Source organism: Aythya fuligula, chromosome 2 (assembly GCF_009819795.1).
Source record: "Aythya fuligula isolate bAytFul2 chromosome 2, bAytFul2.pri, whole genome shotgun sequence".
Lineage (NCBI taxonomy): Eukaryota > Metazoa > Chordata > Aves > Anseriformes > Anatidae > Aythya > Aythya fuligula.
Genome location: NC_045560.1, coordinates 86,119,074 through 86,407,431, shown reverse-complemented (window position 1 = coordinate 86,407,431; position 288,358 = coordinate 86,119,074). Strand labels below are relative to the sequence as shown.

General features: G+C 37.0%; 1 protein-coding gene across 1 annotated transcript; it reads right to left on the bottom strand.

Annotated features, from left to right (window-relative positions):
• Nucleotides 1–85,712: 85,712 nt before the first annotated feature.
• Nucleotides 85,713–282,547, bottom strand: ABCA13 (ATP binding cassette subfamily A member 13). The gene is given in 58 exon segments (XM_032181104.1): nt 85,713–85,802; nt 87,326–87,463; nt 88,640–88,745; nt 101,299–101,391; nt 104,112–104,215; nt 106,773–106,907; nt 117,780–117,930; nt 127,476–127,585; nt 129,284–129,476; nt 130,036–130,289; nt 131,244–131,400; nt 132,805–132,920; nt 136,385–136,562; nt 137,187–137,241; nt 148,323–148,431; nt 154,036–154,123; nt 154,507–154,625; nt 156,251–156,323; nt 157,142–157,231; nt 162,545–162,791; nt 186,103–186,193; nt 191,974–192,204; nt 192,607–192,764; nt 193,532–193,728; nt 196,034–196,252; nt 197,085–197,271; nt 200,059–200,196; nt 201,189–201,323; nt 203,019–203,088; nt 207,026–207,355; nt 208,105–208,219; nt 209,026–209,326; nt 210,791–210,967; nt 215,824–215,914; nt 217,593–217,706; nt 222,704–222,843; nt 224,592–224,769; nt 230,882–231,040; nt 233,139–233,333; nt 235,801–235,922; nt 236,430–236,506; nt 238,129–238,301; nt 239,601–239,784; nt 243,766–248,457; nt 252,687–252,892; nt 253,132–253,308; nt 253,554–253,648; nt 254,389–254,516; nt 256,956–257,155; nt 258,422–258,586; nt 260,576–260,709; nt 262,446–262,561; nt 264,951–265,114; nt 266,955–267,031; nt 267,607–267,758; nt 278,261–278,384; nt 280,062–280,155; nt 282,479–282,547. Coding segments are annotated over 58 exon segments (12,981 nt in total).
• Nucleotides 282,548–288,358: the final 5,811 nt, after the last annotated feature.

Here is a 288,358-nt window from a genome sequence, read left to right as displayed (position 1 = left end):
CTCCCCTTCAGCTAGACAGAGATGGGTCAGGAAATAAAACTGCTTTTGGACAGCTGTAGAAAAAGAATTAACAATTCTCAGTCCTATTGCGTAGTACTGCCAACTGCAGCACAGCTCTACCACATTAGTGTTAGCAGACCCTAAGGAAGGACTAGGCAGCCAGTCCTCCAGCACTGAACCCTTACCTGTGGTAGTAGCACCAGTGACCCCAGCAGAGGCTGATTAAAGTCTAATATGCCAGTTGGACAGACTCCAGCACGGCCCATCCAAGAAAGAAATACATAGTGTAGAAGGAAGGCACACTTACCCCCAGTAGAGAAAAGCACCGTCTCTGTAACAGCACAGCTATGCTGATACAAATGTAGTTTGTGAAAGTCATCACCATTTACTGCAGTTATCCAGCTCATAAGAAAAAAAGCGGACAAGGAGTCTTAAAGGAAGATAGAGGATTAGGAAGAACTCCTTCAAACTAGAATATGTTTATTGACAGCTTGCAAACAATAAAGAACAACCATGTCCCAAGTTTTGTAGAGGTGCAGTGTTCTACCTATGAAGTAGGGAAAAATAAAGCTACAGAGTGAATGAGCCTAATGTTAAAACACAGTGGATTTTGTTTAGCAACAAAACCAGGAAACAAAACAGGAGTCCCTGCACTTCAGTGTTTTCCAGGAAAAGAATTTATCCAGTGAATTTCATTGCCTTAAAATCAACACTACTTCAAACAGAAGACATCTGAAAGAACTGAAATTCAGTTTGTTCTGCCACCAACCTGCTGGATGAATATCAGTAAGTCACACTTTTAATGTTCTTCCTTGTCTTCATGGTTGCAGTATTGGCAAAATGATGCCTGCCCTTTGGTTTGAGCAGATTCCCATATGTAAAGGACTTTTTGTTATTAGCTCTATCTTTATCAATCTCATTTTATTTTTTTTTTTAATGTATATATTTCTCTCTCTTTATTGCTTGTGTGATCCTGATTTATAAACTTTGCAGGTCAATTTGAAGCAAACATTCTGGTTTCCTTAAATCTCTTTGAAAATGAAATGGCTGTTTTCTGGAGCAAAAGACAAGAGAAAAAAGTGGAGCACATATGCCCTTGTCATAGGAAAATGATGATGAGAGTTATAAGTAGATACGACCTTTATTCTTTCTGCTTGTGACAATTTCTGGAAACCAGAAATCTTTGCTGTAATTACAGCTGAAAACCCAAAGGCACCTCTAGAATGTATAATAATTTTCAATAGTGAGATGTTCTAAATCTAGACCAGTCTTTATTAAACTGAAAAATTAGAATTAAAAATTAAATAAAATGCACCTGCATTCTGAAGAATATCTTTAAAAGCATAATTAGTATTAACAATTAATAAAGTTGAGGCAGCTTAGGCAAGTTCTATCCTTATTGGCAGGTATAGATGGCATGATCAATCAACTATTCTGATCGTGAGATGTCTCATAATAAATAATGATTGTGGTATTACGTTCCATTAGAAAAGAATGCACACAATGATCATTTTAATAACCTGCTGGGCCAGTAGGATATCATCTGAGTCTCTCTGACTTCAAATGTTTCACAGTTCCTCCAGCAATTTCCTCTAAAATTTTTTATTAACTTTATTTTCATCTTCAGTTAGGTCATTCTAATGAAAACAAAACAAAACAAACAGCAACAAAAAAAAAAAAAAAAAAAAAAAAAACTTAAAACACTCATTCTACGCAGCTTCTAACATATTTTAAATATTTTGAAGAAGGGAAGACATTAAAACCAGAATACATACAGTGATCTTCCATCAGCCTTTGTTTTCGGTGTCATTGCAAAAATGAACATTACCTCAGACAACTTGGAAATTATCTTTAATAGAACTTATTTTAAAGGACCATATTATTTGCTATGAATCATTGACCTATTAATTCTAGATCTCCTTCTTTAATGTTGAACTGTTACATATTCTGGGGCATAAGATTTTTAAAAGGTAAAGATAATGCTTAAATTCTTTTATTTTGTGGCTATATTGCTCGGGGGTAGAGGGGCTCTGCAGGAGGATCTGGATAGGCTGCACCGATGGGCTGAGGTCAACTGCATGAAGTTCAATAAGGCCAAGTGCTGGGTCCTGCACCTGGGGCGCAATAGCCCTGGGCAGAGCTACAGGCTGGGAGATGAGTGGTTGGAATGCTGCCAGGCAGAGAAGGACCTGGGAGTGATGGTTGATAGTTGGCTGGGTGTGAGCCAGCGGTGTGCTCAGGTGGCCAGGAGGGCCAACAGCATCCTGGCTTGCATGAGAAACAGTGTGGCCAGCGGGTCTAGGGAGGTGGTCGTCCCCCTGTGCTCAGCTCTGGTGGGGCTGCACCTTGAGTACTGTGTTCAGTTTTGGGCCCCTCGCTACAAGAAGGACATTGAGGTGCTTGATCAAGTTCAGAGAAGGGCGACGAGGCTGGTGAGGGGCCTGGAGGGCAGGTCCTGTGGGGGGTGGCTGAGGGAGCTGGGCTTGTTCAGCCTGGAGAAAAGGAGGCTCAGGGGCAACCTTGTTGCTCTCTGCAGGTACCTTAAAGGAGGCTGTAGCGAGGTGGGGGTTGGTCTGTTCTTCCACGTGCTTGGTGACAGGACAAGGGGGAATGGGCTTAAGTTGCGCCAGGGGAGTTTTGGCTTGGATCTTAGGAAGAACTTCTTTACCGAAAGGGTTTAGGGATATGGTTTAGTGGGGACTGTTAGTGTTAGGTCAGAGGTTGGACTCGATGATCTTGAGGTCTCTTCCAACCTAGAAATTCTGTGATTCTGTGATATATTGCTTCCGTATTAATTCAGATACTCAGAGATTTTGTGTTTGAATTTCCTAAGCAGAGAAGAAAAGTTGTGGGTAGATAATGAAGTTCTTCATCAGCACTTATCCATTCCACAGGATACTATAACTAGTAAGGCAAAAGGGAGAGAAAAAGCCTTCATGCTCTCTCCTCTAAAACACCATAAATGTAGTAAATAAAACAGATTTTTGTGACCTGCATTGCTGTGGTTCAATTACTATCTTCTGAGAGAAGAAACTGAAAATCAGCCAGAATTAATCTTACTACATTTAGACAGAATTACATAACTTAGATATTGAACGACCAATAAATATTTTAATAATGAAATATTGAAAAACTACCTCAGCCTTAATCAGTCAGTTACCTTTGTGAACCAAATGCCTTTATCTGATACCAGAAATCACTCCAAAAGGCCAGGTGTTATTGCGTTCTTTCATTATATTACACCAGTTGATGATAAACTCTCATCAGAAGCTCAAAAACTTTTGATGGCTAAACTTCATACAAGCTAGTTCTACACAAAATCAGCATTGTCTATTGGCACCAAGTAATTTCACACTATATCTGATATCTCCCATTTTCTTCCAATGATTGAAACAAAAATAAAATTATACAGGCAGCATGCTACATTTAACCAAAAAATAAAAGTAAAATGGAGCATGTGCTATGTCTAGTTAGAGCAAATTAGCACTACTGAATGGTCTAGTCTAGTACAGGTTTAGTATTAATAATCCTGGAGTCACAGCATCAGGAAAAAATACTGGTAAGTACTAAAAGAATAAACAAACTGGACTTTATCTGTAATAGTGCTTATGGAGCTGTGATATTCCTAGTACCATCTGGGTGAGTTACCTGTTGAATGTAAAGCTTACTTTGCTGTTTACACAAAGTAGTAAGGTTTGGAGGAACTCAGGTGGAAACACACAACCTGTGTTGCAAAAAAAAAAAATAGAAAATTATGCAACAAGAGGTTAAACAACCAAAACCAAAAAAGAAGGTAAGCTTCCTAAATTGCATAAGCTGCAGCAATAAAACACTGCAGACAGAACCATGGAAAGATGTCTTTTACAGTGCAACACAAGCAAAACGCAGCAAAGTGTCACCAATGACTAAAAAAAAAAAAAAAAAAAGGCAGCAAATATTTAATAGCTAGTCACTGAAGACCTAGATAAAACAAAGTTCCAACAGCTCTACTCTGAATATAAATGATTCCAGTTTTATATAAACAGACAGAAAAAAGACAGAATGCTAGCTGTTGCCTACAAATGTAGCATCCTTTCATCAAATTAGAATTCTTACCATTGATTTGCTGGCTTTCTCCTCATATTGTTTCACCTTTGAAAATACAAATCGGTGGGTTTTGGTAAATTTCTAAAAAATGTCCTGGGTTAGCATTCATCACACAATTCTCTGTAGATATGAGAAATGTAAGAATTTAAGTAGAGGTGTTTCTCACTATGTTGTCAAGTTTATTATTCTGAATATAAAGAATAGATTGAATATTCTGAATATATGTTTTGAATACACATATTCTGAATATGCTTTGATTCAATCTTAACGAAAAACATGCTGTGATGGATTTATTTGTTTAGAAAGTTTACATAGCTATTTAAAGAAGCATGTAGTACAAAAATACCAAAAGGTTCCCTTTTTCTTGCCTGTATCTCACGACCAGTGCAGACAATTATAATTTCTTATCATAACAGCATTTCTTTAGAAGGTCACTCTGTCAAACAAAGAAAGAAAATTTAGATAGAGATAGTTCATCACAGGAACAAAATTTAGCAGAAAATATAATTCACTCAGTTGCTTCATATGCTTATCTATTTGTTTGCAGTCTTCTCATGATTTGACAAGGAGTGAGGTTGAAATCATTTCTCACTGAACTCTGTAAAAACATAATTAAACATCAAATTTCAATGGGAAGTAGCAATATTTCACAGAGGATAACAAAAACTCACTTTTTTTTTGTTTGTTTGTTTGTTTTTTTTATCAATATTAAGTGAAGTACCCCTCTAAGGCAATTAAAGTCGGAATACAATAGTCTATTTAAAATATAATAAGCTGCAAATCAGACTTTTCTTGTAGTCACAGAACAGGCAAAGCAATATAGTTTCTGAATTGCTATTATTCTAAACATATCCAGGCACTAGACTGGGGGATTTAGAATTACCAGGGTCAAACCCCATCTTTTCTATTATATTTGACAAATCACTTACCTCCTTGATTAAGCATCCACACCTCTAAAATGAACCTAGTAATTACATACTTCACCTATTCATTGTCCTGTTATTACCTTAGTAATACAAAGGAGCTAGCCGCAGTGGGATTTAAGGGAGAATTATAAATCATGTTTTATGTCTTCTCCAAAGAAAATATTTACTTAAGATTATAATCCTGTAGCAAAAATCATCCTCTTATTAGGTGTTTATGAAATGCTTAAGACAATGTTGCCCTCTTTCTAGAAAGCATCATCAGGTACAGCCACAGTATACATGTTCAAAAAACAGAATTTCTTTTTATCTCAAGCAAATAGGCATCTACCTTGCTTTCACTTTCCACATAAGGGTCAGAATACCCTTATAAAAACATCCATGGAACTCTTATTCACGTGTTTCTTAATTGCTAGAAGTATCTGGTACTGTAGATGAAAATTAGGTAATCTGAGTAATTGTTCAAGTCAATAGTTTTCTATCGAGGTTTCTTCAGATGACTTGTGGATGAGGTAGATTAAAGGTAATTAATGACATCAACATATGCTGCCATTTCTTATGCATGTGTACTCTGTACTATTCCTGAAATTAGCCAGGGAATGGCAATTCAAAAGAGTAAGATTTGTTGGTAATCACTGCCTGTAGGTTGAAAACATATTTTTGCCAAACCAAATAAGATATTCCCTGAGAATCTATGCACCCAATTTTTAAGAGATATTCTTTTTCTTTTTCCTTTCTTCCCAGAAAATTATGTTTCTAAACATAACTCTGATGATAGTGATTTCAGTACTTAATAACATCTCTAATGGAAATCTTATGGTTTTCGCCCTAGCAAATGGTGTTACCTTCTTGTTACCAATAACTGCATTCTCATAGAGTCTAGACTAGAATTCAGATTTCCTAAGGACTAGCTAACATGTTCACTTCTGTTCTTCTGTTTTCTGACGTGTTTTTAAGTTATTAATGAAAAATTAGCAATTACTAATCAAATTGCCTGTGTTATTTAAACTTTTGTGGTGTGTTAAAAAAAAGGAAAGAGGATAAATGTTGAGAGCTAATCAATGACAGAGCAGTGGTATTTACATTTTTCTCCAACTCCATAGATCATTATTCTGAACATATTTTCCCTTTGAAGTTGACAGGATTCTGTGAGGAAGCATAAGTAACACCTGTGCAAATTAAATGCATTTAATTTTCTTGTTAAATGTAGAATGAATAATCAAACACAAATTCTATGTGTTTTACAGTAAAAATTTAGCAAACAATCTGTAGAAAGCTTTAAGGAAACAGAAAATACACAGAGATAAACAATGTTTTATCTTATATCTGTAGATATTAATGTGATCTTGTCAGCATCTGAGCTCCACCTGTATTTCACATCAGTTCTATATTTCTGTAAGAAAGATTCTCACATTTTATTAATAAACAGTGCAGTAAAATAGAAGAGGGAAAAAGTGAATATCCTTACCACTGGTTCCACTGTACAGAGAAAAAAAAAATGCAGAATACAATGTTGTTTACATCCTACCATGCTCCATTCAGATTTCACTAAATAAATAATGTGCTTCTCTCAATGAGCTGGGGGAGTGGGGAAGCATATGACACTACACATACTTGGAAGCAACACCCTTAAAAAAACAAACAAACAAAAAAAAAACCACACTGGCAGATGATCAAGGAAACTGTCTATAAAATAAGAAAAAGCAACAAAAGGGAAGCTTCTCCCTACAAATAGGTCCAGCATTCATGGTGTCTGTAGCAATCTGGCCCTTTGGGCACTGGAAAGCTGATGAGCTAGCCTACTTCCCTTTAGGAAGAGAGAATCATTCTTGTTCCATATTGCAGATCAAAACACACACAAACATATGTGGGCCATACTGAAGATGAAAAACATACAGTGTTGAAAGGAAACAGAAGTAATTAGTCTATTAAAAATAATTATGCATATTAATTATACTGCTGTAACTGGCATTCATCTTTTAAGTTTGAGGAAGGCTTCTGCATTCCCAGTGGAATCTATCTTTTTTTCTTTCCCAAACCTCTGGGTAATAGCCTAGGCATTTGTGGGGGCTTGTTCTCTCTTGAGTAAAATTCACCCTTTTCATTCATTCAGTTTAAAGAGAACAGAATTATTTTTTTCTTCATGGCACAGAATTGTGCAACAAAAAAATGTGCAACAACAAAAACTAGGCTAAAATTTTGTATATTGAATATTTTTCAATTCATAATGATAACTTGGGAGACATTTTAGGATGCTAAATGTGGATATGAGGACAAGCAGGACTATAGAAAATCAGTTTGAAAAGGAGAAAATGCAACTAGAGGAGGAGTCCTCATTAACTACTTCTTTTTCTCCAAATCTGCAAAGAAAAGTTTCTTCTTCAGTATAAGCCGTCTCCATCTTTATCAACACCTCAACTGCTAAACAACCAAAATTGAAAGCAGCTGAGCTTCAGTTCTATTTTATTCTCATGCAGCTTCTACCGAGCTCAATTTGATACAAACAAAATTGACTTTCCCTTTTTATGAGGGTGAAACTGAGTCTCTGTACCTTCAACTACCCCTTTACCTGTAGCACAGCCTCACAAGACATCAAAAATACAACAAAATGCTATTTCCTCTGAACAGCAGCCTATGAAGAAAAAAGAAAAGGATTGGATTAGGGGAGACAAAGAAATGAGGTGTCAGTTTCCATTTTGAATTGAGCTATCAAGAGACACCACTTGCAGAGAGATTGAATGAGCATGTTTCAGTTCTAACAGGTTTACTCTCTGTGATGCCACTAAACAATATTTATATCATATTGCAAGTGATCCAGGGAGGGCCTGTATAAATAGGAAAAGAATATTTTAAGAGGGAAAGAAGCTAACACTTCAGTGACTGTAATTTGTGTTCGTAGAGGGCTATAAAGAAATATATTATTTTCCCATTACCATCATAACTGATTTGTTACGTGGATTAGACAACTGAAAATTAAACCCTGCGTTCAAACAGGATTAGACCATGCCATACCATATTTACTTTATAAATTCCTCTCCTTTGCTTTGCCTCAGTGATGACCACATAAACATATATATATACACACACATATATATACACATTGGCTGTCTTTTGCCACTTTGCTGTGCAGTTCTTATAGTGACACATGTGCCACTTGCAAGCTGCAAACATTGCTCAGCACTTCTACCACAGAGACCCATTTCAAAGGGCTTGTGACCTATCCTGGAATTCAAACCAGTCTGTATAAGGGCATCAGTCTCAAATGAAGAAGGAAGGGTAAACAAATCTTAACAAACCACAACAGCAAAATAAGACAAAATACTAACCTTTTCTTCAAGCTTTCATATCTACATGGTATAGAATTGAGTGAAAGGTAGTTTTCTCTGTCCTGTGAAATCATGAAAAATTTAAAAATGTTTTGTTTCCTCAGCTGTCATGAAATCAAAACCCTCTGAGCAAGAGAAAAACTGCCCCTCCAGTGATTTTCTCTTGAACACATGGGCTGAAGTCCTGTGTTCATTATAGAATACACATCCACAGGTATAAAGATATGTCCTTTGTCTCCAGCTAGTAACCCAACATCTGGGTTAAACAGTCAGTTTTCTTCCCCTTTTCTCCTTCCTGCTCAGAACAGTAGTTCTTTCATCTGTAAATTATGGGAGAGTACAATGACCAATTTTGGTAATGATTGGAATTGTCATTTATTAAATATGCACAAATTATTCTGTGAAAAACAGTTGAAAATTTCCAGTGTACCATTGCAAGATAGGACACCCCAGGAGATTTTCTGTGCTCATTCATGTGTCCTATTTTGTTTCGTATGTCTCATTTTGTGCTTTTAAACAGTCACATGCATTTCAAAAGATCAGTCATTTTACTCTGGTACGTTGTAATTTCCCTGTCATGCACAGGCAAAGCATTCCAAGTGGAGGGATTACTCACACACTTCAAGTGCTTTACTTGATCAAACAACTAGTAAGCTTCCACTCCTTCACTTCCACTCCTTCAGCAATTTATGTTCTAGATAAAATCTTACTATCCTAGAATCATAGAATCATTCAGGTTGGAAAAGACCTCTAAGATTATCTAGTCCAACCTTTAACCTAATACTAAAAGTCCACCACTAAACCTTGCTATTATTTTCCAAATCCAAGGGATGGTGACACAACCGCTTTCCTGGGCAGCCTATTCCAATGCACTGCAACCCTTTCAGTAAAGAATTTTCTCCTCATATCCAACCTAAACCTCCCCTAGCGCAACTTGAGGCCATTTCCCCTCATCTTGTTACTTGGTGCTTCAGAGAAGAGCCCAATCCCCACCTTGCTACAACCTCCTTTAAGGTAATTGTAGAACACAATAAGATCTTCTCTGAGCTTCCCTTTTGCTAGGCTAAATAGCCTTTGTTCCTTCAGATGCTCTTCATAAGACTTGTTCTCTAAGTGGCTCACCAGCTTCATTGCCCTTCTCTGGACACACCCCAGCACCTGAATGTCCTTCTTGTAGTGACATACTTTATGGATACATCATACTGCATACTCAAGTTTGGAAGCCAAAAATGACATTAGGATTTCCTGGAAAATTCAAGTAATAAAATAGTACTAAGAAAATAATGAAAATAATGGTGTTAATGAGGGAAGAGAAAGAGAAATGCTGAGCAACTTGGTCTGGTCTCGCAGATGACCCTGCTTCGAGTACATGTAAGTCGGACTGGATACCTTCTGAAGTCCCTTCCAACCTGAGTTATTTTATGGTTCTCTGAAGAAAGGTGCCATCAACTTAAAATGACAACCACCGTTTCACTTATAGAAGTCAGAAGGTAGGACATCAAAAAGAGAAACTGAATATCCATGAATAATGAGATTCTACTGGAATCCAGGAGAATTACTTGTTCTGGCTTCAGAAAATTAAAAATCACACCTTCACACTGACACACACTTCTGCCAGCTAAAAATCACTAGGGAACAAAATTCTGTGGCAACACACCTGAGGCACCAAAATCTTGGCCCAAGCACTATCAGAAAGAGTTGGAAGAATAATCTTCGTGAAGCTAAAGGGGAAATCTAAGATGACTTGCACTGGAAAAAAAAAAAAACAATGGTTTACAGCCTTCAGCAAGAGGAAGGGAGACATGTCAGAGAAATAGAGATATATTTACAAACTAACAAACTAATGTGTTTTTTTTTTGTTGTTGTTTGGTTAGTTGGTTGGTAGTGGGTGTTTTGTTTTCTTTTTTTTTTTTTTTTTCCAGTGATATTCATTTTCAGATGGTTCACACAACTTATTTAAAAGCAAATACATACAAGACTTCCCTACAGAAATGACAAATTACTTTTACAGGATTTAAAAGATATTTTGTCTTCTTTTTCTTTATATGTTCTTTCTGTGAGACTTCAAGAATTTTTCACACTTTTATTTGCAAGAATGAGAGCCCTGATATCACAATATTCACTTACACATGCTGGTAACAATAACAGATCATTGTATGAGAAGCATAAATAGTCACCACGCAATCACATGCTCTTAGTTAGATCAACAATTTCTTGGTCTAACCAGAAAGCATGTGTCCCTCCACACAAACTTCCACTCAAAACAAGACAAAAATTCTGAGATGGCAGTACATCTGTGTACTTTTCTACACTCAGCTCCAGACAGGACTTTTCAGAGGACCACAAGTTAATGAAACTGCTGCAGATATAACCATTTAGAGCTACAATTAATTTTATTTTTCTTCTTGATGTATCTAGCTTATTATGCTGACCTGATGATTTATTTTCTGCAAACCTTTATCAATTTACAGTTAGATCCTACAAGTTAGGTCCTACATTGAACTTTTATACAACTAAAATTATGACATAGACAATGTTATTTGAACATTACAACAGGATCAGTGATTTTATTATTTGAAACATGGCCATTAATGTTTTGGAAGCACTTTCTAGAAATCACATGTAATTGAAAAATGATAACAGATTAAAGAACATCATAGTGTCTGAGGCTTGCTTGCTTTCTGTAGACTCCAGACTGGAAGGAAATCTTAGTAACAATATACTCTTTTATACAACACTTACAACTAACTCTCAGCATGAAGTTTTCCACTTTTCCCTCGTGTTTCTTTTTGCTTAAGTACTTCAAGAGTCTCATCAAATGCACTACATAATTTTATTTTGAGAACGGGAACAAAAGTGATGTAACTATAAACAATTCTTGCATATATTTCCACTTTATAGGATGGAACTTTCCATCATAAAGATATCCCTGTTTAGCATTTGTGAGATCACTTCTCTCTCTTTTTTATGCAGTTGTTTGTTCATATTTATTCATTTTAATATGGAAAACAAATTGGTTAAAGAGAGTAGTGCCAATGTTCAGAGAACATTCAGAGAACAATTTTCTATTCTGTTTAAAACACAGGACAATTGCCTCCAACACTGCTCTATGCTAGTCTTACATCAGTTATGGGAAAGTTATTGCCAAACCAGCAGTTGTGTAATGAAGCAGTAGCTAAGAACTCAGGGATGTTTCTGATCTAGACTTCTGTGCACCTGAGGAGGGAGAAAGAGTGGGAATTTGCTATTTACCACCAGTAAATTTGATAGCTTTCCTCTCTGCCCCTTGTCTCTATGACAACACTCTATTATAGTTTGAGCTGCCCAGATCTGCTGACACCATGGTTTATTTAGAACAACTTCTACTGAAGAATTATGCTGTATTTCTGCAAGGAAAACAATACTAAATCTACACTCTTGCATGTTCCTAAACTTCTCTTTATGTGGATATACCAAGATCAGGATGCAAATCAAAAGAGGCAGACTAATTTCCTGGCAATTAGGAGAAATTTACACTTTTTCTCATCTGTGATTCTGGGGCAATTAGCTTAAATATGTAATTATTTGGTTGAATAAAAGTCACACATTTACCTCACATAAATGCGTAACACAATAATCTTCTTCTAAACAGTCCCTGCATCTTACTAGTTGTGGATGAGCTTGGGAAGAAAAAAAAAATGAATGGACCTAGCAAAGTTTTACCTTTGTTGAACAAGTTCTTTAAAATTTCAGATATCAGATTTAAGAGGTAGAAAGTGGGAATTGTCTGACTATCATGGGTAAGAGCAAAAACTTTTTTTGTACAAATACTGTAGTACCAAGAAAGCCTGGAAAAGAATTAATTCCATGCTCACTGGATAAGAAAAGCCATTGTCAGTTGGCCCAAGAAGGCCATGATATTTAATGTCCTTCTTTGTCTTTATAATAAAGGTTAAAATGTTAACTTGTATTTAGCACAGTTTATAAGTCCAGAAATAGGGATAAATTCTCAACTTAAAATTGGTGAACAAGAGGGTTAGAGAGGATATGATGGAGAGGAGATTTAAATTGGATGTGACATGAGGAAGAAATTCTTCAGAGCACAAAGCACATATGGGAGTTAGGGCTGGAGATGCACCTTGCTTCTGTTATTTTCCATGAAGAATAGAATTAAAATACCTAAAAAACATTGTTAAAAATAAACCCAGGGCACAGGATGGGAGGTGCAGAACAGTCCTTGTGATCAAGGGGCAGCCTTTCTTTCTGGTAAGCCAAATGGCCTGAATAGCCAGCCCCACAAAAGGGGCCCTCAGCCCCCCCAACCTTACTCCTTCCGTGTGAGAGCATCTTCCAGGCCACTCCCAACACAGCCACCTTTGGCCATGCATGGGCCACTCCACCACAGAGGCTCACTGAAGTCCCAGTGGCTACCACTGCCCCCGCCTTTGCTATGGGCCCTATAAAACAGGGTCCCTGCAACTAGCCCACCATTCGCTGAGCATCTAGGCCCTCTGACTGCCAGCTTGTGCAGCAGGAAGAAGACTAGAAGAGCAAGGCAAGCAGCAGGTCTCCTTGGTGTGCAAGGAGAGCAATGCAGTCCAGTGAAGCACCTGACCAGAAGGAGAGGTGTCATGGATGGAGGGATAGCACCAGTAGCACAAGAGACACCAGTGCCCAAGGGACCTCTGGCACCCAGCCCACAGACAGGTACAAGCAGTACCACTGGCATCGCAATGATGCAGGGAACAGGCCAGCCTCTCAAGAACCCAGTGACAGAGAGCCTGGGCCTAACCATTAGCACAGTGGTGGCATGGGGCAAAAGCAGGAGCATCAGGCAGACAGCTGCAGGAAGCAGAGGCATGCCCATAGTCCGAAACATAGTGTGGGACCCAGGCGTGGTCGTAAAACAGACAACAGCATTGAACCCATGCATGAAAATCAACCCGACAGTAGCATGGGACTTAGGGGTAGAACTGGATGACCCACTGGTTTGGTACCCTGGCCTGAAAACATTCCGGATGGAAGGCATCCTGTTTGGGCAGTCCTGAGCAAAGACTGGCTTGTCCGTCTGCCAAGCACCATGGAGCCCATGGAGCTGAATCCACAAGAGGATGCGGAGGAAGCAATGGAAGTGGATCCAACTCCACCAGAACAGACCAGGGACTACTGCGGCATGTCATTGCTCTCTGCCATCCGAGAGTACCTGCACCATCGTAGGAGTGCCCAGCCAGCTCCCTACTCATTCATTGCTCAGGCTTCATCCCCAGCATTAGCTTGGAACTGCCAAACACCACGGACATCCCGCAGGCTCACCTGCAAGATGTCCTGTCAATAAAGACGTCTGTTGCCAATTCTCAGGAGGTGTGTGAGTGCTTTTTTTCCCAATCCCCCAGCCCCTGCACAAGAGGTGGCATCCCTTCTACACAGAGCCTTGAGGAAGAGCACAAGAGAGGACCCAGTTTCCTTTGGGCTGCTGCGCTGGGGTGACAGAAGGAGTCCAAGGGCCACCGTGCACCTTTAACATTTGTGCAAATAGACCAAGGTGTGAAAATAGTAGTGTGTAAGTAATTATAGGTGGCTAATTTCTTATATTAGGAGTGAGTTTCTGTATCTGAGTAATTGGTAACAACAGACATGGAAAAGGCAAAGTTGTTGAGTACCACAGCCTCTATCTGCACTGGTAGACAGGGTTCCCAAGTCTTTTAATTCCGTGAACCCATAGATGGAGGCTAGGGGATCAAAATCCCACCCACTAAGTGAAGAGCAGATTCAACACCACCTGACGAATCTAAACAGGTACAAGTCTATGGGACCTGATGACATGAATCCCAGGGTCCTGAGGGAACTGGCTGATGTAGTTGCCAAGCCTCTCTCCATCACAATTGAAAAGTCCTGGTATTCGGATGATAACCCTGGTGAGTGGAAAAATGGAAATGTCATGCCCCTACTCTTCAAAAATTAAAGCAAATAATTGAACAAAGAGCACTACTCTTAAACAAAACAATTAGGAGACATTTCTTCTCAGAAGGAGCAGTCAGGCATTGGAACGGGTTGCCCAGAGAGGTGGTGGAGTCACCATCCCTGAGGGTGTTCAAGGAAAGGTTGGATCTAGTGCATAGGGACATAGTTTGGTGGGTGACATTGGTGGTAGGGAGATGGTTGGACCAGATGATCTTTGAGGTCTTTTCCAACCTTAATTTTTCTATGATTCTATGATATGAATTAATATATATATGCTTAAATATCATCTGGGTTTCATGATAGGGTAATTAAACCATCTATTAGAAGCAACCTCAGGATTGCTAACAGGCCTCTTTACATGATGAAAAAGTGCAAGAAAGAGAAGAAAAAAGTAAAAGGGAAGTCATTGAGATTGCATCAAGTTGGCTGCAAGGATTCAGGAACAAACGATTTGTGTCCAGTAGGAAAACACAAAAAAATGTGTGATAACTAACACAAAAGTACTCACGTCAAGCCAATCTGTCTACTTCTATTACAGAGTATCATGTGCTGCAGATAGGGCAGAAGCCATAAATCTTAACTAAAGCTTTTACAACCATTTCAAAGTGGCTTTCTAAAAAATGATTTGGTTGGTGAAACTTCTAGGATGTGAGAACAAAACTTTAAAAAGAAGCCAAAGACCAGTTACAAATGGTTTACCATCAGCTGTAGCAAGTGGGTTTCTGCATGAGTCTGCACTGCTACTTTGATGGGTAACCTGAATTATGGAATGTAGCCTACACAAAACACACTTACATGGCATTGCACATAACAGAAAATTGAGAGGGATCACAATTACACTGGAATTTATAGAGAGCACGTTTCCGCAGGCAACTAGTGTCACTACATAGGGATAACCACCTGTATATATAGAACAGGGCACACCTGGTTGAGACAGCAGGTCTTTAGAGAGGGATTTGAAGACTGCAAGCTGAACACAAGTCAACAGTGTAAGGCAAGTCAGGCAAACGGACTGAGGCAGAAGACATTTTGGGCAGATAAAAGTAAGTACTCCTTTATACAACAGGCAGTGACCTTCCAGAGCTTACTGCAACGGGAGATTAAAGAGGAAGACGTTAACTGCATGTTCAATAAAGGATGAAAAAATACATGGGCATAAGGTCCATAAGCAGATAGCAAAAGGACAGAGCCCTTTAAGGGACTACAGAATTCAGCATGTAAACTCTAACTGGTCTGGAAGTACAAGGGCAGATAGCAGCTAGTGATGTGCTGCTCTTCCTAAACAGAGTTTCTCTAATGCAGTGAGTCATTTCTTATATTCTCAAGGTATGTGGGACAAGAGGAACTTACATTAAAATAGTCCCTCCTTCCACTTACATACTGTTACAGTAAAATCTGTAAAGCAATAAAACACTACTTGGATAGGTAGATAAATTATAGTTGTAAAATGACACGGGTGTATTTTATTCTGCTCTAGGCCAGTTACATGGACTGTTTGACCTCTCTAGGTGCATTCCAAATCTGTGATTCAGGACTATTAGTACCTTAGATTGCATTGCATCCAGAAGGCCTCCAAGGTGACAACTTACACTGTTTACAAGTTAGTTTAGCAATCAGCTTACCATTTCAGGATCTTTAACTTCATAAAAGATCAGTTAGTATTTTTGATCTTCCATTATTTTGCTGGTCAGAATTTTTGCTGATATAAAATTTACATCGGCTTAAATCACAGCCTAGCAGTTACTATAAATAAGAGTGCATTTATATTCTAAAACATATTTAAGATTTGAAAGGAAAATATAACTACAGAGTACCCCAGAGATATAGATCATGAATTTGAGCACTCTATGTTCACACTATGAATTCACTGAAGACTGCAAAAGGTAGGCAAAGATTACTCTAATATCTTGAAGGAAAACTAGGGACACTAGACAAACATGATGCTAGTCAAGAGACTCTGTAGCATTTCCAGCCAAAGCATAATAGGTACTGGCAACTATGAACATTTTAAAGGCAGAACAATTTGTCAGTGCTAGAGCCTATTCTTACATAGCAAAATGAGGAAGAACTGGTACATCCAGGATTCTTAGTTATAAGAAAAATGTATTTAATTGTTTCACTTGTGAAACTAAAGGATGGATCTCTCTCGCTTTGATGTATACATGCAAGAATATGAGTGGTGAAATTAAAGGATGAGTCCTTCTCTTTTTGATGTGCACATGCAAATATGTTAATGAAAATCTGTAAGCTTCACGAGGAGTATCTCAAGTACTGTGATTCTGACTGGTCTTGCTAATAAAGGGAAGCAGCAATTGCTGTATTGCCTTCCCTTTTCAGTCCAGAATTTTCAATGTATTTAGAGAAACAGGCTTGATGATACAATGAACAGTACGTTTTCTACTTTATCTGGCAATGAATATGTAACTCACTGAATTATCAGGGTCCCTAAAGTACTTTCCATATATTTTATTAAGTTTCTCTTATGACAAAGAAAATGACAACATCATTACCTATTCTACTCTTGATCATGACTCCTCACTCACTCTACATTTCCTGGAAGATATTTTCACCAGTGAGCATTCATTTTTTACATTCTGAATACTGTACGTGTCTGCCCATCCTAAGCCTAGACTAGACAGAGGTGACTTACTCCTTGCATTTTTACATACCTTAAGAAGAAAACATTGTGCAGATTACCTGCTTAGCACAGGTTATTCAAACAGTTATCATGGGACTGTATCTTTATTACTGAACAATCTCTCCTTTATTCTGTTTAACACTGTTACAGACACGTTTGAATTTACTGGCACCTCTCCACTTCTGTTGCAGGAAGCTCTGTATGGAGTAATTTTTAAAAATAGGCTTCTTTTTAATATTTAAAAAATGAATTAAAAAAAAAAAAAATCAAGTTTGTAATTACCATAGAAACACTGAAAATTGCTTAGGCTGTGTGTAATCAAAAACAGAAAGAACGTCATTTATATTAAGTACCTAGACTAGTTTATGGAAAATGCAATTTTACTGCAGATAAATGTGTACCTATTTCAGAATAGATACAGTATCTTAATAAATCTATCTGTACAGATTCAAGAGATAGAATATAAATTACACTAAATGAAAGAATGATACAGCATAATAACTCGAAAAAGTGCCTCCAGCATCTCAATCAAGTATGTAATCTGCAAGTTTCATTTTTCCTGCCTGCAATTCCCCATGCAGTTTACAGTGCCTGTGATATTTATCTTCACTTCTCCTAAACACTTTCAACCAATATTTGAGCTACAGGCAACTCATTTTTCCAAGAACTGAACAACTCATCGTTGAACAAATATTCCACCAGAAAAGATTTAATTATTAATCAACTACATACTTCTCTGCAATTTGGAAAACAATTCAAAATGTTAACACTGGTGGGTGAAATTACATGCTGTAGGGAAAATATTATCCTTATTAATGAATTCTGTGCAAAACCTGAGAAATCAGTAGCATTTAGAGTCAGATAAGCTTCATAGAGCATAGCACTTGGCAGAACACAGTAGAGCCACAAATACTTAAGAATTTACCACTTATTCACTGGCCAAAACTATCGGAGAGAACACATCCATCTCAGCCACATGGTAAAATGCTCAGGTATACAAGTTAGAACTAACATTGAACCTGTGCCCTTTGGGCACTGAAATGTGGAAAATGACTACGTATGCTCTAAAATGCGAAGTCAAGCAAATTAACTTAAAGAGGGGTAGAAAAAAAAAAAAAATCAGTGAATTCTCAGTGAAAGCTAAGTAGTAGCTTCTGAAAGTGTCCTAAGCTTAGATCTCAAAGTAAGAGATCAGAGTTAATGGATTTTATATCATAGATATGATGGGTTTAAAAAAAAAAAAAAAAAAAAAAAAATTATACTAGATTTTCTGTCCAAACAGTTAGGATAGGGTAAAATTTTCAATTTATTATTTTTGACAGGTATCACGTGGCAGTGTTGCAGGAAGCACAGCCGAAAGCACGACAGACACCAGCAGAGTCAGATCATGCTCCATTTTATTGCCCGAATAGCCTAACTTTTATAGAGAACTTAACAGGAGTGGACAGTGTTTCACACAAGATTATTGGTCAAAAGCACTCAGACAAACAGCTACAAGAAAACAACCCCACCTGCAAGAAAACAACCCCCTTGTGATTAGCAGTCACATAGACCTTGTCCTTGAGGCCAGCTACTGGTAACAATATTTTCCTGAATTCCTCAATTGGGCGATGTGGGAACACTGTCATGGGAACTTCTCATAGTTGCCCTGGTAGCTTGGTTTGCTCAGCTACAGCAAGCCATGGGATTTTTGCTGTTTCAAGAAATCCCTCAACATGGCAGTATCAGCTACACTCAAATCTTTCCATGAGACTTTTCTTTTAATTTAATGAGAAATGAAAGATGCAAATAATTGCTGAGTGGCTGAGTGGCATTTCCATCATCCATCATTGGTGCTTCCTTCATAAATGTGACAGGAGTTCTTAAGCCCAGATACAAGATGAAGAATTGTTTACTGAGATAAAGACTGTGCTGGAAAACAGAAGTACACTGAAATATACCTTTAATGAACATTCATTAGGCTTTTGAGAATAGATGACATTACTAGAGCAATAAAGTGCCAAATGTTTAATGTAAAAAATATTGTGGAAAAAAAAGTGCTTTTTCTCCCCGTCCTTTCACACAAATGCAGAAAATAAATACTTTTCAGGTGTGCAAAGTAGCATTCTATGTCTAGGATCTCTTGCACATTATTATTAGTTACTGCTATCAGGATAAAAACTAATGCTTGGAGGTAGAATTGCAAATCGATAGTTAGTCTGACATGATTGCCATGGACACAAAATAATTAGAAGAGAAGAAATTCAGGGGAGAGTTGACCTGTTTGCTACTCAGGAAAGCTGCCTATGTTTACCACTTCAGCCCATTTGCATTCCAAGTAGCCATCAGTGGTAATAATGACAGATACCTTAGTGACTTAAAGGAAGTAATAATTCCACCAGGTCTTGTGTTTTGCCCTATCTCCTTCCTTCCACTTACATTTTCATCCTAAGTTTGCTGCCTAATAAGTTTGGTTATTACTCTAATAAGCATTACTATATAAAAAATAGTTCAGCTTTGACTTCCCTCTGTCATTTGCCCTTCAGAAAACATTATATGTCCAGCATATGAGGATCCTCAGCTTGGCAAAACAAAGAATGTCATTTTCCTTTTGTAAATACTTGCTCAGTTACCAAAACTTTTTGTTTTATTTCCCAGAAGACTGGGTTTCTCTTATTTTACTACTTTCATTTTGTAGCAGACCCAAACTGAAGTTTCAACTGTGCGTTCATTATAAGGAACAATGAGTAGTTTCTCTGGGGATATACTTGGGGCAAGCACCAGAAAACAGAGCATATGGAATATTTTTGTTGTTCAATATCATCTTCACTATATCTATTATCAATCCTTACTGGTCTAGTAGTGTAAGCACCTTTTTTGCATATACACACAGATTTCAACTATCTCTTCACTCTCTAATATTACAAAGCCATATCCATGTCATATCCATATGCCTTTCCAATAAAAAGGCTAGGTGATATTTTTCTTCAGCAGATTCAAAAGTAGATCAAGTGAGGAAACAGCAGGTTGTCTCTGGTTCTGTACCAAACTTCTCAAGAGACCACAAAGAAATCGTGAGATGGGTGAAGATCCTGTCTCCAATGCAGACCATCCTCTTATTTTCATGCAAGGGATTCCTTGGGCCAACTACTGTAGAACGCAGGTATGGCTCACTCACCTTTGAAATTTACAGATGAGCAGTGTAGTATAAATGTTAAAAAAATACTCCTTTAAGTCTCAGATACTTGCAACACTTTTTTTTTTTTTGACAAGAGCTTTACTAATGCTATATCTTCATGGTTGTCTATCAAGTTTGCTCAAAAATGATCAACAAAATCCCAAGAATATATTTGCTCTTCTTTGCTCTGTGAGATATAGATTTTAGAGAACTACAACACAAAATTCACTCATGTCAATAAAAAGTCTATTCTAAATTATGGGTGAAGAGGGTTGTGGGGGGGCTTTTTGCATTATTATTTGCAATTATTGTGGTTTAAACCAGCTGGCAGCTAGGGAATAGGCACTAAGTGGTCATCAGTGTTACTCTTAGACTGCTGGCCATACAGCCACATCCCTGCAACACTCCACCCTCAATAATGTACTTCAGCTCTAAATAGATCTATGATCTGCTAAATCTTTTAACCAATTGAGTCTATATTAATAGGGATCTCCTGTTTATGGGACCTGAGATGTGCTGCTTTGTGTGGACTTCACAGGCCTGGTAGGCAGTACCTCAAGCAATTCCAAGCCAAACTGACAGGGTCTTCTACCAGTTTCCCATTCATGGAGATTGCAGTTAATCTTTATGCCCAGGGTAGAAAGAGAAGACAATCTGCCTAACAAGTCTTTGTGGATTTCTGAATATTACATCTTTTCTAGACATTTCTTCCAAAAAATGCTGTTTCCTCATATTTCATATATTCATTTATGTTGGGCATAAGCCACTCAGAATTATCACCTGTGTAAATTCACATGTATCATAAAACAAATAAACACATAGGGGCTCTACTGATAAATACTTCATGCACCGTTTTCAATGTGAGCTTCCTAGAAAAGATTTATTGCTCAGCCTTTTGTTTCAAATACTTTTAAAAACACCTTTATACCTGAGAGTAGAGTGCTGTATGCAAATCAATAGCAGTTCTTAACAGAGACTAATTACAATGACAAATTAAGAGGTTTAAGGCTACAGAATGGCTAGGACAAGTGACATGGAGATCTGTCTGGTTGGGATCTGAACATTGTGATATGTGGCAATTTTAGTTCTGGCACAGTTTTTGATACACTGAGTCAAAGTTTAAGGTAATAAATTTTGCTTTATGCATACTAAAGCTAAGGGTACATGTCACTCAGGTGACATAATTCAATTGTGTGTTGAGCAGCAGAGAGTCAAGAAAAGACATGTAGTTGAACTTGATGCTACACTTACCCAATATATTCTAACAAAGGAGGAAATTCATTTTAATATGAACATTCAATCTTTATTATATTCAGAAAAGGTGTTCTGGCACTAAAAGTGTGGATGAATCTAATTCAATGTTTTACATTATTTTTGCCATGAACCAATAGCACCTGATTAATTTTATTTTAGCTTGTTCCCAGTGTCAAATTACTATAGTTGAAAGCCAAGATTTCTTTAACGAAAAAAATTATGTTTCCACACCAAAACTGCAAGACAATTAATATCAACCACATATACATTGCTCTAAAAAAATGAAATTAGTTTAGATCTCATGGGCCTGGAGTAATCAAAATAATTTTGTATACAGTTGATAGAACAGAATACTTTAACAGAAAACACATTATTATTTTTACAGTTTCATCAAGGAGTGGAGCTCCCTGTAAGAGATGTTATCTTAAGATCCTCTTAATTTACCTTGTTGTAATTTAACAAAAAATTCACAAAGAAACAATGACAAGTGGAATTTGATACTAAAAAGACTATTATAGATGAACTATCTCATGTTGTGGGATATAATTGCTGTATATCAAAGCCAAGGGAAAAAAATCAGAAGGGAAATGAGTGATAAATTTTGAATTTAAGTGTCTATTTTCTTAAGGAAAAAGAAACAATATCTAATCAAAACTACATTAAGTTTTAACTGTGACTTCTAATACTCTTCAATGAAGAGTACTACATTGAATACTCATTGAAGAGTATTAGAAGTTTTCACATGAGTAGTCATAACAGCAATGTACAAGGTCTTCAACACTATACATATAATGTACTACATGTAGACATAGAAAGGAATTTACTTAAACCACAACAATTTTGAGGATTCCCATTTATAAGTTGTCTACCTCTATAACAAAATGTGAGATGCATCTTGATTCTGTCAAACTCCTGACATCAAAGGATAAATTAGAATTAGAAAGAAAAAAAATTATGTCACTTAAGGTAACATGTTAAATTCTCAGATACATGATTTACTTTGTTTCGTAGCACTGAAAATCTGGGTTGTGCTGTACACTTCCAAATACTCAGATATCACTTTTCAGGGAAAAAAGAAATCAAGTAAGGTCCCTGCATAACTTGACAAGAGCTGGATAAGAATTTACAGTCTCAATTAACAATCAAATGGGATAGAAATTCCATACATTTGACTATGTATTTTCAGTTTAGATCCTATATTTGTTTAGAATTTACATGTAGTGTATAGTGTACCTTACTTTTTTAGCATCATGTTGTCATGTTTGTTTCTCCTGTGTGACAAAAGTTCTTATACACGCAATAATTTTCACTCACATTCACATGATTTTATATTACTTAAAAGCAGAGAGCATTAATTTAGCCAGCAACAATCCTGTGGATGCCTGAATAGCCAAGTTCAATAAAGCACACTCAGGGTAACCATTAGAGAGAAATTAGAATGCATTATTATATAAAGATAATAAGAAACCTGTCCTAATAGAAGATGATTTGAAGTAAAGATTATTTATTTCATTTGTAATTCAATAATAAAATTAAAAGTTATTTATTTTTAATTGCATCTTTCCTTTGAAAAGCAAAGAGAAGGCCTTGTTATTTGTTTCCTTATTATCTCTGTGATTGATTTCCATACCAAATGCTCATTTCATATACAAAAGCATCTTTTCCTAAATACAATTCCCACATCCAGTCATTTTTACTGTTCTAAATATTATCATTAGTACAAGGTACATTATTAGTACAGGTACAAGGACAACTGACAACACATGAGAAAAATTTCATTAAACTCATTCAGAAAAATTAATGTGGGTTTACAGTTACTGACTTTATACTTCCAACTTCAGCAACCATATCAGTCCATCTGTAGACAAGAGAAGTAACCTTCAGCAGCAAATCAGACAATGTTAAACTCCTAATCTAAACCATAACCAGGAAGAGAGATTCTCTCCATCAGCTATAGCCTCAAAAAACTAGTTTCCTGGCACTAACTTGTTTACTTGGATTATTTTCATGTCTAAACAACCTTGTTGATGTGAAGAAAGTCTAAACCCAGTCTACTCCCAGCTTCACTGTTTTTTCAAAATCAAAACCATTTATTTCTGACATATGAAGAGCCAATACAGCTATGTTAGTTCATTAATCAAGAAAATTTTATTACAACCAAAAGGGCAAGCAAAATATTTAGACTACATTTTCTTTACACTCTAGCTCACTGTCAAACTGGATGACTGGTCTCTAAGGTGGCCTTCCGCTAATTAACACATAAGATGAGCTTCTCTCATATAAAAAACCTGATTGTTCAGAAAGGAAATGTTATAACATATGTTTAAAAAAACAAACACTATGATTTTCTATTCAATTGTTTTAATTACTTTTATTCTTATTTCAATAATCAGAAAGCATACTTATTTAAAGGGTAGGCTTTTCATCTAATATATTGTTTGGATGTTTCATAAAAGCAAGACTGTCATGTGCATCATGAAAATGGCATTAAATTTTTTCCCACATACATATTCTTACATATTTCTGGAGAGAACATAAGTTTCAATTACAGTTAGTCTTCATCTGATAGAAAATTCGTCACAAATATTTTCTGGACTAGTTAGTGTGGTGGTTTTACCATGCTGGACAGCTAAACCCCACAACCGCTCTCTCACTCCCCCTCTTTTTAGATGATGAGGGGGAGAAGCAAAGCAAAGAACAACTCATGGGTTGAGATAAGGATAATTTAATTAAAGGGAAATAATAATAATTAAATAAAGATTATTATGAACTAAACAAATTAAAGGGAAATAGAAAGGGAAAGGGAAAATAAAAAGAAGGGAGGAAAACAAACAAAATAAATGAAGGCTATGTGGAAGTGCAGAGGAAAGAAATTACTCTCTACTTCCCACAAATGAGCGATGCTTGACCACGTCCTTGAAGCAGGGCCTCAACACTGGCTACTTGTGTTCGGGAGGAGGACCGACATTTTGACAAGAGCCCACCCCTCCCCTCTTCTTCCTGTTTCCACCTTTTATTGCTGAGTGTGACATCACATGGTATGGAATATCCCTTTGGTTGGTTTAGGTCAGCTGCCCTGGTGATGTTTCTCTTCTCACTTTTTGCCCACCCCCCAGGAGGGTTAGAGAGAGGCCCGATGCTGTGCCAGCGCTGCTGAGCAGTAGACACAACACTGGTGTGGTAACACTGCTGTTCCAGCTACAAGTGCAGAGTACAGCACTGTATGGGCTGCTGCAGGGAAAGTTAACATTCCAGCCAGACCAAGGATAGGTTAATTCTCTACTTTAATTTTGAGATATCAAAAAGATCTCAAAATAAGAAAAAAATAAAATGATGTATTGAATTTCTATTTCCTGCTGCAATTCAAAACCTCTTATCCTGCTTCCTGTTTACACATTTTCAGAGAATGGGTTTTGAAAACATTTCAGACCAGAGTTTAATTCCCCATAAATTATTATGATGGAATGGAGAGAATTTCTAGAGTAAAAGGAGGCCAGTGAGGAAGAGCGGATTTCATTTGAACCATAAATTAACCAGACAACTTGTCTTTATAGACAAAGTGTTGTAAGTAAACTGAAGAATGGGGAAAAGCCAAGACTTGCAGAACACTACACCGTTCACACAGACGGACACAGAAATGCCCTAACTCAACAAGGATCAGAATTAGTCATATAGAAAATGCCAGACTGTCATACAAGGAGAACCAAAACATGTGCTTAAACATCAACAATAAAAATCTAACAAGTGAGATAGCAGAAAATGTTTAGCCCAAAATGAGTAAGCACACTAGAAGCTCAGTAGAAGAAAGTCACACTGAAATATAAGGGCACCAGAAAAACAATGCCAGGACGAATTCTCCTACTCTAACCCAGCCACACGTAGCCATCCTGCCTCTCGACGCACCTCTGAATTACACTCTGAAGGATTTGTTTAAACCTTAGAGAAAACCTGAAGTGCATTCGGGAGACATACCGAGAAGAACCTGCTTCTCTGAACATCTCAAGGAAAGTTGAAGCTTTGGAAACCTGCCGTAACTCACCTGGAGAAAAGAAAGGGAGCATGAACAAGTGGAAACACATCTTCCCCTGACCCTACCTCAGAAGCCATTAACAACGACTCCTTTCACACTTCTTCTTCAGGGAGCTGGTCTATGGAGGGGTCAGGGAGAGATGATCAACAATACAATAATTTCATTCTTTCTAGTTATCTCCTTGAATCTGTAACTTCTAATAGTTGAAAGGCTTTTGATTTGTGTATTGTGAAAACAGCATTTCTTTTACGAACAGCACATTCTCACAACTGACACTTCGCAGAAGTAATGATAACACCACCAGTATCTACCTAAGTCTGTTTCTTCTTACCACGAAGCAAGGTAAGAACTCACAGTAAGGCACCTTTTTCATACAGCTTGTTGAATCTAAACAAATACTTAAAAATATTCTTCAAAATCAGCCTTACCTGCATGCACTTGAGCTTCTGAGGTTGTATTATTATTATTTAGGGCTGGGAAGGAAGCTTAGAATCCATGGAAGTAACTTCACTGAAAACAGACAGGGTGAAGGAAGTACTCAAACTCCCCAAGGTGAAACAACTGTAGAACCCAGGAACACTTACCTGCCAGCTTCTGAACTTGAGTCACTGCCAAACTACTTCCCAGTGAAGTAGTACCACCAGGGTTTTACTGTACTGAGAAAGCACCACCAACGTAACTAGCTCATAGAGTCTCTAAAACTATTTTACAGAAACAGTAGAAAACACGAAGAAAAAGCAGCCTGCTGGGGAACACCAAGTTCGTTTCACCATGACAGTAGAAAAGCACCCTAGATAACCTGAGCCTCAAACTCCCCTAGAGATACAATTCCTCCCATAACTTTTCATGCTTCCTATATAGCAAAGGTCAAATGATCCCTCACCTGGCAGATTTCACTTAACAAAGGTGGAGCCAAGAGACCTTGTGGAATAGGCTCATCTACCTCGCTTCAGTGTTTTAAGGTCAATTGCTCCTTATCGCTAAGAGAAATAACCTGACAAGGGGCTTAGTAGTTAAAGTTGACCTAATGAATTAACTACAAAAAGTGCGTAAGGGTCATATTTCTGTTAGTCATTCTGTGAGGAAAATTAGTACAGAGCCTGTTAAAATAAGATAAATAAACATAAAAAAAAAAAAAAAGACATGAAAAAAGAAAGACATGAAAAAAGAAAATGACCTTAAATGCAAATTTGCTGTCATAGATTTTCATCTGTCTAGTCATGACAGATAAAGAATATAGCAATCAGAATGACTTTTCTTGACATTAATGTTATTTAAATTTGCTTTTCTGAGATCTCTTCTTTATGCGGGACTTTTCAAAATCTAGCGCCATGACCTCTGACTGCAGTATTTACTTTGGCTGCATATAAACTATCACGTATAAGTGCCAGGATCCGGATTCTCACTCCCTACTCAGGTCAAGGACCGGGCTGAAAGTTTTGGCTTTAATTTGGTTACATGACTACATTGCTGTTGTGGTTTCCCCCAGCTGGCAGCTAAGCACCACACAGCTGTTCACTCCCCCTCCCTCTCTGGGATGGGGGAGAGAAATAGGAAAATGAAGCCTGTGGGTCGAGACAGAGACAGTTTATTAAGACAGGAAAAAAAATAATAATAATAGCCATAATAGTACTGCTACTACTAATGTGTATGGAATAAGTGATGCACAATGCAATTGCTCACCACCTGCTGACTGATGCCCAGCCTATCCCTGAGCAGACACCCCACCCCCCCCATCCCAGCTAGCCACCCCTATCTATTGTTTAGCATGACATCGGAGGGTATGGAATAACCCTTTGGCCGGTTTGGGTCAGCTGTCTTGGGTCTGTTCCCTCCCAGCTCCTGCTGTACCCCTAGCCTGCCCACTAGCAGGACAGAGAGAGAAGCTGAAAAAGTCCTTGGCTTGGTGTAAGCACTGCTCTGCAACAATTAAAACATCAGCATGGTATCAACACTCTTTTCATCCTAATCCACAACATAGCACCCTACCAGCTCCTAGGAGGAAAATTAACTCTATCCTAGCTGAAACCAGGACAGCTGCTTTCTGGCAGGTCTTGGGAAGAAGACTGGCTGGCTTGGAGGAGCTTCTGTACACATGACTTTTAGGCTGCAGCCAAAGTGTTCCTCTAGATCTGGAAGTCTGAAGATGGTTGAGTGGTTAGAATGCTGCCTGGCAGAGAAGGACCTGGAAGTATTGGTCGATAGTGTGCTGAATATGAGCCAGCAGCGTGCTCAGGTGGCCAAGAAGGCCAACAGACTCCTGGCTTGCATAAGAAGCAGTGTGGCCAGCAGGTCTAGGGAAGTGATTGTCTCCCTGTACTCGGCTCTGGTGAGGCCGCACCTCGAGTAGCATGTTCAGTTTTGGGCCCCTCGCTACAAGGACATTGAGGTGCTCAAGCGAGTCCAGAGAAGGGCAATGAAGCTGGTGAGGGGTCTGGAGAACAAGTCTTACGAGGAGCGACTGAGGGAGCTGGGTTTGTTCAGCCTGGAAAAGAGAAGGCTCAGGGGCGACCTTATCGCACTCTACAGGTACCTTAAAGGAGGCTGTAGCGAGGTAGGGGTTGGTCTACTCTCCCACGTGCTTGGTGACAGGACGAGGGGAAACGGGCTGAAGTTGTGCCAGGGGAGTGTAATAAATGACTGAGTCCCAAATAGGATTGCAATTAAAGTTTACAGTTTATTAAAAGAATAGAGGTAAGCAAACATCGCTGGGTGTGCCAGGAGTCTCTGCTCCACCAAGACACATGCAAGTAACATCAGACGGCTGGTTTTTATGCTCCTAGGCTAATACATATTCATTACCACTTCTAGAAAAGGCAGGGTTATTATAATAAATTCCTGGAATCCGAACCCTCCCACTGGCACACGCGTATCAGTCTCTGGTGGTCTCTCTGGGGGTCTCTTGTGCTGAAGGCTCGTAGTCTTCCTCCCAGGCTTTTTCCTTGTCCTTCTCCTTCGTCCATCTTGGCTGGATGTCAGAGACTTGTGCAGCGTCCCAGGCAAGCTTTGTCTTTTAGTCATCTTTCAGCTTTTCCCTTCTCCTTAATCTCTTGGCTACATATCAGAGACTTGAATAGTGTCCCATGCAATAGTCATAATAGTTAGCAGTTATTCTGAAACCCCTTTGTTCTCTTATCCCCTATTGACACGAATTGCTGGACCTTTGCAAGATACAAGAACTATATACATTAACCACTCTGTTTTTCTTAGACTTGTATAACTACAAGGGTATGTAAGACAGAAGGTCACATTTCATCATACCATGCAGCCCTAGCATTGTTCCATATGGACACGAATCAGATGAACACATTTCACAGGAAGTTTAGGTTCGATATTAGGAAGAACTTCTTTACTGAAAGGGATGTTAGGCATTGGAATAGGCTGCCCCGGGAAGCGGTTCAGTCACCATCCCTGGATGTCTTTAAAAGACATTTAGATGTAGAGCTCAGTGATATGGTTTAGTGGAGGACTTGTTAGTGTCAGGTCAGAGGTTGGACTCGGTGATCTTGGAGGTCTCTTCTAACCTAGATGATTCTATGATTCTGTTGCAGTCTCCCAGGTCAGAGCCAACCACCTATTAGTCTGGCGCAATGGGTTTTTGTGTTCCTTGCACTAGCTGTTCCTTCACCTCCTCTTCAGATACAAGAACACACGTCTCTTTCACGCTCCTTTGCGAGTAAACAAGCCAGGATAGATGAAAGCCTCTTTCTTCAGGTCAATAAGCATACCTGCCTGTGGTTTTGTTGTGGTTCCGCTCGAGTTGGCAGCCGAGCTCCACCACAGCTGCTCTCTCACTCCCCCTCCTCAAAGAGGAATGGGGAGAAAATATGATAAAAAGGGCTCAAAGGTTGAGGTAAGGACAAGGAGATCACGCAGTAGTTATTGTAATGGGCAAACCAGACTCGGCATAGGGAGATAGTAAGATTTATTACTTATTACTAACAAGCTAGAGAAGTGAGAAACAAAGGAAAGAAACCAAAAACACCTTCCCCCCCCCCTCCACCTTCTTCCACCTTCTCCCCCCGAATGGCGCAGGGGAACGGGGGAATGGGGGTTATGGTCAGTCTACAGCGCTTCTTCTCTGCCGCTCTTTCTCGGTCACTCTCGTCCCCTGTGCTGTGGGGTCCCACCCACGGGATGCAGTCCTTGATGAACTGATCCGGCGTGGGCTTCCCACTGGCAGCTCTTCCAGAACTGCTCCAGATATGCGTCTGTACCACGGGGTCCATCCCTCAGGAGAAAACTGCTCCAACCTGGCTCCCCTACGGGCAGCAGCTCCTGCCAGATCACCTGCTCCTGCATGGTCTCCTCTCCACGGGCTACAGGTCCAGCCCGGGATCTGCTCGGGCAGGGGTCTTCCACAGGCAGCAGCCTCTGTCAGTGCAGGTCCACCTGCTCCACCGTGGTCTCCTCCATGGGCTGCAGCGTGGAACCCTGCTCCACCGTGGTACTCCATGGGCTGCAGGGGGACATCCTGCTTCACCATGGTCCTCACCACAGGCCCCAGGGCATTACTGCTCTGGCACCTGAAGCACCTCTCCCCCTCCTTCTTCACTGACCTTGGCACCTACAAGGCTCTTCCTCACTCCTCTCACTCACCCAGCTGCTGTGTGGTGCAGCGTTTTTTTCCCTCTCTTAAATATGCTCTCACAGAGGCACAAAACAACATCGCTTATTGGCTCAGCTCTGGTCAGCAGTGGGACCCTTACCAAACATGGGGCAGTTTCTAGATCCTTCTCACAGAAGCCACCCCTATGGCCCCCTGCTACCAAAACCTTGCCATGTAAACCCAGTACAGCTATCTATTCATGTCTGAGGCTAAAATGGACAGATTCAGAAAAGGGCTTCTGGAAGAGGAAGTAGTAAATTGGGACTCTTTAGATCAGGCAAGTAACAGCAGAGGGTGAGACAACAATTTTTTGGCATCAGAAGTGGCAGGGACCATGCAGCTAGGGTGGGCCAGCTCTCCAAGGGCACGAACCAAGAGGATGCCAGAAGCCAGGTCCAAATACAACACAAGGAAGAAATTTCTCATTCAACAGGGTGGTAAAAATTTACCCATGCTCCAAAGCAGCCTGTGACACTATTAAGAGCTACTGAATAGTTGAAGATAACATCTAATTCAGCAGAGAAGAGGGGTATTAAGAGAAGTTTGCCTTCCTAATCATACTTTTCCTCTAGGAGATGCACATGATCACTGTTGTAAATAGGATACCAGTTGAAACAATCTTTTGGTACAACTCAGTAGAGCTGTTTTCCAATAGCAATTTCAGGAGTGTTTTATTCACAATTAGGTACTCATTATCTGTCATTGATCACTATTCTCACAGGGTATTATCTCTCTTTCTTGGGTGGATGAATCTCAAACCTACAAGAATAAAAAAATAATCCCTATCAAGTCTGCTTCCAAGCTGAAGTTTAAATCTGAATGCAAATACATGCAGATGTTATTGTGAACAAAAAACGGCTCCCACTGGAAATATGTCCATACAGTGGGAAGGAAAGATGTTCATGTGTCACTGGCATATGCAATTATTATTTTTTTGTTTGTTTAACAAAGGCTTTATCTATCAAAATTTTGATGTTTCTGTTTGTTTGAACCTTATTCTTCAAGAGCAAAGTGGACATAAAATACAATTGGTCAGAAATAAGTGTCACTTCCATTTGTACCAATATAAATTTACTATAGTTAGATAGAATATACCTATCTAGAATACAGAATAACTGTTTGTCTTCACTCTTCCTGGGACTATCTATCCTACATCTGATCTAGCAAATCAGTATTTCATTGCACTGTTCGTCATTCCACACTACAACTCAGCTTTTTGGAGGATGTGGAGCAAATTCTGCCCCCTGAAGGTTTTCTGACTCACAAGAAAATTACCATAATTTATTATTAACAATAATTTTTTAATCGCAATTGTAGCATCTTAGATCTATGCTGCAGCATTTGTCTCTTAACATTAAATACAGACAACAGTGATACAAAAAACTGACAGAGATTTTTTTCTTTTAATTTTATTGACTAATATAAGCAACTGTAATAAAAGGCACCAAAACAGACAAAGTATTCTTTCTGAGCTCTAGATCCCATATATTCAAGCAAACAGCAGTAGTTAATTTGCTTGCAATAGCAACAAATGGTAACGCCTAATGTTATTGTGGTTACCAGCTAGAATAGGAGGATCAAAATGATCTGAGTAGAAGATTGGCAGCTGCAGTTAAACAGTTCTCTACTTTATCTGCTTTGTATTACGAAATATTTTTTGATGTAAGCCTTTCCCCACTGCATATATTTCTGGTATCGTTCTGCTTTTTGCATTTGCAGTAGCAGCAAAGAATATTCATTATTCTGTCTGAGACACTTGAGAATTTGTCTCCTGAATAGCTGTCTTTGTTTTTTCAGTTACTCATCCATAAATAAAGAAAAATAAGGAAATTCAAAAGAAACCTTCTCAAATCCAACCTCGCAGATAGGCTGCTGAGCTAACAAATAATCAATTGCATCACAATCATCACAACTACAAATATTTCTTGTCAAGTACTTCATCCACCTGAAACACCAAAACACAGACCCATGGCACAAGAACTACTGAAGTATTGCACACCATGTAGTGGCTAAACACCCTTCTACTTTGACTCCATCAATCCTTCTTTATTTGCTCATTACATTTCCAAGATAGAACATTACTTCTATAATCAGGGAAAGATGATGTCATACAACAAAACCAGAGAAGCCAGGAAAAGCAAGGTGATTTGGTGATCACAAACCTCTCTCTACTCTTATCAAATACCCCATTTCTTGTTCTTTGTTATTTTCTTGCTCTATTGCTTCTGCTGCCAAGAAGAACTTTCCCACTTATTTGTCACAGATTTTTCCTGAGATTTTCCTCACTGGTTTCCTCAAAACTGCCTTTCATCATGGGAGATACTTAGCTGAGATTTACCTTTACTGAGACTGATCCAATTGCAGAACCCTTCTGAATTTTCCAAATGAATATTTCTAGCACAAGTGGCATCCCATCACAGAGTTATCTATCCGTATGCCCTCATGTTTATATGTGTTGATCATCACAAAACACTGGTAGCAGTGGTTTGACATCTGTTCCCATGGAAAACTACTGTCTTTCCTGAAGTCCAGGAGAAACTGATATAACACTATAAATGGGAGGATTAAGACAGTGCCCTGAAATGTAAACTGTGTTAATAATTCCATAAATCAAAATAATGCAAAGCTGGCATCTGGCACTGAGATATTAAAAGGAGTAAATTCCTTCTATGTCAGTATAATAGGTCAAAAGCATCAACATAATCTTGCTGCTACTGTACTATCAGCCACAGATATAACTGCAAAGAATTTACTTCAGCCCTGCAAACTCCTTAGTACTGTACAAGCCCTGTGTTTTCACTCTTTGCAGACTCTAGTTCTCCTGACTGCTGTTCTACAGATGACTTATTCTCTCTTTAACACAATCTTTTATTTATATGCAAAAGGCTCTATTACAACAACTTGGAACAAAGCCTGATTTTGTCAAGTAGTTGATTTAAAGGATTTGCATTTCTAAACATTCTGTATGCATTTTAATGCACTTAAATAAGAAAAACATCTGTGCATTTCTTTCTTTATTGGGAACTATGCTTGGCAAACAATCATTACAATTATAAGTAGCATACCATTAAGCATATGGTTAAATGACAACATATTTGCTTATTTCAAGATCAATCCACTTGAAACACTTTTTTATATATTAATATTCATAAATCAAAGTTTTATAATTAAAACTACCTATACAATAATTCTTTGCCTCATGAGAAAATGCATGACCATTGCATTTACAGTTGTGCACAAAGTTAGTTTCTTGGCACAGTTCAACATTCCACTTGGCCGCTTGCTCAAGGAAATTTTTGTTAAATTCTGACAATCTCAGATATTGTGCCTGGAAAATAATTACCTCTTCTGTATGAATTTGATGAGATCCCATCTTACCTGTAGTATGTACTACTGCAATTCTTGCTAGCCGATAATGAAATGTCACAATCCTCAAATGAAAGATCACAGAATCACAGAATTGTGGTTGGAAGGGACCTCCAGAGATCATCGGGTCCAACCCTGCCCCGCCAAAGCACATTCCCTAAAGCAGGTTGCCCAGGTAGGCATCCAGACAGGCCTTGAATATCTTTGGAGAAAGATATTGTATCAATATATGCAATATCTTGCCTTCCTACAGTTTTCTTTTACTTACAGGATACAAGACAAACAACAGGAAGGAAAGCAGGCTTTATCATATGAAAAAAGGAACTGGGATACAAAATTTAGAGGCTTAGGTCTTCTTTTATTCCTTCATTTATTCCTTCTTAGTTTTGTTACAAAGGAATATAAATTCTGTTTTTACTGTGAAAAATGCCTGCATAAAAATCACAGTTCTTTACCTCTTATGTGCATTACCTTTCAAGTCCTTAAAAAAATCTGTGGCATTCAGAACTAAAAATATGATTCAATGAAGCTGCTTGATCTGCAAATTCAGCCAGGGGTCTGATATTTAAAGTACTTTCTTTCTTGCTCCACTATAATTCCCAGGCTAACATGTCTGTTAAGAATTTGGTGGGTGATGCAGTCCATCATAGTGTCTCAATGCCACATTTACCCATCAGAATTAATAAGAAATTATATGGAAGTAAATGGGGAAAATGGATTTATGAAGAAATCAAATTTATAACTTCCTAGTCTCAACTACTTGAATAAGATAATGCTGTGTTTTTTAATTGTGCTCTTCACATGTAATAATTAAAATACATTAACAGAAGTATATTCAGAAACATTTAATTTGGACATTGCTGAACAAACTCTTTTGGTAAGCAGCACTGTGTGCTCTATGTCAGTGAGAGTACATAGCAATGAACCACAAGGTACCAGCTTCAAACTGGCAAGAATACACACACATAAAAATAAAAACATTAGGTGGTCACAAAGGTGAGAGAAAGTGATATATCTGAGTTTTGGTTCTGAAATTACAGTTAGCACACACCTGCCATGATCTTGAAAGCTGCAGGTATGAAGTAAGGGCTAGCTGGAGACTTCAAATAGTATGGGCAACATGTACTTGTTTACTAGTTATAAGGGCCAACCTACTGTAAACAAACAAATAATCAAACAAAAAACACCAGAACCTGCTTTCCTTCTGTATCATCAGTCAGAGTAGATAACTGCACAGGTGATGTAAAAAAGAGGTAGTGTTTTGCATACTTTGAATTCAAAATGTAGGGTGGTGAAGAGCAGTTGCAATTTCCCATTAGCCCAAGAAACAGCAACAGCCTGGGGCACAAGTGGACATTCCCTCGTGAGTCTTTTTGTATAGAGAGAGAGTAAGAGAAAACAATTTTTTCCACCAATGCATGAGAACTTGAGCTAGTCATGAACTAAACACGTTTTATTTTTTTTTCAGAATCACAAAGTTAATGCATTTCTTTTTCCTTTTCCTTATGTTCCATGAGTTTCATTAGAAGGACAAGCCTTCTTGTCCTTTTCACTCTTGCTCTGATCAGTCTGTATCTTGCTTTTATCAGGCTGTATAGGAAATGTATTTTTTATTTCTGCCAGCATGAAGAGAAAGTATTGCCTAAACCAATGTCTCCTCCTTTACTGTCCTCTGAAAAAAATGTTCTTATTTATATCAATGGACTAATCTCTGTAGAAGAATCTGAGAAGCCAGCTTCAGCCTTCCAGATTCATCCACCAGGTTAGAATTCTCCATTGGGACGCAAATGGTGGATTCAAATCCTGACCAAATCCATTGGACATTCTAACTCAAACAAAACACTTCTGCAGTATTCAGTTAGAAATCTACTTTGCTATGATGTGTACAAGGACAAGAAATTAACTTCATGATATGTGGTCTATTTTTACTGTTATCTTGTTTACTTAACCCACTGTAGCCTGACGAGAGTTCTGTTCTGCTTTTCATTGTCCTGCATATTTCTTCCATAGCCTCCTTAATAAAATCTCAGAGCAAATTCCTCTAAGTCCTAGAGACTTGATAGCTTTCATTTGTGCTAAATTACTAAATGCTTCTGGCTGACCGGTCACAAAATCATTCAGAATACTGCATACACAAATAGTGTCAGATGGCATATTTTTCCTGATCTCTCAAGTAAATACACTGGAGAAGCATCCATGCAATTGTCTGTCCCTCCATCCTTTTTCCTAATCTCCATGTATGATTTTTTAATTTCTTCCTAAACTGGATTCTCAGTTTTGTTAACTTAAAATGTATTGTATATATTTTTCTATAGGTCTAATTTTAGTTCTCCTGGCATTGAGTCATTGAGTTCTTTTTTTTTTTTTTTTTTTTTTTTTTTTTTGCATTCAGTATTTTGTTTGAATGTTTGAATTCTTTTCATTATTTATGTCCTTTTCTGTTGTTGCTTACACTTTTCACATAGCTGACTTCTATTCTTTTCTAAATTGGTCCAGTGACTAAATTGGTCTGATATACTATTTTTAGTCAGGATCAGTTCTTATGTTTGATAGATATTTATGTAAACTAGGATGTTGATTGCTGAGTCCTCATATTTCACTCAACTTTATTTCCATCCACTGGGAAGTTTCAGGTGCTTTTGTTTACTGCTACAAATAAATATCTTTATATAATGTTCTGAATACAAGATGTGATCTAGCAGCTGCATCTCCTCTACCCCAATTCTGTTCTCTTGGTAGATATTTATCATTTCACTTTCTACTAATTACTAATATAAACTTTGATTTAAAACTTTCATTGTTTCTTTATCTCCAGGAGTGACAAATAGCAATATTTCATCCTTTGGATGAACCATGTGGCAAAAACAGCCATTGGGACTACCCTATGATGTGAACCCAATTTCCTAGCCCAGGATGCAGAAAGCAGGAGATACAAGAAATACAGCAGTGTTCCAGCATTTTCTGTTCTGACTTCTGTGCCACGAGCATCATTATGGGGAATTCAGAGCCAACAAATAACATTCCATGTCCAGAATTAAGGACTTCTGTGCACAGCTAGAATAAAAAGATTCTAAATGAATGATGGATCAGGCCTTCAAGAGAGATTTTACATACACTGTAAATTACAACAGTTTAGACTCCTTCAGACTAATCTCTGATTTTGGCCATTAGTCTTTTTCTGCTGTAATGCAAGCCATAATAGATTCATTCACTTTACTCTTTTAATTATACACATCTAATGAATATTACTGGGCTTTGTCTCCCTCTTGTATTCTGTCTTTCTGAAATATTGTATGACCTGAGCTTACAACCTCAATGATGGATCTTTAATGATTTGTAGGCAATGAGCCTTATAACTTCCTCTTGCCAACCAAGCTTTCATTTCAGACAATTTTATTACTTCTTAACATTATAAACACAAGTATGTCTCTATTTTGTTTAGAAGAATTTCCATTTCTAGTGCTTTATCCATTCTTCATCTATTGAATTTATGCATTTAAAATAGCTTTTTCAGTCTAAAGAATACCCCACTCTTAAATGGGAGGAACAAGCAAACAGGTCACCAGGCTGACTGATGCAAGGAGTTCAAAAGCAGATGGTACGTGGATGATGCCTTACAATGTTTAAAAATATTTTGCATTGAAATGAACACAATCAGTGTCTCTTCTTAGTTGGTGTAAGGGGATATCAGCTCAAAGAGAAGCACAAGGACCTCCATCTAGCTCTGAACTGAGAGCTTCTAAGTGACTTCCCTTTGCATGTCTCAGCCTGGGAAAAGCTAGCCCCCTACACAGGTATCCTCATTACAGTTGGTGTCTTTCCTTTACCATTCAGTGTATGTCGGGGCCACATGTCTTGGGTAGTTTGCTTCACCATGTCACCTCCCATCATTTGGGGGAAAAAAAAAAAAAATGTGATCAGGAAAGACAAAGTTAAGAAAGCAGGCAGAAGTCTCTTGCTGATCCCAAGGCTAAGCTGAGTAGAGTGGATGGAATGCCATTAAGTATTTCTGTCATAGCTGCTAGCTGTGTTGAATATTCAGCAATAAATCAATGTCCTAGCCCATCATGACTTCTAGGTGTGGATATAATGATGTTACACATGCAACGGGACTTATTCAGGCTGTTAATGATGCCAGATATTGGATCCAGGTGCTAAGGTAGAAAATCTATCCTCCTTACTGCCCTTAACTAGTGACCTTCCTCACATTTACTTGTATCCTGCAAGGGTGGGTAGGAAGTGAGGAAATACCACTGACTATCCAAACCTGTAAGGTGGTGAGTGGAGAACACAAAAATATAGGAAAAAATGCCCTCTGTGAGTTCTCACAGGAAATTTTACTTCCTGGAGTGGAGGTTTTTCTCATTTCAACATAAACTAATGACACACATGTATAATTGAGTCTAATCTGCAGTATTCCATCTCATCTGCCACAGGATGTTGACCCATGCAGTTAACTTCTCCCATAGACAGCTGTACTACTGTCAAAATGTATTACCAATACTCACAGAACTTAGCTTGGAAGTTTTCTTGACAGGTGTTCAGTATGCTCCTATGCTGTCATGCAAAAGAATTACAGGGTGTCCTAATAGCTTCCCAGATACCATTAAAAGATGAAGAGGCTGATAATCAGATAATCCTCAAAGTTCTATAAACAGATCTTCAAAAAGAGCAATAAAATTCCACTCCAAATCAATTAGAAAAACAGATTTCACTGAATGTATCCACACAGAGAATCCTAAGAATATACCTCAGAAAATTTTTATAGAAAGAAGCAGTCTTTTAAATAGAAAAGAGAGGTACCAAATGTCCTCAGCATCAACACTTACATGTAAAGAAAATAGGAGCAATACAAATGTAGAAATACTGCTGACTTGGTATTGCCAGATGTCAGATATCTCCTGCTAGCTAGGGAATTAGGAAAGCAAGCAGAAATATCTCGATAGTTCAATACACAGTTTCTGTCAACAAACTCTCAGAGACTCCGTGGTAGTGAAGGAAATGCCATGCAGAGATAGTTGGTGAGATGTCCATTTGGTTGGGAACAACATTTTGGTGCTGCAGGTATGTATCATTAACCAACATAGGAACTGCAGGAATATGATAACCTACCGTTTGCTTTGATGCCATCTGCAGCCCTGAAACAAGAACACTGTGGTCTCACCAACACAACCTTTTTTGATCTGTGCTGCTACAGGAAAGGCATAGTAATATGGCAAAATGTACAATGAAAAGCACTAATAATCCTGATTCCAGTACCCATGAATAGAGCTGCTGCCTTCCATGGGATGATGAATATATATTAGGCTAAGGGCTTATATATGCCATGTGACAACTTCATGCAAAGGGAAACACTGAGAATAAATAGTACTAAATCATGATAAAATTAAATCGAAGCAGATGAAAGCCACCCTTGCTTTGAGACAGAGTAGTGTATCTAGCAACAAAATCATTCTGAGAGATTAGTCGCAAATAAGAACAGGATGTTTTCTTATTCACAGATGAATGAATCACAGTTCATCTATCCTGTTTACATATACATACCAGAGTAATAAATAACGCACGTGCATGCAGGACCTTTCATTAAAGAACTCTTCAACATAAATACAAAACTTGTATATTTAAATTGAGATCTACCGGTAAATCTGGAAAGGCTAACTTCAAGGGATGGGGAGGAGGAGACAAGCTACCGTCTTTTGGCTTCTTTCATAAAATATATACATACATATAAATAAATAAATAAATAATGTAGAAAAATAGAACTGTCCATGCAATCCAAACAGCAGGACAGTAGGGTGCCCTTACCTTCCCTTACTAACCTACTTCACAGGAGTTCAAATTTACTATGCTATTTTTTCCTGAATGCTGTTCTTTACAGCCTACTGCTGAATAATACTGGTTAATAAACAAGCATTGTAAACAAGAAACTCATTCTTATACACAAGGTAATGAAAACACTCCTGGAGATAGCTTCATCAATCCAGTCAGTCAGCTTCAAAGTTCACACATTGTTTTAACAGATTGAATGGGAATGGTATTCTGTTCTCTCTGACATCAGCATTATCACTCCATTCTACATGACTTCAGGAACGTATGCTGGTGGCTCAAGTAATAGATTTGTTTCATCATCTGAATCCGGAGACACCTCATCTAGTAGACTCCTGGAATTCATACTGGTAGGAATCAGAAGTCAGCTGTCTTAATCTCAGCCTATTCAAAAACTTCATAAAAACAAAACCCCAAGATATTTACTTTTTGCTGGATCCTCTATTCAAAGTAAACATAAAACCGAATATCACCGTTGTACTGAAAATTCTTAGTTCTATTTTTATTGTTGATTTCAAATGTATTTTAATATATTATATCAAATATAATCAGATATTTATAGAAGACTTAATAGATAGCTCAAGATTAAAAATATACGACCAATTACCCAGGGTTTCCCTGTTTAGATAGAAACATTCAAGAGTATGACCACACATATCTCATCATCAATTAATAGTGCCACATGGTTCCACATGGTCAATAGGCACTAATAATTGTCCATAAAATACAAATAAAGTTTAAACCAGTACTATTGGCTTTGACCAGCTTCTAACCCAAAGCAAGTTCAACTCCAAATTCAGATCAAAACTTAATTCACTGTCATGCAAGGAATAATGACATTCAGGATGCTTCAAGAATTTCCCCACATCCTTTGGTATAGACAGCAGATCCCCAAACAGTAGACTATCCAGAGGCTGATAAACAGCAAGACTACTGTGGTGTAGTAGTGGTTTCAGAAATATGGAGTTACCTTGCAGTAATGCTTCACAACAAGACAAATTTGACCCCATAATCACAGTTATCAAATGTTCAACAGCCTTTAAGGAAATTTCAGCAGACAAAATTTTAAGGATGGTATCAGTCACTGAAGCATCAAAGTAACTGAGCATCAAAGCAACTGGTGTGGGACCTGTGTGGGGTGATAGGACTCCTTTCTTCAGCCTTCCTTCAGCCACACACCTCAGAATCCACCAGCTTTCTCAGCTGCCTCAGCCCTCTGGCACTGGGCCCCATTTGTCTCAGGAGCTGTGTGGCCCCTGGCTCTTCTACCCACCAAAAAAATGACTTCCAAAGGAGAAGAAATTACATAAAATTGTAATTTGAGGAAAAGAAAGTGATTTTCCAAGATGTTAAATCTGGAGTTAAGGCAGCCTGATCAGTCTAATGAGAAAGTACCTGTTTTGTCCCATGTTTTCCTTAACAACTGTGGCCTATTGTGCTCTACAAGTGTCATCTGCCCAAAGTCACAAATATTAGCATCTTCAGTGATGAAGCATGATGACTTTCCTTACAGCTACGGGAGAAAAGCTATACCTGAGACTAGATTTTGAATACATAGCTGCAGTCTCCATCTCCATCTGTTCTCATTCCGTACTTTATGTTGAACTGGAATAATGCATGACAACAGCAGTCCTGATGCACTGAATTTCTTACAACAAATCAGTGTGTATTTTCTATATTCAAACATATAGCTGGGTAGCAGATTTCTTTTATTCAGTAATTACAAATCTGATTTCAAAGCAGTTAAATTTTGTAGTTGTACAGCTGTTTTCACTCATACCACTTAAAGGAGTATTAGTACAAAAATATATCTCACCTCTTATATCCACTTCTCTCCCTGCAATCCCTTTTCTTTACTCACTAATCTTACTGGCACTTTCTCATTCACCACAGGTTTCTTGTCAAGCATCATTGTCAGATCTCAGGAAAAATAATATTTGCAATCTGTGGTACTAGGGTTACCATGGAATAGTATAATCTTATATATTTTTAGTGAGCCAGAAAATGCTATCAATTTTTTATAGTTGAGGTTAGGAAAACAATTTTTCTTATAAAAGTTTTTTTTTTTTTTTTTTTTTTTTTTTAAGTCTAGAAGCATGATCAATAGAGGTGTCTTCTAGAACATAAATTTAGAATAAATTCAATTTTTATTTGAACTTTCCAGTTCACTTTTATGACAGGTTTGCAAAACAACAGCACTGGAAATCTAACTATGCATACTGGAAATCTAACTATGCACTACTAAGGTCTGAGTAATCACTGATGTCAAATGAAACAGTACACCCCCCAGCAGATAACATTGTTCTGTATGGCAAAAGAGAATTCTCTTGATTGAACTGCACCCTATGTCAATCCTATAAATGAATACCACAACAATTATTGATCTTGTGTGAATAAAAAGCACTGATATGATCTAGAAGAACATCTTTCAACTATTAGATATATCATTTGTTGAAGGTAACAAAAATAAAATCCTTGGCCTGGAAATTCTTTTTTTAGCCTTCCATTCATGTGGAAAACCTTGTGTGACATTACACAGATTTCTATGTAATATTTTTTCAGAACTTGTGTTACAGCAGCCAGAAGACACAGTGACCATTTTAAGATTTCTACTTAATTCCTAATTACACATTTAAGAACCATTCACCCTTAGTTGCTGCTAACAAGTAAATTCAATGTTCATTATTCTTTTCTAAGCCACTGGTACCTGCAGTGAGGTACTGCAAGATAGTGTGGCCACTCATGCGGACAAGAGTCAAGTTGTGCAAGGACTTGGTAGGAAATTAGCTTGAGATGAAACAGTGGTACTTTCAACCACAGGTAGCATTGTAGAACTAGTACTTCCCCATAACCTCTGTGTGTTCTGTGTGGCAGCCCTCAGAATCTGTCTTAAACCGATCAGCAACCTATAAAGTTGTCCAAGAAGAACAGTTGTGCAGCCCTTACAATATGCTTATCTCCATGAGGAATAAAAGAAGGGTCAAAACAGCTCCTCAAGTTCTCTCTGCAAGCTTTACTCAGCTACAGTCAGAGCATTACATGCTCTGGGGACAAGGCATGTAATCAAAAAGATAACAAATGCCATGCAAATTTAGAAATCTGCAGAAATATAAAACTACTGTTTCACCAGAAGATACGGAAGAGAATCCTAAAGGTATACATCTGCTCTGTTGTAGAGTTGCACACTGTCACTGAAGACAAAATAATGGTGGCAAAGAAGGAGATGAACATTTGGTGAATTTTTTCTCAAAGCACTGAAGTCATATCTACCTTGATGGAGATGTTAGGCCATCAAAGTGAAAGCAGCAGGGACAGGCAGAACACAGGATCCATAGTCAGCTGTTAGTTTTCAAGTTTCTAGTGATAATACTAGATTTTTTTTATATGTGCTCATGAACTTAAAGATAAACTTGCTGATAGTTGTTGCAGCTCATGTTCTTTCCTATAGAACTCACTTATAGAGAAAAATGATGTGAAACTCTTCTGAAAAATTCCTACTGTTTCTCTAAGTATTTTTTAGACTTAAAGGATAATCTTTTTTATTCATCAGACTGAGGATATCTGAAATCCAAACTGCACCTCACAATTTTTGAAAACCAACAATAGTATTTGCTTGTGATCAGAATAAGCTGATGTCTCTGCTGTCTCTGACAGCAAGAGATAAGCAATCTGTCCCACTTACCTCAAATTCCATGGTGTTAAAAATGATTGTTATTGCCAACAAGAAAAACACAGGCACTGTGCACTACCAGCTTTCACACTAGAAATTCCTATTTTAAGGGAGATTAAAGTGATGTTCAGATTATTCTTTTGCATGGAAACAATTTTCCCTCCCCTTTTATTTAGGGTTTTGATTCTCCTTTGTCTCCTCAATTTCAAACCCAAAATCAAATTTAAAGAAACATAAGAAAACAGTCCTGTGAAAGGGATCTTATCAATGTTTACAAATATCTTAAGTGTGGGAGACAGAGAGATTTGGCCAACTTCTTTTCAGTGGTCTGTGGGAACAGGAAAAGGGGCAATGGCCACAAAATGGAGCACAGGAAGTTCCGCACCAACATGTGAAAAAACTTCTTCATGGTGAGGGTGACAGAGCACTGGAACAGGCTGCCCAGGGAGGTTGTGGAATCTCCTTATCCGGAGATATTCAAGGCTCATCTGGATGCCTACCTGGGCAACCTGCTCTAGGGAACCTGCTTTGGCATGGGGGTTGGACCCAATGATCTCTGGAAGTCCCTTCCAACCCCTACAATTCTGTGATTCTGTGACTCTGTGACTCTTCAAGGCCATCAGCAACATGGTAGGCATTTTTACAAAAGAAATTAAAGCTAGAGCATCCTGCAATGAAGTGGTGCATGTATGACTGACTGCAGTTTGCTTTACCTGAATGTGATCAACCACCTTGACTACTACCATTTAACTACTTCAGGACTTTGTTGCAAGAAAGATAAGTTGCATAGTTGTATACAAATGCAAATTATCACTTTCTTTTAGTTGCTTCATGCACTGGCATAGTTACATAACTAAAACATCAATTTACAAACTAGATTTTCAAAGATTCATTCAACAAACAATATAAATTCACCTAAAGCAAGGTTCAGGAACCTAAACCTAAGATTATTAAGTTGTTTTGAACAGTCATACCCATGTTAAGTCTGCATTCGAGGCAATTTTGTTTTCCGTGTATACTGCTGTGAGATTGAAGCAGTCAGTGTCTTCAGACAGGAATAAAAATACACAAAAAGAGTTCAAATCTACACATTGCAAATGGTATTTGTAACTTCACTCATATAACAACCCCTGTGGCATGGTCCTAGGAGGTATGCAGGCCTGAGACTATTTCAGAGGTGATAATAGCATAAGCCACCATCCTGAGAGAGGATTAAAGAGAACGTCTGATCTATTTTCTACATATCGCTCATTGTTCCTGATTCTATCACCCACAGAGACAGCCAGCCTTCTCTCTCACTGAATGGTCCTGGGATTTTCAATCTCTGTCCATGCAGGGCATATTCTCACTTTTTCTGTTTCTTTCATCATTCCTGATTTTTGTTTGTCTTACTTTCCTTTTTTTTTTTTTTTTTTTTTTTTTTTTTTTTTTTTAAGAAGGACTGTTACAGAAGGTAGCAGCCACAGGAGGGCATACTATTGATCTGTCTAATAGCAACCTATTGGTTTGAGCCTGTCCTGTTGCTTCATGTTGCAGTCCACAGTGCTAGTCTGATTTCTACAGTTTAGTCTGATTGATCTAACACAGGGCATGTGCCCAGTCTGCAGCCACAGGTCAGACTGCAGTTTGTTTGTACACATCTGGGCCACCTTTCACTGAGCCAGCCTGGGTACGGGAAGCATAGTAGTCCAGCACAGGCTACAAAGTGCTCCTGAGAAGCTGACTAAATATGCAGGCAATTAGGCAAGGCTAAACTCAGTGTGGCTGTAACTATCTATGCTGCCAGGAGCACCTGAACCAGCTGTTTGTGATGGTGTTTGGGCAATGTGGATTAGCTGTGGCTCCTCAGCCCCATTGGGTAGCCCTCTCCCTTGGTTCAAGCCAGAATGGCAGAGAAAGGACAGGAACAACCTCAGTTCTGCATCCTTTGTAATCTGCTCTGTAGCAGGCAGGTTGAAAATAAGAGGCTTTCATTCACCAAGTAGGTTTAATGATGCTTGAGCTCTCTGGAAAGCAGAAACCCACACACTGCAGAGTTCAGTGCATGTGCTCTGCACAGCAGACAACATGAGGTGTACATACGTAGCATGGTACAGAAGTGCTATTCTCTATGTATAGGTGCCTGAGACTACGTTTTTTTAAATTTATTTTAAATAAAGTATAGATATATACTTTTATATATTTTTAGATATATTAAAAAGGACTTAAGAACTTTGTTTTGCCATTCATTGGTTCTCTTTGATATTTTTATATCAAACTTTCTATACTGTAGTCTACATGACAGATGTTAAATTCCCTAATTCTGACACCTACTTTCAGTGAGAATTATTTGCTTGTGTTTCTTCTGAGATACACAAGGCCCGAGATAAACTCTAAAAATATAAAGAATAATAAGTTTAATTATGGATCTTTGTGCAAAGTTTAGTATTCAAGATATCCTTCAGTATGTAAGACAAATTACCTCTTGATAATCCTAGTGCTCAGATAATTTATTACCTGCATATCTTCACTGTAGAAAATAAAAAATGCATTCTATGCAATTGTAGCAATCTATGGCTTAGTGATAGCTTCTGCTTCTGTGATTTAGGTGTCTACCAGTGCAGAAACCTTTGGAGAAAATTCTTTTTGGAGGGCAGAAGGATGAATTCTGAATAAATAAGTAAATAAATAAATAAAAATAATTCTAAAGCAGCCCATTTAGATCCATACACTGTGAAAAATAAAATAAAATTAAATTAAATTAAAATAAAAAAAAGAAATCAGGTTTTATTTTTGAAGTGTGTAAGACAGCTTCATATTTTAACAGGAGGGCTACCTGGATTTATAGTCTGATTCAAGCAATTGTAGGACATAAATAGTAATGTTCTTTGTTTTAAAGCATTTTGAAAATGCTTGCAGATGATTGTCACAGAGATCTGGTTCATAGTTGAAAGATAAGAGATTATGATTATATTTGTGCCTTCCAATCTGCAAAGTTGGGATATTTGATGTAGATTCATATAGAGGATGGATGGAAAACAGCCATTTTGGGACTAAACAGACATCTTTAATACATAACACTGAAATACCCATTCAGTAAACAAACAAGCAAAAAAATGCATACATTTTTGCCAGACCTTATTATGTACTTTGCTTCTACAAATAGAATAATATGAGTTCAAACATTAGGTTGGTTTCACACCTATTCATATCATTCTGAATATGACAGTAGTATCTAGAGACTCCAACTAAGAGGGGACACAGTTATACTCAGACTGCACAAACACGCTCTAAGACAGACCTCTTCCTACAAAGTTCAACTATGTACAGGAGAAAGAAAAGCTGTGAAGAAGGAAACACTACTACCTCCATTTTCTGAACGGGGAATGTGGCACCCCAAAAAATAAACAAATTGTCATGTCCACTGATTGATGTCAGAGGAACTAAGGTATCAAATAATTTTGAAACCACAGAATGAAATGATGTGCCCTTGTCTGCAGTTAATTAAGGAACCAATTTTTAATCTACTGAATTTCAGTTGACACTTTTAACTAAAAATAAACAATAAAACAAAATAAACATCCTCCGACCATACACCACCACCACCCCTGAAAAAAAAAGAAAAAAAAAAATATATATATACATATATACACACACTATATATATATATATTTATTCGGGTTTATATTATGTATATACATATCAGAAGAAGCTCACTTATTAATATTAGTATTTCACAGAATCACAGAATAGTGGAGATTGGAAGGGACCTGGTCACAAGTCACAAGTCATCTCACTTGTATTTCAAAAGATGTTACTAATGACAAGTCAATTGACATAATGCATTTTTGCTTGTATGAATTCAGTAGAGACAGGTAGTAAATGTTTGATTTTGTTTTGATTTTGTTCCTTTTGTATTCAAAGAGGAAGAGCTATCATCGTCAAGAAGATGCAGAATGGGGACACAATTTATATTTAAAAAAAAAAAAAAAAAGATTAAAAAAAAAAAAAAAGATTAAAAATACAGCTATTTTCAGTCATTGCTTTGAACTGGTGGTTCAGGAAGTCTGCCCTGATGATGCAAATATAAACGAAGCCTTGGAGCTTAAAAGCTACTTTCATCTTTTGTTGAGCAGAACACAAACTGAATTTTAAAACCAAAGAGATGGGGCTATACAATTGTATTGGCAGCAAATCTTATTTTCAAACTGCCCTCAGGCACCAAAACCAGGAGAATATTTCAACAACTGCGTAGAAGATTATTGTTTGATCCCTGTTTCAATCTCAAAATTTGCACTATGCTTCACTCTCTATTGATAAACATCTCTGCTCTCATAGGCAAGGCGAGGTACTTTGTGACTCCAAATACCTTCCTTGAGATTAGGCAAGCTCTCAGAGAGCAGGGTGTTGTTCAGAGAATATCAAAACATAGGAAGCTCACAAAGAACAGCTGGATTGCTATCTTTTTTTTTCTTTTTTTTTTTTTTGCTATGATTTCTCATTGTTTTGTTATTAATATTGTTTCAACCAGAAGCACCATGAAGACAAATACAAACTGTGTGAAAAATGCAAGTCAAGTTCAGGCAGTGAGTTTTCTCTAGCATGGCTAAATTTGAAAATAGTGAAAATGAAATGAGTCTGAGAAAAGGTAAGATATACAAGGAGGAGAATAATTTTACCCAACTCCACAAGTTTAGGAAATACATGCTTTGTAAACTTTCTGCTGGTGATGCATCTTCACTGCCACGTTGATGCCTTTCATCTCTTTTTTGTATTTAACTGGGAACTGCAATGTTTCTTGCTCTCAAAACTGGTGTAAAGGGAGGGGGGAAGAGATGTGGAGCAAGTAATGTTTGCTCCCTATAACAGTGCTTTTTTGTGAAGTAATTCTTTAGTACTTCAAATTTGGACATTATGTCAGGGAATGAGAATTGTTTCTGTAGTTTATTATAGCTATTACTTATACTGCAATTTGAACTCAGAAATCTATGAATATTAAATCTGTTTAAGGACTTAGCATTTAAGAATGGTGAGAAGAAAAATCCAATGACTATTCTGTACTTTCCGTATTACTGTTTATACATTTCATTCATGAATTGGTTAGAAATGACCAGTCACTGAAAAATTAATCTGATTTTTAATGGTAGGTTACATTTCATCATTGTCATATTGAGTCAAAAACATTCTACGTATTTATTTTGTCTAGCAATATATCAGCAGTTTTAATTTGCATACATAAGTATGCACATATGCATGTACATCCACTGAAAGCATTATTACTGACTCGAAGGGGGAGGAAGACTTTAAAGACTACTTTCAACTTATCTTTAAACAGACAATTTCTCTCAGCAGCTGTTACTGTACATTGAAAAAGTATGTGTATAAAGATGTAAAAATGTGCTGTTCTGCACTAGACATTCAAGCGTTGTAAAAACTCAGAATTGGTTTGTGACAAAGAGAAAGATTACAGTGAGGAGAAATAGTGAGGAGACAGTTTGTATTCAAAGGCTATGATTATTAATATTATTTAATAAGAGTCATACTTTTTTTCTCCCTAAATGTACTAGATATAAGAAAGTTCTACTTACAAATAAGAAAGGCTTCATATTTTGTTAGTGAATGTATGCATGGGATTCCCATAACAACACAACTTAATGACAGAGGAAAAAAAATGGACAGAAAAATTGCCTATATAAAGGACATTCAAAGTTAATGTAGACTCCTTGTAGTAGACACAGACTTGATTGGCAACCTAAAGTGACAGACACTGTAATTGAAGAGACTTAGGTTAGGATCAATGACTGAACTTTAATGTGCTAATCAGAGTTATACCATTGATCGATTTTGAACATTTTAAGCCTACTTATCAAATGATTTGGACTGACAATTAGTAAAGCATTAAAATAATGTGTTCAGGAAGAAACAAAGGGTATTGACCAGAACTGGGAGGGGGAGAAGAAAAATAGAAAACTTGAAATTCAGAAGGAAAATATCTCTCAGGTGGTGGAAAGGCAAATTCACCGCTGCCTGAATGTGGACATTAAACATAATTCAAAAAAAAAAATACTATTAAGTGTAGGTGACTTTGCTGCAACAGAAGAGTGGTGATGGGAATTATTCACAGTGAATAGTGTATTCAGAATTAATAAATGTTTCTAGCTGAACATAAATTATCCAAACAGTGCACATATTTACAGAGTTTATCTAGACATTTTTAGAAGCACATCAGCCTTTGCAGCACTGCTATTTTCTGTGAGGTTTTCTGACGGCACTATCCACCTCAAATTCATTGCTCCTATTGGGTAAATGCTGTGCTTACAAAATATTTCCCTGGGCAAAGGGAGTCCTTGGGGATCCAAGAGCAGTCCCAGAAAGTGTCATGGTGATTTTTTGTTATTGAAATAGCACAAAGCAACCACAAATATACAGAGAGAGAACTGTCTTACTGTCCATAATGAAAAAGCACATGCATGTTAAACAAATGTCAATCAGCAACAAGACAACATAAGTAACAGTATTTGAATAATCATGGAGAGAGAAACTTAGTTTAGGACTACTGCAACAGGACAAGTGCTGAATGGGAGAAGTAGGACTGTTTCAGTCAAAATGACATGTCCACCCCACTCAACACGATTCCCTGACTAACACTGTCCTTTGAAACAAGAAGATGCTGTGAATACAAACATCCCTTTAAGTAGCAGCAGATCTGTATTCCTGCACAGATTCTGAGTACCTACAAACTAGAGAGTGAAGTTTAAAAATGCACCCTTAAACCCAAATTAACACCTATGAGTCATTCCCATCTGTCCTAGCTAAAAACAGAAGCCAACAACAGTTTTGAGGAAAAGACTTTTGAAATACCCAGAAGCGTTATTACACCACACTAATGACACCATCCTAAAAAGACTCATTTTACACAGCGCCAGGTCAGCTATTTGGGAACAAACACCAATTCAGCTACACTTCATCATGTATATTGCTATATATGCTACATATATTCAGCTACTCCATCATATATATTGGAAAGTGTTTGATTTAAATGAGGGGTAGAAATAGATTGCAAACAGTTATACTTTCTTGACTTGTTGCAGTTTCAAACCCTTGACTGCAGACACACATTGCCCTTCTTTATCTCACTGAAATGCAAACTACGTCCAAACCACTTAATGCTATTTGCACTTTCAACATTTTTTTTTTTTTTTGGTCTGGCTTCATAGGATAAAGCTGTTCATGGAAATGACAGAGCCTCTACTACATGCATCAGTTACTCTCTGGCTGCATCGGTAGAATCAGCCCTGACCTACATTCCCTTACTTTCTCCATCTGTAATTTTATGTTCCTATTTACAGGGCTGCCACTTGATGCCTTTTATTTTTTTGCTTCAAAATGAATCATATATTGGAACTATGCTACTGAATTTTATAGATTCCATTATTTTGAATCTTCCTTACATATCATTACAAATAATCATGCTTTTAGGTTAGCGACTAATGGTGAATGCAGAATGGGACAGCCAGTCCCGTTCTCTCAACTAACAGAGGAAATTACACAACTGCAAGTCTGAAGATTTAGATATCAGTGAACAATAGAAATCATTCTCCTTGCTATCCTATTTCAAAAGAAGAAAAAATAGAAAAGCCTTCAATAGATATAGATTACCCAGTGGAACTAGTGGTACAGGTTGAATCTTGCTTTTCATAAGCCTGATGGTAAAGATACACTTTCAGAACACGTTATGGTGTTTTTTTTCATTGTTGATTTGTGGCTGTTGTTGGTTTTGTTTGTTTGTTTATTTTGTATATGACAGTGAAGTATAAAACAACTGAGTTCTTTCCAATGAATTCAGAAATATCAATACGTGTTCAAAGAAAAATCATTTGACGTAGTAAGTAAAGGAGGTAGTCACCATAGGCTGATTTATATTTTTTTATTAACCTAAATGTTCCTATCCAGTCTAAATTAATCATTTACATTTTCTTTAGAAACAAAAAAAATATTCTAGACCTTTCCAGATGACTAATCCCACTGATTCCTGTGACAGGAAGCAAGCACCTAGAGAAACAAAGGAATGCAGCACAACAAAAGAATGTTACTCCTAATCTGAATATTCTGAATATAAGGCAAATGAGAGAGATATCTATAGATTATGCTGCCTAAAACCTAAAAACAAATTAAAACATGCAACAGTAGAACTGGGAAAAATACATAACATTAAGAGCATTCTTGGGGTATGGTACAGCTAATAGCAGTGCTCCAATTTTTATTTACATATTTATTTAATATGTTGTAAAGCAGCTTTATTCCATTGAACTCAATAAGAATTCATTGATTTACACTGGTAGAGTGATTGATCAATAAAATTTACAATCAAAGGAGAAATCAGATTAGATGGCAGGCACTAAGATTAAGAGACTGAATTTAGTCAAATAGAGAATTTAAAGAAACAAGGCCTTTATTTTTTGAAAAATAAAGGACCTATTTTGGAAAATACTGAAAGGGCAGGAAAAGATGCTTCAACATTATTTGAACCTGTCACATGAGCAAACCTAAGGCACAGACACAAACTTAAGGAAGCTTTGGGACTTGGGAAGAAAAAAACTATACTTTCCCATTCAAAATATCAGTACACACTTGGGCAAATCTGTTCAGAGTTTTCATCTTCTGGTTTCCATAACCCTTAAGCTTTCTTTGTAAATGTTCTTTGTAAATACTGTCATGACTGCTGTACTGAACTTTCACAGGACACCCTGGAATTTTATGTCCCAAAGACTCTGTTGTTGCTGTTCCAATAACAGGTGTATTCACCCAGCTGGACACAGCAGTATGACTCATTTTGTAGCTGGAGGAAGGAAAATTCTACATTGCCAAGTAAGATTTACAAGCAAATTAACATGATTTGAGATTTATTTATTTTTTTTATTGGTTGGATCTCAACCTCAGTTGAGATAATGTGTACATATTGGTACATTATGAACTTTTTTTTTTTAATTCAAAATATATGAGAGACCATGAATTTCAGTAATAAAAAGTATAAATAATTTCAAGTGCAATTAGAACTCAGCATTCTTTAAGTTCTCATAGGTATATTTGCAAGAATAAACCATTGACATATATATCTACAACTGGATGTAATGTCATGTGCACAGAACTCCTTGCAAAGACTTTCTTAGATAGGAGTATGAAAACTTAAACTACTGAGTGTTTTGCCTCCCGGGTACCTAGTCAGCTCCCCTTCCACCTTAGCTTTAATTCAAAGAGTTAGCATCTCAGATATTTCTCAAAATATCCATGCTACTATGCATATCTAACAAACACAAAGTTTGTTTGTCATCAGCATATTTTGTCACACTTTTCTAGGGATAACAAATACTGAGGAGTTCTAGTGGTATATATGCTTACATGTTTGGGGCACAAATGCAGGGATAATTACTCGGGGAGTTTTATGGTCTAGCTTTGGAAAATTCAATAGACATACTTGAAATAAATCTTAGCTTTGTAATTCGTTATTAACAAGAATCATTTATGAAATGCTTCTACATTTAAACAGACGCAGATTTTGCTTTATTTCTCATTCTTTGAATTTATATTATTATGGACATTTTTAGCATATCCTCCTACAATATTGAAGATAAGGATTTATACTTATATCTCTGCATTTTATATATTATCTATCTATAATTATTTACACATGTAGTTATGAGAGCATATATTAAAAACTTTATATAAACCACACATACAAACTTTCTCCCCCTCTCCCTAAAGAAACGCCATCATCCTACAGCCTTGCGTATATTTAGAGCCTTGAACTTCATGATAAGTATTCCATCCAGAGAAAGGAGATAGTGGCCTACCCAGCTCATAAAATGCATCAGATAGCAGGAAATAGGACTGTCATTGTCAGACCTTCTTGGATTTGGATTCCTAAACATGCTTGTAGTCCATCTTTCCTTTAAGCTGCCCTAAATTAATGATAAATCAAGCAAAACTTGCTGCCTTAGATATCAAACCACTGTGCACTCACAAGATTTCCTTGGGTTGCCTCCTCCCTCACATCAGTTCTGTAGTCTCAAGTCTTTGCTTCTTCTCAGTTTCTTTGGCAAGCAAGACAAGATGATACACTGTTTGTCTCTGCATACAAGATGAAAGGTTTCTACTTTTCCTTCTGCCTGATGCTGATGTTGCAGCACAAAATACACTTCCAAGATAAAAAGCCCGTAAGAAGTCAGCACGCACTGCAGAATTTCTGTTCTGCTGCTGACTACAACAATTCCTGAATAAGAAAAATAGCGAGCACCTGACTACATACAGAAAAGCTGCAGTTATAGTGGCAGTTTCTCTTGGATCATATATCACAACAATAATACTTTATAGATCTGATTAAACATAGCCAATTATTTGGATTCACAGTATCCTGAACATGCCAACATTTCCATACAGTGTTCTTAAATATCCGGAATTATTTTCCAATGGTTCTTGCATATTCAAAGAGGTAAACCTATTGAACACAATTGTTAACAACTTTAAGTAAGGCATTTTACACTGACATACAGAAAATCTGGAGAGGAAAATGCCTCCGTGCCTAGAAATTTTTCATGTGGATTGCTGTAAAACTAATGCAGGTAAACTAGTTAAGTATATGATAGTTTGCAATAGGATAATGTAGTAAATAAATGGTTTAATAGAAGAGGAAGGCTCTTATTATTTAGGAAAGAAGTTGACATTAGACTGAAAGACAGAGGTCTCCTCTTCTTACTATTTCATATATACTATATTCTCAAGGTTCCTTGAGAATCTATGATAATACCTAAACTCTTAAATCTAGCTGAAGGTTTACCAGTTTGCACATTCATCAGAAGAGCAGGCAGGAGAGATATATTCTCTCCTATATTCTACGTTATATCTTTTGGGCCCAACCTGCTGTCACTGATGCTCAGAATGATGCTCAGAACCCTTCTTCTCCTTCTCATGAAGGACTTTCATATGGCGTTTTCTGAACAAGATGTTTAGGCAAAGATGAATCAGCCATTTCCATTAGTTGGTGCACTCCTTCAAGTTGGAGGTATCAAAGGAGTAGAAATTCTTCCATAAATCAGTACTAAAGTATAGAAAGCAAGTATAAAATGATCTTATATGTAAAACTTTATCTCTGAAGATTCTTTTCCTTGCCATAAAACTTTAAAAGCTTTTAAATACACTGACAATATTATGATAAGGCCTTGAAAGTATTAGCTTAAAAAATAATAATTTATTGAATGCCAGAATGCAACAAAAGAAATCAAGTTGTTTTCTCCCATTGAATCTCTTCAACAGGAAAAAATTATGCAGTCTATTAGAGCAACTGATAGAACCAAGCAACGCACAGGCAACCTTCAATGCCAGAGGCACAGTTGCTGCTGCCAGCAGAGTTTTAATGAAAACAGTTCCTGAGAGTTTTCACTGCTTAACATTGAGAATTTCTCTAAAGAGTTTCTCTTTATTCCTTTAAAGGAATAAATGGGAAGAACAGGACTGTGTGCTAGAATCTCTTCCTTTCCTAAGTACAGCTGAAGAGAACAAATAAAGAGCAATGTTAGAAAATTAGCCCAGAAGGAGAATGATTAGCTGAGTGAAAAACATACCACAACAAAAGATAAACTGAATTACTTCAGTTAAAGCTAACTGACAATATCATGTTATGGGTACACAACCTGAGACAACAGATGCACTTAATGTCACAGAATCACAGAATTGTCTAGGTTGGAAGGGACCTCAGGATCACCCAGTCCAACCTCTGACCTAACACTAGCAAGTCCTCCACTTAAACCATATCGCTAAATTCAACATCTAAACATCTTTTAAAGACCTCCAGGGATGGTGACTCAACCATTTCCCTGGGCAGCCCATTCCAATGCCTCAAAACCCTCTCAGTAAAGAAGTTCTTCCTAATATCCAACCTAAAACAACCCTGGCACAACTTTAGCCCATTCCCCCTCATCCTGTCACCAGGCACATGAGAGAATAGACCAACCCCCATCTCACTACAACCTCCTTTAAGGTACCTGTAGAGAGCGATAAGGTCACCCCTGAGCCTCCTTCTCTCCAGGCTGAACAAGCCCAGCTCCCTCAGCCGCTCCTTGTAGGACTTGTTCTCCAGACCCTTCACCAGCTTCATTGCCCTTCTCTGGACTCGCTTGAGCACCTCCCTGTCCTTCTTGTAGCGAGGGGCCCAAAACTGAACACGCTACTCGAGGTGCGGCCTCACCAGAGCCGAGTACAGGGAAACAATCACTTCCCTAGACCTGCTGGCCACACTGTTTCTTATTGAAGCCAGGAGTCTGTTGGCCTTCTTGGCCACCTGAGCACACTGCTGGCTCATATTCAGCCAACTATCCACCAATACTCCCAGGTCCTTCCCCTCCAGGCAGCTTTCCACCCTCTCATCTCCCAGCCTGTAGCGCTGCTTGAGGTTGTTGTACCCCAGGTGCAGGACCCGGCACTTGGCCATGGTTGAACTTCATAGAGTTGACCTCAGCCCATCGGTGCAGCCTATGCAGATCCTCCTGCAGAGCCTTCCTACCCTCGAGCAGATAGACACACACACCTAACTTGGTGTCATCTGCAAACTTACTGAGGGTGCACTCAATCTCCTCATCCAGATCATCGAAAAAGATATTAAAGAGGACTGGTCCCAGTACCAAGCCCTGGGGAATGGGGATGTGAAATATTATGTTTTAAGTTAGTGCCACAGAATTTGCTAAAATGTAGTTTCTTATGTTTCCTTTAGGTTTGGATACTAAAGACTAATAATGTTCAGTGATAACTATTAGTATGCTACAATTGCAAATATTTTGTGGCTATCTGGGATGAAGAATAATTACTAAGATCACAGAGAAAGTGACCCTGAAGGAGAGTTCAGGTAATTAGATGTCCTAAAGAATTTCCTTTGTTCAAACACCTTGGGTATTCCACACCTCTGGTGACTGCTTCTAAATCTCCAAATAGCACAAGTTTTTTTTTCCACAGAAAGGGTGTGAATACAAGTGCCTGTTTGCAGGGGAGGAGATAACACTACCAGGGAGACACAAAACACAGAAATCTCCAGAGGAGTCAACCACAACACAGAATACAGTATTCCTAAATGAATCATACCTCCTATTGTCACTGCAACCATTTTCAAATTTTGCAGGTACCCTCCTACTATCATATTTCTAAAACTCCTCTGCTAATAATTTCCCCATGGTGCTCTTTTCTGACTTTGAGCTATTACTCAAGGTCAGTCGCTTTCTACAGGTAACTGCTGTATATTTTATTCCACCACAAGCTAATATGGAAGGCTTTTTTTTTTTTTTTTTTTTTTTTTTTTTTAAGCAAAAACACTCTGCAGAAGTGTTATCCTGTATGCACTAAGGGATAGCTGTTAAGGCATCTCTTCTGTACTTCCAATAGGGAATAAATGTTCTATTAAGAGGATGTTATTGCTGAAAGGGCTAGGCATCTATAAGTATATTGGCAGTCTTGCAAATTCTGTTAATTCCTGGGATTTAGGCAATGGGGAACACAGGGCTTAGCAAAGGCTCAACGCTTTTTAGTTTGTTTGGGCCAGCTAATCCAGATGTGCTACAGCAAATAAAGAGATTAGAAATATAATGTTTATTTGTGTTCTATCAAAGCATTGGCCAGCGCCAGGTCTTGTATTTTACTATAAAGGCAACATGAATGTTAATTTACATGGCAACAAAAGTTACAGTATACACTAATATAACAGTTTACATTATAGCTTCAACTTAAACTAGCAAGAGAAGAAACAAGGCAATTTTCTAGATTTTTTTAAACCAGTTCCACAAAAGTATGCTATACTATGTTTCGTATACAAAAGTTAGTTTTTTTATTATTATTTATTTATTATTATTATTTTTAATTTCATCAATTTCCTTTAATTTCCTCTTGATTGTGGAAGCTCAGCTAATCAAGTCACTAGAAGAGTTAGACAGGGAAAAGCAACGTAAATCAGAGAAAATACAACTTACAAGCAAAAGTGAGAAAAACTCACTGTTAGGAAGCTGAGTGAAGAGATGCAGCATCTTAGAGTGAGGGCTCATCGCTGATCTCACAAATTTTCCCCATACTTTTCTGCAGATTCACCAGGGGATTTAAAAAATAAATTAAAAAAAAAAAAAATCTAATACCTTTAAGCTTTAACGTACCTATTAGTACCCTGAAAACAACAGTGCTTCTGTACCTCACAGAGACATTAGAACTGAATGCTGGGTGATGATGAGCTGAAACCTGGATATTCTTTTACATCAGACCTTCTGATTCAATTATTTCTACATCTGAATAGTCATGCCCTGGACTGGAATTACCTGATATACACCATAACACTCACAAGCTGCAGCTGACCTCAGCTTTATGCTTGTCCAATGCACTGCCTCTACAACTAAAAAAAATGAGAGGACCTGCTACAGACTGGTTTGCCAGCCCAAAAGAGATTTGCACCTACCCTAAAGCCTTCTCATATATAATTCTATTTTTTAAACCAAATGCACTGGGCAAAACTTCCACATATAAATCCTATATTTTTCTTTTGTCCAGAGCATGCTATAAGATCTCAGAGATCCTTCTTCTTGCACAGTCTCTCTCTTGAAGGTTTCCCCTCCAGCTTTGCTCAGCAGTCTATTATAAGAAACACGTGACTCCTTTCCAGCTGTAACTGGTTCCCCCATTACTGTGGCCATATACCTAAAAAATGGTATACGTCTAAAGAAGGCCTATCTCAGAATAAGGCTGGTATTCTGCAGACCAAAACAAACCTTGAAGTCTGTTGTTGCACTTATCCTGCACTGACCCTTCAACTGGGTTCTGAAGCCCAAACTAAAACATCAGGAAGCTGTGGGGACACACTGAGTCTAAGGCAGTGAGGCGGTACTGTGAGGGCTACTGACATTCCCTTCTGGCCATTCACAGCTGTGCAATAATTCATTGTTTTGCACATTTTTAAGCTAAGTGCCAGAGGAGTGTATTAGATGTGAAACTGTCAATCACCAGACATACAGTCTTTAAAAATAAGAGCAGAAAATTAAAATCTGTTCAATTAACTTTTTGTTCATTGAAATATTTCTTTTTATAATTTTTATTCTTGCAAGAACATCCACATCCTAAGCAAGAAAAAAATACCTTAAATCTTTCCAGGGACTAAAATTCATTGAAACTGTACAGACATAAAATGTATTTCCCTATTCCCTGTTTGCAATGAAGTTTGCCTAAGTGAATAAAATCATGGAGAAGAGTTTATTTCAGTGAGGTCCCTCCCTCTCTATCTAGCAGTGTAGCTATCTATGGCTGCCTATTTTAGCAGCAGAGACATAAAGAGAGATGGGTTGAATCACTCCTGGGATGTACTGATCTCTTTCTTCTGCTGCAAGACAGTCTAAGGTGACCATGCTTCTAACTCAATTTTTTCAGCTAAGTGTGTCAAATTAGATTATGTGAGTCTGGGCTAGAGTAAGGAAAAAATGTCAGGTAGTTTAATATGACCACATTAATACATAGGAAAGAGGTAGGTAGAAAACCATATCAGAGGTCTCTCCTACCATGTGTCCCATGCATAGGATACAGGTGTTATTTTCTGAGCACTAAAGATTGCACAAAACTCTTGGCTTATACTGTGAAGAAAGCTCTCCATTTTAGGAATTGTTTTGGTGTAGAGTCTAAATCTAATTTGATATATATATCATGTAAGAATCAAAAATAGGCAGCTGGGAAAATGGAAAATACACAACAAAATGGAAAGATTATCTTATTAGTCAATAAGACAAAGCAGTTATTCACCTTGCTGGTGTATCATACTGCCTTTTTCTCTTACATTAGCATAAACATTCTCAAATGAATTGTTTAAGAATTGCAAATGCAAAAAAAAAAAAAAAAAAAAAAAAAAGACAGAAGACCTAAAACTATACAATATTTTCTCTTTTAATACCATTGCTGAAGCAACCTTGAAGGGCATGCCAGGTTTGACCCTGGAGCCATTTGCTAGCTAACTACTGAGTTCTACTGAGTTAAAACCCCCCTCAGACTAAGAGTTTCAAGACAGAGCTATAACTTTAACTATTGTGTGCTTAAGGCGGGCACAGCTATGATAAAAGAAATATCCCTAGTGTTTTTTATAGTTAGTTCCTAATGCATCCTTCTTTATAAGAGCTTCAATTCAAGGAGCAGCTAGGTGAAGCAGCTCCCAGGGCAAGACATCATTCTTTAGTATTGTTTGACCTATAGGTTCTGTTTAAAAAAATAAATATAAAATTCTGGTCATCAATCTTAAAATATAATTAATTCAAAAAGGCTTTTTATTAACAAATAAAAAAAAATGCATTTCTAGTTTATGGGTCTGATTTGTTTCCACTGAAATAACTGTTAAAATTCCCACAGATTTAAAACATGATATCTTACCTTTCATAGGAACACAATTGCATTTCATCCAGTTTCACTGATTCTAGATGTAAAACACCAGCCTCAGTTTCAAAAGGACTTATTTCACTTTTCTTATTAGAGGAACATATGTATGCACCCACAAATAAGAAGGTAACTGAGAAGATTCAGCATTGCTGAAGGTAAGTCGTGTCTTACCAGCAGGATGACCATCTATGATAAAATGGATGGAGTTGTAGATAAGGAGTTTACCCCAATAGCAGCAAGACTAAACACACACAGTATTGTCCCACAATATCATTTCATCCAAGTTTGTATGTTATAGTATGAATAGGTAGACAAACAGATAGTAAAATATTACAGAATCACAGAATTTCTAGGTTGGAAGAGACCTCAAGATCATCGAGTCCAACCTCTGACCTAACGCTAGCAGTCCCCACTAAACCATATCCCTAAGCTCTACGTCTTTTGAAGACTTCCAGGGATGGTGACTCCACCACTTCCCTGGGCAGCCTGTTCCAATGCCTCACAACCCTTTCAGTGAAGAAGTTCTTTCTAACATCTAACCTAAAACTCCCCTGGCTCGACTTAAGCCCATTTCCCCTCGTCCTGTCACCAGGCACGTGGGAGAACAAACCAACCCCCACCTCGCTACAGCCTCCCTTGAGGTACCTATAGAGAGCGATAAGGTCGCCCCTGAGCCTCCTCTTCTCCAGGCTGAACAAGCCCAGCTCCCTCAGCCGCTCCTCGTAGGACTTGTTCTCCAGGCCCCTCACCAGCTTCGTCGCCCTTCTCTGCACCCGCTTGAGCGCCTCCATGTCCTTCTTGTAGCGAGGGGCCCAAAACTGAACACAGTACTCGAGGTGCGGCCTCACCAGAGCCGAGTACAGGGGGACGATCACCTCCCTAGCCCTGCTGGTCACACTGTTCCCGATAGAAGCCAGGATGCTGTTGGCCTTCTTGGCCACCTGAGCACACTGCTGGCTCATATTCAGCCAACTATCCACCATCACTCCCAGGTCCTTCTCTGCCTGGCAGCTCTCCAACCATTCCTCTCCCAGCCTGTAGCTCTGCTTGGGGTTATTGTGCCCCAGGTGCAGGACCCGGCACTTGGCCTTGTTAAACTTCATGCAGTTGACCTCAGCCCATCGGTGCAGCCTATCCAGATCCTCCTGCAGAGCTTTCCTACCCTCAAGCAGATCGACACATGCGCATAGCTTGGTGTCATCTGCAAACTTACTGAGGGTGCACTCAATGCCCTCGTCCAGATCATCGATGAAGATATTAAAGAGGACCGGCCCCAGCACCGAGCCCTGGGGGACACCACTAGTGACTGGCCTCCAACTGGACTTGGCTCCATTCACCACGACTCTTTGGGCCCGGCTATCCAGCCAGTTTCTAACTCAACGAAGCGTGCGCCAGTCCAAGCCTAGGGCATCCAGTTTCTTGAGGAGAATGCTGTGGGAGACGGTGTCAAAAGCCTTGCTGAAGTCAAGGTAGACCACATCCACAGCCTTTCCCTCATCCACCCAGTGCGTCACTTTGTCATAGAAGGAGATCAGGTTCGTCAAGCAGGACCTGCCTTTCATAAACCCATGCTGACTGGGCCTGATCGCCTGCTTGCGATGTTGTTTGGATGATCAGTCCAAACAATCATATTGTTTGGATGATCAGTCTTAGAGGGACATATTTAACTAATCATACATTGCTTTGGAGACCAGTAGCAAGTAGAGTATCACAAAGATTTGTCCTGGAACCTGTCCAGTTTTACATTATTCTTAGTGACCTGGAGGAGGCAACAGAGTGCTGTGATCGGGCTCCCAGAAGACACTAAATTGGGGGGACCAGCTAATATCCTTGAGGATGGAGTTGCCATTCAGAGGGACCCAGAGAGGCTGGGGGAAGGGGCCAACAGGGACCTTATGCAATTCAGCAGGTACAAATGCTGAGTCCCACAGTGAGGAAAGAAGAGCCCTTGCAATGATGCAGTCTGGGGATGAGTTTGCTGGGGAGCAGCATGAAAAGACCCTGTGTTGTGGCAGACAGCAAGCAGCACATGAGCCAGCTGCCTGCCCTGGCAGCAAAGATAGCCAAGAGCATCCTAGGCTGTATGAACAGCAGCACATTGTAATGGCCCTTGTTAGACCACATCTAGATGCTGCTTCTAGTTTTGCTGCTCCTAGTACAAGGCATTGATAAAGTGGAGTGAGCACAGGGGAGAGCTCCCAGGATGGTTGGAGACCAGAAGCCTTGCCCTTTGTGGAGAGGCTGAGGGACCAGGCCTCATTCAGAATGGGGAGGAGAGTTTTAGTGAGGGCTGTTGGGGAAATACCTGATAGCAGTCCCGCAGTAGCTACAGGGAGGTCATTCAGGAAACAAAGCTAGGCTCTTGACAGAAATGCATAGTGCAAGGAAGAGACACATTAGGCATAAACTGAAACAAGAGAGGTTCAGATTGCACATAAAGAACTTTTTTTTACCATGGGGCTACTCAGACATTAAGACAAGTTGCTGACACAGACTGTTCAGCTGCCATCCCTGGAGGTTTTCAAGACTTAAAGTCCTAAACTCCCTGACTCTGCTTTGAGCAGGAAATTGCACAAGAGATGTCCTGAGGTCCTTTCCAACCCAAATTAGATCCTGAAATTTAAATGCAAAACAACCAACCAACCAAACAAACAAAACAATAATAGATAATGGGAGTGAGTTATATTTGCATGTCAAAATAAATAAAGTTAACCTAGATCAAACAGAATGTAACTAAGAAGTCATTTTACAGCCATTCTTTACAGGTCAGGCATGCAGGTTGCATCTTTATAGGCCAGGTTTCAAAGCTTTCTCTCTTGCACACATGAAAGGCTTCTCCCTCCCAAACCTTCCTTCTCTGCTCCCACAAGGGATGCACCTTTAACAATCAGAGCATTATAAAGAAGTTAACAGTTATGATTCTTGCTGGTGCATTGAGTCCTCTTACTGACAGGAACAAATCAGTAACTTTGCCACGAGCCAAGTCTCTCAGAGGAACCTTGATAGGCTTGAGAGTTGGGCCTGTGCAAACCTTATGAGGTTCAAAAAGACCAAGTGCAAAGTCCTACATATGGGGCAGGGCAATCCCAAACACATGTACAAACTGGCAGAGAAGCTCTGAGGAGAAGGACCTGGGGGTGTTCATTGATGAGAAGCTCAATGTGAGCCAGCAATGTGTGCTTGCAACCCAGAAAGCCAACCATATCCTGGGCTAAATCAAAAGCAGTGTAGTCAGCAGGGAAAGGGAGGTGATTCTGTCCTTCTACTCTGTTCTCATGAGACCCAACCCAGAGCACTTCATCCAGCTCTAGGGCCCCCAGCACAAGAAGGACATAGAAGTATTAGAATGAGTCTAGAAGAGGGCCACAAAGAAGATCAAGGGGCTGGAGCAGCAGGTTGAGGGATTTGGGGTTGTTCAGCCTGGAGAAGAGAAGGCTCTGAGGAGACCATACAGCAGCCTTCCAGTACCTTTAGGTGGCCTACAGGAAAGCTGGGGAGGGACATTGTGTCAAGGAGTGTAGTGACAGGACAAAGGGGAATGGTTTTGAACTAAAGGAGGGTAGATTTGGATTAGATATAAGGAAGAAATTCTTCACTCAGAGGGTGGTTAGACACAGGCACAGGTTGCCCATTGAAGCTGTGGATCCCTGGAAGTGTTCAAGGCCAGTTTGGATGTGGATTTGGGCAACCTGGTCTAGTGAGAGGTGTCCCTGCCCATGGCAGCGGGGGGTAGAATTAGATGACCTTTAAGGTTTCTTCCAATCCAAACCTTTCTATAAGTATGTTATTATATGATTACAGTAGATACTGGCTTTCCAAATATTTCATGACATAAACTCTTAGCAATTCTATGAGATCCCTGCCTAGGATATGTGGCTATTCAATTAAACATAAATTTCCTGTAGGACAAAAGAGCTTTAAGGCATTGACCTGAACAGTGCTCCCAAAATTTACCTAACTGAAGTTTGAACACTGTTAGCCTGATTCACACATGAAATAGCTAAATTGCTGTCATAAACAAATCCTCTAATTCCTCACTGTTTGGCTTTGTCACCATCTGTACTGGGTCTGGCTGGAATGTTAACTTTCCCTGCAGCAGCCTATACAGTGCTGTACTCTGCACTTGTACCTGGAACAGCAGTGTTACCACACCAGTGTTGTGTCTACTGCTCAGCAGTGCTGGCACATCATTGGGACTCTCTCTAACCCTCCTGGGGGGTGGGCAAAAAGTGAGAAGAGAAACATCACCAGGGCAGCTGACCTAAACCAACCAAAGGGATATTCCATACCATGTGATGTCACACTCAGCAATAAAAGGTGGAAACAGGAAGAAGAGGGGAGGGGTGGGCTCTTGTTGTCAAAATGTCGGTCCTCCTCCTGAACACACGTAGCCGGTGTTGAGGCCCTGCTTCAAGGACGTGGTCAAGCATCGCTCATTTGTGGGAAGTAGAGAGTAATTTCTTTCCTTTGCACTTCTACATAGACTTTATTTGTTTTGTTTGTTTGTTTTCCTTCTTTTTTTTTTTTTTCCATTTCCTCCTCCCTTTTCCCCTTTCCTTTTTTTTTCCCCTTTAGTTAAATTGTTTAGTTCAATTTTTCTTTAGTTTTCTTTTTTTAGTTCAATCTTTCTTTAATTATTATTATTATTTCCCTTTAAATGAATTATCCTTATCTCAACCCATGAGTTGTTCTTTGCTTTGCTTCTTCCCCTCCTCATCTAAGGAGGGGGAGTGAGAGAGCAGTTGTGGTGTTTAGCTGCCTAGCATGGTAAAACCACCACACCATCATACTATTGTAAGCTTAGGAGATGCATGCAGAGCTGGACTGCTAATGAGGGTCCTAGACAAGGGGAAGACCCTGAGTGTCTTCCCTGATCATGTCTGCCTTGCACACTGGAAGACAGCCAATGCTATCAAACATAATCTGGGATGGACATCAGGCATCATAGAACTACCATAGTTGCTGAATCTTTCAGAGAGAACATTTTTCATTTCATAGTGAAAATGTACCCTCATGGAGGCAAGATACATGAAAAATAATTGGACAGGCCATTGGACCTGGGTCTTTGTTGGTATTATCTTGGGTTTTCCTTTTGATGTGCTGAGATGGTTTCAATTTTAGTATTTCAAAAGCTTATTTTTCCTTCTAAAACCACTTCAATATACAAACCTCCATAAGGAAACACAATATTCTGTTTACTATACAAAAAGATAACTTTTTAAATTGAAATCATACTTCCATGTAATAGCTTGCCCCCAAAATGTCTTTTAAGCTCCTGCTATGTCTTTCTTCAATTGCTTCCTCAGTATTTCAATTACTCTGTCTTGAAATTACAAACAATAAAAGCCTCTTTATAAAAAGTAGAATTATACTTCTAAGGTATCTTCTTATGATAACAGCAAGAAAAATACTATTTTTAAAGTTGAGTTGTTCATTTAATCATCTCTGAGATTAGGTCAGTTTGGTTTTTTTCTGCGTTGTGTTCTAATATTGTTCACTTAGATGTTCCTTAACTATTGACATTATCATAGATAGCGAAAAAAAACTCTAACATATATGCAACATCAATGCTAAACAGTTAACAAAATCTCACATAGGCCAAGAAGGTATTGCAAAATTAAAAATAATTGGTGCTATCCGCACTATGCACTTTAAGCAGGTAACTTGGTTGCAGTTCAAAGTCCAAGATCTGTATGTTTGCAGAAAATTTTAGCATGAGGCCAAAGAAAGCCATCTGGATACCCACAAAATGTCATAGAGATGTTTAAGAATGCTGTTAATCCCATGAAGGCTTTTTCTTCCATGCCATGTCTATGTGTGAGGATGACCATTCTACGAAATTAAAGTAATGAAAGTAAAAGAACTGTTTATGTCCTTTGTCAAACTAATCCACATATGGAGCTATAACATTGAATCTCATCCATAATTATTGCAAAATGACTTCATTGAGGTGTCAAAATATCTTTACAAACTAAATAAGAAGCTCTTTAAAAGGTAATATGTATATATTCTTCAAAAATCTTCAAAACTCTAAGCACAGGTAAGCAAAATTAAATAGAGCAAATTCATTTTCGTCTGACTTATGTAGACCTAAATCCTTTATGCCACCCACCTGTTGGTGCCTAAATGCAACAAAAACATTAGCCATGCAAATCTGTAACAGCAATAGTAGTAAGCCAGGAAAAGCTTACAGAAGGAGGGATAGTCAGCAGATCTTCTAACCTGGACATCCCCCAGCACTGCTTCCTTTTTAAAGGTTCATGGAAATCCTGAAATACTTTTAATGAGGGACAACATCAGGGAGAGATTATCTAGTCCAGCACTCTAGCCTGTCTGAAAGGTCTTGTCTGGGCATGAGCTGTAGTCAGTCAGTTCATGTCCATATACCTCATTGTCAAAATTTCGAGGTGTTCAGTTTAGCTTTAATCCCTCACATTTCGTTTTAGCAGATGCATATACATTGCAACTAGTAAAACAGGGAAGATGAAAACATCCTCCCTGATGTTCTTCCCTGATGGTCTGATATTTATTTCTCCTTTAGTTAGTCACACATATTCAATGCAATTACTCCTACTCTTGCAAGAATAGCTGAAGATAGGAGAGAGGAGGTTACCAGGCATTCTTATCTTAACTGCTAAACTACTGAAATAAAACTGAATATACAGTTTCGCCTCCTAATGGCGGTTTGTCCACTAAAAAACATGATGAAAATAGGAATGAAATCACACACTTTATTGTGATTTTAACTATCTGTAAGTATCAATACCACACCAGCTCCTCGTTGAAAATTTATAAAAGATATTTTTCAGTCATAACCACACTGGTAATCTGTTAAATTCTGTTGTTTTTTGTTTGGTTGGTTGGTTGTTTTTGTTTTGTTTTGTTTTGTTTTTCTGTTCTGTTAAAGACAAACTTTTACCTTCAAAGAATTAATTTGCAGTGCTAGTCATCTCTTCTTTATTGAGAAGAATAAATTATTTTTTAAGTCATGCATGAAAGAAAACAAAACCAAGTCCTACCACTCTGGGTTGTCATATTCATTAGACATCATTTAAGAAAACTCAAATGTTGAAGCTTTCCACTGTTTGTTAAATGTTATATTGTACTAAGTTGAGGGAATTAAGGCTGGATATCAGGAAGAGGTTCTTCATCAAGAGGATTGTCACACGCTGGAATAGGCTCCCCAGGGAAGTAGTCATGGCACCAAGCCTGTCAGAGTTCAAGAAGTGTTTGGACTTAGTCATATGGCCTGAATTTTTGGGTCGACCTGTGTGGACCAGGAGTTGGACTCAATGATCCTTATAGGTCCCTTCCAACTTGGGTTATTCTATGATTCTAGAAATCTGTGATGACCATTAACAGGGCAAAGCTATTGGCAACCACCTTTAGCAGAACTGGAGGAGAGGAGAGGAAGGGAGAGGAGAGGAGAGTGAGAGGAGACGAGACGAGACAAGACGAGACGAGACGAGATGAGAAGAAGAAAAAAGATGATTCTGCTATAACTGGAACTTTTTTATCAAGTAAAAACACTTCAAACTGTGCCTTCTTTTATGCCAAAAAAAATCCAGAAAAATTGCTAGTTACCTTCTATTGTCAAGATAATTGATACATACTGTTAACAGAATATTTATTGATGCTCCCATTGTATAGTGTACCATCATGAGAAAGAGCAAATACAAAATATGATATACATTGCTAGCAATCTTTGTGTGTTTTGCTGGTACTAGGTAAATAATAGGCTGCTACACAACAGGAAGGAAAGAAAAAAAAAAAAAAAAAAAAAAAGTAATGTATCAAAATCTCTGCCTATGCTCAGAAGACTTTACAGCTTTAGGAGAAAAAATGCCCAGACCAAACTCACCCAGAGGTCCATCTATGGTGGCAAAGCTACTTTTTGATTTCCTAAAACACCTCACTCCCATTTTGCAGAAGCGGCATCAATAGCTGATGTTTTTTGGTGTGGCCAGTGCATCTGTACTAGGGGCCTTGAACATCTCAGATGGTGCTTTGCATCTTCATTCAACTTGGGCATGCTGTCAGAGCTGTGTTAGAGACATAATCTAAGTCTCCCTAAGTATGAGGCAAATAAAGCTAAAGTTTCTATGACGAATAGTGCAAATCTACAGTGACAGATGGTACAGCATCTGAAAGCAAAAGTAGTCCCATGCTTTAAATTTTGGGTATTGCACAGGGAAAAGGCATTGCCAATGCTCTGTAAACAGCTTAAACACTGCAACCTACATTATCCTGGGACTGACACACTTGAGCAACATTTTTTACTTCCATGAGCTGAGTCAACCCTAAACAGCTCCACATTCAAAATAAGAAGCAGTGCTCTCTCTCCAGGGTGCTGTGTGCTGAACATGTTAGTCTCACACTCACTTCCATTCACTCCCTTCATATATCAAAGCAGGGCAAAAAAGTAATATGAGGGGAAAAAAAAAAATGTTTCAAATATTAAAGAAAGCACACACGATATTTATCTTGTTAAAGACAGGGTCTTCCTAAAGCAAAAAGCCATAAATTTTCCATCCTGTTATAGTCAACTCATAAAGCAGTTCATGCTTCCTAGAGGAAGCATGATGTCAAATATTCAAGCACAAGTAAGGTAATCCAATCTATATATCTACATATATACATATAAAATAAATCCTATTCCTCTCCTTTGCAATAACTCAGAAGAAGAGACTCTTGGATAGCTCTTTGAAGTATGTGGCAAAATTTTATTCTATACTGTATGGAGATAAAAAGACTGAGCATGTACTTTTTTGATCATAGATGAGTTGCCTAATTTTAATAAGTGCTAAACACCTGCAGATTTTACACAAACAGAGACAGTGAAGGTTGAAGTTTTCCAGGGGGAAAAACAAACTAACAAACAAAACAGGTCAAATTCCTTTCTCTGAAAGCCTCTGATAATAGGTGTGTGATTATCAGAACAGCAGCCTATATCAAAATGATGAACTAAAATATTACCGATGTTTAAAAAGTCATGTTCACTTAATCATTGCTCTGCAAGTGTAAATATATAAAAGAATTACCCAAATCTAAAGTAATTTACCCAATAGATCTACCTTGCATTGCTTCTATAGCTCCTTATTGTGTGTATGGAATGGAATGGAATGGAATGGAATGGAATAGTTCAGTTGGAAGGGAACTTCAGAGATCTTCAAGTCCAACTGCCTGACCTCTTCAAGGCGAACCAAAAGTTAAAGCATATTACTGAGGACATTATTCAAACATCTCTTGAAACTGACAGGCATGGGACATCAGGAAGCCTGTTCCAGTGTTTGATCACCCTCATAGAAAAGAAATTTTTCCTCATGTCCAGTCTGAACATACCCTGGCAGAGCTTGGTGCCTTTCTAATGTACATTTAATCTTCCAGCCTTATTCCACCTTTGTATTAGTGTGTTAGTGTTGTCCAATCTCATCAGCACAATAACAGAAATAATTGCTGGATATCTCACAGTTTCAACTTTTGTAAAACACTATTTTCTAACATAGCTAACAGAACTGGAGATAAATACAAGGGCTGAACCTACTTTTAGAAAAATTGTTGACAGTGACACTCCCCACTCCCCCTCTGCCCAATAAATAAATAAATATATGTGCTGTTCTTATTCATAAACTGAAAAAACAAACAAACAAAAAACTGCATTTTCAATGTATTTCCTTGGGATTCTCCCCCTCATGTGACTTTAGATATAGGGGCCGAAACACAACATCCTACTAGATTGTGACACTGTCATTTGTTTCTTAGATGTGTGTAGTATAGTTGAATTTTTTGCCTCCTCCTTTGTATGTTTATTCCATGAGGAAGTGAAGGACCTTCTGATAGTTTTTGTTGGTGTATGGCGTAGGGAAGCAACAGACTGAGGGTATGTGACCAAGCCAACTTTCCCAATTTCCATGACTTTAAATAAAAAAAAATACCTCACTCTCTCAACTGTTATTTTCAGACCTTTACAACTTGCAACTCAACAGAGTTGAGTTGCAAGAATTACTCCAGAATTAGCAACAGCTTTAAGTTCATACCAGGACATTGTTTTTCTTTTTTCTTCAGAACATCTGAAAGTAAAATATGATTCTTTTTTCCTTTATGAGAGATGGATAATTTTTTTAAAAAATGCACTTATGAAAAAACATTTAATTAAAATTATAATGAAAATGCATAATGCAAATGTATTCTTTGTCTTTGAAATAAGAATTAGAGACTGTAACTATATTCAAATAGGGTGTCCTTCATTACTACCCTGGATAATTTACAAATAGAAAGCTATTTCATCTAAGGCTTCTTGTCCAATGATTTCAATCACTTCATTTGGAGAGCTGCAGGGAAGGTAAGATCTGTTTTAGAGAAAAAAAAAAAAAAAAGAAAAAATGAAAAAATAAAAAAATAAACAGAAGATATACAGCCAAGTATTTCTAAAGGCTACCCTACTGGAATAGTTGAAGTCACAGAAACATTTAAGAAACAGAAAGGAAACAAAAGATCTTGAAAATGAAAAATCTTAACATTGTACCTGTATAAAGAATCTGAAAAAAATGGAAGACAGCAGATAGAGGCAAGGTATTTCAAAGGAATTAAAAAATAAATAAAATAAAACAGCAGAAAAGTTAGATACATTCAGAATTAATGTTCAGCTTATACTTTGAACACAGAAGGTAATTCGTAGTTGAGAGATCTTACCCAACAGCATGGCTGAGACAGTGGAGACTCCTAAACTCTGGACACTCAGGTGGCTTCTTTTTCCTATGATTAGCTCTGACTCAACACATAGCTATGGGCTTGGGGGCAAAAGTTGAAGTCAGTTGAGTTCTGGCCTGCAAGATGGCAAATCAGATGATGATAACTGTCCTAATACAGTCCATAGCCTGTGAACCTGTGACAACAGCTGCCTGCATGATTGAAGGAAGTTTGTGTACAGAAAGAGATATAAGATTGGTGCAAATGTCACCAAAGACTTTGGATCCAGCTAGGACAACTCATCCAAATATGAATTTTAAATCCTTCTCATTTGGGAAAGCATAATAAGCACACTGAATTTCAAGCATGCATTGAACTTTCTTGTTCTCAATGAGATTCAAGTACTATGATTAAATAGCTATTTTAATGTCTTCAAGAGCGATATTTTCCTAAATGGAATCTGGACGGACTAAGTCAATCTTTAGGAGAAATATTGTGTTGTCCTGCTGGAGTGTATGGATACTCCATGCAAAATATCCAATATGCTTCCATACAAAATTTTCACAAAGGCTTCTGGCCTTACCTTCAAGAATAATTCAAGAATGTCCAGCTGATGTGCTTACAGAGGCCAAGAAAGTCCTGCAGAGGTAATTGCCACCTTAAGGGAAGAAATGTGCTTGTAGGATAGACCCCATTGCCGTGGCAACTCTCACACAGCAGCAGGAGTCACTGTGCACATGCGTGGACATTGTGCAGAATGTCACCGCTTCACTGCATCATGCGATGGGCTACAGCAAACCCAGAGGACTGTCTTGTTAGCAGTCTCCTTGCTATCATTCTAGAAAATAGGACTCAGCACTCTTGTTGCTATTGTCCTAGGAAATATGATGCAAGTGAATGTGTGAGAATCTTCTTTCCTGCAATCATGTCGTCATATAACCTGTTCACAGGAATAGCAGAAAAATGTTCGATGAGATAGTATTGGAGAAATGCTAGCTAATTGAGAGGCAATAGTTACCAGGGGAAGGTAGTTTATAAACACAGGGGACTTTGTGAACAGGAGTGGAAGATCAAACTTACATGCACTTCAGATACAATCTAGGGACCTGTCTTTGTACTCACATCAGTGGAAATTCCTTGGTTTCAGTGGATTTATTAAAGTCAGCAAACCTCCTTAACAGCTAATGAGAAATTAGAGAAGTAACTGATAATAGGCAGCCAAGGCAAATCATCAGCTATTGTAAATTGGCTTTATTTGTCCACAAAGAGTGCACAAATACTAAAGTCACAGATATTGTCTGCATGCAAAAGGGAGCTATTAAAGAGGGTTCCACTTCTTGCTACACACTGTTCTTCGTGCTACCATTAGTCCTATGATGTGAGGACTGGTATCCTGGTATCCCTGACTGTCATAGCATTCCCCTGTTTTGTCGCTGCAAGACCAGGGCATATAGTCACCGTGGAAGTCTTGAAGTATCAGTTCCCGTGTAAATGAAGCAGATAAAAAATAATAATAATAAAAATAATAATTAAAAAAAAAAAAAAAAAAGTGCAGTATTCCTTCCTAATTCACACCTAGAAGAAACAACTGTATATGGCAGTTTGTCCTATCTCCTTCTGCTGGCAGTGCTGTAAAGTGAAAATAAAGCAATAAAGCATCTTGTGGTAAGCTGGGAGAGACAGATGTCCAACAGTCTGTACTGGGTGCTACACATACCTTCTGTGTGCATTATTCCAGAAAGGACTGCAGGCAGCTGCCTGTTCCCCTACAGATCTTAGGAGTAGATGTAACCTTACAGTCTCATCAGACTCTACATTAGTAGGTAGACTTCCTTCACCAAGCATCAGCTGTATCTCCAAACTTGTCCTGTTCTTCACTCATCACAAACAGTGCTTTAAGACTTCTAAAAGTGTACAGGAAAAAAAGGAAAGAGAGCAGTTAAATATATTTACTGTCATGATGCTTGTGGTGCCATATGAAATATAATATATATATATATATTTCAGTACTCAAAGAGTTGCATTTATGATTCACTGGCAATCGTGTTCACAAATCCCAGCAGGAGTTAGCCAGTAATATCCAACACATTGAGATGAGAATGTTTCCCCAAATGTCTTTGACTTTCCAAGGCTACCAGCAGATTGTTATTTAGAAGAACATGCAAGTGGGCTAATCCACTTAGGTAAAACATCTGTTTATAGGCACAGGATCAGTTCTGTGAATAATCACAATGCAATTCTATAGAATCATAGAATCATAGAATATCCTGAGTTGGAAGGGACCCTTAAGGATCATCAAGTCCAACTCTTGACACCGCACAGGTCTACCCAAAAGTTCAGACCATGTGCCTAAGTGCACAGTCTTCTTAAATTCAGACAGGCTCGGTGCAGTGACCACTTCCCTGGGGAGCCTGTTCCAGTGTGCAACCACCCTCTCTGTGAAGAACCCCCTCCTGACGTCCAGCCTAAATTTCCCCTGCCTCAGCTTAACCCCGTTCCCGCGGGTCCTGTCACTAGTGTTAATGGAGAAAAGGTCTCCTGCCTCTCGACACCCCCTTACGAGGAAGTTGTAGACTGTGATGAGGTCTCCCCTCAGCCTCCTCTTCTCCAGGCTGAACAGGCCCAGTGACCTCAGCCGTTCCTCGTACGTCTTCCCCTCCAGGCCTTTCACCATCTTCGTAGCCCTCCTCTGGACACTCTCCAACAGTTTCATGTCCTTTTTATACTGTGGTGCCCAGAACTGCACACAGTACTCGAGGTGAGGCCGCACCAGCGCAGAGTAGAGCGGGACAATCACCTCCCTTGACCTACTAGCGATGCCGTTCTTGATGCACCCCAGGACACGATTGGCCCTCCTGGCTGCCAGGGCACATTGCTGGCTCATATTCAACTTGCTGTCTACCACTACCCCCAGATCCCTCTCTTCTAGGCTGCTCTCCAGAGTTCTATGCTCACCAGAAGTTATTACCATATTCTAGCAATAGTTAATATTAATATGAGTGGGCAAGGGAAGCACTAGAGGAAATATTCTCTCATCTGTAATAGCCTGTTAGTGCATACTGTTTCTTATTTTTTCTCCTAGCACAGAAAGATTTAGGTCAGGAAATAATTGTTCATGGGTAATAATTTTCAAATCCTCCTTGGAGTGCACATGCTCTTGGCAGGTTAACATTTGCCTAAAGGGGCCTCTGATGAAGAGAAACAAGGACTTTGGTTTCCATCACAGTCAGTCCATTAGCATTAGCCTAGATGAACACACACTCAGCATTCAGAGACATAAAAACAAAAAGACCCTATGTCTTCAAAACAATAAACAAACAAACCATCACTGAGATCACTGTTGTTTGTTTGTTTGTTTGTTTGTTGTTTTTGTTTGTTTGTTTGTTTGTTTGTTTTGGGGGGGTTGGTTAATGATTATTATTTTTTTGATGCTGTAATAGCCTCTGCTTTAACTACCTGCATGGTATGGCAAACTTACTCTCAGAGGATTCACCTCCAAGAAAGCAGCTGCTCTTTCAAGAACTTTACCTTCTTGCTCCCTCTAGTGTTCTGAGAAATCAAGCACAGTTTTACCTACCCCTAATCAGAACACTCTTCCTCTCATTTCCTTTCCCATCACGTCCAACCAAATTGACTTGATAGGAAAGGACAGACACTGACTTTATTATAAGCAATAATTTGAAATGTAAACCTTCACCTAGCATGCTACTAAGAAATCCAAACTGTTGTAAGGTCCTTTACGTTGCTCAAATTAGTATTTCTTATCATTTGCAGACAAAGCAATGTTTGGGCTTGGAAGAGACAAAGTAGACATGTATGCACTATTATGGCTGCTTCTAAGGACACCCGTTTTAACTAGACATTGTTGTCATAGACCCAAGTAGTGATCATCAGTTAACTTTTTCTATAACTAAAAGAAGAATGTGTCTGCATGTTGTACATAGTTACTTGTCTGATCATGATACAAACACATAAAACAACTGGCTAACTGCTTCAAGAAAACAAGTTTCTAATCTTAAAGGAAAATGGAACCTCAATCAGCTGTTGTTATTAACACTTATAGCTTGCTATAGATGGTGGTCATCCTGAATAATGAGCTTCTGAACTACTTGGTTATATATTAGAAACACTATTGCTATGCTTGCACCAAGCATACAATATGCATCAACCAGACAATTTGTATTATTCCCCAACTGCTGTTGAAGGCTCATCTTTACTTAAAAAAAATAAAATATATATATATATTTGTTTTCAAAGCTAAGATCCAAAACATGAACACAGCACTGTCTGCCTGTAACTCCAATCTACCTAAAACAATGCTGCTCCCAGGCATCTCAGTGGAACAAGTTAAACTCTGAAATGTCAAGCTTACAAGACAAGACTGCGTTAATTAACTTCCTGATGAACAGGAGTACTTACAGCACGAATGTTTGAAGAATCTACTATAAAAAACAGATTATTTTGGTATCAAAACCTGGGGAGAATCTAGAAAACTAGCAATTGTACTTTTTCTGGTTTGACTTCTGCCAGTGACAGGCTGGAAACATCCCCAGGAAATAAAATGTGAAGGGAGCAAAAATCCACTTCTGCTGCATCAGCACAATCCTCCTGCCACCATATAAATTAGAGATGTGGAAGAGCAGTCTTTCTTTCTGGTAGTTTTCAGAGACATTTTTAAAGCTATTTTTGCTACACAAAGAAACATCTTGGATCAGAAAGATATGGAATAAAACTTTTTTTTTTTTTTTTTTCCTACATCTACAAACTACTCTATCAGCCTTGCTATGGACAATGGTGGTCTTAATATATAGATACTATTTTAAGCTCCCATTCCTAATTACATTCAATCAGTTGAATTATATTCTGTAATGGTATATCAGAGGACAAAATTCTTGCACATGTATTTTGATTTAAATTTTATTTGCTTCACCACAATCTGCACCTAAGTCTTAGAAGGCAGATTTTATCCCACTGCTATGTAGAAGAAATAACTATAAGCCAACAATTAATACCATGAAAAGTTTTAACTTCATGTCTAACTGTGAATCACTAACAGAGTGATAGAGCTTTTTGATACACAGATGTACATTTTGAGAAATCAATATAAAACTTTTTAAAGGGTCTACATAATGCTGTCTTAACAAACAGGGTCATATTCTTTTCTTTACAAAATCAATTCAGTGTGAATCAAGAAAATGAGTCATCTTCATTTCCCCCCCCTTCCACTAATGTTTCTCATTGCTCATAGTTTGGTTTCAGATCAAAGCAAGATAAAAGTGAATTAAAGATTCTTCTATTCTGTTATTCATATCTGACTAGAAATATATTTCCTTGTACATGCAGCATATTATTTAATATATTTTGTTTAACTGTGTTTGGTAAGAAATCGGAATAAAATGTATTTGTGGAAAGTGAAGCTTTATTTAAACTTAGTGAATACTTTTATCTGCATTTCACTGACAAGGTAAAAACAATAAAATCTCTACACAGATACGTAAATTAGTTGAATCAGTAATGTATCTATTACCAAAATGAGTGTTAGTGTTTATTTGGTCAAATTTGTAAGGTAATAAGGCATAGCATTTTCAAAGACACCTAAGGGATTCATTTTCAGAGTCATTTTCATTTGGTAGAGAGAAAAAAAGGTAGATGCTTCATTTTTATTTTTATTTTTTTTTAAAAAAAGGGTCATTTTGATTGAAAAATTATTAACAGCCAAAATATTTCTTTCATCTTCTGTCCCTCCCAATCTTCTACATTTACACTTACAGAAAAAAAAAAAAAAAAAAAAAAAAAAAAAAAAAAAAAAAGAGAGAGAGAAATAACAAACCAAAAATCAGATTAATGAGGACAATGGCTTTTATTTTACTTTTTTTTTTTTTTTTTAACCAAAGAAACTACAAGAAACAACAAGCCCTTGGTTTGAAATAAACGTTGTTTCTTCATCCTTGCCAATACACCCTGCCATTGTTTTCAGACATTTCTCCATTTCACGCTTAGTTTAGTGGTTCTTCTAGGAAGATATTGTACTTTTGAGATGGCTTCTGCCACCAGACCTTACCATCATAATATAATTAAGAGTTGGACTTTTATACCCACTCGAAGCTTCATTAAAGCCAAAGGGCTACATGCAAGCATCGTATTTGTTTTTATGTCACTGTGACCTAAATCAGTGTCATAACTATTTTATAGGCTGTTTGGCAACAGAAGCAGACAACATGGCAACTGGGGTCACCAGCATCATGTACATCTCTACGCTTCCCATTCAGTTTGGAAAGAAAGGACTAACACCCATCAAATTGGCAATTGCAGTCACAACTATTCTGGCCTCAGAAATGCAAACCTGGAAGAAGAAAATCTTTCTATAGTAGAAGAAAATCATTCTATAGTAGATTTCCCAACTCTGCACAAACCCACTGAAAAAAAAAAAAAAAAAACTAAAACCTCTCCATACTTTCTGAGAGGCTTTCAATATTTGAGCTCTCTTAATTTTGCCTATAGGGACATTGTGTGAGACACGCATGCTTTTTAATCTTCCAAATTCACCTAAAGAGAGACTAGTAGTCAAACTGACATTTTCCCCTGGGTTGTGAATGAACTAACACTCTAGTTTGTAGAGCAATCACTGAAAATTATCCACCAAATGCCTTGAATGACTTTCTACAGTTAGTGAAGAAACATGGCCCAATTGTTCAGTGATCAAACCCTAGAATTTAGATCTGATCAGGCACACAGTCATGTAAGTAAGAGTGATGGAGCAATAGCAATTCTAACTAACTCTCACCCTTGGATTTTGAATCTTGGCTCAAATTAACTGCATGCTCATAAGGTGCTTTCTGTGAATATTATCTGATGTTTATAAATGGGAGCTGTTCTTGTGAAAACAGCTACTCTGAACCATTGTGTAGCAAACAGACCTCCACGCACACTTTTGGAACTCACACAGAAGTGCCAGTGCTTTCTTTCATCTCTTCCTGAGCAAGGGATTGTGCATCCGCCACCTACTAATGCACCCTCTGCTGGAAGAAGCTAAGAGCAAGTGGGAGATCTTGTACAGAGCAGAACAGATCAAAGACATTGTCAGTGCCTCTAAAGTCTACAAGAGTAGCACATTTATTTAGAGAAAAGCCTCTAATGATTTAGGAGAAGTGAAGCAGAACTACGATCCACAGAAAAAGTCTCAGTTTTTCAGTATTCCCTACACAATTTAGAGGAAGTTTTTCACATCAATGATCTGGCAACCAATATAGGGAGGAAAAGTCAAAGCAGCTATCAAGGGAAAAAGACTTCCCTCAGATGCTGAGGTTGTTTCAGCTGGGGTCCTATTTAAGGACCTATGTAACACATAGTACCATAATAATAATAATAATAATAATAATAATAATAATAAATAGTGAGCTACAACATCTACAACATGACAGCAGTGGAGTGAAAACCAAAGACTAAGGACATGGATTGCTAAAAGCATATTAAAAGAATAATCATCTTGAGGAGAGTTCTAGCAAATACAACCCTCACTCAAAAGTGACAAAATCTCATTCTTCCTGAAAATCTTGTGACATTCTCTGTGTTACACCTACATATGTGCAATGGAGGTGTTTAGAAGTTGGCAAGCCCCACAGCAAGAAGCTTTCAAATTCTTCCTATGGCTGGTGCCTTGAAGTGGTTAAAAAGATGTCTCTTGCCACTTTCTAGATATATGCACCCTTCAGGCACAGACTAACATTGGATGTCTGCTGCCAGACTCCATTCCCAAGTTCAGACATGTAACAGATGCTTGGTGCTCCTGCTGTTCTCACCTGAAGGTGTGAGGCACAGAAGTCAAAGCAAGGAGAAAGTGCACAGAAGATGGAGAAAAGGAAGGGAAAAAAAAAAAAAAAAAAAAAAAAGCCACAAGCTGAAATAATTTACTGAGCAAGTTCAAAGCCATGATACTGTCACTCTTTTCACTTTCTAACCTTTCTTTTCTACCACGCTTGTTGAGAATCTGCCCCAGAGAACCCATGTTTTACTGTTTTCAAGTAGCTAATTCAGTGAACTGTAATTGCAATTGAATAATTGAGGGTTTGGAGAAGTTGAATGTTGCTGGTCTTTTGCCCTTTCTTCCTTTCCTTTACACTTTCTTGTGTAATAAAACCGTAGCCTCTAGACAGCTTTTCATAATAGCTGCTCATTCAGTTCTTTTCCAAGCACTGGATCACATTTTCTTCATCCTCTTAAGGCCAAAAGTCACCTCCCTGCCTTTCTATGTGCAGCCAAATTTCTTTAGAAGATGAATTTAAGATTATGAGATAAAATACTGTGTCACATATATATTTTTTTACATATTGAATTTAACCTAATTGTAAACAGACTGTGTGTGTGAATAAATCCAATTCATGATTATATGAGCGGAACCAAGGAACAGGATGTGAGGGAAGGATGCAAGCAGGTAGAAGAGGACATAATTTTACATGAACAATAAAATGTTTTTTGTGTGTTTTGTTTTGTTTTGATTATGCCCCCTTGAAGGTTTGAACAGACTCCCAGTTTTGTAGAACAAGACAAGGTAAGCCATTTAAAGTCTTGCCAGGTCCTGACTGAATTGCTGGACTTTTATGTGAATATGGTGAATTAAGCTGTAGAGAAAACAGAATTTGATTCTCATTCGTCAGAGTGATGGAATGAGGAACCCTGTGAACACAACTGGCAATGAAAAGCAACACAAGAAATCACTTTTGAGTCAGAGTAAAGAGGGTTCAGCTCCATGAGATGCTGAACTAGGCCAGTTCCCACTAAAGGCCAGGACCTGCTTCTCTATTCTTTCATGCATTCATTGGAATATAAAATTCTGCTATTCTGACATGTCAGTGTTTCATCTTATACTTACTGTTGACAATGGGATGTCAAAAAATGACCAAAGGCCCCAGAAATGAGCAGAATTGTGGGTGATCAACACAATACCAGCCAAGTTCATATATAATGAGCAACCCTCCTGTTGGGAAATAATTTGGCCTGGTCATGTTGATGGCTATTACCAGGATTACTGTGTTATGTCAGGTTTTTTTTTCATTAGCATTAAAGATATTCTTTGTTCTTTTATGAGAGTTCTGTCCTTCCCTCCAAAATAATATGCATGGCCTCTCTACTATTCCTGTGGCTCAGAGAAACACAATAACACTGGCAGCCTACCTCCAAGGTTCTTTCACTTCAATCTTACAGCAATATAAATTGCCTCAAAAATAAATATATAAATAAATAATAAATAACAAACTTTTTCCTTTCACTCTATTCCCTTTTTCTTTTACTTTATTCCCCTTCCCCTCCTACTCTCTGTCTCTTTTGGTCTGGCTGCACACCTGGGATGGTTTTGAAAAACTGACCTACAAATAAAACAGCTTCTCATTTCAAATCTCTTGAGCTAGTCTTTCTCTATTTAGTTTTAAATATTGGGAGACCTGTCTTAGAAGACAGACCAATGGACTGAAAAAAATGCAGATGCTCTGGTTGTCTCTAGACTTAATGACAAGACCACATATTTGATTTACTAATCTCAGAAAAAGGGTTCTTTTCATAATTTTGCCACTATCTTCCCTCACAGCCTGAAACAAGTAATTTATTCATTTTGTTTATACCTTCTTGTTTGGGGAAAATATTTTGACTATTTATACTTAACATTTTTGAAATCTTCTACTGTCATATCTTCAGAGCACATTAGACAACTGCATCTGTTTTCATTGTCTAATCATATGTATCACAGTTTGCTGAAAATAAGAATACATCCTGTATAAAATGCCTCCCAACACCATTGCCTTTTGATCCAAAAAATACTTACTTCTTTGGCACAGTGAAAGAGTAGACCTGAAGGAATTAAAAACAGATTGTGCAGCTGATACACCAGAAGGAAAGGATGCCATTCAAAGGGACCTGGACAAGCTGAGAAGTGGGCCAATGTGAACTGCATGAGGTTCAACAAGTCCAAGTGCAAGGTGCTACACGTGGGTCAGGTCAATCCCAGACATGAGGATAGACCAGTAGAAGAACTCATTAAGAGCAGCCCTGCAGAGAAGGACTCAGGTGTTCTGGTGGACAAAAAGCTCAACATGAGCCAGCAGTGTGTGCTTTGTAGCCCAGAAGGCCACTGTGTCCTGGGCTGCATCAACAGGAGTGGCCAGCAGGTCAAGAGACGTGATTGTCCCCCTCTGTCCTGCCCTTGTGAGGCCCCGCTTGGAGTGCTGCATCCAGGTCTGGGGCCCCCAGCACAAGAAGGATGTGGGGCTGTTAGAATGGGTCCGTGAAGATAATCAGAGGTCTGGAGCACCTCTCCTATGAAGAAAGGCTGAGAGAGCCAGGAATGTTCAGCCTGGAGAACAGAGAGCTCCAAGGAGACCTCATTGTGCCCTTTCAGTACTTAAAGGGAACTTATAAAAAAGATGGAGAACAACCTTTTACACAGACAGATGGCAATAGAACAAGGAGAAATGGTTTTAAACTAAAAGAGGCAAGATTTATGTCAGATGTGAGGAGGAAATTCTTCACTCAAGAGGGTGGTGAGGCACTGGAACAGTTTGCCTCAATTACTAGAAAATCTATTTCTTAATTGCAGTTTGCAAAAAGAAGAAAAAAATCTTCAAAATATATTTTGTGCAATAACTTTTACTGCTGGTTAAACCAAACCATGCATTCACTGAAAATAAATAAATACATAAATACTAGTAAAATATGGTTGTCTCAATAACATCACGTGAAGAGCCTCAGCTCTAGGCCATCAATAAGTATTTTAAGTGACTAGTTGGCCATCGGCAAGCATCCCTTCTAATCATTTAGTTACCTTTGGGGAAAAGAAACAAAAAAAAATAAAAACTTCAAAATGTGTATGACCTTAATGCTTACTTTTCATATACTGAGAATGCTCTCAGATCTAGGTTCAACCTGTTCTGTATTCACATATTACTAATAGAATTGATACATCTTAACAGACTTCTGTTAAGAAAATAATTTGATATTCTTTTTATTAGATGCTTATTGTCAGCTACAAAGTCCTGGATGACTACAATTCCTTAGCTAGATCATTATGTGAATTTTCCATTTTACTCAGAACAAATGCCACACATTCCTTCACTCAAGTTTTCCTTACCCATAATTTTTAAAGTCTGAAGAACCAGCTCTGAACCAGCTCTACCAGCTCGTTTGAAACCAACTTTGAAAAAAAAAAAAAACACTTTCACTTTTTGTAGAAGTTGAATCAAGTTCCAAATGATTTAAGTCTGAAGATTGTTAAGATTTTGCAGGGGTCTAGTTACTGAATATAATAATATGTATAATGTGCATAGAAGAGAAATTGAATTATATGCAATACACTTAATTATAAACCAGCATTTACTACCTCAGTATGAGGGTGGAAGAACTCCTGATTGATCTTACCTTAAATTCCAGCACATTAGATGTTCCTATTCTTTTCCTGCTGGGTGCCTCATAGTCAGCTGAATCCTAAGGCACTTCTTTAAATTGTCCATGGCACCAGCAGCTTAACAGGCAGCAAAATTATACACATATTTTATCCTGTAGCTGGAATAAAATAGTTGCACATGGAAAACTGACCTGTTGACATTTACTTTTTTTAGCTTATATTTTCTGTTTCTCCACTTGTATTTTGTGGGAAAGCTGGTATGAACATTGCCAGTTTGATCTGCCTAAGCTAAGGATGTGCATACACTTTTACAGTGCAAAAGTCTGATTACAGCTTTTTTGTGGCCATTGCTCAAGGAGCCAGAATGAGCCCCAACATCTATTTCCATGAAGCAATAGGCATGAGGGCACTGCTGAAACAATATTCACTGTATTGCTAAAATTTAATAAAGAAGAAAAATGTTTTGGTTTCTTCAGTGATCCATATCATCATTCAGCATGGAGAATTCATCTGTTAAAACATTCAGCAGAACCTTACCTGGTGAAAGCAGCAGACTATTGCTTTCTCTGTAATAGCAAGATAGCTGTGATTTCTGCTTCACACATGCTGCCCATTCCATTGCACTTACAGCATTAGTTTTATTTGCAAGTACCTAACATGCAACTCAGGAAGCATCTTCACTTTAGTTACTGTAGATCTCAGGAAAATTGTCTGATCTAGCTGGCTTTCAATCACTTAAAGCAAGATATTCACACTGCTAGCTTTGATCTCCCTATTCTTTAGAAAGAAAAATTGAAAGTGCTGACATAAAAAGATTAAATCACATTAAACTGAATCAAAGACACTGTCAGCTTTTCTACTTACTAGGAAAAAAACAGGAAAGTAATATTCTTAGCTAAATTAGGTTTAGACTGATATATGAGTTGAACAGCTCCAACAAGAGCCAGATTCAACTCACTAATTTAGGAGATTTCAGACCCCAATTGTTCAAATTTCATAAGGACAAACAAACTCATAAGGCTCCCATCATCATCCCAGTCAGGGTACACATTTCCACTACCCTGAGAGAAATTTAACATCTTCGGTCATGACTGAATCAAACCAGGAAATATGGTGGGTTTTTTTGTTGTTGTTGTTTTTCAGGGCAGAAATGTATTCAGAAATTTAATATGAATTAGGATGCAAAATGTCAGTTCATGAGTTTTACCATCCTGTCCACTACTCCCATGACCCCACCACCTTTATTGAATTTGTGGTCCTTTGATCTAAGGTTCAGCCCTACAGTTTATTTTTGACCACTTTATTCTATAATTTTATGAAAGTTAAGCTAGGGCCTGAAATAATCTGCACTACAGTTGGCAGAAGCTCTTCTGTTGATTTAGACAATGGAATAGTCGCTTAAAGTATGAAAATCATCTCCCCAGCTTTGATTTTGAGCATTTGAGAATTTCAGTTGATTTCCTAATTCCAAGCTTAATCCCAGTTTAAGACCCGGGGTCAAGGGAATATATTCATATTAAAAAAAAAAATACCAGTTGAAATATCTTCCCTATCAAAAGTCTTCACAAGAAAAGTTACTGTTTTGAATCCTCAGCCGTCTTTGATTCAAAATTCAGGAGTGTCAGAAGAAGAGGTATTTCTGCATGCTCTGTGAATTCAAGGACTATTTCATCATTAACATATAAATGGCCTTTTCTGTCCAGACTCCTAGTTTAGGACTTTTTTTATTATTATCATTTTTTAATTAAAAAAAATCTTCAAAAACTGGTCTTGAAACTTACATATTTCAGGAATGCAGCAATTCAAGGAGATGGAAAATGTCCTCTGAGACAGAACCCAGTACACTGGAACTCAATTAGATTTTGACCTTCTTCAACCATAAAGGATTGGGAGACAAACATTGTTTGCTACTTGCCTGAATTAAATTGGGTCTCCTGAGATGCATATGAAGCAATTTAAAAAAAGAAAAACACTGTTAACTGAATTTACTCAACCATCAGTCTGAAGTAAACCTTATTTACTGTATTCATCTATTACACTAATATAATCTTTCACATTTTAATAAGAAAAAATGACATTTAATTAGTGTTACACAGCCAAACCCTGAAAAAGATCCCCTATCTACACATTCAGCTAGGCCACCATTTTTCAGCTTCACCACACAAGTCCTGTATACTTTAATGCTTCCCTTGGTCTAAGAAAGCAGTAGGACTGTTTTATTAATTCAACTCCCTGTCACACTTCCTAGGCAGAAGTTGACATTCTTGTCACAATTCTATACAAATGGGACCTTTAAGCTTTATAAGCTTTATAAGCCTTATGCCCCGACAACTGACACTCTCTCCTTTCCCAAAACCATCCTTCTAAATTTCTTCATGTATGGTTCATTTTTTAAAGACTTGTGATGTTTGAAAGACAGAGATATTAGTGATTATTAAACAATACAAATATTTTAAAAAAAAAAAAAAAAGAGAAAGAAATAAAAAAAAAAAGAAAGAAAGACCTATGCACATCTTCTTTCCATGCTTTTCTTTCTATTTTTCCATCCTAGCAACAGCTCCAGAAGCTTTCTTCTGTTGAGTGGATTCAGATTATGACTCAAAGATACTTGGTTGTGCCTTGTACATTCAGTGTCTTCCACCCTAAGTAGGCCACTCTTAGCATACCCCTGTTTCTGCCAAAATTTCCAGCATCTGCCTTCTTTTCTTTTGCCCCCTACCTCTTTCACACATTGTTAAGACTGAAGACTGACCATTCTTCTTTTGTTTGTAAACCTGAGAAACCTCATTCAGAAAAAAGTTAATTGTTTTCACTTCAAACACAGCCATCCCATTGTACCAGGGTAATAAAGTAATTTCATAAACTCACTTGCTTTGATCTATAGATACATACAAGTCTGTATGTCAAGTCTTTAAATCTTCACTTTTTTTTTTTTTTTTTTTTTCCTTTAGGACTTCATTTCACCTTTATAAAAATAGGCAACCTGAATTCTAATTTTAGAAAAGGAAACTGGGACAAAACCACAACAACAAACCAAGTGTTAGTAAAAGCATTAATAAGGAGTCTCTGAGTCAGCTTGAAAATCCTAAAACACATTTTTTGTTGTTGTTGTTTAATATTTCATCACTGTACAGCAGGGAATTAGATCATTAGCACTAAAAAAAAATAAATGTTTTAAAATCAGATTTTTCAATCTCAAGGTATAGCTCCCACCTACCTTGCCCACCCCAGAACCCAGCAATACACTTCCAAGTCAAGAGTTCTATAGTTTCAACTATTGAGCAATATAGTCCAACAGTGATATCAGCTACTTTTAGAGAATTGCAAAAGGGCTTGACTTGGAAAAGCCAGCAGATTACTTCACAAAAATTTTCATTATTTTTTTTCCACAAAACAAAAGGAGTTTTAATTCATTTATTTTATTTTCATATTCATTTATTTTATTTATTCACTTCTTTTACATGTGCATAGGCTGAAGGCTTTGACATTGCCTCATATGAAGTATCTAGCACCAATATACACAATTATTGAAAAGTTTATCGACCAATGTCTGAATGCTTAGCTTATTTTTTTAATATGTCCCTTAAACAGAATTTTGACATTTTCTTAAGAAAAATAAAAAAAAAAAAAAAAAGCTGAGGAAAAGGAAATAGGTCATTAAAAAGATACTTGAGAATTCCTCCAGCAGCAACCTGTAGGCGTAAGGGAAAACTCATTGTCAAGTATGATTTATGAAGCCTCATTAAATTTACTTAACATAACTGGGAAGCAGACTAGTACACTAATACCCTCTTTAACATAAACCTTCATGGAATATAGTGCATCCTTTACACAATAAAAAGGCTAATATAGCTTGTCACAACACAGATCTGAACTAATGCAGAAGTCAAAAGGCTCTCAATTTGTGCTATTAAATACAAATATTGGGTGATAGCCTAGCTATTTCAACCATTCAATGATTTTTTTCTTGTCTTTTTCATGTAAAAATCAGTTATTAAGTGCGCATGCAAGAGAAAATTACTGTAGTCAAATGAATATAGATCCACCACAAAAAATAAAATAAAAAATACACCATACAAAGTGACATTTCAGATCAGCTTTTTTTCTTTTTCTTACACAAAGCTGCATTAATTAAGCTACGTGTATTATAAAATTCCAGTTCATTTCAAAGCATTACTTTCTGGCAGATTTTTGGTCTGCATGTAACTAATCTTGTTTTACTGAGAACTTGTATCATTCCTTCTGGACTACAAATGCCAACTCACCTCTGCTCCTACTATATTCTTCTCACTCACAAACTGTTAAAAGCTGAAAGTTTTATTACATAAAAAAAATGTGTGTATATATACACAAACAAACACATACACAAATGCTGCTGAAGCTCTATCCTGTTCTGAGCCTAGACTGGCAAGTGGTCTTGACGAACGATGGGAGGTTCCTGTGAAGAAGGCGAGGTACCTTGCTGTTGTGTGGCAAAATTAATAAATACCTGTAAGGCAAGAAAAAAGTAGGACTTTCAAAATAACAGTATTTGAACAAAAACTTTGGAGATGTAGATGGTGATTTTTTTTCAGTTGCTTTTCTAAGCTTTTCTGACACAAAAATTAATAGTTTATGCTGCAAGAACCCCCTTAGAGATATGTTTTGTAAACTCTATAAATAATCCCTCTTCACCTCTCCAGCTAACACAGTGGTTGATGAACTATAAAAACAATGGTAAAATGAGTTACCAACTTATATATGAAAATCATATTTTACTGCTACACAAGTTACTGAGAAATAATTGTTTTACTTTGCATTTAAACGGCACGCCAGAGGAACTTGAGCCTGCTGTTTCTATCAACCACCATCACACAGATGAAGGTCCAGATATTTCAAGGCAAAGGTATATTTCTGAACACTACACAGTAATGATTCAACAGCTCATGTGCCTTCCTGATATATATATATTTTTATTTTTTTTTCTGAACAGATCTTACAACAGAAAGACTTGTTCACTTTTAAATCACATAACTATTTGACAGCAAGGAATGGAGAGGGAAAGATGGTTATTCTTGATTCAAATGATCATATTATTCATATGCAAACAAACAGGGTGTATAATAAGGATGTTTGTTATTCAAGAGAACTATTTTCCTGTTTAAGACTGACACTCAGTCAGGGAGAAGAAGCAAGAGTAGGTGACTGAGGTGATGAATCACCATGAATAATGCAGAGGAAGTAAGCTTGAGTGAACAACTCCTGAACAATCATGAGGCTGAAATAATCTTACATTCAGCTATTCAGTGAATAGATAATTTACAAGCAGTTAAAAGATTAGTACAAATCAGAATATTTCACTAATGATTTGCACAAGGGTAAAGGAGCACATTCACACCATTTATCATACAAATTAATGCTTTGACTAGATGTGACTCCCTTGGTTTGCAGAATACATAACAAGAAGTTGCATACAAGAATGCTCTAATACATCACAGCCACTCAGAAATCCCACCCTTGCTATTGTTCTCTTATTCCTTCTGCCCAAACAGGATTTATTAGTTGTTAATAGTGGGGTCTCTTCTGTCTGTTTCTTCTGTTTGTGCATTTCCACTATTCTCTATTGTGCAGCATAATACTCACTGAAAAAAAAAAAATCAAAGGAAAATGTCCTGTAAGCCTATGGTTTACTGTGATTTACAGACTTCTTCAGTCTTTTGAAGGGTATTGGTAAGATCCCAACTTTTGCACTGTGGAGGGTTGTTCACAGTCCTGCCTTCTCATCCTACACAGAATGAGTAATCTAATGAGTAATTATGCTTGCACATATAATACAAACATGTGACTTCATGCGCTGCTTTGACTGTGCTCACCTGCAGTGTAAAAGCAGTAGGGTTCACATGTTACTGTGTAGATCTGAGATAGTCTGGAACTGCTGGTTTATCACATACATCCAGCAAATGATTTTAATGCACCAATAATTACAGTAACACAGAATGTTTACGGTTAAAAAATAAAAAAATAAAAAAATACCTGTTCCAGCGTGGTTTGGTTCATGGAGTAGTGTTTGATTTGGAGAAAATCTTTGTGGTTCTCTAGGACTCTGAAGAGCTCAGCTAAGCATCCCTCACTTCGAGGGATGTGGTATTCAAGCAGGTTAAGATGCTGTCCCTATAAAGAAGTAAAAATAATAAAAACAGATAAAAGTGAATGCACACGATGATGAAGCTGTATTTGCTTTAACCAATCTGGTTTCAGTAGACCTTCACTGCAAATTAGCAATATAAGCTTTTAAATAAGAATATATTTTGCCTGCATTGGTAGCTAAATAAAATGCTCTTACTCAGGACATATGTATTTAGTGCATGTTCTGAGATGACATTTTGTTAATCTCATAAAGGATATATAAATTTAGGACACTTTTATGTTATAGGATTGAAATTTAATTGATGGTAGCCCTGATACAATGGATTTTGGGAAGACACGAGGCAGTAAACCAAAATTTACTTACCGGTAGGCTTACACATACCCATTTTAACTATAAACAAAACAAAAAAATATTGGATTCCCTCATCATTACGTAATCAAGTGGCTGGTATCTAAGAAAGGGAAATTTTCTGTTAATCTGTGTGCTTGTTTTGAGCTTCCATACATCATAAGATTGACTTTGATTCTTACACTGAACTAACACAGATATAAATGAAAACAAAGGAAAATTTATAATTTAATGGATAGGATATTAAAGATCCTTATTAACAATTTCTGCAGTAGGGTGCTTTTCAATTTTATTTATGTATTTATTAAACTTCATTTCAGACAGAGAAAAGTCTTTCTCTCTTAATTCTGTGCTTTATTGGTAAGCTTCCTGGGAAAAATATATATATTTAAAAAAAAACAAACAACAAAAAAAAACATATGTATAGAGAGAATCTAATTGCTATAGGTCTTTTGTAAGGTTTCATATCAAATAAAAGAATCACAGTAAAGACACGGTTGCCAGCTGTGGACCTTAACTACACTCTCAGCAAACTCACTTAATTCCTAATACAGGTGAACAAAAAGGCAAGTTTATCTTGGTCAACAATAAAATCACAAGAAAAGTATTACTCAGCGAAAGGACCTATTTGTTTATGTTGCCTAAATGACCATTTGGAATTGATTTAATCAATATTCCAAGTCAGATTTTAAAAAATTGCTTAATAGGGAAATGAAAATATGCACATGCATACTTCTCCAAAAAAAAAATAAATAAAAATCAATATATATAAACATGTATACATTGTTCTTATCAGCCCACACTTGATTTTGTTTTAGAATAATTACTATGATGAGGAATTTCAGCTGTACCTTAAATTGTGCTCCAGGAAAATGCAACTGTAGACACTCCAGAATCATTCTTTGAGAGCTTATTTCTTTGCTCAGCCAAATTTTGACAGAATAGCCATCTCCAAACCTGAGAATGATATGCAGAAACATAGATCCAGTCATCTACACTATGAAGTCAGGAAGAATATATTTTTTTTCATTTAATTTTCCTGTAATGATTATGGTAAACAACATCATGTATACCCATTGCATTATCACTGGGATATTAGCATTATACTATAAAAAGCAGACACTGATTTCAATTAGAAAGTTGTTAAAATAATGGCAACGAATAGAAACAAACAGGCAAAAAAAATCCATATTATCCATAGATTTTAGTTACAATACTATATTTTATTATACGGTGTACCTTAGACTAACTAAAACATACTTTAATTACAACACTGCTTTGAAGAGTTAGCAAAAGGAAAAAAAAAAGAAAAAAAAAAGAAAAAAGAAAAAAAAAAGCTATGAAGTTTACTAGTTACAAACAGAAAAATAAATCATTTATTTTAACTTTTTTAATGATGTAACAGTATTTCAAACCTTTTAACAAAGCAGGCCACTTTTTATTTCAGCAAATATGTGTACAAAATGTTTTTACATATACAAAAAGTAAAGTACACAGGTATTTACAGAGATGGCAGAGTTCATGAATTTTCTTTAGCTCTTTGGCCACACAATCTGTCTCAAAAAATAATTTAGCAAATGAACTTCTCTCTTAATATAGATGTGATAAAAGTTAAGTACAGGCAATCTAACCAACACATTATTTTGTATTAAATTTTCCTGTTGTTGAAGTTCCAATACATCTACCAACACTAAAATGGCAACCGGAGCCTCACACGTGTTGCTTAAGTGACAGAAGTTATGCAGCACTGGGGGTAAGGGCAGAGCTCAGCAGAGATGGGGTGACTCGGGGCTGCTGCATGCCTCCATGCAGCTACACACCCTCCTGTTGTCTTCACTGGCTTGGTTGTTCACTAGGGAAAAAAGCCCAGCCAGAGCCAAGTCGGAAGAGATTTCCTCTCACCCATGGCAATGCTCTCAGCATGGGTTTGTGCTGGGACTTTACTACCGGCACCAAGCCACTGCTGCTCTCTGTTGTCCAGGAGTAACGGAAGGGCAGATCTGGGAGGGAAACAGGGAGCTCTGGCTGCGTGTCCACATCCTCCCAGAAACCTGGTGGTTTCTCTGCCTTCCCATTCCACCATTCCCATATCCTTCACTCCAATGCTATTTCTTTTCAGGCTCCAGCCCCAGAATCACTCATCCCCAAATCCTTCACTTCAGTTCTTCTGTTTCTATTTCCTATCCTCCATATTGATCCCTCATGCCAATGTGCCTTCCTGGGTACACCTCTGTGATTCAGGGTAGTGACCGAATTAATTGGATCCTACAGTTATGAAGCATGTTTTCACATGATCAAAGCAGAAGTAAATATTGTAGCATACTTTATGATGCTGCCCTTTTCAAATATAGAAAATATGGTCTACAGAATCTCAATCAAAGTGTAACAAAAATAATGACTATTTGGAGACATGTCCAGTTTAACCACTGTCTCAGTAACTGCCAGCTAAATACTTCACATGAAGCACCTTATGTCCCTCATCTATAGTACATAGGGCAACAAAAGGGCTTTAACTTTTATTTTATGCTGTACCTCCATTGTTATAAAGCCTTTGGTTGTTTTGCTTTTGGAGGGGGGGAGGGACTTGATTTTGTTTTTAGCCAAATACAGCCACTGAACCAACTGAATTATAGTAAAAAGAAACATTCTTGATTCAGTATCCTGTTTGCTTGTTCTTAAAGGACATTATATGAATAAATCCCCTCCAGTCCAAGCAGTACCAGCTATTCACTGAGCAGCGCGACCTGACAGATGAACAGTGCTGTTACACTAAAGGGATCCAGAACTGTTACACTAAAGGGAATCCAAAGCAGTGGCTGGGTGGTTTGCTTCACAATGATTTACTAACACATAATAGATCTCTAATTAAATCTTTTAAATGCATAGCATCCTCCCTGCAAAAATACATGTGACAATAAAAAAGACGTTACAAAGATGGATATAGTTAACCAGGGTTTCAAATTTAGATGGACAGCCAATCTGAGGCAACTTTTTACAAGAGACCACTGATTCTGATCAGTTTTCTGGCATTTCTAGTCATACACTGTTGAATCATAGTTTGAAAAATGCTGGCTTATGGAGATGTTCAACGGTCTCGTAAAATGAAATTGTTGCATGAAATGAAGTTTCCAAAGAAAATGTATCAAAATTCTGATTAGCAAAGACCAAGAAGCCTGTGCAACTTCAGTTTAATTCTAAATTGTGAACAGCATGAACACTAGCACAGTACATATAAAAAGCTTTAAAAGATTTTTTTCTCTTCTGGCTAGTCAAATTATGGTGCTTCTATACCTTGATTTTATAATTCACTTCAGTAAAGCAGCTCAGAGTAAGCTGATCAGCAATAAACATTTCCCCTTGCTATAATCAGCAAGCTGTTTTCCGTAGCAAACTGAGTCAGTGGAAATTGAGTTGACCATTCTTTTTCACTCTGTTTTCCTCTCTGAATCAGACTATATAATTAATTCAGAAACCCAAAGTGGAATTACAGGGAACAGCACAATCTGGTTTGATTAGTGCTGTTAGAATCAAACCTTTAACAACTTATAGTTCAAGACCTAAGGAGGGAAACATTATCATTAAAATGGCATAAGTTGAGCCAGCACACCTGTTCAGCAGCCATCTGTTGCAAAAGAATCACCATCTCTTCAAAGCTATTCAACAAAGATATTTTCCATTGCTAATTTCTATCACTCACTTTAACAACACCTGCATTTTTATTTGTGTATACACACACACATAAACACATATTCTAACAAAAATTATTTTTGCTCTTTATCTTTTCTCTCTTTTTTGTCTCAGTCAAGCTAGTTGTTTAAGCTTGACTTTCACCTCATCAGCAGTTCTAGGAGAATTATTTGAGTGCTTTACCTACTTAAATGCAACCACAAGACTGAAACTAACACAAACATTCCCAGACTGATTTTAAAGTAGTTGGGTATTAACAACAGCATCAACTGAAGAAGTATGAACTTAGCAAAGACTACAAAATGCATCCAACTGCTCCACACCTGTAATTGCATGGGTCTTCAAGCTTACTGAGAAGCTCAAATGACAAGGGAAAAATGGAACTTAAAATGGCAACAAGGAATGAAACAATTTCACAATTGTAAAACGGAACAATCAGGAATTACAAAATAGGCTATAACTTTTTAGCATAGAAAAAAAGATGTGTAGGTGGTAGAAAGCTACCCCAAATCATGACTGACCTAGACAATGCAATTAATGATTGCTTCTTCACTCTGCTATGACCCTGTTTTTCATGCAAGACCAGGGAGCATCAAATTGAATCAGAGGGAAGGGAATTCAAATTCAGTAAGAGGAACTAATTTTCCATATAGCACATAGGAAAACTGTAGAACTCATTGACACAGGATATGCTGGATGCCAGAATTTGACATGAGCTGAGTAAGAAATTAGGGAAATTCACAGGGGGAAAAAATCCACTAAGGGCTCTTCTGGCTTAGGAAATCTCTAAGCAGCAAATTGCTGAAGGCTTGTTGAGTAATATGGAAAAGTATCTTAATGTGCTTATCTCGACCTTGTACTTTTCCTTCCTTGCCAGTATCAGACAGGGAGGATACAGTGTTAGATGGGTCTTTGGTTTGACCTTATAGCTGGTAGTAAAAATAAAACAAAGCAGAGGTCAGCCTGGGCTAATTTCCCAAATGGTTCCCCTATTTTTGGAAGTGGTTTGCTGCCCTTGATGTAGCCATGATGGCAGCCATGCTGCCAATTGTATAACAATAGATAGTATTAAGCTAGTTCACATGTGTGTCCACCCAAACTGCAATCACACACTGGAGTAAGGTGTAGCTAAACTTATAATGATGAGCAAGTCCCCTACCTGCTTTCTTGGGGCTCCTCCTAGCCTTGCAGTGGGAATGGAAGTACATTCAGTTACCCAAAGGCTAAAAATTCTCATAAATACCAAGTAGAGGGGCTACCACTTAAAGCAAATCAAGTAATACTAACTTCTCAATGTTCTTTTCTGCCCATTTTTAGAGGTCCTGGGTCAGAGATTTGAGTGAGAACAAGAAAAGCTCTTAAAACATGCCTTGTACTCAGATAAGCCTACACTTGGATGGTCACAAGGGGTCCCTAGAGGTACTAACCCAGTATTTTACAGACATAGCCCGTGACATCCTGTTATCTGTAAAAGGTAAAAAATAAAGTGCAGTATCAGCAGACTTCTTTCTATTTGCTTTACAATAATCTTTATTATATCTCTATTATAAATTATTTCCTTTAAAGTTGTTAAGAATTTGCTTGCTTGAAAACAAACAAAACCTAATCTAGAAACATCCGTTTTAATTTACAAGAGAGTCAAGTATGACCAGCTCCTTCAATCACACTCTTTCCAAACCCATAACTCTTCTTTCCCCACACCAAAATTGCTGAATGCAACCTCAGGAGATCAAGAACATGGCCATATTTCCTAAGCCTTGATGAAAAAATAAAAATAAAAAAAAATCTTATAATCCATTTGTTTTTTGTTGTTGTTTTAAAATAAATTCAACAAAGATTAAATTTCCTGAAGAATATTATGCTATTAAGTTTTGGCATCTGTGTGTATATATGTGTGTGTGTGTGTGTGTTTGTGTGTGTATGTATGTATGTAAGTATATATTTATACACACATAAAAATTACAACTCACAGAAAGTTTACTTGTGGAAATATAATGTGCATATTTTATATATGCACTAGTCTGAGTGATTAAAAGAATACTCCAAAATGACATTATTGAATAACAAAATAAAAAATAAAAAGAACATTGGCACTTAACGTTTGAAAGGAAATGCATCTTTTAGAATTTATGCCATAAATCAAAGAAGAAGAAGAATTTGTTACTGAGCTGTTTGCCACGATGCTTCAGTTTGCATTCATTTACAAACAGATAAGGTTCTGCTTTCCATAAAGTCTCATCTAGACAAGCCAACAATTATTCCAATATGATTACTCAGGCACAGGATATAGATTCAGGTCATTCAATATTAAGTGGTAGAGAAAGACAGTATCTAAGATAAAAGAAAGGTTTCTAAATTTGAGGTATGTGAAATACTTGCTTTATTTAAAAAAAGAAAAAAAAATGTTAATATCAAATGCAAAAATAGTATGACTTGTAAAATGCAAATTCATTCTGCAATTATTCAGAACAACCTCAGTGCTGCTGAACAAACAATAAAAACTTAATTAGATGCAATAACAACTAGCTTATAAAATCTATCTTCCATATACTATTCATAGATTGTTTCATCTTTTTTTAATTGATTTTTTTAATTGATTATGATTTTTCCAGGATAACAATAGAAACAGCTATTAAAACAACAAGTAATATTTGTTCAAGTACATTGTACATGCATTTATGTGCACATATACTCCAGGCTTTCATACCAAGTCACCTAAAGTAAATTTCTAAATTTAATAATATCATTGCAATAACGGTGATCATCTCAGATTATGAACAATGCAGGGTACAACATTACCTTGCTCTCTGAATTTCAGGCTTTTAAATGCTTAGGTATAGTATCCAAATATGTGGTAAAATTTTCAAAAAATCTTATTAATTGTATGTACAACTGTATGCACACAAAATCTGTCCCAATACAAACATATGTATATGTGCTTGTGTTTGCACATACAGGCAAGTATCAGAGATCTGATACTCTTTTTTTTTTTACTTACATATGGCATTTCCTGAGAAACAGAAAGAATAGCACTGTAATTCTATGAAAAGCTGATGGCAGAGCCTACAAAGAACTAGAACAACAGTTCCTTAAAGTGCCTTCTGGGGCTCAACAGTCAAAAAAGCAGAAGGAAATAATGTTATCTGTGTGTTTCTGTCACTGTTTTCAGTTTGTTTTTTATAGTTATTTATTTTTTTATCCAAATATTATACACTAAGATGTCCATTGAAAGGATCTTATCAACAATTTAAGTTCAAATTCTCAAGTTCAAAAAATGTTAGAATGAAGGCCAGCTCTGAAATCCACATTTAAACAACTGGAATATCTACATTATTATATAAGCTTTAATTGCATCACTGCATAGTATCTCTTATAGAAATCCCTACCATGAAGAGTTTACAAGACAAACTGGAGGTAAATGCTCATAGAATTGATTTTGTTTATTGAAACATCTGGAAAATATTGTAAGTAAGATAGCAGATTGCTGAGTAAGTGCTTCACCGTTCTGGTGGATGAGAATGGCTCCGTGGAAGCAAATCCTACCCTTCCACTCCAGTACACCTGTGTGACCTGTGGTAATTCAAACCACATTTTTCACTACTGCTTCCTACCCTGCTAAGTGCTCACCTTGAGACCTAGGACTCCAATCTGCAGAAGGAATTCATAGTACTTTCATAACACTCACTGCTACAGCTGAAAATTGCAATGGCTTTGTAGTTTTGAGAATACCAAGCACTACGTAGCGTTAAAATATTTAGTCATAAACTGCTCAGAATGGTTACCCAAAATCTTTTAACTTTAACATATTTGTCATGCTCCAGTTACATCTCTATAAAATTGAGATAATTATTTCAAATCCTGTTTCCTGGGAGTATCATTGAAAACATAGATGTTAATATTTACAAAGCACAGCTCTAATGAATGCTGATAATAGTATATTTAGAGACAGGTTTGAAAAATGCCTAGTAACGATGGTACACAGATCACATGGTAGGGGAAGAGAATACAAGTAGGCAGCTATATTGCAGTGTCCCACAGGAAACACCATATAAAATTGCACCCCCCAAAACTGCATTCTGATGTACATACAGAGTAGGGATGAACTAATGTTGCACAGCTAGCTCTGACTTCTGAACTAACAATCCATATGCTTTTAAAGTTGTAGAACTCTTTTCTTAAAGATTTCCTCTGGGAAGATTTAAAAATAGATATATTGCATGAATACACATTTACTGCCTTAATAAGTTTTTTATGTACAAAAGGAATTTATGTTGTCTATCAACAGGAATAAAAATTATATTTTTGAATATCATCGCTTCTACATTTTATGGCATGTAAGAAAGTCACTGCAAATATTCCTGTTAGCATGATAACACACTGTCCAATGACAACTGAAATATTCATGAGATCTTTAAACCTAATCCTTTTTTTTTTTTTCCATTTAAGAAATCCACATGCAAGTTATCTTGAGAAAAGCAATAAAATATTCTTAATCAACCTTCTAAAAAAATGTAAAGTGTAAATAGCTTGGCAACACATCTTCCATTCTAACTGCTATAACAAACGGATTAATTGCTGGGTAATTTAATCAGATGGCTTGCTGATACAATTTGAGCAATGACTTGATGTGTGTCCAGCACTTGAAAAATTGGTATGGCTTTTTCAGCTAAAAGAAGTCTGTCCAGATGGCCCTAAAATGAAGAATGGTACTCAAAATGTTGTTCCCATAGGATTGGCCAGCTGTACCTAACATGGAAATGCTTCTGTGATTTTTTAAAAAAACGTTAAGTATAATGGAAAATACTGGAGAGAACGTTTAGATGTAATCCATTCACAATTTAGAGTAATTGACTCAGTTGGCAGGAGTCAGCTGAAATTATGTTTTAATAGGCACAACTGCTAACACATCTATCTCATACAAACTATATCTAGAACTAAGATGCTAACTTTTTGGAAATTACTCTTCAATTCATTCTTCCTGGCTAACACCTGTTTTGGCCTTATTCAGAAATTTGCCACCTGAAAAAAATAAACATAATAAATAGAGCTCTTCTAAAGAAGTCTAATACTCATACTAGTGAGAAACATTTGAGGGTACTTTAAATGTTTAAACAGATAAAATTAGTCAGGGCTCAACAGTTGGGAATAAAATCTAAAATACCTTCAACTGTGGAGAGGAGACATTTTTGGGTGAGCATTTGGTAACAGGCTTGCACAAGAGCTGGAAAAATTTAACAAGTCTCACACATTAGAAGCAGCATGTGTCACTTTTTATAACCCTATGAAGCTTTTATGCACATTAAAAAGCACATTAGCATCTTCCTGGAGCTCACTCATAGCCTTCATAGCAGAATTTTGTACTGCCATCTGACAAACCTGTATTCAGTCCAAGACTATGGTCTTTTCCATCTGCCAAGGGCTGAAAGTGTACTGAGAAAGAAAGCTGAATCCTTGAAACTTCCCACCACAGTAAAGAAGGAAATTTAACATGGCTCCAAGGAAGACCCATTAAGACTTCATCAAACATTCATCAAAAAGACAATCATAACTAGACTTTATGGGCTGGAGTGCTACTAGAAGAAAAGCAAATAAAACAATTCTGATGGTTTCCATCAAGACAGATAGAATCCCCACACAGAGAAGAAAAATGTTATTTTAGTGAATGTAGCTACACACAAAAGAGGAAAAAAAAATCCTAAGACTTTAATACTATCACACGTAATATTAAAATGTACTTCCATGGTAATTTCTTAATATCTAGGAGTCATTCTATCATAAATAAAACCCCTATGAAAGTTCTCTGGTTTAAATGTTCATACAGTGTTTACATTTCTTTTATCCAGTCAAAGCTAGATTAGATTACCTGTAATTGATTTTTAAGTATTTGTTCAATCTAATTTGTAGAAACAAATTGAAGATAGACCAAAGATATCAATAGCTGCTTATAAATAAGAGAAAAATAAAAAATCACGAGTTGTAAAATCTAACACAACACAAAACCATAATAATCTACAACAATGATGGCCGCCATGAATTTCTTTTGGTACAATTCCTGCTTGTTAATATTAAGTAAGTATATTGCCAGTATGATTAATCCACATACATAACACACAAAAGCATCATCAAGAAACAAATTTCTATAGTATGAGTAATTTAGATCGAATCAGATGCAGGAAGATTAGTTTTTCTTATGCTTTTTTCACTTACATTGCTTCACGAAAGAGTTTTGTTAAATAAAATGTAAAGCAATAGTTTTTTTTTTACTCAGAGAAGGTGGCAGGGACAAATACGCTAAAAGGTGTTAATGCAGGCAAACACTAAAAAAAAAGAATTAACCAGCAATCATACCAGTGGATACGGCTGTTAAGGAAAGTGTTCTTCAGCTGGCAGATATTTTTTCCAAAGAAAAGATTTAGAAATTTTTATGGTTTATCACTTTAAAAGGAAAAAAGTTTTGCTCCATATGAGAGTATATGACAGGACTATCATATACATATACATCATATATAATATATCATATACATATCACAGGGAGGGAAGGAAAATGGGAAGGAAGGATAAACTCTTTCAGGTCCTGGAAGTTTTTCAGGATGATAAGGATGATCACAGGTGGAGTGGAAAGTGAGAAAATTACAATTACAATAATTAAAACTTAATTATTTCAATGGTTTGGAGTAGTAAGTAAAGGAATCCTGCTTCTCTTGTGCAGATGGAGAAGTCCCCTGCAAGATAGGCACATGGTAACATATCTGGAAATTGTCCTAAAATAGGTTTGGAAGGTGAATTATACAGAGGTAATAGACTTCTTAAACCCTCAACGATTACCATATATATTAGTTGTGTGATAACCTGAGGTCTATAATGGAGCACTGTATGGACAAGTGAAGAAAACCACAGTCAGTTGGTCTGTCTGGAGGGAAGACCGGAAACTAGAGTAAGTAACATAATAATAGGAATTCAATGACATTTTTTGGCTTTTTGCCAGCACTTATCAAAAGTTTTCCAAAGAAAGCAGCTTTAACAGCTGCTTGTATATGAGGTTTTAAGACTACACTCTCTACACTTGTTTTTGCTCTCAGAAGCCAAGAAAATGAATTAGGCAGTCAGTGAGAATTCAGACAACTGTATAATTTTAATTAAATCCTTTGGTAAAGCTAGTGATTATTTTATCCTAATAAAAGGTTTTAAAGTTTTAGAAAAAATTAATAGGTTCCTGAACAATAGGTGTGGAAAATTTTGAGACTAAATCAATCCACAAGCTAGGAGTTAAAGGGATTTTAGTCCTACCTTAAATGAAAATCTTAGTGCAGCTTCACCTACACAGTTTCAATTGAAAGCTTTAGTGATACAGGTGTCCAGTGCACATATTAACCCACATGAATGCTACTGATTTGCTTTAAAGTCATGGCAATACAAGGAAAAAAAACCTACTGGTAGTATGTAATCCTAGTACATAGTGGTTTTGTTTTATAGATAGAGAGATAGATTTAGAAAACGATAACTATGAATATGACTACCAAACATTCTTATCTTTAACTTGGTTTGGAGAGCTTAAAAGAGAAGCTGGTAGAGCTTTGACTTGTGAATGACTGATCTGTAAATATCTTGATGTTCTTAGAATTAATTTGAGTATTCTTCCAGTATGTCACATAGTTTATTCTTCTGCACTAAATTTCTTACTGTGATCCAAAGAGGTATATTACAGAATCATAGAATGGTTTGGGTTGAAAGGGACCTTAAAAGCTATCTGATTCCAACCCTCTGACATGGGCAGGGACACCTCCCACCAGACTAGGTTGCTCAAAGCCCCATCCAGCCTGGCCTTGATCACCTCCAGGGAGGGAGCATCCACAGCTTCTCTGGGCAAACTGCTCCAGTGCCTCACCACCCTCATAGTAAAGAATTTATTCCTAATATCTAATCTAAAGTTTAAAACCATTTTTAATCTTTAGTTTAAAACCATTACTCCTCATCCTATCACCACACTCCCTGACAAAGAATCCCTCCCCAGCTTTCCTGCAGACCCCCCTTAGGTACTGGAAAGCTGCAATGAGGTCTCCCTGGAGCCTTCTCTTCTCCAGGCTGAATGACCCCAGCAGCTCTCTCCACCTGAAAAAGTATCTAGAGAAAGAGGATAGAAAAATCAAGAAATTTCCTATTTATATGAATATGGTGCATAATTATGAGTATGTTTAGGATTTCTTACTTCAAAAAAAAAGCTGGATGAAAAGATGCTGCTAAAGGAAACATCAGGAGGGGCAAAAGAATGACGGAGTCACTGAGAGGATATTGGTGAACCTAAACTTTGTGGAATGTTCCCCCCTCATGGTCAAGCTGAGGAGACAGACACACACACAGCCTCCAGAGGATCTGAAATATTAAAAAAAAATAAAATAAAAAGGAGAGAGAGGGAGAGAGAGACAGAGGGAGAGAGAATGCCCACATTTATCATAGCTATTTTACACACTCAGCTGAAGTGCCTAAGAACCTAATAATACTGTTTTCCCTTTTCTGGGGACATGCACATCTTAAAAAAGCATTTTTACCTGCCCAAGGTCTACGTTGTCTTCTACAGACATCTGTCTCTTACTGCAAAAGGAATAAGGGTGCCTGGAGTCGTACTAAACTACTTCAGCTAGTGGGACAATAGACCTTTCTATGCTTTGAAATTTGGTCAAAATGGACTAGATAGCAAACAAAAAGAGCTAGGAACAAAAGAAGTGGAAACTCCTGAAGAGCTTCTCCTGCCTCCAGAAAAACAAGCACAAATATGGAAGCAGATCTCAGTTCTTTTCACCGCCCTGTTCATAGGTCTGAAGGTCTATTTCGCTGTTGAAAAAAACAAAAACAAACAAACAAACAAACAACAACAAAAAAAAACTTGGAAGGAAAGAGTACATTAAGGTAAACATGATTCAGGCCTATCATGCTAATGCAGCTGAGAAGTAAGGGCCTACAGTTCTATCCAAAGGACAGAAAGCCAGAAGTGCCCTCAAGGGACAAAAAGTTGTATGAGACTACAGAGCGCTTTATACCCATAATGTAGCACAGTTTCTGTAGAGGTTTACATTGTCAAGTGTATCTGTACTCAAGAGTGCTAAATGCTGAGCTGGTACAAACCATTGTGGCTTTTCAGCTTGTAAATGAGCAATGCCATTACACAGCTGGCTGTCTGGATGCCATAAAAATTCTACTTATCACTGAATGTAAATGTTCTATCTCGAAGTTGCAGCAGGTCTGCCTTCCACTTCTGGTCCTGTTTTCTTCATGGTGAATTCAGCCCATCCTCTAAATAAACGTCCCCATAAACAGATGTTAAATTAACTTATGATCAGAGTTGAAGTAGAAGAGATGCTCATCCACACCAGGAAAAGAAAGCAGAAAACTATAGCATAAATATCTAAAATTACCAGTGAATTTGTTAGGAGACAGTAATGGTTCAAAATGTGTTGTCTTACTGTCTGCTGACTTGTTAAGTGCTTCTTCCTCTTATGAAAAATTATCACAAGGAACTAAAGGGTATCCCATAATATCACAAAATGTTGAAATCTCACAATGCATTTCTCAGGTTGATTGCAGAATTGCTTCATTTAGATACAGATCTGTCTTATTCAATTACCAGTGAAGACTACAAAGCATTTTAGTAATGCCATATGTCAACTTAGCTTGCTGAGATATTGTAATTGGCTCCTTTTTAACTTCAGTGATGTCAGGAAAAGATGTGCTTAGCAGTCATAAGTATATATGCCTTGGCACTACTAAATATCTAGCCAGTTCTGAGACTGCACGTATCTGCAGAAGATTCAATGTTGATATATAATACCTGTTTTTGATGTGCTGGGGAGAACCAAGACACTTGAAGCTTCCATTCACCATAATAGCAAGCCGTGTGCAAAGGGCTTCACATTCCTCCATACTACAAAACATGGTGGGGAAAGAAAAAGGGATTAAAAGAAGACAAGTGAAAACAGAGAACACTATTTATACCTACCTTTAATTAAAATGGAAGTAATCTGGACAGCTGCAAAAATAGGTACAACAAAATCTTTGGCTTTAAAGGCAACGGTTGAAATTGTAGCCCTCGTTGGTTCATACCAAACATAATTACCACATGACACCTAGAAAAGAGCCTCAAAACTGAGTTTATGGTTTTAGTCCATATCTAATTTGACCAATCTAGTTATGATACAAAGGTTTTATTACTACAGCCACACAGCTGGCAGGCAGTCACAGAAACGCCACTGAATGTGAGACAATTATTCCCTGTAATATGTTTGCGGTCATTTTAAGCAAAGGGATGGAGGGAGAAAAATGAAGTTTGCTCAGCTCGCCTCTTGCAAAATATATCTCCTTAAAAAGGAAAGTTACCCTTAGCCTGACTGCAGGACAGAAGAAGATGCAATACACTATAGTCCAAACAGAATTTAGGACATGGAAAAGCAACTGAATAGAAAAGCATGTCATATATGACTTAAAAAAAAAAAAAAAAAAAGCATGTTATAAAAAAGCACGTTACAAAAAAATTTGTAACATTTGTTAAAAAAATTGTTACAAAAAAAGCATGCTATGTATGACTGCTTCAGATGATAAAGAATAACTTTGACTTGTAAAGTTTAGGGCAGATATGCTGCCTTTCTACATATTACACAGAATTATGTGAACATTTCTTCCAAAGCATTGCTTCAGACAGGACATCAGTCAGGACACATTCATCAAAGAGCTGACTTCTCAAAGAGAAGTTGAAGTTGTTTGATGTTCTTGCAATTCACTGTGCTTACTTCCCCATCGCCTCTGAGAAAGTTAAAAAGTCTTCTCGAATGCCTCAGCCATATAGCAGTCCAAATTATAGTATTTACTGAGTGAGCAGGGAGATTAAGTACCCTCCTAGGAATAATTTTCTTAAAATGGGACAGGAATAGGGTGAGAACTGCCAAACCACAAGCCACTATGTTTGAGAGAGATGGTGAGACAGCTAATGCATTTTCCCACAAAGCAGGAAGTTAGCTGAGTCATTTTGGCATGTAGTATGTCATAATGCTCCTCTTGGCATAACAATTCCCAGTTAGGACAAAATAACACAAATTTAGGCCTGTATGGACTGTCAATACAACCACATTCCTCTCCTGCCTCAAAACAAAAGTTGCACATTTTCTCTGAAAATGAAGTAAATAGGTCTCAAATGCCAATCTTTACACAGGAAACCATCTCTATACCTCGGTGCATTTACTTGCTGATATGCATAAAGATTCATTTCATAAGAAGGAATATTTTACTTATGAAGTAGCCTTCAAGAGAATAATCTCAAATAAATCTCCAATGGCCTTCAGCAAATAGTATAAAATAATTTCTCTTTCATCCAACCTGCCGTAACAATGTCTGATTAATTAGAAACGAGATATGTACACTATCGCTGTACTTATAACTGTTTCAGACAGAAGTCAGTAATTTGTGGAGCTAAATGAGCAATTAGTTACAATTTATTTGATGGATTTATTTATTTATTTATTCTGTTCACAGCATATTAATAATGAGACCACACATCTCTTCTGTTTAGCTGGTGTTTGACAACAGAGGGTTCTTACTATGGACTGGAAAGTTAAAGCAAACTTTACTGAAGATGACTTAATTTACACTGTGTAACTTCTGTTCCCTAATAAGTGAGCTGGTAAACACTTGGGGATCAAATACAGGTATGTGCTTTTGAAGATTCAGTTTCAATAAACAATATTCTTGAAACTTCTGACTGCATTTTTTTCAGCAATAATGTCACACGCACATGTACAGGGACAACAAATAGACATTTTTAGAACATATGAAAAATTTAGCATCTAGCAAACCTATAAGGAAGTTTTGCTACATTCTGTTATTGATTTATTTACTTTTCAAATTTCATTTGGCCAAAACATTGTGTTGCTGTTTTGATTAATCATTTTTTGTCCTTTCTGGGCATGTGTTCATGACCTTCAATCGAAGACATTTTATATATAATTATACTGACTATACTATAATCCCTAGGGGAACAAGTAATTTATTCCATTCTACTACAGACATTACAAAACAGTTCTGATGTTTTCCCCAATAAAATGATGCACCAATAACCATATCAAAGAATTGACAAGATAGATGCTTCTAAGAAGACAGGGTTAATCCTTCCATTTCCAGCAGTGGATACAGAAAATAGCTGATGTATCTGTCTTTAGCATACTGCAGCATTCTCCTTCAATATGCTCATGCAAAACAAATTCATTAATAAAATCAGAAAAGTGTTTTCCACTCCTGTGTTTCTAAGGATTTGTAAAGTGGGCAACTGCAAAAGGATAAGTTGTGTTCCGAACAAGAGATGCTGCAACATTGAATGGAAAGAGCTTAGAAAAGGGAAGATTCACTGCATCATGTTTCTGCCTGCAGCCTCCTTAAGCCACAATCTAATCCTTGAAAAATGAATATGGAAAATATTTATGATTTATGTACGTTCAACTTTCATGAGCAGGAAGGAGTTGCTAAAGGATACCTAAAAGAGTGAATATGAGTGAAAAAAGAGTGAATATGCCTTTAGAATATTCTCCTCTGCCCTCAGTTAACAGCAAGTGAGGAAGGACAATAGGAATACGCTTGCTGCTGTAATAAGGGTCACACCTGTGGGATGTTAGCACAGCTGCACAGCCATCCTGAACTTCCTTCAGAATGGTTTTCCAAAGGTAGCGTTTAGAGCAAGGATCCATCCCAGAACTGGGCTCATCCTATGGGAAAAATGAAAATAATGATACAGCATCACAGGAAAAAGACAGCAGACTTCCAGCCCAGTATGGACAGAATTCACAGTAACAGTACATATTTGTCTCATTTTAAAAACTATGGTTTGGGGAGGTAACTGAAAAGACACCCTGATAATTTTTTTTGTGTTAGCACATTTAACTTCATTCCTATATTTATAAAACACATCTTTTTATTCCAAAAAAAAATATGTGTGTGTATGTATATATGTATATATATACATGTATATATTCTATAGGAGAGACTTGCAGGTTTTTTCTCACACTCTGCAAGGTTTGCGTTTGTGTCTGTCCCCCTACATGCATAGCTGCCATGAGCGCAAACAAGTGCTAAAGGACTTGTGCTAACTCACAGCTGCTTGCTACTGCTCACCCCATACCAGGCATAGACAGTATGTTTGGACCATACATCTTCCAGCTGTTACTCCTGGAGTCCCTTTAGAAAAACTCCCACCCGTGATGGAAAGAATCCACAGAATTAAATAACAACCCAATCAGTGTTGCCCAATGCAAACTACCTGGCTTTTCCTGTTTCCAACTCAGATGGCTTCCATGGAGAAAGAAGCAAAGCTACAAAGACTACATTTCCCCTTCCTATCTAATCCTGCTTTCCCCGTAGATCAAATTTTGACCTCTTCTAATCATAGAAACATAAAGAATGATATCTGATTGCCAAAAACAATAATTTTAATTTTAATACTGTACAATTTCATGAAGGCTATCAGCACCTTCATGACATATCAAATTAGGATGGCATGGGCTTGGCCCATGTAGCAAGGACTCCTAGCTGAAAATTGTAAGCAGAGTTATCAAGAAACAAAGCAAACAAAGCATCCTGTCTGATGCTGATTGTGGTGCTTAGCTACCAACAACAGAGGTGAAAAGGAATTCGGTTCAGCCTCTTAACTGTAGAGGGGTAACAAAACAAAAATAAAAAGCAGTAAAACTGAAAATATAATAATAATAATAATAATAATAATAATAATAATAATAATAATAATAATAATAATAATAACAATAATAATAATAATAATAATAATAATAATAATAATAAATAAGGCTATCACCTAAATTAATAGCTACAATCCTGGATACAAGCTGGAAATAGATACAGTAGTTTACATAGGTGCTTTTGCTTCTCAGACAAAAAAAAAAAAAAAAAAAAAAAGAGAGAATTTTTTAAAATACTGAGCAGCTCCCTTAAAATCAGATACCTTTTTTTAAAACCAATCAAATCTTTTAAAGTTTTTGACATGTTTATACATTTCTTTCCTTTTTTCATTACATATGCAATAGCATCTGCCCTGAAGGTATGGCTACTTGCAGTAGCAAGCTGTCATAAAAACATTAAAAAACAGTTGGAGCATTTTCTAAGATCAGGAAAAAAGCACTGAAATAAGATTATCTCCTTTTACTAACTGAACCAGCATCAGTTTAAGCATAAAATGTAAATAAAATAATTCAACTCAGAAGTGAGTCAACATTATGAAGCTAGAAGAAACAAAATATGTCTCATTTTCAGAACATACAGAGCTTTGGAAATGTAAAGCCTATAAAGCCAACACCAATTTTATATTTTTCTACTTAGTCTATGATCTATGACTGGAAGTACTATTTGCCCTCTCAACTCTGGAGGACAAACCACATCCTCCTGACAATTCTGAAAGGCTGATTCAACCATTAAACTGGTTGAGATCTTCCCACCCAAGGTTGAAGGAAGAGTGGTCTCATCTTCTCTAGTGAAAAAAAAAAAAATATGTGGTGATGAGAAAAAGAATATAGTACAAAATTCCCATAGCTTTGTAATTCCATGATCTTCAATACAAAAGACATTGCTTATGCTGAAAAGGCCAGTTTCAGGCCTAAATGAATGGTAAAATGCGGGCACCAAGACAACACATAATTCAATTTAACACCATTCAGGATTATTAGTTTGATTAGTGAATCCAATAAAAACATAAAAACTGGACAATTTATGAAGCATGATGAAGCAAGGAATATGAAAATCCTCAAAAAGACAGGTAATTAGTAATGCCAGCACCAAATTACTCACTAAAATCAAAATCTTCCTTCTTGAGATGGCCAGTAGAATTGTTCATACATATTTTTCTCATGTTATATACAAAGTAAAGAATACATACATCATTAACGTATTTTACAGCATTTTTTTTTCTCTTCTACATAAAGAAATCTTAAAATAAGTTATTAATCTATTTGGGTCATGGGATGCTATAACTGCATTTGTACTTGTTTAGGGTCCTTTTTCCTTGCCCATCCCATTGACTCAAGGAAAAGAAGAAAAAAGAAAAAAGGAAAAACAACATCAGATTATGATTTGGAAGCACTGGTGAATAAAATTAAATGTTCATACAGCAAAGCAAACAGGACAGTTGTTCATTTGTGTATCAATTACTTCTTGACTAACCAGAAAACTACCTGATTGTTATTAAAGCAACACACAAGACAAGGAAATTCAATGCATTTATCATGTTTCCAAAGTAGCCGTGGTACTGCCTCTACTCACCAGTAAAAGTATTTGGGGTTTACCAACTAAAGCCACAGCAGTAGAGAGTTTTCTCTTTGTGCCAGCACTGTATGTTCTCACCAGTTTGTCAACATGGGCATTGAGATGTAACCGGTTGACAAGGTCCTCTGCTACCTGCAGTTTAGAAATTTGAAAGTCAACAAAGACAAGCCAAATAAGGTAGACATTTAAATACACTGTTCATGAAGATTAAAAGTAAGCATACAAGTTATTTCCTCATTTACCCCCATTTGCTGCATATTATTACTTCTGAATCATAGAGGTGCACAAAAAGCTATTTTGGGACCCTTTTCCTCCACACAAAGAATAAGGATATTCTTATATAGAAAATTTGGCTCTGTCATTCCTTGTAATTCCTTGTGCCATTTACATTCACTTTGGTTTGGTAGCTCAATGATCTAAAATGTTCCTCATTTTACTTAGTTCTCCAGTATTCACCTGATCAAACACCTCAGTGACAGAAATTCAGGAAATAAAATTCTACATCAACCACAAAAATGGAAATGGCAGAAAAGAAAGTCATGGATCAAACATTTAGAGTTTCTTACAGATCATTTAGGATTACATTAGCAGACCTTTGAAATAAAGGGGAAGGGCAAATTAGACGCAGCTCTTGGGTGTAATATTGTGCTTAAATAAGTATTTGTGATCCACAGTGGTCATGCATAAGAGTGCAGCAGGAGACAATGCTTATATCCTCTATGGCCTTTCTTCTCTACCAATCAGAGACAATCCTAATGTACTAGCCTAAAGGCTACCTCAAATACTGCTGCTAAAGAACTTTAAATGTACCAAGAGCCTTTTTCCACCTATAGCAACTAGACCATCCAAAGAGACCTCATGCAAAAACATGTAGGACTCTTCTACTCAGCACTAACAGACACCCTACAAAACACTATGTCTTTAGCGGCATGCTGCTTGGTGGCTCTATCATCAACAGGTGATAAAATTTGCACTACAGCCAATCTACCTTTATGCTAGATGTAGCACAACCAGGGGATTCTTGTAACAAGTAGTTGCATGATGCTCTAACTCATGTCTCAGATCCAACACCAGAGCATCCACTACAGTATTATGCGTTATTTTTGCTTCTGTTGTGCTACCTTCAGCAAAAAGCAAACATTGGAAGGATTTGTCAGATCAGATTGACTGTGTTGAGTTAATTTAGAAAATCCAACAGAAAACAATATATCAGTCAACAATACTATGAATATTCACTATCCATTTCAAATAAACTGCCATAAACAATCATTTTCATGAGAACTTTATGCAATTTCCTTAGGAGACAATACTCCAGATATTCATGACTCTTCTAGCAAACTTTTCAGTAATACGCATAAAAATAAAAGACATCTCCAAGTTCTTTGTAGGCAGGAATAATGCTGCAGCAGTACGAATCTGGAATGCTCTAGCATAGACACTGGCACTGGTATTCCAAAGTCACTTGTGTTCTGTGTACCTTATTGTATAACCTGAGAACAGTAGATGTTCTCAGACTAAACCTACATTCAAAAACGTTGTTCTAGCTACATTAAATGAAGAAAGTTTAAGAAAAAGAAAAAACAAAAAACATTAATCAACAACTATCAAACCATCCACAAACAATTTTATATTGAAAAGTTCACATCTTCTTCTGTTTCAGAGGTAATTCATAGTGTTTTGCTTTCCTTTAGACACTATTGCTGTATACCAGTACAAGTGCTGCAAACTCAAATATTCTGTGGTTTTAGAAACAGTTGAAAGCCTAAGCTTAATTATAAGATATAATAGCAGAGAGTCTTTTGTTTTTGTTGTTGTGTTTGTTTGGTCTGGTTTGTGTTTTTGTTGTTGTTTTATCTTTCAAACATAGGTCTTCTTATACACTAAAGCAACCTGTAAAATAAATACCTCTAAAGCACATGGTAAACTGCTTATCCACTCTACTAAACTGATTTAATGTTGCTACGACTGGAAATGCATGCATGTTAGTGATGAGAGGATTATCCTCCTACAAATCACAGAATCATAGAATATTCTGAATTGGAAGGGAGTCACAAGGATCGTTGAGTCCAACTCCTGGGTCCTGTGACCACTGCCCTGGGGAGCCTGTCCCAGTGCCTGACCACCTTCTGGGTGCAGAACCTTTTCCTTTCATGCAGCCTGAATCACTCCTGTTGCAGCTTCAAGATGTTTCCTCGGGTCCTATTGCGCGTCACCAGAGAAAAGAGATCAGCGCCTGCCCCTCCATTCCCCCTTGTGAGGAAGCTGTAAGACTGCGATAAGGTCTCCTCTCAGTCTCCTCTGCTCTGGGCTGAACAAACCAAGTGACATCAGCCACTCCTCATATATCTTGCCTTCCAGAGCCTTCACCATTCTATGGATTCTATGATTCTAAAGTGACCTCAATGATAATGAAAATGTCATCTGAATGAAAGTAGATATATTATACATTAGATATAGTGTGGAAGAGCCTGCACATCTTCATTATAACTTCATTTATCTGTATAACCAGTGGTGTCTTCTGGTTTACATCATAGTGTACCATAAAGTAAAAATGAAAATCCCTCTTAAACGACTTTAAGTGAAATCCAGAATTGGACATGTGACAAATCTTCAGATACACACAATTATGCAAGGCATTTACAATTCTAATGGTTTCCTTCCTTTAGTGAATATGAGATATATCCACAATCACCTTCTCTCCCTCCCTGTCCTATTCATCATGATGTTCTATTTCTGGTTTCAATTACTTTCAGCAGTGAAGAGTGAGGAGATACATGAGGAGATACATCAATTTATATAGCAAGTTGGTAATATCGAGGCCAAATGAAAAGACGCAGTTATATGCAAAAATATATTTTGTGAGTGCATTTGAACCATAAAGATGTTTTACATCTACTCATGCCTGTAGTCATGAATTTAATCTTTCCTCCCTTTCTCTTCCCCCCATCCAGATAACAGAATTTATATCTTTAAGCTAAAAATTTCCCTATTTTCCAACATTCCTTAAACTGATTTATTTTCCCTATCCAAGTCTAATATCTAAAGAAAAAGTTCTTTTTTTTTTTTTTTCCAAATTAATTTAATAGTTCCCTCAACTTTGGAATACTCATTGGAATAAGTCCTTGAATCTGTAAAATCATGTACAGACCCATGTGGGAGCAGTTCTTGAAGAGTTGCTGCCTGGGGGCAGCCCTCGCAGGATCAGCTGGGGAATGGCATCCCGTAGGAGGGACCCCACATGGAGCAGGGGCAGGGAGTGTGACTGTGAAGGAGAAGGGGAGACGAAGATGACAGCAGGGGACTGACCACAGTCCCCATTCCCCACTCCCCTGCACCACCTGGGGAGAGGAGGTGGAAGAGGGTGGATAGGGGGAGGGTGGTTTTAGTTTGCTTTTAGTTTCTCACTTCTCTAGTCTTTTAGTGACAAGCAACAAATGACATTAATCTCCCTATGCTGTCTGTTTTGCCTGTGGCGGTAATTGGTGAACCATCTCCTTATCTCAACCCTTGAGCCTTTTCTATTGTATTTTCTCCACCTCTTCCTCTGAGAAAGTAGTTGTGGTGGAGTTCTGCTGTCCAGCTGGGTAAAACCACCACAGCAAGGTTACTTGAACTTTTGCACACATCTTAATTTTTCTAAGAGTAAAGATTAAAGTAGGCATTGTGCTATCTATCGACCAGGAAACCAAGAGGTACATTTACTTCTCTCAAAAGCAGTAAATGATATTAATATGATATTAAAATGATATTAATTATGTAACCCACAATGCTAATTATTTTCCGCTGTCCTCCAAAGTTACCACTAATAGTAAAACATTAAGTAGTACTGAGAGTGATCAGCTAGTATGTCTTCCAGAAAAAAATGGATTGAGTCAGAGAGGCCTCAGTCTATTAGAAGTCTAGAAATGTAGTGTAGCTATCCTGAGTTGAAAGGCTGTAAGCATCAGCTTTTTAATTTTTCATAATTCTGACAAAATAAACATAACGTGCAACTCTTTGTTATTTTATTGAGAACAAAACCATTGAAAACCAAACCCGACTGAAAATACTGAAAGTGTGTCAGACATAACAGAAATAATAAGCATAAGATGAATTCTAGAGTCACTTGAAAAAGTTATACAGTCCCCAAAGAAAAGTTGTTCTATCTGTCAGGTTCTGAGTAAATTTGAATGCCATATAGATTAAGTATCCTAAGAAACAATCAAGCATCAAATCCATGCAAAACAGTATTTATTCTGCTTCAGAATAAACCTTAAATTTTTATATTTCTTCCATTAGGAAAGTGTATCTCATGGTCAAAGTTCTCAGGGAAAATAGTTCTTTATCCCAGATAATAAAACTGTACACTCTAATTCTGCTTGGAGTCTTAAAAAACAAGCATGAAAGATTTGTGGATGCAGAGAGTAACTGCTTTTACAAGTTCCTGTTTCCAGCAGCGCTAGAATAGAGCACATAAGCAAGTCAATGAGGCTCCAGAGTCAGTGCAAAAATATTCCTGGAGAGTGAACTTAAAAAGAAATCACATTGGCACAGTAAAAAGTTGCCTCTGAAAGCGTGGTGAAGCTTGTTTTGAGATCTGCAATGCATAAGTTTTAATGCAAATGGAATGTGTCAATTAATGTTGTATTAGTATTTGACTTTTTTTTTTTTTTTTTTTTTTTTTTTTTTTTAACAAATTGTATGCAGTCTTCTGGAACAAACTGAGATGCCGAAACTTGATATATTAAAGAAATAAAAATAACTATTAAAATACTGTGTTAAACCAGCATATGTCTAAATAGTCCACAAGCTCTACTTCCAACTTACCAGTTTTTATAAAAATAACAAAGTTTCAGAGCAGCTTTAGGAAGTAAAGTAAAACTTCATGTTCCATGAAACTTAACATTGATAGCAAATGACCCGTTTTCCTCCTCCTTTCCCATTCAGTTAATTACTGTTTTGGAACATTAAGTGCACTCAACTTTATGTCAGGCACTTAACTCCTGCTGTTGATAAATCTGTCTAGCAAAAGGATTTGATCTTTGAAGTTAGTGCTTCAGTAGATTTCTTCAGTAGCAAGACATCCAGTAACTCACCTGCCCACTTGCTAATTTGTTTTAAAACTAAACGAACGTATGTTGCTTTCTGCATAGTAATCAAAACCATGTACTCCCTAGAATATACACGTGTGTGTGTGTGCACGCACTAATATCAACACTCACATGTAAGCATTCAGAGGCAAGCTTGGAACACCATATCATAGGTAGGAGGGAATGAGAAAATAACAGCTTACATTTCCATACAGTTGCTGTTCCAAAGCATTCTCAGCCTTATTTTCTTTATAAGCAACTAAAATGCACACTTTCTCCAGGCACCAGCCATTTCTGGGTTGAAGCACAGCAGCTGTTCAGCACTTCACAGCAATGCCACACTGCTGGGAGGGCCCACTGACAAAAACATTTGTTTTCCTCTGAGATAGCTGCACTTCAGTTGTTGATGAAGGTAAACTGGAGTAGCTAAGTAATATTTGCAGGAGGCCTTTGATGCCTTGATTGCAAGCATATGGCAACAAAGTCTGCTCTGTCATCTATGTAGACCAAAAACAATGACAGCTGAAAGGAAGAATGGTCTCTATATCACAGATGTGATACTAAGGCACAAGAAGCAGCACCTAGATCATCTAAGGTTCAGGATAGTCAGAAGATTGACAGTTATCTTCCCTCAGTGCACCACAGTACCATAACTCATCTCTAAACAACAAATAATTTATTTTAATCCACTTGAAGCAGGAACAGTATGTGAGTTACTACTCCTCTTGAGGAACTGTTCCCCATATGGTTTTGAGAGCGTCCATTGGAGTATCTGTGTACTAATTACCCAGAGAATAGATGGAGTTGAATACAAAGTGGAAGCTCTTAGGTACAGAAATTATTCATCAATACTTCTGCATTTGCAAGGGGTTTTATGAATGCCAGATATTTCAAAGAGCGAGCAAAATTCTCATTTTAGAGGAGGTATAGGAAGTCAGGTTATCCTTGTGGCTCCTCACCAAATGCAGACAGGCAACAGCAATCACAGTGGTGTTCATTTACATATGCACATGCAGAGAGACCCCCTGCAGGCACAGCATAGAAAGCTGTTGGTATCATCCTGCTCACTGCAATCTGGAAAATTTCCCAGACACCTGAGATGAGTTCAGTACCACATGGGACAGGTTATTTATGAAATTCAGATCCTTGTGGCAAACCACAAATCTATCTCCATTCTCAAGGCTCCACACCAGCTCCTGATCCTGCTCCTTAGGCTGTCTGGAGACAGCCTAGCTGCCTCCAGAGCAGCTGCTGCTGGAAACCTACATCATAGGCTCATTGCTACTCTATTCCTTTCTGATGGTCACCATCTGCCTCACTTTATGTGCTATTCAGTCTATTCACAAAGGGAGATTGTTTCCTCTATGCTCCAGGGTGCACTTTCTGAGAGCAACATGTATGTATAAGACCTCGAGTCTGTGAGTTTAGAATCATAGAATCATAGAATATGATTCTAGTTGGAAGGGACCCTTAAGGATCATCAAGTCCAACTCTTGACACCGCACAGGTCTACCCAAAAGTTCAGACCATGTGCCTAAGTGCACAGTCCAATCTCTTCTTAAATTCAGACAGGCTTGGTGCAGTGACCACTTCCCTGGGGAGCCTGTTCCAGTGTGCAACCACCCTCTCTGTGAAGATCCCCCTCCTGACGTCCAGCCTAAATTTCCCCTGCCTCAACTTAACCCCGTTCCCGCGGGTCCTGTCACCAGTGTTAATGGAGAAAAGGTCTCCTGCCTCTCGACACCCCCTTACGAGGAAGTTGTAGACTGTGATGAGGTCTCCCCTCAGCCTCCTCTTCTCCAGGCTGAACAGGCCCAGTGACCTCAGCCGTTCTTCGTACGTCTTCCCCTCCAGGCCTTTCACCATCTTCGTAGCCCTCCTCTGGACACTTTCCAACAGTTTCATGTCCTTTTTATACTGTGGTGCCCAGAACTGCACACAGTACTCGAGGTGAGGCCGCACCAGCGCAGAGTAGAGCGGGACAATCACCTCCCTTGACCTACTAGCGATGCCGTGCTTGATGCACCCCAGGACACGATTGGCCCTCCTGGCTGCCAGGGCACACTGCTGGCTCATATTCAACTTGCTGTCTACCACGACCCCCAGATCCCTCTCTTCTAGGCTGCTCTCCAGCGTCTCATCGCCCAGTCTGTACATGCAGCCAGGGTTTTCCCGTCCCAGGTGCAGGACCCGGCACTTGCTCTTATTGAACTTCATGCGGTTGGTGATCGCCCAGCTCTCCAACCTGTCCAGATCCCTCTGTAAGGCCTTTACGCCTTCATTTGAGTCCACAACTCCTCCAAGTTTGGTGTCATCAGCAAACTTGCTCAAAATACCCTCTATTCCTACATCCAGATCGTTTATAAAAATATTGAAAAGTACCGGCCCTAAAATGGAGCCTTGAGGGACCCCACTGGTGACCGCCTGCCAGCCTGACACAGTCCCATTTACCATAACCCTTTGGGCCCTGCCCGTTAGCCAATTGCTCACCCATCGTATGATGTTTTTATTTAGCTGTATGGTGGACATTTTGTCCAGTAGGATCCTATGGGAAACCGTGTCAAAAGCCTTGCTGAAGTCCAAAAAAATCACATCAGCTGGTTTCCCTTGGTCCACCATACGGGTGATCTTATCATAAAAGGAAATCAGGTTAGTTAGGCAGGACCTACCCTTCACAAACCCATGCTGGCTGGGACCAATGACTGCTTTGTCCCCCAGGTGCGCCTCAATAAGTTCGAGAACCAACTTCTCCATGATTTTACCAGGCACTGACGTGAGACTGACAGGCCTGTAATTGCTAGGGTCTTCTTTCTGACCCTTCTTGAAAATCGGCACAGCATTTGCCAGCTTCCAGTCTACCGGGACCTCTCCAAATTCCCAGGATCGTTGAAAAATAATTGAAAGAGGTTCCGCGATGACGTCCGCCAGCTCTTTCAGCACCCGGGGATGAATCCCATCCGGACCCATGGACTTGTAGGGATCCAGGTGGAGTAGCAAGTCCCGCACATGTTCAGGGTCAGTTGGGAGTTTGTCATCTCCACCGTCCCGGTCCTCCAGCTCAGGGCACCCTGGGTCCCGAAGCCCATCATCGGCATTGAAGACAGAGGTAAAGAAGGTGTTAAGCGTCTCTGCTTTGCCTACGTCATCGTCTGTGAGGAGACCTTCCCTATCAAGGAGCGGCCCTATGTATTCTTTAGTTCTCCTTTTTCCATTTACATATCTAAAAAAACCCTTTTTATTTTCTCTCACAGACACAGCCAGCTTCAACTCTAGCTGTGCTTTGGCCACACGAACTTTCTCCCTACAAACACGAACAGCATCCCTGTATTCTTTCCATGACGCCTGGCCCTCCTTCCAGTAGCGAAACACTCTCTGTTTCCGCCTAATCTCCATTAGAACGTTCCTGGTCAGCCACGCCGGCCTCCTGCCCCGCCTGCCTGACTTGCGATATTTAGGAATTGCCTGATCTTGTGCTTCTAGGAGGCATCGCTTAAAGAGTGACCAGCACTGGTGGACATCGAGGCCTTCAAGAGCAGTTTCCCAGGGGACCTTGCTGACTAGTTCCCTGAGCAGCCTGAAGTCCGCTTTCCCCATATCTAGGGATGAGGTTTTGGTGGCACTTTTCCTTCTGTCACCATAAATTTTGAACTCAACCACTTCATGGTCGCTATGACCGAGGTGGCCACCAATCACCACATCTCCCACCAGACTCTCTCTGTTTTCTAGCAACAGGTCTAGGAGGGCACCTTTCCTAGTTGGCTCCGTTAGCACCCGCACCAAGAAGTTATCATCTAGGTGCTTCATGAACCTCCTGGACTTAGTGAGTTTAGTGAGTCCCCTGAAATTTATTTAAGACTAAGTACTTCTATCATTCAAATGCTTTTCTGAACCTCACACTCTTCCTAAGATGTCTTAAAAACTGCTTCATTTATAGCGCATGGTGTACCATTTGGACATATGGGTTATAATATATTGTACTTTCTTCTGAAAATTATTAAAAAAAAAAAAAAAAAGCTTAACAGCCATGTTTACAGCACTTTAAAGAACACTGCTGTGTAATTAAAAAATCAAACTTTGATTCCATTTTAAATTGCACTGAGGACCAATAGTATTCAATAGCTTCTGTAAGAGGTAAGAATATTTACTAGCATCATTTTGAATGACTACACCGCTCTAGGAGAGAGGCCAGAATCTGTTGCCACCTATGTTTCTTTTAAAGCACCATGATAACAAATGCTCGTTATGATAGGCTTTTAGCCCAATTGTTAGATCTGCCACTTAGTGGAAAAAAAACACATAATTATAGTTGAGAAGGCTAGTACATTAACAATTAGCCCTTAATATGTTTCCTTTAGATCAAAGTAAACATATTCATGTTTGTAGTATTCTGCCAGTACTCTGAAGCAAAAACTACCGATGATGAGTTAAGATCAGCAAACAACTAAGTAAAAGACTGCAGCGTGATTTCTAAGAACCCTGCAAGAAGTATACTGTTAAAACAATAAGCTAATGTCCAGCCAGGGTCTATTAAGGAGATAGCCCAGGAGAAGGTGCAAAGACTTGCAAGAAGCTTTCATATCCCCTAACCTCTGATCCAGCAACACCCAAATGATTAGCTTAAGGAAACATTCAAACTATTACCTGCCCTGATGCTATTATTGGGGTAAGATAGCAGTTATTTTAGAATATTCAGTGTCCCATTGCTGGAGACAGACCTTTTTCTCAAATAGTACCTAGCTGCTGGGGGAAAAGCTGCAAAGAAACAAGAAGGCAGACTCAATACATAGACAAGGAACTGACAATAAACCACTTGGTGAACCCTGAGGCAATAACCAAGAAGGCGGTAGGTAGGTAGGTAGCTAAGTAGGGAGGTAGAAAAGATTTCAGTTACATACAGTTTTGTTTCTAGGAAATGGGAAAGGAAGACGGACAGTCTTGTGGAAGTTACAAGGACAATGTGGGATACCATACAGACCTAACAGTTATGTGGTACCAATCTATACAGCACAAATGAACTTGATTTCATATCACACTTCAGTTTTCACTTGTAAATAGAGATGCACAAGAGACTGAACTGCTTAAGAATAAGCCATATCAGAAAATTCCATCAGTAAATTATAAATAAAAATAAATAAATAAATAAATTTTATACTATTACCATTTAGTATGTGATTTCTAGTATGAGTTCACTGACGAAGCTCTTTAAAGATTCAAAGAAGAAAAAAAAAAAGGGAGAGAGAGGGAGAGAGCTATTTGTTGCTCAGAACAGCCACATCTGTATCAGTAAACCCAAAAACTCCCAAGTGACATTCCCAGATATTGTAATAGCCTTTGCTAGTAAGTTTAGTATGTTGTTAAACTATTTCCTGACACAGGTTTGGCCTCTTCTCCTCAGACAAATCCAGGAATATTTTAGGGACTGCTCCCAGCAGGCAATTTGAATGCAGCCACTGCCTTGTGAAGGTTAAGGCTTTTACCAGCTGAGTGCTGACAGCTGCCACTTGGCCTCGGCACCCAGATGCTTATTTTCTTTAAATAGAAATTCAACAGATTTCAATTTCTTCCAAGTTTAATTCCATCTCTGAAGAAAAGGTGCATGACCTGGCACATTTGGTGTTCCTTCCCAGTCCTCTACATGTGGCAATGAAGGTATTGAATCATTCATAAATTTCATTTCCTTTAGAATCTGTGTATCAGAGATTGTATTTGCATATTTCACTATCCTCAGTGAAGTTACTGTGTTTGAACTAGCACTGGACAGAAAAAAAAAAAAATACTTTTTAGATAAATTAACATGACAAAAAACCTTATTACAAACACTGTTAAGATGAAATATTGGATATTATCACGTTAAAAAAAGCACCCTTCTTTCATAAACTCCACTGCCCAACCTGGCTGCAGCTCCACCTGCAGATCTGTTCATATCTGTTCATACCTTACAGATATGTTGTTTTGGAATTCCACGCAGTATGCAGTAATAATAAAGATGCTCCCAACCCGTTAAAAGTTCATCCAGGGCATCATGCTGTGGACAATAGCCGATAAGAATGCCTTCAGAGTTAGCAGACAGTATATCCATTTCAGATCTGCTTAAAAGAAAAAAAAAAAAATGTAAAAAACACAGCCCTGGTTTTCACCCTTGTGATATAGAGTCTTCAAGACAAGTACACATCTCTTACTCTGTTGGTAAATGGGTTTGACTCTCTTCACTGTCATCACTTAACATGGTACCACCCATACTCAATGCAAGCTTTTTGTCCCTATCTCTGAGATATGCGCTGCCACCCATGCTTTATTGCTCCAAATGTACATGGATGAACAAACACAGGAGGACAGATCTATGAGAACTAATTCTTACCAGGTTTACCTCCCCTATACATTTAGTAGACCCTGTTCTGGGGGGATATACTTCAAAACCATGCAGTGTTCATGACATTCAATATTAGAGGGGCATTAGTCTCGAAAGAGAGAGCAAAACATTGCTGTGTATTCTTTACGTTCTGTATACATGCATACATGCATTGTCTAAACAACAAAAGCCAGAAAACCAAAGCCTATTAAAGACTAGAAAGTTTAAAGACAATACAGGTAAAAATATAAAGTGATTCTGATTTCAGAGACTTTGGCCATCTCTTCATAGCTGTATGGCATTACTTGAAATTGCATTCATTGCTAAGAAGCAAGCTTGATTGCAAGGGTATCTCATTACCCATAATGGCATTAAATCTATCCTATTTATTCCAACATCTAATCCAACATTCAATGATGCTGATTTACATTTACAGAAAAGACCTGTCAAAACTAAGCTACTTAATTAAAAAGAGAAAAATTGAGTTTTGAAAAAAGTTTTTAAAAGGTTCTGCATTACAGAATGGCTTACCCCTTAGTGGTTGTCTATGTTTCTGGTTAAGAGAACTAAATATATGATTATTAATTTAGACACAATGTAAATGCATTAAATGGAGGATCTACTAATACCAGCACCAGTGAAAATAGAAATATGTATCTCCTGTTTCTTAACAACATTCAGGAGTCTGAAGAAAAAGAAAACACAAATTACATTTTACTTGATGAATCACAAAATCAAAATATTTTAATCCTTTCAAAAGATAAGTTATCATGATTATGATGAACCTTGCTGGAGACTAATTAGAATGGGCTTTTGCTCTTAATGGCAAAGATATAAAATTTTAGTACCTTTGTAGGTTTGGATAGTGCCAAGGCAGTTAACTGCCTGTAGATATCTCCCTAGGTAAAGACTTAGAAAAAAAGAAAAAAAAAAAGGGGGGGGGGGGGGGGGGGGGGAGGAGCGAAGAGGATGCTAGAAGTGCACTCTGTCATTAAATCTATATCTACTTAAAGATTATCTTAAATAACATATATACAGATTTTTTCCCAAGCCAGTTTCTAGACATACCTAAATCAAATTAAATGAGTTTTAAGGTCATATTTACCATAAGCTATGGACTGAATAATGTTGATCTTACTACATGACCTGACAGAAGCTGTGTATTCTTTATTTAACAAAATCTAACATTGTGAAACTATCTACAGTGAAATGCTGTCAAGATGCTGCTGAATAGAGAGTGATGTGCATAAGGTTTGCTATACTAGGAAGATTCAGGCAAGCTAACAAGGCTTCTTTTTCTTACAGGTACACTCCTTGGAGTCTGGGTTTTTAGTTACATGCCAAGTTCAATCACAAGAGAACAAATCACACTCAGGGGTAAATTCAGGGACATTTACTCAGCATGAACTCTCTATCTGGATAGATACATATAGCTTGGAATGGATTTATACCACGAAGAACAAAAAATAAGTATGCATGGCTGCGAAATATAACAGACACCTGATGTCCTTAAGCTAGAACTTGATTAGACCATAGTTACTCAGCTTGCATTGGGTAATAAAAACACTTCTGTGTCCACAGTGCTAATTGCACAGATACAATTTTAGTGTTGTGCTTCCTATGAAGCATACACAGCCTTAGATGAACAAGATCCCACCCAGCAACCTTTAGCTTTCATAAAGAAAGAATGGAGTGAGAATACATCATTTAATATTCTTACTCAGCTTGGTCCTTATCTTGCATCTACATCCATTAGTGCTGACCTTGAACACATAAAGCGTTCCCATTAGTAAAGAAATTCTAATGTATCCACTAATGAACTCACGGACCTATCCGTCATAAAGCAGAAAGAAATCTGAATAGAATTTAACAACAACAACAAAAAAAGCCATATGTGGATTCTAGCTTTTTATTGAAATATTTTTGATATATATATTAGAATGCCTACTCTTTCCACAGCAATAATACTGAGTAGATGTCCAAAACAAAAAGGTTGGAGATCAAAATTGAGTTTTGTTTAGCCAGCATAACGTTTCTCTGAATACTAGAATAAGAGATGAAAGAAAGCCACAGCATAAGCTTTAATTACAGAACATATTTTAGGATAGACACCTGCCTTTATCTCAGGAAATTAATTTTCCTTGGAATTCAGTTAATTTCTCAAATCTCATTTTCATGTGCTTAATGAACTTTTCAAGAAGTTACAGCATGATACCCCAAACCCTTTTCACTAAGTGATATAGTGTAAATGCTTAAAAAAAAACAAAACAAAACAAAACAAAACTCTGATGATATTCAGTACATTAATTATATCTTTCTTTAACAAACATCATGCATGATATTATCAGAATACAATAAGAAACATACATTTTTATATTTTCTGAAATATAGATTAGCATGCAGCAAACTAACAAACTTTTTCTCAGCCTAGAGAAAAGCAAGCCTTTGTTTTCTGCCCTATTATTATCAACATGCTAGCATTTCTCATTAGACCACTGATGTAAACAACATGAGAGACGGTGGGGGAAAGCTGATTTTAAAACTGAAGAGAGAAAGAACATATAACTACAGATTCCAACCTTTCTCTGCCTTTCTGTCCATAGTACAATAGACACTATGAATACCGGTGTAATTTCTAAAAACTATAGGATAGAAAACAGACTTTTACACAAATAAAAGGATTTCTGTATCATTATCAAAATATTTAGGAATGATTATCTTCAGACTCTTAGTTATTTTGGTCTGACCTATTTCAGGCATGGAACATAAGTTCTCATCTTCCTAGTGAAGATTCATTTTTAGATTGTATTGTTATGCTCAGTCAATACTTTCACTTACTATTTAATTTTTTGTGTAAAGTGGAACAGCTGCAACAAATGAAACCAGCAGAATGTATCCAGAATATTTTATATGTTAAATAAAAATTTAAAGGTGAAAACTAAATTGCTAGTACACTTCTTGAAAAGGTCAGCAGACTCTATGGCATCCTTGAGAAAAATAGTACAGAGTAGCACTTGAAACCTTGAAAATATTGTATTCTGTCCCTTTCTATATGCTTTTGTCTCCATTTATGTGGTAAGAATTATGATAACTTTCACTTAAATCATCCTGAAAAAAAAAATAATCCAAGACTTCAGGAGGCTTCCATAAATTTGGAATGCTCACCTTACAAAGTTTTGTACTAATGATGAAGGAAACTTGCCAGCCTTGCAAGGCAATGGGGATTTTAGCAAACTAAACTCAGAGTGGATGAAACCTTCACTTAAATGTATTCCTCCACTGATCGTTTTAAGGTATTTAACCGATCCATTTCTTTTGTGTGTTGCAGTACCCCTGAAAACTGATTCCAGTCTGGAAAGCTACCCTGGAGTGGCATGGGTCCAGTCAGAAAGGTTTTGCTGCCACTGAAGAGAGAACAAAACATTTGAATATATGCGAAGAATCTCAAACAAAACCTGTTGCTTTCTGTCACATGAACTGGACTTACATCTTCCAGAAGGCTGGGTTGGTTGTTGCTGAGACTGAATTTCCTTCTCATTTATTACAGTGGTTACCAACAATATTGCTTAGGCAACTGTAGGTTGACATTCAAAGGTATGACCTCAATTTCAGCACAACTTAGTGCCCCCAATATCAGCCGTTTGGCTGTTTATGAAAAAATGTTTCACTGTTGACTCTGCTGTGCACTTTGGTTCATTTTTGTGTGCTTTTTCTGTGGTGTTTGAATGTAGTTAAAATAAAGGCAATGATATATGTGGTACTTACAATGGCTTCTGCAGAGAGATAAATTCCAATAATTAGTCAAAATGAAATATAAATTTACAAATTGCAAAAGTAGTTAGACATTCCATTGTACTCATAACTGCACATTCAATTCAGTGCATACTAATGCTCAATTAACATTATAAAAAATCAAGGTTAAAATATAATTAATGTAACTAAAGCTTAGTTATAATTAAACTAATTATACTGATATACAGTGTAACAACAGCTTTCTCAGCCATTATATTGATGCAAATTTATTCTGCCTTTCAAGTAAAGCTATTCGAATTACATTTTAAATTATTTATCAAGCTGAATATCATAACTATCAAGAGTCCAAGTTGTAGCTCTATAGAAATATTTTATTTTCCCCTCTTTGGAAAGCAGTTCTTTGGTCCTATGACTTTGTAATCCAACAGCTGAGATGACTGACTTTCAAATCAAATAGTATGGGGGGTTGCTGCCATGGAGGATCTCTATGCAGAAGAGAGAAATTCATGGTATATAAATTAATTATATAAGGAACACTGCCAAATGCTTTAGGACACTTATGAACAAGATTAGGTTCACGGCAACTACTTCTTCTTCTATGCACCCCCATTACAACATCGAGTATGAACTTAAAATTGAATATGTTCAGCAAACTACAGTGGAGAAAACTGCAAAATAGCTTGAGTCAAAAAAGGCAAACAAAACACTAAACACTAGTCGCGTTATTTTACACTGATCTTGACATGACACTTAAAAGGATTTTGACACATTCTCTTCCCAGCTGTCTTTAGCCCTTTTCAGTTGAGGGAGGCTTTACAACAGTTATTGCAGGAGGCTTGGGTACAAACTTGCAAAGGGGAAGAAAACTAACAGTGGCCAATATACACTTAAAGAGTGGAACAGATATGCAGTATCTGCTGATGTATTAGTCCAGAAGTGATTCAAAGACTAGGAGGGCTCACTTTGATGGGGTTCACTGTGTTCTCCTTTCTTTTACTACTTTGGTAAGTGTCAGCTTTTCAGAGTACATATATAATACAGATACTATTTCTTCAAGCTATTTGACAAAAACAGTAGCTATGAAAATGCTTATGGATATCCACAATAGCTTTCAAATAGCCAGCTCCTGGTGACAATCTGGTCATAGCAGTAAAGCTAAGGATATATTACTCTGACTCCATTTGCACCCTTAAAGAGGAGCACATACACTACAGAGAACACAAAAGAAGTGCCATGCAGTCAATCAACTGTCATATTTGTTTAAGCTTGACAACTCCTTTGCCTAGACATTGCTCAAAAGTCAGTCTCCTGATGTCTTATAGTACCATTCTTGATAAATAAAGGCAAGTAAATTTTATTAAAAGATTTTCTTTTTCCCTTTTTTGCTTTTAATATTTCTGACCTTCACTAGAGGGACTGCTGATACTTCAGTGTCAATATTTCACTTCCACATTTTCCTTTGCCACTTTTTAAACCACTTTGAGGGGTTGCAAATATCCCTAACATAGAGACATTTTCTCTATATGATATTATTTTTATGTTTCATCTGGACAGATATGTCACTGATAATGGCAATGTTAATAAGGTACATAAAATAATAAAAAAGGCAAAATCCCCTATGAATAGCATTTTGCTTCTATCTTCACAAGACTGTCTGTGGTTAGTGATAAATTCCTATTATTTCTTTTACTAAGAGTATCTTTATGAGGTCACAGTTACAACCAGAATGGGATTGCAAAGGTTAGATGTTGCCTGAAAGACTTTTCTCCACAAGAATATTAATTTTTTTAAAAAAGTAGTTCCTTGGTAGACTGCTTAGCTTGTATACTATAAATGTGCATTCCCCACGTAAATGCTAAGATACATCAAAGTTAGGAACATACTCTGCTTAAAATATCTACTTGATTTGTAATGTATCAAAAAGAAAAAGTTTAAAGACATCAGAAGCCTTCCCTTCCCCAAAAGAATGTCCCCATCAAAGAGAATGCCAAGAAACTTTCATGTGCAGAAGAGATGAAGCTGGAAAGCTAGATCTAGTATTTAATACAAATTTCTTCTTAATAACACCCAGTCTTACAAATCTGAGAGATAGCTTTAACACATTTTATTAAGCTTTTGTTACAATACCAAAAAAAAAAAAAAAGTTTTCTCAGGAATAAGCTCATTTTTTGTGGCTCTAAACTTTCAACAAACAATTCAGAGGCCAACAAATCTTTTGGAAGTACTTGAAGGTATTGTGAATCTAATTTTCTGCCTTTTTAAAAAGGCAGCTCTAGACCCGAAGTACATTTTACAATTTTCTTTGAGAGTCTAGCTGGATTTCCCTGAACACGACTTGATCATCATTGTATGAGGAGCACACCTCTCTCTACACAACCCCAGACACTTCCAAGATATTTTAGGCTGAAGGTCCAAAAATTCTGCTTTGCAATTCAACATGCACTTTTGGAAAGCTGATCTGCCATTTCTGGTCCCCTGTCCAAAGGTGCAAGCAAATGCTGTCCTGTTAAATTCAGGTCTGATTTCAGTGCGTCTGTCTCAATGAGACACTTCTGACTTTTTCATATATTCTGTGAAACTATTACAATAATAATCAGGATTATTTTTTTTTTAATATTTTATATTTTTATATCCAGGAACTTTCAAGAACAGTTTATTCAATGAAATAGATCCTGTTATGAATTAAGGATTTTTAACCCACCTAAAACCCCTTGGGCACCTGATACACAAACCAGACAGGGCTATGTTCTCCAACTATTTACATTTTTGTGTTTATTGACATACATAATTATATATCAGTAGCAAATCAATCCTTAGAGAGGAAAGATGAAAGTTGCAGTTGTCTTCCTGATGTGAAATGCACATATTCGTTACAGAACATATTGCATAGCATAGCAAGTTAAAAGAATAGAAATATTTCCATCATAGTGACGTTTCTTGGTTTTGCCTCAAATACTGATTTAAGTGTTGCAGCCAACGATAGGGGACTCAAGCACACTCATTTCACTTTTAATAATTGTTCCCAGAAGTTGCAACTAACGAAGATGTAATTAACAGTTTAAAGACACCTGAAACTAGAAAATACTCAGGACACTCGCACATATATCAACTGTTACACAAAATATTTTACATTTCTTTCTTTTTTTCCTCCTGTTTGAGAATTTGGTATTTGTACTTATAAGCAGGATAAACATGACTGCTGCTCAGGAAATAAAATAGTTATACCTGAAACTGAAGTAAGGAACATCAAATCTTATCACAAGCATCTTTGTGTCTTCTCACTAGACTACAGAAAATGGCAATTTAACTGATTCAGAGATCATAATCTTTTTTGTTGTTGTTAAGATTATAAATCAATTCTATTCAGAAAAAAAATATATATTCTGCTTTGCATAAGAATTTTTAGCAGTAGTTCAAGTGTTGTGGAAGGGTTCTTCAGACCTGCTGTGGTTAGAATCCTATCTATGCAAGAGTCAACAGTTTTGTCCACTACTAATTTACAGTAGCACAACAACACAGTGCATCTTGATTTGCTTTGTATCAGTTGACAAAATATGAAGCAAGCAACAAAATCAGGAATGACACAAATCTCTACTCCCAGCCTCAAACTTGTTTGTTTCCCCGGGGCTAGCTATTGTGTAACTGCAGCTCCTGCTTGAGGTTGCCACCTTTATAATATTAGAATAAGTGAGTGATAAGTTTTGAAAACACAGAAATGCTTTACTTTCACTTATAGACTTCTGTCTTCAACCATGCAAGAAACATCAGAATGCCTAAGGTGACGTCCAGGTCAGGGTAATGATTGTCAATGACAGTTTGAAACCTTAAATATGACCATCTCCTGTAGGTTCTTCTCTAGTCTTCTAAATGTGTCAAATTTCATTACCTATATATAGTAAATAACATTACATTTTAAATGAATGGAGTAAATGAAAGTATCATACAAGGTGGGTAGCAGGCATAATCAAATATTATGTAATTATGTAGCATGAATTATCAGGTATTACTGCCTATTTGAAACTATTATTAAATGCCAGAAGCATAAAGATGACCTCAAAAGAATTATCTCTTTCACAAAAATAAATTGCAACATTCTAGTAAAAGGAATACATTGATATATTGTTTTATGATTTTTTGAAGAATTACCTTTAGGGGTTCTGATAAAATAATGTATTTAATAAACATAGTGTAACTGCCAAGATACCTGACAATGAATTATATTCTTATAACTTTATATTTGCTTTCAAGTAGGTATTAAAATATAGAAATTGCCACACCAAATCAAATCATTTGCCCTTATACAGATCTGATGTCACATTGTATAGAGAAATCCATATGAAATTCATGAAGGCATAGGAAGGACCAAAGGCAAGTCCCAGGAAAAGCTATACATGTCATTCCTTCCTCCTGATTAATAATTATTTGACGGTGATTTGGGGAGTTCTTTGTTATTAAGCCCTTTTTACCTGAATCTACTGAAAAAAAAAATGTTGTTATGAAAGACATTTTAAAAACAAAACAATAACAACAACAAAATCAATTACATAGAACCATGTTTAGTAGTGGTGATGGTGTCCACTTTTTCTCTTCTTTTAAGGGTAAACTTTTAAGAAAACATAATTTTGCTATAACTGAAACTACTTGCATTATGAAATTATATCTATTTATCATTATTTTCATTAAGTGAGCAAATACTGACATATGAAAGCATTTAAATTATAAAACAAAGATATGTATCTTCACATTTTGGAAATTTCAAAATGTTTCATTTTAAAGTCTTCTGAATTAAACCCTTCACCCCTCATTCTCCAATTTTGAAATGGACATAATTTTAAAAACAAACAAATAAACAAACAAGGTTTAAAATTGTTAACCAGCCCACAATACATTCATACACATACACACATTTTACTTTGCTTTTACTCAAAAATAATTTTACTTTCCCTCCAATGTTGCTGGTAAAACCTGTACATATTGGTTACACCTAAACCAAAAAGGCCATTATTCACTTATCACTCCATCAAAGTTATCCTCAATACCACAAACACTATATCTCTTTTCTTCATTACACAACATGTTGATCAAGTAATTAATTAATGACTCTGAAGGACCCAAGTGTCAACATTTTAAAATTATCCACTTTAAGCACCAGTCATCATCCTCAGCCTGGAAACCTTTTGGTGCAGCACTAGCATGGGAGATTTATGTCCCACTAGCATGCGAGATTTACATCCATGCATCTGTACATACGGTATATTAAGATTTTTGTTACAACTGAGGCTTCCTGTAGCCTACTCTTTTGCTACCAGACAACTTCTTCAAATTCTCGATTAACAGAGCTCTCAGACTTCAAAATGTTGTCATAATCCCTGATGTTCCTGACAAGGGCTTAACAGCAATGATGCAATATGGATTTAAAAGGGATCAAACCAGGTCCCTACACTACAATATAAAGGACTGAAGACTGCTAGTTTTTGATCATTGGCATTATCAATTAGCACTATTCTGATCAAACCCTGTGTTATTTACCCTGCAGGAGTCCGGATAACAGCACGCCCTGCAGATGGGATGATGTCTCCAGTCAGCATCTTAAATGTTGTGCTTTTCCCAGCTCCATTTGTTCCCAGGAGTCCAAAACACTAAGATAAAAAAAAGAAACAACCAAACCAAAAGAAATAAAGCAAACAAACAAAAAGAAAAAATAAGGAGCAAAGGTGAAAAATTGTTATCAATCTGCTATGCTGAAGGAAATATGTAATATTAATTCTTCAACAGTTTCTCCCATTTTCATATTTCTTATCATGTCTGTAAGATACTGTATACGGCTATTCAGTATGTGCAATTCCCTTTCCAACAGAAAATAAGTTTTCAATAAAATAAAATAATTTGATTACCTCCTACATTCTTAAAAATGACTTATTTAGCCTTCCACTTAAAACCCTGTCCTATAATTTAATGCATGTTATTTGATCAATTAGTTATTACTATCAAATAGTATTAAATAATAATTATTATCATTATTAATTTTAATATACTTGTATATATAATTATATGTATTAAATATATATAACTATATTTGATATAGTTATGTATAGTTATAATAAATAATTTAAAACATTAACAATTGATTATATAATGATTATTGTTATTAATTATTCTAATTATTATTGGTTGTTATTATTATCAATTATTAATAGTTGATCATTATTATAATGATCAATTAGTTATTAGTTATTAAGTGCTAAATTTGAGCTTGGAGGTTTCACATCCAAATTGAGCCAGAAAGAAATATAGTCAATATTTTTTAATTAATATTTCTTAGTTTCTCCTAAGCTGCTTCATCTTGTGCAAGTAAACTAACAGTGAACATCCAAGACACTGACTCAGTTAATTCAGAGTCCAACTGTGATGAATACTTGCTCAAGCTAGGACAGTATTTGTATTAAGTTTACAAATAGCACTTCATAACTTTCAAAATACTTGTTTCATGAACTTTCTTATTGATAAATAGGTTTTAACCAGCAACATCCTCCAGGTTACTCCAGTTACCCAACAACTGACCTGTAACTGTCTGTATCTTACTGGACCTGTGCTGCCAAGTACATTTCTCATATTTGTTTTTACTAATGCATATTTGTAGTTTGCTAACGTCAACCAAGAAAAAAAAAAAAAAGTCTTATCCTAACCAGTATTTTAAATGAAAATTTGCACTTCCCAAAAGGATCTAAATCTTGAAAAACTAAATGCTGTTCTGAAATCTTTAGGATTACCATCATTCAGTGTGAGTTTTCAGTTTATTAAAATAGCATATTGGTATATTATATACTATATTAAAATACACTGGAATGATTTCAGTATGAGAAATACAATGTTGCCTTGGAGACAAATTCAGAATCCTATTCACATTTTGCAATTGTGCTACATATTCTTTGCTTTCTCTTTGGCATTGAATTGCTCTGCTACCTCCTGGCACTTCATGTTAGCCAATGAAACAGTAATTCGCTGAAGATAAACAAGATGAAAAAATTAAGACTCCGATACAGTGTTAAACCAAAGAAATAAGTGAACTGTTGCTTCTTAAAGACCACCACATCTTCTACTTCTATCCAGTTACCGATTTTCAGAAATTACTACAACTGAAATTGTTCTCCTATCTACAAATCTTTGATTGCAGGTCTGAACAACTGCAGGAATCAAGTGGGGTTTGGGGGGAGGAGGGGGATTTTTTTTTTTTTTTTTTTTTTTTTTGGGTGGGGGAGGGAGGGGAAATATTTGGTTGGTTGGTTTGATTTTGTTTTGTTTCGATTTTCCTGAAGGAAGAAAAAAGTCCTCTTTACCTCTCCCCGTGGTATTCCCAAACTTATGTTTTCCACAGCTATGTTCTTCTTACTGAAACCTCCATAACACTTCCTGAGGTTGTACAGAAGAAGGATGTCATTACCAGTTCTTTCACCAAAAAGTCGCTGTCGCTCCATCTCTACATCAATATCTTCTGAAGGGCTGACTATGCTATTAACTGAACACTGACCCCTAAAATAGAAGATAACGAATCCCACATAACAAATTGAACATTGATGTACTCTGGATTACTCGTTTTATTTACCTGGAATCCCTTAAAGCTTGGTGATCACCCTTCAGCAGAATCCAAGGGAAAAAGAAAGCATTTGTGCTTTTTTTCTGCAGTTTACAATAATATAGTAATATTGGTGGTAGGGGGGTGGTTGGACTAGATAATCTTGTCCAAAAGACAACCTTTTGGACCTTTTCCAACCTTTATGATTCTGTGATTCTGTGATTTATTTCTCCTTCCTAAAAATGCAATTGCACTCTACTGCTCATATGAAACAGCAACAGAGACATTTCAACTGAGAATGAGCTCTACATTGAAACATTATTTAAGTAAGAAACAAGAATGATGAAATGGGGAAATCCTTCATTCAAAATTGAAGCATGGAACCACAAAATCATCCAGTTCAAATAACTCTGAAGCAAACAAAACAAAACACCTAAGTGGGCAGGATTCCATTTTCTTTCTTTAAAAATTAGTTAACTGTTTACTATGGCAGAATACAAATGGTAATGCACACACCTTGGTTTCTGGAGGAGATCCCAATGGAAAAAAAGACGTAAAAGAAGAAGAACTGTTCCCTGCAGGGCCATTTCCAAAAAAATCCAGCCCAGGAAATTCATCTCAAATGGGCTCACATATGAATCTATTCCAAAGTTGTTGGTCAGGTCAAACTTGATCTGGTTGTATGAAAGTTCTATTAAACCTTGGCCTAAGCAGAATTGTGGGAAAATTATAAATGTCCATTTGAGGATATTGTAGATGTACTGAAAACTCTTAAAATCCATGAAGAAAGAAAAAAAAGAAAGGAAGAAAGAAATAAAGAAAGAAAATTAGTTTTCTCCAACAAAACATTAAGCATACTTACTAAGCTGGACACACCTTTCAAATCTCACTCAAGGAAAACTGATTTTGGCAGAGCACATCATGAACTATTTTGGGACAGGGATCATCTCTTATCGTGTTTTAGAGTGCCTACACCCACAGAGTCCTAGTTTTCTGAGGTTCACAGACAGTGACAGAACAGACACATGGCTGTGGTCACTGCACTTTCTTAAAATTTTAATATTTGAATGCTATTAATTCTAAATCACCAACTTAACCCTAGTCGAATTTTGGAGGCATCAAATCTGCCTCCAAATTTGTGTGATGTGTAATCCACATTTGTTTTCAAACATCAAGTTTTTGACCTGCTACATGCATATGTAGCGAAATACACATATTCTGGTTTTCTTTCCATCAGGTTGCTTAATTACCATTAAGAATAATGAAAATTACATACATGGACTGAGAATGCATATTACTATTCATACAGCGCATTACTGATCCTAGAAATAAGCGGATTATCTCTTATGTCAATATTATTCAAACACATTTTACAATGCATATAGTCTATTCAATGGACCAGAACAGCTCCCATTATGTGCAAATTACAACTTAATGGTCTGGAAAATGTCAAGATTTCAATTAACACTATTTTTCCATTATTTCAGTGCAAGTTTTTTTTTTTTCTTCTTGTTCTTCTTATAAACAAGTTAAAATTCAAGACAGTAACAAGCAATATGGTATATAGTGGGACAGAAATATCAGGAAGGTTTAAAATACCATTTTTTTTTTTCTGCTAGAAATTATCTCGTCTGTGCATAGGTATGCATATGCAATATGCATACACACATACATATGTGTGTATACATCTCATGAGTAATATGAAACTAAGGTTTCATACTGACCTGTACTTTGGAAATTATAGCTAACAAACGAGGTAAGAGAGTCACCAGCATGGTACAAAGGCCAAACACAAAGTTTAAGGAGATGTAAGAAATAAAAGCAACATCTGAACTTGAGAAGAATCGGGATACAAGATACATCCACGGTAAAGTTGCATATCTGAAAGTTAAAAAAAAAAAAAAAAAAAAAAAAAAAAAAACCAAAACAAACAAGTTAAGCAACTCTTCTGACCAACTGAAAAAGAGGTCAAATTTGGGATAAATTTTCTTCATCTAATTACTTTATGATTCTGTAGAAGTACCCATTTCTACTGTCATGTAATAGGCAGATATGAACCATTTTTGCATGTATTAACTGCATGGTATTACTTTCACTGTTCCAGAGTTCACAAGCTCCATGGCAAAATCACGCATCTTTTAACAAATGTTTTATATGGGGATAGAATTAAAAACAGACTTTCATAGAAGGAAAAGAGAACACAAATAGAAAGAAAAGAAAGACAGGAGAGAGAGGGGGAAGATGTAAAATAAAATGAAAGGGGAGAAAAAGGGGTAGAAAATAGTAATATAACATTACAGTATGATGATGTTATGGCTTGGCTTATTTGATCTAGCAAAAGTTGGTCTTGTTTTTTTTCTCCTATGATGGGATGTCCTGGTCTTACAGAAAGTCCTTTCTTTTCCTGTATTCTCTCATAAGCAGGCACATTTTGCTATTTAAACATGTCTCATAAAGTATGCAATCTCCTTCACACAGATAGCAACTGTTATTTGGTTAAGGAAGAAAATTCTTCAGAATGCTTATCCTGTAACTATCCATTTTCAGCATTTCTCACATCACCTGGGACTGCACATAAGGCAAAGCAACAGCACAGATGAACCATTAGTTTGATTAAGCCCAGGGTTCAATATATATTTATATAGAGAAATCAATGCTCAGTTTAATTAGTTATTTTATCTTTCTGTAACTTTTATTTATTTATTTTATGTGAAACTTAAGCACGATGGTTATAAGGGAGGACTTTTCTATCTCATTGCACTATTTGGAGACAAATCTTCAACCAGTTCAGTACTCCACATTGGACAGCCTTCTCCCTGGATATATAAATTGCTGGAGCTGTATAAGATTACAGAATTACTGAAAATTGGTAGACCTGTAAAAAAGACAGCCACTTCTTGCCTTCTTTTTGCTACTCTGCACATCTAAGCACTGAAATTCTGACCTGACAGTTATTATTCCCTCCTTTCTGGAAGATAACATACAATCAATTTCTATCAGCAAATGATTGTTATACAGACTATTTTTGAGACATTTCCAGTGCCTTTTTTTTTTTTTTCTTTTATTGCCCTGAGTGAGCAAGCAAGCTAATCCATCACCACCATCACTTCCACGTGGAACTTTCAAACTCATGTTTCAGCCTGTTTTCTTACTATCTTTTGTTGAATTGTAATCACTTCCAAAGAGAGAAAATCATGCATCCAACAGCAGGTGCAAAGCAAGTCTAAAGATTTCTGTTTGTTTTCTACGAGTCATAATTCCACAGTAGCATTTCCAATCACATACCCAAAGAGTACCAGCAGGAGAACAGTGGCTGCCAAATTCTTTCGGCAAGTGAAGGCTGAAAGCTGGAAGGCAATAACAACACCAACACAGAGGGTGACTGGAACCATGTAAAACAGCTAGAAACACAAGGAAAAAAAAAAAAAAAAAAAAAAAAAAAAGCACTTAGCAGGCGACTGTCTCTTAGTAACATTCTTAATTAGCATAGAAGGGCTCTACAAATGTACAAATGAACTTTTTCATATTTGCAATATAATTACTCTGTGAATTAGGAAGAATTAGGCAGAAGAATTCTGAGATTTCAGAACTGGCTGTGAAGCTACCCCTCTTAAACATATACACATGAAACTTACCCTGACAAAATAAAATCCGGCTATAGAGTATTCCCCTTAATTCTCTTTCTATTCACCTTTCTGATACATCCATTTAACAAGCTAACTCTCCCAGATAATGAGTCCTTATGGGACCATTGCTCCAAAATATCCAACTGTATTGTGAATACAGTTTCTTGGATCCAAAAAGAGCAGTTTCACTGATTTATGCTTCAGTTACAGGATACTAGTAAAGACACAATTTTGAAAGAGACGTTAATGAAGGACTTTGTGTGCTGATGAAGCAAATGACAGTTTTTTAATAGGAACAGGCATGACATTTACAAGAGTTACAGCCATTAGGCAACAGGGAAAGCAATTTCTATTTAGTCTCTTGATATAATGGTAACAAAATACTTCTTAGTGTGGGGATGCGATTAGTACAGGGGATTCATATCCAAACAGTGAAGAGAGAGGGGCTCTGCTCACATTGAGCGATAGCAAGATGTGAAAATCTGCGCCTGGTTCTATTCCCAGCATCTGCCTGCTCTGTGCATTGAAGCTGAGCTCACTAGGGCAGTGACTGCCTCCACTTCCATGCTATATAAGATTTATAAACTTTATTCTAATATAGCTGAGATTCTGAGATGAAACTGCAATAAAGGCAACAAATGATTGCAATTAAGGTCTAGCTGAATACTCAGTGTAGCACAGTATACATACTGTAAAAGTAAACATTCATACTGAAGGACAATGCAAACCTGTCTATGCTTAAACCAGAAGGCATCATTTCCTTGCCAATGGGAAGATAACATTTTTTAATGGAAAGGCAATTGAGCAAAACATAGACTGGTGTAATGTTCTCATTTTGTTCACAGTGTACCTTATGGCACCATCAATGCCATACATAAATATCATACAACACCACTCCATAGATTTGGGCTTCAGTTTATTCTGGAGCTGTTTAACAAACATTGTATAGAAGTCACAAAGCATCTGAGTCCTAAAATATTTCAACAAATGAATATATTCAACTTGTTTTCTAGAAATAAATAACTTTTAACATTAAATTCTATTTAAATAATCTTACTTGAAAGCATAGCATGTTATAAAAGTCAGGCACAAATAAATAATCTTAATTGCCCCTCTATTGAAACAAGCTGAATCTAAACAAAATATCTCTATTTGTCATGAAATTTTCTTAGCACTTACATATTTTGTATTTGTTGAACATTGCAATGAATATTATTCATGTGCATAAATACACAAAAAACAGCCTGATTCTTATGACAGTAGTTTTATAAATCAAATACTTCTGCAAGTCTAATAAAGATTATGCTTCCAATAAGACAGGACATGGCCTGTAGTGCTTAAAATGTGTAAAGGTAGTTCAAATTTGATAGTTCATATATTCATGCATTCAGTGTCCTTAGATGATCTGCAGCACAATTAGCATTTAAAGTAGTGTCTGTTCTTTCCCAGATCATGATTGATCATGCAGTACGATGCTGAATTTGTGAGAAGATTTTGAAAGGAAGAGATTGGCAGAAAATAACAAAGAGCTGACTTCACTGCACAAGGAGAAACTGAATGATGAAGGACCGAGTTTTTAACCAAACCCTTTCATCTGACATGGCAGAAGAGGGAATGCAAAGATTGACTGGCCAGGTAAATAACTTTTGGATAAATGTGCTCTTACTTCAAGCTTGCTCAAGTGTGAAAATCCTGATTTCAAGCACGGATGGATGAAGCTCTCGTGTTTCAGATTTAGAATAACTTGAATGAGAATAGAATGTTCCAAAAAATCTCTGTTCTTGACCAGGCTAATTCATGTTTGCATTGTCTATGCCAGAATCCAGACCTTCCTTCCATTACCCAGTGGGTTAAAAATAGTGCAGAACATTTCTTTCCCTCCTCTGGAGTGATGAACATATGCATTACTTTTGGATAATCCAGGATTCCAATTTTTCACTGTTGCCTCTGAAACAAATCTCCCAAGCCAAAACACCTTCTTCACAAATTCCTTTTAAAAACAGTTACTAAATGATCAACGTGGAGCATGAGTTCTCTAAAAGGAGGAATTCTATGCCTTTCCCACAATTAGATGCCCTAATTCCAACTCTGAAGTTCCCTCCAGACACTCAGCTAATACTATAGCAAGCTTCATTACAGGTGAATTATGAAAACACCTTTCAGGAGGGGACAAACACACATGAATGTGTGTGTTTATATATATACATATAAATGGAGAGATTATGCCTTTTTTTTTTTTTTGTGAGACACCTTTAGAGAAGATTTTTGGAGAAAATTTGGAGAATCTAGACTTAAAGAGAAATTGAAGGACTTATATTATAACTGATGAAAAGTGAGTGACTGAGGACTATCATTGCATTGAGAAAATTGATTCTATTTCACCACCTTATCTTACTTTCCTCAACAGATGTCAACTTCTCAGACTTGATGAAAGTAAGCAAAAAAAACTACTTTGTTTAACTATGTTGGCATAAATCAGGTCTCAGTGGCATTCCTGTCTTTATATTTGGTTAGAAGGGTAAGCTTCAGGGAAAAATAATAATTTCCTTAGTATTTTTGAAAGACAAAATTTTCAGATTTGCCTATTTGTTAATGAACTGCATGCTAACAATACTGTTTGTAATGCTAAGAATGACAGAAATTACTTTGCTGGAGAAAAACAAACTTGCAGGACAGAGACTTTGTCCATTTCTGATGTAGGTCATTCTGTGAAAGTGAAATCATGAAAGAGATTTTCTACTGTCTATCTTGCCAGAAATAGATACTAGCAGGGAGTACTTCTCAGTTTATCCACCAAAAAACAACCTAATTATGCCTTTAAAGTAGCTGACTAGTATCTTCAGGCTTCTCCCATAATATGAAAGCTTTTGCCAGTGGCAACTCAAAGCACTGAAAGCACAGTAACTCTTGCCATGAACAGCTGTGTGGAAGATCCTCTCTGTCTAGGCTGATTAGCCAGTTTCCTTTTATTTGTGAAATACTGTAGGTGCCTAAAGCTAGCATATACTTTACCTTCTTACAATTCAGCTTTGAAAAATGGAAAACGCAGTGCCTGTTTTATAGAATTTTATCTCACAGTACTAAAGTAGGAATGGAGCCACAATATTTGTTAACACAACAGACAAAATTTGTTGCTCTATACAACTCAAATCTTATTCACATGTTTTGTGATCACATCTTTTGCTCATTTATAGCAAACTAGTTAAAAATTTTCACATGCTGCCCCACAGGATACCTACCATATCCCAGCAGAAATTAGCAAACCAGTATGTTTTATAACCCAGGCCTGTGATGTGTTGCAAACGTTTTGTGCCAGATACTCTGTCTTTCACTATAGCACTGCCAATGGATGCAGTGAGGATGGAGAAACCCAACATGATACACAGTGCTACCCCACACTGACGAACATTCTCCATTCTAGGATACAAAGCAAAATGTTGTAATGAAAACACAGTGATAAATAAATAAAATATTTTCAAGCCCAACCCTTTACTGAAACAACATCACACATTAGGATCTTAATACTGCTTGCAAAGACCGTGTTTCTACACTGTCAACATCCAATTAGAGAACAGGAGTAAGATGATGTGTCGAGTTACAAAACTATACATTAGTTACAAACACAGACTGTGCTTAGAGGTTTGAAAAACGAAGTGAAACTTTAGCAAATATTTCTGCCTTTACAAAAAAAAAAAAAAAAAAAAAAAAGAAACTAGATAATCATTTAAGGTAGTTAACCTGTTTGAGAATTCACAACCTGCTCACAAACACTCTGTAAAGTGCAGTCAGGGTAAATTCAATATTTTTTCTCTAGAAAATAGTGCAACCTATCTAATATAAACAGTAGACGATGTATAAATAGCAGGTTAGAGAACATACTTCACTCAGTGGAACTGAATTATATCTACCAAGTCAACAGCTGTTGCATGGAATACACATGCTTATTGAATTAACAGCTTCAATTGCCTAGTCATTACAGCTGTTTTTGTTGATGTTGTTTGTTTGTTTGTTTGTTTGTTTTTGTTTTAAGAGTTTGCTCACATTTTGTCCTCATGCAGCAAGGCTCCTCCGTAAGGTTGGCTGTAGAGTGTGATCCCTGTGAAAAGAAAAATTATGAAAGAGTAAATACTACATCAAGATTTAAGAGCTCTAGTGTACACAATCTTTGGAAATTCACGTGACAATTCCCTTACTTTTTGATTTCCATGAAAACAGTTAGTCCTGGAACAAAACAGGTAAAGCATGCAAAGCAGAAGCAGAACTTACAAAAGCCTGAAGTAGAAGGAGAAAGAAGCAAAGCAAGATGAAATAGGGAGTAGGATGAAGAATTGAAAGTAAGAACTGCAGCCATCTTACTGCTTGAGCACCTGTTAACAGGATGTTGATCTTCCATACAAAGTATCACTTTACAAACTACTTCCTGCCCTTGGAAGGAAGGTGGCTTTAAAGCAGTGCACAGGTAAGTCAGCTTGCTGTCTCTTTTAACTAACCCTTCTTGACTATCCATTGGCAAATGAATAGATTCTGGACCTGCAAGTTACACTTTCACTTTCCAGAACCAGGATTCAGCTCTAAAATCCCCCTCCTTCATTGACAAATTACAAGAACACAAAGACTGAATACTTTGCAAGTATACTTTTCATATGCTTTATTGAATGAGAGAGAAAAAAATTTTCATCTCTCCATGGTTTTGAACTGCTGAAAACACAAATTTTAGCCTATAAATGAAATTTTATGTTTGCTGTATGTAAACCACCAAAGAAATAAGCACAGTTATGACTGATGCAGACTTTAGTTGTTCTCCCATATTAATCCTTAAACTGGTATCCTATAAACCACCACCTGAATATTTAGGACAGATCTGTGGTATGAGTCCAGAGCTATGTGATCTTGTTTTCTTCTTTATGCTACAAAAATATTACCTTTTATATATAAAAACATTAAAATAAACTGTCTCACACTAATGTGAAATTTACTTTCTTTATACTCCAGTTTTACTACTGGTCTAAATAAAATATCATATCTAATGCAAAACAGTAGAATGTCTAAAACATTGTCCCTCAACAAAAATAAACCAAACTGGTACTGAACAGTCTTAATGATATGCTAAAATGTGGCATTATTAAATAACAGTAGATGACTTCTTTTTTTAAATTTTATTTCAGATTCACAAACTAAAATGTTAGCTTCTCTTCCATTTTACACCTCTTGCCTGTGCCAGACAGAGCCATCTGGGGGGACACTGAGGGATTTTTTTAATAGCTTTGAGCTGAACTGGTGTCTTGAATTGGTCTCATCTATCTTATTCTGGTCATTAGCAACAGAGATCACCACCCGGCACCTATATGTGACCCCTTTCTCTCTCTGAAACCTCATTACATGAGATGAATGAAAAGGCTAAATACTTAATGAGCAACAAAAAGAGCTCAGCCACCAAGCTGCCAAACCAAATACTGTATCCTGTTGAGTGATTTCCAGAGTCTGGATATAATGAATAAGCATAAGCACTAGCTGCTTTTCTGCACTCTGAACTGCAGAATTAGGTTCAACAATGTCATGTATTGCTGTGGGATCTGTCTCACAAAAGAGACTAAATACAAAACAAAGTAGAATGCGCATGTATATCTGATCTTCTGGATTAAGTTAGGCTGTTATCTAAGCACCTGACATTTTCTCAGTGCTAAAAATATTTTTAGATTGCATATGACATGTTTTGCAGGCAAAAACTTTTCAGCTAAATTAACAACAACACCCCCCCCACCCCCCCAAAAAAAAGCAATAATGAATACCTCAAATTGAAACCATGGGGTTTTAAGTTAAAAATATGTCCCATTTGGGAGCCTGAGAAAAATCCTACATGTGCACTGCATACTTTGACTTTTCTGTTTCTTGGTACAACCAGCTTGTAACAATGTAGCCAACTATGTAAATGAAAATTGAAATTTGGAATTGGAAGATAATTTAATTTAATAAACTGTGGCTGTTTGCTTTTCTTCTTTTCAAGAAAAAGAAGAAAAATAGAGGGATGAGATTGTCAGTGCAAGAGGAAGTGTACAACTGATTAGGTTATTTTTAAAATAAGTTTGGTTTGTTCCCAATTAAAAAAAAAATAAAAATCTATCCCAACAACAATTATAATCTTCCAAGTATGTTTGGGAATGAAATATATTATTAGTAGCCTCAGATGAATTTTACAGATTACCACTTGAATGCACTTTGTCATACTTTGTTAGTGTCCAGCTATATAAATATAAATGTTGTCTTCATTCCAGTAATAGGTGCAATTTGACTGAGTACATCTATGCTTTTATTTTTGCCTCTTTAAATTTTCATTCCTCATTTTAAAGACAGAACAATTACAATATCACAAAGGCACTTTTGGGTTAAAAGTGGAAAAATAGAGGAGGATGATTAACTCACATAAAACAGTAGTAAAAGGTAATGATTTTCCAGATACTGTCAAAAACTATACAGTGAGGCCCAAAGGGAATTAACAAATCAAAAGAAAAATCAGGCCAATAAGGTTCATCACTAGTAAATACATGTGCTATTTGCAGATGTCTTTTTTGTCATTTGCCTAGAGGAGATGTTTAAAATTTTTCTTTGTTTTTCTTTTACGCTATTGATTTTTTAAACAACAATTTGTTCTGAGGTAAAAACAGGCATATCAGAGAGAATTATTTTTTCCACTGGAACCAAGTACTTTCTGAAATTCCATTTGTGTAAAGGAGAAGCACCATGACTCAAAAGAGCTTCTTTCCCAGAAAGTTTTTCTAAGCATTCTCAGTGATTGAATAAATGTGTACATATTAGAAGAAAGAATGTCTTTACTTCATATATACAAGGATTCCTACTGAACTGGAAATGAATAGCTAAAATAAAATTAAAACAGATTTTTATCATATAGGCAGACTGAAACCAGTCTGAACTTACTTTCAGACCTGGTTAGAAAAGACATAGAGATAGACAGATAGACAGACACACAGATGATTTTCAGACAATCTAACAACAATGGATCAAGGCTTTTGAAAAATGGGAATTCAGATAATTTCAGGAGCACTAAATACAGAAAATTAGCATCACAAAGTGTTCTTGTACTCACTAGTGCTTAGCTAAATTGGCAAATAGCATAAATACAGCTTCTAAGCCTCTTTTATAGCCATGAGGAAAGGTCTAGTTATAGAGGAGCTTCCCAGAATTGTCAAGGTCTTGCCTGCATGGTTAAAAATTTGAATGCTCTTACCAAGCTCTTCTCTCCCCAGCTTCAGATGACTGAAATCATACAGTAAAATTATTCCACCTCAAAGGCTAGCATTTCTAGAGACTGCAAATCTTAAAGCTCCTGCCCATGAAAAGAAAATGCTCAGTCTTGCCAGACTATGGTTCCTGATGATTCATATCGCTTTTCCAATAGCTGAAACAAGTAAAGATGTCATGTGGACTACAGTAGAGAATTATCGCCCATAAAGCATCCAGAACGGGAGCAGTTTGCCAGGAATTCAGGAAGGTTCTCCACTATATTCCATCAATTAATCCGGACTGATCTGAATCATATCCCATTGTTCTGCTACTAACCTCTTGAGAAATTCAGTGAGAAATGCTAGAAAAGAAAGAGCTATGAAACAGTACTCTCACAACTGCTTGTGCAAATGAATTCATGCTCATAAACACAGGTTTGGCCTGTGTTTATGAGAACCAAATCAATGAATTTTATAGAAGATAATCTGCATTTCTGAAACTTTTCAAAAAGACCCACAGGGATTGAATGAGCCATGCAAAATATAATGGAGACAAAAATGACTGCATGACTCAAATATTTCACAAAGAATAACTTCTGTTTAGAAACCTTTAATGTGCTGGGCAGTAATCTCTCTCCTGAAGTCACCACAGCCTGTATTTACTGAGTGCACAGGCCCCAAGAGTAAACTAACAAAAACTTCAGATTACTACATTGCTGTCATAAAGAAGTCTACAGCAGTTGACTTCAGTCCCATGCACAGAAATATACTGATACAACTACAGAAAAAACAGACTGTGAAAAAGAGATAACTGCTGGAGGGAGAGGACAGGAATAATAATAATAACAAGCATTAAATAGCATAATTAAATAGCATAATACATGCACCTTGGCTTGTATCAGGAACAGTGTAGCCAGCAGGACCAGGGAGGTAATCGTACCCCTGTACTCTGCTCAGGTGTGGCCACACCTCAAGCACTGTATTCAGCTTTGGGCCCTTCACTACAAGAAGGACATCAAGGCCCTGGAGAGTGTCCAGAGAAGGGCTACGAAGCTGGTCAAGGGCCTGAAACACAAGTCGTATGAGGAGCGGCTGAGGCAACTGGGGTTGTTTAGGCTGGAGAAGAGGAGGCTCAGGGAATACCTTATTGCTTTCTGCAACTACCTGAAAGGAAGGTGTGGGGAGCTGGGGGTCAGTCTCTTCTCACAGGTAACTAGTGACAGGACAAGAGGGAATGACATCAAGTTGTGCCAGGGAAGGTTTAGGTTGGAAATTAGGAGATATTTCTCCTCAGAAAGAGGAGTCAGGCATTGGAACAGTGTGGCCAGGGAGGTGCTGGAATCACCGTCCTTGGTGGTGTTCAAGGAAAGGTTGAACCTGGTGCTTAGGGACATGGTTTAGTGGGTGATAGTGTAGGGGGATGGTTGGACCAGATGATCTTGAAGGTTTTTTCCAAACTCAATGACTCTGTGATTCTATAACAATCCTTGCAGGCTAGTATTGTACAATACTGATGAAAAAGCAAACTGTACTGCATTAACTCCCTACTATGGAAGAGTCCCAAAACATAATTGCTCTTCTTAAAAGTAGCAACCATTTTCTACAGTCAATTTCCATTCAATCCATGTCGGTGAAACAAAGGATTACATTTTTGGAATTTTACACGCACAACCAAGATGAAACTTCTCAGGGCTGCTGATTACAATTAACCGAAGTAGGTTTTTGTTAACCTACATTCATCTCTGTGTTAGAATTCTAAAATCCTATCAAAGTATTACATAAATACAATATTTTACCTTTCATTCATTATTTTAAATTTTTCAATTAGTCTGGAGCATGAGGTTTTCCTGCATTTGCTACATTTTTTAGTATAACAATTTCCTCCCTCCCTCTACAGTTTAAAAATAGATGATGAATTTACATAAAGCCAAGCCTGCAATTCACAGAAGGAAAAAAAGTTCTCTTGAGCCTATGGAAGAGAAAACTATACAATATCATCCAAGACAAAAATAACCCTATCATTTTGGTATAAGCTATTTGCTAGTACATGTATTTCTTTATTTAAAAAAAAAAAAAGCATACTTTTATAATCTATCTCTTCCTAAATTTCTACTTTTAACTACCTATACTGTCTTTCTTTACATACCTCTCTCTCCCAATATACTTGTTAGCAAGATGCACTAATTGCTTTCTTGCCTTTACGTACATTCTTTTCATGCAAAGCTGCTACGATGATGCTCAATATGTTGAAAACTAAACACCATCGTTGAGAACTTAAAATAAAAAACCGTAAATGACAGATAAACCAATGAGTTCCAAATGACAAAGCCTCTATTAAACAGATAAATGTACGTGGTACTTATGCAAGGGTGTTTTTTGTTTGTTTCTTTTTTTAGGATTTTATTTGTAAGCTTTGTATGAACTACCTTCAGGACAAATTCTCCTGAATCAGTATTCACAAGGGAAGCACACATGACAGGGAATATCTACAAATATGAAATGATACAGCTCTAACCCTGTCTGCACCTTTTCATAAATTTCTTAATATAAAATGATTTCTTCAACATCTACAGATTGCTATTACATTCTCCAGACTTAACTGCAACCACAATTTCTGCAATTGTCCTAAAACATCCTTTGTCTATGTCCTTGGTACAGCCTTGGTCACATTATTTTTACAGTGACAGTTCAGACTTCTTTATGGGCACAAACCAAAAACCTGTGATAGCCACTAATTCCAATCTTTCCAAAGCCCTGCATAAGCAATTTGGAGCAAGAAAAACTGTGACCATGAACATCCTTAAACTGTATCAAGATTTTAATGCTGTATTCAGAGATTAAATGAACACCACAATACCAAGACTTTCTAAGACCTTCTAACCTTCTCTAATAGAAAGATGAAGAGCTTGGGAAATGAGGGGCACTAATTCCCTGGTCAGAGTGGGGTGGACTAGACAGCATCTCAAAGTAAGAAACATGATTGTATACATGTAAATTGACTGTGTGTATAGTTCAGAAAAGGAACTAAGATGTCACTTGCAATGCGCCATAAGCTACATGTTATTTTGGTAAGATATTTTCTTAGCTAGTTTTCAGAAAATTCTTCTCCTTTCTTTCCTCAATCTTTTTGCAAGCACAGTTAACTACAAAGTAGGTTGTGGGGTTTTTTTTGTTTGTTTGTTTTCTTTTATTTGTTTATTTGTTTGGTTGGGGTTGGTTTTAAGGTAAAAGTCTCAGTTGCTACCTCTTATATTGCTCAGTGAAAGACTCTAAAAAACTGGGGTGGGGGTAAGTTTAATCAATTTTACTAGTACTGGAAGCCATATTAACAAAGGGAAAAAAAAAAAAAAAAGTGGGAGTATAAACATTTGATAATTTCTTCTCCTTGTTTACCAAATAGAATTACTAGAATTGCAAGAGATAGGAGATATTTCTTAGAACTGTCCATTTATGCCAGAAAGAAGCATTGGCTTGCAGTTGACCAGCATTTTATTGTTGTCTATTCCCTACTTTCGAACACTGAAAGCTTGGAAAATTACATCCTCTTGGCAAAAAAAAAAAAATATATAAAAAAAAATAAAAAAATCACATATTTATACACTAAATCTGTTAAAAAAAAAAAAATCATGAAACCAGTGCACTATAAGACTTAATGTTTCTTCAGCATTTTTTAATGGGAGAAATTGAATGGGCCAGCTGTTGATAATTTATACAAATTTCTGCTTGAGAACCCCCTTGTTGAAAACAGCTTGAGGACTGGTGGTAACGAAAAGTGAAGTGCTCCCTTGACTACTCTTAAACCTATGCAGATTTTAACTTCTACAACAACCTGCAGTTGGAGTTTCACAGCTTAACTATACATTGCAAAAATAACCCAGTTGCTGGTGTTGTATTTACATTTGGAATGCCACTAGGAGCTTCATGCTATACACGCTTTTCACAGTGGAATAGGCAATAAACAATTAATTGTACCCTCTTCAACTTCTCCATGATTTACCCCAGTAGTTTCCCTTCCAGGTTTTAAAATTCCTGTTCCTTTCTTTACATAGTTCCCAGTTAAACTCATTTTAGATACCAATATTTTAAAAAAGCATTCTTAAATTGATAGAATTAATTCTTTATATATTTTATAAGTATTGTGACATTCTGTAGAAAAAATACTTCCTTTTCTTATTCTGGTTCACAGGAAAAAGAAAAACATATTTATTACAGACGCTTGACATGAACACCATGTTGGCAGTTATAGGAAAAATCTCTTCTTTCTGTTGTGTAGCATACTGAGTCTTGAGCACATAAATCAACTTGGACCTCTACTACTAAACCTAAATATCATAATTGTTACAGACTTGAATAGAAGACCAATCTACATTTCTTTAATAAAATGAAATTGTACGTATATATTTTTAAAATGGAGATAGGCTACATATTGCAGCCTATATATATAATCAGTTATATTATATGATATATAATTAGTTATAAATCAGACTCAGTCCGCAAGCTCTCCTTTGTGGGCATTTAAAATTTATAATGAGACTTCTGTTTTTATAAAATGAAAAATTACAACTTTCATTTTATGGAACATTTCATAGGTGGCACCTCAAAAATGATTTAAATTTTATTTTTGGCCCACTAACCAGACAGGGATAAGAAGGTTCCTACTAAATAGTGTTTCACAGGTTCCTTTGAAAAGAGGTTCAAAGTTACAATTTGCAGATCTGGAGACTGTACAGTCACTTTCCACCAAAATTCGGCTGAAATTGGGTCTCTTGATCCCTTCAGCTCTTTTGAAGAACTGAATCTCAAATAAATGAGAATGCTACATGAACCTTACAATGAGCCATAGCATGAAAGGTTTTTTAAAAAGCCGATGATTTCTATTGAAGTACTGAGATGGGGCAGCAGTACAGCACAAGGCCTTTCTATACTGATATATTTCCATTCTTTGAGTAATTATGTAAGAACTTTTTTTTGACCACCGTACTTTACAGACATCATTACAGATGACTACCACTCCTTTTTTCTTTATAGAGTTACCCTAAGAGGTAGATAATAATCCTTCCCCTACAGTCTGGCATGCTTAACACATTTTGATGCAACTGTATAGAATAACATAGCTCTACTGATCAGAATTTATATCTCAAGCTTATGGCAAATATGTTCCCTTTTAATTTTTTATTCCTCTTACTTCATTATTTCATTTGTTATTTGCTCCCAGTTGCATTAACTAATAACTGGAATGCAGCATTTCAGAAAGAGATTTAACAACATAGAAACATCATATACATAGGCTTAAGGGCCAACAAAAGCTGATGGGTTTTGACCAAAAAAAAACAGTACATCTTACTTTCTCTGTTGAAGTGCCTTTGTTACCTATGATGGTTTTAATCTGTTTATTTCATTTTTTTAACATGTTCATTTTCATTATCTGTCACTGAATATATAACTGCTGGTAAACAAAATGGACTTGATTTTCCTTCCAGTAATACAGGTGAGGTAATCCTTTCCAGAATAGAAACAGACCTACATGATTATGAAGCTAAATGTGGCTATCTGATTATGAAGCTAAATGTGGCTATCCACATGGTACAGAAGATGAGACTTTCTTAAAAGATGTATTCCTCAACTGATGTTCCAAAATAGACATCCAATCCATTAACTATGACAAACTAATTTAAATCAATCTGGTCAACTTCAATCTATCTTTTTCATGTACCTCCAGCTGACGCACACCATTTTTTCAACAACCATCCCACTCTAACTTTTTACAATAAAATTACATGAAGCAAACATCGGGGCCTTCCAAACACTGCTACAGATAAGACTACTGAAAATTCTGTACAGGGGAAAAAAAATGAAATCTCTCCCCTAGCAAAGAAAGGATTTGGAGATCAGATTAATCTCCTCTTAACAGTGGGTCTATGTGCTCCATACAGCATTGGAAAACTGTTCACTTAAAATATATATATATATATATATTTATACACACGCAAACACACATATGTATGCATATAAGTACATATATATTGTATTTTTCTGACTTCACTTTCTTGCTAGGATTTCCCCATCGGGTCCCTCTCCATTAGGTCTCAACAGTATGATCAATCCATCCTTATTGTACCTCTCCAATAGAGAAACACGTAAATAAATTTCTTTCCAGTTCATAAAATCTACTTCTGCAGAGATTTACCCAAGATATTCTGCCAGAAATTTATATCAAGTGGCAAGATTTATATATGATAGTCCAACACTTCAAGTATTTGCCAAGCTCTATCTTGTTTATCATATTTTTATGTCATGCAGAGACATAAAATATAGCATTTCCACAACCCTTGGGATAACTATGATTTTCTTCAGTCCTAATGTGGATGATAAATTCCCAAATCCCCATGACAGATATAAAGGTAAAGGTACATGAACGTTTAAATCCCTGAATGGGGTGTGTAGCACTATAGAAAACAAGTCAGCATCAACTCTATTCATCAAGTGCAGGGAAACTAAAAATTGATTTTTATTAAAAATTATCATTAAAATACTTGATTTCATTTAAATTTAAACTTTCTGCAGAAATACATTAACTGTGATTTGTTCTTATAATACATTTAGGAAAAATAAAACTCCAGCCATCTTGAAAACTAACAATTATTCTTTTTTTGACTTGACACTCGGGATACTTTTCTTAACGAATTTGTCTTCTAATACTCATAATTCCTTTCCCTTTTTCACTGATTTTCTTCTTCTTTATTCCTTCATTATTATATTATATTAATATTATATATATATTATTACACGTATGAATGGTATAAGATCAAACTATGACAAAAGTCTTGATGATGTACAACCTCTCCAGGTCTTCTACTGTGCTTAAAGAGGACAGAAACCCAACTTGAAAGTCTTCAAATTGAAAATGAAAAATTACAATTACTTTGTTTTAACTGAAAAAGGGCAATGCATAAATCAATGTGAACATCACATATAAAAAAATAATAATACTATCTACCCTAGAGAAAGACAAACAGGCAGGAAGAAAGAAAAGAAAGCTACTCTGGTCTTTTTTCCCCATAAGTTATATCGATGGAGAAAAGTAATTGAAGCTCTGAGTATAATTTCACATTTATACATAACCATTCTACTGTATATGATCTTTTCAAATACTCTCAAAAATCAGTCATAAGCTATTTTTAAATTTCTCCAATACAAGCTAATTCTGCTTTAACAGAACCTCAAGAATGAGATGAATTGGAATGAACATGTTAGCCTGAACTGTCAAACTCAGATTTCAAACTGGATTTCAACATCCTAAAAATTCATTGTGTTATCAGCTGATTCTTTGGCTGAAGCCATTACCACATATGACAGTTTGTAAAATTTGTTTTAACTAGTTCTATACAGTTCAAGGGTATGTGAATCAGAGAATTCAGACACGAAAGATAAAAATCTCTCTTTTGGTATGTACAATAGTAAGATATACCAGTCTCTCCTGTTCCTTGAGTAACAGGATGCTATGGGACATTACATTGCAGTGCGAGTTTACAGGACGCTCTGGATTTACCCTGGATATTTACTTAATGAATAGTGACAAACAAGTTCTAAATTCATACTCTTGTGCGTTAATCACCCCACCTAAGCAAGCCCCCAGTCGTTTCCAAACACCTCAACCATAGCAAAACAATTTATACCTACTCCATAAGAATGTCCTTTGCAAGAAACTGTAACAACTGCTTATGGCATAGACAGTGAGCTGTCAATTCAAATTTTACCGTATTGCACACTATGTTCTTCAGACACATCTTATATTTAAATTAAAGTTTCACTTCCAAAGCCTTCCGAAAATCTGTGACGCTGGAATCTGACTTGAAACCATGACAAATTTTCACATTGAAACTTATTTTATTTAAAAACTATTTTTCAAGCAATATGAATAAACACAAAGGGCTATTACCATACTGTCTCCAATCCACAGCTGGAGGCAAATTCAGCCACAGAATCAAGTTATTGAGTTCATTTAAGTAGGATGGCAGTGAATGGAAACCCTTTTGGTTGTACCATACCTGGAAGAGAGAATGGAAATTGTGAATCAAAAATGGGTTGAATCCAAACATTGATCTGAAAACTCCCATATTTTAAAGAATTGCATAAAGATATTAAAGATGAATTCTCCTTTTAAGACACACACTTTTAGAAGAAGAAGGTGATCTAGGTGGAACAGATTTAGATTAGATACAAAGAAGAAATTTTTTACTCAGAGGGTGGTGAAGCACTGGCACAAGCTTCCCAGAGAAGCTGTAGATGCCCCATCCCTGTAAATGTTTAAGGCCAGGTTGGATGGGGCTTTGAGAAACCTAGTCTAGTGGGAGATGTCTCTGTCCATGACAGGTGGGTTGGAATTAGATGATCTTTAAGGTCCTTTCCGACCCAAACCATTCTGTGATTCTGTGATTTAATTTGTACATTTCTTTCAATGGAATCTAGCAGGGCAGAAAGTTGTCTTAATTATTAAACTACGATTCTCCATGTTAATGAAAAAGTCCTTTCCTTTATGCACATTTGGTCAAACAAATAATAGAGGAAAAACAATGTGAAAATAATATTGGCCAATTTAATTGGAAAAAAAGAAAGATGGAAAAACCTGTTACAAGTGAAGAATATTGATTGTTGAAAATGCAAAGAGACTTATCAAAGTAATACCTGCAAGTGACATATAGCATAAAATATCAAAGAAAGAGAATGTGTCCTAGAAAATTGTGAACGGAAAAAACAAGGAGACACTGCTTACACAGTGAAAGTATGAAACTATGCCATGAAGGACAAAGCCATGTCTCCATCTTCAACAAGCAATTGGTTTCAACATGGTTTCTTGAGTAAGGAGGAAAGGGAAGACAGATAAACTTTAAAGCAGACAACACAAGCCTTTGAGGAGCACAGGGAAGCATTTCTGCTGTAACATACACTTTATCCTCTAATTATGCAGAATTGCCCCAATTTAATTTATGTTTCCAAAATCCACACTTTCAGACCTGAGGTCTTCATGTGCTAGAATCAGTGCTGAAAGCCTGGTTATGTCCCCAAACTGAATATACTGAAGTATTAGTTTTGCTTTCCTGTTAGAATTCAATTCTATTTCTGTGCCTCCCTAACTGTAAAGCAAAGAGCCTTTGACCCTACATTATCCATACTGAAAAACAGGTCAAAGAAAAAAAGGTATGTTTTCAGTTTTGATGACATTTCAAATCACCTTTGATTACTATCCACTCCCTCACTGCACAGCAATCTTTCATCTCCCTTTTTTATTTACGCTGTTGAAAAATTCTTAACCTTTTCCTATTTGCTATCAGCTATATGCTAATGTGCATTTTGGCCATCTTGAGTTGATGCTGGGCAATTTTCACTTTGTGTCTGGACTCTGAATCATATAACAAAGTATATGTTTGTTGTTTTGTTTTTTAAATATAAGTTCTTGCCTTAACACCATTCTTCTAAGACTTAGTTTTCCTAAATGCTTTCTGAAATTACCATCTATACAGTTACATATTGAAAACTTCCTTGAATAATGTTTTCTCATCACTTAGATGCTGTTCTGATGTAGTCCTTTTCCATATATATATATCAGCCTCAGTACTGGTATAATATTCCAAATGTGTTTTTGTTCTTTGTTTATTGTTTTTAATTTACTTGCAGATAATACTTTTTTTTTTAATTTGTAGAATCAATCTACAATCCTTACTTAGACACAACATTCCAGACTTTGCTTTTCCTGCCATGTTCTTTTCCATGCTTCCCCGTGCAAGTTGTCTAATATTCGGTTCTATTTCTATTTCCTAATTGTTCTTCTCTTCAGATTTATTTTCCTGACTACCTATTTGCTCAGATGTCTACATCACACTCTGTTGTGAGGCAAGGTCTGAAATACATTAATCATCCCATTCAGTTCCCTCCCACCTTCCCTATATCATGCTTTCACACAGCAATCTGAGCTCCACTGTCACTTCTCCTGTGCCTCTCACTCTTGAATCTTCTCTGCCATAAGCTCTGTTCAGCATTATTTCACAAATGAGCAACTTTGGTCAAGTACCACTACTCTTTCTTGCAGTAGCTTTCACATTTTCTACTCTGTTCTTTACGAGACATTCACAGCTGCTTCAAATCTCATCAGCATTTTATGTCCCCACATTTAGAGGGACAAAAAAAATCCTAAACTGTTTACTCCTTTGCAAACTTGTACGCAACACCTTTGTTCTCCTCCAGTTCAATGCCCACAGAACTGCACAGACTAGGTCTCCCATTCTTTAATCAAAACAGAACTCCTTAAAGAGATGAACTGAAATAAAACCTAAGTGTACTGGGCAAATGAGCAGATTCTTCCACTGCTGAATCTCCTGTGCAAATACAAACCAGGCCAAAAAACAAACATATGATCAAGGGTAAATGGTCTTTTTCACATACTGATTTCTTATTGTATCTTATTTAAAAAAAAATGTGCAGAATATAAATTTATAAATATGTTATGAAAATCCACTAAAATTGCGCTGATGGTATTGAAAAAAGTCAATTAAGAAAACAATAAAGCAAAAATCCGATGACACGTCCTCATTTAATTGAAGCAGTGCGAAGGTCTCAAGCATCCACAGAATACCTTAGAACTATAATAATGTGACCAATATTCAAACAAAAATACAAAAAAAAAAATCCATAATAGAGCATTGTGTGTGTGAAATGTATACGTTTCAATATCCCACATAGTAATTAGAATTCTTCATTCAAGATGCATTATTTAACTGAATCAAACTACCAGGAAATAACCAAATTAAAACTGGTTATTTAATTGTTTATAATCTGGCAACAAGCAAAAGGAATAGTGTCTGAGGTTGCTCTCAGAAGATATGTTTAAGTTTTTGTTTTTGTTTTGTTTTGTTTTTCCTAAAGCCTTATGCTTTATTCTAAATTGATAGCAAAGCTAAAATATAAAAAAGGAAAAATATTATTTCAAGCTGAAATATACTTCATCTTTCTTGTGCATCTCACAGGTAATTATTTACAAATGGCAGGAAAGAGATCAGTATTGGAAAAAATATATAGAATGAGACAATTAATTTTGATTTTTATGATTTTATCATCTATCCATGACTGATAAAATTTGTTCCTAGGAAAAAATACTGTCCATCTCTACATTAAAAATAAATTCTGCAAAGACATGTTTCCCATTACTACATACCATCTTTATCTACCTTTAACATTCCAGAATTATGTTAGACTAATCTTTTGACCTACCTGTGGCCTATCAAGGAAAAAGGATGAGGAGGAGCAGAGAAATTGCTAATACCAGACAATGGGTATTAAAGTGGAGAGATATTTTTTTTCAAGTGAACTTTGTCTAGACACTTATACATGTACTATTACTAGGTAGTAAAGCCTCAAATCCCAAACTTTGAGACTGGAAAAATGCACACTTCAGAATGCCATTTGAATAGTATAAATTGTCTTTCAGGCCTATTTAAAATTCCTACATATTCTTCCTGTATTCAGTTATGTTACGTATAACAGCAACTTTGTCCACAACTACCAAAATAAATGAAGGAATATACAGTCAGGGAAGAACAAACAAACAAACGAACAAAAAAGTTAAGGAGCAGTTGTGCTCCATGCAGCAATGTCCATCAATGAATGTTCATTGTCAATGGTTTTAATCAGCCAAACCTGGCATATTCTTTCTCATGTGTGAACACATAACTTTCTCTGTATGTACAATGCATATGCAGCACAGTAAAGTAGAAGACTGTTTCAGTATTTGAATAATTGTTTTATTTGAACTGGGAAAAAATGTCTGTTGGACTGGAGAATAACATATAAGGATTCAGACATTTTCTAAAATGAAATTAATTGTACAGTAAGTCAAATGCAAATTTCTCATTTTACTTCATACAAGACTATGTAAATGGTACATTCACTGTCTCATGAACAAGCCTGAAAGGTCAAAGTAAAAGTCTGGTCGTTAATTACTAAAAGGTTAATGCAATAATTTGACATTGCATTAGTTGAGAGCCACTTCCAGGAGGTATTTTAGATAACACAGTGCCCTTTATAAATCTACTCCACTATTTTCTTTGGCTCTGAAATATGAAGCTTACTCACTAGCAATATAACTATAATTTATCCTTGTGCTGATGACAGGTGGAGCTCTATGCCAAAGATATTAAAAAATAAATAAATAAATAAAAATAAAAAACACAGCATAGGCATGTCAAAACAAAAGTCTAAAATTATTAAAGACATAGGACAAAAACAGCAAAAATAGCAGTCAGAAAAACACATCTTACTGCAATCCTCTAGGACTTCAAGTTCCTAATAAAGGATCAATGGAACTGGATTTCAAACCTATGAGAAATCTGGAGGTAGAACGGGATTACAAATGACCTAAATGAAAATATATATAAGACAAGGTGTGGATATGAGAAAGAGATTGCTATTCAAAACTACGAGGAAAAAGCATTGTAAACAGTCAACAATATTGCAAAATGAAATGTGAAATTATGTTGGCAAGGGAGAATATCTGCATCTTGTTTTAACTACAGTTTGCCCCAAAAGGGATTTGGTATAGAGCTTAATTATACTGTTGTTTCTCTTATTCATTTGAAAGAGCAAATAAAATCTAGTGTCTATAAAATAATATAAAGGAAGAAGCACCTTTCTTTCATATTCTAATTTGAAATGCTAAAGGTCAAGCTTCACAGTTTCCTCTGGCAATAAATGTGTTTTGCTTGGATACAGAAATAGAGGCCTCTCACTGAGATTCTTCATAATCTCCTCACAAACTATTAATGGTCTCATTAATAGTTTGAGTAGACCTCATTAATGGTGTACATTTGAATGGACCTCAAAAAAAAGCTTTCAAAACATTCCCTATGGAAAAAAAAAAAAATAAAATAAAATAAAAAATGCTTTGCACTGAGAATTCCCTTTTAGCTTCCTGGCTCTTGGGAGAAATTCCAGACAGGAAACAATGGCTACGTGTAGCATTGCAAGACAGAATGATCCACTGTCAGAAGAGATTCATAACTCACAATCTGACCAATTTCAGCAAGGTGCAAGTTTCCCTGGGATAAAAAGCTGCTCATATTTGAAAAAAAGAATTATAAATGCAAGGTAGTACACTTGTCATGCAGAAGTAATATTCCCAGAAACTATATCTTGATTTTTGAGGATTTTTCATCTTAAGGATAAGAGGGGAAAAAAATAAGGAAAGAAATGTAGTGAAGAAAAATATTTATTTCAGAAACAAAACAAGCATCAGTAACAATTAATTTCTGAGAAGTTCAATGGACATTCTTCAATTCTGACATTAAGTTTTTGTAGAACACAAACAAATAAAGAAATTTGAACTACCTAAAAAAAAATGTAAAGGTGAGCTCAGACAGACTTTGAAAGAGGTTCACAAGAAAACAACAGAAACTGTATCATTCAACTCTTTTTTTTTTTTTTTTTTCAGAACACAAGGGAATATTTATATAATTATGAAAAGAGAAATGGACTATACTAGTCAGAGAGTTTTTCTCCCAATTTTTAAAGGCAAGGATTTCATATAATCATTTATTATTTACTAATTGCAATGAAGTCTGGAGACTGAAGAGGTAATACATACACAGACATGCAACCCTTACCTTAGCCAGAGGCTTAGACTTGATCTTATTCAATTTTTGTTCTTGAAATGCAGAGACTTTCCTCCCTCCAAAAGACCAACCACCATATCTGTTAATAGACAATAAGGTAACAGCACGCCTTAAGCTCTGTCTTCTTTAGCAATCTTTTCTTGCAATGATAAAGTGGAAATATCTATATTAACACTATATTTGTCAACTGAACTCATTGCATGGCAAGAGCCTGGAAGCAATTGTCATGCAGCTGCTGGAGAAAGCTCTGAGAAGTCACCATGGAGGGGACTTAGCCTGGCAGTACACCTTAGTAACATCCAATAAAGGCAACTGCCCTTTACACTCCCAGTAACACAGACATGTGATTTGGATTAGGAAGGACTGTGGCTTTGTTTTTGTTTGTTTGTTTGTTTTGTTGTTGGTGGTTTTGCTTGTTTTTATATACATAAGGGATAAACCACACAGACATTTTAGGGTTACCTTGCTTTGTTGGAAGACCTCACTAAATATTCTTCCACAAGTAACCCTGACAGATTATACAGAATATATCCTTTCTTATTCTTCACATAGCGAACAGAGGTGTTGAAACTTGGACACATCTGGAAAACAGCATAACAAAATATTTAATACATAAAATAAGTACATGCCTCCTTAAAAATCAGTGGCACGACATTTAGCCATTTTTTAAAAAATTTGCACACAGTTTTTACAGCATTGCTTGTCAACTGGATTTGCCTCTTTCAGCTTTGATAACTTTTCAATAAATTACATGTGGTTTTATGTTTATAAGGCATCTCAAATAATTGTAGCTGTCACCTACACGTGAGAACCACCTTTGATTTCACTTGCAACCCTATAAGTTATTTTTGAAAACGTTAAAACTTAAAAATAAGTTTAGAAAGGTTTATAGCAATGAAAAAGACTTCTATTCAATTCTTGTTCCTGAAAATAAAAAAAAAAGGCATTACATGAATCTGGATGAAAACAAAACTTTGATTCATGTACTATGCTTCTAAAAGTTTCATTGAGGGACTGCAGTAGAGAAAAAGGGAGATGTTTTCTAGCAATTCAGTGGGACATTCTCACAACCAAAGAAGAAGATGTATTATGATAAGATACCTGGGAAACCTCATTAAGTATATAATGAGGTTTTATAACCTTTTTTTTTTTTTTTTTTTTTTTTTACAAAACCTGAAAATTTGTAATTTTCATTTGACATCTCAACCATCCACAAGCTAAAATTCACTCTTTAGTGAAGACATTCTGGTTTACCATAGCTCATAAATAAAATTTTTGTTTCAATTGTCAAGTGACTTCTCTCCTTTGAACTTCCACAGTTAATGGGCCTCTCACTGAGCTTGAGTTTCCATTGCCACTTTATTTAAGCTTCTTGTATTCTAAGTATCTTTCTACCATATTAGAAGAAAACTTGTTCCTTGCCCAGAAAAAAAAAATAGTTGCCCCTTCCACATTTCCCAAAACTATATTGCTATATTTCAGATGCAGTTCTTACTGTAAATAACTTATCTCTTTCATAAAGATATAAATAGTCCCACCCAGGCAAATAAATTAGACAATTCAGACTCAGCTTCATATTCCCGTTTATTACTCACTCTAAGAATCAACCTAAGCTGGAAAACTCACCAGTCAAGGAGGTCAGAAATTCATTATATTTTTCAAAATCCATTCTTTCCTGAAGAACTGTTTTATTTTCAGATATACAGTCCAATGCAAAAGTAAACTCTAACAATTAAATCTTAGTCAGATCTACAGATTCCCTGGTAGCTTGCCCTTTCCCTTCAGGAGTAGGTAGTCTACCACGTAATCAAGTTTTATCTTTGTTTTATCTGACTATTTTTTTAAGCAATGTCCTATACCAGGTTTAAAGTTCCATCTGCTGGAAAGAGTTCAGCTGTCTTTGATTCCTTTTAGTTCAGGTCAATCTATAGCCTTCTCTAGTATGTATATAGACATGCACACACACACATACATATATGCAACAAAAGCATGCTTGCAACCTCTTTCCCTGAAGACTTCAAAATATGTAGGCCAAGCATTAAATGAAACAAAGAAATAACTCATCAGAAAAAAAAGCCAGTGTGCTGAGGGTTTACTTCCTCATCTCTTTCTCTACCTCTTCAAAAAGAATAGTCAAAGTATTATACATGTATAACACACACACATTTTTACATAAATACATGCACACACTTATACATGGACATACCTCCTGTTCAGACACACATCTACATGAATCCTGGGGTAAAGAAGATTCCATCTGCCAACATGAATTATTTTTTCTAATGGGAATAAACATAATGATAGACACAGCCATTATGAGAAAAGCATATATGACTCTACAGAAGAAATCCACAGAGTAACAAATATATCCGTAATCTTCAGCAAGTTCTTAGTATTTTATCACAGTGGCAACTGTGTCTGAAGGTATATCAATTTTGCTCATTTGAGTCAAGGTGGATTCACAACAAATATTTACATGAGTACAGCAACAAATGAGCTACATGCTTTGTGTTTGCATCAGTAAGTTAACTAAAGCATGGTAGCCATTTTGTACTCCTGACTTTTGACACCTGGAATTCTTCTTACCATTGTAATTAGTGTCTAACCTACATTCACATGGACAACAGACTTGATCAAAATCCTCCTGAAATAAATGGTAAAGCTGTCACTAAATTCTAAGGGATTAGAATCAGACCTTTAACAATGAAGCCTACTTACATATTCTACTTAGATACTAGCTCCTTCATCAAAGAGGATTTGACATTAACCTCACACTGCCAATAAAAGCCTAAGACAGTCCACATTACACAGCAAAATATATTGAATTTACCACTTTTTTACAACATTTGTTTTTATCTAGTATTTTACCTTTTTTTTTTTTTTTTTTTTTTTTTTTTTTTTTTTTTTTTTAAATATATGCATTCAGCGAAATTTGTTCCTAGTCTCAATTTAAGGCTAATTAATTTCTACTGTTACATTTCATGGAAAACATGCTAGATTTATTGATTTCTTCACTACTGTCATAGTCTCCATTTCAAATTAGCAGCAAGTGTTAAATCAGTATAGAGCATTTTGAAGTAGTTACATCAGTAGTTACCCTTGGTTAGAATGTATGCAAGTATGGTCCCAGTCAAAGAAATATCTCAGTAGAATCTGAGAAAGGTTTCCTAGGTAATCATCTTCAGTGCTGTTCAAAGTGGGCCACAGCATCGGTGGGTGGAAAGGAGAAAGAAACACAAACGTTACAATGTCTAGTTCTATTAACTTTAAGCCTCATGATTGTACATGTTTACCAAGAAATTAAAGAACTATCAAATCCATGCATAGGAAACATACCAAAACAACAAAATGACCTCATTTCAAAAACTGCTTGTGAACATGTAAAGAAACCTCAATACAAACATGCATTCCTAACAGCACATTTTAGGTGATCTATGTTTCATTTATAAATTTAAACATCACCACATTATCTTTCTGAAGATATCTGGATATTTGTCCAGTAGATAAAATAATCTGTGTGACATCAGTCACTTGCTGAGGCAATCGGCTCCGGGGCAGACGCGTTCTGCAACGGAGTGGGGGATCGGACAGGCAGGACTAAATTTTCTGGCACTGAGCCCACTCGAGGGAGCCGCCAGGACCCGGCAGCCCTCGTGAGGGAGGTGAAAGAGGTGAGAAGGAGGCATAGGTGGAGCCAGCAGCGCCCCCTCCCCGGCCGTTCATAAGATGCCCCTAGGGAGCGCGGTGAACAGGATGGGCAAACAGGGCGTGGCGCATCAGAAGGGAGTGGCACAGCAGTTCGCGCAGGCAGGGCAAGCAGGAAGGGCAGAGTGCTCCCCCCCTGCCCATATGAACACCTCCTCTAATGGTGGTCTGCCGCTAGCTCAGCTGCAATGGTGTACACCAGGCACAGTGCGCTCTCCAGGAAGTCTGTACACACCCAGACCGACTGCCCACTCAAAACTGTGGCAGTTCAGGTCTCCGGGTGCAGGGAGTGCCTGAGCCTGTTGCTACTACCTGCGGGGGCCAGAGAGACTGTGTGCGTGAGGTGCGAGCAGGTGGACAACCTGGTCTGCCTGGTGGCAGAACTCAAGGAGGAGGTGGAGAGGTTGAGGCATATCAGGGAGTGCGAGCGGGAGATGGACTTGTGGAGCAACTCCCTGCGTGGCCTGAAGAACAGGCACCGGGGTAAGACACCCCAAATGGGGGTGGACCCCCTGCCCTGTTGCTGTCGGGCAGAGGCAGGGGACCTAGGAGTTGAGGAGGAATGGAGACAGGTCCCTGCTCAACATCGCAGGCGAAGCCACCCCCCTACCAGGTCCACCTTCCCAGGTGTCCTTACACAACAGGTTTGAGGCCCTGGAGCTTGAGAGACCGGCAGCTGAGAAGGAGGTAGAAAGTCTACCCAGGAGGATGCCTAGGGCGAGGAAGTCAACTCCACACCTCAGGACTGCCTCCACCAGGACAGAAAGAAGGGTGATGGTTGTAGGCGACTCCCTTCTCAGGGGAACAGAGGGACATATTTGTTGGCCTGACCCTACCCGTAGGGAAGTCTGCTGCCTCCCTGGTGCCATGGTCAGGGGCACATTGCCAGAAAGCTTCCCAACCTGGTTCGCCCCTCTGACTATTGTCCTCTTTTAATAGTCCAGGCTGGCAGTGATGACATTGAAGAGAGAAGCCTGAAGACCATCAAATGGGACTTTAGGGGAGTGGGATGGTTAGTGGATGGAGCAGGAGTACAGGTGGTGTTTTTGTCCATCCCTACAGTGGCAAGGAGGGGTACAGAGATGACACGGAAAGCCCACCTGATAAACACGTGGCTCAGAGGCTGGAGCCAGCACAGGAATTTTGCTTTTTTTGACCATGGGGCGCTTTACTCGGCACCCGGCCTGATGGCTGCAGATGGGTCCATATCTCTAAGGGGAAAATGGATCCTGGGCCAGGAGCTGGCAGGGCTCATTGAGAGGGCTTTAAACTAGGTGAGAAGGGGGACAGGGCTGACACAAGGCTTGTTAGAGCTGTGCCAGGGTAACAATGGCAAGGCAAGGAGAAAAGGCAATGGCCCAACTGAAGTGCATCTACACTAATGCACGCAGCATGGGTAACAAACAGGAGGAGCTGGAAGCCATCGTGCGGCAGGCAGGCTACGACTTGGTTGCCATCACGGAAACATGGTGGGACCACTTTCATGACTGGAGTGCTGCAATGTCTGGCTATAGGCTCTTCAGAAGGGACAGGCAGCATGGAAGGGGTGGTGGTGTGGCTCTCAGAGAGAGTTTTGATGTCACAGAACTTGAGGCTGGGAATGATAAGGTTGAGTCCCTATGGGTTAGGATCAGCGGGAAGGCCAACAAGGGAAGCATCCAGGTGGGGGGCTCTTAGAGACTACCGAACCAGGATGAGGAGACTCATGAGGAGTTCTACAGGCAGCTGACAAAAGTTGTGAAATCATCAGCGCTTGTTCTTGTGGGGGACTTCAACTTCCCAGATATATCCTGGAAGCACAACACAGCCCAGAGAAAGCAGTCTAGGAGGTTTCTGGAGAGCGCTGAAGATACCTTCCTGACACAGCTAGTTAGTGAGCCTACCAGGGGAGGTGCCCCGCTAGACCTCTTCACAAACAGAGAAGGACTAGTGGGAGATGTGGTGGTTGGAAACTGTCTTGGGCAGAGTGACCATGAAAGAGTCCTTGGTAGTGACCATGGTAGAGTTCCTTGGAGAAGCCAGGAAGGGGACCAGTAAAACCGCTGTATTGGACTTCTGGAGGGCTGACTTTGAGCTGTTCAGGACACTGGTTGGTAGAGTCCCTTGGGAGGTGGTTCTGAAGGGCAGAGGAGTCCAGGAAGGCTGGGCGCTCTTCAAGAAGGAAATCTTAATGGCGCAGGAGCGGTCTGAACCCATGTGCCCAAAAACGAGCCAGCGGGGAAGAAGACTGGCCTGGCTGAACAGAGAATTGTGGCTTGAGCTTAGCAGGAAAAAGAGGGTTTACAGTCTTTGGAAAAGAGGGCAGGACACTTGGGAGGACTATAAGGATGTTGTAAGGCTGTGCAGGGACAAAATTAGAAAGGCCAAAGCTCATCTGGAGCTCAATCTGGCTACTGCCATCAAAGACAACAAAAAATGTTTTTACAAATACATTAATGCAAAACGGAGGACTAAGAAGAATCTCCAGCTTTTACTGGATGCAGGGGGGAACTTAGTTACGAAAGATGAGGAAAAGGTGGAGGTACTTAATGCCTTCTTTGCCTCAGTCTTTAGTGGCAAAACCAGTTGCTCTCTGGATACCCAGTACCCTGAGCTGGTGGAAGGGGATGGGGAGCAGAATGTGGCCCTCACTATCCACGAAGAAATGGTTGGCAACCTGCTACGGCACTTGGATGTATGCAAGTCGATGGGGCCGGATGGGATCCACCCGAGGATACTGAGAGAACTGGTGGAGGAGCTGGCCAAGCTGCATCATTTATCAGCAGTCCTGGCTATCGGGGGAGGTCCCAGTTGACTGGCTGCTAGCAAATGTAACGCCCATCTAGAAGAAGGGCCAGAGGGCAGACCCGGAAAACTATAGGCCTGTCAGTTTGACCTCAGTGCCAGGGAAGCTCATGGAGCAGATTATCTTGAGTGTCATCAAGCGGCATTTGCAGGGCAACCAGGTGATCAGGTCCAGTCAGCATGGGTTTATGAAAGGCAGGTCCTGCTTGACAAACCTGATCTCCTTCTATGACAAAGTGACTCGCTTGGTGGATGAGGAAAAGGCTGTAGATGTGGTCTACCTTGACTTCAGAAAGGCTTTTGACACTGTTTCCCACAGCATTCTCCTCAAGAAACTGTCTGCTCATGGCTTGGACTGGCGTACGCTTCGTTGTGTTAAAAACAGGCTGGATAGCCAGGCCCAAAGAGTCGTGGTGAATGGAGTCAAGTCCAGTTGGAGGCCAGTCACTAGTGGCGTTCCCCAGGGCTCGGTTCTGGGGCTGGTCCTCTTTAATATCTTTATCGATGATCTGGATGAGGGGATCGAGTGCCCCCTCAGTAAGTTCGCAGATGACACCAAGTTAGGTGCGTGTGTCGATCTGCTCGAGGGTAGGAAGGCTCTGCAGGAGGATCTGGATAGGCTGCACCAATGGGCCGAGGTCAACTGCATGAAGTTCAACAAGGCCAAGTGCCGGGTCCTGCACCTGGGGCGCAATAACCCCAAGCAGAGCTACAGGCTGAGAGATGAGTGGTTGGAAAGCTGCCAGGTGGAGAAGGACCTGGGAGTATAGGTGGATAGTCGGCTGAATATGAGCCAGCAGTGTGCTCAGGTGGCCAAGAAGGCCAACAGCATCCTGGCTTCAATAAGAAGCAGTGTGGCCAGCAGGTCTAGGAAAGTGATTGTTTCCCTGTACTCGGCTCTGGTGAGGCCGCACCTTGAGTAGCGTGTTCAGTTTTGGGCCCCTCGCTACAAGAAGGACATCGAGGTGCTCAAGTGAGTCCAGAGAAGGGCAACGAAGCTGGTGAAGGGTCTGGAGAACAAGTCCTGTGAGGAGCGGCTGAGGGAGCTGGGCTTGTTCAGCCTGGAGAAAAGGAGGCTCGGGGCGACCTTATCGCTCTTTATAAGTACATTAAAGGAGGCTGTAGAGAGGTGGGGGTTGGTCTATTCTCTCATGTGCCTGGTGACAGGACGAGGGGGAATGGGCTAAAGTTGGGCCAGGGGTGTTTTAGGTTGGATTTTAGGAAGAACTTCTTTACTGAAAGGGTTTTGAGGCATTGGAATAGGCTGCCAAGGGAAGTGGTTGAGTCACCATCCCTGGAGGTCTTTAAAAGACGTTTAGATGTTGAACTTAGCGATATGGTTTAGTGGAGGACTTGTTAGTGTTAGGTCAGAAGTTGGACTCGATGATCTTGAGGTCTCTTCCAACCTAGACAATTCTGTGATTCTGTGATATGCACTGAACACAGAATAATTCAGAGATGACATACAGGTACTGTAGACAAAAAAGTATAATACAAAATAGTCTAGTTGGTTTCAAAGCTTAATAAAAATAGAAAGTGGAGGTTCAGTTAGAAGGGCACCAGGCTTTCTCAGTGCTCTATGGCACTGTCAAAGCTGAGAAATTTTGAGAAAATTACTTCAGACCTAATCAACTTGAAGTTGAAGCAAGCAAATGCTTGTTTAAAAGCACTTAGGCATTTACATATAAATGGTCATAACTTGTATTGCTTGGATTACTTAACTATTACATAACTTGGATTGCCCAATCCATTCTGCTCCAAAATCTTTGTCCTTTCCTCCATTAAAACCTTTGCACAATGCTTTTCCATTTTTATTTGCCCCTCATAATAATCTATTAAAATGTGCTAAACAACTGGAACATAAACAGCTGTTGGGAAAAAAAAAAAAAAAAAAAAAAAAAAAAAAAAAAAAAAAAGTAACCTATTATAAGAAATATTCATTAAAATATGAGAACTCAAGGGTAAAGATCCTGGAACCCTCGATATTGATGAAGATTGATGAGCCCCTTACCTAAAGAAGGATTCTGCATTCTTGTAAAGTCTTGGTGTCAGCTTGAGAGAAGGATAATCAATAGCCAGCGGCTTCACACTAAACAAGGCCATTGCCAGTGCAACAAAGACGACAGGCAGCAGTACATTTGACAGACTTCCTCTCCAGTCTCGTCTGGCGTGGTGAAACCTCTTCATCAGAATGGCAACTATTTGTGCAAGAACAAGACTGGCTCCACATACACGTGAGGCCCCTGTAAGTGAGATATCTGTGTGACAAAAACAAAACAAAAAACAAACTTCTGACAAACAAGGAAAATCAAATTAACCTTGTTTGTATTGCATTTTCAAATACAGATCACAATGGCCTTTTTAACAGAAAAGCAAAACTATAAAATTTTAAAGTGTTCTTCTGGATGAAGCAGTATGAACCTCTCCCCACACACCATTATAAATAATTAGCTCAGCCTACAAAGGGAAAACAGATCTACAGCCAAGGTATCTTTGTAGCTACCTGTACGCAGCTAAAGGAGTACTAAATACCTATTGCCCAGGGGTCTTTGTCCAGGGGTACAACAATTTTTTGTGCATTGCCACTTTTGCCCCTAGATAAATGACTGGCAAACACGGCCTGTATTAGCACCAAGTTCGTGATCCACCCTGACGGAAATCAGTGGCAACTTTTCCACAGGATTTCAACATGACATCTTCAGAGTATATAACAGAGAATCATAGAAGCTAGAGAGGTGGATTCTTGTAAAAACATTCCCTTCATTCTTGTGCCCATAGAGGACTGCTAACAGTTATTAATGTGCTCATCAAAGCAATTTTCATAATCCCAGCTCATGGGCTGTCCCTCAAATTCCCATGGGAGTGTTTCCGCAGCTTATTAACATCTCACCAAACACACATTTCCCTGATGTGCTCTACCTGAATTTCATTTTGTTGCTCTTTGTTAAATACTTTTGAGAAACACCAATCCCTTTGCCTCCATTTTAGATCCCAGTACCTTTTAGGTATGTGAAGGGTATTACCACCACCTTCTGTGGCCTTACCAAACTGAACATACCTTCAGCCTCTTTTCCTCCTTAGAGAATAGCAGTCTCCTGTAGATTTATTACCACAAGTATTTGCACTGTAGCAAGACTAAAGAGACTGTTTATCATAATGCTCAAAGACATACCATATTTTAGGATCCCTTGTGATTTGTCTCTTACTGCCTTCTGTTCTATGTACTGAGACAACTATAAACAGCATTTCTAAGTTACATTTTAACAACTGCTTCTATGAGAGCCTTCATATAACTTCAAATTAACTGCCCTTCACTTTGCACTGTTTCTTCTGGTTTACTAGAATTTTAATCCCAGACGACAGAGCTGTGGGATAAAAGAGGGGAGGAGATGGCAGAAAAGACAAGTTGGATTTCCAACAGAGTAGCCATTGAACAATGCAGCTCAAACTCTGTGCTCTGTAACAACCAGTATGTGGACTGTAAACTTACCATTTCTTATATTAAAAATTACATGTACTTTTTATGGAAGATTTTAATCATACATCAAGTAGACATGTTATGGCAAATGGCAGCTTCTAGGGTTTGGGCATACAGAAGAGGAGGAAGTCAAGTAGGACTTCATGGTGACATGGGATACCTCGTGAACTGCCCAACACAAAGACTTCTGGAAAAGATAAAGATCACATCCACCTTCAAGATAAGCAAAAAGGAGGATCCTGGTAAATAAATGCTGATCAGCCTCAGTCTCTGGGATGGTTACAGGTGAAATCCTCCAGGAAAACACACACAAGTTATGAAAATCAAGGTTCTTGGGAATACCCAGCAAGGCTTTACCAAGGTCAAATCCTGCCTGACCTGAGAGCTGCAAAGACAGGACATGTTTGGTGAATAAGGGATGATCAATGGACGATGTTTCCCTTGACTGAACATAGCCTGTGACATGGCCTCCCATAGCATCCTTAGAGCCAAAAGGGTGAGGAAGACTATAAGGACCACTGACCATACTGCTCTTCACCACACTATGGGCTGGAGTAGCAGTACTGCGTCCAGCCAAGGTACAGTTGGCTACTAATGCTGTCCATCAGAGTCAATGGTGGGGAAAACACTGGCTGACAGCTCTGGTTAGCAAAAGCATGTGTACACAGCAACACCAGGTGGGGGCCTCACTGTTTGAAGGTGACTGTGGGGCTCGGCACTGGGATGAAGGACACCTTCCAGCAGGTTTGGTGGGCAGAGTCAGTTCAACAGCAGCACCCAGGGGCCCTAGTGGCACCAGGGAAAAAGGTCACTTCTCAGGGAAAAAAACAAAGAAGAAACAAGCAAATGATGCAGCACAGGAAACTCTAACACAATAAATATATGAGGGAAAAAAAAAAAATTGCTATCATGGAGACCAACACATCTCAAAATCAGGCAGGACAAGACCCTGAATAACCGCTCTAACATGAGCTGCTTTGAGTAGGTGGTTGGACAAGATAATCCCCAAATGTTTCTTCAGACCTTAGTACCTTCTGTTTCATTTAGATTTCAATTACTTCTAAGTAATTAATTTTACTTTTATTTCTAGAAAATAAAACAGTAGTTATTATTTTAATTCTGCAACTGAATGGCTTTTTTTGTTTGGTTGTTTTTTTTCCTACAGATCCCTATAGAACAGAAATTCTGTCTGTAAGCAGTTCTAATCACAGCTGTATTTTACTAATTTGACAGCTGGTAGAAATGGCAGTTGGGATTTTGGTCCATTATGGAGAAAAAAGCCACAAAATTCAGATCCTGGTCCAGTATTGAAATGCCCCACTCAAGAACAGTTACATTTGGGGGTTGAAACTTGGCTCTTCTATAATTTAGGTAGTAGCAGAAGACAATCTTAGTAAAAGAAGAAATTCTTTTTTAAGCAAACTTCTTATGAATGTATTAAGCTTTTTGAATTATTATAGTGAGATTTTCCACAGTTGACTCAATACAGAAATTGAGACACTTGGAAGCAGAACAATTTGCAAGGGATGGGTGTTTTTAGAATAAATGAGATCCTGTAAGCTTTTCCAGCTGAACATTCCTGAAATTGTAAAATATACTATCTCTCATTTATCAAAGCAGTGAAATGCCAGAAAAGGACAGAGAAGCAGCACAGAATAAAATATTTGCCATAGTCCCAGACGTGTTCACAGATTATAAACTTGAAATGTGAGTGAAAAATGCTTCAAAAATATTTGCCCCTTTGAATCTCTGAAAGAAGACTATGACAATTATTTTATAGGGGCAGAAGCAAATGGAACAGAGAGAAATGATAAAAAATTAATTGAATAAAAACAATGGTTCATTTTTTCCAACATTCTGACTTTTACTCAGTATTGCAAAAACTGGCCAGCCAAGATATATCACAAGAAGATACATTATATTAAAAGTATTTATTTTCCTTAGGCATTTTTTTTTCCTTTTTAAAATGATTGTCTTTTATAAGTATGTATTTATTATTTCAATTTATCCACAAGGAAGGTGTCAAATGTCTTTCTGAATCAAATTTCAATCTTGGTGACCTTAAATTCTGTCATTCCACTGTGTTTCAAGTTAAAAAACAAAAACAAAACAAAAACCACCTTGTTTTGAATTTACTCTGTCCGATGGAACTGGATACGCTCCTAAATCTTGCTCTGGGGAGATAGGTTACAGAAGTTCCCAATCTATCTTCTGCATAAACAATCTCAAGCTCTCAGTATCCTCTTATAAAAATCTTTATAGTTCTAATCAACCTCCACCACTTGCCTCAAGTCCTCTTATATTATTGCTGTATCAGTTTTGAGACACCGTGTTCAGCACTGCTGCCTATCACAAGTGGAAGCACTACTGATTTATACAATAGCTTTATGCATTCTTATACTGATCACTTGTGTTTTCTAGGCATTGTACAATTTTGTTTGGCTGTAGACACACAGTACCCAATATAACTTTTGAGATTCCTTAGGTATTAAAACACTCGGAAAAATAAGAACTTGAATAATATTTATCCATACATCTGACATTTAACCTTTCATGTTCAATAATCCTATATGCAGTATCTACTTTACTTTTGTTTTAACTAGAACCTACAAAATTATGTTTTGTTTTATAAAGAGTGTAAGTAATTTACCACCATAAATGGAGCACAAATTTATGGGAACAATTTCTGATTATGACTGGTAATCATACAGTCTAGAAGACTAGAACAAGACCAGCTGACCTCTCTGTTATGAAGTCAGTTTTTATGCAGAAAGCTTATGGAAATATTCTCATTAATAATTTAGATCATGAAATTAAAAATCTGACCCAAATGTCAGAAGCTGTCTTTCTTGACTTATGATTGCAATTAAATGCAAGAAGTGCAATTATGTTCACAATTAAGTTGTACTTCCCAACCATCCAGACACTCCTTTATATTTTGGAAAAGATTCTTGGTGCTTTCCAACTCTTATAGTTAATATCAGGGAAACAGAACATTAGTCCTAAAATTTCAGAACAAATATTATGAAAATCTTTATAGACTGCTCTACAGTTAGTAGTAGAACCAAAAATTAAAAATTCAACTTCATATTCTGGGCCCTGGACTTCAGAATGAGTCTCAGTGGGCCTGAATATCATTAAGACAGAATAACTGAGATCTAGGTACCTGTAGACCTCATCAGTAAAATTAACATATTTTAAAGTCAAAGCTCAGTTTTCTGTCACTAAACAATCTTGTAAAGAACCCCCTTTCACAACTCAAATCTACCAAATCTCTTCAAGCCAGACAGTTGACTGATCAGAGAATTTCCTTCCTTTATCAAACACATTCTTATTGCTTAAGATGCCATGTTTAATATTTTAGCACTGTGTAGGGCACTGAGAGAACAGCATGAAATACACAACTGATCTGTGATGGAAATCCTAGAAAGAACCAATATAACCAGAAAAATATATTGAAAAACATATTGAATACTCTCACCTGCACCCCCCAAACTCCTCCCAGTTCAAACCCACAACCCAAAAAAAATCCTCAGAAAAGGACAGACAAGACAGACAGCAAATGGCAGACTTGTAACCTCTTTAAGCCACTCATTTTTGCATTCTGCAGAGAAATGAGCATGAACAAAAACTCGTCTGTAGGCAAGATTAGGAAAGGAATAGGGCAAACCTCATTCAAACTATCTAATTTTCTATTTAGAAGAAATGAATATTCACATCAGGCCTACCCACAGCAAACTGTAAGGGACTGAAGAACTGGTTAGGCACCGTTATACTTAAAGAGACGAGAGTACTAGAGGAAATGTATCTGTCCTTCACTGCCTTAAAGGAAAGATACAGCCATAGAATTCTATGAATGGTTTGGCCTCCAGCTTTCCTGTAGGCCCTCTTTAGGTACCAAAAGGCTGCTATAGCGTCTCCCCAGAGCTTTCTCTTGTCCAAGATGAACATCCCCAGCTCTCTCAGCCTTTCTTCATCAGAGAGGTGCTCCAGTTCTCTGATTGTCTTGATCGGAGGACCTCCTCTGGACTCTTTCCACATACTTCTTACGTTGGGGACCTCAGAGCTGAACACAGTACTCCAGGTGGGGTTGCACAAGAGCAGAGAAGAAGGGGAGAGGAGAATCACCTCTCTCAACCTGCTAGCCATGCTTCTTTTGATGCAGTACAGGATATGTTTTGCTTTCAGGCCAATGGCATCCTGGGGTCTATCAGAAGGGGTGTGCTTAGTAGGTCGAGAGAGGTTCTCCTCCCCCACTACTCTGCTCTGGTGAGACCACATCTGGAATATTGCATCCAGTTCTGGGCCCCTCGGTTCAAGAAGGACAGGGAACTGCTAGAGAAAGTCCAGCGGAGAGCCACCAGGATGATTAAGGGAGTGGAACATCCCCCTGACGAGGAAAGGCTGAGGGTGCTGGTTCTCTTTAGCTTGGAGAAGAAGAGACTGAGGGGTGACCTTATTAGTGTTTATAAATATGTAAAGGGTGAGTGTCAGGAGGACGCAGCCAGGCTATTCTTGGTGATATCCAATGGTAGGACAAGGGGCAATGGGTGCAAGCTAGAACATATGAGGTTCCACTTAAATAGGAGACAAAACTTTTTTATGGTGAGTATGACAGAGCACTGGAACAGGCTGTCCAGGGGGGTTGTGGAGTCTCCTTCTCCGGAGACATTTAAAACACACCTGGACGTGTTCCTGTGTGAGCTGATCTAGGTGTTCATGTTCCGGCAGGGGGATTGTACTAGATGATCCTTCAAGGTCCCTTCTGATCCCTAACATTCTGTGATTTCCAGATCACACTGAGCTTCTCATTCATCAACACCCCCAGGTTTTTCTCCTCAGGGCTGGTCTCAGTCCATTCTCTTCTGAGCCTGTATTTGCGCTTGAGATTGACTCAGCCCAGGTTCAGGACCTTGCACTTGGCCTTGTTGAACCTCATGAGGTTCCCAGAGGCCCAACTCTCAAGCCTGTCCAGGTCCCTCTGGATGGCATTCCTTCCCTCCATTGTGTTGATCACACCACACAGCTTGCTGTCATCTGCAGACTTGCTGAGTGCACTCAGTCTCACTGTCTACATCACCAACAAAGATGTCAAATGGCATGGGTCCCAGTATGGACCCCTGATGAACATTAGTCATTACTGATCTCCACTTGGACACTGAGCCATTGACTGCAACATTTTGAGTATGACCATCCAGCCACCTCCGTCCACCGAGTTGTCCATCCATCAAATCCATGTCTCTCCAATTTAGAAACAAGGATATCATGGTGGACAGTATTTACTGGTGCTCTTCCTCTACCCACCAATGCTGTAACCCCATTGTAGAAGGCCAGATATGTCAGACATGATCTGCCTTTAGTGAAGCAATTTTCAATGTCACTGATCACCTCCTTATTTTCTGTGTGCCTTAGCATAGTCTCCAGAAGGAATATAAAGTGCTTTTGTGAAGGCAAAGTGTAACACAAGGAAGAGATAATAAATCTAAGCTCTGTGGTGTTTGTTGCTGTTGTTGTTTCTAACAAACTAGAGACAGAGGTGAATCCAAGCAACAACATTTGATCCTGGACATCACTGTTTACACCTGGGATTTTCATGCAGGTTTGTTGCAAGTAGAAAACACGTTGTACAGATTCACATAAGGTACATAATTAAATGGCAATAGAAAATACATAGCTAATATCCACTAGAGAAAAGGAAAGAAACAAAACAGAGGTATAGTGGGTTTTGTCCCCACCCTTCACATATTTTTTTATTTTTTTTTTAGTGTTTCACTAGGCACTATCATTATCTGAAAAACATATAGTGCAAGACAATACATGCCAAAACGTTAGTTTTTTGGATACTAACTGAATTACCATTATCTAGATTATCAACAGCTCCTTAAATTGATATATTGCCATTGCTGACACAGGTTAATCTATTAGAGGTGAAACTATGCAGTCACACCTTTGACACCACAGGCATCTCTACAGCATGAGTACCCCAAAAATATTAATTCCCACTGCCTCACCCCTTCGACATTTTACAGATTACTAAGTGAACTTTGAAGAGAGTCCATATGAGTCCACTTCCTCCTATAGCAGTCCACCTATAGTTGCCAGTCAGTGAGTCCATTTCAATTTTCATTTATTCCCTCTTCTGCTAAATAACATGGTATGTAGCTACTATACAAGCATGAGCAAGAAAAACTGACAGAAGCCAAGACATGAAGTGAACAGAGTTGGGAAACACTCATCCCATCTTTAGACTTGAATGACTCAGAGCACGTAACAGCTGAAGTTCCCTACTTAACCACTGAAATGAAGCAAATTGGAGCATATTAAGAAAGAACAGAAGGCACACTCTTACGTGAAAATGATTCACAAAAGAAAGAAGCAAAGACAACCTGAATTAAATCAACAATGGAAGAATTGTAGAAGCTGCATACCTTTCCTATCATAATATAAAAGATAAGAAATGTTTTATAAAGGTACACTTGCAAATATCTACAAAATAATCATAACAGGAGATTCCTAGTGTAAATAAGAATCCAACTCAATGTTTTCTTGTTCTTTTCAGGCATGCTTGAGCCTCATCCACATTCAGAACACCATCATTTAATTTCAGCTCTTTTATCAAGAACTTGTGCTTTTTCAAACTTAGAATATACTATTGCCTGCATTACACAGACACATAGCTGAGCACCATTATATGAAAGCTAAATATTTCTTATCAATTACACAAATTGGTTACAAATTAAACATGATTGAAATTTTCCCTTCCTTTACATCTTCAGACATTTATGACAATTTATAGTATGCATGTTATATTTCTATTATAAGTATTAATTATTAATTAAGGTATCTGTAACACCCAAACAAGATACAAAGAAGGTAATCCAGCCTCTTAAATTCACATATAACAGATACTGCAATATACTTAGCATTTTCTGATGGTCTTCACTTTCTCACTTTCTATTTAATGCAAGAATACCCTGCCTTAATGGATTTTGCCACTGCAAAAATCCATTAAGCTTTCTCATCACTCATACCAAAATAGCAGGCATAGTATAAAAGCATACCTCACAAAGTATAAATGTCACACCATGCAACAACACCTCATATGTGGTAATAGATAAGAAATTTAGAACAGATGTGTATCGCAATCACCATGTATTTTAAGGGAAAACTTGGGGAAGCAAGAGTCCAATTGACATTTAGCTGGTAAATATGGTAACTAAAAAGTCAGTAAACTAAGTTCTCTGCTTTTAATGTATGGACCTTGTTTATAAATCTTACCTTCCCAACCTATACGCCTGTTTTATCCACTCATTGCATTCAGACTTAAAAGTAGACTGCAAGCTGTCAAAGGAAGTGAGAATCTGCTTTTTATTACTATTAGTCCACAAGGTGTCTGGAACAACAGAACTTGACTTTAGATTGGGTTTCCAAGGTACCACTGCTAGTATAATCAACCATAATAACCACCATAAAAGCTAGGAAAAAAAATAAAACAAAACAAAACTAAACTAAAAAACACCCTAGTTTCTGCTGAAGCGTTAGCTGATGTCGAAATACCACTTGTTATTTTTGCTAATACCAAAATTAATAAGCATGTACCCATAAAAGCAACTCATGTGAGCATATAGTCATTTTGGATTGTAACACTTAGTGAGTGGTAAAAGCACCTACTTCATTTATTAAATAGATTTTGTGTAGAATAATTTTATAGTAAAAAATACTTGATTTCTTCCCCTTTTCCCATCAGAAGCATGCAACTGTTGCAAGAGTGTAAAGAAATGGTAAACAGTGGTGCTGCCTACCTACCTATTATCTTGCAAACCCCAAAGAGAATCAGAAAGGGGTTATTGCACATAGAACCAAGGTCCATCTAAACTAGTCTGGTCTTGATAGAGAACATAGTGCTGAATGCACTGCTCCCATCATTCACTTTTGAGATAATTTCCTTTTCCTTTTAGAAGCTGTATTGGGTTAATGCAGCAAGGGTTTTATTGGTTTTGTTTTAGTTTGTGGTGGGCTTTTTTTGTTTGTTTGTTTTTTTCCTTTGGGGGGGGGGGGGGGGGAGGCAAGGCCGGGAGAAGAATCCAGCATCTGCCCCATATTAGATAAGATGCAGTTTCAGCCAGCTCCAAAAGGAGCCATTGCTGGCCAGAGCCAAGCCAATAAGCAAAGTTGTTTGTACCTTTGTGAAAAGGGATTTAAGAAAGCAGATTTAAAAAAAAAAAAAAAAAAAAAAAAAAAAAAACAGCACTACTACGGAACAGCAGCTGAGAGAGAGGAGTGAGAAGCAGCCCTGAACCCTGCAGCCCCTAAGGTCAATGCAAGCAGGAGGGCAGGAGGTGCTCCAGGCACACAGCAGCAGTTCCCCTGCGGGCTGTGCAGGGAGAGGCCCCCGGTGGAGCAGGCTGTCCCCCTGCAGCCCATGGGTCCCCCATGGAGCAGATCTGCACGCTGCAGCCCCCCCGTGGGTGGAGGAGCCCCCGGTGGAGCAGGTGGATGTGGCCTGGAGGAGGCTGCGGCCCATGGAGAGGCCCCACAGGAGCAGGCCCCGGGCCGGAGCTGCAGCCCATGGAGAGGAGCCCCTGCAGGAGCAGGGGGTCTGCGGGGAGCTGCCGCCCAGCCGTGGGGGACCCGTGCTGGAGCAGTTTGCTCCTGGGGGATGGACCCTGTGGTATGGAGCCACGTGGGAGCAGTTCTTGGAGAGCTGCTGCCTATGGACAGCCCCCTCAGGACCAGTTTGGGAAGGACGGCATCCTGTGGTGGGGATCACACATGGAGCAGGGGCAGAGAGTGACCATGAAGAAGTGGCTGAAACAAAGCTTTAGGGACTGACTGCAGCCCCCATTCCCCATTCCCCTGCACCACCTGGAGAGAGGAGGTGGAAGTGGGTAGATGGGAGGAGGGTCCTTTTAGTTTGTTTTCTCTGTTTCTCACCTCTCTAGCTTATTAGTAATAGGTAATAAATTGCTCTAATCTCCCTACACTGAGTCTGTTTTGCCCATGACAATAATGTTTGAGTGATCTTTGTGTCCTTATCTTAACCCTTGAGCCCTTTTCATCGTATTTTCTCCCCCTTTCCTCTGAGGAGAGGGAGAAAGAGACCAGTTGTGGTGGAGTTCAGTTCTCCTTCTGAGTAAAACCACCACAGAAGTGTAAATCAGCACTCAGAAGGCTAAACTAAACCATCCAATCCATGCCTCTAGACTACGGTAATAACATTTCAAGATTGATTCCAATCTAAACAATAGGGCTACAACCCACATTCGTTCTGCTGTGTTTGGTGAAGAGTCACCAGCCCTAGAAGTATTCAAAAGATGCGTAGATGTAATGCTTAGGGACATAGTTTAGTGGCAGAATTCACAGTGCTATGTTAATGGTTAGATTGATAATCTTAGAGGTCTTTTTCAACCTAAATGAGTCTATGACTCTGTGATTCTATGATTTAGTGAAAGAGCAGAAAAAAAAGCACAAGCTGAATGTTCTCTCTACCTCAACATAAAACATTAAATTCAAGACTTAATACTAAATATTAAATACAAAGTATTTTCAAATTTGACAGATTAAATATAGCAAGGATTGAGGGAACTATATATTTGAACCTGGTGTTTTCAAATACTTCACACTGGTAACCTGCTTCCTAGCAAGGGGTTGTTTAAGCTGTGGCTGTCTAGTTTTGTAGTGCAGATGAATTTTATTATGCAGCTGCTCAGTTTGCAGTTAGCAGCCTTTGTAGGCAAAACTTTGGAGTCAGTGTGTGAAGCACTCTGGAACAAGCCTCCTAGAATTGCTCAAAGAAAGCTGACAGTAATTGGAGCAAACTTTTTAAGCAGGGCCAGGATGTCACCTCAAAAGACAAGGGTGACACTCAGACACTTTAACTTTTACAACTTAGGCAAGAACTGGCTTACTCTGAACAAAGTACTTTGTCTAATGTATTGCATCATCCATAGTTAAGAATATCTTAGATGCTATCTCTACTGGAGTTATTCTATTAACAATAAAATCATATCACAATTTCTGCAGGGAAACAATTCCAAACTGAAAGATGACTGAGTTTTGCAAGAGGCTTGTTTTATTCAGACCCACAGCTATAGCAAACAATTGAAAAATGTATTTGATGAATATTCTCTGTCCTTAGGCATCCTGGTAACTCATAAATAGTGGTATTAAACTGGGATCTTGATTAACAGAGCCAACTGTTTCTTTCTTTTTTTTTTTTCTTTTTTTTTTTTTCCTAATGCCTCCAATGAATATGGTAACCTGGACAAATTGCAGAACAGAGAAACAGAAAATGAAAAAAAAAAAAAAAAGTGCATGGATGGAAATTACCACCTATCACAGAAGTACAACATAAGGTTATATATTGTAAACTTGCACTTATATATTTCAAATGAGGAATTAACTGGCAGCAGTGCAATATACAAATCTTATCAAGTTGTCACCTTGTAACCTATATAAAGTTATTGCCTGAACAATTAACAAAAGGAAGTGCAGCCCTAAATGCTGGCTGCTTGGCATGCTGACTGAATTTACTCTGGATATTTTTCCTGTAACTCCTAAACCAGAGAAATAAAAATCTCGTCCTCTCACAGAATCTAAAAACCATATATGCGATTATTGGTAATGCCCTCCCCTGAAAATGAGAACCTAGCAATTACTCCTGTTGTTCTAGTGGTAAAAGTATGAAACAGAAATCCAAATAAATCAAGAAATCTTAAATAATACTCCAGCTCAAAACTTTATCAGCAACCTCAGCAATGCAAAGACAATAATTTTCCCAACAAGGAAAATACCAGCACAACAACTGAAGTTAATCCAGTGATTCTGTAATTAAATCATAAGTGCTAAGCTGAAGTACTAAAATGCCTTAGGAAAACTGATGTTATTAACAAAAAAAAAAAAAGGGGGGGGGAGAGGAAGGGGGGGGGGTTACCCTTCCTTTATATGTTCACTTTCTACACTCTTACTTGGTTAAGTACATCACAATAGAAATATTATTGGTTCCATCTAAACTACACAAAATTTGTTTGCCCCCCGTATCTAAAGAGGGCCTACAGGAAAGCTGGGCTTTTTACAAGGGCACGTGGTCATAGGTCAGTGGTTTAAACTAAAATAGGGTAAATTTAGATTAGACGTTAGGAAGAATGTCACCTCAGAGGGTGGTGAGACACTGAAAGAAGTTGCCCAGAGAAGCTGTGGATGCCCCATCCCTGGAGGTGTTGAAGGCCAGGTTGGATGGGGCATTGGGCAACCTGCCACTGGTGTGGCAGCTCTGGTGGCAGGTGTCCCTGCCCATGGCAGTGGTTGGAATTAGACGATCTTTAAGGTCTTTTCCAACCCAAACCATTCTATGATTCTGTGATTATGATTCGTATAAACAATTTGCAACTGCAATACCTGTTCAGAAGAAAGCACACAGAAGTTTCAAAATCATGTTCTATAATCACAGCAATAATCAATCCAGAATTAACATTTTTTTGTGGGATTTTGTAATGCAAAAAGAATTTTTGTAGTGAAATAACTGAGACAAGAGAACACAGACACTCCATGAAGCTTTTTCTGTTTTAGAAGGAAAAGTAAGCATACTTGGTCTTGATAATCATTTCTTTAAAAAATTGTGACTATTTACATTAAGTTACTTACATGATTGAAGTTAAAGGATCTACATTTGTAACAGCAAATAATGCAACAATGCAACAGCATTAACAAAGCAAAATGTTTTAAAATATTTGTATACATATGTACATGCGCATACATCATCATCTATAAAATATATATAAGTAAATATACACACAGACACACTTGGAAAAAATAAAATCTCTATATTAGATATTTAACCTGTAATTTAAAACAATGCAAGGAACTACCAGAATTTACTTCTGCCACCCCATTACTACTGCCTCAGCTATTGCACTGGCTGGAGGATGAAGGCTGTGCAATGAGTGAGGCTGCCATTGCTTTTTGTGCTCAGTAATTCAGAGTGACAGGACCCTGAGAGACCACTGCAGAGTTGCTGGATACAGATTTTCTACATCAGACAGTTAATTTATACTTAAAACTATATATTCCATGTACTATACTTCCACATTGAACACTCCAAATCATTTACATAAAAACTTAGCCTATTATTTCACTTTCATTCCTCACTAGAAGTCTTTCTCTGGTGATTAACCCAAAGTTTTTTGGCTGCATGTGCATGAATTATGGTCATTCCCTTTATGCTTTGAAAAACTTCTGCTGTAGCCTCATCAATCTTCTCTTTAGAGAGAACAAGATTCTCATTTGAGGAGAATCTAACTCTGGAAAGAGAAGGCCCAGAGGTGTTGAAGCTGGTGGGAGTTCACATTAACAACCTCATCAATCTGAGGTGACTCATACTCCAATTATATCGTGCAATGCCTAAGAGAACAGGGCTCCTTACATATATGGCTGTAGCCAGTCACACTGACTACTTCAGCGCTGCCATACCCTCACAATCATTGTTTAGAAAATAAATTATTCTTAGAATTAGTAGCCTGCCCAACATGCTTTGGATGGTTCATACTATTATCCAAATGTATTAAAGATGCAAGATACTCACACCACCATTTGCCTTAAAATCTGTTCCCATATGACTAGAATTTTCCCCTACATCCATTCAGAGGTGCTTTGTGACTTACGTTGGCCACTTCTTCTTGCAATACAGAATTAATTAACAAAGCCTTTGTTTTCATAACAATTAATAAACAAGCTTAACACAGACAGGCTGGCAGAAAAATGTCATCTGTATTGTCAAATGTGCTTGTTTCCCCTCAGAAAGGTGTTTCAAATTTAGTTCATAAATTAAATCACCTTGTACATTTTTGTGATTGATAATTTACATGATGAGTGAACATAGAGCTTTTGATGCTGATGTTTTATAATGTTCATAAAAAGTATTGTAAACTCTTTACCAAAGAGCCTCCTTGATTTACAAATATCATCCTATTTCACAGTACGTTAAGTTTTATTACACCATTTCTCCCCCTTCACTGTATTTCCATTCCCTTTATTAAAGCTAAATTTAGAATAGGAAACAACCATTTCTTTAAACTCAGAGATATCCCTTTATAAAGATATGGCCCAACCATGAGTTGGAGTCCCACAGTACTGCATATATACCAAGTGTGATTCAAGTGTACATATTGAATTTTTAACATTAAAAAGGGGCCCATAAAATAAAGTAATAAGCAAGACTGAAAAAAATATCTGCAGACTAGGATGCCTTCAGAAGAACAAAAACCATTGATTTAAAATGATAACAATATTCAGCTGTGGAGTCTAGTCATAAACAATAAACATTTTCTGACATTATATCTAAGACTGTTTTAATTATCCAAGAGTCAAAATTTTCTCCAATAGAAAGGCCCCATATTATTAAGGACAGAAATAATCATTTCATCTTGAACATTAGAAGTAAATGCTATCTTTGGAAAACTCATACTACTGAGCAACAGCAAGAGCATGAACAAAAAAAGGATCACAGAATCACAGAATTGTCTAGGTTGGAAGAGACCTCAAGATCATTGAGTCCAACCTCTGACCAAACACTAACAAGTCCCCCACTAAACCATATCGCTAAGTTCAACATCTAAACATCTTTTAAAGACCTCCAGGGATGGTGAAGCTATTTAAGCTAAGAAGTAAATATTACTATAGGTGTGGCAAAAAACACATTAACGTTACACCAGGGAACCCATCCCCTCGTTCTTTAACTTGCAGTTGAATACAGATTTTTGAAGATGTTGCAAATATGAAAAAAAAAAAAAAAAAAGGCAAAAAAAAAAAAAAGATACCACTAAAAAAGCACAATGACAAGGTCAAGCACAATGACAAGGTCATTCACAAAAGCAGAAACAATACAGGAATCCTGTCTGCCAGTTCTCATCTCATCTATCTTCTGAGGCAGAGTTCTGAAGAGTTCTACTTCTCTCTCTCGCTTTTTTTTTTTTTTTTTTTTTTTTGGTAAGAATTGCTTAGGAATCATTATGGCATGAAATGGAAGACAAACAATCCTTCAGAGTAGAGAACAAGCCTCCTGAATATTTCATTAAAAGAGAGGATTTTAAAAATACTGTGAAAGATTGTAAAGACTGGCAGGCAATACCTTCTGTCTGTCTGTAGCTGTTGTAATAGCCTAGACAAAATATAGGAATGAAAAGAAAACCTTGAATGCAAGGAAAGGTTAGAAAGCTCATGTATTTATGAAAGCCAGAAGGGAGCACTATCAAGTCTGAGTGAAAACAGCCTGTATGAAGAAGCATGCTGTCAAGGTGAAATCAAAGGGCTAGTATGCAAGACAGAAGAGCTACACAGGGGACATGATTGGTCACTTGGCAATTAAGGTGCTAAGGAAGTTCATGTACTAACAATTACATTTGGATTGATAAAGCATTCTTAGTGCATCCACACGTATCTGTATCTTTTGTCCTTCAGCCCCAGTAAATACCTGAGCATAGTAGATGAGCTTCTGAACTGTGTTATTCCTGAAACAGGCATTACTAATAGCTAACACATCCAACAATTTAGATTATGACAACGACAAGGCAGCAAGTTATTGGAAAAATCAGGTTCAAAATATTTGCATAAGACAGCAAGAGATAAGAGATTTTAACATCAAATACAATTTTCTGGTTAGAAGACATTGGAGATATGTAGAAATTCAACACAGTTATCACCATGAAAATTACACACATATCAATTCTGGTGACCCCCCCCCCCCCAAAAAAAAAAAAAAAAAAGTCTCTCTAAATGATCATGTTTCCTCTATGCAGAACAGAAAAGGCAGCATCTATTTCATCATAAAATGATGAAATGCAGACAGGATTCCTGTATTGTTTCTGCAACACTTTTCTTCATGAGTTTTAATTAGTTAGAAACTGAACATTTCAGTAAACTTCAAACCACAACTTCAAGTCTGGAACTAGGTCTGCAGCACAACACATTTCTTCAAGTATACCTTTCAGTCGAAATGAGACATACATTTTAAGGACAAGGAAAAATATCAAATTACACTGTGAAGGAAAGCAGTTACTAACTCACAAGGGTGACTTTTCAGCGGAACTAACTCAATTCCATCAGCAGAATATATTCATGAGCAATTAAAGATTTTCAAAGTAGAAATTTCAGAAGGGATTATCCTTTTGTTCTCTGGCGCTTTAGTCCTTGCAGAATACTACAGTCACACTTTTAAACTGAGAACACTTTTTGGCAGGTGGTTTATTATTTTTTACTCTAGGGCTGCAGGAAGCAAATGACCTCTGTGAGGAAGGCAGGCAGGCAGGGTTCATTTCTTTTGTTTACCAGCAATACAGACACAAATGTGAAGGTAGAAAGGAGGTGGAGTACAGGAAGTGGATCAACTTCTTGGCATTGTAAGAATATCTCCCTTTACTGAAAAACAGCTGTCTTTGAATTGTTTTTCTATTAGCCATTTAAGTATGAACCTTTTCAACAAAGAAACAAGATCTATGTACTGTGGATGAGAAGGGGAAAAGGACCAAGTAGCAACAACAAGGAAAGCAATTGGTAGGGAAAACATTTGGATGACAGAAGGAAGTAGTGGATTACAAGTGAAACACATTTGAAAGTAAGATCCTAACCACTTACTTTCTGAAGGATAAAATAAGGAGTTACAGTTATGCACTTACGCACAAAACAGATTTATGTAAACTTTAAACAAGTTAGATGACCTGATTTGTAAGATGAAAAATCTTTTTGTGGCTACTGATAGGTAGTATCATAAAGACACTCCATCCTCATTCTATGCTTTAGACACACCTGAACATGTGACAAAAAGAAAAAAGAAGCAAGCTTTAGGGTTGACAAGGATAAAGCTAAAGAACTGAAAGAGGAAAAATTAAGTTTTCAACATATGCCAGAATCAAAAAATTTCCTCTAAGAAACTAGTTAAAACAACAATAAGCAAGCTGAAGGAAAACACAGTATCTATAAGACTTCTAGACAAGCTATTTCGACACTTCTTTCTCAGTGTCGAGTGCTGAATTTGTGGTAAAGTATCACCTGTACTGCTAAATCACCAGAAGACTGAAAAGTGTGCTGCATCTTCTCATCAGTAGTGAGTGTAAATTCTGACAATTTAAATACCAGTCTTCATGCCAGAAGCTACTTTTTTCAAACAGAGCCACAACTACTTTTTGTCCATGTTTTTCTACTCAGAAATTATGTCACAATTTGCAGGATGGCACATTAATATCTTTCGTACATCCTTTTAAGTGAATTTTACAGGGAAATGAATGAAGACAGTTCCATTTAAAAACAGATGTTGTGATACAACTTCAAGTATATCACAACAAATACACAGTGAGCCCTTATTGTGTAATTACAGGGAACACACTTTGCCATAGTGGGTTAACAGCTCTGCGCTAAGAATAGAAGAAACCATTTGATCACCAGTCAGCAAACATCAAATTCCACTCTGTTACCAACATGCAGAAATCAATAACACCTCTAACTGTAGCATATATTCCACAAAGGCCCCAGAGTTGTGTCAAATGCACCAGGGGAGGGGACATGCTTCCCTGAGTAGACAAACTCCAATTGTTAACTAACTTCTAGAAGTGCCAGTCTTTAGAGTCTTTAGCTTACAGCTATTTGTTTCATTTCTTCCTTTTTTTCCCCTTTATCATTTTTGCCCCTATAACAGAACCATACCTTAATAGAAAATACTCTCTATGTATACAAAGTTCAGGCCTTTAAACAAATCATAGAATCATAGAATCATAGAATCATAGAATCATAGAATCATAGAATATCCTGAGTTGGAAGGGACCCTTAAGGATCATCAAATCCAACTCTTGACACCGCACAGGTCTACCCAAAAGTTCAGACCATGTGCCTAAGTTCACAGTCCAATCTCTTCTTAAATTCAGACAGGCTCGGTGCAGTGACCACTTCCCTGGGGAGCCTGTTAATCACCTATCTTCTTTTTTTGACAGACTAAATGTCCTGGTTTTGGCTGTGACAGAGTTAATTTTCTTCCAAGGAGCTGGCATGGTGCTGTGTTTTGGATTTAGGATGAGAATAATGGTGATAATATGTTGATGTTTTACTTGTCACAGAGCAGTGCTTACACAGAACCAAGGCCTTTTCAGCCTTTCCTGTTAGCTGCCAGGAGATGGCAGGGGATGTACCAGGAGCTGGGAGGGGACAGGACCAGGACAGCCGGCGCAAAGGGATATTCCATGCCATACGGTGTCTGCAGAACAATAAAATTGGGGGACTGACTACGGTGGGGTTGCTGCTTGGTGCCTGTCTGAGCATCAGTCAGCAGCTGGTGAGCAATTGCATTGGGCATCACTTGCTTTCCATATTCTTTTATCATTGTTATTATTATTAGTTACTATTCTTTTCCTGCCCTATTAATCTGTCTTTATCTCAACCCACAAGTTTTTCCCTTTTTTTCCAATTCTCTCCCCAAATCCACCGTGGTAGGGGGGGAAGTGAGTGAACAGTTGTGTGGTGCTTAGCTGCCTGCTAGGTTAATCTACAACACTACATTAACTGAGTCCCAATGGTACCTTTACATAGACTTCACCTCCAACCTCCAGTATTAACTCTTTTCCATTCCCCTTCCAAATTCTCAACTTTTCCTTAGAAACACTGAAACTTAAAAACATGGACACAAAAGTTGTACATACTATTGTAGCACGGCTCCCATCAATTTTGTACAGATAGTTGAAAGGACCTCTTCACATCCTTTCATACACTAAAGTGAAACATTAATCTTCTTAACAGTGCTGTCTTAAAATGCTTTTTCACAAGGATTAGCAGATAACTTTCAAAGTCAGTGTTTTCTATGATATTACTCCCTATTATGTAGATATGTCCAGCATATGGCTGAATCAAAACATGCTTTATTTACAATAGATGCAGCTTCTCCAGAGGTCTGAATCACTCTTTAGGACTGATCTAACTCATCATCATTACCATTCAGCCAATTCCTTGCAGCAGTTGCAGCTTTTCTGATGAGAAAAATACCTAGTTCAGTATCACTGATGAAAATAGTCAACAGAGTGAAACCCCAAGAAACCACACTGAAAGCCCTTCATGTTAATGTTTCCTTATGGTGACTATGTTTTGTTCATCAGCGACAATTTCTTAATTAAATTAGCTTTCAGTTGTTGTTGTTGTTGTTTTGTTTTGTTTTTTGTTTTTGTTTTTATAAGCACTGTAAATTGTCTCTTAAATAATAATAGGAACAATGTAACATTTTGCTTAATAGCTTTCAGAATGGCTAACACCAGCAGCTTCACAGAAAGTATTAAGTAACCACAAAAATTAGTTATGCATCAACTTGCTTCTACTCCAACACTTTCAGTGGCTAACTTATCCAAGTATTACAAATGTATAAGCTTTAATAGTGCATCTATAAACAATTCATATTATATATTATATCACTCTTTGTTTGTTTTTTTTTTTATATTGCCACAATCAGTCCACAAAGTATTATGTTTTATATCACTGTGTCAAAAAAAAAAAATATATCATTTGATATATTTGAATTTCCTATAGCTTTGTTTCATTTAAACTTTGATATACCATGTTCCAATTGTACTTTACTTCCAGAAGAGTTTTGATCAAAAGTTGGTATTTCCCAAAATGTCTAACATAATATCCAACAAAATTAATTCATTTGGCTCTTCAGCAAGATATATGAATGTCTTAACAATACATTGAATCCATTTTCTACCCTATTGTCCACTTTTGCATATGCTCAGAATATTTTGTTATTTATCCATGGTTAGCTATGGACTAGTTATGGACCACTTAGACTCGCTCTTAGCTCTACTGACTGTTTTTGTGCATACACTGCCTGCTGTATTTTACGATAATTTTTATTAGTCTCCGTAGAATTGGTCTTTCCAAATATCCAAGGATATTTGGCTCCAGCAATTTTGTCATTCAGCCATTACAAGCTGTCTATCCTTCTTTTTTCTGCATCTACAATACAATAGCCATCAATCATGTCCCCCAGCTGTGTAGAAATTAACTATGCATGTGCATATTATAATATATGCATGTATTGTCTGCACACATATGCGTACCCTGACTTAAAAAGAAAATCTTAATTGTCCTTACCCCCTCCCAAAAAAAAAGGTGAGTTTAATTCCAAGTTGATTTTTTTTTTCCTTAGAATAAAATTTAAAAACTGAGTAAACCTTCTGCAAAGGAAATGTAAAACAGTAGAAGTTACACTGAGCGTGTTTTGTATCTTTAGAGTTAACAAAATTATTATTTTTTATATCCGTTGCATTACAATTATATTATTAGGCTGCTACTTTCCTCTAACATTAGCATTTAGAGAGGGTCAGAATACTGGGTTGACTCTGGCTAGCAGCTAAGCACTACAGAGCTGCTTGCTAACACTCTCTCATCCTCCAGCAGGTTCTCAGAGAGAACACAGAGATCAGAAGCAAGAAAACTCATGGGCCAATCTAATAACTGATTAAGAAGGGAAGGGAAGAAGAAAGAAAAAAAAAAAAAAAGATCAAATGATGCAAAGGCAATCACTCTGCATCTCCCAGAAGTAGACTGATGTACAGCCAATCCCCCTGTCCACCCCTCAAGAAAAATCTCCCCTCAGTTTTTATTGATGGGATTGACACTCTGCAGCATGGGACATGGACAAGCCTCCAGTCCAAGCTGTGTGCCCTCACAGCTTTTTGCCCACCCTTTGGCCTACTTGCTACAGGGAGGTGGGCAGAGTGGGAAAAAGAGAAAACCTTGGCATAGCAAGCACTGCTCAGCAATAGCTAAAACATTGGTGTATTATCAGCACTGTTTTAGTCACAAATTCAAACCAAAGCAACATACCAGCTGGTATGAAGACAATTAACTCTATCCCAGCCAGATCCAGGACAAGTCAGTGTAAAACATGAGTAGAAAGTATCGAAGGTCTAAATTCAGTGACTTGCTATTGTGTTTTACTGAACTGATGTCTCTTGCCTCTTTTTGGCATTACCATCAGCCTAAATCATGCATTGATTTTATTCATTTTCTCTACTTATTTAAGAGGGGACATGCACACTGGTCCAGTGCACCACCTTTTCTGGGAGACAAAAGACAGTGTTTGGGTTTCTATGCAAACATGTCTTCTCAAGGGCACAATACTATCAAAGGATACCTAACACCCCTGACTTGTGCTTTGTCAATGGACCTCTCTAATGTGAATTCTTTTACAAATCAAATAGCAGCATTCTGTGATCTTCCCAATACTCCAGCTGTTTGCTCCAGGGGGGGTTGAAAATTCATTTAACTACAGGTTTGACTGCCTTTGAATTTGCTTTCAAAGACAAAATTATACAGGTCAAGCTATTGCCCATGGAGTATTCTAGTTAACTTTGACAATGATGGATACCTTTCATGACCACTTCCCAGATTCCTTATGCGTACACTTCACAACTGTCCTTAATGATGAATGACAGTCATCTGCATTGAGTGACAATTTTCTACCATTCTCATCACCAAAGAAATGGCATTATCATCACATTTTCTTACTATAATTTATCAGACTATACATATATATATACATATAGAGCCTCTATACATATATATATATACATATAGAGCCTCTGATTACTAGATTTTTTTAATCAATGTAACAAATAATAATAATAATAAAAAACTAAACTATGTGTTTGAAACGTGGATGGTAAGAGATATCAAGTCGCTAAGTACAATATACTCAGTTTTTCATTACTTTAGGAACAGTAAAATCTTATTCTTAATAAAAATGCATTGTGGAGAAGACTGTTTTGATTTGAAATAGGTTTGGATATCCCAGCGGAGCCTTGAATAAATGCACAACCAATTGTTAATTATAAAATAAAGGGCTAGTTAAAGCTATATTTTAAACAGAAGTCTACTTCTGACCACTCACGGGTGTGGATATGTTATGTACTTAGTGAGGGTTTTTTTGCTATATAGTTATATCTTTACTGCTTTGATAGGGACTGAAATAGCCCAGCTAAAAGACCCTCTCAGAAAGTTATCCAAACAGATTTGCACTTTGTGAGAAAAGGACTCAACTTAGGCCACGCTTTTTGGCACTTATTATTCATTACTGGAAGATGCAATGGAATTTATTACAGAAAAAAATAATACAAGTTTGAGTCAAAATTATTATTCCCATTACTGTAACAATTAAGGTCATTCATAGACCAGGATTCATTGTGCCCGTGTTCTAGAAAAACAGAACTAAAAGCAGGACATATAGAATAAAATGTTGTACTTCTAACCCAAGTAGTCTATAATCTAAGTATGTCATCAAATACAAAGAGAGTATCATACTTAACTATAGAGGCATAAGAATGCAAAGAACAATGAGAAAATATCAGTCAGCTTGCACGAGCAACACTAGCAAAATTGAGGCTGGCATTTTGCAAGGCATCACATTATTGATTTCTTAGAAGAGTTTTTAAGGAGAACAAGCTTCCTAAGGTTTTCACAAATGTTAATGAGGAGCTCTTCCTGGGCTTGCAGGGCGGGAAAGTAAAAAGCATAAAAAAGTTTGTTGGTTTTTTTAAACAAATGAACAAGGGAACCTGAAATAACATTTCACTGGAGAGGACAAATCATCTAGCATAGGGGGCAACGGATCTTTTATTTCATTATTATTTTTTGAACATGGAGGGAAATTAATAATATCTTTTTAGTAAATCACAGGCTATATATCTATGGTATATTTCAGAAATATCTATCCATTATGAGTAAGAATTAAAGAGGGTAACTAGTTGCCAGGGACTAGTAGGAAGGAATATGTTAATGCTGATTCAGTAAGAGAAACTTTCTGTGCATGTATACACATTTTAGAAGGATGGGAAGACAACTGCAAAGTGACAAAGAGATGAATCAAAAAAGGTATATAAAAACCTACTACGCAAGGACGATCACTTAACATGTTCAAAAAAAATAATTACCAGGTGGTAGCAGACAGTATTCTACACATGCTTTCACATGACTCAACTTTGAGATCTTTGTGCAGGTTTATCTTTGGATTTGTAATCTTTATGAATCTGCTTGACTCAGAAGGTACCTGATTTCCTACTTACAGGCAGATTCAGCACCTTTTGCATTGTCCAGGTGTGCTGTCTGTGGAGCAAATGGTATCTTCTCTGAGTCCTGCAGTAGCTTCAGAAATACCTTTCATGGAATAGAAAATAAATAAATAAAATGAATTAATTAAAAATAAATAAATAAATAATATATTAGATTCCATTTTCTGTAAACTAGTTTTTTGTTAAACTACATGCTGAGTGATCCATGTAGTCAGACAGTAGTAGTGGCTGTTTTAGCCACTCTGCTGGAATATGACTATAAAATTATTCAAACTCTCCAGAAGAGGTATCCTGAGAATAAAGGGAAAGGAATAAATACCAACAGATGCAGAAGCACCTACGCAAAGCACTGTTGTCCCAATTACCATCTATCTGCAAAGACTTTTCAGCAGACTGGCAGGCCTTATTTGACATTTTATTCTCCTAAACTGTGGCATGTGCTCAGTTACTGCAGTTTTTACCAAGTGTATAATTACAGCTCCAAGCCTCTTCTGATACAGTAGCTAGAAATTTGTGGGCACAACTGCAACTGCTACTAGAATTCTAGTTGTACCAGCACAAATAGATTTAATGTACAAAATCCTGCTGAACTGAGAATCCATAGTGGTCTAAGAACTATCCATAGATTTCTAGAAGCAGTCAGGCAATCTTACCATCTCCATTGCCACACAACAACTCATAAAGGTTCTCTAACACTGAATATGAAAAGTAGGTAAATTAATCCATTTTAATAGAAAAACCATTAGCATGTATATTCCAAGATGGAAGACCTGTTGATCTGTTGATGTAATGAAGATCCTGTTACCTAAAATCCCTGTGGGAAACACTGGAAATATTTATTCTTTTTAATAAAAATAATAATCTAAAAATCTGCACTAGATTAAAGTAATAAGGGTTGAATCTTCCTAAGTGTGGGGTAGATACACATCAGAAAGAAGCTAATGATAATATTAAAATAAACAGATCACACCAACTTTACAATAATGAGATCTATTTACATGGTATACAGTCTTTGCTTAATAGATTTGTGTTACACCCACTACTGCGTGATTAATTCTGTTTCGCAGTTCTAATCACAAAGTCCTTTGAATTTCGTATAAATGAATTTCATTTCTCAGTCTCTCAGCCTCGACAAAGCCTGGAGTCGTTTTCATAGTGACTTAGCCATTAATACCCACCCCACTTCTTGTAAGCTGAAATGAAAAATAAAATTAAAAATTTCTTAACTTCACCTGAATTGCAATTTAAACAGTGACCTGGGAACTTCAGATTAATAAATAAATAAATAAATAAATAAATGAAAGAAAATACAGCTACTGCGATCATCTCTAATTGAACAGCAAAATTGCAGCCAAGTTTTATTTTCTCTTGATGAAAGCCTTGTCTTCTGTGTTTGAGTTGAGCTGCAGAACTCTGATTATAACTACACTAAAACTTTTCTAAAACATTAAAGAATCATTTACTTATTTCCACAAAAGAACCTGATACCAGCTAGAACAGTAAATAAATAAATAAATAAATAAATAAATAAATAAATCCTTGTTTCTAAGGAGCTCATACTATAGACAATAAAACAAGGTAAATTTGAAGTACTTTATTGTTGTGGAAAGATATTTCTTGATTTGCTAAGGTCTGAATGCTACATAAACCTTATTTTGCTTAGTCTATATAATTGCCTTTTAATAGCAATTATTGATTGCATTTGTTACCTGCCAACTTTCAGGAAATGCTTTTGGCCATTAGAAACTGTAAGGCTAGAAGAAATTAAATTCCTACTGACATGGATCTATTAAACCCTGGAGGGATATCCTGACAGCCCAAAGCCATGTTCTAATTTGTTGCTTTGGGCCTGCTTGCCAATGGCTCCTCTGCACACCAATTCTGTCAAGTGAACCAAGGCAAACTGAACAGGCTAAAACCACAAAGGAAATGCTCCTGCTAATGCTAGGATAATGTGTACGCTACAGGTTGTTTCCTGCACATACTCAGTTCAGCATCAAAAATCCTTCTGGGATTACAGACATATCTTTTCTTCTTTAATCACGTTACATAAGTTGAAGAGAAGACATAATGAAACCTTAAAAAAAAAAAAAAAAAAAAAAAAACTTTTGCTAATACATACTTCTATCCACTGATATTTTAGCAACACTTCTGGAACCTCTTATCCTACAAATCCTGTGTGTATTCTAGCTATTTTAGGGTGGGAAAGTGTTAATTGATTGCTGTCAATTTATTTGCAAAAAGCACCTGCAAAAACAGTAGTCAAAATTGTGAAGGGTAACAGATGAAGTAACATAGAAGACACATGAAAGTCCCTGAAATGTAAGCAACACATGGAATGAAGCAGTGTTTAACATTTTTGCAGGTGCTTATATAGATCTTTGCACTAAGGCATGCAGACTCCTACGAACACATCTATGAGCAGACAACAGTACTACATGTACATTGTTTTATACTTGAACCATGAGTAACAACCAAACACCCAAATCTGGAGGGGGAAAAAAATCATCTTTCATTTAAGGAATGTTTACATATCATAAAATTCATCATGCCTGAATTTTGTTCAGTAATTGAGCAGTACCAGGGCAAGTATTGCCAGCAAGTCTCTAAGCTTTAGGCCTACATCTGTAATCCATATTTTACCTTAAATAAATTCCCTTTGTAGGAGCCAGTTTTCCTCTTAATATGTTTTCTATACACTTTTTATTTTTTTAATTATCTTCCATGCAGACCTTGCCTTACATAGCCTTCTGCAGCTACAGCAGTGCTTCCTTAATTGAACTGATGCAGAAGCAGTCTTACAGCTATTCACTATGGATGACCATTGACCTCAGTCAATGGTTGATTGTTGACCTCAGTCATCTGCTAAACAGGAACACTTCTGTCTGTGTACACAGACACTTGACACAGTCCAAGCAACAGAAAGCCTGTACTTTCCATTAAAGGGCTTGAAATAGGAGAGTGGCACGGCTCACTGCCAGCCACCGCCCCTGTGAACAGGCTGCATGCCTGATGCTGAAGGACCACCTCAGCTATTTTGGGGGATGGGGGCATTGCTGGCTGTTGATAAGGACCACCCTACTTGCAAGCAGCAGTACGACCCAGGCTGCTGCTTTCAAACCACCAGGTTGTGAGCAGGTATAGAAAGTGCATTCCCCCTAGGAAAAAGGTCTGGACAGGTGGCAATACTTCAGCGAATCAGATTGATATATTTGTGCCATCATTAGATATTGTTACAGGCCTCTCAACAAAACTGAATCTCATTAGAAGATATGTAGTGTTTCAAGACCAAAATGTTTCAAGGACTTGGCCTTTCTTGGGAAAGTTTTGGGGCAAATTGACTGTTTGAAGGAAGTTAATTCAAAGAAATACTCCAGTAATAGGTATTTCAACACATCTGATTTTGTGAAGATGCTTCAGTGCTTTAGTTCTCCCAGTGCTAAGCAAGAAAGCAGCAAATTTTGAAGTCTCCAGAACTGCCAGAAAGTGAAATACCATCCTCAGAAGAGCTCTCATTATACACTCAGTATAATTAACCACCCTCCCATTCTCCTCTTTGTTCTGCTATCTTTGGATTACAAGCTTTATAAAATATAAAAACATAAAGAGTTTGGCAGAAAAAAATAAAATGTAAAATGAAGCAAGTATAATATTAGTTAGATTCAAAGATGCTGGGAACTTATTTTGTTAGAACTTCAAAATTTCTTTGAAGCATGAATGGCAGCCTGGCTTCCCTTGAAATCTAAGATTTTAGGCAGTAGAAGTATTCCTCAGACTGAAAAAGAATAACGGTGAGTGTATGAGAGAATGAAAAGAGAGGATAAAATAAAAATTAGAACACATTTCTTCCTTTAAAGTCAGAGTTCTTTGTTTCCAGATCGAATTGTTTGAATAGACTAAATAGTACTATTATGTGCTATCCATTTAGTTGCCAATGCAAAGAGGCTTTTGATAAGAAAATGGAGAATGGAGGTTGTAACAACTAATGATGAGATGCAGAGATGACAGAAATCACCCCAAATTAATGCATTAAGTCTTCAAGCCGAAGAATGATACATCAATATCTAATACCATCTTTAAAGCTTTTTTTTTTTTTTTTTAAACCTCCCCTGCAGAAAACAAGTGAAAGCAAGCTCTCAGTTGAATAACAGATGCAGCACACTGAGGAAGCCTCCATTTTTCCTGTGACAACTTCACATTTACTTTACAGATACAAATTCTGGAGAATCTTATGATAGCCCATAGGAATATAATCAAAAAAAGGTTCTCAACACATACATTACCTTCAAATCTATAAAGGTTGCTAGTGAATATTATTCTTACTTATAGCATGTTAATCACCATATATGATTTGAAAGAAAATAACAGGGTCTTGCAAGGCAAGCTGTCTGAAGAGAGCTTTTGACTTGCCTCATTTAATTGTAGAGAAGGGACATCATTCACTTTATAAGAGTGTGTAATATTTAATAAACTTGTATAATATTTCTGTTTTTTCCCCCCTCCCATAGCCATAGCAAACGCTTGCCACAGTAGCTTACATGCTGTGGTCATGTATGACAGAATTGCCAATGAGACACCTTTTTTTTTTTTCCTTATTAATAACTCAGTTGTATAGAGAGAGCTTAACTTCAAAAAAAAATCACATATGTGCTGGTAAAGCATTATTTGGTCTGCAGTTTAAAAACAAATCTGGAAAAATAGGTCCTTTATGTTTGTACAGACTCCTGATAACATATGTAGTGTATCAACATAGTCCTAAAAACATCTCCCAGTGGACTGGTTCAGGGTACAGTAGCTCCACTTGGTGGTGAATTTGTTCGATGAATTTCTTGAACAATTGATATTTAAGTTTGCTTACATTATTGGGATTCTATTTAAGTCTATCCCTATAGATTATGTAAGACTAGTAATTCTAAACTTGCAACAACACAGAACTGCTGATACTTCCAAATACGTGACCCTATTAATTCCCATATGTATAGCACACACAGCAAAAATACAATGCATAATTAATATCTGACAGGCCTTCAAGAGCCTCATCTTCATAAAACTGAGAAAGAAAATCATTTTCTCTGGGGGAACTCTGTTGTTCCAGTTGATCTGTTTAGTGTGTATGTGTATACATGTAAAGTATGTATACATACATACTTTAAAGTATATAATACATACTTTATACATGCATAAAGTATGTATAAAGTGTGTATACGTATCTACACAGATACGTATACACACTATATACACTAGTACATATACATATATATTATAATAAATATATATATGTTAGTATGTATATATAATTAAGTAGGCACATCTCTCTCTCCATATGAACACAAAACATATTCTTTTTAGAGATTTCTAGCACAGTTTTGCAAAGTCCTAAGCTTTATAATTCAGACAAATTTTGAGTAAATTATTTTTTTCCTCTCCCAAGAGCTAATTGCATTGAACCTCCAAACTTGCAAGTTCACAGTTCATTCCACTGCTAAACATTGAGGACAACATTGTCTCTGATTAGGTCAATGACACATCAAATTTTCCATTCTTAAATGCAGAAACAAACTTTTAAGAGTGACACAGATCCTTGGGGGTCACATCAGAGTCTTAGAATAAGTCATTGTAGAGGAGTGACTTAACAGCAGTAAGTTAACAGCATAAATATTAAGTATTTGATATTTGTTTCATGTGTTTTTTGTTGTGTGTGTTGTTTGTTTGTTTTTTTGGGGGGAAGTGTTTTTGTTTTGGTTTGTATTAACATGTTTCTCACAAGAAACTTGTGAAATTTGAAAGGTACAATAAAGACTAGCTGGAAGCAAATACGAGATTCTCTTACAAGAAAATGTCATTAAACAGAAAAACTGCAAATACCTCTTCCAAAGTTGTGTCAGAAATACCATAGCCAGTCACATGTAGATGATGAAGGCTTTGATCTAAAGCCTGAAAAAGACCTTTAAAAGAGGTCTTATCTGTCCTTTCTGGAATCACATAGGTCAGCTCAGTCCCACTGTTCTCTTTCAAGAAGGCTTCTGGGATGTGGGTCTGTACCAAAGATGTGACCCGAACAATGTGCGTAGGATCCTGGATTTCAGACACAGAAGGCTGAAGAAAAAAGGTGGGGAGGGGAGGGGGAGTTAGCAGAAGTGGACTTGAATTCATACAGGAAATTCCCCACTGATGAAACTACATCTAACCTGGGACACAGAGACTAGTTCCCAGGAATAAGAACAGTACAATTTTAGCTAAATCCTTAAATTCATTTTCGGAGATGTCCCCTTAAATGCATCATTTTCAGAGATGTACTTTTTTTTAAAAAAAAAAAAAAAAGTAAAATAATAACAATAAACAACAAGAAAGCTGATAAAAACGTGTTTTGCTGGCTCTGTAATAATCTCTATCACATACTACTTCCAGGCAGGGAAGAGTATGTACAGAATTCCCTTGGAATATAACCAGCTATTTAGCAGGCTCTATTAAATTCTGCACATTACATTTTTAGTATACCTTTTTTATGAGCGTTAGACTGTGTCCCTGGCCATATGTTTCTCTTAGATAAGAGGGAGAACCGCAGCACCTCAGCTGGCCCTGCTGCAGGATGGCAATGCGATCGCTGAGCACCTCCGCCTCATCAAGATGGTGAGTGGTAAAGATCAGTGTGCAACCTGAATCAAAAAGATTTGTACATATCCACAAAACCTGGCCTCCACAGAAATAAATCTGGCTTTCAGGAAGGTCCTTTAACCTTAATGGAATGTGTTTCAGGTCCCTTCAAAACATAACTGCATGACACAAACAAAACCTTTATTCAAGATTTAGACACACCGTGTTAAATTCAGGTCTAAACATGCTTTGCCTGGTATTACATGTAACGGTTTAATATTTCCTACTTTAAGTTCAAGATATTTTAAGAGCTTAAGAGATTCCTTAAAATCACATAACTGCAGAATCTGTTTCAATGGATCATTCACTGTGGTTTATTACAGCTAATTGACTGCTCACTTGCTGAAGACTTTGTTTCACACAATCCATTCTTAATCTCATGGCACTTACAAAATTAATGAATCAGACTGACTGATGAGTATATCTTCATTAGAAAACATATGCATCTATATATAGATATGTGCAAAATGGGAAATGAAAGACAGAAAAGAACTTTAAGAAACAAACAAAAAAGTTAAGAAACTACAGAAAAGGTCTAAAAACTAAGCTGAACTTTCTGTTAGATTAGGTATCTTTCTGTGAGATAACAAATCCTGTAATCTCGCTTGGCTGCTTTAAAGTTTCCTGAGTTGATTACGTTACCTCTGAAATTAACATATTTACTTACAAAAAAGTGATACTAATATTCAGACTATCCCCATAAATTTTATTGAAACAGAATTCCAGAAAGGAAAACAAGAAAAAAAAAATGGTGTGTAAAACTTTGTACCTGCTTTGTACTTCAGAAGAACATCCCAGATACTACGTCGGGAACATGGATCTACTCCACTAGTGGGCTCATCTAGAATAACGGTCTTTGAGTTTCCAATGAAGGAGATGGCAATTGACAGCCTTCTTTTCATTCCCCCAGAAAGGGCTCCAACATGTTTGTCCTGATGCTCCAATAAATCCACATCTTCCAGAGCTCTGAAATAAGAGTAGAGAAGCTTGAGCAATTTTGTAAAAGCTTTCCAGTTACATCATGTCCACCCAGAGCAGAATTACCAAAAAAATTGTAAATGAAAGATAACACAACACTACTGTGACTGATTATAGAGTTTGGTGACAAAAATAATAGGAAAAAAAAAAAAGTGAGCTCTAATTTCTACCTACAAAGCCCATCACCATCCAAAATATAATTTCTGGAATAGTATTATGCAGGATAAGAACAGAGGATAATTTTGAAATTAAGTCAAACAGAATAAATACTAGCTTGTCCACTGACTACAGCAAACTCTAGATTATAGCTTCTTAAACCATGGGTAAAGATGGTTATTTTCACAACTCAAACAGTGCTTCAGTTTTTGCAACTACATAAACAGCTTAAAAAACGCCTGTAGACATTTGAACACTGGAAGTAAATAATAGGGTATTTTTTGTTTGGTTGGTTTTTGTTTTGTTTTGTTTGTTTTGTTTTTTGTAACACTGCTTTTTTCTTCTCTCTCTTATTTTATTTTATTTTATTTTTTTTTTAAGGCATGTTCCTGTGAAGTAAACAGATTAACAGCCCCCAGATAAGATAACACTACCTCATGTAACTCAATCCAATCTGCCTGGAGGTTCCATGTACTGCCTGTTCAGCCTTGGCCCTTCACTGATCTCACAGCTGAGCAGGGTGTGGACACATATCCACTAAAGACAGCACTGAAAGACCACCAATTCATTTTTCATCACACTGACTATCCAGTTATTGACCAAAAAGCTGTCAGTTGCTATCAACATGGAAAGCAAAATATAAAAGGATCAACAGTTCTAAAGTAATCTCCTGAATAATCTGAGTGAACATGCAACTTAAACCATGCTGAGCAAGTTTTTCATTTTTAAGGAAACAGATCTGTATAGTTGTTTTACAAATATATAATGCATGAAAATGACTCTTAATCTCTTTAAAAGCAATCTTTTTTCTTAATAAAAGCATTTTTTTCACTGTTTTGTTATTTTCCTATTTTTAATGAAGTATTTTAAGGTATTCATTGTCTTAATAAAATACAATAAAATTTTCTTAGTGGCAAGGCCTGCAGAGTCCAGAGTATCCTTATGTGCCATTACTAAAACAGACTGCTACTGAAATTACAGCTGAGCAGTCTAAGTACAATAAAATACAGAATATTACTTTGCATAAATTGTAACCAGACTCTGTTTCATTTTCCCTTGTTGTTCTAGGGAGTTGTTTTTAGAGAGACTGTAGTGTCCCATGCCAGAGATTTTTCATATCAAAATTTCCAAGCAACAGGTTTTTATAACAGCTACTAAAAAGGAAGGCCGCTTTGCTTCAAATGAGACTACGAAAGCCTAGTTGGACATTACAGGGAAGTCCCATCAACTTGATATCTCCATTGACATGTGGAAGCACTCAGCCCTCCACACAGTCTAGCCTGCCTCAGAAGGTAAACAGAAAGCATTTCCACTGGCACAGTATTAGAAAGGTATACATTTTGTTACTAAATTTCAGAAAATGCATTTTGCTATTGGTGAACAAGATTTCACCTTGTAGAGTTTACTAATAGTTTAATATACATGATGCAAAGACAAGATCTAGTCCTATAACAAATTAGCAGCAGCCTAAAGACACTACCGAACATACTCAGCCTGACAAGTGGCAAATTCTGTGAGGTCATGTCAAAGCTCTGTCTTGTTTATCCTATTGTATTGTTTGTTTTTAAACTCTTTCACTTAAAAATAAATAAATAAATAAATTTGAGAAAGGAAAGACAAATATCTGTTAAAAAGATTGTAACAAACACTGCCTTCAGCTGCCCTTTCAGGTCTTCTAATCTTCCCTTTACTGCGGGTGAGAGAATACAAGATAATAAAGTCAGTGTTGACTTATCTGAAAACTCAGGATGAAAACAGTTTAGTTTCCATCTGCCTATCCAGCAACAGCAAGTACCTCCAGGAGGGAGGTAAGGCAGACAGCATGAGGCAGGAACCACTACAGCTGTAACTATCCTCACTCCAGTCAAAACATGATTACCTGATGGTTCTGTGTACCAGGTTTCTAACATCAACAGTTTCACTAAAAATATATGAACGTAAAGGTTAGAAACTAGGAAATCCGTTTTCAAGGTATGATTTCAGGACACAGAGTGTGACAAAAACTCACAGAAATCAATCCTGCAGTTTCTAGTCACTTCTATTTGCAATTTTGCTTTAGCCCTTTTGCTCAAGTGGTTTTCAATAGACACTACTGATTTATTTGACAGATTTAAACACACAAAAGGAAAACTCTTACCCACTGACTTGCTGGTTCAACTGTTTGTTTGTCCAGCCAGGTGCCTTCACTGATCCGTAAAGCAGTAGATGTTCTCGCACTGTTAGTATGTTGAACAGGACATCATACTGTGGGCAAACACCCAGTTCTGTCCTGATTGTAGCCAGATCAGTCCGTATGTCCTTTCCATTGATAATAATGGTGCCAGAGCTAGGTGGATACAGACCAGTCAACAGTGATCTGTAATAAGGAGAGAAAAAAAAAAAAAAAAAGGCAAAATGATGTAATGACACTATTACACTTGGATTTCCTAAGGCATGTCCTAGCATCATTGCAGCAACACCAATGCAACTGAACATTAATTATAGGAATACTGCTGATGTGTTTGTTGTTGTTGTTATTTTAAATCAGCAACTCAACAGTCCTTAATTTCCTCTACTTCCAGAAAAAAAAAGCCATTTTTCCCAGCCAGATATAACAGTCCATTATTTCCTTTTCCACTTTTGCATTCCAGCTGATGAGTTATTCCTAGTGGGGCCCATCCTGCATCACTGATTTCAGTAAAGTTGATCAAAAGTAACATAAAAGTAGAAATATATGGACTTCTTAATAGAGACATTTTTAAATGCCATTTTTATTTTATTTCAGTCTCTGGCCATCTGTTAGAAAGCCCCTTGCAACACCTAGGAAAAAGGCACAAAAACCCTTAAGTTTCCCACACTATGTGATAGGAGTGCACATAGGATGCCAGAAAAGAGCACTTTCATGAGATGTGTTCATTTCCACAGCCAAACATACTCAGCTGCTATTGAAGCTGCTTCTGAACAACTACATCATCATATTTGTGGCACAGATGACCCAATTTGCTATTCATTGCATTGCTTTTGTCATAGATATATAGCTAGAGCTTCCACATTTCATGTGCTCTGGGATAATATTTATTAAAAACAAAACAAAACAAAACCAGAAACAACAACAACAACAAAAGAGGAAAGAGTTCAGAGGCATTCTGAAGTAAGAAAGCATATCATAGGCCAGAGGGGATGATAATACCATTAACTGGCAGACTTACATAACTGTTGTTTTGCCAGCTCCATTAGGTCCCAAGAGCGCTGTTATTTGACCTCTATAGAAAGTGAGGCTGAGATCTTTAACAGCAGCCTTCTGGCCATCCACATGCTCCTTGGTGAGAGACAACAGCACAACACCAATGGTAGCTCCTTCTGTGCAAGCGCCTTTCCAGCCTGGAGGTACTGAGTCTGTAAGAGTAAAAGCAGCAGATCAAGAGATTGCTGAATTGAAACATATATATAAGGGGAAAAGCAAGTTAACTTAAACCCTGCTGCCATTTACCAGAAACAGGAACAGATGTTCAGATGCTTTGAACTCACATAAACTCCACTGAAATCAGAGATACTGTGCCAGTTAATATTTTCTAAGAATTTGGCCAATTTGCAGTTTTAAAAAGCAACCTAACACAACTATGCCAAGTTGTATACATGTCCACACATGTCTATAGAGTCATTAAAAAGACGTGTATTTCCAGTAGAAAAAATAATATAATAATAATAAAAACACTAATAACCATCTTGCATAAATCATTGTTTTATGTCAATAAATATGTGAAAACTGTGTCAACTACTATATACATATATAGAGAGAGACAACCATTTCATATAACATTAACATAATATTAACAGGTATAGCTAGTCAATCCTCTGAATTCCCTCAGTCAATAAAGCAAAGCAGATCTCTTCATGAAATGATTCAGAGCAGCAGTCCGGTTTGAACATAATTCAAGGTCTTCCATTTAAGTTGATACCCAGCATTTTTCTACCCATGAAGTAACCAGGCTCAGCAAACTGACCACGTGACCCAGATCAAGATGTCTTCTTATGTCAGGAGAAAGGTTGGCACAGGTATCTCTGCTTTCCAAACATAAGCATAGTCAGTCACCATCCCCCTGCACACATGATTAACATGTAATATTTTACTGACTCACTACAATTGAATCTGGCAGTGAGATTATTTTTTTTTTTAATACAGTTAAGTGGAATGTTACTCCAAAAAAAATTAACTTAATATGGATGACAATTACGAGAGGGGAGAATTATATATAACACACATATATATATATCTAAACAGAGATTATGAATTCAAGGATTGGTTTAGGCTGTGAATTAAAAACATTTTTACTCATTCCACAACCATTTCTAGGTTTAGAGAGAACTTTTGCCAGAAGTGTAAGGCATTACTACCTACTGTGACATTTCTCATGTTCTTCTACTCATGAAACTCACTTCCAGTTAGCTTCTCTTTCAGTCAGGATATTAAACCGATCAAAACACATCATTCTTGCCCTTTCCATTGCTTCCTACATTTTTGATCACATCTTGGAACTCAACAGATAAGTACAGGGCCAGCCTCAGACAATGCATCTCAAGCAAGCTTCAGATGGAGAGCTCCAAATTATTTGCAAACAGTAGATGACTTATCCTGAGAGAAGCAGTTCCAGCATTGAGGTCTCTGTCAGCCCATCTCTGACTGTATTTCCAGTTTGTAAGATATCTAATCTCTGATTTTCAAAGTCATTTTCACTCCTACTGAACTGTCTCTTAGCTGTGCTCTTTGAATCATATGCAGGGGGCTTGCACAGGAGCAAGTCACTTTGCTGTTTGAAGCTATTTGTCCTTGAATCCATTTATCCCATTACCAGTACAATAAATCTCAATCCTCATGAAATGGGGAACATTCCTTTGCATGCATGGCAGTGTTGGAGTCTGCATACAGGCAATTTAGGTTACAAGCAAGTGATGTGTATCAGTAAGTGGAGAAGTGAGAATAACATATCCACAAAGTTGTATGACACTTTGGTGGCTTGAGCCAAAAACCATGCTAGTAACTTCTCAGACAGAGGAGTTTTTCCCTGTTTCTACAGTGGGTGTGGAGTACACAATGGGAAACACTCTAAGTCTTCATTTTAAGTAAGGATCAAAGACTATCTTCTCAATAAAATTGAATTGTTCCAAATTGTAGATACTCTGGCACGATTTATATGGATAGTTTATCCAAAAATGTTTGAAAGAACCTCAAGACTTTATGAAATTATCACTACTCTGAGAGGCATCAACACATAAAACTGCTGAGTCATTCAGTTTCTTCACCTATGCTACAGAAAACTGGATCTTTTACAAGCCACAGTAACTTCTAAAATACAGCCCACAGTGACTCATCATGTTGTTCTAAAGCCCCAAGAGGGTATACATGTAGAAGAGGGTGACTTACTTCTTCACTCACAAACTGTAAATGAAAAGTGAGAAAGTCCTTAAGGAGACCCCAGGGGGGTAGGGGGAGGGGAGGTTGTAATTAAATTAAATTAAATACTTAATTTTAAACAACTAAATAGAGACATAGTAGAGCAGTGAACATAACAGGCAGATAAAGGCAGATAAAAATGTTGTTACTGTAATAGTCACTTTTTAAACAGAAGGCTAAGAAATGGAGACAGAAAAAGCAGTGATAACAGAAGAGGAAAATAAGAAATAGAAAGGAAATGGAACAAAATTATATCGTCCATGTAAAGAAGCAGATAGAAAGACCAGAAGAGGAGGAAGAAAATTGAGCTGCCGCAAAAAAAGGAAAAAAAAAAAATTATAAAGCACAAGGCTTTTCAGATCCAGTAACAGTATGAAAAGGTGTAAAGAACTTCAGGAGAGCCTAACAAGGCAAAGTAACAATACAGGTACAGGATGAACTCAAGAGTTACTTATTTTACATATTCTTGAAGAGTTTTCATAACTCTTCATAGACAATAGTTTTAGTTGAACCATTCAAGCATTACAAGTGACAGCACAATTAAAAGTTAGTATATATTGTTGATAGTATACACTAAGCAATGGAAAAGAGAAAGAAACAAGATGTAAAAACATATAATATAGGACCAACCAATGATAGAATCATGTTGATCAAAATTAACACTATTTAGAAAAAAAGAAAATATATATATATATGTATATATATATTAAAATTCTGTTATGATTACAAACCCTTTTCTTGGAAGTTTTCATTGAAGAAAAACATATTCGAATTCAGATAATGTCTTCTCATCCTCTCTGCACCACACAGGTTCTTCCAGTAGGAAACAGTAAAAGGAAAGTACCAATAGTTCCTTAATCCAAATTTTCCTAGATGAAAGAGTACAAAAGAAACAGTTGCAGAAGTCATAGTCTTTTTATATTTGTACGTGGGCCACTAATATCCTAGCATTACTTTTAAAAAGCTGGTTAGGGCATTTAACTAGCTCAGACTCAGCTGAACTTCACAAACCTTACTAAAATGGAAAAAATCACTTTGCTATAACACCAGATCTTGCCATAAAACCATGAAGCCTCAGTGATACTGTGCTTTACCCTATCTCCAACCCAGGTTTGCAGTGTATTAGAAGCAATGAATTAGTAATATGTAGAGATAGACAATATAATCTTGCATACTAGAAAGAGAAAAGAAAATGAACCAAACAGCCTGCTGAGGCAAACAAATACAAAGTAGCTAGGAGAAAAGATGACATAAAATCAGAGGAAAGAAATTTCAAGCAGTTAATAGGGCATTAGGGTATGATTCAAAATGCCTCAACCAACTCAGTATTTATGAAACTTGCATATTGAAAAAAATATCCCACTACTTTCTGCAAATATACTTGGAAGTTAATTACTTCTTTTTATGTATTGACTGACTACAGTTCTCAGTCCAGACTACTGAAGATACTGTTATCAAGCATTTCAAAGTCATAGTGAACTGAAAATGTTTTGTTGTTCTTGGGTTTAATCCAAAGTAGTGACAGCAGATTCACCATTTTCACACAATTTTTTTCTCCTAGACTGAGCAGTGTTTTTGCGAAGTACCAACAAAGTCCTTCAAATATTTGTCATCCTTATAAACAAAACAGACTTCATGTCTGCCTACAAATTCTAGTCCATTTTTTAGCACTATTCAATACTTATTGAATAGGAAGACCCAGTTCCTAAATGCAATCAAAGAGTTTTGGCACATCAAAACCTCAAATCAAAGATGTTTTGTTTTACTTGCATACAATGAGGAAAGTCAAATCTATTCATTGCATTCAATAACTCCTTCATGAATGCTTCAAAAACATATAATATGAAATCTCTGATCTTACCAGGAACAATATTGCTGAAATACCAGCCACCTATAGAATATAAAATGGAGTCAAATAACATCATCCAGCAGGTCATTCCAAAGGTCATGTATCCTCCTTTTGCCATTGGCTGGTACACATTATTCCACTGAATTCCTGGTAGTAGGAGTAGTAATAATAATAATTTTAAAAGGTCAAAACTAAATCAGTACAGCATTAAAGATCACAAACTCACCACCAACCAACTCTTCTGTGTATTTAAGCACTGACAGAAAAAAAAAAAAGAGTGTAGGTAATAACAGTAATCCTAATGAATAGAAATCAATTACTATGCCTCTCAAGTCTCTGTTTAGAACAGCAGGTGACACTGCTGCTGAGAAAACGCAGAGAAGTTGATGTAGAAAAGGCTATTTATGAAGTTTTAGATGGCCCTTAATTTGGCAATAGAAAAAGAATTATGACTATGACAAAACGAAGCACTGACCTCTTCAATAAATCGGGTTTTAGGACATACTGCTGATATTACAAAGAAACGGGTTAAACTAAGATTTCTATAATGCTAAACCTGAAAACTGTGAATTCTAAGAAGCAAGTATTTCTGAGCACTGACTGTGTTCAGACACAAACTGGAACTACAAACATACTGAGTATGCTTTTTAAAAGTGCAAAAGGCATGAAAGGAAGAAAGACAGTGGAGAAAACTAGTACTACTGAAAGTTACCATATTTGTAAAAGGAAAAGTAAAAAGCAACCAAACTGTACATTTACAAAAAGCATTACATTTTTCTTCTGAAAAGGGGAAAATGCTACTTTGTTTGCAGTACATTGGGTCATGATATTGATTCTGCAATTCTTTTTCTGCGATTGTCAAGAAGAGCAGTTTTTCACAAAGCACATTTTGCCCTTTATTCAGTAAGGAGGAGTTATTTTGATGGAAATGTCTGGCGTGAAATTTTAGTACTTTCTGCAACTGCCTCTTCTACTCATCAACTTTTGTATCATTACAATATTTGTCCAGTAGTTCATGGTTTGAAAAATACACTGTCATTAATATCGATCTTGCCTTAGTAGCGACAAAATAAAGGGACTACATCCTTTTCTATATTTAGATACATAAAGTAAATGTAGATATTTATCAAGGTCCACAACATTTATTTATTACTCTTCTGTAACTTTAGCATCAACAGGGGCAGAACAGGGCTTACGGTTCAGTATGCACCTAGCAAGTTTCCAAATAATTTTTCTTCCTAATGCTTAAACACAACACAGTGTTCTCATACATTTCTGCACTTGAACAGTAGCTCTCAGTGGAAATTTCACCAGCTATCTCCAGGCTCACAGAGAGAGGTGCACTGTTACTCAGGCTCAGTACAAAGAGTAGAAACATACGAGATATTTAACAAAGCAAAGACTACTTTTTTTCCCTACTTTCCAGTGTAAAATAGTTAAATATTTGTTAGCATTATGTTGAGAGTAACTTACAAGGCTCTTGTTCTGTACAATATTGTTCTTATAACCTCCCCTGTATTATACACTAGTGCATGTGTGAATCCACACACACCTCTGTATAAAACACTCTGTGGATATCCTTCACAGAATGAGCTTTAGAGCCATCACTGACATCAGGAAGGATTCCCAACCATTTGTATTGTGGTTCTAAGCCCACTAATTTACTTCTGGAAAGTGGTACAAGCTTAACTTGTTTTTTTGAGAGCATTGTTCTCCTCTCTTATGACCTATCCTGTTCACTCATTATTAGAGTGTTGTTTTTTTTCCAGAATAAAGTGAAAAACATTTCCAGCTGTATTTTTTAAAGAATAATAATTATTTTATTCTAATTGCAGAGCTTACCTATTTCTTGACCCTCAAAAAATGTAATGAAAAATACTCCTTGCCCAAAGGCAGTTGTAGACAGAAGACACTACAATACCAAAAGAGAAATAGAATGTGGACGTCAAATAAAATACATCATTAACAACCTCCATGAAACTCGTGATATTAAAAGCAAGCAATAAATAAATAGACCACTGTTTCAAATAGGCTAATAGTCATTATTTCCTTTTATGTTTTAACATTACTCCCCCATATATCGCAGTGGTATTTGCTCCACCTTAAAGAATTCTGCTGACCTTGTTATGAAAATTGGAAAGGATTAATCAACATTTCACAAGTTTTAGACCATCCTAAATCTGCCACTTACACAAAACATATAACGTGTAACACTGCAACAGCATGTAAAGTAATATACTTTTATCGTAAGAGCAGTGGTCCTACTCATGTTTGTAAGACAAGAACTCAACAAGAGATAGAGGTGGAAGGAATCCATACACTTGGTACTATATGTAAATATATAATTCTTGTTCAGGGAAATAATATTTAACTTCAAAGAAGCAAAATAAATTAACCATGCTGTATCAGAAAAGTACAAAATATAAAATGACCAAGTTCCACAATGGATAACACGGAATTATGACTGACAGTCAATAGAAAAACACTGGCAAGCTCATGAAGGCTGATGGAGAGATGCAAACCATTACTAAAATTAATAACCATTATTGAATGATAAAGTTCTGCAGTTTGAAAGTGAGCTGAAATAGTTCATTTCATCTCTCATTTTAAAATAATGCAATTAAATAAGACTTCTGCAATATTTAATAGAAAAGACACACATCCTGCCAGCTGTCTGAAGAAAGAAGTAAGAAGTACGACATAGGCTGCTACTTAGAAAAAATAATTATTGGCACAGATTAAAAAGTTGATGCTAATTCCACTTACCAAGTTAACCAAGACCCTGCCTCTTATATCCTTAAGTTTTCACCATCTCAACTGATGGCCTCTTCCCTCTCTTCAAATTTTATCCCCTTTTGCACATGCTGCTGCATGATTTTCAATGAGTTCAGGATATCTGAAGAGTTATTTTGCAATAACAGTGATTTTAAACTATGCATATTATCTGCTGTCTACGTTTCTTTCCCAGTGGCCCAAAGGGGGGAGAGAACAAGAAAATAACCATAACAACAAAATATTCTCCTGCCTTTTTATGCCTGAATTCTGCAGTCTTACATTTTGCTTACATGTAAGCAGTCTTACATTTTGCTTACATCTAAACACGTTTAGATGTAGAGCTTAGTGATATGGTCTAGTGGAGGACTGGTTAGTGTTAGGTCAGAGGTTGGGCTAGGTGATCTTGGAGGTCTCTTCCAACCTAGGTGATTCTGTGATCCCTAACTACAGAAGCAGAAGCTATTAGTTGACTAATTAATCCAATTGCCTGCTGTGGAGTACGATTCATTGATTTTCATGCATGGGTCTGATGCTGCTGTCTGGTTTATGGCCATTATTGGGTCCCGCACTGTGCTCCAGGCTATGGCCACACCTCTGCTCCTTGTGGCTCTCTGCCTGATGTTCCTGACTTTGCCCCGTATCACCTTTGCTCCTATGGTAAGACCCAGGCCCCCTGTCACTGGGTGTTTGAGGGGCTGGCCTGTTACCCGCATCATTACGATGCCAAGGGTACCACTTATATCTGTCTGTGGGCTGGGTGCCAGAGGTCCCTTGGGCACTGGTGTCTCTTGTGCCACTGGCACTATCCCTCCACCCATGACACCTCTCCTTCTGGTCAGGTGCTTCACTGGACTGCATCACTCTCCTTGCACACCAAGGAGACCTGCTGCTTGCCTTGCTCTTCTAGTCTTCTTCCTGCTGCACACGCTGGCAGTCAGAGGGCCTAGATGCTCAGCGAATGGTGGACTAGCTGCAGGGGCCCTGTTTTATAGGGCCCATAGCAAAGGCGGGGGCAGTGGTAGCCACTGGGACTTCAGTGAGCCTCTGTGATGGAGTGGCCCATGCGTGGCCAAAGGTGGCTGTCTTAGAAGTGGCCTGGAAGATGCCTTCACGTGGACAAGGAGGAGGGTTGGGGGGGCCTGAAGGCCCCTTTTCTGGGGCTGACTCCCCTGGGCCATTTGGCTTGCTAGAGAGAAAGGTTGCCCCTCGGCCACAGGGACTGCCCTGCACCTCCCATTCTGTGCCCTGGGTTTATTTGTTAACACTGTTTTTTAGGTAATTTCATTCTATTCTTTACGAAAAGGAACAGAATCAAGGTGCATCTTCAGCCCTAATTCCCATGTGTGCTTTGTGCTCCGAGTGATGAATTTCTTCCTCACATCACATCTAATCTAAATTTCCCCTCTATTTGTTCAAAGCTGTTATTTCTGGTTCCATGGCTATGCTCCCTGAGAGAGTCCCTCTCCAGCTTTCTTCTAGGCCACTTTTATGGGTAAGGTTAGGTGGCAAAAATGCAGGACCTAGCAAACTGCAGCCTTATCTACCTTGTTCCACACATTCCACATGACGTTTTCTAACTCAGGCTCTAGCTTCTCATCAGAGTAACATAGAATCATTAAGGTTGGAAAAGACCTTCAAGGTCATCTGGTCAAACCAACACTCTGCTGCCAATGTCACCCACTAAACCATGTCCCTACGCACCAGGTCCAACCTTTCCTTGAATACCCCCAGGGACAGTGATGCCACCACTTCTCTGGGCAACCCATTCCAATGCCTGACTGCTCTTTCTGAGAAGAAATGTCTCCTACTTGTTTTAATTGTTGCAGAGCAGTGCTTACACTGAGTCAAGGACTTTTCAGCTTCTCACACTGCCCTGCCAGTGAGGAGGCCGGGGGTGCAGCAGGAGCTAGGAGGGGACAGAAGCAGGACAGCTGACCCCAACTGGCCAAAGGGGTATTCCGCACCATGCTTGATAATTAATGTGGGGTGGCTGGCTGGGGGATAGGAGGGATACCGGCTGTTCGGGGATAGGCGGGGCATCTACCTCTTTCTTCGTTTTCTACACAACAACCACAGGCTCACCAATTCTGCTCTGGCAGTTCTTCGCTCTCCCTTCTAAATGGGTTCTGCTGTGCCATGCTCACACATCACTTTGACAGCTCTGCACGTGGTGTCTTCCCAAGCTGCACCATAATCCAGGGCATGACACCACATCCACCAGCCAGCTAAGGGAATGGCAAGAGCAGCGGTTCACTAGCACCTAACATAATCACTCCTGGGACAGAACTAGGCAGCTGCTAGGTAATTATCATGAGTTAAGGAACAACTTCTGTAATACTAACAGCCTACCATAACCGAACTTCCTTAGTACTCTGTCTCAGGCTAAGGGCTAAACAGCTGTTGGACAAAGGAAAAGACTTTCATTTCTAGTTTAGTTATATGGAGGGTTACAGCATATCCATCTAAGAAAACAATTTAACAAAGCTAGTCCTTTTTTTGGCAGAGATCTGCACACATAATACAAGAGCTACTAAGAGGCCAGATGAAGTACATTTTCACCACAGATTATTCAGGGTAATATACCCTGCTTATATACTGGTATTGAAGAACTAAAGCTAGATAACTTCTAGAATATCGCTCCAATTCAAAATATCCTGACATGCTATTTACTGAATAATTGGATACATCTACAATAATATCACAAGTTTTTTGCCAAACAGTTAATGACTTAAATGACCAGTATGCTATCAGAGAACAATAACATTATAAATATTTTGAAGCCAAAATATTAAGAGACATTATGAGCATGAGGGATAAAACTTCCTTATTTTGTTTTGTTTTGTTTTTGTTTTTTTGGTAGGTTTATACAAAATTTCCCTGAAAATTTATATTTGATTTCTTTCTATGTTCAAAACTTTTGGTCAGTTCAATACCTAGTAAAGAATGACTTATTTCCAGTGAAACACAAAAGCAAAAGTAAATAAATAAATAAATAATAGTCTAAAGTATCAAAACTATTGAAATCCATGGTATGGTTGGAGAATAAAAATTAGAAAAGGAAAATAAATATTTACCATTATAATTTGCTTGATGAAACTCAGCTGATTCTGCAAGACCAACAAAACTATGTAAGGTAAAAAACTGATCATATACACAAGGCTGGCACACAGAGCTGCTGTATTGGCACTGCTAAAAAATGCTCCCAAAAAATAGCTTAACATAATAACTGTCACTCCAAAATCCAGGAGGAAAAGGAAAATTAGGAAGCCATTGCTATAAGCAAAGATACCGCTTGCTTTCAAAATGATGGCCAGGGCACTGCTGCTTATTGTGAGAACAATTAAATTCTCCAGAAACCAGGCAAAGAAATGAATGGCTGGATGTACTCCCATTGTCTTCATATACTGTAAGACAATACAGCAGTCAGACTTAAAGTTAGGACACAATATTTCCTGTATAGGAAATATAGACCCGTATAAATTCCCCACCCCCACCCTCTTATCGCCCACCCCACCCCACCCCACCCCCCCAAAAAAAAGGGGTGGGGGGGAAAGAAAAAGAAAGAAAAAAAAATATTTACAAGGTTCCATTCATTATCAAACAGAACTCAGATTTGTGTGTATTAAGAAATAACATGAGACAGTCTTTCTATATGCTTAGCACCTGCTAAGACTAGTTGTTGATATAGCTGAAATAGTTCTGTCTCACTTTTTCTATCATCCTGTCATCCTCCCTTAAATTCTTGAAAGCTACATAGTACATGGGAAATTTTTAATTTGGCTTATGAAGGTTTATAATATTAGTCCACATACAGCAAAACATGAAAAAAAAAGTCCAAAATAAAAAAACATTCTAAACACAAAGCCTCATTTTAAATAAGTTTCCTGATTCAAATTTTATGAAATTTTTTTTGCTTGTTGCTTTTTGTCTCTTGGAAAATATTTGCACACTAGGATGGCCAATGCTCAAACTCAAAGCAGCAGCGTTTTGAATCTGAGTTGCCAGTTAGAATCTGAACTTACTGCCAAGAGGAAAACAAAGAAAAAAAGAAAAAAACAGCTGCATTTATGAGTACACAAAAGTACCTAAATGTTAAAGTATTTTGGTACACTAATAAATACATTTTATTTTCAGAGACTCAGCTCTCTCTTACCTCTTCAAGATGAATTTCTCTTTCATAAACCAGCTTGCGAACCATGCCAGCAACAGAAACCATCCATGTTAACATCATCATAAGAGGGAAAAAAAAACCTATATTGTTCAAGAATCTATGGAAGAATATATATGCAGTATTGTTAGCTCCCATACATAAAAGACTTTTTTTAGCAGTTTGGTAATAGCTTAATACTGTGACTATTCTCAAAGTATACATAAAATAAGATCTGTCATGAGCGATAAGATTTATTTTTATTCAGGTCAGGTGATTCACATATTTTTCATGCAACAAGCTACATATGTGCATTAGTACTATAAATTTTATTTCCATGTGTCAGCAATAGAGCTGATGTAATCTGTCTTCCGGGTGATGAGGCTTCATTCATAGTCAAACAGAATTCAGATTTATGCATAATAAGCAATAGCATGAAACACTCAACTTTTGCTCCATTGGTACATTTTCTCACCATTAACTAATTTTACATTCTAATACTCAGGATGTTATGACGATTTTACAAAAAAACAATCCTACACTTTTTCTTTTGTTCAAATTTGCAGCATATTTCATCACATACTGGGGACAAATTCTATGTTTTCACATAGGACAATTGATAATAGAATAGTTTCTTTGCACATTGTATTAGTTGCATAATGTATTCACAGTCTTTGTCCAGCAGACTACTCTGACCAAAGTATAGCTGTAAACAGCCTGTAAGGGGTCATTTGGCAGACTGAAGTTGCATAACATTTTGTCACCTCTTCTCTTAACATTTGTTGTTTTGATATCAAACACATTCATTCAGTTCTACGTTAGAAAATGCACTTATCCATTACTAAGACCTGGTAGCTTCCTAAGTCCTCTAAGCGTTAACCCAATAAGAATTCTATAATTGAATTAAGAAGTAGAAAATTTACTTACAGGTCACTGGTATGACAAGGGTAAGGCATGGCTTGCACCTGAATTGCTGGCTCTGAGATATCTGACCCTGTCTGAACTGAAATGATTGCCCTTTCAATCATGTCTTGAATAGGAATAAAGATATGGTTATATTTAAACCCATCAGCTGGCAGCTTCTGGGGGTGAGATTTCCACACTGGGTTCTTAATCAAATCCGTTCTCATGCTGTAGAGAACACTGGTTCTAATTGTATATGAAATGTGCAACGGAAGGAGATTTCTAAAATCTGGCGTCTTGTTCTTTGGTGCATTGAAGATGATACCTGACACAAGAAGAAAAAACATTTCATGCTCAAGCCTATATGACATGTTATTTACATCGCTAACTCCTGGACAATTATCATATGACAGTAGGATACACTCACCTGTTAGAGCAGGTCTTTTAAAATTTCCCGCCCCCCACTCAAGAATGGTAGGTTTCATAGACACCAATGTTACATAATTCTTATTTATTCACAAAATACATGAGTTTGCAACAATCCTTTTTACCTGAGAAAATTCCTTCTGAGATTTGTCTTTTTGAGTTGTAGCTTATCATCCTTATATACAGATTTAACCCTGTTTTATATACAGATTTTTGGGAGACTGATCCCAATTCCACATGTAAAAGCACTACAACAAAATTTGTCCACCAAAGGATTACAAACCCTGGAAGTGGGTGACAAAGAAAACAATACCAACCCACTAAAATTAGCTTTGATTTCTTAATTTCTGAGACAATAACATAAATTCTGCTTTAACATAGCAGAATTTGCATGATTATCTTCTCTAGCTCAGTAAAAAGTGTGAGTGAAAGCTGTATCTGTAGCTGGAGAGATTCAAATGTAGCTGGAGAGAGTCAAATACAGTAAGTTGGTTGTATTTTCTTTCAGAATGACCAAGACATTCTAGGCTTTTTTTTTAGGAATGTGAGAAACTGATCTTTTTTCCTTAGGAATGGAAAATGATCTCTCTGACCACTGGGCTCTCAGAAAGACATCGTAGAATAATTTACTCTGCTGTAAAGACTTTTTTTCAAATTAATTTTCCCATTTATGCAAGCATTTAGTTTTCTGAAACATTCTTCCCTCTTTTTTAGAAAGACTATATGCAACTCAAAGCTGCTTATGCGAGGAGAGAAAATGTGTAGCAAGAAAAACATTCCTGTCTTCTAAACCCTTCTGTACAATTAATTGATTCACAACAATAAGAATGTAATGCAAAGGATAGACAGTTTAATTCCAATGAGGAAAAGAAATAACCTCAGTTGCCTAAGAACTAATTTGCTCAGAATAAACAATTTTTCTAAGTTGTTGGTTTAAGAACGTATAATTTACTTTTATTTTTTACTTCTTTCCCTCCCTTTTGCAAAGCCAAGAATATTAAAATTAAAATTCAAAATGAGAAAAAACAGGTGATCTTGTCCTAAGTAATTGAGTTTCCCGAGTAGTGTATATTTTTATTCCATTTTAAGCTTTTATGACTCTGCTTTTCAACATTTCATGAGAAACAACAGACTCCGAGGATTCATTTGACATTTCCACAATTAAAATGTCCTTAGTCTTTACTGCATATATTATAGAAATCAGATGTTGGGGAATATCTCTAAGTTAGATGTGCTGTATTTTGCCTGTATTATGTATGTTTCAATACATACTTTGGAATTGTGCAAGTTTAACCTCTTATCAACAGACAACAACTAAAGTCTGATGTTTTCTGTAATTACACATTTTAAATAAGATACTTACTAGCCAAAAAGTTATTTTGCTGCATGAGTTCACGAGCTTTCTCCTCCAATTTATCAACAGACTCAAAAGGCTGGAAACGATCCAGTAACACACAGGAAGAAATATTTACTATGAGATGTGACAACAGGTCAATCTGTTTACTTGCTGAGCTGTTAAGCATCTTGTCCATCATAATTTCTAAGAGGAGGAAACAAATTGGACTGCCTTAGTTTTAATGAATGAAGCAGAACAGAAAGGTATGTTCTCACTTGCACAACCTGTAGGAGAAAATATCCTTTGTGTTAAAAAAAAAGGGGGGGGGGGGGGGGGGGGGGGGGAGAAGGGGTTAAAAATAAAACATATTGTGAATAATTGTGAACTTGTGAAAGTGTAGTTCATGTTTCAGCAGCTTTTACAAGTCTTTATCTACACTTCCCTTCAATTTCAAAACAACAAAAATATAACAAGTTCTAGAAAAAGGACTTTTAACATTTCTTCAGCTTTCTGTAACTACTCCCACAAATTTAAAAAAAAAAAAAAAAAAAAAGAGTTCCTGTACTACAGACAGTCTTTTTAATCTAGTAATGTATTGGCTAGCTCTTATCTTCTTGACACTACAAATATTTCAAGAAGTTCATCATATAGCATACAAGCATCTTGATTCAAGCCCTACATTAAAAAAAAAAAAAACATCAGAATAAAACTAGAACCTCCCATTTGACTTTGATTGTATTTACAGATCCAGGGTGAATGTATACCTTAACCAATACCATGTTTCACGAGCACTGAACCTTTGGAGGAATCCAGACCTCCATCCATTGTTAGAGAACTGTGCTATATCCGTAAGTTTGAGAGAATAATCATAGGGACAGCATGAGCTAGAAACAGTGTAAATTCATCTGGATTTAATGGAAACATCTGAATTTCTCAAGTAATAATACGTTATAAAGCATCCAACACAAGCTTCCTTCTTAGACTCATTTGAACATATAGGCCTTAAAAAGGATGGGTGATGACCTCATTTGCTAACAGTGGTGACAGACAAACCCTGGATCATCAATGTTATTTAACAGCAGCACGGGAAATATTACAACAGGAAGGCAGATAAGTGGAAAAAGATGTATGAATTAGCCTGGGGAAGAGACACAATTACCAGTGAGAAAGTATAAAGATTAAAAGGAGTAGAAACTGAGAAACGGGTACTTTAGAATTCAGAAGACAAGCAAGCAATGACAGGGTGAATTCATGGGCTGAGAGAAAAAACAGCCTCAGACATACCATGTGTGTCTTATTTATTACAATGCTTCAGGAGTACAATAAAAAAATAAATTAATACGTTGCTACCTGTTTCATCGCATTAAAGAGAACAGAATATTTCTAGCATTAACCCCAGGTAATAGGGTTAAGCTTTTATTTTTATATGTATGTGTCTATATTTATATATATATATATATGTAGCCTATATATAAACAAAAAAAAACATGAGACCTTTTCACCATCTGATCTTTATAAAACCTTAATTTGATATATTTAACTTAAAAGTAATAATAAATTCTCTCATGAATTATACTATTGAATATTTTAACATAAGAACTAGTGTGTCTAGTTTGTGACTTCTTTGGAGTACAGCACACTTAAAATGTTTCTGGAAATAAAATATTGTACTTCACAATCTGGACGAACTATAGTCTAACATGTATATAAAAAGAGATACAATCCACAGGAAAGGTTTAGAATTAAGATGTTGTTTATCTTTCATATTTCTCATTTATAAATTTAGCAACTCAATAAAAATTTGGTGAAGCTGTTTTTATTCTTACCTTCGTAATTCGTTCTCCCACTTAGGTTGTTTAACCTACCATTAAGTAATTCAGAGGAACTCTAGTTGTTTTCTATGAAACTGACAAATAGAAGTGCTATTTAAGGGAAAGGTTGCAAGAAGAAAAATAGGAATAAACCAGAAAAGAGTGAATTTAGATCAGAAATTAGGAAAAAATTCTATTTACCAGATGATTGCGGTGGTGGCATAGGTTTCAGTGATTATTTTAGAGCTATTTTTTTGCTTTTAGCTTTCTGTGTATGCATAAAACTATTTCATGACACTGAGGGCAGAAGAGGAAAAAAACAGGCAGGAAAGCTGCCTGGATTTTTTTTTTTTTTTTTATTGTTATCTTAGCCACTACATCCTAGGTCACACACAGCCCATAAGGGAGATTCCTTTGTAGTGAAAAACACTGCACATCTAGAAGTCACTGTAGAAGGACAATTGGGAGACTCAGGGAATAAGGATGCAAAAAGAAGGCCCTGCCACTCAACCATCTCCCTTTGTGCCTCTTGAGAGGTCCATAAAACTGCTCCCAGCAAGAAGCTCAGGCTCTAGCAGGACAGGTTTTATATAAAATTGGTTACACCAAAGAGATTATTGAAAATTGCTGGGTTGGAAGGCAAGCATAGAGGAACAGAGTTACCTTACCCACACAAGACTAGTTTAGAAAGTGAAGATGCATTTAAAAAGAAAAATACAATATTTTCTGTCCCCAATTCAATAGTTACTTTGTGCATGGTTACTGACACAATAACCTGCTTTAGAAACTGGTAACTTTGTGAGTTTCCCTAGTAAAATCATGTAATAGAACAGATAGAATATCAATCCACTCATTGTCCTATGAAGCTTTCCAACAAGAGTTGCAGGGTGAAGAAAATGTAGCATCATAGTGAAATAAAAAAGACACAAACACCTTGGATTTGAGCATAATTAGATGACACCTTAATGTGAGCATGGATGTAAAGCCAAGGCAACATTTGTTTTCATTGGAAGACAAAATACATAATCACACAGATAACGTGATTCTAGAAAACTAGATCTTTGGATGGAAATAAACATATCATGAGTGATAAAACTAATAACATATGTGGATACATTTAAGAGTTTAACTGGATCCAAGTGAGATAATCACAGAACTAGAAAAATAGAGGCAGTATAAGACTAACAAAAGTTTTTTTTAAAAAAAAGTCATAAAAACAGAGGTTTACGATAACAGCTGTATATGATTATAGACTAAAAATGGAAAAAAAAAAAAAAAAAAAGCATATACCAAAAAAATGTAAAAATAAGACATCACAGTCATTTTTCAAAAAGCCAAATGGTAAAGTGAATCTATAAGAAGAAATGTAATCAAAGTATAAATGCAGAAGAATGCTATGGCACTCTGGACCAAGATCAGTTTAACAAAGGCGTAAATGCTATCATCATCTATAGCCTGTATTGATTTTTCACTTTTTATATGATAATTTTATCAATTGTATTACATTAAAGAAATTCTAGTTTCATAAACTATTCTACTTAAATGATTTCCTACATTCACAATCCAAGATTATTAACCATTTATTACAGTCGAATGTTCCTAACTGCTAAAAAACAATGTTTTGAGAAACACATGCATGGATTTCTGTGATTAAGTTCTCTGCAATAGCGAAGATGTACCAGATGTCTCAAAAGATCTTGGTTTCTTCTTAATGAAATGGTTTGCCCACAACCTGTTACATAGTTCCCTGTGCTAGGTCTGTATAAACAAAATACATCTATTGATCAACTAATGCACTGAGACAGTTATATTTTCAGCAGGTCTTGTAGGTTAAGAGACTTGTTCTGTTTCCCCTCCCTATATCTTTCTGATTACATGATTCTGTTTTTATTTTAATTGTATTTGGGTCCTGTTTCACAATGATGGGTGAACTGTGCTTGACCCATACTAGCCAAATGTTCAGGGGTTAAGGTAATATTCCTGAGAGATGGTAGATATAAGTTTGAGTCGCTCATCCTAAGGAGGATACTGTAGCCAGAGCTCTTAATTTCTGGATTAAATTCGGGACACTGCTTGCCATGGTTTTTGTTTGTTTGTTTGTTTGTTTTTAAAGTGAAAGTGCATGCAGCTAATACTAGCCTCCAAAAACAAAGCCTTCAAACCAAGGCCATCAGTTTCAATTAAATCTTGTAACCTGTGCATACAAAATAAAAGCCAAGAACTTCAGTTCACACCAACCATGATGACATCAGCTCCGTGCAGTAGTACAATTAAAGACTGAGTACCCAATTTCAGCATTTATAAGCTCTCAGGAGCTTAAATGGCTTTTGTTGATTTCCTGCTTAGAAACAGGTACCAAAATCCCATAAAAATTGCACTTCAGGTACATAATATTTTCTTAGTTTTGTTTTTCAGATTCAGACTTAATTCTTTAACTGTAGAGCAGAATTAGCAATCCATATTGCTGTAAAGCCTTAAATTTAAGTAACTTGGAAGTCTGGGTGCCAGAAGCTCAGCTCCAGAGCTGAAATGGTAGAGCCAAGTGTGGTGGTGACCATGGGGACACTGCTGGTCAGCCTCATAGTGCCCTGACTATGGACGTGCTAATCTGCGCCCATATCTCCACCCACAGGGTGACATCTTGGCATGGCCACCATCCCCATGGTCCTGCTTGGACATCCCAGGGCTGAATTTGACCCTAGTTATTCTCTGCTGACCTAAGCCTGCCCTTGTAGCCCTCTTGTAGAAACCATATCTCATTCTTTGCTGGGGCTCTGGGAGATGACAGGGAACTATTTCTCACTAAAATAAGAGATAAAGACAGATTTTGCTTGTATTGATTAAACATACAATGTACCCAATCTGATTTTCCATTTATTTCTATTTAAAGCATATAGATTTCCCTCAAAATTACTAAAAAATTTACTGCTACATAAGAGAACTGTAGCTACCAGGATTACTTCTTCCCTCCCTCCCTTTAAATATAGCTCTTGTGTTTTTAAGTCTGCCATGACAGTTTGTTACTTCTAATTCATTACCAGATTTTTCCAGTGTTTCAATATTAACCATTGAAAATTATCCACTCACACACAAAGACATTTAGAAATACAGGAGACTAACTCAATAATAGAAGATAAAATCTGGTATTTTTGTTTCATCTAATTAGGTAAAATATTGAAAACTAACAGCATAGTTCTAATTTTAAGTTAAAATTTAATAAAGGTAATCAGTACATGCACTTTCACGTACCATATACTTGCATTTTTTGAAAGAGTTTTTCCATGTCAATATCCAGGTTACTTTCTACAAAGTGCTTTACAAAATTGTTTTGAAGTGCTTCCTAAAATAAAAAGTTTTAGATGTTACATCATGTTTGTCTTTGCTAAAGAAATACAAAATATATGTATGCATCCATGTTCAACCCCCTTATAAAGATTTCCTGCATAACACTGGAGAAATTGCCCATCTTCTCCATGTCTTCAGTCACCCACCTTTCATAGGTTAACTCCACATATTTAAAATAAACAATAGCACATACACTCCCCATTGCATAATTCACTGTCCTCCTTTACTCCAAATATTTTAACTGTGAGTCCATTCTAATACTCTTGCAACTCTCCTGGGACAGAAACTCATTTTCTTTTCCTGCAAGACTTTTGGGGCATTGAACTATTAACACTGGCAGTAGCAAAATAAACATATTTAAAAACTAGCAGTTGGGAATTCATTTTATATTGTTTTTGATTCGTTATCTCATTTGTCATGTTCTAAGGGGAAAAAATGTATTAGCACTACAAGAGCATCCTGGCATCTGCAAGTCTCGTGCATGTATACTAGTAACATTCCCTACTTGAACTTAGAGTGACCGTTAACTGTTCAACCAGCCATGACAGGATTCTGCTTATAGAATCACAGAAGATCCTGAGTTGGAAGGGATCCACAAGAATCATCAAGTCCAACTCCAGGCTCCACACAGGACCACATCAAAATCAGAACATGGGTCTGAGAGAGTTGTCCAAACACTTCCTGAACTCCAGCAGGCTTGGTGCTGTGACCACTACTCTGGGGAGCCTGTCCCAGTGCCTGACCACCCTCCGGGTGCAGAACCTTTCCCTAACACCCTGACCTTCCCCTGTCCCAGCTCCATGCCGTTCCCTCGGGTCCTGTCGCTGTCCCCAGAGAGCAGAGCTCAGCACCTGCCCCTCCACTGAGGGAGCTGCAGGCCACCATGATGCCTCTTCTCAGTCTGCTCTGCTCTGGGCTAAACAAACCACGTTACCTCAGTCCTTCCCTCCATGTTTTACCCTCTAGATCATTCACCATCTTTGCCGACCTTGTATGAACACTTTCTAGTAACATTATGTCCTTTTTATACTGTTGTGCCCAAAACTGCATGCAGTACTTGAGTTGAGGCCGCAGCAGTGCAGAGCAGAGCCAAGGTATGGCCAGCCCTCCTGGCTGTCAGAGCAGCCCAATCATAACAGCCTTTCATGTATTTCACAAGGAAAACATGTCATTTTACTGGTATATTAAAAAGGAAAAAAAAAAAAAAAAAAAAAAAAAAAAAGAATGGGGAAATGGGGAAAAGCCTAGTTACAAGTTAACCTTTGTTTTTTTTGTTATTATTATTTATTTATTTTAAACAGTCACTATTTCCCACATCAGTTTTTTATCAGCTACATACAGTGTTGGAAAAAGCAAATGATAAACACACAAGTTCCAGAAGGTATTATTTCCTCCAATCTTACATTTGTTTTAGAGAAGTGCATAAAGCTTTTACTTGTTTTATTTCCCCTATTTGCCTGGTAGTACTGTATACTGATTTAACATTCCTTTTAAGTATTTTCAGCTCAGAATTTGGTCAGTATTGTACTGTAGGCTCATAAGCTAAAGCTAATCTCTCTTTTTTTCCACTCTTTTTAAACCCGCAGCTAGACAGATAGGCAGCTTTACACATATAGAAATTCTGAATAGATCAGTTAATTGGAAAATAGGAATCCATCCCACAGTTCACCAACCTGCAGCCGTGAGACCATGAGGACATTTCCACGATTTTTAAAAATTTCAGATATCCTAAGCCATGTCTGAGAATAAGTCTTCAAGTGTTCCACAAAACCAAAAGAGGAGTTAGCCTAGAAAAATGAAGATGTGGAGACAAATGAAAACAAAACAAAACAAAAAAAACCTGTGCATAGCAAACTATAATAAACAGGAAGAACTTCAGATCTTCTACAACTCTTTTCCATTTCATTTGATTGTAAATTGTAAGGGTGTCCATGTTTTCTTTTTCAGTTTAAAAATGAGAAGCATTTGTTGCAGTCTCTGAATACCAAACAAATCACACATTACAGGATGCCTTTTGTTTATGTTTCTTATCCGAAGGATCATAAAGACCTATCTATTTTATAATGTCTCTTTCATGCAGAATATCATAGACATGCTTCAGAATGCAAGAAAAATACAGTTAGGACATACTTAAAAGAAAGACTCTACAGACCACGTGGATCTTTTGTTCTAACATAAACATATTACATGAACATAAAAAAAAAAAAAAAAGTTGGAAACAGTCTGGAAAATAAAGACAACTGACCAAACATACTCTATTTCAAAATAGTGTTAGAGAGGAAGACCTGAGTAGAGCAAAATATTCTGTGGCCCAGTCAAGCAGAAGCTTTAATTTTTTTCTTAGCCACCAGGAAATAACCATCAATTTTTTCCAGACTGTTTTAACAGATCATAAATGTACTCAATATTAGAAAGTATTGCAGTATGTTTTTATTTCAATTGGTATTATCAGTCACACAAGTGCATTTAAGAACTAGATCTCTCCATTACAATCTAGCTTTATTATTATGGTAGAGATCATGACATTTCCCAGCAAAGATTTTCTCCAATGAGTTGTAAACTGCAATTTGGGACCACACTTTTTGCAATAATTCCTATTAGAAGTACACATTTTTTTGCTATAGTATTTTAAGTGTCTTTTGCAAAATCCCGCTCCTAGCTCTCATCTCTCCTTCTCTCCCAGAGATGAATACTTAAGTATCAGAAAATACAGAAAAACACTTTGTGTTATTTCTCTCTTCCCATTTGTAGCACAGAAGCCCCCAAAGACAGCCTTGCAGGCAGTCTCATTCTTTTTAAGGAATCTATGCATTTAACTTATATGAGATTGCATATTTCACTTTCTGAGGGAGACTGATCCTAAATGTTAAACTAAAGTTTGGCATCAAATCAGCTAAACAAGTTTCTCTCTTAACAAGCAACACAGAAACCTCATGGACTGAAAACCCAGACCTGAACATCAGGATCATGTAACCCACTGTCCAGGCTCGATTGTGACAAGCTAAGGGAAACCAGAAAGGCTGCAAGGGTAGCAAAGAGCCAAAATGGAAGATTTCCTTTTCCCCAGCATAGAGCAGGAGCATAAGGTCACACAGCAACATGAGGAGATTGAATTTTAATCCATTATAAGTTGTTAGATCAAGCATCTCGCCAGGGAGCTCAGAAGAGCTCAGATCTTGGTGTTTCTTGACTTGATTCTGAACAGCACAAAGGATTTTTTTTTTCCTGAAGTCACTTCAAAGATCTGCAGCAGCTATAATGTGATTGTATTCAACTTCCTTATACAAACAATACAATCCAAAAAAATCCACTGCAGCAGCATAGATTTTTGAAAAAGAAGAATTTCATATGATACAGAAGCTTATTTGAAATAAAAGCAGCAGTTGAAGGGGTCGGGTTTTTTGCAAGGGATAAAGAGACTGATTAATGGCAAAATAGTGGAAAACTGAACAAATACATACTGTTTATCAAAACAGTATTTTGTTTATCAAAACAGTATCTTTCTCAATATTCACTGAGAAAGACCATTTACATGCCTATGTATGCATGCATATGGACTACACAGCGGAAAGGTATTAGAAAACATCCGTTTAAAAGATGAAGTTACATCCAAATGAGAAAAAGAACAATAAACTAAAGTTTTGGAAGTTTAACTTTGGAAGTTTAACTTCCTCATTCAACATGGTAGGCCTCTGGAATGTTACCATGTCAAATCTTTCTACATGGAGTACACTTTAGAAAATCTGTCTTGAATTGAAGCAGCAGTAAAAAAAAAAATAATAATAATAATTACAAAAAAAAATACACCTTGGAAAAAAAAAAAAAAAAGTCAAGTAAATTAACAAAATGAACAGTAAGTAGTTTCCAGGACCAGATAACATCCAGCCAAGAATTCTAAAAGAGTTCAAGGATGAAACAGTTGAAGTACTTACTGTAGCATAACTTTCTGATTAAAATTGCCCTTGATATCAGGGAACTGAAGAATAACAAATTCAATGCTATTCTTAAAAAAGATGCTAGGGGAGCTAGAGGACTACACAGAGTAATGATTTTGAAATCTCTAGTAAACAAATTTTAAATTTGTTATAATAAATAAATAGAAATTGCAATAAAGGATAGCAGTATAAATAGAGAATAGAAGTTAACATAGCTGGGAGTTATAAAACACTTGATTTTTTAAAGAGAAGTTGTACCTCAGCTCTCTGGAGAAGTTAAAGAATAAGTAGATAAGGAAGAGGTAGATGATGTAGAACACCTCAGCACAGTGTGGATGCAGAGTTTACATGAGCTCAAAAATAAAGTAGACAAATTATAGCAGTAAAGTCTTGGAGGAAATTCTGACCTACAAGTCTTTGGAAGCTGGGAAAGTATTTAGAGGCAGTATAAATTTGCTCATGTGCTCATCAGCAATTCCCTGTACAGCCTTTACTGGCTACCGTAGGAGTCAGGACTTGAGGCAGGATGAACACAATCTAACTTGGTAAAGTGACTCCTACAAGTTTATGTTTTAATGAATAGTTGGAGTTTGATATTCAATAAAATTTCCCTTCAAGTTCTCTTCCTCCTGGTCAATGAAGGTCTATTAAAATAAATATTCTATGTAACATTTAGGCTGGATATTACCTTTGATTAAAATTAGCCTTGAATATCAACTATGGCCCTTTCGGGACTGAATACATTTAAATGCCTTCCTGACGCAAGCATAAATAAAAATGTTCTTTTGAGCTTATTTAACTGCCTTTATAATGACGTATTTTAACAGACTGACAAGTCAAGTGTGCTTATGCAAATCCAGAAAGTAAGCTAGAATTTTATTTCTGAATTGTCTTGTTACTTTTGTGTACATATTCCAACTGTTCCAGTTACAAAGAACTGGATCACAAGATCAGCTCATCACTGGATAAAAGTTCAACTGGGAAAATGGGGATCAAAGACATCACACATTGTATTCAGATTCCTGGATGCCAGTTGCCACTGATCATGGTTGCACTAAGTCAGCACTGCAGCATGCATCTATGATGGCCACAGTTATTCTATGCATCCAAACTGTTGACTTCTCAGAAGGTAAAGCCACCAACCTCACAATTTATCAAAGAATGGTTAGTTGCATAGTCTTGAAACAAAACAATTTATGTGAAAAACTTACAGAATATGTCTTACTATACAATTGTCAACATTCCTTTCAGTTTTAATCCTCTGCTTTTTTTCTTCTAGTAGACAGCGTGGTCACATTGTCTAAAGTAAATTAGAACTTCTATTCCAACTTCAGTAGGATTGTGTAAGGGCTAAAGGGTCAGCTTTCAGTAGCTGTTTTTAAGATACCTGGGCCATTATCTTGCATTTGAAATTTGTTTATGTTGGAGAAATAACTGATAGGCTTGTGTAATATAACAAAAATAAAAATTGTTGAAGAAACTTTCCTAGTAGTTTTGTATTTATATTATAAACAGGCACACGTCTGTAATTGTTTATTAGATGTAAATAATAGGGTGTAAAAAAAAAAAAAAAAAAAAAAAAAAAAAAAAAAGGAGATAATACAGATTCCTGAAAAAGCCTGAAGCCTGAAAAAGCTGATGGAAATTTGGGGATCCTGTGAATATTAATGGACATTGAGGTAGAAGCAGAAGCCAGAATTTTTGTATAGTTAAAATATATATGTATATATAAAAATAAAGTTAATTTCATTATGAACTCTACTGATACGTTTAAGAAATCTTACTTTGATTTTTTTTTTTTTTTTGTCATTTATCACAACTCATTCTTTATAGAATCTCCATCTATAAAAAGCAAGAACAGCTTCATTTTTAGACGACTAAAATTTTTAAGTCTATTATACTCATCTCCAGAGAGGTGACCATCACACTGTACTGCATTTACACAGGAAATAGTTACCATCACATTTAAGATTACTACAGTCTTTCTGTGTACCATTTACAGAGAAGCAATGCTGTTTTCTAGATTTTAAGCAAAATTGTCATTCCTGCAATAAATAATATTCTGAGGTAAAAATAATATATTTGCAAGATAAATGCAAAATTAGCATAGAACTCTAAGCCATACTTTAGCTGTACTTAGATTTATGATCTCTTCTTTTACATAAATGCTTCAAAGCTAGTCATGAATAAAGACATCTTTATAGATAATTATGCTCAAACCAGAGTACCTACCATACCAGACAGTAAAATTGTTGACTAATATCAAGTCATCGATATTAACATATATATGGTAGCTCAGCCAACAGTATTCATACTACTAGTGTTAAAACATGATCAGAAAGGAAACCAAGATGCACTGTAGCTTGTTTTTTAATGCAGCTCAGTAACTCCCTCCAAACAGGCTTTCCTTCCCAGGGCATCCCTTCCTCAAAGTTCCCTTTGCTGCCCTATAGAGTTCTTATCCTAAAAAAAACTTTTTCAGGGCAAAAACTTACTTGTAATAGGTATATTCTGCACATTGATACAACATGTTGTAATTCTGAACATTGATACAATGCTACACTTCTGCTAATGTGTTCTTTTTAATCTTTCCATACAAGGTTTAAGTGACTTTGAACAAAATTATTCTTTTCACTCCAAGGTGAAACCACTATAACAAACAAATTAAAAGTTAAGAGAAATATCATGCTTGAAGTAGAAAGGTGAGAACTTGAGGGATAGGATAGATCCATTTTTTCTCAAAGGCAATTATCCAGTTGCTTTTACCTACCCTGAAAGAAAAGGGGCTTTAAAATTAAGTACAAAGACAAAAATCAATAAACAGAAATAGTGTTTCTTTTGATACTCACCTTCTCTATCACCAGGTCAATCATGTTGATATTTGAGTTGTACAGTATCTTTCCATGTAATAAAGGTTTCAGGAAAGTCCATACCAAAGCCCCATTAGAAGACTGTAAAATCTCCTGATAAAGCTTCAAGCAAAATGGAGCTGCAAAAATAAAGACAGACTCACAATTAAGAAAATCAATACAGTTGGCTTTTGTTTATTTATTTAATCCATTTTGAGTCTTAATTTAGGATCTTCCACAGCAGCATGCCAGATATTATCAACTATCACTAAGCAATCACTACAGGTCCCTGAAAAGAAATTGTTTAACCACAGTCTAAGATATCATTGAGGTTGCAGAACTCTAAACATTAGACAAGCAAAAAACAATCAAAAGAGGTTGTCACGTTCCTGAAAAGCAACCTGTGAACTCCGTTTGTCCTAAGTGCTGCATTAGTGCATTACAGAGTGGAAGGACAAAAAACCTCTGCACAGAAAATGATTTCTGAGGAAAAGAGTCACCTTAAGAAACCAGACTCACCCTATACTCTCAGTTTTTCTATACCTTTCTATTCCTACTTTAGAAAGAAGGATAACCCTTCATAAATACAGACTTCATTTGCATATTTTCATTAAAACAATAAAATTAAATTAAATTAAAATTAAAAAAAAAGAAAGAAAGAAAGAAAAAAAAATGGCATTAGACTATGCCACCTAACTTCCTGATTTGAAAAATATAAACATCATTTCTTAACTAAAAAATGTTTTCCTACACCAGATTGGGTTATTAGTGTATTAGGGTGGCAGTATATCCTTCAGAACATATACCAATGAAGAGACCCCAAGATATCCCACTGCACTTGCATAGCACTCAAGTACAGGAAATGAGTTCTCTGTGGGAAACATTTGGATTTAGATGCCCAGCTCATGTGCATTACTTTTAAACAATAAATAAATTATGAGTGGATTTAGAAATATGTCATTTTGTGTCATAAACAATTCCTTAAGGAAGACAAGTATTATTGCATTTAATGGAAAACTAAGCCAATAACATTAGAATCCCACCAAAGATAAAAGAAATAATCATCAGAAATGTATCATTTAGAATGACCAGTTTTTTGCCTAGACTTTTACTTTCTTCAAGGAAACATTCATTACTAAGCACAACCATTGCTAAATGACAGGAAAGAATTAAGAGGCTCCAAACTGGCCAGTCAAAAACTGTGATATACTAAAAGACACAGAAGACTTGCTAATCTGAGTTTGCTGTGTTTTTGCCCACATGCAAGCGAACAAGGCTAAGACAGAGCTCTGGCTCCTTACTCAAAGCACCTGCTGGTACAGCCAAGACTGCAGAAATAGCGCAGGGACACTGAAGCACCAACAAAGTTATTAGAAATTTTAGCATTTACCAGGCTGAGTCAAAAGTATATTGAAGAAAGAGAGCAGAGGTGAAATTATATGAGAGAAGAGACTTTTTGGGCACTTTGTAAAGAATGTACATTTCAACTATTAGAAAACTCGTTATCCAGAGGGTTTCCTTATTTTACTGCACAGTACCACCATTGTGTTCACAGAAGGAAAGCAAGCAGCAATAGATTTTCAGTCTCATATCTCAAAGATGTATTTTTAATATGGTGTTTAAAAAATAATAATAATAAAATCTAATAAATATATCCCTAAGACAGGAATATTTTTATTCATTATTTGAAAGGATAGGAAACAACCTGAACTACTTGTGTCTCATCACTATTTTCTCTCAGCCATAAAATTTGTATTGATCACTCCTTGTGTTCAGGTTTACAGTATTAGTTGAGATGTCAGATGGTATATAAACATTTCCCTTTAATAGGGAGAAACTTCTGCAAACTGTGAGAGTATATAAGCAACTTATCAATAGATTTTCTCACTCGAGTCTTCGGGAATGCCATATTTTGCCATATTGTCTTCCAAGAGTCCCGTGATTCTGGGCATGTCAATGAAGAGGTTTGCATTGCTGAAAAATGAAGATTCTTCTCTACAGATTGCCTTGATTACAGACTCCAGGGATCCAGCAGCTGAACTTCTGAACTGCCCACCTTGCAAGAACTAGAACAAACAGAAATACAGATGAACCAGAGTTGTTCTTAGTAGCTTCAGGGAGTAGCCCTGGTGTTCTCTCAATATGGCATCCAAGGAGATCAACAGAATTAAATTGTTGAAACTGCCAACAAGAATGAGGGCCTGCTGTGCTCTTTCCTGTTCTGATCATCTTTGTTGCCTGGGGGTGGTGGGGGAGGTATTGCAGTTACCAGGGTACTGAATGAAAGACAGTAGTATAGCCTATTACATTAACATTTAAAAATACTGTGTACTGGGTAGGCACAAAAGGAATGGAATATCAGGACAACTGTACTAGAGATTCCCTGTTTCACAGTTTCTGCTCTTCTGGTAGATGAGTCCTGTCTCACAAAGCAGAAACCATAAACATTTACATATGAATGCTTGCAATGAAAACAGTTGCTAAAAAAAATAAAAATAAAAATAAAAAAAAAGAAGAAAGAAAAAAGTGCATATGCCATGAAAACCCAGTTTTCAAGTACATCTTTTAACTTGTTGAATGTTCTTCTAGTTTTTGCATATCTCAAGTCACGCCAGCATTTACAACTGCGATTTGCTCATGACTAGCATGCATCTAATGAGGCGAGCAATCTGACTACTTTTATGGCTTAAGAACTATCATTAATCATATTCCTAGAATGTGCAACTTCATTTTTCAAATTACGTGTTCAGTTGTAACTGGTAATTCATGGAAGGCTTTATAGGTGCATGGCTGTAGGAGGATACAACTGCAAGGCAACCTGCTGCAAAAGTATAGCTGAAGAATATATTGGCCCACCTGATATTCATTACTGTTGCAGATGCATGTCAAGAAAACATAAGTGGACTATCAGATATCATTTTAAGACTGCACAACTGGCAAATAGGAAAAAGATTTTAATACATTAACAAAATATACTTAACACTTAAATGAACATTTGATTCACTGAAAAAAGTTGTGGGTTTTTTGTTAATCCGTTTTTTGTTGTTGTTTTTGTTGTTGTTATTTGAGTCATTTTTCAAAACAGTACAGCACTTTGCATAAGCATGTCGTGGTTTAACCCGGCCGGCAGCTAAACACCACGCAGCCATTCGCTCGCCCTCCCCCCTCCCTCTCTGGGACGGGGGAGAGAAATGGAAAGTGAAGCCCGTGAGTTGAGATAAAGACAGTTTAATAAGACAGGAAAATAACAACAACAACAACAACAACAACAACAACAATAATAATAATAATAATAATACAATGATGATAATAGTACTACTACTAATAATATGTACAAACAAGTGATGCACAATGCAATTGCTCACCACCCGCTGACCGGTGCCCAGCGATCAGCCCAGCCCCCTCCCCCAGCTAGCCACCCCTATATATTGTTCAGCATGACGTCAGATGGTATGGAATACCCCTTTGGCTAGTTTGGGTCACCTGTCCTGGGTCTGTCCCCTCCCAGCTCTTACTGCACCCCCAGCCTGCCTGTTGGTGAGACAGAGCAAGAAGCTGAGATGTCCTTGGCTTGGTATAAGCACTGCTCTGCAACAATTAAAACATCGGGGTGTTATCAGCACTCTTCTCATCCTAAGCCAAAACATAGCATTCTACCAGCTACTAGGAAGAAAATTAACTCTGTTCTAACTGAAACCAGGACAAGCAATAAATCAGTTTAGAAATTATGCTATTAGAAACTTTTTATTACTAGCAAGTATTATTCAAAACTCAGTGTTGGTTGCCACCAGAACTTGACTGGCATACACTTTCTGCATACAGCATAGTAAACAAGTGGTATCTAGATTTCATATTGTCATCATCTAGCTCTTGAATTTATGTGATGGTATAGGCTTCACTAGAGCAATCAACTTGATGCACAATGTTGAATAAGAGTGGTTTTGAATCCTTATTTGTGACTATTTGTACCAGAAGGGTAAATGTGGCTTATTGCAGTCAAAGAGCACAAACTTACTAATTAATTCTGGTTCCAATCAAAATAACTTGAAATTCAGATAATGAATATTTATGCAATGAACTGCCACCAACAGACTGAATCTACTTACTGTCTTTCAACTAAATATCCACTGACTCCATAACATATGTTTCCTAAAAGTTTACTTTGATAAAGTAAGAGAACTATATAGGATGCATGTTCATAAAAAAATATATATATCTTTGATCCACATTTTCTAGCTTAAACTAAATAAAGTAGGTGAAATGAAGGCTTTTAGATCCAGACAAGTAGCCTCCCACAAACAAAATAAGCCATTTGCCAACAGACTCATGGAAAACAAAAATTGGCAGATTAAAAGGCTATTCTGGAACTGGATTGTCAAATGGGTGCAAAAAAATCATAGCATAGGGACTTCTGACCTAATTGGACAGTGGAAAGAATATTACTAGGAAAAAAAAAAAAAAAAAAAAAAAAAAGGATAAATAAAAATAAATTTTCTGGAGTAGAAATATCAACTATTCAATAAAGTAAACCCAAAAGTCAAGCCAAATTACATATTGCAAAGTGAATTTAAACAAAGTCATGATTATTACATGAAGAAATGAAAGAAAAAAAAATGACATTTTTCCTGGAAAAGCAGAGGGAGATTTAAAATAATTCAAATTTCAATGAAACCAAAAAGATAAAGGAAAGAATGCAGAGAAATAGATATTCCTAATTCTGCAGAGGTATAAGCAAAACAAAGCCTGTATTCTATTGAAATTTTGTCAAATTTACATGGCAACATTTGAAGCACATCTATACTCAATGATGAGTAACACAATGCCTCAGGAAATAATGGTTTAATAAATGTTTAATATGGCAAGGTATCACAATACATTTTAACGGGGAGAAGAGTTGCAGACAAATACTATGTGAAGTGTAGAATTTAATGCATTTTCAAAGTATTGTTCCAGACCAACACAATACGTTTATTTGGGAAGGCAGGTGAATTTGCTGAAAAAGATTTGAGCTATCTCTAATCTAGGTAAACCCTAGAACCTAGTTAGCCTTCTTATCATAGAAAACATTGATTAGCATTCATTCAATAACTATATAGTAGGTAAAGAATGGTCTTGATACTTCAGGGATCCCGTTAAAAAGAAAGAAAATACTGTATCACAGGTAAGTTACTAGTGGTTTTCTTGAGACTGACCTTAAGTCCATTGTAAAGAATTTTTAGCTCTGAAAGGAGAAGTGAATATCAAAATACTATATGTGAAGATACTGGTTACCTGATTTAAAGTAAGCCAAATATGATACCTAGTGCAAATTATTATTTATCAGCTGAAATCATTATTTGCTATTATAAAATGAAGTTTACCTGAGTTTGTTACTTATCCTTGATGAAATAAGAGACATAAACATATGAAGCTTATGGAAAAGGTGAATGCAAGATCAAGAAAGCCATTTTAGCAGCCATAGACATGAATGATCAGAACTACAAGAGTCACCAGCCATACTTGCTCTCAAAGACTGTACAGATTCCTTATTGCCAGCATTCAAGGTTGACCTTAACACAACATGTGATTATGTGGATGTCTGAGACAATAGCAAGACTGTTATAAGAAAAATAAATAAATAAATAAATAAACAAACAAAAACAAATGCAAAAAGAAATCCATTTAACCTAGGAAAACAGGGAAGGACTATAACTAGCCTTCTACAAACAGGTGGACAAGTCAGAGAAGTTATAATTGCTACAAGACATTTTTGATACAAGAACAAATGTACTAGCCAGAGATCATATTAATTCAGAATTTTACACATTTATAACTCCAGGAGGCTTCCTAGTAATGATAGTTTTAACACAGAACTTGTTAAATTTAGCACGGGGATTACAGAATGAGGTTGCCTTTCATTAAGTGACAGCATTCAGTAATTCAGCAAGTCCCCTCCAGCCCTGGGCTTATCTATTCATGAGTAACAAACAGGCCAAAACTTCACATTGGAAAATAAGCAAATAATTTCTAACAGCAAGCAAACAAGTTAAATCATGATTGAAATCAGCAGTGTTTTTTCCTCAAGGGAATTATCCATTCGCTCAATACAGGTAACAGCAGAAAGCGGCTCTGTATTCGAATTACTACTGGGTGGCAAATACTGAGTTTTTACATCATCCTTTATTACAACATGTAACACACCAGTTCAACTTCACATTTTACAGATATTCAAATAATATTTCTTACTTTTCATTTTGTTCTTGAGAAAAAAAAAAAAAAACTATGTGCATAACTGTTGTTTTTTGTTTTGTTTTGTTTTCTTTGTTTTAAATGATACTACAACTTTTTTTTTTCAATTCACAGGTAAGGAAGGAGAGAATCTATTTTACTCTGTGTTTAAGGTCCATATATTTTTACTTTATAAAGCTTTACATACTTTATTCTTATTATTATCTTTCTAGGCCACTGAAACACTTTGCTTTTGGTCATCATGAAAGTAAAAATCCAGAAGAAGGAACTTCCTTGGAAATTGAGGAAAATATTTAAGGAGAAAGGTTTATAAGTAGTGTCTGCATTTTAGCAACACACTTATTTAGTAGCACAAGGCAAGCCACTATAGAAAAGACAAGAAGGAAATAAAATAATCAAGAATTAAAGGTATTTATTGGAAAGCAGAAAAACGCAATTGAACCTGAAACAGAAAAGATACTTAAAAGTAAACAACTTTTACTAGTCCATAAGACTTGGAGACAGAAAGGTCCTTAAAAACATCACATAGTTAATTTATTAACAAAAGAAATAGGCACTGAGTGTTTTAATCCTCCAGAAAAGATTAGCTGACAAAAACAAACAGCAATTTCTAAAAAAAAAAAAAAAAAAAGCTAAGGAATTAAAGATTATGTCTCTAAAAAGACATAATTTTAGAAAACAAAACAAAACAAAAATGTAAAAAGGAACAAAAATTCTGATATTAAATCTGTGCTATATTACAGAATAACAGGGGTTGCCATAGAGCAAAGATTAAAACTGAGACCAGATGGCCCTCTGCTGTTAGATTTATTCCTTTGCAAACTTTTTTCAGTGACCTTTTGAGAAATTCTATGAAATTTCACTCTGTAAAGGAGACTTCCTTTGTGGGAAGGAAAATCTTAAATCTGGCATAATCAGACCTAGTTAAAGAAGAATAGAAAAGATGTAAGTCTCTGATGAAAACCATGTATCTGAGAAAAAGCTAATCCAAAGAACAGAGGCTAAATAAATATAACAAATATGCACAAAACAGGATTTTACAATATGCGGCTTAGTCATACAGATTAGTAGCTCATGAGAACATTCAAATCACTAGGAAAAACAGTATGTAAGGCACTGTTTATCAGGTATGGTAGTCACATTTTGCAATGTTTACCACTAAGGGATCTTTAGAGTTTAGTGCAATTTTAGATTCAACCCTGTCTTCCACACATAGTAGTAAATCCATAAGGTAATGCCAGAGAGGTCAGTGGGTCTTCTTATGGAATTGGAACCTCCTCAAAAGGAGAGATCTTTTTTCTGATTTATTCAATACTAGATACATCATTGTGCTAGCTCTACAAATGCACACAGGAACTATCCTTAATAGCAGGGACAAAAGAAATATCACCTCACTTCCAGCAACCTTTAATTTTAAATAGCAAACAGAGCTATGACACAAGAGTATTAAAACAGACAAAACAAGAATTCTAAAATTCAAAACAAGAATTCAAAACAAGATGTGCTGATCCAAGAACTGCACATCTTATTCCTTAAAGATCAAAGGTATTTCTTATTAAACTAAGTAGATGATAGATAAGAAATAGCTTATTCATAAAAAAAAAAAAAAAAAAAAAAAAAAAAAAAAAAAAAGTATGTCTATCTAGTATGTCTATCTCCAAATCACAGATAAACATGCAATATTATTAATCAGTAGCTCAGTAGCTTAACACTATATTAACTCTTTGGCTATGCTTTCGTAAGTTACCAAAAAAAAGTTATTACAAACAACTCATTGATGTGGTCTCAAAATCACCAGCATGCTTGAAAGAGATCAAGGTATATGGGCTCTCTTTTCTCTAACTTTCTAGGATAGAATTCCTACTAGTGTTTCTCCTTACTTAGCACACATCCCCAAAAAGGCACCTCACAATGGGAATTAAGTCTGCACAATGAAAATCATACACATACCTGCTGCAATGTGTCCAGCACACCAATGTTCTGAATTGCTTGGAGGAACACTGGAAGGTTTTCCATGATATGCTGGACTTTATTGAGAAGAGAGCTGATACTAGAGACCACATCCAGCAATGTGCTTAGCACATCGCCCATCTCAGATGGTATCTTATTCTTGAAAAGAAGGAAAAATTATGGCAATAAATTCCAAATAGAAAAAGAAATTTTAACCTTCAATGACACATTCAAAATTATTCTGTTTCTAAAACTAATTATAAAACACTCCTGCAAATCATGTTTAACAAAGCTCCCTAGTACCCTAAAATTCATGTAAATAAAATTTCTCTTATGTTAGAACTGGCCTATGACATACAAGTAATTAAAATACCAATAATACATATGTAAATACAGAGGTGAAGAGCTGTCCTACTCAACTTCATGCTAACAGCATCTGCAACATTCTGTCCCTTTGGAATTCAGTGTAAATGAAAACCTTTCCTTCAACAGGTTAAGGGTGTTCAATGCAAATATTTTAATATTTTTAAAATAACTTGTAATTTAAATTAAGTTTAGTAACCACTTTAGTTGCTTTAGGAATCATGTTAGAAAACACACTTTACTAACAATCTGTTCCTCCCTTACCATGTTTCGTACATGATGTTTTTTACATTAAATAATTATGTGCTTTTCATACTCTACTTGACCAAAGTCCAACTGGCCTTTTGCTTTTGCCACCACACATTTTGACAATAAGAATTTTCTGTCTCTCCCTAATTTTTATAGGCCATTTAAGATGTTATGATAATGCAGACTGATTTATCAAGTTACCTGCCTATGCATGATAATAAAAACAATATAATCTCATTATATACTTCCAGCTGCTTCCTCTGATTATCTTTATTTTATCCACCTGTATTTGACTAAGATACTTCCTACTATAATAATGTCTGTTCCTAATTTCCTTCTCAGGCTTCACCTGCTTTCACACATTCAAAAAATAAATATACCATAATAAACTTTTATTTGAATAAAACATTCCAAAACTTCCACAATAATTTAGGATGAGCTAATAACATTTTTTATTCTGTACTTGGAATTCATTATGCTTCAGCAGGGTTCAATAAAAAAGCCCATCTGAAAGAGCACTGTTTTCTCTTCTTTTTCTTCTACTACCTCCCATAATAGAATCCAGAATCTATGGCTTTTGAACAAAATGTTCTTCCTCACTCTGCTATAGCTGTCTTTCAGCTATTTGTACTTAACAACGACCCCAAAAGAGATGAAGTAAACAACTGCTATTTACGACAAATTCCATCCAATAATTTTGCTCTTACAAGTAGAAGTACCTCACTGAAAACCTACATTAGATTCCAGATTATCTATAATTATACAGACAAAACAGATTTGCTGCAGACGTCTTCATCCCCTTTATTATAGTTTTGGCACTGTATTGTTCTCATTATTTTCTAGGAGTATACATACACTGTCTGCCATCACCATCAGTCTTCTAGGATTCTTCTACCTGGGTAAATAACTGCAGAGCATTTTCAGTTGGATTAGACTGAGTAGATGCCAACAGACACTGTTGCAATCACAATCATTTGGCTGCATTAAACATTGTTAAGGACCACAGAGAGGTTATGAATCAAGTTAAAGTCACCTGTCTCGGGTCACATAAAATATGCAGATTTTGCCCTTATAGAGAGACTTATCCTGAGAGCTGGAAAAGCATATTTACATTTTTCCTGAAGGAGCCACTTAAATTCTGTGTGATTACCACTACAAATAAAATGTGTTCCAGAGTGCTATGATTTCTTCCTAAGAAATAAGTTTGCAATTCATGTAATGTGGGTTTCTATGATGGTTTCAGTTTCAATGATGTCAAATCAGTGTTTCACACTTAGAGATTAAATGACTAATCCCATGAACTACAAACTCCGCTAAAGATTAATAAAAGTGCATCTCTGACTTTCTGTTTTCTCTAATGTTTTCATAATTAACTCCTCAGTGATAATTTTCCTGAGGAATCAAGAAATGGAATATAGTAGGATCTACCACTCCCATTCAACTGTTAGGTTTGTTTTGTGGAGCTAAATAAAGACAAAAAGCACCATGTGGCCAGTGCTTGCTTCCACACATAAAGGACATCTGAAGCAACAACTTTCATTACATTCATTAACTGAATGATTCATTTGTGTCCCTGCATGCTTTAGACCACCTTCAAAAGAAAAGCATAAGAACTGAGTGACTTTTCCCCCCGCCCTCATCTTACCGTGTAAATGATATGACGTAAATTCAAATTCTTTATAATCAGTACAAACATGGTGTACATGTCCAGTGCTGGTAAAGAACATAATTCTTCTACTGCCAGAGAAGTTTTGTTGTTTTCAGGTAGCTTTAGCAACAGGCAAAGTGCTTCTTCATCACATGTTCCAGTTAAAGCTCCCACAAAGGCACTGTAAAAAACCTATCACAGTGTATGTATATCAACATTTTTTCTCCCCAAAATGCATGACCTTGTTTTATGGTCAATAAAATGAGAATTTGTCACAGTAGCATAACAATTTGCAGTTGTCAACAGAACTGAAAGAATGAACTATACAGCTCTCTAACAGATTGGTATGTTCTCACTTTAAATTCTATGTGCCTATAAACAGATGAAATACATTTCTTATAAACATTTATTTTTTCATTTGTGAATAGGTCAATAATTCATTCTATAGGCACTGATACCATAAACAGGTGTATTAACAATGCTTCCCATTCCCATTCTATCAGATATACATCTTTGTAGCAGAAACACCTGAAGATCAAAATGTAGATGTGTGGATCATTTTAAAATCAAACAATATGGATTTTAAAAATATGGATTTTAAAAATCAAACAATATGGACTTATTTCAGAAGGCACACACAAAACACTTAGGGATGACACAATGTTCACTCTGAGCCAGCTCACATTTCTCAGTTCAACACTCCTTTAAAGTTTTATTATTTAACACAGGAAGAAGAGACAAAAGCCCAAGCAGACCTTGGGTGAAACTGAAATAAAGGCTCTTCGGATTACATTTTTCTTCTTACAAATATTTCACACAAAGACAAACACTGGCAGCCCAGATATATCAGTACTCAGGGCATCCACTCCCCAGGATGGAACCTCCTGGTGTACTGCCTCCACTGAATACATCTGCAGCTGGTATCAGCACCCAGTGAGGGAGAGGATCCCCACTGCAACCTACTAAATTTCAGATTATTTTTCTAGAATTTTGTCTTTGTGATTCCAAAGCAGTTCCTATACTTTTAAAAATTGACATTTTGTGTCTGTATATGAATATGAGAATTCTACACCAGAATATGAGTGTAGATGTAATTCCACTAGCAGCATAAGAGGTTACTGATTTGAACTTCTTGTTTTAAAGGAAATTTGATTCATGCCCCACAAGAACATTACAGTTTCACTCCACTTTTAATTCATTTAGTATTTTACTTAGTAGATCAAGTCCCCCTAAACTTTCCTTGCAGCTTTGTGAGTACCAGAGCTATGCCAATCTCCTATGTTCAGTGAATGAATGCTTATAATCTTGAGATTAAAAATTTTGAGCCGGTTTTAAATACAATTCCATGGCAATGAAGATGGCCAGAGCATAATATTGAGGCAGAAAGGTTAAGCACAGCAAGTATGAGCAACTATCCCAGAAGCAAGCACATTAGTACTATACAATCACAGAAATCCAGGGCTTCAAGGGGCTTGTGAGTATCACGAGGTTTATCTGACAGTGGCCATGTAAACCACAAACATAATATGCTTAAATTATAGCTTGAAAAAGTATTTGTATATATTGTATAATCACTAAGAGACTAAGAGACATAGGTTTTAATGCTCCAGTTGGACTGAGGGAAAAATTAAGCTCTTATGCGCACACACAAAAAATATCTGTGTAAATATGCAAATGTGAGATGTGTGCATATCTCCAAAGTCTACATAGTACACTGGCAACCAAAAAAAAAAAAAAAGAGAGAGAGAGAGATAATAGAAAATTATTTGAAAAGTCAGTCAATTAGCATTATTATTCCAAAAGATCAAAGGTGCACAAAATCCCATTTAACTGAATCACTTCCAGATGACTTCTCTCATTACTATTTACTGGTATTAAAATAACAAGCTAACAATAAAGGAAGCCACATTGCCAAAGGAGCAGAAGAACAAATAATCTAGTAGCTACAAATAAGTAGTTATGATTGTTTGAACTGCTTTCTTCAATAGACACACTCGTGAACAAAACATGCACCGGTTTTTGCAAGTGGAGCATTAGTGCCATCTAGTGGCTGGTGATGGACCTGACCCATTTATACCAAATGTACCTCCAATTCTTCTGTCACACGGGCATTAACAGGAGAGGGAACATGCAGGCAGCTAGAAGCTTTCATGATTTCTACTATATGATTGCAGGGATCACCAGAAACAGCAGAAATGTCGATATACACAGTCCTTCACTCAGAAAACTTACACAATCTCTTCATTGTCTTTATTGTCTTTAGACAATACTCAAACAGATAAAATGAAGGTAAGGCAAAATTCAAGTGAGAATATAATGAGGAGCACACCGAGTAAAATAAAACAAATCAGACTACTCTGTATTGCAAGACTCAGAAGTGGGAAGATGAAAATGATTTATTCAGAAGTCTCACCTTCTCAACACTACCAAGACAGCAAAGTTCAAATTCAGTGTCAGCACAAACGAATGCATGAATCATATTTAGACAAGACTGATGCTACTGTAAGTTTTTCTCTTAATGCTTCATATTGTTACTTTCAACATGTGACAAGTGAAAATAGAAGATCCCACACATACAAGTTGGGTTGTTGTTGGTTTTTTTTGTCAGAGTAGGCTATGGGTCAACCCGTTTATTTAACACTCCTTTTTGATCTTTTACCTTTGAACAAGAGATACTGGCATCCAAGATGGTACTGAAAGTTTCTTCAGAAATGTTGACAGAAGAAAGAATGTCCAGTCTCAGCTCAGTAATATTCTGCACACAGTCTTTGACTTTCATATCTGGAAGAGAAGAAAAAGAATGCCAACAGTTCCCAACAGACTGTAGCCTCCTCTCTAGAGTTATTCTAAGAGGTCACAAAGGGCATAAAACTTTCATGTCATGTAATTTACTTTTACATCAAATTTAAAGGTCATTCTTATGCCAGATTGAAGGGCTTGTGCATCTGTTTGCATTATCCTAACAGAGCAAGGGTTACCACACAACCCTGTATTATGAGAATATATGAAAGCAGCGAAGCAGCCTTTTGTCCTTTAGTCCTTTAAGATTTTCTTCTTCCACTAACTTGAGTCCTCTCTTCTCTCCAATGACTCACCGCATATTACTGAACAGGCTAAACTATGCTGTCATGTGTTAGGGCAAGTACATGCACCTGTATAACATTGTCAAACTCCATAAGCAGCATACCTTTACAGTTAAAAAAAACAATGACATTGTTTTTAAAAAAAAAAAAAAAAAAAATACAGCACTGACTTTCAAAAAAATAACTGAAGAAAACAATAACTCACCATTCAAAAGATCAAAATTGCTGAGAAAATCTAGCACAGGATTTTCTGACAACTGTAGCTCCCAATTTTCAGCCAACCTGAAACAATAGCCTTAGATTCACACTTTATCAGAACTAAGTCATTGACTTCAGTATGTATTAAAAAAATATTACAAATAGTGAAACAGACATAAATTGAGGCAAAAGGGTCATGTTACACTGTGCACACTGTCCACACACCTTCCCATGCCGTGCTTATTTTTAATAAAATTTAAATTTATTTTTTATAAACTTAATAAATTTTAACCAAGAGATTAAAAACCTAGGGATACAAAGCACTGCTGATCCAAACCATAGAATCATTAACGTTGGAAAAGACCTTCAGGATCATCCGGTCCAACCATCACCCTATTACCAATGTCACCCACTAAACCATGTCCCTAAGCACCAGGTCCAGCCTTTCCTTGAATCCCCCCAGGGATGGTGATGCCACCATCTCCCTGGGCAACCCATTCTGACTCCCAACTATTCCTTCTGAGAAGATAGGAATTTTAATTTCCAACCTAAACCTCCCATGGCACTCGAGGCCATTCCCTCTAGTCCTATCACTAGTTACCTGTGAGAAGAGGCCAACCCCCAGCTCCCCACACCTTCATTTCAGGTAGATGTAGAGAGCAATAAGGTCTCTCCTGAACCTCCTATTCTCCAGCCTAAAAAAAAAAAACAGTTCCCTCAGCCGCTCCTCATAGGACTTGTGTTCCAGATCCTTCACCAGCTTCATAGACCTTCTCTGGACATGCTCCATGGCCTCGATGTCCTTCTTGTAGTGAGGAGCCCAAAACTGAACACAGTACACAAGGTGCAGCCTCACCAGAGAAGAGTAATGAATTTAGTCTATCTACTTTAGTATTCTTTACTAAATATACTTCTTTACTAAAATACTTCTTTAGTATTCTACTTCAAGTAATGCAGAGTATAGACGCTTCAGATATTATTTGACATTAAAACACTGGATGCAAGTATATGGCCTAAAAGAAGACCATCCAGGCTCACGTTCTTCCATGTTATTACAGTATTTCACATATAAGCCTATTATACAAATAATCAGCTATACTAGAACAGCAACAGTTATAAGCGACACTTTTAACTGACAATTCATTTGAAATAATCTATAACAGTAGTTTTATTTGTTCACTTAAAATCTACTATTTTTTCCACAAGTAAAAAAACAAATATTTGAAATTATTCAGCGCTCAAGTTTACAAGCACCATCCCATGTTTCTGACTGTCTGAACTGACCTGAATGTTTAATGTTTTCTGAAATGTTTAATGTTTTCCAGCTGCTGAGAGGACAAGGGCATAGCAAAACAGCTTTAAATAATAAATAAATATATATATATATAAATAAATAAATAAGATAACAAAATTTTGAGGTAATGGAAAATAATTATTTTCTTAGTTGTGATTCAAAGCATTCCTTGTGAAGCAGCAAGATCTGTTGCAAGTGCTCAGCAAAAGCAAAAAAATCCAGAATTTTACTAAATAATGGAACCTAAATAATTTGTGCATTGTATCTGCTCAACTTTCAGCTGCATGAACAAAGCTTAAAGAGCCTTTGATTAAAAGTATTTCTCCTGTAATTACATAATTTATAACATACAAGCACAAAATAGCATCACTAACACGAAACATTTTGAGCACCAAAATGTAAAAGGCTTTACATTTGCAAGCGACTCTGAATGTTCCCCGACATTAGTTGACATTCACAGCTGCCATCAGTGGTATTCTGTAAGGCTCTCAGGAAACTCTCCAGAGTATTTGAAAGTTTCTGGTTTATATATGCCATACTCTCACAATCCCCCTTGTTGAAAGCAAGCCACATTCTTTCAATATCCTGCAAAACAGAGTGATCAATTTTTTAGCAAATTCATGAGATCGTGTTATTTTTTGAAGTAGAAGGTCTTGGCAATCAAATAAGGCATACTTTCAAATGAGAATGTGGGTAAGGTACTACTCATTTATCCATTGTATTTGCAGCTGAAACCGGACCAAAGGTTTTCGAGAGCCACAGAATTCTCAAAGATTTCAGTTTTGAAAACAAGTGTGCTTGTGAATTTGGTCTAACATCAAGGATGTTCAACTAATAACAGAAATGCCAAAATTTGTGAAATTTCATTTCAATAAAATGTTTTGATAATTTTAGGCTAAACATTTTTTAGTTTTCTTAAATAACTGGTCTAAGCATCACTTTCTTTTCAGCAAACTGAAAATTCTGGATACCCATGTAAAAGACATTTCTTGTATTATGCTTTGCATAGAATTCAGGAGAAAAGTCAAAATTCACATTTCTGATGTTGCTTTATTTTTTCATTTTTTTGCAGAAGTATTTCATGGAGCACTGGAGACTCCAAAAATGTATCTCTTCAGCAAAAGACTACTTTGAGATCTGAGTGGTGTTTCTGACATCTTGTTTACATTAAAATATTGAATTTCTATTCATGTCAGCAAAAATCTCCAGGTAGACAGAGTAAAGACTAGCAGAGCTATTTCATGAACAGGGGAAGTAAATTTTGTCCTAAAAGCATGAAGCTAGTATTTTCTATGTGAGTGTATATGCAAGCATGCATGCACGTGTCTGTCTGTGATATCCAAAGGCCCGTTTCCTGCATTGGACAAGTGACTGAAATGCTAAATGTTACTTCTCCCAACCAGGACTGCTGGAAATTTCATGTACTTTTAAGAAAAACAAACACTGACCCCAACAGGTGATGACAATTGCTATTTTAGTTGGAATGACTCTGGCTAAGAAGTCTATTTGTATTTAGCTTGATCTTACATCTGTTCCTGCAAAGATTTAAAAGAATAAATGTACTCTTATTCATGAGATTAGCAGTATCGCAATATTTAAAAACTAAAATGATCTGCTGTTTGGTATTGAATGGTGTTTTAATTATTCATGGTACAGTAATTTTAGTTATATTTACAGCTGTCAAAGCTCACTAATATATAACTAAGAATTCCTTCTATGTATCACAGTAAAACTCCTAAGAACTATATCCATATAAACTTTAGCTTTGTAAAGCCAATATGGGAAGCAATCATTCAGACAACAGGAAAAAAATACTCCTGACATTAGTTCCCAAAGTTTAATGCATCTGTACATAACACCTGTAGGTATGGAAACCACTCAAACCTGATAATGATCTTGAACCAAATTGATTCCTTCAATGACAGAGACAAGTAAATGACTCATTATGTCATCTTTACACTTTGTGACAACACAGAAAAGGTTGCTGGTGACAGCTGGTTCTTCTGCAAGAGAAAATGTCCAAAGCTTAATCAGTTAAAAATAAATAATCACTGTCATCAGACTAAAACTTGACCAAAAAAATGGGGACAGAAAAGTTTTTAAAAAGAATTTTTGATAGTTAAAGGCACTGAGAAATATTTCTGGTCAGATTTATTTTCCATTAGAGAACAAAAAAGGCTTATTTGATTAAATTCCCATTACTGTTCTCCATAACATAATACAAAATTATATGCTTACATCACTATAGAGCTTTTCTCAAAGTGCTGGTCTTGGGCACCCATATGCAAAGAATAAAACTAAGGTATTCAAATGAGAGCAGTTTGTTGAAGAGTTGAAGGTGAAGTTATTCAGCTACAGGTAGCCAATCCACTAACTCAATTTGGCTCAATCCAAAGGCAAAACTTCATTTATACACTTGCCCCATCTTTCCTTTCTATCAGCCATAAGCTGCATTAAAAAAAAAAAAAACTAGCTCATTAAAAAACTGCTGCAATTTGATTCAATTCACTAGCCTAACAGTAAAATGTCCAGTAGAAAAAGGTGAGACAAAACCTAAATGCCTATACTGGGTCTGAGAGTTGAATCAAGGATGAAGAGGTCCTAGTGTGTCAGAGCAAGTGCAGGAAGAGGGGACATGCCTAAAAATGAAAGAAGAGAGGAATAGGTGCAAGACCTGCTTTCACTGAGATTTTAAATCAATGTGGCCATTCTGAAAATTATCCCTTTATGTGATCTGCATCAAAAATATTTTCCTGTGTCATTGCTAGGATCATTTTCCTGCATCAGTGTGCTTGCCCTACTTGACATCACCCAAATTTACTGAATTTTACAAAGGGTTGCTCATAGTAAAGTCTTAACACTACACTACTAACATATATGGTGACACAAGCAGTCACTACAACAGTAACCAACCTGAAAAGATTTTAAGAATATTCAAAATAGCAAACTGCAACTTATGCAACAGTTGAACACTAGCAGGGTGTAAACGTTCCTGAAGAATCTGGCATATCTTAGATGCTCTGTGGAAAGATTAATAAGAAAGCATTATAAGAAAACAAGGATATCATAGAATATTTTCAGTAAGTGACAACATACAATTACAATCACAATGGATCATGTTAGGATTTCAAAATTAACAGTTATATGACTAGCCATTGGTCTGACATGCTGTTATATTTGTCTGAACTATTTCAGAATCAGACCATAAAACTTCCAAGTAACAAAAAGAAAAAAAAGCAGGTTTTCATCAAGGTAAAATATGATCTGATTTCTTATGACCTTAGGAGTGCAAAAAAGTACTCCAGCAAAATAAGCAAAATCATAACCATTGTTAAGTTAGTTTGCAGAAACTCAGAGCTCACAGAACCTACTGATTTGATGGCAAAAAGCAGAATACTGAACAGCTCCAAAAATAAGCATTTGGGGAAAATAACATCTCTAACATTGCTTTTGATCTTTCAATTGCCTGGTCTAACACTGACCATTAGTCTGACATATTTGTATAAAGTGGCTCATAAAGGTCTGAAAAACACATCGGAGTCATGCATCATCTCCATTATGCTGTTTCTCTGTTGGGTTATGTCAGTAGAAACAGTAGTCCCGCAAGAAAGACACCCTACAGATCTGTGTTGCCACCAAAGCAACCGTCTTGTGGGATTCACTCACTGGGTATTACTCAAAGGCAGCAACACTTGTCTAGTGGTACTTTTATTATATGAGTTGTCAGTAAAGGTTTCCCATAAGGAAAGTTTCCTTTGCTGCTAGATTACATATTACAGGAACCTGTCAAAAATGATCTTGGGCTGAATTTTCCTCAGAAAATATATTTGTTAAACTGAATAACTTAATATGTGAGCATATATTATTATATGTATGAATATATATATAAATTAACTGTATATCATAGAATGATAGAATGGCTTGGGGTGGAAGGGACCTCAAAGACCATCTAGTTCTAACACCCCTGTCATAGGCAGAGATACCACCCGCTACATCTGGTTGGCCAAGGCTCCATACAACTTGGCCTTGAACGCCTCCAGGGATGGGACACATCCACAACTTCCCTGGGCAACCTATGCCAGTGTCTCACCACTCTTACAGTGAAGAATTCCTTCCTAATGCCTAGTCTAAATTTATCCTCTTTTAGTTTAAGACCATTCCCCCTTGTGCTATCATCATCTACCCAAGTAAAGAGTCCCTCTCCATCCATTTTATAAGCCCTCTTTAAGTACTGAAAAGCTGCAATGAGGTCTCTCCAGAGCCTTCTCTTTGCCAGGATGAACATCCCCAGCTCTCTCAGCCTTTCTTCATAGGAGAGGTACCCTCTGATCACCTTTGTGGCCCTCCTGTGGGTTCATTCTAAGAGGTCTACATCTTTCTTGTGCTCAGGGCCCCAGACCTGGATGCAGTACTCCAAGCGTGGACTCATGAGGGCAGAGTAGAGGGGCACAATCACTTCCATCGACCTGCTGGTCACTCCACTTTTGATGGAGCACAGAATGCAGTTGGCCTTGTAGGCTGCCAGCGTGCACTGTTGGTTCATGTCAAGCCTTTTGTCCACCAGAACCCCCAAGTTTCTTGTTGCAGGGCTGCTCTCAATGAGTTCTTCTCCCAGACCGTACTCATGTATGGGATTGCCCCAACCCAGGTGCAGTACCTTAAGCTTGGACTTGTTGAACCTCATGCGGTTCACATGGGCCCACTTCTCCAGCCTATCCAGGTCCAGTTGGATGGCATCTCTTCCTTCTTTAGTATAAACTGCACCGCTCAGCTTGGTGTCATCTGCAAACTTGCTGAGGGTGCACTCAATTCCAATGTCTATGTCATTGATAAAGATACTGAAAAGCACAGGTCCCAAGAGAAACCCCTGAGGGACACCACTTGTCACTGGCCTCTATCTGGACATAGACCTGGACATACTATCTGGGTGCAGCCACTGAGCCAATTCCTTATCCACTGAATGGGCCACTCTTCAAATCCATATCTTTCCAATTCAGAGATTAGGATGTCATGCAGCACTGTGTCAAAAAAGCCTTACAAAAGTCCAAGTAGATGACATCAGTCCATCTTCCCTCGTCAACTGATGTTAACTGATTATAATACATACTATACACATAGATATATATTATCTAAACAACTTTATATACATTCAAAAATATATATATATTCTATACTCACAGTCCCAAAAGGGACATCATGTTTGCATAAGTCACCAGCAATTTTAAGTTATTTTCATTTGGTGTTAATGTGGGTTTTTAAGAGGAGGAGGACCAAAAAAAGTTTTTTTGTTAGTTTGGTTTTTTGTTTCTTTGGTTTTTGTTTTTTGTTTGTTTGGTTGGTTGGTTTGGTTTGGTTTTCTCTCCATTTATTTTTTCCTTGTATAAAGAACTAAAACGAGAGCTTCCTGAATTTTCTCATTATTATTGAAAAAGCATGCATATGCTATACTCTTTTCTGTGCTCAGAACAAATTCTTGAAGGAGCTAGTGGACAAACTTGAGTCACTCTGTGTACAGTTTTAAAATATTTGTTCACTGAAGACCTGAAACCTAGACATAGGAAAATTAAAAGAATTTGTAGCTTGTAAGTTATAAATTTGAATGAAATCTGAAGACATTTCTAATACAGTATATCTACATTTGGATATAGAAAGAAAAAAAAAAATAATCCCAATTATCTGTTAATATTCTACTCCACAGCCCAAATAACCATTTCCCATTGTTAACTGTGGGTTTGAGCTTTCTGAGCTCCAAGGTTTTTAAAACATTAATATATTCAAAATATTTAGTTCTATAATAATATACAAAAATTCACCTTGAGTCTCAATACAGATTACTAGACACATAAACAACCTTGTCCAAACTATATAATTTGATACCAAATATGTCTGGTCTGACCAAAATAATGTGAAACAAATAAATATTGTTTTAATCAAAGAAGCAAATCTGAAATAAAACAGTAATTAAAGATTAGATCAAGCTGCTTACAAAGAATTGTTTTTTCACTGCTGATTCTCAGCACACTTAAAACAGTACATAGAAAATGCTCACCTCATTTCTGCCATTATATCCTCATGTAAATCCTTTAGTAAAAAGGGTGTTTTGTTTCTGTCATGTTCTGTGAAAGATGGAAAGATCATTTGCAGGATCTCTTGCAAGATCTCTAGAGTTCTCTTTTGGGACAGAGTAGAAATTTTTCCATATTGTGCATAATAAAAAAATGAATCAATCAAGTCGACTATCTGAAGCTCAGTATTGTTTGCATGCCGAGCTTCCTCTGTAACAGCAAAGTCAGAAATCATATGAAGGAGACTGCTTTGCAAAACTGAATTAGCAATATGAGTATTATTTGATATTTTTCTGCCAAGATGACCATCAAACAGCGTACCAGTGTAATCTCCTTTAGACTTATTTTGGAATAGTTCCAGAAAGTCAACAACATTTTCGACAAACAGCAGTAAATCTGGTGAATTTTCATTAGTCATAAGGAGGATCAGAGTTTTCATAATTTTAGAATAATTTTTACTGTTACACTCGCACATAAAGCTGTTCACAATCTGTTGTATGTCTTCAAAATTTCTTAACATAGCTTCTGCAGATGATATGTTAAATTGCTGCGTGAATACATGAAGAGTCTTTGAAGAGGACTGTCCATTGGCTACCTTTAGTAATTGAAACTCTTTGTCTATTGTTGCAAGTAAGTGTCTAACATTAAAATTCATCAGTAAATCTTCTATACTTTTAACTATAGGCAACCAGATGTTCTCAATGTTATCAGATATATTACTGTTCTCATTTAAAGCAGCTAATACCCTAAGCTTTGAGTAAGCCTGGCTTCCAACAGAAGACATTGCCATTAAAGGCTGAACTATAGAAAGAAAAGAAAGGACAGCTTCTGCATCCAAGAGTTCAGAAACTTCACGAGTCACATTCTTGACATTAGTAAGAACAGCCTTTATAAGTGATATTCTTGAGTGTCTGTTCCAATTTAGACCACCATAAAGATTATCCAACCATTCAAGAACATCTTCAGTCATCTCCATTTCCCCCACTTGTATATTGCTCAGAATTTCTATGACCTGTAAAGCCACTTGTCTCTTCAATGTGGAGGAACAGTTTCCTGAGTTTGTATCATTTGCTTGCAGTGGCACAGCATAGAGGAACAGTTCATCCCAAAAATCCCGTAGCTCTTTGAGAACTGAACCATTTACATGATGGAGCTCAGAAAATTTCAAAATAATAGAGTTCCATTCTCTAATCTGATGAAAAAAGCAAGTCAGATTGTGAATGATATCTGTCTGAAAATCTTCCAAAGTGCACAAGGAATTGTCATTCACAGTGATGAGTTTCATTTCCTTAATGGCATAGAAGATTGCATTATAATTCAGAGAAAAATTGGTTTGCGCAAAGTCACAAGGTTTAAAAGTGGGATCACTCCGAGGTGTTACTGTTGTGAGAGCCCAGCAGAATGCTGCAGAAAAACAAACTGAGGCGTCTGCAGGTTCATCAGGCATATCTGTCAATGTCTCCAGTAACATCAGTAGACTTTCTACTTGATTAGAGAATTCCTCTTTTGTAAACATTGGCATTTTTGCTTCCTGAGTCAGTACAAAAGCGTATACTTCGGCTAGTGCTTCTGTGATGTTTCTATGAGCTAATCTTTCTGTAAGGTTTATAACATCAAGGAGGAAATGGAACATCTCTTCTACATCAGAGAGCTCCTCTACTTGAAAAAGTCGTGTGATTTGCCATAAGCTGGTCAGGTTCCAATTACATGAATTGTTCTCAAATGCATCCCACCAGTCTATTAAGAGCCCTAACTCAGAGCTCTCAATATGCAAAGGTTTGACATTTTTAAAAAAATTATCCAGGCTCCTCTGGACTTGTTTAAATTGACCTATCAAGAATTCAATATCCATGCTCTTCAGATTTTGCACCAAGGTTACAACATGCTCTAGAAACTCTTTATCATTTCTTATTGGAAAAGCAGTGATAGTAGAAGACTTGAAAATTTTGAGTGCCTTTTTTAGCAGTTCGGCATTCACAGATACTTTTTCTATCAGTGTCTGTAAAAATGTGTTGTTGTCACCCTGCAATTCATGAGACAAGTTTGAGTCAAGACTACTAATCACATCTTGAAAGAACTCCATCCAGAAACCAATATTTTTCTCATCAATTTCAATATCCAACAGAGAGATGTTTTCTTGGATTTCAAAAGTTTCATTTTTTAGAAGAGTTTTAATTTCTGCCAAAATTTCTTTTGAGGAAAGCAGAACTTGATGGAAGGGTTTAAGAAACATCCTCAAAGTCCTGTTAGATCCATGGACGGACAGATTAAAATGGGTATCATTTGATGTATAGTGTGAGTACCCCATTAAACTGTTGACAGCCATTTTTATTAGCCTCCCAGAATTATTTAAGAGTGTAAAAATAAATTCAAGTACACTAGTATCATCTTGAATATGAATTTCAGGGAGAATTAATTTTAAAGTTTTTGCTATAACATTGAAATATACACTAACACAAATCACATCAGAACTAGTTACAGAGCACTCAGGGAGAATTAGATTAAAAACCAAATTAACAAAATCTATCATGTTCATTAGCTTAGTATCTGTCTCAGTGTTTCCCAAAGATTCCAGTAGAAACAAAACATGTTTTGCATTTTCAAGGTGGGACAGTGATTTGTATTTTTCACTGAGATTACTAAATCCACGTATCCACCCATTACAATCCTCTACTCCATCTACTATACTGTAAGAGCTCAGAAAGACATGAAGATGAGACGAAAATTTCATTTGTGAATAGTTTAGGTCTTTCAGAGTATTGTCCAAAATTAATTTGGTCATATTCTTGAAAATATTGACACAAGCCAAATATTTGCCTTGAGGTACATTTCTTAAGAAATCAGCTGTGTCTTTTATCTCAGTAAGAACAAATTCAAGTTCTTTCGGGGAGAGCTTGAGAATCGCAGAAAGTGAATTTCCAATGGAAAATATACTGGAACCCTTTTCTTTTCCTCCAGATCCTTCTAAAATGGAAGCGTCAAGCCAAGAATTCAAAAAATCTCTATGAACAACCTTCAGTATAGATTGCTGCAATTCAATTATCATGATTCCTATCATTTCTAAAATATCATCTGAACTGTTACCTTTAAGTGAGCTTGTGGCATTAATTGCATTTTCAAACACACTTTGAAGAATAGCAAGGAAAGCTTCAAAATCTTTCCAGTCATTTAAATCACCACCTTCAACCATGATTTTCAACAGATGCATTGCTGTTGTAGCTTCAACAATAGCCATATCCGTTTTATTGCACAGATCAATGTGAGTTGTATTTAAAAGACTTTCAGAGAGATCTGCCAAATCATTCCTCAGATAGACAAAAAAGGTTGAATTTAAGTTTAAGATTTTGGATGCTTCTTCAAAAATCTCTGTCCAGGTTTGAAGCCATGTAAAAGTGCAGTGCAAAGCAGAAGGCACACTTACGTCATCTCCTAAGTTTGTTTTATTAAAAACACTGTCCAATGGAAGCAGAAGTAGGTTATAAACTTCTGCTGAGTGATTTAGAGAAGTAATGTTTGATAGATAAAAATCAATGCACCCACTATTTACCAGGCATTCTAGTGAGAAATCAAAAAATTGTTCCAAATAACAAAAGGCAGCCGTTTCAAGCTCTTCATCCATTAATAATGTTTTAAGGCTGCTCAGAGTATTATAGACAATTTGCATCTCTTTTTTCCCTTCCTGTGCAAGAGACTGGGCCTGAAATTCTGTGTAATTGTAAAAGGTTTGTAATTTTTCACAGAGAGAATTACTGGTGAAGTTCCAGAGGAGATCAAAAGTTTCAAACAGAAAATCAGAAACTCGGTCCATATCTTGGAAATCATGCCATGCTTGAAAAGATGAAATATCTTTAGAGGTCTTATAAAGAAATTCAAACAAAGTGTTATTGTCAATATTTAGGAGCAAATCAGTATTCTGATACAGAGAGAAAAGTATCTGAAAAATTGAGTCCACAGTAATACTGTTTAATTTTTGGATGCCTTTGAAGAAGTTGGGAACAATTTCACCTAACTCTTGTACTTTATATATGAAAGTTTCATTTGAGAATAATGAAGATGAGGCATTATGCCGTCCATGAACTGTGCTGAAAGATGCATTGATATGAGTTTCTGTCAATGATCCAACCTCATAGAGATTCTTTTGGAAGTTTTCCCTCAAGTGTTCTAGGCGGTTCAAAGTAGTAACATTGAAATCTGGCCAATCAGTTAGGATATTTTTGACCAATAGCATACTTCCATTAAGATTTTTTTTATTTTCTGTAGTGGAGAATATAAATCTAGATAAGGTCTCCAATACTTCCTCCTCTTCCACTTGACTTATATGAGAGAGCATAGAATCAAGTTCATGGGATATAATTTTCACTATATGCCAGAAAATATCTGTCTTCTCTTTCATCCAAGATCTCTGAAGAGCCTGGAATTTTTTTTGCAATTCATTATGAAGGTCAGAAAGTGAAAGTGAGAAGTTTATGGCAGATTCCTCCCCCTCAGCAAAATTTTTCATCCATATAATCATATCATTCAGAACAGTTTCCATTAGAGACTGGAGGCTTGAAAGAGCTGAGAAATCAGGCATTATCATTCCTTCTATGACTTCTGCAAGATGATCCATTTCCTTTTCACCAGAAATCCATAAATTTTCTTCTATCTTCCAAAACTCTTTTACAGATGTCAAGTTCCTGAAATATTAAGCACATTTTTTTTCTTGTTACCTAGCAGGCAGACAAGAAATGGTTAAATGTATCTATATTCTATATGTAAGAATATATTTACTTAAGTCAAAGAAAGTTCAACAATCATTTAAATAGCAGTTACCCATCTATTATTATAAGACCTGAAATAGCTCAACTGACAATCACTTTGATTTTAAAATTCATGGCAAAAATACTGAAAAGTCACAGCCATATTCAAATTGAAAATTGAATATAGGCATCTAAGTTAAAGAAGTGTGCATTTGTCAGTAATCAAGTCTGTAAGCCACAACAGTCCTTTTGATTTAAGCACTTCACATTTTCTGCTGCTGAAAAGAGCAAACATTTCCTGCTTCACAAATGAATTAGTTTATAGAAAGGAACTTATCAATAGAAGTGATAAAAAATTCTACATTCCCATGAGTTCTGAAGAAATATATATTATTTTTTTTTCATCATAATTATTTAAAGTGAAAACATTTCTGTTTGATGACGGACAGATGAATACCATTATTTTAATATCAGGGAAGTGAGAGGAATGAAATTACACTTAAAAGTAATGCTCCAATTGATTTTTCCATAGTGTCAGTATTATTTCTCAAAAGGAAAAAATGCTTTCATTTTCGTATAAAACATTACAACTCTGTCAAGCTGGTCTGGTCAAGATTGAGCTGCATGGAGGAAGGAGTATTCCAATGCAAAGGTCACAAGCTGAAGACAGTTTATCCTTAAATGTGTTGTGTTTTTTTTGTTTTGTTTTGTTTTTGTTTGTTTTTTGTTTTTTGTTTTTTTTAATAGTTTAAAAGCAGAAAACCACACACTATTAAAAAGGTTTGTGAGGGAATGTGTCTTTGTTACTGGAATTACTTGTTCTAGTTAGAAACCAATATGTCAAACATTGAAAAGAAAGCATTCCCCACATAGAATTTGTTTCTTAGACATATAGAAAAAGAAATATACCTTGCACGTGTAATACAGAAAGACACAGTAAGCAGTTGGGTGATTTTGTTAGTAGTACAGCATAGTGCATTCTTTAGAAACAGTATATCAGGTGAAATAAAAATCTGTGTTCACAAGAATTTTGTTTGTACTACAAATTTTAAGAACATCTAGGATTTTGAAAACCCAAATCAGAAGTTACTTGCTTCTAGAGTCCATTTTAATCAAGCTACTGACCTCCCTGTTAAGTTCTGCTTGAATGAAAAGCACAATATGATGGCCTGTCTAACAGTGGAGGCAATATTCAATATGCAACTAAGGCATACTGAAGGCAACACATAATTTATAAACTTTTGATTCTTCATCCTTTATTGCACTGATGGTGGTTACTTCCATTTTACAGGTTAAACCAAGCATTGAGTTAGTGAAGACCTCAATAGCAGCATAATGAAAAATAAAGTTCTGAGTCCAGAAACTTAGAAAGTATTCTAAGTATTCACTAACTTGGAAAGTATTCTCATCTATTAATAACTATAATCACCAACATAGCATGGTGAACTGTTAACAGCATTAAACAACACAGGCAGCAATGAACAACTAGCCTGAGGCTTTTCTATAACGGATATTTTTTCTTATTTTAACAGAATGATGATTAAATGTCTTCTGTTGTACTGTTCATCAGGGCTATAATGTATGTAACAGTGATAAGGAGGCTTTGTAACAATACACAGGAACTGTCAGGACTCCATCCCATTTCTTCCAATTAACACTGAGCAGCATTAGCCATTTGGTGAAAAAAAAGGCATGGTAATTATGTTCAAGAATTACAAGTGTCTGTCCAAAGTGGAGGTGGTGTAAAGGATTTGTGGAAAACACCATTAAAAAAAGAAATTGCACTGAGTAGTTCAACCTTACCGTGACCAGGAAATAACTGAGGAATAATCTGGTAAATCTTGCAGAAATACTAAATAATGACCTAAGATCATCTCCAAACTGAGCTTTTGTCTAGAACATAGAGTTGCTGCTAGTCCATCTGCAGAGAAAATACAAATTTCAACACCAAAAGACGTCAAGAAAACTTTGTGTACAATTATGAACAACTTGATAACTCCCACTGAAACAACCTGAAAGATTCCTACCAAACTTAGGACTTGAATTTGTGAAGAGAAAGAAATACAGTAAAGTACATTTTAAAGGAAATAAACATGCAATTTTTAGTAAATAGTTTGATCTTAGTTCTACTGAACGATTTAAAGGAATGAAATACAGAATCAGTAAATATCAGCTCTATGTAAGGCACATCTCTATCAGCCAATTCCTTACGAAAGGAAAGGTATAGGCAGAAAAGGTAGAAGGTATATTTAGAATTATACATGAACTGCAGAAATACTGGGAGGGAAAAGATCAGCTTTATAATAAAGAGTGCACTTAGTGCTGCAGTCAGCACTGAAAGAACATTACTATTTCTTTTTCATTGGAATTTCAGTAAAAAGAAAGCAGTCTTACAAAATTCACTTATTACTGCCTAGTTAACCAACAAATCTGAAACTATAACAGATTACAAAACCTATACAATCAATTCACATTTGAACAGTTCACTAACGCGGTTCTTTGATTAAAAAAACTGCTTATTTTTGCATTACATTCTTCACCAGCCCACTTACAGATGAAGTATTCAGTACATTTCTGATTAGCTCTGCAGACAAAATGTTTGGAAAAACAAATCTTTAGCAAGACCAAGATCTTTCATAGATCTCAATAATTTAAAACAAAAACAAACAAAACAGCAATAATTGGGACACAGGAAAAATACTTAAAGAAAATAAATGGATGATATTGGGGAAGTAATTTTCTAGAGCTGTTTGGATCAGCCATATTGTGCCATGCTTCATAGCTCATTTGTACTATAAAATGTTCAAAAGAGCAATGCAAGTGTTTAATCAGAAATAATTCTGAAATGGGAAAAGCTCTCCCATTCCTCAAGAGAGATCTGAGATCTCTCAATTTTCCACTGAAAATCAGTTTTCCACCAAATAAGGAAAAAATAATGTATTTCAAAAAAGTTATCAGCAGATGGGCCAGAACATCTGGAATATCACAGGATGGGATGAAGGAAATCAAGTTTGAAGTCCTTGCATTAATTTGAGACCAGCCTAGGAATACCTCTAGTGAGGGACCAGCTTATGCGGTGTCCCATTTATATTCTGCAATTAAGAAGCTTTCCTAACAGAATATGGGAAACATAAATGGCTCACAAATATAAAAATCTTCAGTTTTTCCCCTGATGAGGAATAACGTACTCTAAAATAGACATAGAACTTTCAGAATAAATCCTATGCTGTGGAGTAACTATTTCCTCACCTGACTGACCTTCTGTGGAGCCCACTTTCTTGTTCATGTATTGAGCTACCTTGCATGTCCACTGGACAAAAGTTGTTAAATCCTTCCAGAATGGATTTTCCTCAAAGGCAAATAAGATTTCTTCAAGTGTATTATTAATTCTGAAATGATATGGAGAACAAAACTGCCATGGTTAAAACAGTGATGACGGAGGACATCCATTCAGTAAAAATATAACTCCAGCTTAGCAGAATTACACTCATGCTTTACATAGCTAAGCAAGAATAATGAAATTCTATCCTGTTTTAAAGCACTTCATTGATATACTGATTTGTTTGTAATATAGCTTCGTTTAACACCATTAAAGTAATTCTATGGATTTCAAGCTGAATAATTGCAAGTAATAATCAAATTAAAACTTAATAAAAAGATGAATGTTTTTCCACTGAATCAGAAGAACAATGACTGCTTGATGTGTTCAGAAAGCAATCTCAGGCTGCAGTACCCCTCCTAGTACACTTTGTCACTCCCCTTTGATGTTTCTTGTATCTCACACAAGCCTTTTAGATCCAGGTTTCCAAGAGTCCCGAGCAACACAGGGCCAGAGAAGTATGCAAAAGGAAGAAGACAGTGGAGAAGTAGTAGAAAATACTTAGATGTAAAAAGATAAAGGGAGAAGAAGCTTTTAGAATCCTAGATACCTGCCTATCCTCAGCCTACTTTGAAACCCTTCTCCAAAAGAATACTAGTACAAATCTTCCTCTACTTTCCTGTTTCTGCTAGAGAAAATGGTTTATTTTGGGTGGTAATCAAATTCAGAAAGCAGGACTTGAAACTTTTTATCTATTCACTTACTCATCATGATACCTACTCCAGGCTGGCAACAGCAAGAACAGAGTCAGGACCTTTATGTATTCAAACACATACAAAATACATACAGTGAGAAGAACAGCTGCTCCTGACAAGAGCTGAAATGGACATCCTCTTCAGATGGTGCTTCTGTGCTTGGCAACTGATTAATTACACAGTAATAATGGTGACTTTCAGCTAACCGCTCTTCTATTTCTTGCCATCCCAAATAATCATCCGTTATTGAATCTGGCAGGCTCTGTTGTCCATGAGTTACTTTCTGCAGCAGCAGAACCTTTCACAGTAAGGAGAACAATTGTTTAAAACCAGTAAAAGGTAAGCACTCCTGAGATTTTGGCCCTGGTTCTTAGATTTTCCCCCAAGCACATTCTAATCAGTTTAAATAATTAGTTACCAATCACTTATTAATAGCAAACCTTAAGCAGTAAGCTACAGCCCCTGTTAACATATTTCATTTTGTGATAGCAATATAGTAAGCCACTGCAAGCTTTAAACGAATTCAGAAATACTTACAGCTTCCTTTAGCGACTGGACCTGGTTACTTAGCATGAAATCCACCTCTGAGTCATTGCCAGGACACACATGTATGACTAAAACATCAACGATATCAGAGCCCCATGGAAGCTGCAGGGCCTTCTCGAACATTGTAAGCACATCATTGCATACATAGGAAGTGTTGCTCATCAACATCTAAAAAGTAGTGAATACACTGTCTCTTTAAAAATGAATTTGAGGATAAAGTAACAGATTTAATTCACACTCTGCATTAATTCTCATGAACGTCAGAAGATTTAAAAAAAAAAAAAAAAAAAGTAAACTGGACCAAAATGCTGCTAAATAAAATATTAAATACTCTTAGCCAGTATTTTCCACTTTCAAATTAAGTCTGTGCAGCTTTACGCAAACTAGTATGCAAATATTAAATAACAACATACCTGTTTTAGCTCCACAAATAGCTTTCTGATGTCTAGATGAATTAATCCACCTCTTTGGGCAAAGGGAATCAATTTTTCCAAGATACGTAATGCTTCTGTAAGACAGTTCCCCACCACCACATACAGAAAATATTTAACCTACAGAGTAATTCAGGGGCTGGAAGCATCCTTCTGGGAAAGGAAACTATGCACAATGTGGTTTGAAAGACAGCAGTTAGAGACAAAGGTTCCATGTTACACTGGTACTCTTACATCAGCAAAATATGACCATCCTCTTTCACAGCTATACCAGAGTAGCTCTAGCGACTTCAGCAAGATTTAATGATTTTTATGAGAGGAAAATAAGGTCTTATGCAGGTTTCTAGCTATAAATGCTGTAAATAACATTGGACACTCCCCATCTGTAATAGCCAATTTAGCCAGAAATTCTTTCAAAATACAGAGAAGTTGCCTAATTCCTTAAGAACCCAAGCAATATTGTAACTTCACCCTTCTCAAAAAAAAGACTACACCAGAAATGTTACTAGCTAACATTAGGGGCTACTAAATCTAGTAATCCAACAGAGGCAAGGCTGGTCAGGGTGCATGTCTCTTAGGGGGAATAAACATGTACATGTGCACAAGGTAGATCCCTCCAGCCCTCAGGCACTCAGTCTGTCCAGCAGCTGCCACTGGACCCTAGTTGCCCTCTCCCCAGTTGCTGGCACCTGGACATACGAGGCTGCAAACCTGCTCTAGCTATCGGTGCAAATGTCCTTGCTCACGCACGCACAGGATCCCTGCAATAACTGCCTTTGGACAGTGCTACAGACAAGTAATCACCACGTAGCTTTACCTTCAGTGAAGTTTAAATATTGCGTTATTACATTCCTTATAGCTCTGTCTACCAGAAGCAATCTCTTTGTAACATGCGACTGAGGCACAGCCTGTAGCACAGCCTGCATTCTCTTCAGATAAAGGATTCTGTAAATGAAAGAAACAAAGCACAGAAATGTTGTGTACTACAAACAAAAAGGTAAAGCTGCTTAAAAATTATGGCTTTTTTTTTTTTTTTGTGCAGTCACTCTATCACCTACTCTGCATTTTCTTACAGAGCAGCGGTATAGTAGTGTCCTTTTATAAAAAGAATTTAAATTCCAAAACACTACTAAACTAGTAAACAGTTTGACCGCAGTCTCTCTCTTAACAGAAGATAATGGATTAATGGATTTTACAAAAGCCTTGGAACAAGAAAAGAGCAAAAACTAAAGAACCCTTTTGACTTTGAGCAGTCACTGATCAGTCTCCCACATGAGAAGTTCAACTTGTTTTCATGGACAAGTCTACTTTTTTCATACTAATTTCCCTAAAGGCTGAAAATGCTAATGCTATGAAAGATTTACTCCTTTCCTTCCTTTTGCAGCAAAACATAGAGAAGTTTCCCACAGAAAAAGTTGATTTTCTATCAAGACATTTATTGTACTTAAAAAAAAAAAAAAAATGCTTCTAAACACTCAAAGCTGGGAAACGGAGGCACTGGCTGCTATTCCAACAGAGGCTGTGAGGTTAACCGCACAGGAGTTGTATATCTGTTTATAAATCACACATTTTTTTTATTTTTCTGTTCAAACAGGTTTGTTTGGAAATGATAAAGTGGACACATTCATTTTTCAAGTTAATTAAAACAATAACAAATACAGAGCCAAAGGTTGCCTGATCATTTCCCACTTGTGGGTGTGCTAATTCGAGCTCCTCACATCCTTCAGAGTTATCCTCAGGTGCTGATTTGTAAAGCATGGATCATTCTTCCATGAACAAGCAGAGCTATTACGAGCTATGTCATACCGAGCCCCACATTATAATCACAAAACAGCCTGAATTGGAAGGAATCCACAAGGATCATCAAGTCCAGCTCCCAGAAGTGATGCAAGTCATCTCATATTCATTTAGAAAGACAGAAGGGTGCATTCCTGTACACCATAGGCCTTCATACAGCTCTGTCAACTTTAACAGATATTTATTAGCTCTCTATATATACTACTTTTAAGTCCTGTGTAGCAACCATTCCAGACTTTTATTACAAGTATTGTTTTAAAAATAAGTAGAGTTCCTAACTATTTTATTTTGCAAAAATCACCCAGAACAAACACCTTGATTTCATTTTAAAATATATTCCATTAATCAGAATACCTGCAATTAAAGCACAGTCAGTCTTTACAAGCTTACATTTGCACTCATCCTGAAATGAGGACTGAAAACATATTCAGGGTTGCAAAGAAAATAGATTACTACTAATTAGTGATCAACCTTTTTTTTTTAAAAAAAAAGAACCCTTTTTTATGGGATGATTTGGGCTGTGTTAGCGAAACAAATTATTCTGCATAAACACAGAACTTATAGCCATATCTTATTAACTACTTGCACTAAGTTATAACAAGTCACACAGGGAACACACATAGCATTACATTATAATTCTGTTCTTCATAATAGGTTTCTTTTCAAGATCTCCTGCAAAAACTAACATACGTGAGCCCTACAGCAGAAATCAAATACATTTCAGAGGCACTGGACTTGCTGTGCATTAGTAGATTGATATTATATCATATTTTCATGGGAAGCATTAATGAGTCACAGCAACTATTTGTGGGAATTAGTAAAACAAGGCAAAGAATTCAGGTCATATTCCAAAATGCTTAATTATACACAACTGCAAGTTTCTGTCCTGATGATGTACTCAGGTTCTCTACTAAACCTTTAAAAAGGTATACTCAGAATCATGAATTAAATTTCTTCTTCAGAATCTGTATGAGTTATAAGAGCTATTTGACTGCATAAGAAATTTTGAATTAAAGAATAAAAAAAAAAAATCACTTAACAGCCAAAAATCAGATCAAGTTTAAAAGCAATGTGAAAATAAATATTGAAATTAATGTGAACATTTTAACACAGAGAAGGGCGACGAAGCTGGTGAGGGGCCTGGAGAACAAGTCCTACGAGGAGCGGCTGAGGGAGCTGCGCTTGTTCAGCCTGGAGAAAAGGAGGCTCAGGGGCGACCTTATTGCTCTCTACAGATACCTTAAAGGAGGCCGTAGGGAGGTGGGGGTTGGCCTGTTCTCCCACGTGCCTGGTGACAGGACGAGGGGGAATGGGCTAAAGTTGCGCCAGGGGAGTTTTAGGTTAGATGTTAGGAAGAACTTCTTTACCGAAAGGGTTGTTAGACACTAGAACAGGCTGCCCAGGGAAGTGGTGGAGTCACCATCCCTGGAAGTCTTTAAAAGACGTTTAGACGTAGAGCTTAGGGATATGGTTTAGTGGGGATTGTTAGCGTTAGGTAGAGGTTGGACTCGATGATCTTGAGGTCTCTTCCAACCTAGAAATTCTGTGATTCTGTGACATGTTGTGGAAAGATACGTATAAACTTACAGATCATGAGATGGGCTATATTCTTCTGAAAAATAGGCTTCTGATTTCTCATTCCATTGCTTGATCAGGGTATTTATCCGTGAGACAATTCTTCTGGCTTCCCTGTCATTTAGAAGCTGAGACAATACATCAACTAAGAGTCTTTCAAGTTCTGAAAGTAGTTTCTGAGAGTGGTTGCTGCTGAACCATTGCTCTAATACCTAGCAGATTGAAGGAAGAACAGAATGAACCGTGTTAGAGAATCAAAACTTGCTTATTTAGACAATACATAGACTTTGCTTTTTGTTGTTTTCCATTGTTGTCATTTTTGCTGTTTTTTTCTGTTTGTTTTTTTTTTCCTGATTTGTCTTTGTTTTTTGTTTCTTGTCTGTTGGTTTTTGTTTGTTTGAATGTTTTTTTTTAATAAAAAAGGCAGCTTCAACATTTTGGGGGGTCACATTACACAAAGAGACGGAGAAGGAGCCTGCATGCTCCCATTGTGTAGCCTAGAATATGACATGTCAAAACCCTCAGACTGCCCTTATTTTCTCCCCATTATGCCTTCTAAGTATATAGTGGTTATAGCAGATTTTCACTATAAAAGTCATCCAGCTTACCAAGGGTATTCCCAGTGACTAGCAGCTTCAATTACATCCCTCCAAACAGTTTTAAAACCATGCCTGACATTATTACTGGATTTACCTGTGGCCAAAATAGTCATTACTTTTGGCAAACACATGAAATGGTGACTTCAAGACATCACAGATCAGTAAAACTAATCAAGAAACTGACAACTACATTTTTAAGAAAATAAATGAGTTTTACATGCTTACTCCAGATCATACTGCAAAAATCTTCAGAGCAGACAATATACAGTTTAACATTTTTTTTAATGTTAAACACACACACACACACACACACACTAGTGTTAAGTCTGCTAGGTAAGTGTTCTCCTTAAGAAGATGTGGCTTTTTTATCCTATTCTCCACGCAACTACATGTCATCATAGAAACTGCATGACAAGCTGTTTTGCCAGAGCAGAATTTTAAAATGTTACCCTGGAGATTCTCTTATCCCTCTCAACACACTTCAGCCACTATTGCCTAAGCTGGTGGAGGAGAATTAATAAATGAACAATATACCATAGTCCCCTTTCAGTTTTGTCTCAAATTCAGGCCCAAGTGAGACAGTAAAAGGATTCTCTTTCTGTCAGACCTCTGCAGTGCAGTCTATTTCACCATGTTCCCTATTACATTTCAAATCTGTGTTTGAGTTAATGAGAAAAATATGATTAAGTAGACAAATGGTGATAGATTATACTTCCACTCTAACAATTCTTATAAGAAAGATTACTTTCTCTTATTAGTCAGATGAAAAAAATCATGGCAATAATATTTCATACCTATCTCAGATCTTTTAACTGAGTCACTGTTGACAGCCTGCATGCAAAAATTAGGAATTTAATCAAATAACTCATTAAAATGTACCTGTGCATAGAGTTTGAGCTTGCTGACAGAATGGACAAGATACAGTTTGGTCTCATGCCATGTGGAAATACATCTTTCTTCATTATTCTCTTTGTCAGCTTCATCCCCTGGCACACTGGACAGAGCAGAACACACAAACTGGTCGAGTGTCTCTCCTGTGGGAATCTGGCAGGGACACAAGAAGTTGATGAGTATGTCAGAGAGTTGCTGAGTGTTATCTCTGATATCAATTTACTGATTAAAAAGAAAATCACATAGCCTCCTTCAGTGACAACAAAGTCCAGTTAATCCAGCCTAGTGTTCTTGGGTACTGCACATGCAGAGCGTTGTGCAAAATAACAGTGTGGCTCCATTAGGGTTCATACTTCTACACCAGGTGGAGTAATGAGATTTGTCTACACAAGGAATTTTTGTCCTGTAGCTACATCAGTGATGTTATTTTACATTTATTTCCAGGTTGACACTGAAATAGTTTGCAATTATACAATCCAACTACACTAGTATTTTGCACTGGAATAATTATGTAGAAGCCACTTCACAAGTATAAATACAACTGATGTATAAAGCATTCAGTACAGTGATACATCTCAACCAATGATTACATATACAGTGGACCAATTTTAAATCGAAGGTGGCACTTTTCAGCAGTGCGGACAAGAGGACAATTTTTTTCCTCATAGACTGACTTCTAAATTCCATGTTGAAAGATTTATTTTTCCAGGTCATATAAATTTTATCAAAGCTTGTAAAAATCACTTAGTACATCTTAAATCTCCCTAATAGTGTCTTTCTGAGGTATTTCCCATCCAAACCCCTTGCAACTGTGATTAGGAAATGTATTGAAAGTTTTGCAGATGTTTTTGACACCACACCAGCTTGGGCATCAGATAGAGAATTGAAGTGCTCAGAACAGACATTGACCATGTTTCCATACTTCATACTCTTTGAAGGTCTTCAGTGTCCTACTATAAGCACACAATATGGAACTATTAAGCTTAACCTATAAATAGCTAACAAATATTCTGGCAAATATTCTGTTCAGTTGGTCACACTGGCCATCAATTATATTTCATTAAAAGGCCATTCAAAAGGGGTTTGATGGTTTTTGTTTGCTAATATAATTTACCTATGTGTGTAAATCATCCATGCTTATAATAATCTCTTCTCAAGAAGAGCTCTGGACCATATCTAGCAAAAGAAAGGACTTCTGAAAATTACCAGCATGTCAAAGACTTCAGTAGAAATTCAAGAGATGTTTCAAGTGTTCTGCAGCTCAAACTAGAATATCAGAGGAGGTCATTTTGGTCTAGTAAAAACATTAAAAAAAAACTTCACTGAGAAGAAATATTTTCTTCAAAGTTAGACATACTGCTCATATATTTGAATAGCCCCACTGAGACTACTCATCAATCAAGTATATTCATATCAAGACTGTACAACTAAGAAGAAAAAACTGTTGATGTATCTTTATTTAGGCACAGAAGAGAGAGGCTTTCTTTGTCCATCAAACCACATGAAAAATGCTACTTGTCAAAAGAATCCAGGCAAATTCAAATCTAGGCTTTATTTTAAAAATTTAATGGAGCAAAACACAGAATTTACTTCCCCTGTACTTTCAGTAAAAACGGTATTTATTCTTTACATCTATAATTTCATTTTTGTAACCTATAAAAAATATTTTTTCAAAACAGGCTAAGAGAAGTGATTATTTCCCATAAGGTCAAAGTAAAAAAGGCATCCATTTTAATTCTCACTACAGCTTCTACAAGAGAACACAATTCAGAGGGGCCATGCAAAATCTAACATGAATATTATTGAATAAAATATTTTGTTTGAATTATTTGATTCTTGATATGAAAAAGGACTTCCTTAGTTATAGATGGCTTCAAGTGATTAGTTATGCTATTAGCGAGTCATGTATAACGGTGCAAATACCTGCTGAACAAAGCTTACAAAGTTTGTATTCAATTTCAAGACACAGCTGGAAACATTCATCCAAGTTTTTTTACCTTCTGAAAGATGAAATGCTGCTTCTGTCTACCTTTATAAAATATGATTATAGCTCCTATAAAGGCATGAAAAATCCCTTCAGGGATTCCCTTCAGGAAACAAAAACAGAGGAAAAAGTGACAGTGAAATTTTCAAGTAGTATACCTTTGTTAATTGTGCTGTATAACTTAGAAGTTTCTTAACATGGAGATCATCAAAACCAAACCTAGATTCAAGTTCTGCTCTGACAGCACGTGGATTCCACAAAACAGCCCCTAGAGAAATATTATACTGAAAACCTGAAAGAAAAATATAAAATTATATTTGTTTACAGCATTCCTACTTTTTTTTGCATTGTTTCCTGATGATTCAGATTTGATGAGACCCAAATACAACATTTCCAGCTTTTTGAAGAAAATAATGCACCTGAACACCTATTTCATTAGGATAAAATCCCTGGTTTCATTAGGAACATGGCAAGGTCAGCTAATCTGATGGTATTTCACCAGTGTTGATAGGATCATCATGAGACGCCCTGCACAGTGACTGCAAGCAGATGCAGCATTGTGCCAGTCTGAACTGCGCATCCAGTTATGCATGCATTTGTGCAAACGTGTGTATATATGGGCTGAAAATGATTTATTGCTGACAGGGAGGGCACTAGAAGAATACCAGCTGCACTCTGCAAACAGATTTGCATAAAGATACAACTTCTGTACCTGGTGAAACAAATCAGAGAGCTTTCTGAGGGAGGGTATGTCATACCTCCACTGAAGTAAGAGGCAAGCAGGAAAGCAAGTCAATTTACGTTGCTTTTGTTCTAGCTAGCTTTAAAGCAGTACCAGTGAAGACACAGGGTTAATGATACAGTACGTACCCAGCTCACACGCCTTGTCTAGCTCTCAGAGAAATCCACGTCACTACAAAATACCACTGTGAGAAGAATTAGATAGCACGCTATGGTCTGCCTACTTTGCTGTCACCACACCTATTAATTGCACCAGAAATCAACTTCCTGGCATCAAACTTTCTGTATTCTCTATTTTTAAACTAAATCCTAATTTGTCACAAATATCTGAATATTTGGCGACATGAGCATATTGTACGCAACACTTCTTTTGAGTTTATAAGCCTGTAACACTAAATAAATGAAAATATATCCACGAGGCCTCAGCTTTTCCAGCTTCCTAACATTTGCCATAGCTGCAAGGCAACTAGCAAGTCAAAAATGCCAGCCAGACACACATAAACTATACTATAAGGCCACCTGTCACCCATTTCTCTTTTGAATAGCTGGCTATAAAGTACACGAAAGAACAAATAGCAGTGACCTGAGGTCAGGCCCAGGGAATTAAAGTCCACCCTCTGTACAGGGGCTCAAACATATTACATTTCTATCATTTCAGTCCTGTTTTTGACAGTGGGAGAGGGATTTAGACCACATACATTTCTTGGCCTGACTTTCCATGCAGAACCAGCAGCTGCACATAGAATCTAATTGTACATCTCCAGGCAATTTGCCAATGAAACCTGTTCCTGACCTTAATCTTGAGTTGTCCTGTGCCCAGTCTACCTTCTCCAGTTAAACACATCTCCCACAACCAAGCAGCAGATGGTGAAAATGTAGCCCTCCAGATAAGACTATAATTTGTGATAACAGAAGAATAAATGTTAAAGTAAGACTGACATAACATATAACATGCATGTCCGAAACAAGAGCATATCCTTCTATCAAATGGAAGATTTGATATCACTTTGTAGTGATTTAGTCTCTCTAAAATTCATCACTGAAAGATCATTCTAAACATGATACATTAGGCCATGCAGTTGTGATACTCTGATGAAATCCAGTTATTATTGTTTAAAAAAAAAAAAAAAGTCAAAGAAATGAGTGACATCATTCAATTCTTGGAACATTTACCTTGGCAATTTAGCAGGAATTCAGAAAGTTACTGCTATCATGTATTTGCAACATGCTTACAAGGTATGTAAAAAAAAATAAATAAATAATAATAATCTAAAGCAAATTCCTTACCTTCCAAGCTCCTATCCTGTGCCAATTCAGCAGTTAAATTCAGTGTGATTTTCACCACTTCATAGAAACTCTGGCCCAATGGCATCACATCTAAATCCTTCAGTGATGCTAAGGTACTGAAAATAAAACAAAAATCAAGCTCTCCATACACAGAGAACTGAAAGGGCTTGATGGAATAAGATAAAGCTCAAACAATTGAATATCAAAATACATAGTTACTGCTGAATAAACTGATCTTTTGTTATTTTTATTCACAAAAAAAAAAAAAAAAAAAAAAAAGAAAAAGCGAGATTTTACAATTACAGTTTTACTCAATATTCACTGAGGATATGAAATAATACACCAATGTTCTCAGGGAGAAGGGACAGTCAGGGTAGGAGATATGAGTTAAAATGAGATCGAAACGAGAGAACAAAAACAATACTACTATTCTCCTAGTCATCCCTGCAGCAAGACGACAGGATGAACAATAAAATAAATGTTGGCTTATTCCACTCAATCTGCAGAAGCAAAATACATTTAAAGCAACAGAAAACTTACTCTTGCAACAAATTAAACAAAACACATCATGTAACACTGATAAAAATATCTGTTGAATTACTTACAACTCCCAATTTTCACTTTACTAGGAAACAAACTACATTAACACAGCTATAATTTACTACTTAAAGCTTAAATCAAACTTATTAATTTCCCATAGCATATTCCTCTAGTAGTAAGCAAATAAAAATCCAGCTTCATTAGACAATTGGTCAACAGTTTCAGTGACATGTATGTCCAACAATATGAGAACAAAATGCAACATCACTTAAGTTACCTGAATAGGTGTGAAAAGTGTTGGACTAGGACATATTGTTCAACCAGGCAATCAATTATCCCTCAACTGTGAGACAAAAAACACGGGACATAAATACAGTTTTGTTGCTGTTGTTTTGTAAACCCTTGGCTTGGCTTTGCTTTTTGTAGTCTCTTTTTCTCATGGTGGGCTGGGTACCTCTGAGAGGACAGCAAAGATGGCACTGCTCAGGAATTGGGAGAAGTTGTAAATTTAGGATCCTTTCTGCTGGCTAAATGCTGCCTGAACTAGGGCCTCTACCTAGAAACATATGTTAGAAATCTGAGGACAGTCAAGGGGTGAGCATTGGTTTTCATGGTTTGCTTTCCAAATTGGTTTACGGAAAACTGAAGGGCCCTGAAGGACACCAGACTTTAAATAAATAAATAGATAAATAGCTTAGGGATATGGTTTAGTGGGGACTGTTAGTGTTAGGTCAGAGGTTGGACTCGATGATCTTGAGGTCTCTTCCAACCTAGAAATTCTGTGATTCTGTGAAATAGCCAAGTCTCTTCCCATCATTAATTACTTGTGGGTTGTCCCAGATGGCAGCCAACCACCCACACATTTGCTCACTCCCTTCTCCCATGGGACAGGGAAAATACAAAGAAGGCAAGAAGACTCAAGGACCAAAATAGAGACAGATTAACAGGCAAAGCAAAAGTAATATGCAAGCAAAGCAATACAAGGAAATAATTCCCTACTTCCCATCAGCAGGCAGATGTCCAGCCACTTCCTGGAAAGCAGGGCCTCAGCATGCATAACGGTTATTTGGGAAAACAAATGCCATAATCATAAAAATCCCCTGCTTCCTCCTTTCCCTCAGCCTTTACTGCGGAGCACAGCATTATATGGTATGGAATATATATCCCTTCGGGATCTTTACTCAGCTCTCCCAGCTGTGTGCCCTCTCAACTTGTTGCCTGCACCTAGCCTATCTACTGGAAGGCAGAGTGGGAAAAAAAGGAAAAAAGTCTTGAGGTTGTGCCAGCAGTGCTCAGCAATAGCCAAAACACTAGCACGCTATCAGCACTGCTCCAGTCACAAATGCAAACTACGGCACCATATGAGCCGCTACAAAAAAAACTAACTCCATCCCAGGTGGATGTATTTGTATTCTGTGCTTTTGATACTGTATATCTTCCTCCAAATCTAGCTGTCCTTCACCTAAGGCAGGAAACTTTCACATTCAGAATACATACCTATGTTGGTTTTTGTTGTTGTTGTTGTTTTGTTTTTTCTTATTGCTTCATCTCTTTCAAGAGAAGTAAGAGACAGAAACCAAATGGATTCATTTTCCTGATACTAAGTGCTACAAAGGTATTAAGCTAATTAGAATCTAAACTGTGATTTTCTTATATTAATATGTAAACAATCTTTTGAAAAATCCCAAAATACATGACAAAGTTTAAGGCCATTTCTACCATGAATCTCCTTCCCTGAGACTCCTAGGGAATCACTGCTGAGCTGGACAGAGAAGAAATACAGTTATGAAGGGCTCAGAATGGGTGAAATCTACCACATCTTTATAAAAGCAGTATCTAGTCAACAGAAAAAAATGCCACCTTCCTTGTCCTACAAGGATGCTGATATTAAATATCCTGTGAAAAGAATGAGAATTTCAGGTAAAATATTAAAGCAGAGCACTTTAAGCATTTAAGAGTACTTACTTTTTAATAACTTCTAGAAACTGTGCTATGGCAGCTAACCCATCCTCCGTATAAAAGTTGTTCAATTCAAGGTGAGGAAGCAAGTGCAGAAGGTTCCAGAAGGAAGGTTGTTTGTACAGGTTTTCTACTCTAGAAATCATTTCTTCAGCTTCATTCAAATCCATCTGTATGGGAGGAAAACACATTTACACATGACATTCCCATTAGCAGAAAAAACTAGCAAGTACCTGCTATTTCCTCAGCACTCTTTAATTTTAAACTATTTCAAACAATTTTTCAGGTTGGAAATGTACCCTCTAGCTCCATTAATTCATCACATTTTGGTCGTACTTTGAATTTACAGCAGTTTTGTTTCACAGATTTCTCTGCTCTCATGGAAAATCGAGCTAGAAGAGTTAAACATTCTTTCTGCTCAGAATTGTAAGGAGACATATTACACACTCCCAAAAAGCATGGTTACCTTTGAGACCTCTAACACAAAGAGCTCTTTAGTCTGGCAATTAATTTTGTAAGTCTAGGGAGTAAAGACCAGCATCCTGCCAGGGACTTGCCATTCTCGCCTCACATCTCCTCCAGGGAGAGCAGGGGGATAGATGTCAAGTATTATTTTTATGAAAATGGCTTTTGAAAGATGAACTGTTGGCTAAAATCAAATCTTTTACAGGACTAAGCTATCAGATGCGTATGTAAAACATAGGATTTGTCATAGTTGCTCATTATGCAGCCCTTATTTATCTAGGTTAATGTTTCATCAGGGCTCTTTTGGATAATACTAGCATGAGCATGCCTTCTACAAAAAGCTTGCATATACAGGCTGTTAATAATGATTGGCTACTCTCAATTAAATACACTCTTAATACTGAAAAAACTTTTTTTTCTGTTTTATATTCCAGAACAAATTAAATTTCAATCAAGAAGCTCATGAGAAATTGATAAATGTTACTGTGAAAATGCCATCTCATTTCAAGTTACATAAACTGGAAATACAGGTTTCATGCAGTTGCAAGTTGTAATCAATGAAGTATAGAGAAAAATATTTTTTCAATAATTTTAAAGCAAAACTATTGTTCTGTGAAAGGTACAAAACTGACAGCAGCGAAAATCCACTACCATGCCCATTCAGTCTCCCTCCTTCTGTTGAGATTGCAAGAGTGGAAGACTACACAGAGCCCAAACTCATGTCACACACTATGCCAAGTAAGTTCTGGAAGGAGTTATGCTACATCTTATAAACCTGCCTTCCTTCACTCCCAAGTGAAAGAGTCTGCTTGCCATATTCATATAATAAATCTAAATTCGAAGTAATGTCCAAGCAAGAGCCTCATCTTTCAAATCTCACTGTAATCCTTTTCTAAGGGGTTTGCTTGTTTTTCAATAATAAGAAAACATTAATATGAGAGTTCCTTCTAAATTTTTTTGTAATATGATTTTACAGAAATACTCAAGGTTTGGCAGATAGTGTTTTAAATTGGTCCTAATAAATAACTAGCCTTCAAGTACCTGTGGATTTTCACTACAAACAACCTAGACTTGCTTAAACTGGTAATCAATAAATCATTGAACTTTTATCAAGCATTCAAGACATTTTTTTTTCCTTTCAAAAGCATACCATTTTTTAAAAGGGTATTTTACTAAAACTTGACAGGATACAAAATTCTAACTATTACAATAAAGATGCTTCAAAATCAAGAACTGTAATTTACAAATAAAATGTAGAAATACTTACAGTAAGAAAAGTGGTGCTGTTATGGAGCCCTGTAAAAATCAGATATTTTTCCTTTACACAAAGGCATTATTAACTTCAGAAAAATTCCATATTATAAGAAATAGCAAGTAGTAAACAAAGTGCATTTCTACAGGAGAAAACAGGTGTGGAAGAAGTAATACACTAGAAAGACAGTGATCCACCACATTTCTCCGCTTTCTGGTATTTTTACAATTACCACAGAAACAAAATAAATTGCTTACCATTCAATTTTCAGTAAGGCAAAATCATCACAATACCTTCCAGAAGAACATATTAGCCCCCAGATCACCAGGCATGAAAACAACTGCTTTACTTCTACCTTTCTGCCCAAAAACTGAGCCAGAAAGTGTAGGCATAGGTCTGCTACAGCAAGAATGTGCAGGATGGATGGGAACAGAAAGGAGAAATCAGAACATGGTGTTTCCTGTCTCACTCTTTTAGTACAAGAGTACATTTGTACATTAGTACATTTGTTCACCTGAAGGTCACCACATTTGAGCTGGTGATATTTTCTATCCCTATACTTTGTAGTACAACAGAAATACCTGGAAAGAAAGACTAGGTTATTTCCCAGATCAACAGATCCCTCTCGGTAAAGTCTAGCATATATTCAAAAGTAACTGTCAGTGTAAGTAACCATATATTCAAATTATTAATCCTTATCTTTAAACTTTTCCCAATGCACTACTTTGTTAACTGTCAAGTTGTAAAACAAAAGTGCAGTTTTAGAAAACTGAGAATTATGACAGCCATGGTAATAGTAATCATAAAAGTGATATTTATTTTTTTCAGATCACCTAAAATTTGAGTTTGCTCATTTTATTTTTTAAGATAGAAATGTTCCTTTATTGGATGGTTATCATTACCTGATATATAAAGCAATTCATTATTTTAAAGATCACAACATACCTGAGAACTTTGAGTTTTCTTCCCATAGCTTTTCTAAAGCCACAGCTTTCTCTGTGGTCTCAGCAAATCCCTTTGCAAGTTCCTGTATCTCTTTCAAGAAGGCTAGATCTGGTCCTGCAAAGCTCTCTGGACCATCTTGGACACCTGAAGTGCTTATCCATGGAAAAAGAAGGGGACAGATGACATCATTACAATCTGGAAGCAAGTAGCTGACAAATGTGTATTTGTTGTTGTTTTTAAAACTATTATACATTTAACCACTTTTATTTTGTTTAGCTCATTAGCATGCAAGTTGCACTACTGAGCCAAAACCACATGAAAGGGGGCACTGAAAAATCCCTGAGCTGGAGCAGCTCACCTACAGAAGGAACCCAATTCTGGCAGCAAACAGAAACATCAAAAGAAGTCTTTAACATTTCTGAATGCACTCAAGTTTTCTTCCCTGGTGTATCATGAGTCCAGGTCATGCTTTATGTATACTGTACCTTGAAGTTTGGGTTGTCCTATTGGATCTAAGGCAATACATTGCAATTGTTATCCAGAAACAGGGAAGTCAAAGTTACCAGATGGAATGTGGATAAACCCTCTCTCTGGGCTCTGACCAAGGCTGGCACCTTCCCCTTTTAGTTAGTTTATTTGATAACAGTTCTGCCACCTTAACAACAACAAAAAAAAAGCAGCAATGCTAACAGCTGTACGTCAATTCTAGGTGATGTGCTCTTCAAGGTACCATTCTTCTTGAAAATCTATGCAGTTTGTACTTGGAATATTATGGTTTGTTGTTTGTTTGTTTGTTTTTGTTTTCAAATGCATGCAACAATTTATAAAGATGTTGTTGTGTTATCACTACTGGCTTTTCACTCATTCTAACTTGGAGCTAAACCCATTGTACATATTTGTCTCTCTCTCCAATACTACCATCTTGTGGCTACTCAGTAACATAACAGTTTTCTAACAATACTAATTTTAAGGTGAAATGAGAAGTCAAGAAATATTTTCTATTTCAATTTACAAGTTAAAATTACTTAGACTATCCCAAGGCACCATAAAAAAATGGAAAAATCATCTTTAATATGTTACCAGGCAGTTGAATTCTGTTTTATCTTAAATTATATTATATTTTAATACAATATAATTCAAATATATAATATAGTTCAAATTATATTAGGTTGAAGTCATGTAGCAAAAATATCACTGTTTTTCATTAGAAGCACAATTAACTGTTGCATAAGCACCACTTAAAAAGCACAGTAAAGACTTATATTCCTTTCTTGTCAGACTTGTATGTGAATGATAGTTTTCAGCACAATTCTTACCTATTGATAAAGAAGTATCTAATGAGATAGAAATTCACAAACTACAAACTGGCACTGCTCTCCCATTCCACTCCCTAATTATGCTGAGTCAGTTTATCCTGTCTCATTGATTCCAGCTGATTCCTACAATGCCATGATATCCCATAAATCCCATCTCAACACCAGGGGAGCTGTGGCCCAGGGCCAGCCTCCCCCTGGTTGTGTAGCTGATTTGGTTTTAAGTTTTGTTTTGTTTTAGTTCTTGGGAGCTCTTTTTTTTTTTTTTTTTTTTTTTTTAAAAAAAGAAAAAAAAAGAAAACTTTTTTTTTTTGAAGTCCTGAGCAGGACTTCAACATAGAAAGTCCCGTGAACAAGCACCTCAAAAGGAAAATATTTAGGTTAGAAAAAATTTTTCTTCCAATTATTATCAATTTTCTAGGTGCATTTTTTTCCAGTGACAAGTTCTTTGACACATTATACAAACTTTCAGTAGCAGTGGTATCTCAACTCATATAAGGCTACACAAACCCTAAGCACACTTCAGTTAACAGTGAAAGGAAAACACATGCAGAAAGAGGTCATGCCAGAGTCCTAAGCTTGACTTAGATTGCATACAAGAGCATAGAAACTAAAAGAATTCAGCATTGTGACTCAAGGGACAACAGATGGACCCAAATACAAAAAGCTTTTTAAAACTCTGAATTACTTTGAAAAGACTGTACATAACCTACTGCCAGAGCATTAGGCTCTTGATTCTGTTAGAAGCAGGAAATTATTAAAGCATTATTGGACTAAAGCATTATTGGACTGAGACAGATGATTTGAGACCATCCACCAACACATGACTTTCGTGTCCCTTAAGCTGAAAATAATTTGATTCTCTAACTGGTTACAGTTAAGAATTAATATTAAACACTGTAAGAAAACTATTTAACATTAGTAATAGTTATCTGCTATCTTTGTTGAGTCTATATTACCAAAATGTTTTCATCCTTATTAGTTAAGTTAGATATTAAGTCACTAAACCAAAACCGTACATAATTGCATCAGATAGGTCTAAAAGTTCTGTTAAAACGGACACAAGATTATGGGCAGATGAAGCAGCACATTTCTCTTACACTCCCTCCCTGATCCTCATTTTTTTCTGACATCTACAGAGTTGTCTGCAACTTTAGGCTAACGGACAAGGAGAAAAAAATAATCTTAGAACTTCCAGTAAGTTCTTTATTGTTTCAGATAAGCTTATTTTGATACCAGCTTGGCTGACTGCCAGGTAGATTTTAGAGAAATCTTTCACCAACTTCAAACTTCCATGGATTAAAGACAGAACAATTTCTCGCCACATTTTTTTCCATCTTTCCAGAAGAGATTTAAACATCAGGTTTCTGTTGTTCACAGGGTGGCTTTCAGAGTGATTAATAGCTGCACTTTAGCTATTGCTTTTGAAAACTACCACATATTTTGAAAACTACCACATTACCAATACACCTACTGCCTGAAATTTCTGAGAGCTAGAAACACTGATGTTTGGAAAAGAAAAAGAACAGCAACACCAGATACACTGAAAATGTGTGCCTTTTGAGCGTGAACAAGGGTCTAATGCTTGACCAGAGTAACAACATCGGTTAAAACAAATCCAGTCAGAACTTAAAAAAAAAAAAAAAATATAAATAAATAAATAATAAAAAAAATAAAAAAAATAAAAAAAAATAAAAACATAATACTCTAGATTAGTTTCCACAGGATTTTCTACATACATTTTATTTTCCAGATGTTCACTGAACTTCAAATTAGCACCTAAATTCATGAAACAAGGCAAATTAAAATAATCATGAGTGATCAGAGAAGCAGAACATAAAGACAGTATCACAAATAACCTGTGGTTCTTGATGCAGCCTTGCTACCTATATACAAACCTTCCTATTTCAGAGGCACTGCATATAACAATGTTCCCAGGGAAAAGGTCACCTTTACTCACACGGGAGCACACAGCTAGGCTTATGGTGCTGATGACCTCTTGCCAACACCAGGCTGGACTGATGATGGTGATGCGGGAATTAATAGTACCCTCTCCTCCAAACCCATTGCTATGTTGCACCTCAGATCCACAAATCTTGGGTTGATAAAGAGCAGGGGAACAACCAAAAAGCAACCTTGGCTTCTTATTTTTTATGCTACAGATACCTTTTAATACATAGCAGAAGCACATCTAATAGAACAGGCTGACCTGAGTGAACATTAATCATTTCTGTTATTGAAATCTCTCAAAAGTAATCCCATCACAGAAACCATCTGGCCTCAAACCGCATGAGCAGAGCAGCAAGCAGTTCTCAGAGCAGGTAGGTAGCAAATGTAGTAGATAAGCAGAGTCTGTTTAGCAACCACTTCTCAATCAGAGCAAGGAAAAATATTGTCTGGTCTTCATCTCAGAGCTTCAAAACTTGTTTACTTGGTAGGGCAGCAAGTTCAGTGGGGGTGGCCAGCTATGACAGAAGAGAAGGCAGCAAGTGCAACCAGAAATACTCACAAACACCCCTCTCCCAAACACAAGCCTCTCAGCAGCACAAGAGCAGCAGTTCAGGCAAACTGTTTCTGAGCTATTAGCTTTACAGGCATTCCCAGAGGAATTATGTCAGCCAGCTGCCACTTGTGCCCCTCTTGTCCTCGTTGCCACAGCCATTTCTTGGCCACTCTTGGAGTTGAGCTCAACCTCCTTGGGAAGTAGAAATGGCAACAGGAATGATCTTAGTTTTCAGGTTCAATTTTATGAAACATGTCACAGAGGTTCTATATATTAAATATCTGTGCTAAGTTTTAAATTATTTTTAATATGGTATTAGAGGGATCACATTTATTTCCTAATAGCAATGCTATGAGACACTCCTAGTTTCTTAATTCAGCACAAGTTAGACAAAGTTGCAGAAAGATGTCACCATCTTGCCAAAAAAAATATGAAAATAGAGTCCTCAATCAGCTGCAGGAACAGTCAAGACAAGCAATTTTCAGTTTGCCAATCAGAATACTTGACTGTTGTACTGCTACTTTCCCAAAGAAACTTGTGCTTTCTGGGGCAGAAGACAGATATTGACTACCTTTACACACACAGGAGTAAGCTAACAGCAGCAGCTGCAAGGAACAATAAAGAGAAAAGGCAAGGGACAGCAAAAAGGAGGAAACCAGCAATTTGTAGGAGAAGACATGAATAATTAGAACCAGGGTACTAGGAGAAGGTACCTATATCATTTCATTATCATCCATAGCAACTCTTTCCCTTGTGACTTTCCAGGAATGTTTGTATGAGGACAAAAAATCAGACTGAAGACATACATTTATATTAGTTCAGCCCATGACAAAATATTGCAAAAGAGTCAAAAGCCTCTGCATCTCTTTGACCGTGTAAAAGCAAGTGGCATTCCCTAAAGCCATGAAAAAGAAACACCACTTCAGTCCAAATTACCCAGTTACTTAGAATAACAGTAAGAATGCTCATAACAGCAATTCTTCATTTATCTGAGATCTGAGCTGTAATGTGCAATACCATTTAGACCTGTGATTTTCAGAAGCCTCCTCAGCAAACTCTTCTCAACCTGGCCCCTGTCACCATGTTAAAAATCTCCCTAAAACAGCAAAGCCCAAGTTGTGTTGGTTCCCATTCTGCATGATCTCAGGATGGCCTGGAGGCAAGACATAATCATCAACATCAGTACACATGCTGGACAACAGCTTACTGCATCTGCCATGGAAAGATAGGATCTTTACCCTCCACTTTGCACACTATTATAGCCCCTCCAAAATGCAATAAAATTTTATATGTATATAAAGAAACAAAAAAGTGTTGTTCTTAACTGGTTATAGAATGGATAGAAACTCCAGGCATGAAATCCAGCTGCTGCCTGTGGGAAGCCCATGCTGGATCAGTTCGGGAAGGACTTCATCCTGTGGGAGGAACCCCATGGCACAGGGGACAAGAGTAACTGAGAAGGAGCAGTGGAGTTGAAGCGCTATAGACTGACCACAGCCCCCATTCCCCCGTTCCCCTGTGCTGCTTGGGGGGAGGAGGTAGAAAAGGGTGGATGGGAGGAAAAGGCGTTTTTGGTTTCTTTCCTTTGTTTCTCACTTTTCTAGCTTGTTAGTAATATGCAATAAATCTACTACCTCTCTACTCTGAGTCTGTTTTACCCGTCACAATAATTGTTGAGCGATCTCCCCAACCTTATCTCACCCCCTGAGCCCTTTGTGTCATATTTTCTCCCCCTTTCCCTTTGAGGAGGGGGAGTGGGAGAGTGGCCGTGGTGTAACTCAGCTGCCCACCAGAGTAAAACCACCACACCCATGCAATCTTCCTGGTTTTCTCTTGTGTGTTTTCCAGAGAAAGTCTGTAACACAGCACAAGCAAAATGTGGTCTCAGCACATGATGCTGCATGATGATGGAACATTTTTCACAGCGATATCAGGACTAAGGCTACCTCTGGGCCTTAGTAGATTTAGTTTCTAATTTGTGAAAGTTTAGCAAACACCTGTTTTGAAGGTAAACAGGTCTTAATATCGATACTGTTAACTACAGCTATTTAAACATCACATGAAGTTAAGTAAAGAAAAATAAAACAATGTGCTTAGAAATAAGTTTTTTGCATCTTTTGAAACATTCTGGAAAGAGACGAGACAGATGCCCTTTGCTATCAGAGCTCCTGTACATACTCGGCAATGAAGAGGTCTGAGATACTGCTACATATGGATGAGGTCATTGAGTGCACCCTCAGGAAGTTCGCAGATGACACCAAGTTAGGTGTGTGTGTCTATCTGCTCGAGGGTAGGAAGGCTCTGCAGGAGGATCTGGATAGGCTGCACCGATGGGCTCAGGTCAACTGCATGAAGTTCAACAAGGCCAAGTGCCGGGTCCTGCACCTAGGGCGCAACAACCCCAAGCAGAGCTACAGGCTGGGAGATGAGTGGTTGGAAAGCTGCCTGGCAGAGAAGGACCTGGGAGTGATGGTGGATAGTCGGCTGAATATGAGCCAGCAGTGTGCTCAGGTGGCCTAGAAGGCCAACAGCATCTGGGCTTGTATAAGAAGCAGTATGGCCAGCAAGCCTACGGAAGTGATCGTCCCCCTGTACTCAGCTCTGGTGAGGCCACACCTCAAGTAGCATGTTCAGTTTTGGGCCCCTCGCTACGAGAAGAACATGGAGGTGCTCGAGTGAGAAAAGAGAAGGGCGACCAAGCTGGTGAGGGATCTGGAGAACAAGTCTTATGTGGAGCGGCTGAGAGAGCTGGGTTTGTTCAGCCTGGAGAAAAGGAGGCTCAGGGGCGACCTTATTGCACTCTACAGGTACCTTAAAGGAGGCTGTAGCGAGGTGGGGGTTGGTCTGTTCTCTCATGTGCCTAGTGACAGGACAAGGGGGAAAGTTGTGCCAGGGGAGTTTTAGATTGGACGTTAGGAAGAACTTCTTTACCAAAAGGGGTGTTAGGCATTGGAACGGGCTGCCCAGGGAAGAGGTTGAGTCACCATCATCACCATCCCTGGAGGTCTTTAAAAGACGTTTAGATGTTGAGCTTAGTAATATGGTTTAGTGGAGGACTTGTTGGTGTTAGGTCAGAGGTTGGACTCGATGATCTTGAGGTCTCTTCCAACCTAGAAATTCTGTGATTCTGTGATATAACAGGCTGGAGAATTGCATCAAATTGCTGCAAGCCAGCAGCTTTTGCAGTAGCTGAAGACAGCAGCTTTTGAAAAATGCCTTTCCCAGGCATCAGAGAAGGGGTCTTGTGGTTTAACCTGGCAGGCAGCTCAGCACCACCCAGCCATACACTCACTCTCCCCAGGTGGAATGGGGGAGAGAACTGGAAAGGTAAAAGTGCGAGATACGGGTTGAGATAAGGACAGTTCACTGGGTAAAGCAAAAACCACATGCACAGACAAAGCAAATCAAGGAATTTTTTCTCTGCTTCCCATCTGCAGGCAGGTGCTCAGGACAGCAGGGTTCATAGCATGTAATGGTTCCTTGGGAAGACAAAAACTATCACTCTGAATGTCCCCCTCTTCCTCCTCCTTTCCCCCATCTGTTATTGCTGAGCATGACCCTACACTATGTGGGACATCCCTTGGGCCAGCTGTCCTGGCTGTGTCCCCTCCCAGCTCCTGGGGCACCCCCAGCCTCCTCACTGGCAGGGCAGCACCAGGAGCTGGAAAAGCCTTGGCTCTGTGTGAGCTCTGCTCTGTAACAACTAAACCATCAGCATGTTACCACCCCTACTGTCATCAAGAATCCAAAGCATAGTATCATGTGAGCTTCTTTACAAAGAAAATTAGCCAATCCCAGCCAAAACCATGTCAAGGGGGTAGATTTTGCAGCAAATCAAAGTTACAGAGTTGATCATAGCCTTCACCTGGCTCATCTCACCAACAGCCTGTTGATGGAGCCTCTTGGCCTGAACAGCTATTTGGGTGGTTTATGATTTTCATAGTGGAGGTTACAGCAGAAGTAAGAGGATTAGTTTGTCTGTTTTGTTGTTGTTGTTGTTTTGTTTTTTAATTATTAGTTTATTTTTAATTATTTAATTTAAAAAGAAAAAAGTAACTATATTTCAAAATGTGAACAACAATGTGGTATACACTGTGAAAATAAATGGGTCAAGTGTCCGTGCAAGTTATATATGGTCTTTGATTTACCCTTAATAAGCACAACATTGTTGATGCAAACTGTCCCTGAAAATGTCTGTAAAGAACCTGCCATGGTTTGACATAAATCCTCGAAGGGAAGATATTTGATACTGCTGTTCCTATAGCACCCCTTCTGTCCATTCAACACAGGGACAGCGTAGGATTCAGTTATGTTTGGCTGATCAAGCTGACAATCTGCATTCCTAAGGCTGTTGGCAGCCAGCATAAGCCAGAGCAGCCCCTAGCTTGATTTAATTTATGCTGATGGACCTGCTGGAATAGACTGACCTCAGGATGAACTCCATGTTACCTTTTTACCCTTTTCCTGACCTAGGCTACATGCTACTTCACGTAGCCTACTGAGTGTATAAATATACATACATGGATGCATTTTGTTTTTCACTTGAAAAAAATGAAAGCAGATAATTTTCCTCATCCCTAAGTAGGTCTAAGACTGCCTCAAGGAAATTTCATCCTGTTTTTCTTTTGAAATGGAATATAATTTGGGCAGTTCAGTCAAAGCAGCGTAAGTAATCATGCAAAGCAGTAAATAAAATTCATAGCTTCTAGAGGTTTAACACACTTAAACAGCAACTGGGGTGGTGATGTAAATAAAAAATATCCTTTTAGGAAATATTTAAATATTTTTTAAAAAGGTCAGGAGCTATTTGTAACCCTATAACCCAGTATGATGATACTGCCTCTGCAGGTAACAGGCAACACACTTTGTACTGAGCTTGCAAGGCCACAGCACAGAGGCTTGTCACTTTTATTTTGTCTGAACCTGAAGTGTGCCTGTGGCTTTGTTTTTTCTGGCCAAGTGGCTACAGCTATTTATTTTACTTTCACTTGTTAATGTATAATGGCACGACAGTTTTAAACACAAAGGAGTAACATGTGACTATTTAATACATAAGATAATTATGACAAATATAGGGAAGCATCACAGAGGAACACGGACCCTCTATGATAGTAGAGGCCTTAAGAAGTGTAGACTCAGGATGCACTGTACTGGAGTAAGGTATGGCTTGATAAGAGATTGGGCACAAACTAGCCCTGGCGAGTCCACGACTATACAGAATTTACTATTGCTCAGTTAAAAATGTAGAACCATAGCTGTACAAAGCCAATTTCATGAATAATGAGAAAAAAGAATGAGTATCTAACATGTAAGAGATAATGTATATATTTGGATGGACCATATAAATTCAGAAGTAACATGGGTCTGCAAAACAGTGATGAATGAACAAGGTACAAAAGCATGTGACTTCAAGTGCACTCTGGCATATAAAAGAAGCCATCAACTACACATTTCTCCAGAAAATATGCTCCAAACCATGACCTGCAATAACTACGCCTCTGCCACCAGATTGAAGCCATTGACTTTATGAGCCAGAGCAGCAGTGGAAGGGCAAGCACAACCCCCAAGGAAGGGGGTAGAAATGAAGTGGTTATGTAACAATCTTAACTACACAATTATCATTAGAATTTATTATTATTTTTTAAGAGATATTGCTACAATAACAAGTATTATCACATAGAAATATTTTGTGTGATAATAGATCTGTTCTAATAATGATTCCAGCTTAAATTGTTATGACTTCAATTCTACTAATGAATTACTGTTTTACAGAGACAGTGTTTGTGCATAAACAAGATTTATTTTGCATGGTCTAATGCTCAATCAATACCACTCTACATATAAAAAATAACTAGAACAGGCTAATCAAAGCAAGCATTATGGCCAATTATTGTGATACTGAAGTGTTCTAACTTGCTGCAAGCTGAATTTATTGCTGTCTATAAAACTAATGTTATCTATAAGCTTCTACAATAATAAACCATAAAAACCATGATGCACATAGTCCCTTAGTTGACTCAAACCTGTAAAAATCTTTTTGGTAGATATTCTCAGTTTTTCTGAGAATGAAGAATACATATATACACAAATATTCTGTTTATCTTACTTTAATTTGACTTTATTATTATATATTTTGAAAGGTTGCTTATGACTACATTGTTCAGTCACATGTGGTGTCAGTTTGTATAAAAGTCTTTGCATCTCAGTTTTTTCAACACTTTGTAGTAGATGGATGCACTACATTTCTTAAAGAAAGCTCAAAGTCGCATTAACTTTTTTCTCTTTCTGCATTCTGGGATCCCATGATAAGGCTCTCTTACAGTCTTCTTTTTCACATTCTTTTAATTAAAAGAGCTTCTGCTATTCCTTTTGGCTCTTTTTGTGTCTTACTTGAGAGCTGTCCTTGTTTTGCTTTTCTATGTTTACACCTCCCATCATGTTTGCTCCTAAAGTATAAATCCACATGATATACTTTCTGTTGGTCAATCTCACCTTTGTATAACAATAGCCTTTCCAATGAAGGATAAAAGTATGGTCTTGGGTGGCAGCACTGAAGAGCAAGAATATCACAAGGTTTCCCCCAGCTTTCTCCAAAATAGCTTTTAGTGTCTGATAACAGCAAGAAATTCCCATGAAAAGCAAAGAAAATTAGAAATAGGCATGACTAAAGCCCCATGTCTTTTCCATTCATAACAAGACTAAAGGAAACTTTTAGCATGTGGTAACAAAACTCTTATTCTTCCTCTCTACCAAAAAATAAATACATAAATACAAACATTTGCTGTAGAGAAAGATGCACTGTGACACTTAAAGCACTGTATAAATTAGTACATCTTACCGTAAGTGGTTGTTTTTCTGTGTTGCGTAACTGGTATTCCTACATCTGGAGCCAACATTACAGAAAAGAGTTCTCATGAAAGGATAAAGGCCCCGACTTGGCAAATCTCGAGCTTCTAAGTAACCTAAAATCAAGCAGTGGCAGAATTAAAACCCAGGATACTGCAGTTACAAAGCCTGTACCATAACATTGTGCTCTCTTCTTCTAGGAAGTTGCTTTGTCACCTGTGAACAATAAAGTTGTACCAGTGGCAGGTGTTCCGTTAAGCACAACTAATTCACCACAGAAAACTGATAACTCCCATGCCAGACTATGACAACCAGACATTAGGGAGCAGTTTCTGGAAAGTTTGTTTTCATTGAATTAATACCATTGCAACATATGCTTGCTAGACTGTCAGCCCAATATGGAGGATGTACTCTACGAGTACCCCAATGCACTCAGGCCCCTAGCATGCATTGCATACTTGGATCCAGACCAGTGCTACTCTAAAGTAAACATATATAGCACACACTAGATTCTCTCCAGACGTTTCACTCTACATATCTACAATTGTTTTACCAGACTGATTACTAAGGAAGTTAAAGACTGACATTTGCAAACCTTGTAATATCTTACATGGTTAACACTTATCTCTTAAAGTACATTATCAAGTAACCAACTAAATACACATCCTGTTTGGCCCTATGAGAATGATGCATTACTGTATGCCCCTTACAAAAATTACGACAACAAAGTACACATTAGAAGCCACTATTGCAATTCACATAAGTTATTTCATGTAGCAGAATGATGAATTAAACAGAATGAATAAACATTATACTGAAACAGAACATGTACTATTTCTGTAGTGGGTTTACGTGGCAAGGTTTTGGTAGCAGCAGGCCATAGGGGTAGTTTCTGTGAGAAGGATCTAGAGGCTGCCCCATGTTTGGTAAGGGCCCCACTTGGCTTACTTGCCAAGCTTTCTTCAAAGTACTAATTCTAAAGTCTCCTGTGTAGAATGTACAACTAATTCACTTGTTAAATGAGAGGTCCAAGACTTACACACTTGCTTTAAATACAGACTATCTTAAGTTCTTGAAGCTCTTGTGCAGTGAGTAATATAGCCAATCATCTTTTGTTGTCTCTTCACTTACTGGTTTAACTGCTACTTCACTTCTTTGTTATTCTGGGAAGTTGCCCTATTTGGGAACCCAGCCTGCCATTCCCTGTAAAACTACTAATTAGAAGTACTGACATCTGTGAATAATAGAATAATAAACTGAATAAAATACAATACCCTAAGTTACTATTTTCTGAATGAAGTTAACACTTGACAAGATAAAAGCAAAAAAAGAACTTGGAAGAATTTAAAAGTGTTCATTCTAATTCCCAGGAAATGGGTAGGGTTAAGATTAATCTTGCCTAACTGTTGACATCTACTGCATAATTATCTCTCTTTGGGACAGTCGTCTAAACTGAACTTCTTGTCAATAGAAAAAAAAAAAAAAAAAAAAAAAAAAAAAAGTAAGTACAACTAAAACCAAAGAAATTCAACTTATTCCAAAGGTTTATGTCTAAACCTGTTCTGAAAATTCATACCTTAAACTCTATATTTTTTTCAGCCATCTGAATATGGTTTGCTGAGGAGCTACAGCTGAACAAAACTTAAACACATTCTAAGGTTCTTTCTACTGACTTCACTACAATTAAGTCAACACCACTCCAGCACACCCCATTACAGTTTATCTTTAATAATTCCTAAGTACTTCTTCAAGCAGAGGCCAGCAAAAGAGAGTGTAAGTGAAACAAAACATACAGCTTTCCTTGTATTTTGGGGGTTCCTGAAAGCGGATTGCAGCCAGTACCAAGAAGAGCGCACAAGGCCAGAGTATTTCAGCAAGAGACAGGACCTGAAAAGGGAAATGAAAACATCATTAGTGCTACAAAGAAAAACAAAACTAGAGAACAAATCAGTTAAATTTGTATCTTTTAATCAAATAAATAAATAAATAAATATTTCCTCTACAACTACTTATGGCAAAATAAAATTGTTAAAAACAAATTAGCAGTTAAGACTTTTTTAAAGTACTTATAACTTTGCCAAATATGCTGCTTTCAGAGTACAAAAGCAGTTTTCACTTCTTCTGTTGATAATGTTTGTACACATTTCCTTCTAATCAATACAAATAAGCCTGGGACAACGTGATTACAGCTTTCCTCCAGCTGATCCTCTTGAGAACTCAGCATTGTGCTGGACCTTGCTGCAGTTCCTCACTCTTCCCTGGTGCCTGCTGTCCTGAACTGTGACCAGTGCATCTTCTCATCCTCCCCTGGGCTCCCTGACTGATGCCATTGCATCCTTTCTTTCACCTGTAGTCATCCTTCTCGAAAAGCTGCCTTCATCATCCCCAGCAGCAAAGCACTCCAGGCCCAGCTAACAGGCCTGAGGCTGCCCACAGCCATATCTCACATTACCCCATCTTTTCATTTCCAGGGCCACAAGAACCTTCAGGAGCCATATTTCACCCTTAAGCTAGCTACAATACAATCTCAGCTGCAAACTTAGATGGCAATTAATTCTACACAAAGAATAATTAGGGAACAGTGATAGAAAAATTCAGTACCACAGTTGCCTGGTAGCATGCATCTCCTGAGCTTCCAAAATACAGAGCTCAGAAGCAACAGTGTCTAAAACCTAAGAAATGGAAGGTATGTTTTACACCACAGCAACTTCAAACTCTGAGTGAAGTCCAAATATAGCTATTACCTACACTGCCTTTGAACCATGTTAGTAAAAGGTGCAGATGCTCGCCTGCATTTTAGTTAAAACACCTGCTCTTTAGAGAACACTAGCATTTCTTTACAGCCCTGTCACCCTTCATGCTGTGATATCATCTAATGCCACCTGCCGCTCGTGACACATGTTTCTTCAACAGACCACACCTGTCTTCTAGCTGTAGCTACCAACAGATAGCCATGAGAAGACACTCACCTTCTGCAGATACACCTACACAATAATACAGAACTGAAGCAGGTTCATTCATTATAACTCCTGGTTTGGGCAATTTTGCATCTCACTGTTCAGGAAAGGTTTGCCAGTAGTGCAAACTTAAAGTTTACATGAATTAAGATTTTTTCCTTCAAAAATACCTGAGGAAAAACTAGACAGAGAGCAAGAAGAGAAGTAGATCACTGTGGAGGAGAACAGGAGATACTGAGAAGCCACGTAAGGCACACAGGTTAAAGTATGAGGAACTATTCATACTTTATTTAATTCAGAATTGTTTGGGAATGGTGAAAAATATAATCAACAGTATTACTTCCAAAACCAGTGTCTTTCATATTAAGAAAGCATTGTTTGAAAATGAAGTAATCTCTTTAAATCACAACTTAAAGTGAAATATTTCTGAAATGAAAAGCTGTATGTTTATTTAATTGAATTAATCCTGTCTGAAGCAGCCAACATGCCTCATTGCAAATATCTGGATCACCACGGACAAGGGAAATCAATGAGAAAATATTAATTGCAGTGACATCTCTTTCTCACAAAAATATTAATTTAACAGAATGAACAAATCTCATTTGACAGTTTTCTTCTTTCTATCTCAAAAAAAAAAAAAAAAGGCAAACAGAAAAAGCAAACAATGGCATCTCATATTATTTTAATTTTTACTGCTGTTAAAGTAGCTGCCATATTCCTCTGCATATTGCAAATTGAATAAATTAAGCTTTATAGAGTGGACAATAAAAGAAATTTAGAAGAATATGTAATTTTAATATACACTGCCTGCATTCCCCAAAACTAGACTTGACCCCAATTATGCAAGCTTTCTTATATCACCATTGATTACCTGTAATGTGAAAGAAATTGATTTTCATCCTCATCACTGCTACAAGCACTGGTAGTTATCTAATGATAATTGAAATATAAGTTGTGGCTCTTCAAAAACTTTTATGAGATTATGTATATCAATTTAAAATTGCAAAGCATTGCTGTATTCAGCTATTTTAGAGTTAAACCACACTGTTGTTCTATACTTGTGTTTTCCACAACAAGGAGACTGACGGCAAAACAAAAATCACTAGCAGCCAGCCAACCTTTTAACAGTCTGCAGTGAGAAAGGAAAACCAAGATAGATAGATAGATACACTCTTTCCAACAGAAAAATTAGGATACACTCTTTCTATCAAAAGATTTACAATATTCTTTTTTTATCATTTCCAAAAACTCACCGGTTGCCTTACACGGCAGAGCCAATTCTTCCAAAAGATAGCCTTGAACTGGTGTACTGCATGCCCCATTTTCCTTTTTTCTTTCCTTCATCTACTTGAAGAGTGGCTTCTTATGGACTTTCTAGCTCAGAGTCATCTCACCAAGCACTCTGAACAAATTCCTTGGTAACTGAGTAATTCCAGCGCTGGGGGAAGTTGCAAGCGATTTGCCTGCTTGTTGAGAAAAGATGAGATTATATTTCTGCCTCTTGTTTTGCATTTGTTGAGGAATCTCATCTTTCCTCTTGCTTCTCAGTGCAATGAACAGTGAGGGGATGGGTTTATATCTATGCCTTCAGGCTGCTTAACTCCACAGCATACATTCTGCACTTGTTTCTATTTTTCTGGAATAAAAAATGAATGCAAATGGGGGAGGGGGGGAGAAGGGGAGAGGGGGAGGGAGGGGGAGGGGGTTGTGGGGGATATTTTTTACACCACCTTTGTCTTTTTCCAGAGTTGAATGACTTTCTGTCACTGTAGCATTAATGTCATTTCATATGCATATTCTAAAAAGAAAAGTGGGAAAATAAGTGCACTGCCTAACCACATAGCCCTAAAAAATGTCTGTCTAATTCTAGAATATCCTTGTAAGGACACATCTAGCATTGTGATGGTCCTGTCACATCATCATATGACTATATTTAATTTTATCCTATGGTGAGTGTTTGTTTGCCTTTACTTTTTTTCCTTTCTGAGTACACATAACTTACTTAAAACGGAATATTCTGAAGAGTCTGAAAACTGTGTTCATTAATTAGCATGGGGTGAGGATGACTGTCCTACTGATTGGGGATATCACGTTGAGCAGAAGAGTAAACCTTCTGTGCATTTTGCTCTGCCCAAACAAACTGCCTGAGATAGAATCTGATCCCCAAAAGCTCTCTCTAGAGTCAGTGGAGAGACATAGCACAGGTCCTATATTAGGTGATTCAAGTAACCCAAAATCTGAACCAGGAATTGCACATGCATGCTGATTAGGACAGTGCTGTGTCTGAACAAGTTTTATGTATTTTCTCTTACTGCTGAGCAAATTGCTTCATTACACTTTCTGCAAATTTTATTATGATTGAATGAAAGAGACATCTTAACATTCATGGCTATTTTTCCTTGTTAAAGAGTGAAATCTCCAAGTACTTAGAGATATAGAAGTCATTAATAAGGAATCTGACTTCCACTAGATTTAAGCTAAGAAGGCAATCTAAAAAATTAAAAAGTTTGATGCTTCTACTGTGAGCAATTTTTTATCTGTAGGTCCACTGAGCTCTTCTAGTTTCCATGGGAGAATGTTCCAATGATGTCTTATGTCCAGTGCCTGAGCTTTCCTTTCCCAGATTTGGCACTTCAGAGCATGCTGTGGTGCTTATGTACTCCACTTCATGTTAAACTGACTGATTAACCTGATAAAATCTTTGTATTTGAAATGGTGCAAATTGCAATTGTTTGTTTGTGGTTTTTTTTTGTTTTTTTTTTTTAACTCTTCCCTTCCCTTCCCTTCCCTTCCCTTCCCTTTCTGAAAATTAGTCCTTACAGGAGTAATCACTTATCTTTAAATAGAAATGTAAATAGCCTCAGGACTGCTGCTGTGCCCCCACACCTCACCTCTCCCATCATGCCCCCCACCTCTCCTTGTCCTGGGGCCCTCCTCATGGCATGCACATTGTGTCGGAGAGCATCTGGGCAAAGAGCCCAAAAGGAAGAACATGCCTCACGGAGGAGCTCCACTTCGCAGCTGCTGCTTGCATAAGGGACGGTTTTGCTTCTAGCTGAGCAATGCTAAAATCCCTGCTATTTCAGAGTTTGTATAGCAGTAGCCTTGTTCTCCAGGAGCGAAGATGAAATTCTGAGAAAGCTGAGATGAAATTTCTGTGCACAGTCTAAGTATGCATTTTTAAACAAGTATTTGTCAATACTTGAATGCTGTGAATATACGTACAGGTATATGCATATATTCACATATATATATATGGGTTCACACAGCCATTTTGGAAAGCTGGGGACCAGAACCTATACTGGGTGGTTTGTAGGAAATTATAAACTAATCAGTCAGTATAATGAATTTCAAGTAGCTACTAAAACAACTGATATGGAAGACAGTCCCTGATAGTAAATAAGCTAAAACAGTTCATGTGAACCTTTTGCCAAATTATTTTGAGCATGTAATCCTGCAAAATCCCTGCTCATCTGACCGTGTGATGTACATAATTAATTATGCTCTATATAATTACAAACTCATAAATATTGCCTTCCAATTTTTAATGCTGAACAGCTTTTTCATTGGTACAGGAAACAAGTGTTTTGTATGCAATTAATAGTCAATACTAATTAATGACTCATCATTTTTACTATTTAAGACATCTGACAGACAAAATGACCAGGGAGATGTTAATTTCATTTACCCTCACGTGTCATTATCCTTTCCTAAAGAAATTAATTATTGCCTAGTAAGGTGTTCTCTAGTAGTAGACTTCTTCTTCTAGAACAAAATTATTAAAGAAAAAGATAACCTCATAAACATCCACCCAAGAACAATCCCTTTGTTGGCATTTTGGGAAAATACTTCTAAAACAAGCTGCTTTAGAACTGTGAGCTTGATTGTATTATTTGCAATGCTCTAGAAATATGAGAAACATGAAATCAACCTCCCCGAAAAGCCTTGGCACAAAAGAGACGATAATATTAAAAATTAATCAGATATGCTGGAAAAACAACTTGGTTCTAAATATTTTTGGAAAAACGTCATCTGTTTTGCTGCCATCCTAGAACCTCTTTTGCATGCTCTAGGCTTCATCACTACAGAGTTGGGCAGTATCCTGTGTAAGTACTGCTCTTAAATAGCAAGTTTGTTTAGGAGTTACGTGTACAAAGAGCTTAAAAAGATTCAAATGTAGCACAGTTGCTGGCAGGCTAAATAAATGATATGCTATAAGGGCTCCATAACAGAGTGGCTGTAGTCAACAGCAACATCTTGAACATTACAGGGCAAATTAGAAGCTCTTATTTACGTGCTCCACTCATTCCTTCTGGAATTGAAAAAAGTATATACATGTTCAAAATCAGATTGCCAAGGGAGGACAGAGTGACCTGTGCTCTTTTGTTTCTGCCTAGCTTAGCTTTGCCATAGTGCTGACTCAGATGTTTATTTTTTTTGTGTATGTGGGACATCCAGAGCTATGGGGGCAGAAGAGGCAGCAAAACTTCTGCCAGCACCCAGCTTGGGTTTTAAAACCTGACTACTTTATGATAACATCAGCGTGCCATGTCTAGCCTACAGTTTTAATATATGCTAATGGAAATTCAGTTGCCAAGCACATTCAAAGAAACTTGGTTTTATATGTTAAAGAGATTAAAGGCCAGGAGCTACAAATACTGTTTGGTAGACGGGAATGCAGTCTAGTTGTGTGAGAATATGGCTGGGAATCAGGTAAACTAGCATATTTTCCTAACACCACCCACAACTTGTTTCTCAAAGCTTGCTGCATGATCACAAGGCTTTCCTTTTAACAGCATGAGGAGTACTAGGAGCACTACTGGTAGATATTGACATGGCACAGCCCTGTTCTGCAAAGTGCTGGCAGGATGACTGCAATTAGCAGCTTCTTTCCTGAGAGAGGCTTCCTGTGTGCAAAGTTAGGATATGATGAAAAATGTTAGTTGTGGGCAAAGCCAAATAAAGGTTGATTAAAATGGAGCTCTGCATTTAACAAAGCTGTCCGAATCATACAAAGAGGCCAGTAGGTGGTGCAAGCTTCTGGGCAGCTCTAGGAATTGAATATGACAGGCTGATGGTAAACTTTGGAAAATTTTCTCAGTTACAAGCTGACCAGAAGCATCTGGAATCAGGTTTCTGTGTCGTGTAAAGCCAGCTTTGTCTGTCTGTTTCTGCTGCTGCATTTTGTTTGTAGCCTGAGCAGAAGCATTGCCCCTGTCAGCACTACTCTTCCTGCTGATACTGTAGCCGAGAGTTTCAGATTTAATGTTTTGTTCAGTGATCTGCTTTCTCGTGATTGCACCACAGGCAGAGGACTTCTTTTTAACTGTAGTTTAATTTGTACTCTGAAATGAAATATGAAGTGAATTTCATATTTCATTTCATATGAAATATGAAAGAGAGAGCACATATTTAGATCACTCCAACTTAAAGACCAAGAAACTTTCAGGGAAAGGAAAACTCAGCATCTTGTACCAAACAGCAGTCGTATCATAAAGTTACACTTCTGTACTTTCTTGCAGTCAGTCTTTGCATGCAGATCTGGTCCCCAAAGCACAGCTGCTCTCAGTTCCAAGACTGCTGCATTCAGGACAGAAGGGAGTGCTGATGGGCACGTCCACACATTTGCTCAGTGTTTTCTTTCTCCCTGCTTGTCAGTGGAAATGAAACACATCTCCAGTTCAGCTGTGTGAACTGCAGGTCTTTAAGAGTTTGATTCAGGAGCATATTCAGATCCACGAGGGCTTGAGATGAAAATGCAACTATTACAAAACCCACTGACAAGCCCTTGAAAGGACTCAGGAAGAACGTTTAGAAATATATTGCACATTAAATGTGTATAATTACATTTTCAGGAAATACTGAATATATCCTCAGGTAAGAATTATTTTACTTATTTTTTTACAGGATAAAAACTTTCATACTTTTTTTCATACTTTCATACTTTTTTGCCAAGCACTTTTGGCAATAGGTCATTCTGTAATCTTCATTTTAGGACTTCTCATAACTTCCATTAAAGGAAATCTTTCTCTGAAGTACTTCAAGATGCCAAAAACAGAGATTTATTTCTTCAAATCCCCAATCAAGTTACTGCCCATTCTCAGCCTCTTTCAAATGTGAAATAAATATGTTTTAACCTGCTTTCATCATGGTTCAACCATTTCTTTAACAAAAAGTAGGGGTAAGGCCAGAAGAATACCAGGAATCAATAAACAGACCATCGGTAGAAACCCAGCTCTTTTCTCCCTTCATGTTTCCATCTTAGTTACATCTTCTGCCTTCCTCCTTGGCTTTTATCCCTTCTGATCTCTGCACTAACCTGATTCTGTAGTGTATTTCTAGATAGATCATGACACAGACAGCAGAAGTGGGCCTTTGGTTTGAAATTGAGTTTTCTGGTGTTTGCAGGATTTGCAGAAGTACCAAGAGACGCTGCACCATCTAACATCAAACATGTATTGCAAGTTCTTTGTAACTTTAAAAATATCACTGCTCCAAATCCTAATTCATGTTCTGCAGCCTACATATGCTGATTTTCTATATGATACATGAAGAATAATAAGTTTAAATAAAGATTAATTTGCATATAAAAGCCTGTTAAATATTTTAGAATTCTTTATGGACCTCTCTGTAAAACCCACAGGAAGGTAGCTGCACCACCGGATGCACACAGCTGAGTCATTTCTTTATCTTTCTGTCCAGCTGCAGTCACCAGGGATAATGCAATTGTTCTTATCAGGGTAGCTTTCTGGCAAGTTTCCTCTGAAGTTAAGAGGAGGGGTTTTTTTGCATGTAGGATGTGTTTATGTAGCACCTTCTTGTATTAGGAATATAGTATTACAGAATGGTGAACAGTGGAAAACAACAGGACACTTGTTTTCCTTTGATTTCTAATTTTCTTTTTCTTAAACCATACATCCCCTTACTTCACCTTCAGAAAGCACAGAAGAAAAATATCTTAGCAGGAAGAAAAGTACAATGTCCTAAGGAACAGTGGGAAGGAGAACATGGAAGGAGAGTCTGCTGAGGGCTCTCTCTTCCAAACCCATACCAACCAACTCCGTGTAGGCTCCTCGTCAGCCTTGAGGGTGGCACGTTGCTTCTTATGCAATCTCATTTTTATTTCCTTCCTA